The sequence below is a fragment of the Trachypithecus francoisi genome, unplaced genomic scaffold (assembly GCF_009764315.1).
Source record: "Trachypithecus francoisi isolate TF-2019V2 unplaced genomic scaffold, Tfra_2.0 Lachesis_group7, whole genome shotgun sequence".
Taxonomy (NCBI): domain Eukaryota; kingdom Metazoa; phylum Chordata; class Mammalia; order Primates; family Cercopithecidae; genus Trachypithecus; species Trachypithecus francoisi.
This window is the reverse complement of record NW_022681472.1, coordinates 59,113,134-59,401,491: the sequence shown is the minus strand read 5'-3', so window position 1 is coordinate 59,401,491 and position 288,358 is coordinate 59,113,134. Positions and strand designations below refer to the sequence as shown.

General features: G+C 41.1%; 3 protein-coding genes, 3 long non-coding RNA genes and 1 other non-coding gene across 10 annotated transcripts; 3 read left to right on the top strand and 4 right to left on the bottom strand.

The window, feature by feature from the left end:
* Positions 1–5,567: 5,567 nt before the first annotated feature.
* Positions 5,568–5,673, bottom strand: LOC117079750. Its single transcript, XR_004435593.1, has one exon. It is a non-coding gene; the product is annotated as a U6 spliceosomal RNA (small nuclear RNA).
* A 1,754-nt stretch (positions 5,674–7,427) lies between these two features.
* CTHRC1 (collagen triple helix repeat containing 1) lies at positions 7,428–20,110 on the bottom strand. The gene is made up of 4 exons (XM_033202751.1): positions 19,804–20,110; positions 15,267–15,488; positions 12,979–13,195; positions 7,428–7,941 (listed from the first exon to the last, which is right to left on the bottom strand). Exons 1-4 carry the CDS (start codon positions 19,951–19,953, stop codon positions 7,799–7,801), a joined length of 732 nt encoding a protein of 243 aa, XP_033058642.1. The 5' UTR covers positions 19,954–20,110; the 3' UTR covers positions 7,428–7,798.
* Positions 20,111–53,435: 33,325 nt separating this feature from the next.
* Positions 53,436–183,443, top strand: LOC117078858. The gene is made up of 3 exons (XR_004435182.1): positions 53,436–53,494; positions 67,185–67,303; positions 183,207–183,443. It is a non-coding gene; the product is annotated as an uncharacterized LOC117078858 (long non-coding RNA).
* Positions 59,472–95,548, bottom strand: FZD6 (frizzled class receptor 6). 3 transcript variants are annotated; one of them, XM_033202362.1, is made up of 7 exons: positions 94,989–95,548; positions 93,664–93,992; positions 73,496–73,692; positions 66,823–67,840; positions 63,898–64,046; positions 62,308–62,718; positions 59,521–61,013 (listed from the first exon to the last, which is right to left on the bottom strand). In XM_033202362.1, exons 2-7 carry the CDS (start codon positions 93,838–93,840, stop codon positions 60,845–60,847), a joined length of 2,121 nt encoding a protein of 706 aa, XP_033058253.1. In that variant the 5' UTR covers positions 93,841–93,992; positions 94,989–95,548; the 3' UTR covers positions 59,521–60,844. The 3 variants fall into 3 exon arrangements, with proteins under 3 accessions (XP_033058254.1, XP_033058255.1, XP_033058253.1); XM_033202363.1 differs by lacking the exon at positions 94,989–95,548 and having other exon boundaries at positions 59,472–61,013; XM_033202364.1 differs by lacking the exons at positions 73,496–73,692; positions 94,989–95,548 and having other exon boundaries at positions 59,472–61,013; positions 93,664–93,834.
* BAALC (BAALC binder of MAP3K1 and KLF4) lies at positions 172,629–267,266 on the bottom strand. Of its 2 annotated transcripts, XM_033202365.1 has the most exons (3): positions 266,837–267,266; positions 195,329–195,495; positions 172,629–174,945 (listed from the first exon to the last, which is right to left on the bottom strand). In XM_033202365.1, exons 1-3 carry the CDS (start codon positions 266,994–266,996, stop codon positions 174,835–174,837), a joined length of 438 nt encoding a protein of 145 aa, XP_033058256.1. In that variant the 5' UTR covers positions 266,997–267,266; the 3' UTR covers positions 172,629–174,834. The 2 variants fall into 2 exon arrangements, with proteins under 2 accessions (XP_033058256.1, XP_033058257.1); XM_033202366.1 differs by lacking the exon at positions 195,329–195,495.
* On the top strand, positions 233,662–250,626 carry LOC117078859. The gene is made up of 3 exons (XR_004435183.1): positions 233,662–233,867; positions 240,610–241,081; positions 250,579–250,626. It is a non-coding gene; the product is annotated as an uncharacterized LOC117078859 (long non-coding RNA).
* Positions 267,267–271,586: 4,320 nt separating the features above from the next.
* LOC117078853 lies at positions 271,587–274,896 on the top strand. Its single transcript, XR_004435181.1, has 2 exons — positions 271,587–271,704; positions 274,470–274,896. It is a non-coding gene; the product is annotated as an uncharacterized LOC117078853 (long non-coding RNA).
* The last annotated feature ends 13,462 nt before the right edge of the window (positions 274,897–288,358 follow it).

Below are 288,358 nucleotides of genomic sequence, written 5' to 3'. Positions count from 1 at the left end.
GTTATGAATAGTGCTGCAATAAATATGGGAGTGTAGATATCTCTTCAATATACTGATTTCCTTTCTTTTGGTTATATGTCTGGCAGTGGGATTGCTGGATCATATGATAGTTCTTAGTTTTTTTGAGAAACCTCCGAACCAGTCTCCATAGTGACTCTAATAATTTACATTTCCACCAACAGTGTATGACGGTTCCCTTTTCTCTACATCCTCACCAGCATTCATTAATTGCCTGTCTTTTGAATAAAAGTTATTTTAACTGGGGTGAGGTGATATCACATTGTGGTTTTGATTTGCATTTCTCTGATGATCAGTAATATTGAGCACATTTTCATATACTTGTTAACCATTTGTATGTCTTCTTTCAAGAAATGTCTGTTCAAATCTTTTGCCCATTTTTAAATTGAATTATTAGTTTTTTTATATAAAGTTGTTTGAGCTTCTTATATGTTCTGGTTGTTAATCCCTTGTCAGATAGATAATTTGCAAATATTTTCTCCCATTCTGCGGGTTGTCTCTTCACTTTGTTGATTGTATCCTTTGCTGTGCAGAAGCTTTTAACTTGGTGTGATACCATTTGTCCATTTTTGCTGTGGTTGCCTGTGCTTTTAGGTTATTACACAAGAAATAACTTTGGGAGGCCGAGGCAGATGGATCACCTGAGGTCAGGAGTTTGAGAACAGCCTGGCCAACATGGTGAAACCAGGTCTCTACTAAAAATACAAAAATTAGCCAGGTGTGGTGGCTCACACTGGTAATCCCAGCTACTGGAAAGGCTGATGTAGGAAAATCCCTTGAACCCAGGAGGCAGAGGTGTGTTCTTTAGAGTGGCAACTTTTGACATTTCTCAAATCTATTCTTTCTTTTATTCCTATGGTCATCACCAAAGCCCATACCATTCCAGTATCCTTTTTTTATTGTGGATAATATATCTAACATAAATTTGCCATTTTAGCCACTTTAAAGTGCACAATTCATTGGCATTTAGTATATTCACAGTGTTGTACAACCATCATCACTCTGTAGTTTCAGAATATTTATATTATTCCAAAAGGAAACCTTATACCTATTAAGCAATCATTCTCCATTATTCCCTCCTCTAACCCCTAGCAATCACTAATCTGCTTTCTGGGCCGGGCGCGGTGGCTCAAGCCTGTAACCCCAGCACTTTGGGAGGCCGAGGTGGGTGGATCACGAGGTCAGGAGATCGAGACCCTCCTGGCTAACACGGTGAAACCCTGTCTCTACTAAAAATACAAAAAACTAGCCGGGCGCGGTGGCGGGCGCCTGTAGTCCCAGCTACTCGGAGGCTGAGGCGGGAGAATGGCGGGAACCCGGGAGGCGGAGCTTGCAGTGAGCCGAGATCGCGCCACTGCACTCCAGCCTGGGCGACACAGCAAGACTCTTTCTCAAAAATCTGCTTTCTGTCTCTATGGATTTGCCTTTTCTGGACATTTCATATAAATAGAATCATACCACATGTTGCCTTCTGTGTCTGTGTAATATTTTTGAGGTTCATCCATGTTATAAGAATGTACTGACACTTAATTCCTTTTTTATGCCTGAATAATATTACATTGTATTCATACACCACATTTTGACTATCAATTTTTTTTCAGTTGATGGACATTTGGATTGTGTTGACGTTTTGGCTCTCGTGAAGAGCGCTGCTATGACCATTCATGTTCAAGATTATGTTTGTACCACTGTTTTCAGTTCTTCTGGGTACAATGGCTGTATAATTTTGTATTCCCACTAGCAATGTATCAGAACTTCATTTTCTCCATATCGTTGCCAACACTTATTTTCCATTTTTTGATGATAACTATCCTGGTCGATGTAAAGTGGTATCTCAATATAGTTTTAACTTGCACTATCCTAATGACTAATGATGTTAAGCATGTTTTCATGTGTCTGTGGGCTCTTCATATATCTTCTTTGGGGAAATGCCTATTCATTTCTTTTGCAAATCTTTTGACTAAGTAGTTTGTCTTTTTGTTGTCTTAACAGCCTCTTAAGCTGGCCTTCCTCTACTCTTCGTACCTCTAACTTTTGTGTTTTAACTCAGCTGTTGGAATGAGTTTTTCTTATATAATGTTCTTCTACACCAAACTGTCAATAGCTCTCCACAGCTCTACAGATAACTCTGGCATTCATGGCCTCCACAGTATTTTCTCAACCTCCTTTACCAGCTTTGACTCTTTTTTTTTTTTGCCCTGATGTACATTTATTTTTCTTTTATATATATATATAAAATATATATATAATATATATAAATAAATATCTAAATGTATATTTATACATTTATTTTTACATACATTTATTTTTCTTTTATATATAAAAATATAAAAAATATATATATATTTATAGTATAAATAATATATATATATATATATTATAAATATATATATAATTACACTTCAAGTTCTGGGGTACATGTGCAGAACATGCAGGTTTGTTACATAGTTATACACATGCCATGGTAGTTGGCTGCACCCATCAATCTGCCACCTATATTAGGTATTTCTCCTAATATCATTCCTCCCCTAGCTCCCCCACCCACCGACAGGCTCTGGTGTGTGATGTTTCCCTATGTCCATGTGTTTTCATTGTTCAGCTCCCACTTATGAGTGAGAACATGCAGTGCTTGGTTTTCTGTTCTTGTGATAGTTTGCTTAGAATGATGGTTTCCAGCTTCATCCATCTCCCTGCAAAGGACATGGACTCATCCTTTTTTATGGCTGCATAGTATTCCATGGTGTATATGTGCCACATTTTCTTTATCCAGTCTCTCACTGATGGGCATTTGGGTTGGTTCCAAGTGTTTGCTATTGTGAATAGTGCTGCAATAAGCATATGTGTGAATGTGTCTTTATAGTAGCATGATTTATAATCCTTTGGGTATATACCCAGTAATGGGATGGCTGGGTCAAATGATATTTCTAGTTCTAGATCCTTGATGAATCACCACACTGTCTTCCACAATGGTTGAACTAATTTACACTCCCATTAACGGTGTAAAAGCGTTCCTATTTCTCCACATCCTTTCCAACATCTGTTGTTTCCTTTTTTTTTTTTTTTTTTTGAGACAGAGTTTCCCTCTGCCACCAGGCTGGAGTGCAGTGGTGCGATCTCGGCTCACTGCAACCTCCTCCTCCCAGGTTCAAGTGATTCCCCTGCCTCAGCCTCCAAAGTGGCTGGGACCACAGGCACGCACCAGCACACCTGGCTAATTTTTTGTATTTTAGTAGAGATGGGGTTTCACCATGTTGGCCAGGATGGTCTCGATCTCCTGACCTCATGATCCCCCTGCCTCGGCCTCCCAAAGTGCTGGGATTACAGGCATGAGTCACTGTTCCTGGCCTGTTTCCTGACTTTTTAATGATCGCCATTCTAACTGGGGTGAGTTGGTATCTCATTGTGATTTTGATTTGCGTTTCTCTAATGACCAGTGATGATGAGCATTTTTTCATATGTCTGTTGGCTGCATAAATATCTTTTTCTGAGAAGCATCTGTTCATATCCTTTGCCCACTTTTTGATAGGGTTGTTTTTTTCTTGTAAATTTGTTTAAGTTCTTTGTAGATTCTGGACATTAGCCCTTTGGTCAGAGGGATAGATTGCAAAAATTTTCTCCCATTCTGTTGGTTGCCTGTTCACTCTGATGATAGTTTCTTTTGCTGTGAAGAAGCTCTTTAGTTTAATTAGATCCCATTTGCCAATTTTGGTTTTTGTTGCCATTGCTTTTGGTGTTTTAGACATGAAGTCTTTGCCTATGCCTATGTCCTGAATGGTATCGCCCAGGTTTTCTTCTAGGATTTTTATGGTCCTAAGTCTCTGTTTAAGTCTTTGATCCATCTTGAGTTGATTTTTGTATAAGGTGTAAGGAAAGGGTCCAGTTTCAGTTTTCTGCGTGTAGCTAGCCAGTTTTCCCAACACTATTGATTAAATAAGTAATCCTTTCCCCATTTGCTTGTTTGTGTCAGGTTTGTCAAAAATAAGATAGTTGGAGATGTGTGGTGGTATTTCTGAGGCCTCTGTTCTGTTCCATTGGGTCTGTATATCTGTTTTGGTACCAGTACCATGCTGTTTTGGTTACTGTGGCCTTGCGTTATAGTTTGAAGTCAGGTAGCATGATGCCTCCAGCTTTGTTCTTCTTGCCTAGGATTGTCTTGGCCATGTGGGCTCTTTTTTGGTTCCATATGAAGTTTAAAGTAGTTTTTTCCAATTCTGTGAAGAAAGTCAGTGGCAGCTTAATGTGGATCTCATCAAATCTATAAATTACTTTGGGCACTATGGCCATTTTCATGATGTTGATTCTTCCTATCCATAAGCATGGAATGATTTTCCACTGGTTTGTGTCCTCTTTTATTTCCTCAAGCAGTGATTTGTAGTTCTCCTTGAAGAGGTCCTTCACATCCCTTGCAAGTTGTATTCCTATGTATTTTATTCTCTTTTTTTTTTTTTTTTAGACGGAGTCTCGCTCTGTCGCCCAGGCTGGAGTGCAGTGGCCGGATCTCAGCTCACTGCAAGTTCCGCCTCCCAGGTTTACGCCATTCTCCTGCCTCAGCCTCCCAAGTAGCTGGGACTACAGGCGCCCACCACCTCGCCCGGCTAGTTTTTTGTATTTTTAGTAGAGACGGGGTTTCACCGTGTTAGCCAGGATGGTCTCGATCTCCTGACCTCGTGATCCGCCCGTCTCGGCCTCCCAAAGTGCTGGGATTACAGGCTTGAGCCACCGCGCCCGGCTGTATTTTATTCTCTTAGTAGCAGTTGTGAATAGGAGTTCACTCCTGATTTGGCTTTCTGTTTGTTAGTTATTGGTGTATAGGAATGCTTGTGATTTTTGCACATTGATTTTGTATCCTGAGACTTTACTGAAGTTGCTTATCAGCCTAAGGGAACTTTCGGCTGAGACGATGGAGTTTTCTAAATATACAATCATGTCATCTGCAAACAGAGACAATTTGACTTCCTCTCTTCCTATTTGGATACCCTTTATTTCTTTCTCTTGCCTGATTGCCCTGACCAGAACTTCCAATACCATGTTGAATAGGAGTGGTGAGAGACGGCATCCTTGTCTTGTGCCAGTTTTCAAAGGGAATGCTTCCCATTTTTGCCCATTCAATATGATATTGGCTGTGGGTTTGTCAAAAATAGCTCTTATTTTGAGATACATTCCATCAATACCCAATTTACTGAGAGTTTTTAGCATGAAGGGTTGTTGAATTTTGTTGAAGGCCTTTTCGGCATCTATTGAGATAATCGTGGTTTTTATCATTGGTTTTGTTTACGTGATGGATTACATTTATTGATTTGCATATAGGGATGAAGACAACTTGATCATAGTGGATAAGTTTTTTAATGTGCTGCTGGATTTGGTTTGCCAGTATTTTACTGAGGATTTTTGCATTGACGTTCATCAGAGATATTGGCCTGAAATTTTCTTTTTTTGTTATGTTTCTGCCAGGTTTTGGTATCAGGATGATGCTGGCCTCATGCAATGAGTTAGGGAGGTTTTCCTCTTTTTCTATTGTTTGGAATAGTTTCAGAAGAAATGGTACCAGCAGAAATATGGAACGCTTCATGAATTACCATGTCATCCTTGCACGGGGCCATGCTAATCTTCTATGTATCATTCCAATTTTAGTATATGTGCTGCCAAAATGAGCATACCACCTTTGTCTCTTACTGTCTCTACACACATTACTTAAGCTCAACCCACCTAAAAACATAATTTCTATTTTATTAATACCCCAGTGTTTTTACTAATGTTCTTGCCTCTACCAAAACTATTCTTAACAACTTTCCCCGTTTGTCAAAATTTTTACCCATCTTGGTTAACACCTCCCTATCTGCAATATTATTTCATCTAGAAATAACATCTCCTTCTACTTCCCATTTCTAGGTTATTCTGAAGCAAACTCAAGATGTCACATCACTTTATCTTAAATATTTCAGTATCTCTAAAAGATAAAAGTACTATTTAAAAAGAACCACAATACTATTACCAGGCACAAATAATAATTATTTAATATCATCAACTATGTCATTCAAGTTTCCCACAGTCTGGATTTTGCTGATTATATCCCTGTGGTGTCAATGAACATTCTCTTCTATCCCCTGTATTTCCCACAAATTAATGGTTAGAACTAGAGGCTAAATCAGATCCTGGCTTGCTTGTGTCTTGGATAACTACTTCCTAAGTGCTGTTATATACTTTCATTAGAGGGACATAGCTGGTCTATCTCTTTTGGGAATGTTATCAGTCATTGATGTTCATTACTAGGTCCCTTCATGAGGGGTTGAAAAAAAGGTAGTATTAGAATTTTATCATTCTTTCTTCATTTACAAACTATACCACCAACATGTGATGTTACTATAAGACATATAATATTGTGTGTATGTATGTATACTTTTAGAAAGAGAAATTTCTCTTCATCAACAATTTGGTTACTCAGAGATACAGTACATACAGAGAAAGCAGAAGAAATGTTTGGTTCTATTTACCAATTTTCAAAGTAACAAGTTGGTTTGCTGGCATACTGTAAGTTGACCAATAATTTTTATTTTAATATATTATGAACTCATGTATTTAAACATGTTTGATGTTTTAAACCATTGCAGTTATTCTCTTATTGATGCTTAAATTGTATCATCTTTAACAGTGAGAACCAATTGAAGTTGGCTCTTGGATCTTTTTGAGTTGTTTTTCATAGCTGCCTTGTTTTCCAGTATGACAAAATGTTCCACGGTCATATTGTACATTTCCTGCCCCATAGGTGAAATCTCCCATTTCTTCAATGATTTTTAGTTCCTTTTAGTAGGAAATGAGAGTGTAGAGATCACATTCTGGGCATTACTGGATCGGTAATTGTTTCTGGGCCTTTTCAGTAAACAAAGCTAGATTTTGTTATTGTTTTGTAGCTTTATTTAAGATAAAGTACTTTATGAGTTCATACAGATACTTCCAATTCAAGCCCAGAATTTACTTAACTTCACCAATCTTACATGTATACTGCCTTCATGGATTTTTTTCTGATCACCTCAGCCAGAAATGATCACTCTTCCTTTGAACCACATCACCCACTTCAACACTTTTATAGTAATCAACATATTAACCTTTAATTTATTGTCATTTCTATATATGTCTGATATTCTCTACCAAATGGTAAGGAATTTGAGGATAGAATCCATGCTTTGTTATTCTTTGTTAAATAAAGATAAAATTCCTAAAGTGCTGATATATTTCCTGACATGTAAATACCACTTTCTCTTTGTATTCCTTTAAAAATGGAACCATATTATATATGTACTAAAAATTATATAAATGAGAGTTAAATGAATAAATACAAATTGGATTTATGTTAAACTTTTCAGATATAAAGTACTAGAAACTCCATTTTAGTGGCAATTAATTTAAAGATATTAAGGTTGTTGGAAATAATTTTTATTTAACAGATATAAAAACTTCTTAACATTTACAAATTGTACAAAGATTGGTAGCTTAGATATTTTTTTAAAAATACTATACTAAGAGAAAAAACTAAAGACCACAACAGTATTCCACATTATAGGTTGAGAGAATGTGACTATGAAGAAAGTATTCTAATCAACTAAAAAAAATATTGAAACCACTTTTGATTAGAGTAAAATGAATAATGCTAGATTTAAAGACAGTGTGAAGTCACACTTTGGTCTGTAACCATGTTTATTACATTAACTTATTTAAAATGTCATTTAAATGACCCATTCCAAGGTATAATAAAAAAAGAGGTAGCAAATGAAAATTAAAGCATTTATTTTGGTAGTTCTTCAATAATGATGCGAGAAACTGAATTCCATCCAGTAGAAGCATCTCCTTTTGGGTAATCTGAACAAGTACCAACCCAGATAGCAACATCTACTAATCCAGCACCAATTCCTTCACAAAGTCCTTCCACTGCAAGACAAAGATGAAAGTTACATCTTTCTTTAGAACAAAGAGCAAAATCCTTTAATTTTATAACTTTAGAAAGCTAGTTTGTAATTCTGTTTAATGTAATGCTACTTAAACATTCTAATACTTGATAAGGTTTTCATAATGAAGTCCTCTTTTTCTAAATTGATACATAAATATTTTTAAAAGATGTATACATATCCATTCTATGATACAAGTTTAACAGTCAGTGTTCTTACAGGTTTCAATCTTAAAACCAGAATTTGCATAGTTACAGAGATAGCTTAAAACAAAAAAGCAATTTATTTGAGTAAACAAAGAAAGGCTATCTATACTTTTTAAAGCCAAGACTTTCATTTGATATGCAAGTCTTTTTTAAAAAAGAAAACCCTTTCCAACACTTATCTGATAAGTGATGCTAGACAAGTAGACGAAATAACTTTTTTTTTTTTTTGAGGTGGAGTCTCACTCTGTCGCCCGGGCTGGAGTGCACTGGCGCCATCTCAGCGAACCGCAACCTCCGCCTCCCAAGTTCGAGCCATTCTCCTGTCTCGGCCTCCTGAGTAGCTGGGACTGCAGGCACGTGCCTCCACACCTGGCTAATTTTTTGTGTTTTTAGTAGAGATGAGGTTTCACCGTGTTAGCCAGGATGGTCTCGATCTCCTGATCTCATGATCTGCCCAGTTCGGCCTCCCAAAGTGCTGGGATTACAGGCATAAGCCAGTGTGCCCACCAGAAGAAATAACTTTTATAACATTAAAAGAAATTCTACATAATCATTACACCAGTCCTTCAATCTGGGAATCCCATTTTACACAGAATTTCCTCATAGTGAAAAAACGTAAACCAAAAAAAAAAAAAACAAACCTGCTTTTCCTCTGTGTTTTTATGCATTGTAATTATGCACCTTTTCACATGTCCTCTGGACTTTCAACTACTAACAATACAAGTTGCATTCCATCTTACCAAAGTCTTCTCTTAAATTAAAAAAAAAATCTCTTAGTGACCATTTTAGCAGGCAAAAAGACATGGTACCTTTGATGTATGTGTAAAGCTGGAGAAGAAACTGTAGGTTGGCAGATTCTTTAAGAAAATGAATCCTGGTTTTCTGTCCTTGTGATAGTTTGCTCACTCGTAGGTGGGAATTGAACAATGAGAACGCTTGGACACAGGGCAGGGAACATCACACCCCGGGCCTGTCGTGGGGTTGGGGGCAGGGGGAGGGATAGCATTAGGAGAAATACCTAATGTAAATGATGAGTTAATGCGTGCAGCAAACCAACATGGTACATGTAGACCTATGTGACAAACCTGCATGTTTTGCACATGTACCCTAGAACTTAAAGTATAATAATAATTTAAAAAAAGAAAGAAAATGAATCCTGGTATATAAGCACTGTAGTGGATGACTTCATGTGACTGGTTAGGCTTCCTATTTGATTGAGGTTACTGCATTCCTGCTGAGACCCAGGGATGTAGGTCTGAAGCAATCTGCTTACATAAACTATCACAGGAGTAAATCCAAGGCAAGTCTCTCAGAATCCAGGGACCTGTCTCTGGTTCAGGCCTCTTCCTAAGTTGGGGGAACTAAATAGTAGGCCCACAATCCCATTTAATCTGGTATTCTTAGTACCATGACAAGTGGAAATGCCTAGAAATGCTCATGTTTTCCCAAGGTCTTGATAGCCATGGCCTAGAAACTTGTTCACTTCCCCCTATGGCCTAAGGACATCAGACAAACTTGGGTCTTGCATCAGCCTCATCTAAGGAGAGTCAAATGGTCACTTCATGGTCTTTAGCAGATGAAATAATGTTGAATGAACATTTTTGCTGTGATAATGTAGTATGATAGCTTGTTAAGTGAAAACGATATGTTGGATTGGGAGTTCTCAACCTGTTTTCCTCTTAGACCCGTGTAACAGATGACAACCATTTGTCAAACTCCCATGGGCATATCAAGGCTTTAAGCCATCCTCTGATATGCTAACTGTAAGTGCACCCCTTTCCTTTCCCTTAAGAGACACTATCAGCATGTCAGAGAAAGTGATTCTATTACAGAGGTAACTTAATCCACAATAATACAAAACTGTTCTTAACAAATTACTTGTGACACTCCACCCAACTGATCACAACAAATGAGTTTGCACACAATGGTTGGGAAATGCTATGTTAAATTATTTATAAAGTATATGCATGTATAAGTCACAGTTCCTGGGCCTAAGGGCTTACATTAGCAAAATATTAACACACACCTTAAAGATAATAGAATGTAAGTTGCTTATATCAACCACTGTCTAAACATATCACTTCCTAATCAAATTTTATTTTTAATATCTAGATTCTTATTTTAAAGACTGTTTCTTAGATGGGAAGCACATATCTAAGGACTTAGTGAAGAAGGTTTTTAATCTGATTACAAAGAGAACTGGAAGCCAAGAGAACAGGGAGTCGGTTTCTGCTCTCCTGAACACCGATTCTACTTTCCTGTGTAAGACGCTGTATTTCCCTGGGTTTCTCAATATGCAAAGAGAGGGGGGTTAAAATCTCTTCTTTATGTTTTAAGGATATTGTGAGGATCTGAGGGAAAATGTAGAGGGGATGCCCTTGATTGCTTAGGAATAAATTGGTTTTGGGGTTCAGTATCTAACTTGGAGCCCCAAATAATGCTAAAATGTTATTTCTGAGGGAAGGGAAGAGTGAGATTATCTCCTCCCTCCGCTCAACCATTTTTAAGTATAAGATTAGTGAAAAATCTGTCCAAGAAATCAAGGGAATGATGCTAACCATATGTACAGTTTCTTATTTTTCTTCTATGAAAAGGCTTATGAATATAACAGTATGTACACTTTCTGATGCTACCAGGCTGTGCTGTCATGGTGTGCCATCCACTGCAACTCAAGAAACCAAAATGGCCGACAAACAAATATTGATAGTGGTGTCTCTAGAGGATGAGATTAATAATTTGCATTTTGTTTTGTTTTTTGTTTTTTTAACTCTTCTACTTTCTGGTATTTTCTAAACTTTCTTTAATGAATCTTAAAATAGAACAAACAGGCTGGGCATGGTGGCTCATGCCTGTAATCACAGCACTTTGGGAAGCTGAGCAGCAGGATCACTTGAGGACAAGTGTTCAAAGTTGCAGTGAGCTATGATCCTGCCACTGTACTCCAGGCTGAGCAACAGAGTAAGACCCTGTCTCTAAAATAGATAAATAAATAAACAAACAAATACATAAGTACGTAAAACAACCCAATGATATTTTTCTGACAGTTTAAGTGACCACTGAATGTCTTTTTTCTCATACTAGGTGGAAACAGAGAATACAGAAATAGTATAAAAATTTTCTCTTTTACAAATTTGGCAGACAGTATCCACCCTTTTAAAGGATAAGGCAGAAAAATCAGTTAGTCTGAGCCAGTAGTTCTCAATTTTGGCTGAACATTAGAATAACCAGGAGTTGTTTTTGTTTTGTTTTGTTTTGTTTTTTTTGAGACTGGGACTCACTGTCATCACTCAGGATGGAGTGGAGTGGGGCAGCCTCAGCTCACTGCAACCTCCGCCTCCTGGGCTGAAGCCATCCTCCCACCTCAGCCTCCCTAGCAGTTGGGACTAATTTTTTTGCTTTTTTTTTTTTTTTTTTTTTGTAGAGATGGGGTTTCACTATGTTGCCCAGGTTTGTCTCAAACTGCTAGGCTCAAGTGATTGCCTGCATCAGCCTCCGAAAGTGCTGGGATTATAGGTGTGAGCCACCATGCCCAGCCAACCAAGAAATATTTAGAAAGTCCCATTGCCAAGTCTGTACCCAGACCTATTAAATCTGACTCTCTGGAAGGGTGGGATAGGCATTTCTTTTTAAAGTTTCCACAGTTCCTAAAGTGAGCCCAACATGCAGCCAAAGTTGAAAGACCACTGCTCTATGGCATTACTGGCTATTTTGCCATGTCATTTAACTCATTGATTTTCAAGCCTGGGGCACATCAGAATCACCAGGGGATCTCAAAAGAAGACATTCATGCAGCCAACAGACACGTGAAAAAATGCTCGTCATCACTGGCCACCAGAGAAATGCAAATCAAAACCACAATGAGATACCATCTCACACCAGTTATAATGGCAATCATTAAAAAGTCAGGAAACAACAGGTGCTGGAGAGGATCTGGAGAAATAGGAACACTTTTACACTGTTGGTGGGATTGTAAACTAGTTCAACCATTGTGGAAAACAGTATGGCAATTCCTCAAGGATCTAGAACTAGAAATGCCATATGACCCAGCCATCGCATTACTGGGTATATACCCAAAGGATTATAAATCATGCTGCTATAAAGACACATGCACACGTATGTTTATTGTGGCACTATTCACAATAGCAAAGACTTGGAATCAACCCAAATGTCCATCAGTGACAGACTGGATTAAGAAAAGGTGGCACATATATACCATGGAATACTATGCAGCCATATAAAGGATGAGTTTGTGTCCTTTGTAGGGACATGGATGCAGCTGGAAACCATCATTCTCAGCAAACTATCACAAGAACAGAAAACCAAACGCCACATGTTCTCACTTGTAGGTGGGAATTGAACAATGAGATCACTTGGACACAGGAAGGGGAACATCACACACCAGGGTCTATTGTGGGGACTGGGGAGGGGGAAGGATAGCATTAGGAAATATACCTAATGTAAATGACAAGTTAATGGGTGCAGCACACCAACATGACACATGTATACATATGTAACAAACCTGCACGTTGTGCACATGTACCCTAGAACTTAAAGTACAATATTAAAAAACAAACAAAGCTGTGGTCTTACGGCTAGAGATTCTGAGTCAGTTCATCAGAGATAAGGCCCAGGCATCTATATATTTTTAAAAGATCAAGAGGTAATGCAGAAGTACAACCCAGGGTGGAGAACCATGCATTGAAAACTTGTAGAGGTGCCTTTACAGTAGGTTAGTGAACGAACATGATAGTGGGACTCAAAACTAATCTTACTTAGATCTGAGGTACATCTTACAATGTCGCAATTTTACATACCAGAAGAAGTGCGATGAATATTAATTGTTGAATTCATTTCAGGGCTTCCTTGGTCCAAATAAATGATAGCTTCAATGGGAAGAGGTCCTGAACATTCAGCTCCATTGAATGTGAAATACCAACGCTGACAGCATGCATTTCTGCATTTTAGCCGAAGTGAGCCACTGAACAAAACTCTTAGAGCGCTGTTTGAACGCATCTTTGTAAATGTACACTCCTGTCACAAACATAGAAATGGGATTTAAGTAACATTTTCTATTCTAATTAAAAAGAGCTTTTGAGATTGGTGAATTTTACTTAACTATCCTTTTCCCCAAAATGTATTTAAGAAGTTTAACTCGGCTGGGCGCGGTGGCTCATGCCTGTAAACCCAGCACTTTGGGAGGCCGAGGGGGGCAGATTACTTGAGGCCAGGGGTCCAAGACAAGCCTGGCCAACATGGCGAAACCCATCTCTGCTAAAAATACAAAAAATTAGCGGGGTGTGGTGCGGCGCACGCCTGTAATCCCAGTTAGGAGGCTGAGGTGTGAGAATCGCTTGAACCCAGGAAGTGGAGGTTGCAGTAAGTCGAAATTGTGCCACTGCACTTTGGCCTGGGCAAGAGAGTAAGACTGTCTCAAAAAAATTTAAAAAAAAAAAACAACTTTTATAGAGGGAGAGAGATTTTCTGCAAGCTAGATAAGAGATTTTGATATAGAAACTCTAAGAAAATCAAATTGCAGCTTTCTTAGAACTTTTCACCCCATTGAGGGTATCTTTCAGATTTACCAAAAAAGGCTAGCCTTTAGTACTTTTGATAAACTCGATTTATGTATTTCCTTTTTTTTTGCATTCAAAAAATACTTACTGAGCCCCTGCTATGTGCTAGATGGTACAGATAGAGCAGTTAACAAACCAGAATCCCTACCCTCATAGAACTTACATTCTAGACTAGTGCTGTCCATTCGTATTCACTCTTGATCTGTTTCTTTTCGAGCAACAGCAAACAGTATGAGGGAGTAAAGGATAGGCAGAGTTTTTAGTCTTTATCTATATGACACAATGATAAGGCCCAGGTTTCTTGTTTGCTTATTTTCTCATTGGTCGTTGCAAATCTGACTGTCTATTGGCTCATGGACCCATTATCCTTTACTTGTAGAAGGTTCTGATACCCATCCTGACCATTGCTAAAAGGAACTTGAAAATATATTTAATTCAGAACCCACAAGGATAGCTTTTAGAAAGAACTCAGTAACTTTTGATGAACAACTATAAACAACCAGTCTATCAATGTCAGATGTTTAAATAACTTGGGAACATTTTAACAAAATGCTTTCTAGAAACACACATGAACACAGAAAAGGTCAGAGTCATCATAACTATGGAAGCTACATAGAAATTCTATCACAAAAATTAAGTTAAGATAGTCTCAAACTCTTATAGATAATAGAGCAGAAAAAGCTGAGATAAGGAATAGGGATTATACAAAGTGCATCTTAAAATCTTAGAGTTTTATGAAACGAAAATTTCTTGTAATTGCTTGATGGTAGCAGCAAAACCATGAAGTAATATGTTGTGAATATGGAACAATGTACAGAGTTGGTCAACAAGAGAAAAGAGACGTATAAATAGCATCAACTTCTTCAACTCTCTTCCATGCCAGTGGACTTGCCAATTACTTTTGAAGCAAACACTAATCAAAGTGACTGAAACATTAGTCAAAATACATTACCAGACAGGCTATTTTGAGTAATTCCCCACCTCTCAGCCTTCATGTTGCAGAATAACTTAAAATAATTGCTGTAGTACCTCACATCTAACCCATTTCACTTCTCTTAGGCTTAGCAGTTTTAAGCTGGGCATGCTACCTGAATAAAGACAAACACCAGTGGACTTCTGCTTCCAGATCAATGTGGTAATTTCTTGGAAATTGTTTCCCACCTTTATGTCTGAAGCCAGGGCAAATTTTCTTAGGCTAAATTTAAATTTACTTTAGGATAAGATTGGAAAGTTGCTTACTGTCCAACACAGACACATATGCTCTCTTTTGTTTGCATTTTTAAAAAGTATGTTATTTTAGATACTATGATTAAAATGATATGCATTTGTCTTAGAAATATCTTTATGAAATTCTGAAATGTTATAAAGTTTTTCATTAGTTTTAGATTAAAAGTCACATGCTACATACTTCTCTTTTTTAAGTCTTTTTAGTTAAAAAATAATAATAAAATGTCACCTAAAAATTAACACTAAAATACGAAAACCCTTAAATTTTGCTTCAATTTTAAAATAATTCAAACTTTACTTACCGCGATTTTCCCAAGATCTATGCCATAATTCAGTGAACTCCATGAACACTGCTTGTAGTTGGGTGTCCAGGACTCCTCAAAGCTTTCCCTCAAACATTCCCCCTTTTCTCCTTTGAATCCATCCCGACCTGGAATCCCAGGGGTACCCGGAATGCCATTGGCCCCAGGGCTCCCATCTCGACCAGGCACTCCTGCTGGCCCTTGTAAGCACATTCCATTATACTATAATGAGAAAGAAAAGGCAAAGAAAACTCTCACCACTTAAGAGTCAAAGACTCAGTATGATTAGAATTGCATTTATTTTGAGCGCTTGGAGTCAAGAATCCCTTCATACCACACGCCCATGTTCTAGATGAGTTATTATAGAGAATTCATTTTCAAATTATTTCTAAAATACTGTGATTTCTTTCATATTTTTTAGTGCACAAACTTTACACACACACAGGTACACACACACACATCAGAGGAGGACAAAATTATTTCATTTACCTGCTCCCTTCTACTGCTCATTATAAGCATATACAATTTTAAATAGCTGTATTCCAAGGTGGAAATAATTTGATATTCTGCTTTTTTCTTCTAACTCTGTATCTTGCAAAGAGACTTGGACTTTTACAGTTTTATGCAAACATTGCACTAATTTTGGATACATAGTTTATTTCTACTTTTTTCTTATGAATATTATTTTTATCCATATAGCCTTTTTCTTCTTTTGAATTATTTCCCTAAGATAAATTCCTAGGGAACATAATTATAAAATAAAATCTTAAGAGTCAATAATTATCTTGTACTGGCAGTATCTCCAACTTGGATATGAAAATCCCTGCTTCTCCCTGTTTGTTTATTTATTTATTTATTTATTTATTTTATTTTTTTGAGACGGAGTCTCTGTCGCCCAGGTTGGAGTGCGGTGGCGCGATCTCGGCTCACTGCAAGCTCCGCCTCCCGGGTTCACGCCATTCTCCTGCCTCAGCTTCCCGAGTAGCTGGGACTGCAGGCGCCCGCCACCTCGCCCGGCTAATTCTTTTTTGTATTTTATTTTAGTAGAGACGGGGTTTCACTGTGTTAGCCAGGATGGTCTTGATCTCCTGACCTTGTGATCCGCCCGCCTCGGCCTCCCAAAGTGCTGAGATTACAGGCTTGAGCCACCGCGCCCGGCCGCTTCTCCCTGTTTTTAAGCGGGGTAAGCAGTGCTTAACATTTCTGGCCTCTCATCCGACCCCTCCTCCCCAAGGAGAAGCAGTAAGTGCCCTAGTTTCAGGTAACCATTAGTTCCCAACAGAGGACCATTCACAATCTGTCAAACTGTCTGTAAGGACTAGGATTCTCTATGTTAGTTTTGGGGAAGGATATCTTGTAGCATCTAATGCATGAATTCTAGAGCAAGTTTCTTTGGATTTTATCCCGGCGCCACCTTACATTAGCTCTGCGAGACAGGGCAAGTTATTCAACATTTTGGTGCCTGTTTCCTTATCTGTAAAATGTGGATGATAATAAAGAGTCTTACTTTATAGGATTTGTATGAGCTTTAAGTGAATAATATATAAAATGTGCTTAGAACAATGCCTGGAACACAGCAAACACTGCGTGTGTCAGCCATTATTATTCCTATGATTCCCCCAAGACCAGTGCAAGGCAGCGACTCTGGGTAAGTGTGTCCACTGCCCCGGGTGGACCTTTCAGGGTCTAGACCTGGGGAAGAGAGCATTAGCAAACCCACCAGCCTAGCACACATAAGCCATACACACCAATGCTGTATGATCAGTGGTAAAGGTGATATCTTGTGCTCCACCTGTCTAATTCCTGTGTCTACACCTGAATTGGTTCAGCTAGGAACAAAGGTGCCATTTATTAGACACTCCAAAACCCAAGCCAATCCATTTAAATTTTTACTCTAACATTTCCTCTAATTGTGTAAGTTGCCTAGTATTATCATTCTGTATAACTACTTTCCAGTGAAAACAAAAAACAAAGTTTCTTAGATATTAAAGTAACTTCAAAGCTTATCTTTTGACTACAGTATCTGGGATTGGATGATAAAATCCAATAGTTATCTGGGAAAAATCTGATATAATTAGACTGAAGTTTGCTAATCAATTTGCTTCTCCATCGCCAGTTTGAGTTTTGGTTTGATAAATGATTTTTTAAGTCTTTGACATTGCCATTTTCCTGACTGTAAGAAGAAAAAGACACTACTACTCATTTACTGTCAGAGAAATAGTAAAAAAAAAAAAAAAAAAGAAAGAAAGAAAAAGAAAAGAAAAGAAAAAGCATTTAACAATTACAAAAGTATTCAGACACACAAAATAAAGTATTTTAAAAGTACAAAATATTTCAAAAGTTTGGTGTGTTTTAGACTTTATTTTTATGTTAGTAATTTAATTCACTTTCACAAGCAGATATATACAATGTTTAGATATACATTTCAAATGGGAATAAGACTGCTTCTGATATTCTTTGATTTTTTTTAACCATTATTCCCCTCAGGGCAAGATGCTACACAGACTAAATTTTATTTTCTTATATATCAGTGGATCTCAACTGGGGACAACTTTGTCCTCCAGGGGTCACTTGGCTATGTCTAGAGACATTTTTGGTTGTCACAACTTGGCAGGGGGGATTGCTACTGGTATCTAGTCTGTACAAACGAAGGATGCTGCCAAATATGCTACAATGCACAGGACACTCCCCACAAGAATTATCTGGCCCAACATGTCCATCGTGCCATATTGGGAATTTTTATTCACCTTTTCATCTAAAAGATACATTTCAGAGACTATATAACTTTACTTGACTCAATTCCACAGGTGTTACATCAGTCTTCTACTTTAAAATGCTAACCCAACACATGCTTAGTACTCTCAGTAAATGTCTGTGGAATGAAAAAAAAAATGTTGAAGGGAAGTGCACTTTTATACGCCCCTGTTTCTTTCGCCGGCCACCAGGGGGCAGACCTTGGTGGAAGCTTGAAAGGAACGCTTTGAAAGATCCTATACAAAGAAGTTGCTTTATAGAATGTGTTGAAACCTTAATGACTGTGGACTTTTTCTGTCAGCAAAACCAAATTCAACCTACAGGATGCACCTGAGTCTGACTGCAAAATCTTTTCCAAGTCTGGCTAGAGTTGTAGGAAACCACAGGTACTGTAAATCCTTGAAGGGGGAAAAATAGCAAGCTTCACAGGAAAAATGGGCATTTTGTGTATCATAACTACAAATTCATAAAATGCAAACTACACATGAACCACACTCATTTGGTACAGTTTTAATAATTTGGACACTTAAAATAGAACTGTTGCCTGAACACATAGTCCCCTTTTGTGGAGCAAAATTACACAGCCTGTCACCAAAAAGTGCTATAGTGAAATGGGGGGAATTTTTTTTTCCAGCACTTTTGAATCCAATATAGAACTAGCTGCCAGGGAACTTGGTATATTAGCTCAGTTTAAAATGGCAGCTTGACAAATTCAAACCTTTCTTTTAATTAAAAAAAAAAAAATTGCCCCAACTTACGTCTTGCAATGCCTGTAAGTCATGTTTGTCTTTAAGTGAGACTGAAGTTTGTGATATGCCAAGGACTATGGTAGCTGTGAAAGGCTCCCTCATATCACAGGGCAGAGAACCTCTCCGCTCTCCACTGGGTTTGTTGATTTTTAGAGGGAAGGATTTTAAGCAAACATACCTTCCCACAGATGAGCCCCTGGAAAGCACTACGGCCGTTCATTTCCAGTTTCCTGGAAACTGTTTTCTCCCCTAGCTTGACTGTGATGCTCCTATCTGGCGGCCACATCCGAAGACCCAGGGTGTGTGTAAGGACTGACTGCCCATTTGGTTTAAACAGAAGAAGCAAAAGAGGTCCTTAGGGGGTTAGCGCCGGGCCCCTTCATTTCCCCTTCCGGCCTTAAACCATCTGAACCATTCCTAGTCCCAGCTGTGGTTGTCCAACAAAGTAAATTGCAGCCCATACTCCCTAGGAAGATGACCCAACGTGACTCATAGTCTTCAAGTTACAAAGAGTTGGACGGATGCTTTGTGGGGGTTGTTATTCTCTCTCGCAGGCAGACGTGGCCACCAGCCCCAACAAAGGACACGTTGCACCGCCCTGGCCCAGGTCCAGGTCCATGGGATCAGCCAGGCCAGGATTTTTCCCAGGTCCACTTCGGACCTACCCAAGCTCCTCATCCTACTCTCACTGCCACCCTATCCCTCCCACCCTTCCCAAGGGGTCCCCCTGGGGCCAGAAATTATTGGGAGACTCCCTGTACTTCAGGGAGTCCCACTGGGCCCATATCGTATGCCCGCTCCACGATGGCCTCCCATTTTGGTCTCGCCTCTGAGTTCCAAGACTCACTGCACGCATAACCAAGGTCCTTCTTTACCTGTAAATAAAAAGCATGACACCCAAGCCCAGCAAGACACACGACACACAGCTGTACAGGCAGACACCCCCAACACCCGGACTGACGCCCTGCCCGTGCGGCGCGCGGCCAGGTCCCCTCCACCAGAGCGGCGGTCCGGCTCGGCTCCCACGGACTCACCAGGTCCACCACCTCCCTCTGCCGGAGCTGCGCCTTTTGCTTCCCCTTGGGGATCTCAGAGGCGCTCGACGGCGCGGGCAGCTGCAGCAGCAGGAGCAGCAGGAGGCTTCGGAGCCGCTGCTGGGAGGCGGCGGGGCCCTGGGGTCGCATGGCTGGGGGCTGCCCGGCAGCGCGGAGCTGGAGGCGGAGGAGGAGACCGAGGAGCTGAACGTGGTCAGTTTCTGGCCCCGCCGCGCTCGGAGGCCGCCGCAGGCTGCATCAATGCGCCTTTCACCCGCGGGCCTCTCTCCCTCCCTCAATACCTCCCGCCCCCGCGACACCCGGAGCTTCCATCCCGTAATAGGCCCCGAGCCCCCACCCCGAGCCGGGCGTGGGGCGGACCGAAGACCGAGCCCGCCCTCTCCTACTGCAGTCGCACTGCCTGCCAGGACCCCCGCGGGGCTGCGCAGACCCCAATGGAGAGCCCGCCTGCAGGGTCGGGGCGGAGTGGCCGTGGTCAGGAGCCGCAGGTCGGGGATTCCAGCAGGGAAGACAGCGCCGCCTAAATGAACATTTTAGAGACACGTGGCTTAACCTGGGTCCAGGAGCCACCTTCAAGGGCCGTCAGTCTACGGCTTGGGTCGGCAAGCCTTTTTGTTTGTTTTTTGGCGGTGACATTTTTGGAGGCTGGAAGGTGGGGGCGGGGCGGGGGCTGGAAGGAACCATAAGTATCAGGTTTTCCAAGAGTTCCACGATCCAAATGATGTGTAAACGCTGTTTTCAAAAGTGCTAACACACTAAGTTCTTGGCATAATGCAAAACCTTGCACGCGTACTCTGTCCTCTCAGCAATCCTGGCGGGTTGGGAGGGTTAATGCCTCCTGGGCTACTCTCATAAACGAATGAGGAAACTGAGGCTCAGAGAAGTTAATCAACATCCAGTGGAAATGGTAGAAGTTCACTTTTGAGTACTCTTTGCCTCTGATGGATATTATCTTTTTGTAACCCCCTCTGTCCTCCTTTGTTCTGTCCATTCTAGAAGAAAGCATTCTCAGGGCCCAGGGTACCCACCAGGTAGGGCCAGGTTGGAGCAGGAGATCCTTTATATATAACTGGCTGGAATCAGGCATAACAGAAGTCTTGCCACACCCATAACGACATGAGGTTGTGACGGATGGCAATACTGTGAAGTCAAATTCAGCTCAGCAGGGGTCTCCTTATAGACCCGTACAGGTTTTCCGGAGTTGGTGAGTCCAGCTGATGGATATTAAAGAGAGGAAGCAGTCTAGCAGGGAAGCAGGTCAGGGCGGTTCTGAGAATGCCCACTCCTGGGTTGGTAGCTAACTACAGGTAAATCTCACTTGTTTTTCTAGAAGCAGCAAAAATCCAAATGAACTGTAAAGCCAGGGCTGGTTATATAATTTGCCCCGCCCAGTGCAAAATGAAAATGCAGGGGCTTTTGTTAAAAGATTATTCAGAATTGCAAAATGGTGTCAACAGAGCAATAAATCGTGTGTGGGGTCCTTCTAAGTGCCTGGCCCTGTGTGACAGCACAGGTCAAATGCCCATGAAACTGGCCCTGTGTGGGGTTGCAATCATAGTCTCTGATAAAACGGACTTTAAACCAACAAAGATCAAAAAAGACAAAGAAGGACATTATATAATAGTAAAGGGATCATTCCAACAAGAAGAGCTAACTATCCTAAATATATATGCACCCAATATAGGAGCACCCAGATTCATAAAGCAAGTTCTTAGAGACCTACGAAGAGACTTAGACTCCCACACAATAATAATGGGAGACTTTAACACCCCTCTGTCAATGTTAGACAGATCAACGAGACAGAAAATTAACCAGGATATTCGGACTTGAACTCAGCTCTGGACTAAGCAGACCTAATAGACGTTGACAGAACTCTCCACCCCAAATCAACAGAATATACATTCTTCTCAGCACCACATCGCACTTATTCTAAAATTGACCACATAATTGGAAGTAAAACACTCCTCAGCAAATGCAAAAGAATGAAAATCGTAACAAACAGTCTCTCGGACCACAGTGCAATCAAATTAGAACTCAGGATTAAGAAACTCACTCAAAACCACACAACTACATGGAAACTGAACAACCTGCTCCTGGATGACTACTGGGTAGATAACGAAATTAAGGCAGAAATAAATAAATTCTTTGAAACCAATGAGAACAAATACACAACATACCAGAATCTCTGGGACACAGCTAAAGCAGTGTTTAAAGGGAAATTTATAGCCCACAGGAGAAAGTGGGAAAGATCTAAATGCCCACAGGAGAAAGTGGGAAAGATCTAAAATTGACACCCTAACATCACAATTGAAAGAACTAGAGAAGCAAGAGCAAACACATTCCAAAGCCAGCAGAAGACAAGATATAAGATTAGAGCAGAACTGAAGGAGATAGAGACATGAAAAACCCTTCAAAAAATCAATGAACCCAGGAGCTGGTTTTTTGAAAAGATTAATAAAAAGATAGACCACTAGTCAGACTAATAAAGAAGAAAAAAGAAAAGAATCAAATAGATACAATTAAAAAAATGATAAAGGGGATATCACCGCTGATCCCACAGAAATACAAACTACCATCAGAGAATACTATAAACATCTCTACACAAATAAACTAGAAAATCTAGAAAAAATAGATAAATTCTTGGACACATACACCCTCCCAAGACTAAACCAAGAAGAAGTCAAATCTCTGACTAGACCAATAAAAAGTTCTGAAATTGAGGCAGTAATTAATAGCCTATCAACCAAAAAAAGCCCAGGACCAGAGGGATTCACATCCAAATTCTACCAAAAGTACAAAGAGGAGCTGCTACCATTCCTTCTGAAACTATTCCAAACAATAGAAAAAGAGGGATTCCTCCCCAACTCATTTTATGAGGCCAGCATCATCCTGATACCAAAAACAAAACAAAAAAACAAAAAAACAAAAAAAAAAGAAAATTTCAAGTCGATATCCCTGATGAATATCAGTGTGAAAATCCTCAATAAATTACGGGCAAACTGAATCCATCAGCACATCAAAAAACTTATTCACCACGATCAAGTCGGCTTCATCCCTGTGATGTAAGGCTGGTTCAACATATGCAAATCAATCAACGTAATCCATCACATAAACAGAACCAAAAACAAAAACCACATGATTATCTCAATAGATGCAGAAAAGGCCTTTGACAAAATTCAACAGCCCTTCATGCTAAAAAATCTCAATAAACTAGGTATTGATGGAACTTATCTCAAAATAATAAGAGCTATTTATGACAAACCCATAGCCAATATCATATTGAATGGGCAAAAACAGGAAACATTCCCTTTGACAACCTGCACAAGACAAGGATGCCCCCTCTCACCACTCCTATTCAACATAGTATTGGAAGTTCTGGCCAGGGCAATCAGGCAAGAGAAAGAAATAAAGGGTATTCAAATAGGAAGAGAGGAAGTCAAATTGTCTCTGTTTGCACATGACATGATTGTGTATTTAGAAAACCCCATCTTTTCAGCCTAAAATCTCCTTAAGCTGATAAGCAACTTTAGCAAGTCTCAGGAAACAAAATCAATGTGCAAAAATCACAAGCATTCCTATACACCAAAAACAGACCAACAGAGAGCCAAATTATGAGTCAACTCCCATTCACAATTGCTACAAAGAGAATAAAATACCTAGGAATCCAACTTACAAGGGATGTGAAGGACCTCTTCAAGGAGAACTACAAACCACTGCTCAAGGAAATAAGAGAGGACACAAACAAATGGAAAAACATTCCATGTTCATGGATAGGAACAATCAATATTGTGAAAATGGCTATACTGCTCAAACTATTTTATAGATTCAATGCTATTCCTATCAAGCTACCATTGACTTTCTTCACAGAATTAGAAAAAAACTACTTTAAACTTCATATGGAACCAAAAAGAAGCCCGTATATAGCCAAGACAATCCTGGGCAAAAAGAACAAAGCTGGAGGCATCACACTACCTGACTTCAAACTATGCTACAAGGCTACAGTAACCAAAACAGCATGGTACTGGTACCAAAACAGAGATATAGAACAATGGAACAGAACAGAGACCTCAGAAGTAATACCACACATCTCCAACCACCTTATCTTTGACAAACCTGACACAAACAAGCAATGGGGAAAGGATTACCTATTTAATAAATGGTGTTGGGAAAACTGGCTAGCCATATGCAGAAAACTGAAACTGGACCCCTTCCTTACACCTTATACAAAAATTAACTCAAGTTGGATTAAAGAATTAAACATTAAACCTAAAACCATAAAAAACCATAGAAGAAAACCTAGGCAATACCATTCAGGTCATAAGCATGGGCAAAAACTTCATGACTAAAACGCTAAAAGCAACGGGAACAAAAGTTAAAATTGACAAATGGGATCTAATTAAACTAAAGAGCTTCTGCACAGCAAAAGAAACTATCATCAGAGTGAACAGACAACCTACAGAATGGGAGAAAATTTTTGCAATCTATCCATCTGACAAAGGGCTAATATCCAGAATCTACAAGGCACTCAAACAAATTTACAAGAAAAAAACAAATGACCCATCAAAAAATGGGCAAAGGATATGAACAGACCTTATCAAAAGAAGACATTTACGTGGCCAACAATCATATGGAAAAAAGCTCATCATCACTGGTCATTAGAGAAATGCAAATCAAAACCACAATGAGATACCATTTCACACCACTTAGAATGACAATCATTAAAAAGTCAGGAAACAACAGATGCTGGAGAGGATGTGGAGAAATAGGAACACTTTTACACTGTTAGTGGGAGTGTAAATTACTTCAACCATTGTGGGAGACAGTGTGGTGATTCCTCAAGGATCTAGAACCAGAAATACCATTTGACCCAGCAATCCCATTACTGGGTATATACCCAAAGGATTATAAATCATTCTACTGTAAAGGCACATGAACATGTATGTTTATGTATGTCTATTGCAGCACTATTCACAGTACCAAAGACTTGGAATCAACCCAAATGCCCATCAATAATGGACTGGATAAAGAAAATGTAGCATATATACATCATGCAATACTATGCAGCCACATAAAAGGATAAGTTTATGTCCTTTGCAGGGAGATGGATGAAGCTGGAAACCATCATTCTCAGTAAACTAACAGGAACAGAAAACCATACACCACATGTTCTCACTCATAAGTGGGAGTTGAACAATGCGAATACATGGACACAAGGAGGGGAACATCACACACCAGGGCCTGTTGGGGAGATGGGCTAGGGGAGGGATAACATTAGGGAAAATACCTAATGTAGGTGACAGGTTGATGGGTGCAGCAGACCACCATGGCACGTGTATACCTATGTAACAAACCTGTACGTTCTGCACATGTATCCTGGAACTTAAAGTATCAAAAAAAAAAAAAAAAAAAGAAAGAAAGAAAGAAAGAAAAAGAAAAAGAAAAAGAAAAGAAACTGGCCCTGTATAAAACTGAACAAAGTCCCAGCTGTTGCCTTTCAGCAGCCAAACCACTGTGATGGCAGCGGTCTCTGGGCTGGAAAGGAGAGCAAGGAACCACCCAAGAGTCTGTCTTTTAGACAATTCCAGTTCCAGTGCCTGCTGTTGCTGTTGCTGCAACTATCACCCACTGACATCAGATGGTCGCTCTGTGTAAATGTAGGGTCCAGATTGGGTTTCAGCAAAACGCTAGCCCTGCATTAACATCCAGGCATTTTTAAACTATACATTCTCAGAATTGACCAAATTACAATGTAAAGTAAGCCAGATATCACGAATTTAAAGATAATATATAATAACGTATAAATGTTTTACAGCATAAAGAGGATTTTCACATATCCTGTCTCTGAGGTCCTAAAATTAGCACAAAAGTATACCACTATGGTTTTATTAACTACACTGTCTCTATGCTTACTTTTATACTTCTACGGGTTTGCAAAGGCATTTATCTTTCCATCCCTGGAATGTACTCTCTCAGTCCATCTGAGTTTTCTTGGTCTAAAACTTGAGCTCATTCTACCATTATAGATTTTAGCTCTGTTTAGAGATTATGGGTTATTTTTGTATCATGAAGGCTATTTCCCGAGTGACCCTTTCTGAACCACAAATTAACAAACAGCCTTTTGTAGATTCTAATTTTGAAGCCTAATTTTAGGAATAAGTCTTTTAACAATTATGATGACATGTTTTAGTTAAACATTAACATTCTAATGTTATTGAAACATTTGAGACATTTAAGAACATGTAACACATTAGATTTCTGATATTAATTTGAAATGAATAACAAAATTTAGTCAAGTTTGTAAAAGTTTTAAATGTTTGATAAAACTTAACTACTACATTTATAAGCTTGATTATTAGATTTAAAAGAAGAGCTTGGGTGTTTTAAATTATTCTTCTTACTAGATTTTTAAAAAATTATTTTTCAGTTTTTGAGGCAGGGTCTCACTATGTTGTCTAGGCTGGTCTAGAACTCCTGGTCAACAATCCTCCCACCTTACCCTCCAGAGTAGCTGGACTAACTACAGCACCATTGTGCCAGGCTTTCTCTTTTTTTTTTTTTTTTTTTTTTTTGAGACGGAGTCTAGCTCTGTCGCCCAGGCTGGAGTGCAGTGGCGCGATCTCGGCTCACTGCAAGCTCCGCCTCCTGGGTTCACGCCATTCTCCTGCCTCAGCCTCCCAAGTAGCTGGGACTACAGGAGCCCGCCACGTCGCCCGGCTAGTTTTTTGTATTTTTTAGTAGAGACGGGGTTTCACCGTGTTAGCCAGGATGGTCTCGATCTCCTGACCTCGTGATCCGCCCGTCTCGGCCTCCCAAAGTGCTGGGATTACAGGCTTGAGCCACCGCGCCCGGCCTCTCATTAGATTTTAAAGTTTGCCCTGATAGGCATTTGGCATTTGAGAAAATTAGATATATTAAATTTGTAAGTGCTGTTTAAAATGTGTAAAATGATTTAACTCAGTTTTTAAATATAGCTACATTTTAGGTAAATTGAATCTTTTAAATAAATGAGTCAATTGAACCTGAATCTTCCATGTTGAGCTTAAAAACTTAAGAAAAACTTGATTTTTAAATTTAAATTCTTAAGTAGTTAATAATTAGAAGTAGCTTCAAATAGTATTTTTCATGCACATATAATGCACATTCCCAAACAAACAAACAAAAAAAAACAAAAAAAAACCCTCTCCATTGAAAGGAATTGAAAAGGGAAATGAATGGGTTAATACTGTTGGATGTAGTTTATCACCGCTTAGTTCATGTGATGCAAGTTCTAATTCTTTGGTAGAGTAGAATCATAGGCTTTGAGAGTTCGCAAGAGTTTGAGAGATAATCTAATTCAATCCATTTATTTTACGATTGATGCACATAATTAAAGGCAACTCAGAGAGCTCAAAGAACTTTCTAAAGGTCAAAGCGTCAAAGCAGGGTTGTACTAAGGTTGGAGAATTCTTAGTTCTTGTACAGTATTTAATAATATTCTTTTTGAATATTGTAGCCTTCCACAGTGTGACTACTGGAGATTGAGGAAAGAATTGTGTACACTTGAGCCAAAGGTTGAAAGGCTTAAAGGCAAAGCAGACCAGATATGGTGGCTTATGCCTGTAATCCCAGCACTATGGGAGGCTGAGGTAGGAGGATCATTTGAGGTCAGGAGTTCAAGATCGGCCTGAGCAGCATAGTGAACTCAACTCTACAAAAAATAAAAAGATTAGCCAGACATGGTGTTGTGTGCCGATACTCCCAGCTACTTGGGAGGCTGGGGAAGGAGGATTGCTTGAACCTAGGAGTTGGAGGCTGCAGTGAGCTGTGATCACACCACTGCCCTCCAGCCTGGGTGACAGAATGAGACCCTGTCTCTAAAAAACAAAAACAAGAAACAAAGGCAAAAAAGTGGCTTTGGACTCAGCTGTCATACAGACAAAAAGGGCTTAAAGTGAAAGGACCCCAAGGGAATGGTAAAACTAGAGTTAGCAGCGAGCTGCACTATGGAGAATGTGGGTTGGGATTAGCCAAAGAAACTGTTCCCTTAAGAAGCTGCATGTAGTTTTGATACATATACCCTGGTTTTGCTTTCTAAAACTATGCATAGCAAGTCCATTCACTTGTGCCCTTAATAGCCTTTCTTCTGTTTGAAAGCAGCACACCATCAAGGGGGGCAGTTGTGAAATTTGAAGTCAGTAGATCCAAGTTTTGAATCTTGAATCCATCACTACTGCTGGATTCATTAATTCATTCATTGAACAAATGTTTATCAAAGTCCCACTGTGTTCTCAGCCCTGTTCAAGGCTACAGGAATTTATCAATAAATAATAACAATAAATGTCCCAGCCCTCAAAGGGCTTAAAAGTTAGTTTGTCATGACAGGCAGTAAACAATAGATATAATAAATACATTATATAAGTATGTTTGGTGATAAATTCTATAGAATATAATAGAAGATGGAAGAGGAACTAAAAGTGTTAGTGGCAGTATAGAGGAAGCCAATTGTAATTTTGCATAGAGTGGTCAGGCTTGGTCTCTTAAGTAGGTGGCATCTGAGCAAAGGCTTGAAGGTAGGGAAGTAAGTAAGCTGTGCAGGTATCTATGAGAAGACCATTCCAGGCAGTGGGTATTCCAACGCAAAGACCCTGAGGCAAGAGAATGCCCACGTCTTTCCATCATTCTGTTCTATCATCTTCAGTGGGTCAGTTTTACCCTCTGGCTTTCTCCTCCTGATAATCAGATGGTCTTAGACACCACATTCAGGCACAGAATATCCAGAAAAGATGAGCTATAGTTTCCTCTCTCTGTCATTGTTAGGGACAAGGAATCTCCTCAAAGTCATGTTACAGAACTTGGTCATGTCTTCAGCCAGGATTAGACCACATGTCAGTTTCCTAACCAATTATTATCCAGGGGAATGAGTGTAGTTTGACTTAGTTCAACCATTTGAAGTGAAATAGATGCTGGAAATTTTGCTATCATAGGCTATTTTCAACTTATAAAAAACACTGCATTGAATATCATTCTACAAAATCATTTAGCACACATGTCATTATATCCTATGGATAGAATACTAGAAGTGAAATTACTAAATCAAAGAGGATGAACTTTTTAAAGACTCTTGATATGCAATATAAAATTACGTTTTATAAAAATTATACCACTTGATACACCCATTGCAGTGATGAGGGCACACATCTCTTACACCCTCAACTTTAAATATTATTGTATTTGAAATGTTTGCCACTTTAAAATTGACCATATTTATTGATCATTTCCAAGTTTATTGGCTATTTCCAAGTCTTCCAACATTTCTGTTCAAGTCCTTCACTTTTTTTTCTATTGGGCTATTAATGCATTTTTATTGGACATAAAAATTCTTTAAATACCGATGTATTTAAAACACTTAATCTTTCCTCATAGGGACATAATATGTCTCCCCATTTTTCTAAATTCCCTTTTATTGATCTGTGAAGTTTTATAATTTTTAAAATTTAGCTTATGCATTTCTTTCTTTCTTTCTTTCTTTTTTTTTTTTTTTTTTGGCAGAGTCTTACTCTGTTGCTCAGGCTGGAATGCAGTGGCATGATCATGGCTCACTGCAAACTTCGCCTCCCGAGCTCAAGCAGTCCTTTCACCTCAGCCTCCTGAATAGCTGGTGCTACAGGCAGACACTACCACACTTGGCTTGTATTTTTTTGTAGAGATGTGGTCTCATCGTGTTGCACAGGCTGGTCTTGAACTTGCCCACCTTGGCCTCCCAAAGTGCTGAGATTACAGGTATGAGCCACTGTGCCCTTTTCTTATTGTGACTATTATATATTTTGCTGCTATTGCAAAAGGAATTCCCACCCCCCTATATATTATATTACATTTCTATTACTTGTAACGAGTTGCCTCAAATGTAGTGGCCTAACATAACACAAATTTACTATCTCACCATTTTTGTGAGTCAGGGGTTCAGCATGGCTGCCTAGGTCCTCTGCTCAGTATTATCCTAGGCTGAAGTCAAGGTATTCACCAGGTACATCCTCATCTGGAAGCTCCACTTGGGGAAAGAAAAAAAAAGTTCCCTCCAAGCTTCTTCAGAATGTTGGAAGGGTTTATTTCCTTATGGCTGTATGACTGATGTTCCCATTCTTTTGCTCTCTGTGGGTTAGGGCTCATTCTCAGGTACCAGAAACTGGTTTCAGATTCCTGCCATGTGGCCCCCTTTAAAGGAGCTCTATCTCATGTCTTAAATGTCTGACTTCAGGAAGGATTTAGTCCCTTTTGAGGGCTCACACAATTAAGTCAGTCCCACCAAGGATAATCTCCCTTTTAAGTTAAAGTCAACTGATTGGGGACCTTAATTATACCTGGAAAATCCTTCTGCTGTATAATATAATATAATATAATATAATATGATATAATATAATATATATAATATAATATAATCATGACAGTGACATAGATCATAGTCACAGGTTCACTCACACCTAAGGGAGGGGATTATACAGGACTTGTCTACAAGAAGACAGGAATTTTGGGGGTCATCTTAGAACTCTGCCTACTGTATGAGGTGATTAGCTATGGTTAGAAGTTTTTGATTTTCATCACTTGTCTCCTTAAAGCACAAAACTCTATCGGGCTTGCTCAAGAAGATGAAGATGGTTAATAAAAATGTTCTAATTATGCTAATGGCCATAGGTGGCCACCAAAATTTTTATATTTCCTTTGCAGGAAAGCAAATACAAGCAGTTCTCAACTTTTAAAATGTTAAGTGGTCACATGTTTCTCAGTCATCCTTGTACCAAGTGTATCTTTCATGTATCAGCCAATGATAAACATTTCAAAGTATCATGTGATTACTGCCTGCCAGTCAAAAGTTCCGTTCCAACAGCACATCTATCCTTGTATAGTGGTATTTGTGCAATTGTTCGACTATTTTGTACATTTCTATTTTATAAAAAGAAAATAATTAAAAAGTGGTGATATTAATTATAAGAGCTCATAAACTTTGTATAGCTGAAATAGAGATATAAACGGGCTGCAAGTGCCAATTTTTTAGCATCAATGGGACAGTCACTGGAATAAAGATAAGAAGAACCTGTTTAGTCAGAGTAGCATAAACCATGCTAGATATTTCAACCAGAGTAGACACAATACAGGAAATTGATTACCCAGCTGTTGGAAAACCAGGATGCTGAGGTAAGCCAGATGGGTACTGATGGAAGTGGCTACCATCTGCAGGGCTGGAGAAACAAAAGGGAGGAAGTGTCTGTGAGGAGGTCCTAGAAGCTTGAACTTAGAAGAAGGTCCACCCCTACTCTGACTCAGTTCTTAGACTTCTCTCTGAAGCAGCAAGTGCACAGGGATTGAACCATCAATGGGGGCAAAGCACAGCTGGCACTGGAAGTGGTGAGAGAAGCTGGACTAGGCTTTGCTGTTATTGTGGAGCTAGCAGAAATCTGTAACAGGAAGTGGTTACTTTTTCTCTCCTTGTGCCTTGCTATGTCTTTCTAGTGCCTCCAATTGTCCAATCATTAGACTGTAACAGGAAGCCAGCTGGTAAGAACATCTGGGAGATGTAGTTTTTAGCCTCTAGACCTAGCATTTCAGAGCAGGGTATAGAGGGAGGGCTTAGAGTTGAAAACTGTAGAAAATAACCCACCAAGAGTGGGAAATGTCTAGGGAATTCATCATATTTCTGAGGTTGGGAAGGAATGTGAACTCTCCTCTGTTGAACAGCCTTTGCCTTTGTGTTTTTAAAACCACTTCTTTGATTTCTTCTGGTGACAGAATTCTTCTTTAGAGTAAGGAACCCATTCTCATTCTCTGTAGGTCAAGTAGGGCTTTGCTTTGACCCACCACCACTGAGAGGGGGCGTGTTATCCAGGCCCCAACAACTTCAGGGCCCCATTCACTTAGCCACAGTAATTGGTTCAGAGATGAGCAGATGACCTTAACCAGACTAATCAGGGCTCTCCCTGGGATTTTTTATTTTTAAAGCCATTAGCAGCAAATGCTGGCTCTTTCTGCTGGCCTTCCTAAGCTGGCAGAATATGAGTTTGGGCTGCCAGTTGCTGTTTTGTCTGCCACTGGAGAGAGCTCTTCCAAGAGACAGAGAGAAAGAAAGACATAAAGACCCAAAACATCGTTTGGACCCTGTCTTGAAGTGAGCTGGTACTTTTCAGTTATATGATTCCGTAAGTTCTTTTATTTTCTGTAATGTGAGTTTGTTTTAATTGTAAGATACTTGACTTTTATCCACTTTTTAAATTTTTTTGAGACAGGGTCTTTCTCTGTTGCCCAAGCTGGAGTGCCGTGCGTGATCATAGCTTATTGCAGCCTCAAACTCCTGGGCTCTAGCAATCCTATCCCAGCCTCCCAAGTAGCTAGGATGACAGGTACGTACCCCATACCTGACTAATTTTTTGTTTTTTATTTTTGTAGAGACAAGGTCTGGCTATGTTGCCCAGGCTGGTCTCAAACTCCTGGCCTTAAGTGATTCTCCTGCCTTGGCCTCCCAAAGTGCTGGGATTATAGGTGTGAGCCACCATACCCAGCCTAGCTACATTTTTTATAAGTACAATATGTTCAAAGGCAACATAATACAGTGATTAAAAGTGAGAACACTGGACCTTGGTTATAAAAACGATGATTAAATTCTGACTCAGCCACTTAATGAGCATGATCTTGGACAAGTTATCTAAAATCTAATTGAATTTCAAGTTCCTCAAATGAGGTTAGTGTTAGTACCTTCTTCATACAATTATTATGTGAAGACCAACTTGGAGGCCAGGCATGGTGGCTCATGCCTATAATCCCAGCACTTTGGGAGGCTGAGGTGGGTGGATCATGAGGTTAGGAGTTCGAAACCAGCCTGGCAAACATGGCAAAACCCTGTCTCTACTAAAAATACAATAATTAGCCAGATGTAGTGGTGCGCACCTGTAATCCCAGTTACTCAGGAGGTTGAGGCAGGAGAATTGCTTGAACCCGGGAGGCGGAGGTTGCAGTGAGCCGAGATCACGCTACCGCACTCCAGCCTGGACAACAGATCAAGACTCCATTTCAAAAAAAAAAAAAAGTGCTCGAGACATATTAGCTATTGTTACTTTAGTAAGTTAATTAGGGGATTCCATCTAGATTAAAGGAAGTCATGATTCAGTGGAAAACACCTAACCTATACATCAATTTTATCATTCAGGGTCCACCTGGGAAACAGAAACAACTCTGATTATTTTAAAAGAGTAAATTTAATGTGAGAAATGGATCATCTACACAGACTACAAGCTAAACAGAGCATGGTTAGGCACCTCCACCCCAGATTGGCAGTAGCTTGTAAACTGCTACCACCCCTAAGATGGAGAGACTTAAGGTGTCCAATCAAAGTTGGAATCATGTTGGGCTTGTCCATTGGAAGCTGGAGCCATGAAAAAGAAGCCACTGCCAGAAGAGCCACCTGTAGCAGAGAAGTCAGATGAGGAATATTTTGGCTTCTCTCTTCTTTCTATCCTCCAATCTTTGATTGGCTATGCCCAACTGAAGGCCTATGAAACAGGAGCCTGGGAAACAGCCTGCAGAAGTTGGAGCAGAGCCAGGGAAGATCAAAGAATAGATCTGAAGGCAAACAGCACCAATCAGTCCCAGAAGGAGGTTACTGAATTTCTTCCTCCACTGGCTCATGTTCACACGCACACAAGTAGCCATAAAATCCAACAGTGTGGCATCTTCACCCACATTCCCAAACACCTAGATTACCAGGCTGTTTGGATTGGTATTAAATGGTTAACCTACCCACACTCTGTACTGACAGACATTAAATATACGCCATCCTTACCAGTTTATGAGTGATTGGAATTTTTGTAGTTCTAAGAGAATACAAGTTGATGGAAAATCATACACCCTAAATTATTGGTGAAAGATGACCGAAAGTCCCTGGCCTGCATTTATGGATAAGTACGTTTTACATGCATCCTTTTTTATTTCTGCATGTTTATACAACTGCAAGCTAACACCAGTGCTTGGGGGGAAGCTCTGGTTTCTTAGACCTGGAAGAATTCTATTTCATTTATTCTGAGTCATAGCATACTATATGCTTTCAACGTGGGTAGTCTTTCATTTCTGGTCAAATTTTCTCCCTTTTTATTAAGTTTCCTGAAGCCAGGTACTTTCTTCCCCTCTTCATTATGCTCTGTGTACAGAGGTTTTTTTAATCAGCATCCTCCGAACAGACTCTGCTTTGTAAGAATTCCTCAGAAAATTGTTCACTGTGGAGATCAGTGTTTGAAAATGGTCAAGATTAAAGACATTTCTCGGCAGTTCAGATGACTCTTTGCAGCCTGTTTGTCTCTTTCAAAGTACAACGAACTACCTGTTTTTGATAAAAGGAAGCCAAAGTAAGCAGAAGTTTTAAAACTGCGTCTCAACACACTTATGTTTAAAAAATATGTCCACTTCTCCAGTCTCCTTCCACAAATCTCCAACTCCATCAGCTGCACTATGATTTCTTGTTATTCTTCTCCAGCTCCTCTGTTAGAGATGCGATTGCATTGTTGGTAAAAAGTCATGTTATTGTAGTGGAAATTGAAATAAGCCAATAATTTTAATCTTCTCCCTCACTTCACAGGGCTTTTAGTAAATGACAAAGCAAGCTGAATACAGTTTCACCTCTCCCTAAACTATCCAATAAAGAATGCTAAAAAGTGAAAAAATGCAACTGATGGGTGACAGGAGAGAGAAACATTCAGAGGTTTGGATACTGATACGGTTTGGCTTTGTGCCCCCTCCCAAACCTCATGTTGAACTGTAACCCCCAATTCTGGAGGAGGGTCCTGGTGGGAGGTGATTGGATCATGGGGGTGGATTGTCCTGTTGCTCTTCTGGTGATAGTGAGTGAGTTCTCAAGAGATCTGGTTGTTTAATACAAGTATGTAGCTTTTCCTCCTTTACTCTCTTCCTCCTACTCTGGACATGTAGGACATGCCTGCTTCCCCTTCCACCATGATTGTAAGTTTCCTGAGGCCAACCCAGCCATGCTTCCTATATAGCCTGTGGAACCGTGAGCCAATTAAGCCTTTTTTCTTTATAAATTACCCAGTTTCAGGTATTTCTAGCAGTGTGAGAATGGACTAATTCACATACAAAACAAGAAATTGGTAACTATTCTAAGTACAAAACAAGAGATAATGGAATAATTCATTGTCAATATGGCAAAGAGATTACTGGTTCTTAAGACTTGCTAACCACTGTGTAGAAAATTAAAATTAAGTCTAGGCAAACTGCCTTCCCATGTTCTTTACTGTGATTTGAAAATAATCTATTGGTAATATTATCAGATGCTGTAGTAGTATTATCAAAGTTATCAGAAACATCCTTTTATCACCTTTTCCTTCTAATTCTTGGCTAGTTAATGATTCCTACTTTTTTTTTTTCTTTTTTTTTTGAGATAGGGTCTCACTCTGTTGCCCAGGCTGGAGTGCAGAAGTGCAATCATGACTCACTGCAACCTTCTCCGCCTGGGCTCAAGCAATCCTCCCACCTCAGCCACCCAAGTACCTGGGACCACAGGCACATACCACCATGCTGGTTAAATTTTGTACTTTTTTTTTGGTAGACATGGGGTTTCACAGTGTTACCCAGGCTGGTCTTGAACTCCTGGGCTCAAGTGATCTGCCCGCCCAGTCTCCCAAAGTGCTGAGATTACAGGTGAGAGCCATGGCACATGGCCAATGATTCCTATTTTTGTGGACACTGTTGACCCCTTGATTTATGGACTGTATAGAAAAGCATGCTTCAAAATTTATAGATGACCCAAAGCTAGAACAGATAGCTAATATAATGCTCTAGCTGCATGCTCCAAAGCAAGAAAAATATCAGCTGAATAGATGAGGGTATAATGGGGAGGGGGAAGCATGCAGATATTGAATTACTCACTTGCTAAGTGAAAACCAATGAATTCTCATACAGAAGAAAATCACAGGAAATTGAAAAATGAGAGATAACAAAAATTCTCATGTATCCATTAAGCAGATACACACTTCTACTAATCCCAGCTATATACGAATTTTCTTTTGGGGTTTAAATGTACCAGGTTAGATGCTACTGTCAGTTGTGTGTGACTCTCATGCTAGGGATAAGAAGGGATGACCTGGGGCTCTACCGCTTCATGGTTTCACTGTAAAATTTTTTCATCAGATAACTGGAGTGCTTGGCATGGGCCTTAATTGTTAAGGTGATTGCTCCATTGGGTATCACAGGAAATTTACACCCTTACCTTACTCCTTTCTACCTTTTCTTTTAGGTAGAATTCTTCTAAGAGCTGGGCTATATCCTCAGCATCTGCTCAATATGTCTCCAGGAACCTCTGCATCTTGGTAACCCTGTATTAAGCGTCTGACAAGATTTCAAGGTTATGGCTGGAATATAACATTCCTGGGCTACCTCCCAGTCACCCTGCCTTGCCACCCCGTATTCATGCACATAGACAAATACAAAATCGTCTATTTCTACTCTAATTATCTTTTTTTTTTCTTTTTGAGATGGAGTCTCAGTCTGTTGCCCAGGCTGGAGTATAGTAGCATGATCTCAGCTCACTGCAACCTCTGCCTCCTGGTTCCAGTGATTCTCATGCCTCAGCCTCCTGAATAGCTGGGACTACAGGTGCACACCAACATGCCCAGCTAATTTTTGTATTTTTAAGTAGAGCCAGGGTTTCACCGTGTTAGCCAGGCTGGTCTTGAACTCCTGACCTCAGGTGATCTGCCGGCCTTGGCCTCCCAAAGTGCTGGGATTACAGGTGTGTGCCACTGCGCCTGGCTTACTGAAAACCAAGGCCATTTTAGTGGCATAACCACTATAAGAAATAAGTGCACTGACAGATATCAACTGTTGTGCATTCTTAAGAACACCTCTCCAGTACCGGGTTCTACTCCAGACAACACAGTTTAAGAGGAACATTTTGTGAATACAGCAGAGGAATGTTCCTAAGTAAAGTGAGCATGATTGTGAAGGGAAACCATCTCAAAAGAAGGAATTGTTGAAAAAATGAAGAAGCCTAGCTAAGGGAAGCAAGATGCAAAAACCTGAAGGCCTGTCACAGAAGGAAGAGGAAAGCCTTGGTCTATTGTGCTCAAGGGGATGGTGTAACCTCCCTGAGATGATCTGCTGCATTCCAGGGAGTGCCAAGAGTGGAAGCGAGCCTTTTGGGCTGATGTTTGCATTGTGATAATAGTCCAGTTGCCCTGGTGGTGAGTAGGCAGGAACACAGGTACTGTCTAAATGTGCAGCGGTACCTCTGTGAGCCCCCTATTTGAGGGTAGTTTGCATATGGCAATTGTGGTTGATTTTGGTAGACAAAGATTATATTCTAGAAATAGGATATGAGAGGGCAATGTTTAACTCCCGGAAATTGAGCTTGGTAGGTAGTACATGTCTTAGAGACTGAGATTGGATGCCTAGTCTCAAAACAGTCTTGAATCACAGACAGTTTAAGAGTGGCAAGGCTGTGGGGGACAGATCCCATATTTTAAAAAGCAGGGATTAGACACTCCACTTTTTTCTCGATTTTATCGCAGGACTTTCCATTGTGAGGACATCCCACACCCCTCCCCCCACCCCCAGCCCTGCCTCACCTGGCAACGGTGTAAATCACCTCCTGCACTTTGTACTGCCTCTAACATATGGTGCCCTGTTAACTCTGTCACATGAGGTTTCTCCGTTATTCCTGGAATTCATTCTTTCATTCACTCAGCTAACATTTATGGAGCACCTGCTATGAATTAGGTTCCTGCTAGACACTGAGGAAAGATGATAAGAAAGAAAGATTTCTAATGTGGTGAGTGTAGAACAGGGGGATTGATGCAATGGTAAAAGTGAGTATAGGTTGCCAGAGATGGGGAGATTGAAGAGAGGAAGAGGCCGTGGAAGGCTTCCTAGAGGAGATAATACCTGGCCATTATAAAGAGCAGGTTGGAGTTAGCCAGGCAAAGGGCAGGGGCAGGGAACAGCCCCACATTTAAGAAGCTGTACAGCTGGGGTTGTCAGAGCTTATGGTGCAAGGCAGAGCATGTCCAGAAATGAGGCTGGAAGGGGCTAGTGGGGGTCAGTGCATGGTGAGCTCTGTGTTCCCTGGTTTTGTCCTGGAGTCTGTGGGAAACTTTGGGTGGTTGTTAACTAGGACTGGCCTGGTCAGGTTTGTTTAGGCAGAAACTTTTGGTTGCATGGAGAGGCAGGACTTCAGGGAGCCACGTTGTATCCAGGAAGATCATTTAGAAAGCTATTGCTGTCATGCAAGCCAGTGGCTCTCAGCCACAGTGTTGTGTCTGATCAGTCTGAGGATGGTCTCTGGTTCCTACAGGGCCTGGAAGCTGCCCAGGATCTGAAGCCTGTTTCATCAGTGCTGCATGTTGATGGCCATAGAGTGTCCTGCACACATCAGCTGTGATGATGCATGAATATTTGTTTCTTGGGAGAAAAGAGATTGGGGCCCACTGGCAGAGGTTAGAGATGGCAAGGAACTGAGCTGGGTGGTGAGAAAAATCTAGGGAATGCAACCAGAATGAGAAGACCACAGTGATTCTTCTCCCCTCTCTGGATTTCTAGCTTAGGGGACAATCCATGGATTGTGATCATAAACTGGGATATAAAGTATAGCAAAAGGAGCAATTTTCAGGGTGTAAATAAACAAATGCAATCTTGGACCTTTTGGGTTGAATGTGCCTGAGTGACATCTGAGAGAGCTGTCCTACAGGCAGTTGGAAAGACAGTTCTGAAGCTTGGTGGAGGACTCATCAACATAGAGATGACCACCAAGCCAAGGTAGCTGAGGAAGACAGGGTTGGAAGGTACACAGAGGCTAAGTAGCCTGACTTATTTCTTATGTCTCATCCTAGAGGGCAGATACCTAAATATGGAAGTATGGCATTTTGGTATGGATGCAAACCAATGTGCAAATGATGCTATAGTTCTGGGATGAGGGAAGTTTAGTAAATGTGTTTACAGATGCAATGGCAATGAGTAATGGATGTTGAAAACCTTTGGGCTTCGGCCAGGCACGGTGGCTCATGTCTGTAATCCCAGCACTTTGGGAGGCCCAGGCAGGCAGATCACGTGAGGTCAGGAGTTCAAGACCAGCCTGACCAACATGGAGAAACCCCATCTCTCCTAAAAATACAAAATTAGCCAGGCGTGGTGGTGCATACCTGTTATCCCAGCTACTTTTGAAGGGGTGGCCTGCCCCTCCACACTTGTGGGTGTTTCTCGTCAGGTGGAGACGAAAGACTTGAGAAAAGGAATAAAACACAGAGACAAAGTGTAGAGAAAGAAAAGCGGGGCCCAGGGGACCGGCGCTGTGCTTACAGAGGACCACGCCGGCCCCGGTCTCTGAGTTCCCTTAGTATTATTGACAACTGTCTTACATCAAAAAGATAAGGGAGTGACTGGACAATAGGACTATGGTAGGGAGGAAATCCGCAGGAAGACATATGAATAAAAATCCCTGTGACATGAATAAGTTTAAAGGAAAATGCTGTGCCTTGAGATGCATATGCGAACACCTCCATAATCCTTTTAGCAGTATTGCTCCAGCAAGCCCCACCTTATTCCTAAAGGTAGTTTTCTCCTTGCTCAGTAAACAGAACGCACAATGGGCGTTACCCGGAGATGTTCCATTGCCCAGGGAGGGGCAGGAGACAAATGTTTTTCTCTTTCTGAGATTTAAGAGAATGTTGATGACCTTTAACCATAAGCAGCCTTTAGGCACTTGTTTAACAAGGCACATTCTGCACCGCCCAAAATCCTTTTAACCTAAGTCACCTTTGCACATGTCTCTTGCAAGGACAAAGTTGAAGGTAAGGTCACAGATTAACAGCATCTCAATACAGAACTAAATGGAGTTTTTTATGTCTACTTCCTTCTATATAGACATGGTAACCAACTGATCTCTCGTTCTTTTCCCCACAACTTTGGGGGCTGAGGCAGGAGAATCGCTTGAATCTGGGAAGTGGAAGTTGAGGTGAGCCGAGATCGTGCCATTGCACTCCAGTCAGAGCAACAAGAGCAAAACTCCATCCCAAACAACAACAACAACAACAACAACAACAACAACAAATCTTTGGGCTTCAAGGCCTAGTCTTGTCTGGAAATGCACATGTTGTGTGATGTTCAACTCTATGCTAGAACTGTAGTGCATGGAGACATGCAGGGCCTGGTTCAAGCATCTTTTGTGGAGAAAGAAGATGGAGGTGCAAGAAAGGAAATCTAGTAGTCTGTCCATGAAGAAGGACTGCGATGAAGTGGCAGAGCAGATGGTGAAGATTTGGGCCTATTTATTGGGCTCCTGTCACCATCATTTCCAGTAGGTTTGGCCAGTTATCTGACATACTGAGGCTGGGTTTGCAGCAATGTTTGGGTGCTTTAGGGGGCTGGCTTTTGTCCAAGCTGCATTCTATAAGCCTGCTTTACCATTAGTAAACTGACATTTTCTTCCCATCAGTTTTAGAATCTGGGAGCAGGGTGATTACTTGACCCTGCCAATGATAGTAGGGGCCATCACTGTACATAACACTCACTTTCCCCTCGACCTCTCCTTCTAAAGGCCTATTGTAACCATTCATTATGTGCCTGCTCTCACTCTCCTTCCCCTTCCGCAGAAACAATAAAAAAATCCAAGCCAACTGCCCTTCACTGCTCCTCTTTCTCCTGCTCCACAGTGATCTAAACAATGAGCCCAAATAGACCCACGGAGGTTTTCCCATCTTCCCCCAGGGATCCCCTCCATAGCGTCTGTGTGTCTCTCCACCCATCTCCAAATTGCCATCATGGATTACTGACTTCGTTGTACTTTACAGCTCACATCAGGCCTGAATTCCTAGTTCCTTAGACGTAATCTCAGTCAGAGAGAAGGCAACATGATTATATGGGGAAAGCAGTTGGTGTTTCAGTGAATGCTTCCTAGGAATATTTGAATTTTAACATGGCAAACAATAAACCTAAGTACTCTGTCACTAGACAGGAGAGCAATTTCTGAGCAGGATGTTTCTGAAGTCTCAGTTTCTTGAGCCTACCAGCTTTCTTGGATGCTCCCCCACCAATAGCGTAAATGAAGTTATTGACAGTTAGATGCTGTTATGGGCTTAATTGTGTCTCCTCAAAAGTGGATATGTTAAAGCTCTAACCCCCAGAACCTCAGAGCATGATTGTATTTGGAGACGGGGCCTTTAAAGCGATGATTCAGTTATAATGAGGTCATTAGGGTGGGCCTAGTCCAATATGACTGGTTTTCTAGTAAGAAGAGGAAATTTGGACACACAGAGAAACACCAGGGATGCACCCGCACAGAGATAAAACCACGTGATGCTCCAGGGAGAAGGCAGTCACCTGCAAGCCAATGAGAGAGGCTTCAGGGAACACCAAACCTGCTGACACCTTCATCTCAGAGTATGAGCATCCAGAACCGTAAGGAAAGAAATTTCTGTTGTTTAAGCCACCCAGTCTGAGGTATTTTGTTATGACAGCCCTAGTATCCTAACACAGGTGCATAACCCATGTGGGAGCCACGGCCTCTTGGGGACTTGTGTTCAGAAGACTCGGGAATGTGTTTCTGCTCACCTTGGAGAAATGTTGGGGGACTGGTGTATGACAGCAGAGTTTCTTAAACTTCCATGTGCATGAGCGTCCCCCAGAGGGCTTGTGAAACAGGATTGCTGGGCCCCACCTCCAGGGCTTCTGAGTTAATAGTTCTGGGAAGGGTCCCAAGAATCTGCATTTCTTTTTTATTTTAAGAAACAAGGTCTATTTATGTTGCCCAGGCTGGAGTGCGATGGCTATTCACAGTTGCAATCATAGCAGACTACAGCCGCAAACTCCAGGGCTTCAGTGATCCTCTTGCCTCAGCTTCCCCAATTGCTGGGACTGCAGGTGCATGTCACTGCACCTGGCTCAAGATTCTGCATTTCTAATAAGCTCTGATGGTGCTAGTCAAGGAACCATACATCAGAATTTGAAACAGAGAAATTTAAAAATTCTTTTTTAGTTCATTTTAAGATAACAGTAATTAACCCATTATATGTTAGAATAAATAACAAGTTTTAATTTAAAAAGCTATATTCTCAAAACAAAAAAAAGTCATATCATATCTCTTGGAAATTCCACTATTGGATGTGTAAGAGGAGGAGAGTGAAAATAGCAAATAACACCTTGGTATTATTATGAAAATAGTTTTAATTGTTACATTCTCCCTGAAAGTGCCCAAGGGACCCCCAAGGTTCCTGGACCATATTTTGAGAACAGATGACTATGAGATGGGCAGAAGAAGGAAAGAGCTCCATTGAAGAGGCCAGAGAAGTAGGACAAAAACCGGGAGAGGGCCCTGTGATAGGAGCAGAACCTTAGTCTGTGCTGTGACCAAGATCCACCCATGTGGGAGTAACTCACACTCTCCTTTACCTCACACACATAGCTGAGCCCACACACACCTGTGCAATGGAGTTTAACTGCACAACAGAGAACAAATATCCTTAGTATGAGATCAGAAGTAAGTGTCACCCTGTGAAGCACCTGTTTGTCTTCCTAGATTCTAGGACTATTGATTCTGTTCCTCAGCCTGAGACTTTGGCACTGCATCGTCTCCTGAATCTTTGGTGATCTCTTGGGCTTTGGAGCTCGTTGATTTTCTTGGCACCTTGGTGCTGTTCTTCTCCTGCCCATCTCCTTGTCGTTAGCCTTTGTCCACAGCATGCATTTCCTCCTTCCTGACCTTCCTACACATGAAAAGATCCTTTGTGTGTTCCCTTTCAAAAGCGGGAAAATTCTTCCCAGAGTCCTTCCTGCAGGCTTCCCTCCTGTCTCATTGGCCAGGATTGTCTCACATGCCTGTTTCCTAAAACAAGTCACTTGGCAAGGGATATTAACCCCACGAGGCTAGAAAGAGACAGTGTCTCCCCTGAAGGACACGGCCACCTGGGGGATAATGAACAACATTTGGGTTCTATAGCAAAAAAGAAGGGTGAGTGGTGGTGTGGTGATTGACTGCTGAGCACACCACATAAGAAATGTCTGCCACAGAACACAGTCTTACTTAGCAGTGACCCTCTTACCATTTTCCCCTTCCTGTCAACCACAGCAAAGTCTTTGGCTTGTTTACCCAGCCTCCTACCAGTTATTTCAGCTCTAGCTATCTTTTGGAAATGAGAGACCTCCAAGAGTTGGGCTTAGGATAAAGTACCAGGGGAAATAAGTCCCCAGGTTTGAAGGATGTATCATCAAGAGCCATTCATAGATGTTAACCCATGATACCCACTCTCTTATACCAGTAGTTTTTCTAGCACACAAAAGCTAATCACAGAACCCAGCTCTGTTTTTAGGTAAGTAGCCTCAGCTTATTTGTAGTTGCAATGGATGTTCCAGAGAAGATTTTTATAAATGTTTTATGCAAAATCCAAGAAACTTTGCAAACTTCCCCACTTACTCAGTGGATTGTCCATATTATGCTTCCTTCCTATCTCCCAGGATTCCACAATAGTCTTGATGGAATGTGCTTTTTTTCCTCTTTGGAGGATCATGTGTGGGGTCCCTCTTACCAAAGAAGCCTTGTGTATGTCTGGAAAATGTCACTGACACACTGGATTTTCTGGTTAGTCATTTCCACAAGCAGTTTGTTATCTCTTGCTAATTCCTCAGATGAAACTTAGTCTCAGATTCTCACAAAGCTCAGATTCTTTTCCTAGACTTAGTATGTCTTTAAGTTCCTGGAGTATTGGTTCTTTAGCAGAAACTCAATTATTAGGCATTTATTTCAAATTGCTCTTCATGATTGCTGTCATACCTCTATAATAATCATCATTATTGCACTTCGGTTCACTAGTTGTTTCCTCACTGGTCTTTATTTCCAGTGGTGTGTTCTTTGTTTCTGCACCAAAAAAGAAAGTCTCAATTCTTGTGATAAATCTTCACTGTTTATCTGTTTGAAAGAAGTGTAAGGTGATTGTTCCATTCCCTCTTCTATTCTGCCTGCTCTAGTTACACCAGTAAAAATAAAATGCATATGCAGTTTATAAGCTTATAAAGAAGACATAAAAACTACTCGGTACCATACTATAACGGTGGATGTATGTCATTATACATTTGCCAAGTGCATGAAGAGTAAACCTTCATGTAAACTATGGGTTTTGGATGATAATGATGCATCAATATAGGCTCATCACTTGCTACACATGCCCCACTCTGGTGGCAGATGTTGATAGTAGAAGGAAGGGAGGATTTGGGAATTCTCTGCATCTTCTGCTCAATTTTGCTATAAACCTAAAATAGCTCTAAAAAAGTAAAGTCCATTTTAAATCAATAGGGATGATTGGGTGGAATAGTACAGTGTTGAGTAAGGTCCACATGAAACCATGGCTCTGGGTAATCTTTTGAACAAAGGCTTACTGGAATTGCTATCACCTTCATTGTAAAAATTGCTTTGGCTGTGGCAATATGCAAAGCAGATCTGTATGGATCTGTTTAAGTACCAAAGATTTATCTAAGTACCAAAGAGTAGAGGAACTCAGGGTGTAACAAAAAGCTTCCAATCTTTTGTTCTAGAGGCTCAGTATCTGTTTGATTAATCTTAACCAGCCTTCAGATTCAGAAAAACTTGCAGCTTGTCACTTATTCTGCCTTGCCATCATTCCCTCATGTTTATAGCAGAATTTTCAAGGAGTTCATACTGAAGGTTGAAGTTCCTGTAGTTGTAAATCACATTTCCCTAGCCAGATGGTTACTGTTGCTTTCCCTGCTACATTCATTCATCCATCCATCCATCCATCTATCTATCTATCTATCTATCTATCTATCTATCTATCTATCTATCTATCTAGAGACAGAGTCTCTCTCTGTTGCCCAGGCTGGAGTGGAATGGTGTGATCATAGCTCAGTGCAGCCTCAAACTCCTGGGCTCATGCTATCTTCCTGCTTTCGCCTCCTGAGTAGCTGATACTACCGGCACGAGCCACTGTGCCCAGCTCCCTGATATGCTTGATCATCAGTGATTCCCAGATGGCCTCACTCCACATAAATCCTACATCATGTCCTCTTAATTTTCTACTCATTTTGCAGTATAAATAAGCTCAAATTCAGACTTATTTGGATGGAATGATGTATCTGTAGTTATCAAAGTGTCTGATATATACTGTTTTTTTTTTTTTTGGCAGATTCTCACTCTGTCACCCAGGCTGGAGTGCAGTTGAGCTATCTCAGCTCACTGCAAACTCTGTCTCCCAGGTACAAGCAATTCTTCAGCCTCAGCCTCCCAAGTAGCTGGGATTACAGGTGTGCACCAGCCTTCAGATTCAGAAAAACTTGCAGCTTGTCACTTATTCTGCCTTGCTAATAATAAATATTCTGCCTGGCTAATTTTTATATTTTTAGTAGAGAAGGGGTTTCACCATGTTGGCCGGACTGGTCTTGAGCACCTGACCTCAAGTGATCTGCCTGCCTTGGCCTCCCAAAGTGCTGGGATTACAAGCGTGAGCCACTGTGCCAAGCCATATACATTTCTTATAATATTTCAACAAACATTGACTGAGTGTCTTTTATGTGATAGACACTACATTGGGAAATATGCATCGCCCCGCAAAAAGTCAATTGTTAAATCAGTTAAGGTGCTATCAGCAGCATGTAATATCAACTCCAACTCAGTATGACTTAAACAAGAAGGAAATTTATTTTCTATTTTAATAAGAAGTTCAGAAGGAGGGCTGCTCTGGGTTGAATTAATTCAGAGCTCAACCACATCATCAAAGATTCAAGTTTTTTTCCATCTTTAGGTTCTGCCATTTTAAGACTCTGGCTTTGTCCTCACACTATCATCCTCCCTGGGAGACAGCTGACTCAGGTGTCCCTGATGGATGCAACAATGCCTAGAGGAAGAAGAGGACCATCTCTTGCATTCTTTCTTTCTTGAGGAAGAGAATCTTTCTCAGGAGCCCCCTGCTCTATTCACATCTCATTGGCCAGAAGGAGGCCACATACTCACCCCTAAAATTATCCTTAATCCCGCGAATGAGATAACCATAATAGACTTAGGCAAATCAAGAAGAAACTCCTGGGACTAATTTCCCCATGTAGAATAGAATTGCTACTTAAGTAAATTGGAGTTTTGCAGTGAAAAAGAATGGGGAAATGGATACTGAGTTGGCAATTGACAGCTTTTGGTTGAGGACACAGATATGTTAAAGATGACTGTTCCTTTTTCCTCAGAACTTTGGATGAAGCCCAAATAGATGACATAGGCCCACATATTTTATGGAGAGATGATAGACATGCCTATACAACCATATGACCCTTTCCAAGCTAACCTGTCTCTCGCCCACTTCTGGACGATGTGCTTTTTGTGTGCGCATTGTGTCTGGTTTCCTTTGCTCGGTGTAATGTTTTTGAGATTCATCCATTGTTGCGTGTATTAGTAGTTTTTTCTTTTTCTCAATCAGCAAAATTCTAGTTTTTTCCCCATGTATCTGGAAAGATTATACCCCAACAGCATTTACAGTTTGAGGTGAGCAAGCACATCAGCTCCTTTCCAGAGCATAGTTTGTCCCTGGAGGCCCAGAGCTCTGGAGTGTTCCCATTGCAGAGCTGTGACTCCCAAGGTCAGGAGTACGCAGAAAGAGAAGGTGACAGATTGCCAGCAGACACCCGTCTGCTGCTTCCCCTGCTGGAGGAGGCCCAGATACAAGTTGCATTGTCCTGAGCGCTCCTGGGGATCCCCTAAGATGGCGAGGAAATACAACTTTCTTTCTCCTTACAACTTGTCACCTACAGCTTTCTTTCTCATTACAACTTGTCACCAGAACTACTTTTGTTCTGAGATTTTTGGACTTTGCATCCGAAGCAATAATCCAAGTCACACCATGGCCTGCTGCAAAGATATTTTCCCCCTCTTGCCTGACAGAGTCCTGGAAAACAGAAGGCAGAAGGAGGCAGGGAGGTTCCCCTCCTGTCTGAGTCCTACAGGGTACATTATTAGCAAACTCTTGGCCTTGAAGTTGGGAGTCGAGTCCAGTATCTAATCCAATCACTATTTTCTGTTGGAGTTATAGTAATCCCAGACCTCAGGACACCCAGAACTATGAGCTAAACACTTAATTCCTCAGTATATTTAACTCATGTGGTTATGAGTCATTGTTAATACGTTCAACAGATATGCTGGTTTCCAAGCTGCCTATCCAAAGTAAGGGTTTTAATTATTTTTCTTAGTGATTTGCTCATGTCTGCATACCAGCAGTCAGGCTTGGCTGACCAAAGCCATCTTGAAATATTTAACTTAGAATTCTGTATAGGGCTAAAACACATCAAATATTTCTAAGATGTCTATCCAGAGACACATGACACTCATCAAAGTTCAGTTATAAACCAAGTTATAGTAGAAGGTAAAAACCAACTTTGCATTTTATACATTAATATCATATATAGAATCAATGAAATTTTACATGTTGTGTTCCAGAAACAAGCATATTTTATCTTTTACAAAATTGAAAAAAAAAGTTTATCTGGTAATAAATAATTTGGAAACTTCTAGAATAGTGTTTAAGATAATTAAATTCATAAAGTTGCTTATTTTCATTTATATCTTGATATGTAGCTTGAACTGCGATATGACTCTATTTACCTGAAGCATCAAATTAGTTAAACAAGTAATAGAAGTTTGCAAAACAGGCTGTTCTTTCTTACCGCTTTGAGCTACCACTATCTTCCTCCACCCCTATTTTGGAGGTAGGTGGGGAATAGCATGTATTTATTTTGAAATCAAACAATGTAGAAGTGCACAATGCAGAAAGTAAAAGTTTTCCCTGCTATTGACCCCCACCATAATCTCACTCCTCTAAAATAACCATTGTCTGTAGTTTGGTACATATATTTCCAGTCATTATACATATAAAACTGCATTAGAATATAAACCAAATAGGATTATCATATACATATGATGCTATAACCTGCTTTTTTCACTAACAGTGAATCGTGGGCATCTTTCCCTATGAACACTTACCGTTCTTCCTTGTCTTTTAATTAATTTAGTATTTTCACAGTATTCCACGGAATGGAATAAAGTATATAACCAGTTGCATATTTGTAGACACTTCAGCTTCTGTTATAAGCGATGCTTTGGTTAACATCATTGAGTAATATTCCAGTATTTAATACCTTCCCTATATGAATTGACCTTGTTTGTTTATTCAGTAACTTGCTTATTTTCTGATACCTCCTGGAATGTAAGTTTCATGAGAGCAAGGACCTTTAGTGTTTTCCATTAGATCCTTATCCGTGAGATGGTGCCTGACAGATACCATAATTTGTGATTATTTCTGGGAGCACTTGGCTATTTCTAGAGTCCATCAATGAAGCAGGGAGTCAAGGGGCACTCTGGAGAGGTGGCTGCCTCTGGCCCTCCCCCTGCCTCGTCCCACATTCAGCCCTTAGAGCTCCTTCCTGCCCAAGCAGTTCTCTTTTTGGATAGTCTGATGCCTTGGGATCTTTCCAGTCTGAAAGCCAGGATCCAGTTTAGGTCTCAGGAATCCCACACCCACCCTGGCAGCTTTCCTCTTTGCAACCGATCTGGCTGTATGGGGCCAGGACACGTTTAGTCACTCACATCCCCTGACCCCTGTGCTCTTGGCTGTATCTGATGTTCTCCTGAGGGGGTGAATGCCCTTTGTTGATCCAATGTGTTGGGAGCTGCACAGCAAGAATTGTTTGATATAAAAATACTTTAAGCTGGGTGTGGTGGCTCATGCCTGTAATCCCAGCATTTGGGAGGCTGAGGCAGGGGGATCACTTGAGGCCAGGAGTTCGAGACCATCCTGGTCAACATGGCAAAACCTCATCTACTAAAAATACAAAAATTAGCCAGGCGTGGTGGCCTGTGCCTGTAATCTCAGCTTCTTGGGAGTCTGAGGCAGGATAGTCGCTTAAACTCGGGAGGTGGAAGCTGCAGTGAGCCAAGATCGCACCACCGAACTGGAGCCTTGGCAACAGAGCGAGACTCAAAAACCAAAGCAAAACAAAAAAACTTTAAAATATTTATTTTTTCTTTTGGATAAAAGTAACAAAATCCTTTAAATATCACCATGACTACTGTAGGGTAATGCTTATGCTCCTGAAATAAAACTTAAATCAGCAACAAACCAATGCTTTCATCTAGGTAGTGTCAGAAAGCGGGGAAGTTCTGAGGCCTAAGCTCATATCCTATAGCTGCCTCTTCCCTTACCCACCCCACGTTTCCCTCTTCGTCCACCAGCCTTTCATTTGGTTTTTTCCAAGTGAAGACCCAAACTGTCATTTCTAAACGATTAGGGCCTTCGTGGCCCTGTATTTGTTGAGTTGCCACAGTTTTCCAAGGAATGCAGTGGTGCGATCTCAGCTCACTGCAACCTCCGCCTCCCAGGTTCAAGTGATTGTACTGCCTCAGCCTCCCAAGTAGCTGGGACTACAGGCATGCACCACCATGCCCAACTGATTTTTGTATTTTTAGTAGAGATGGAGTTTTGCCATGCTGGCCAGGTCTCAAACTCCTAGCCTCAAGTGATCCACCTGCCTGGGCCTCCCAAAGTGCTGGATTACAGGCACGAGCCACTGCGCCTGGCCTCTTATTAGATATTATATGTTCTGTTATTTTGGTTATCTTCTTTGGGGTCACTAGTTATAGAAATACTAATTTTCTTTGTCTTCTATAACTACCATGTTCTCTTTCAATGTCTTTAACTCTTAGTCATTTTTATTTATTTTACTATTTTCAGTCCTCTTCTCTATGTCCATTACCATGTTATAGGAAATGTTTGTTATCCTCTGTGCTACTTCCAATTCTTTTCTATTTCTTTACTGAGTTTTGGCAGTAATTCATGTTTTGCCTCCTTGTATCTTTTCCCCATGTCATCTTCAAGCTCTTATGTTGTTTATTTCTTTTACAGTGTTGATTGTTTCACTGATTTCTAAAACTTGTAAAAATGATATGTTTTGTCAAACATTTTATCTGCCCTATAGCAGTATTTTCTGGGAGGTGTTCTGTGTCTGCCATTTGTTTGTCTTGTTTCTTTTCTTTTCTTTTTCTTGTAGCTTTATTGCATAGGTCCTCAGTTCCACTTTAAAATTGCTATTCATTTTTCGATGAGTTGAATTGTTTCTGGACCAACTATTGTGTAAGAGTTCATATAAGTGAGAAACCAGAGTATTGTTCCAGGGTAACAGGAATTCTTATTTTGACACAGGATTGTGCATATGACCTCTTTCAATTTTTTCCCTAACTAATTAGCAACACAGGGCTGAGAAGAAAGCAGAGCCTCTTCTTTTTCACTTTATTTACAAATAGATTTACCAAATACCTCTGTAGTTTGTCTGAGTGAGTACTCATTTAGTTATACCTCCCCCTGATTTTTGAGAATGTATGTTGATGTTAAACCTGCCACTGGAGAATGTGGCTTATTGTGAGAATCAAATGGGCTTGCTTGTGTTCCTGGCCTCCTGATCCTCCCAAGATTAGATCTTAGAACACATCACTCAAGGCAAAATTTGGTCTTCAGAGCAGACCCATTTACCTGAGTGTGTGTGATGGAGGCTTGACTTGGGGTTTTCTTAGGAGTTCTTAAGTAGTGTTCCAAAAGCTTCACACACACACACACACACACACACAGAGACATGCACTTGATATTTATAAATTTTAAAACCTAGGATGCCAATTACACCCTTTAATTTGCCTTAGTAAACAGGGCTTTATAACCAATAAATGGTCCTGTTTCCAGATCCAGAGAAATATGGAAAAAGGGTCTTAGTAAAATATTTTAAAAACCATAAGGTTCTATTATTTCCATGGGTCTCTGTTCTATGTATGAGACATAATCTTAACTCCTTGGTATATCTCGAGTTCTGTGCCATGAGGACCTGGTCTAGAGCTTGAAGTACAGATGACAGTGGACTTTATCACCTCCTCCCACTTCCAGACAATGAGGAGGAGGAACTGTAACATGTATCCCAGTCTGAATATCAGCCTCTAGTTCTGCAAAAAACCATAAAATCAACCCAAACCCTGATGTGATCACTATATATGTATTGAAATGTTGTTGTGTATCCCACAAATGTGTACAATTATTATGTGTCAATTAAAAAATTAAAAAAAAACTTTTGGCTGGGTGCAGTGGCTCATGTCTATAATCCTAGCACTTTAAGAGGCCGAGGCGGGCAGACCACAAGGTCAAGAGATCAAGACCATCCTGGCCAACCAACATGGTGAAACCCTGTCTCTACTAAAAATACAAAAATTAGCTGGGTGTAGTGGCGCATGCCTTTAGTCCCAGCTACTTGGGAGGCTGAGGCAGGAGAATCGCTTGAAACCAGGAGGCGGAGGTTGCAGTGAGATGAGATCACACCACTGCACTCCAGCCTGGGTGACAGAGCAAGACTCCATCTCAAAACAAAACAAAACAAAACAAAAATTTTAAAGACAGAAAAAACTCTTGTGAGTCACTGAGTTCAGGGTCTATAGTGTGTATGTTATCTTGTCAAAATATAATATGCTCTTTCTTCTTGGCTATATTCTAGAGGTTGAATGGCAGATCCAGCAGTGATAGAAGAATATCTTTGGGAGGCTCTAGTGGTCTCCCAGGCCACAACCGGGGCTTATCTTTCACTGATGTATTAAGTATTCTTATTGGAACATTTTGTCCTCTTGCTTAAAAATAATGACTCTTTGGTTTAAGTGTCAGATGGTTAGGAAAGTTATTTTTGCTATTGGCAAACATGTTAAGAGGAAAAGTTGACTCATCTGATCTAGAGGGAAGGGACTAGGTTAAATTCTAAAATCAAAACCTAATCTCTTAGCAGCTTAGGCAGTAGGCAAGTACAGACAAGAAACTTAGGCCCTTCGCAGTTCAGCCTATGTAGGAACTATCCAGCAAGTTGGGAACTGCTGATCAAAATTCGGTAGTCCCCATGAACACCTAGCCATGGCTACTAGGACAAAGCGAGCCGTAAACAGCCAACTTTTTTAGCTCCATGGGTTCCTGTTCCTCTGTCCAGAACTCAAGGGCCTGGATAACTGCATGGCTCTAAGGGACATGGGTGAATATATTGCTGGAGTTTCCAGAGAAGAACAGGGGTTTATCTTCTGCAGAAAGCCACAAATGCCTTAGATTCTCCCTAACCTCAGATCGCACTTTTGAGCAGTTTCGCAACTTGAGGTTGAGGCACATAGAAGTAAAATTGTGGTGATGAGTTGCCTGCTGCTGGCAGCACTTGAGGTACTGGTGGTGTATGCACTAGGGTGTGGACAGGAGGAATCGGCCCTGGTGGGTGTTCCACTGAACGCAGCCTACCTCAGCTTTGTCTCCTTCGTCTTGTCCCTGATGTCTCACCCTGGGAGGCTCCTCCATCTTCCCGGTGCGGGAACAAATTAGCAGGTCTGTGCTTTATTTGTGGGGGTGGGAGTCAAATCTGGGGAAGGCACTGAAGACAAAGAAGCAGGCACAGAGGTTCCCAATAAACATGTGGTGATTGCCAACTAAAGAGAATGTGGTTCCAGAGAAAGGAGAAGCACAGGATCGAGGAGCCAAAGGGAGTTTAAACTGGATGCACCGGTGGCTTTTCCTGACCTCAGCGGTGTGGGCTGCCCCTCCCTGGCCTGCAGGTGTGTGGCCCACATCCTCAGAAACAATGGCTGCATCAGGCCCAGACTCAGGCAGGTGTGGCTGAACCCACAAATTAGCTAGATTTGTGCTTAGTGGATTTTCTTTTTAAAAAGGCAGATTCTTGGCTGCGTGCGGTGGCTCACGCCTATAATCCCAGTACTTTGAGAGGCCAAGGCAGGCGGGTCACTTGAGGTCAGGAATTCAAGACCAGCCTGGCCAACATGGTGAAACCTTGTCTCTATTAAAAATACAAAAATTATCTGGACGTGGTGGCAGGCACCTGTAATCTCAGCTACCCAGCTACTCGGGAGGCTGAGGCAGGAGAATCAGTTGAACCCAGGAGGCGGCGGTTGCAGTGAGCAAAGGTTGCGCCACTGCACTCCAGCCTAGGTAACAAAGCAAGACTCTGTTTCAAAATAAATAAGTAAATAAATAAGGAGATTCTTAATGATTACATATGATACATTAATAGAGTCCCCTTACATTACAGATCAGGCTAAAGTCTGCTTTGATCATCACTTACAATACTGACCCTCTCCACATAGATAACCCATGTTTCTATATTTTCCTCAACTTCCCGTATGCATTTATTTACATATAACCATAGAAAACATATAGTATTGTTCTATGGGGTGAAGGTTGTTAACACACATGGTATCATTATACCTGTAGATACATGTGTAAGTAATAATAGAAAATATTAGTGTGGTTCTGTGGGGTGGAGGTTGTTTATATACATGGTATTATTGTGTAAGTATAATTTTGCAAGTTTTTTTGTGCTTGAAAATATTTTGGGAATTGATATGGTTTGGCTCTATGTCCCCATCCAAATCTCACCTTGAATTGTAATAATCCCTACATGTCACGGGAGGGACACAGTGGGAGGTAATTGAATCATGGGGGCAGGTTTTTCTTGTTATGGTGAATTAAGTCTCACGAGATCTGATGCTGAGAGTTACCCCGCACATGCCCTCTTGCCTGCTGCCGTGTAAGATAGTTTTGCTTCCCCTTTGCCTTCTGCCATGATTGTGAGGCCTCCCCAGCCATGTGGAACTGTGAGTCAATTAAACTTCTTTTCTTTATAAGTTACCCAACCTTGGGTATGTCTTTATGAGCAGCGTGAGAACAGACTAATACAAGAATCTTCCATGTCCATGCAGTTAGATTTCATATGGATTACCTGCTAATTCTTTAGATGTTCGTCCCCCTTGTGAGGGTGAATGCAGTCTCCCTGTCACTCTGTACTCTTACTGAGTTGAGGCTGTGTTTTTATATTGTGTTTGGTCTCTTCAGAGTGTCCAGGTAGCCAGACTCTGCCTTGTCTACAGTGCCCCTGAGGCACCCTCCCCCCACTTTGGGTTGTGTTGTATGCCACGTTCATGGTCTTTGCTTTCATAAAAGAACACCTTTGGACTGCTCAGTGTCCATGTGGTAAGCCTGGAAAGGCCTCCCCAGAGCCTGAGGATGCGTGACAAGGAGGCAGTGATGCCTGTCAGTTGAGGAAACACAGCCCTCCTGTTTTGTTTTACTGTACCTTTTATTTGCCCACAGCCTGCCAACAAGGTCAGCTCCAGAAACACAGCATGTCATTCTTTTTCACATGGAGCCTGCACTAATAGAGGTGGTGGTTAAGAGGCTGGAAATGCCAGTAAGGGTTTTGCCAGTGGTCAGCTTTGTTTATAAGTCTGAAGGTTTCTGTTTTATGAGAATTCTCATGAGGGGACACTGGGCTGACAGGAAGGACTAAAACCATGAGGGAAGCTCTTACCTTGCTGGTCAGTTTCTCTAGATAATGTGTAGTATGTATATTCAGACTTATGTATTTCCTGATAGTGAAACTAATTAGATCCTAGAATAGGTCCCTGAGGAAATAAACCCACAAACTAGACAGTTTTACTCTAGTTAGCACTTGGGAAAAAAGATATTCAGATATTTCATTTTCGTGCAACTTTAGAAAAATTTTTTTCTTAATCTCTATTGATTTTGTGCCTCTCTTTTCAACATATTCTAAATGTATTATCATTATAATTATTATAATTAATAGTATATAAACATAGGTATTAAATGTAAGCTTTATAGATTCTACACTAGGTATGTTTGTTAAAACCTAATCTAAGTGAAATAGTAGAAAATACTTAAAGTGTGTTCAGTATTAATGAAGATGAACTATGGCATGTGTTTAGAAAATAATTTATTTGAAAACTTTCTCTAAGATGTTTCTATCAAGACTTAAGTAGGTTCATCCTCCTTCATGTCCTTTTTTTCTTTTTGTGGTGGAAAATTAGAAAACCTGCTCTTCAACGTTTTCTCTGGCTCTTTTTTCCTTCTAGGGATAGAAAATACAAACCTCAGAACTGGCTGCTAAATTGACTCACCTTAGCAATAATTTTCCATCTGTTTTTATTTCTAATTAGTATTTACTGCCACAAGTCTTTTCTCCTTTTCGTTTCATTGTATTTCTTTCCATACTGCTTCCATTTGGCTACCATCCTGCAGTAATATTCATAATGAAATTTACTATGCTGCTCTTCACTACTGCCTGGCTCTGGATCCCAATGTCTTTGATCATTTTGGATTAAACTTTTAATTTTTTCTCGCTCTTTGTGGACACATTTTCACTGTGAGTTAATGAAAGTTTTGATTCTTCTGCACATGACAGATTACAGGGGCCATGGTTAAAACTTGGAATTTAAGTATCTGACTTGTGCAGTGGGCAGTGAGGTATTAAATATCATGCTTTCCATGCAGAAAAGCAACTGCAGGACTTCTTGTGGTTATTACAAATCATATCTTTCATTTCCTGAGAGTAACTGCCTGCTTGGCAAGGTTAAAACTTTCCAGCAGTAGGAACTGGAAACACCTACCTGTGGTACGTTTCTGAGAAGATGAAAGAGTAAGAAAGCACTAAAACTGTGACTTTGATGATGGCTGGTAATTATGATCTGTTTTCAGTCTAGTTTGATTAAGAAAGTGTAGGGAAGAGTTCTTCAGAACCATGAACAGCATAGCAGTGGTGGATCCCAGTGTGTGTTCTGAGTCTTTTTGAAACATGGCATTTCATGAAATTTTGTTGAAGGTTTGTAGCAGGCTTTCAAAGTGAGGGTTTCTAGCAGACTTTGCTGCTGTTGGGTTTAGCTGCACAGTGCTCATGCCAATTTTGTTATTGTAAATGTAAATGCGTTATGTAATTTAACTTTCTTGGCTGAAAACTGCTATGTAATTCTTATAAAAATTAACTTCACCTTTTTTTCTGAGACAGCAGACTTTTTTTTTTTTTTGAGATGGAGTCTCGCTCTGTCACCCAGGCTGGAGTGCAATGGCGCAATCTTGGCTCACTTGCAATCTCCACCTTCTGGGTTCAGGCAATTCTCCTGCCTCAGCCTCTTGAGTAGCTGGGACTACAGGCACCCGCCACCATGCCCAGCTAATTTTTGTATTTTTAGTAGAGACAAGGTTTCACCATGTTTGTCAGGCTGGTCCACAGCAGGCTTTTTTTGGGGGGGGTGGTGCCTCAAAGACTCTGGTGACATGAAAAAGAAAAACTGCTTTTTAAAAAAATTAAATAATGCTTTTGAATTTTGCTATTAAAAATAAATACTTTTAAAATTCAAGCTTGTTTATTACAAATATTGTAATATTGCCCAGGGCTGGCAAATCATTTATAATATAGGTAGATATAGATGCACATTTAAAAAATCCTAAATAAATCACTAACAAATCAAATCCAGAAGTATTAAATGATACATCATGATCAAGTAGGGTTATTCAAGGAATGAAAGGATGGCATTATGTTAGGAAATTTATTTAACACATCACGTTAGTAGACTGACATGCTGGCCAGTGGCTCAGTAAATCTGTTTCTCCTCCCTGTCAGGAAGACATCTAGATTTATGCCTGAGTTCTGGTAAATGAAATGCAGCTGGAAATGTTGCATGTCACTTTCAACTCTAGCTCATGAAACATTTTTCTGTGCAATCATTTACTCTCTCTCTTTCTCACTCAGTGAGAGAGATGGCAGAGCCATAAGATGGAAGTGGTGGTTGCTTGAATTTGGAAGGCTACCTCAAGAACATTCACACCTGTCACATGAATAAGTTTCTAAAGCTACTACGATTTTGAGGATTGTTACAGAAGTTAGCTTCATACTGACTAATCCTGGTAGCAAAAGGGCATTTGATAAAATTCGGTACATATTGCTCATTAAAAAAAAATTATTAAGATGGAATAGGATTCTTTTTATTATTATTATACTTTAAGTTCTAGGGTACATGTGCATAACGTGCAGGTTTGTTACATATGTATACTTGTGCCATGTTGGTGTGCTGCACCCATCAACTCGTCAGCACCCCTCAATTCATCATTTATATCATGTATAACTCCCCAATGCAATCCCTCCCTCCTCCCCCCTCCCCATGATAAGCCCCAGTGTGTGATGTTCCCCTTCCCGAGTCCAAGTGATCTCATTGTTCAGTTCCCACCTATGAGTGAGAACATGCGGTGTTTGGTTTTCTCTTCTTGTGATAGTTTGCTAAGAATGATGGTTTCCAGCTGCATCCATGTCCCTACAAAGGACGCAAACTCATCCTTTTTTATGGCTGGATAGTATTCCATGGTATATATGTGCCACATTTTCTTAATCCAGTCTGTCACAGATGGACATTTGGGTTGATTCCAAGTCTTTGCTATTGTGAATAGTGCCGCAATAAACATACGTGTGCATGTGTCTTTGTAGTAGAATAATTTATAATCCTTTGGGTATATACCCAGTAGTGGGATGGCTGGGTCATATGGTACATTTAGTTCTAGATCCTTGAGGAATTGCCATACTGTTTTCCATAATGGTTGAACTAGTTTACAATCCCACCAACAGTGTAAAAGTGTTCCTATTTCTCCACATCCTCTCCAACACCTGTTGTTTCCTGACTTCTTAATGATTGCCAGTCTAACTGGTGTGAGATGGTATCTCATTGTGGTTTTGATTTGCAGGATTCTTTTAACTCGTTAAGAAATACCTATCTTATGTTGAATGCCAACATTGTTCTTCATGATGAAGCACTATAGGCATTTTCTTTAAAATAAAGAAACAAGACAAGGATGTCTACTGCTACTACTATTAATGTTAACTGGCTAGAAGTTCCAGCTTATATCTGAGAAATAAAATTACCATTATTTGAGAGGAAAAGATCATCCACCTAGAAAATCCAGGAAAAATCAACTGCAAAATTATTAGAGGGACTGAGGGACTTTAATAAAGTCACCTGCTACAAAATAAATATTACAAATTAATGTTTCCCATATGATCTTTAAGAAGTAAATTGTGTATCTTGAAATACAGCATATATAAAATAATCATAAAACAGAAAGGTACTTAAAAAGAACACAATTTTTAAAATGCTGTGAAATTAAAAAATTATAGCCAAAAACTTCAAACACAATTTAAAAAATACATTTAATAAAGTTTCAAGGAAAAAATCCCAAGAGATGGGCAAAAGAAGAGGAAAGATGAGAAAATTAAAGGATTCATCAAGGAGTTCAATATCTGACTAAAAGGTGGAAAAAGCAAGCAGAAGGAAGAAAATTATCACACACAATTAAAGAACATTTAGCTGACTTGGATGACTAAGCTTTATTCAAATTTCCTTAGGTTTTATCTAACGTGCTTTTTTCTTTTCCAAGATACCACATTACATTTAGTTGTCATGTCTCCTTCAGCTCCTCTTGGCTGTGATAGTTTCCCAAACTTTCCTTGTTCTTGAGGATTTTAATTTCTTTTGAGGACTGGTCAGCTATCTTGTAAAATGTCCATCTGCTGAGATTCATCTCATATTTCACAACTAGAATGAGGTTATAGGTTTTGGGAAGCTCAGAGGTAAACTGCAATTTTCATCACATCATATGAAAGGTAACACTCTCAACATGACTTACCACTCTTGACTGTTCGCCTTCTGAGTAGTGAGGTACCTCTCACTGAGAGTTTGTCAGGTTTCTCCACTGCAAATGCTACTCTCCCTGTACCACCTGTACTTGGATTCTTGGAAGGAAGTCACTATGTGCTGCCCATTCTTATAGGTGTGTAGTATCTTATTGTTTTCCTTGCTTGTACTTTTAATTTACATGATGTATGTCTAGTAATACTTCAGCAGTACCTGGGGATCTTTTTCTCTTGCTTGTGCCAATTCTTGTTCATGTTTTAATGAACAAAAATAGTCTTTTTGGCATACCTGATTATTTGATTGTATGATGAGCACTGTGGTACTTCTAGAGTATATAAAATAACATTTTCTTCCTCCAGAGAAGGTTTTCATTTACCTGGTGCTTGAGGGTATTACTAATCCAGAGCTACCTTAATCTAATTTCAGGGTTTGAGCTTTTTTCTATCTACCCAGACAACTTGAAGCAGGGCTGCTTTATGTACAACTCACATGTACTTTTAGGATCCAGCCCTTTGAGGTCAAAATTCTAAGTGTAGGGTGGTTGCAGACCCCTTGTCTTCGAGCCCTTTGAGGCTGTCAACAACACTGTTCCACTTCTCAGCCACCCTTTCCAAGTAATCAAATGCTCCTGGGCAAAAGCAGCTCCAAATGTTGGGCTTCATAGCGAGAAACCTGGCAATTCCTCACTATCTTATTAGTTTTTTAATGTTTGGGGGTAATATTATTTTACTTCTTTTTTTCCCCCATCACAGAAATCTGCCTACTGTTTTATTTCATCCATATTTTTTAGCCTTCTTTTTTGGGAGGTTTGTCTGTATCACCTAATCACTGTTAGGAGGAAAACAGCGTCCTGGGGTTCCTTTTGCTTCACTCCCCACACCCCATAGCTTTCCTACTGGCTTTAAAAAGTTACACTTAATATAGCTGTATAGTTTACATTTTTGGAGAGAAATCGTGACAAAAAACAAGAGTCTTGACTGTATTCTCCTTCAAAGTTAAAAAGAAGCTTCTGACTTATCAGTCATGGAGTCACTAATCTAAAAAATAACACTACTTCCTCGGCCAGAACTACTATACCTAACCACAGAATACTCCATAATTCTTATACAAAGATAATTTTATTAATGAAAAGATCACACAAAACAAAGTTTTTGTATTCAAAGTTATCTGTTTAAAATGTGGAAAAGGTAATATTTACAACATTTTCCATACAGTACATAGTTTTTATGCCTTAACAGAATGCTAAATAGAGAAAAAAACTGAGAGCAAATGCTAAATGGAGAGAAAACCAAAAGCATCAGAAAACCTTGTTCAGAGAATAATACGTAATAGGAAACAAAATTAAGAAAACTCCTTAATATTTTTAAGTATGTTGTATAAAAACATTGTGTCTTATTTATTGGGACTACCTTTTTTCCATTTGATTGGCACTAATATCGCTAACACACTTTTTAATGTTCAGCAAAATCCTAGTGAGCTGCCGAAATGAATTCTACAAAATGTCTGAGAAGGATACAAATTTTACATTTGTACAATACAAAATTTAATATTCTAAATGTTAAAAAACGAAAGTTAAAACAAAGAAAAAGTATAAGCAACTGTAAGTGGTTATAATACAATCGATGGGTGGTCATGAAACATTAAAAAAAGGAAATCAATTGCACTTGGCCTAATATACAAAAGACTAACATTTTATCTACTAACCCTTTAGGACGTTGTATTTTAAATATGCAGAAGGATCAGTGAGCAGCATAATACAATCAACAGTGGACACTCTGAGTAAGCACCTTATTCCAGTTACATAATTTAGATCCGTGAAATTCCTCAAACAATGAGACTATACAATTTACACATTTTAGATGGTAAGGTATCAATAAGTGGGTTTTTAAAGTTAAATTCCTATTAAAAGACTTTTTGGTATATCTTTTTTTATAGTATAAAATAGTACTATTTTACAATTTTTTTAGAAATTCAGTGTAAAAGCTACCAAAGTGCTAAAATATCACAATAGCATGATAATAATACTTGAATAGGATTTCAAAAAAGTTCAAATACATATAAGCTTATTTCTAAATCTGTATAAAAAGATACAAGGATAAGTTTTAAATACCTCAGCAAAGAAATATCTTGATTTTATATCAAAAAAGTAAAATAGCATTGTATATCTTAAAATACTCTTAACAAGAGTAGAATCTTCATAAATAGAAAAGGAAGATTCCTCTAACTCTGTCCTCCCACACCATTAAAAAAATATTATTAACCTGCACATTTCTGTTTTCAGGTATACTGTTGTCATTAACCTTTGTGTGAAATGAGTCATATTATTCTTGAACTCTATTTTTTCCAGTATAACAGTAGGCAATGCAGCTTGAAGTGCAAAAGAAGAATGTAACAGTGGTTCTTACAAAACAGTGCATAGGTCACTTCCAGTGTAACACAAATTCGCTTCTGAGTAATGAGAGAAAATGTTCTTCAAGTATCTGAATGACAACCACCTCCCTGCTCTTTTCTCACTCCTGAAACCGGGTGAACAAGTAGAGATGTGGAACCTTTGAGGCTGCTTGGTTCTGAAGAACTGGGGACCTGCAAACTGTTGCTCTGTGCCAGGCCAGTGTCAGTAATATCACTCTTTGGACTAATCCTAGATAAAAGAAAAAACGTTGACACACACACATCCACAAGCACAAATATGATGCCATTTTTCATGAGTTTAACCCCTCACCAGTGTCCACCTTTATCAGAGAATAAGTAGTTAAAAGTCTTTAGGTGTACTTTAACACTTCAAAATACAAATAATTTTTGTTTTTATTTATTTTTATTTGAGATGGAGTCTCACTCTGTTGCCCAGGCTGGACTGCAGTAGCGTGATCTCGACTCACTGCAACCTCTGCCTCCTGGTTTCAAGAGATTCTCCTGCCTCAGCCTCCCAAGTAGCTGGGACTACAGATGGGTGCCACCATACCCGGCTAATTTTTTGTATTTTTAGTAGAGATGGGGTTTCACCGTGTTAGCCAGAATGGTCTCAATCTCCTGACCTTGTGATCTGCCCACCTTGGCCTCCCAAAGTGCTGGGATTACAGGTGTGAGCCACCATGCCTGGCCAAATAATTTTTTAAAATATAATATTCACTGACTTCAGAAACTTCATCAAGCACTACTCATATATAGGCTGAACATGGAGTCTCATGGGGAATAGAATTAATAAGGCAGGATTCCTGTCCTCAGTTTAACAAATGTTTTATTGATTTCCCACCATGGATCAGTACTGTGTAAGAAATTGGGAACATAAAGATGAGTAAGACTTCAGCTTTCCCTTTGAGAAGGTTACAAATCTACTAGAAGATAAAGCATGTATCTAATTCCAATCCAAATATATGAAAGCTGCCATAGGAACACAGAGAAGGTGCATTTAGCCTAGTCGGAGAGGGTTAGGTAAGATAACTTTGAGATCTTAATGCAATTAGCTGTTTGCATTCTGGCTTACCTGTGTTTTGGTCACCTATGGCCATTGAGAAAACTCATTCAAGATAATGTCAATATCTTTTCATGTTCAGAAAATAAAATAATTTTAGATAAAATGACACATTATAATTTTGTATAGGGTAACACCCCTTTTAGACAGAATTAAAATGCAGTATTAATTAAAACTTAGCCTGTATTTCAGGTAAATTGCATTTACTTAAATGTACAAGGAACTCTTAACAATTACCACAGAAATGAACATTCCTACTTGAAAACATATATTAAAGCTGTTCTCAAAGCCAAGAATTAAACTACTAAATAGCATTATTTATAGGCTGAACCCAAACTTCCTTCGGGTAAGAGTACAGACATAATATATCACAAAATGCTTTCCAGATGTGTTACACTTGAATAAAAAAATGTGTAATTCAGTATTTAAAATAGCGATGATTTTACATAAAATCAAATCTCACCTTCCTTCACTCCGTGCACCTTCAGATACACCGCCTGCCTGGCCCTTCCTGTCGACCTGTTCCCCAGAGAGTCTGGAGCTGGATGCTGCTGGCGAGGCAGGTTCACCACAGTCCTGTTCTCTTAACCTGGGGGTGCTAGCTCCGTCCGCTCTCACCTCTCTCATTGATGTTTCTGGTGAGGTTTGGATTTCTGTCAAAGTTTCTTGTCCTAGGTAATCATGGCTAGTAATTGCTACTGCAGAAGTGCCATGATTTGCTGTAGCTCCTGTGCTGGTTCCCATGGATTTGGAAATGACCTTCAGCTTGTGTGAACTTGGTTTATAGTGCTTCTTTTTGTGTTTAACTTTAGAATTGTGCTTTAAGAAAAACTCACATGATTCCTGTAGTACTCTTCGACTTTCACTGATTGGACTGTAAGAAAATTGAAGGAGAGGATTTACTCAAATTACAAGTGTTACAGTAGAGGCTATAAAGGATATCACATATCTTTTGCCAAAAATCCTTAGTCGCTAAGGTTGAAAATTCTATGGTTTATATTATTATAAAATCTGAGATTATAAATACTAGGACATAAATTGGTATTATAAAATCTTTTGGGTATGCACTCTAAGTTGCTTTTGTCAGTATAAATAGTAAACTGGCAAGAAATTAAAAAGGCAAGAATCAAAGGATGAGGGCAAGGAGACTCAAAACAGCATAAATGTACTATACATAATACTGTATTTGTATCGTACATAAATACGTAATATAAAAGTAAACCAGAAGAAAAGGATAGAGAATACAATTAATGGGCTTCATTTAAATATAACTCTTTCCTTTCTAACATTAAAAATTAGCAAGTTACACTGAAATTAGTGTGAGTAAATAAATATGAGATAGACATATAATAATAGTGCAAAAAAAATCCAGTTAAACATGATTCTTCAGGTCTACAGTTCTGAAATAAGTTAATCAAACCAGTGGGGAACAATTTTTAAAAAGCTATAGTACATTGTATATAGTGTGTGTGTACACATGTGTATATATAATATATATATAACTAAGATGAATTACTCATAAATATAAATCAATATTGTTATAGAATATTCCATAAGTTTGAATTTTTAACATCTTAAGACAAATAAGTGAAAATAGGTCATAGCTGTGTGTAATAAGATTTAAAGGTAGTAAATAATGGCCATAACACATCACTTATATTTGAATCATACTTTATAGGTTTCTTTATATATACTTAGTCTTATTTAATCTTTTATCATTGATAAAAAGGATAAAATTATTTAAAATGCTGTACCCAAAATAATGAATCCAATGACAGCAGTAATAATATTGGATATACTATAAATCATGAAAAGAAAATATGCCTTTCATAAATCTTTCATTCATATTTCAAATAGAATAGTATATGTCAGACTAGTATAACAAATGCAAAAATAAAGCATGTCTCTTTCATGAAAAAAATTTCTAAACTTCAGTTGGCTAATCAAATTGAAATAATAGTTGATATAATGAAACTCTAGTACATTGAACAGTTCCTTGGTATTTTGATCTGCTTATTTAAAAACCGTGTCAGACAATTCAATCGTTTCTTACTCTCTCTTGCGATTTCGTTTAAAAAACCCAGCCCATTCTGTGCATGTCTTTTTGCTTCCAACCCAGAAGACAGCAGAGATGCCAACAATTAATGTCATCAGGTATTTTATCATAAATAAAGCCAATTCTGGTCGAGCTTTTGCTTTTGCCTACAAAAAATAGTGAATAATAATATTTTCAGTGATGCACTTAAAGTGGAAAGAAGTCTATATTATCCATATAATAGGAACAAAAATTATAAATCTTCCAACTGTTTTACTAAAAAGGTTTGAAATGATATAATGAAGCATGCTCTAAGTGCAATACATTTTTATCTAAATGCTGAACAAAGAAGCTTTATGAACCAAATCTCTAGAAAGGGGAAAATACTGAAATATATTTAAGAATAATCTCCTAAATCTTGGCATGATTTCCTCACATTTTTTTCTCGATAGATACAGTAGCCTCTTATAATTGCCAGAATATTTGCCTCTATTTACCTATTTTCCCCCACTATAGTCTACCACAAAAATGCATTTAAACTCATCATAACAATAAATATTTTACAGCTTTTATACATTATTAATATTTATATTATAAAAACTTGGTTAAAGTAAATTAAGTAAAATGCGAAAATTTCCTAAGAATTGAAATTATACTTTTCTTTTAGGCATAAACTTTGAAATTCTAACCTTAAACATTGCACAAGGGTCAAGATATTACATACTCTGCATTTCTTGCCTTTTTCACTTACTAATATTTCTTGGAGACCATTCTGTATCAGTACAAATAGAGCTCTTTATTTTATTTTATATTTTTATTTTTAATTTTTGAGACGGGAGTCTCACTCTGTCACCCAGGCTAGAGTGCAGTGGCATGATCTCGGCTCACTGCAACCTCCGCCTCCCTGTTCAAGCAAGTCTCCCACCTTAGCCTCCTGAGTAGCTGGGACTACAAGCGCACACAGCCACGCCCGGCTAATTTGTTGTATTTTAGTAGAGACGGGGTTTTACCATGTTGCCCAGGCTAGTCTTGAACTCCTGAGCTCAGGCAATCCGCCCTCCTCAGCCTCCCCAAATGCTAGGATTACAGGCGTGAGCCACTGCGCCCGGCCAGAGCTCTTTATTCTTTGTAAAGGCTGTTCCATTGTGTGAGTGAACCATAACTTATTCTCCTATCCCTATTAATAGATATTTACTTCCAATCTATTGTCATTTGCAAATAATATTGTAGTGACTATCTTGGTATTATTTAATTTCTCATATTTGTAAGCAATCTGTCTATAAATTCCCAGAAGGGCAGGATCAGTGTACACACATTATAAATCTATACATACTGTGAAACTGCTTCAACAGAAGGTTGAAGAATTAAGAGTTAAGAACTAACTCTTAATAGCAAAGTCTGAAAATATGTATTTTGCTATTGTCTCACCACACAGTGGTTAGGACACCTTTAGATGTTTGCCATATCATACATGGAAATATAATTTAATTTAACTTTACATTTATTTTAATATAACTTTTTTCACATGTTTAAGAATAGTTTTTTCATTTTTATTTTCTGTGAATCTTTTTCCTACTCTTTTCTCATTTTTATATCAGATGGATGTTTTTTTTCTTACTGATCTGTAGCAACTCTATAAATTAGAGAAATTAGCTCTTCAACTATGATGTCATATGCAAATAAACTTTCCCAGTTGGTCTTTTGACATTGATTATGGATTGGTTGTTGTTTTTGTTTTGTCACACAGAATTAAAAAAAAAAATTTTTTACTTAGTCAAATTTAGCAATCTTTTGTAATTTCTGTAACTACAAGAATATTATATCCTTCTCCACTTGAAGATTATAATTTTCTAATTATATCCTATATTTTATAATTTCTTACATAAAACACAAGAAACATAGATCTTAAACTTAAAAACCATAGATCTTAAACTTTTTAGCAGTATGTAATAATTTCCTCTCCCTGACCTTGCCAAAAAGACTGAGGAATCTAGGAGTCATTATTAATATAGCAGGATCACATTAAGACACAGCCCTCTTATTAAGTATATAGTAAAAACAAACTATGGGTAACAGATTATGGACAAGGTATAAGGCCAGTAAAACTAGTATCCCCACATACCAACATAAAAAATAGGTTCCATAATGTTATAAAGCAGTAACTTTCTGAAATATAAGCTATTATATGAAATAGTTTGACCTTTCCATTGCATAATTTGATACACTGTGATGGCAGTGCTCTTGTTCAATGCACTTAATACCACACAGAGTCAGGAATAATGTCTAAAATCTATTAAAACAAAACCAAATTTATATTTACAAAACTTCAACTAAAAAGCTTTAAGAAATTTTATATTTTCAGAAATTTACTTTTATTAATTTTAAAAACACCACCCTTATACTAATCATAAGAATCAGAAATACATAAAACATATTTTGTTACAACTGTGTTTTTTTTCAATTGAGAAATGACAGATGAGTCAGGCAAAAAGCAAATTCCGTTTTTGTAAGTATATACTATGTAAAAAGCTATAAGATAATATGATCAAATTAAATATATCCAAATAAGATTTTTTACTACTAACTAAAAAATTAAAAACAATTGCCAACACGGCAAAAAGTGACTTCTGTTTTCCTCCCAATGTCAAGGTCTATTCTTTTGACTCTGCTCTTTATTGCTATTAATCTGCCTTTGTAGCTTAATTTAATTTTTCAGAGAATAAAGGAAGTGCTTTACTACACAACTGAAGCTAAAGCTTGAGGAAGGAAGTCATGAAACATTCACCCCAGTTTCAGTTGATGTGTAGGAAATCCTTACCTATGGCTCTTGTATTTTCTCAGCTGAAATCAACTTTTACATCCATGACTAATACAAGGACATTTCCATGGAACATTTTCTACATTAAATGTAAATATAGACATAATCCAAGTGATAGCTTTTACCTGATAAGGACATGGGATATGGTACTGACGACAATGATCAGAGACCCAAGTTATCTCCCAGGTAATCCTGTTCACTTGCTCATAGACGTAACATCCGAGAAGTGTCACTAATGGCACAAGATACAAGCCACTGAAGACTCCAATTCGAATCATAAATTTCTTTAGTTTTTCTTGGTTCCGGCCATCATGTTGTATGACTTGTCGAACATGATTTAAGGAAATAATGCCAGCTAAAAGAAGAGAGAGCCCAACAAACACACAAAGGCACAGTGGCAAGAGTACAAAGTAGCGAGAAGCATCCAGGTCATAAAGGCCAACAAAGCAAACTCCACTAATGTTGTCTCCTTCAACTTTGTTCATAGCAAGAAGCATAACAGTCAGGAAACCTGGCGTTCCCCATGCAACAGCATGAAACCACACTGCTTTTTGTTCGATGGCTTCACAACTCCATTTTCTTCCTGCAGCTAAGAACCAAGTAATGGTAAGAATCACCCACCACACAGTGCCAGCCATTGTGAAAAAATACAAAAGCATGAACAAAATGGTGCAAGCCTTATTTTGAGACCCTAGGACAACAGTGTCACCAAGTTCTAGCTTCTCATCTGCCTTATTGCAGGCTGTGCTATCGCCTAGCAAAAATCCAATGAAGTACATAAGAGATACAATGCTGTAACAGACAGAGTAATATATAATCGGTCTCTCTGGGTATCTGAATCTTCTAACATCAATTAAAAAAGTAAGGAATGTGAACAGAGTTGCACAAAGACAAAATATTGAAACTATTCCAATAAAACTTTTTGCAAACTCTAGCTCATCGCTTTGAAAATACATGTTGGGGCATGGAGGCGCACATTGGTCAATTCCCAGAAACTTATACCCTTGTCCCCCAGAAGTCTTAAGATGCCTTGGACACCAAAATCCAATGTCTCTTTGGACTTGTTCTGTTTTCTTCTGAGGACCAAGAAATTCTGTGTGTGGATCAAAAGTTACAGGAACAGTCTCATCACAGTATTGTAATCTGTAAAGATCATAAAAATTAAATATATGAAATCAACATTTTTATTGATTCACTATTTTAAGCTACGCTTTCCAACTATAAAATATTACTTTATGTATTCATGATTGATGGGAAGAGATACAAACCTAAATGGATTACAGATAAGAGTTGAGTAGAAATTTTTGAAGTTGACTAAAAACTTGTGGCTGTTAATGGGGCCTCAACACAATAATTTATATTAAATACAAAGCAGGCGAACATGAAAAGGCACTTCCTTGGAAAAAATTAGTCAGTTAACAATTTTAAAATAATTTCTGTTTTTAAGGCTAAATATTTAAGAATTTATCTTAATTGGTAGCTTCCAGAGAAGTACTGGCTTGTCTCTTTATAGCATATAAAGTATGTCTTTATATCATATGACCTGTCTTGTCTATTCACTTTTATTTTCTCATGCCCATAAGAAAAGTGAAGCAACCATATAACTTAGGTGATGATAACTAAAATGACTGAAATGAGATCCTTCTCTCAATTGACAGGATAGAGTTCAAGTTTTTAAAGAAAGGCAAGTATACCAGCAAGAGGTAGGCTGAGGACCAGCTTAATGAAGACCACCATTTTGTTCAAGTCAGGCTCTTTGCCTCCCTTGTTTATGGACAGTCCTGAGTGATAGATGGAGATATTTCCATCTCGTACAGAACTTTATCACTAAGTTGAGTTTGTATATACCAGTATTATTTTGGGGGATCTATAATGGTTTAAAAAGTATTGGAGGTTTTGGCCAGGCGCAGTGGCTCACGCCTATAAACCCAGCACTTTGGAAGGCTGAGGCAGGCAGATAACTTGAGGTCAGGAGTTCAAGACCAGCCTGGCCAACATGGTGAAACCCTGTCTCTACTAAAAATATGAAAATTAGCCGGGCGTGGTGACAGGTGCCAGTAATCCCAGTGACTTGGGAAGCTGAGGCAGGAGAATCACTCCAACCTGGGAGGCGGAGGTTGCAGTGAGCCAAGACTGAGCCACTGCACTCCAGCCTGGGAGACAGAGGGAGACTCTGTCTCAAGGGAAAAAAAAAGTATTGGAGGTTTTAAATGAGAAAGCATTTTAAATATACCTTAGAAAGAACAGACTAAAACATATGCCCATAAAATGAAATACAAAAAAATCATCTACCAGCTTTATTAAAATATAATATTATGTCAATTTTGCTTTATACATTATAAAATAAAGCAATATAACATTATAGATACAGTGGGGACCACTTTCTGGTCTTATTTCCTTCTCTCTCTCCTCAGAAGTATTCATTACCACAAATTCCGTTTTTACTCTCAAACATTTAAAAAAATTTTTATTACATTATTTACTAACCATAACCTTATAAAGTATTGTTTTTCAGGTTTTGAACTTTATATAAATGACATCATGCTGTATATAGCATGCTATAACTTACGTTTTAAAATTTAACACTATATTTTCTAGATTTATCCATGTTGACAGATGTGGGTCAACTTTATTCATTTTATCAACTGTATGGTAGTATTCCAGTGTCTAAGTATATCACAATTTACTAATCATTCTTCTATGATGGACTTTTAGATTTTTTCCCATTAAAAGAATTAGGAAGAATCTACAATCAACATTCTTGTGCATGACTCTCTGTGTAAGAGTTTCTATGGGAAGGGATTTCCTAGGATGCAGGGTTAAGCATCTGCCATTTTACTATATATTACTAAGTTGTTCCTGAAAATGATTATGTATCTACCAGAAGTGTGTAAGTTCCACATAGGTTCTATAGTTTCTTCAGTCTAAAAATGAAACAAAAAGCTAACCAGTTTCTTTCCCCAATTTATTATATGAGGTCTCACTGTATCAGTAGAATAAATTAGCAGCCTCCACTGTCTAGAGAATAGGAAAAGAAATAATTAATCAAGACTAATGTGGAAAAGGTCAGTGAATGCATACATTCATTCATAAGTTAATTGTGCTTAAAATCTTATTTTCTCCACATGAACTCTAATTGCAAACGATCAAGTCAGTCAGTATTCATCATGTTTATTCGCTATCACAGAAAGGTCCAGATAGAGTATTTCTCTTAAATATATGCCTGTATATGCCTGAGATTCTTTTTTTTTTTTAATGGAGACTGGGTCTTGCTGTGTTACCCAGGCTGGTCTTGATTTCCTGGACTCAAGCAGTCCTCTTAAATAGCTGAGAATACAGCTGTGCAACACCATTCCTGGCTTATGCTAAGAGTTTTATATCCAAAAAAGACGATTCACCTTGCCAAAATATTACATTAACACTGGTCTGAAGGTATATGGAACAAGTACAGTCAGCATTTTGATCTTAACGCAGTAGAATATTTCATGTTATAAAAACATCTGTTAAGCATGTTTGTAACATTTTCACTTTGAAATGCACTTATTAATTATAAAATTTGTCATAGCATAGTGGCTAAGGTATGGAAAGACCTCTGATAAATCTTATTAGGAAAGTGTGTTTTCATGAAAGCAAGTCAGCTATACCTTTGAGGAGAAAAAGTTTGACTATCATAATAAAGACAGGGAAATGAGTGTAAGGAAACAAGTATAACAGAAAATAAGATTCCACAGACTCTCAGGTGGTATGGTGGACATGCACTGCTGTGAGGAAAGAGACAGAAATGAAGAGAAGAAGGACTATGGGTCAAATGAGTGGAATTCATCTATTGGCAAGCTACCCGAGGATGGCCGGAGCTGGAAGTGAAAACAAAGTTCAGTTTACAAAACGCTTCACGTAGAAAAGAATGTGCCTGTGCTCTGATGAGCTGAGGAAACTACAGACCTCAAAGAATGAATGCACCTTTTTCTTTCAAGGCAAAGGCATTCTCCTGGGGAACCAAGAGCCTAATGCATGTCATAACCACACAGTTCTGCTATTTCTCAAATAATAGATGCGGCCTTCATGTTTTTACCACAGTTATGTTAAATCTGTTTGTGTTGCATGTGTTTTCAAAGTAAATAAGATGCCACAAAAGCCTGAAGTTCTTATTTATAGAAATGAAAAAATATTCTCCAGTATAGGCCATACTAGAATTATTTTTATGTGCAACTGACCCAACTAACATTGTATAAAAGGATGTTTATGGGTTTGCTTTATATTAATGGGATATGGTTTAATGTAGGGCTTAAACAATTTTAAAAAATGAATTCTACTTCCCAATTCAATGTATCAACTATTCTCAAACATGAATAAATTTGATTTAGTTTAATTATTTAAAAACTATCTATTTCTCAAAAAATCAAGTTACAAAGACCAAAACTCCAACAAAGTTAGAAACTAAGCATAGGTGCCAGCATAAATTTTTTCAAGTTATAACCTCCCCTGCTTTGAAACTGAGTAGGCAATCTCATAATGAAAGAGCAAGTATTTTCTCCATAGGCCTCACCATCTTCTCATATAAATATAACTTACTTACTGAATCTTCTCCTTCCCTCCACTAAAATGTAAGGTTCGTAATGGCAGAAATTTTTGCCTGTTATAACTCTAGTGCCTAGAACAGTCCTGGCACACAGTAAGAGTGCAAGAAATATGAGTTAAATGAATCATCAGTTTTCTCTCCTTTGCTTTTGCTGTCATCATCCTTGGTGACTTGACCAAGAACAAGCCATGCATACTCTGGCTTCTCGGCTATTTAGCCTCCTCATCTCCAGTGACTATCCCTAACCCACAGTGGCCACCCGTAATCAAAGTCACACAGGGAACCCTGCCACAACCTGCAAGTACATACTATCTCCAAAAATCAACTCAAGCATCCTGCCCTTCGTCTGCAAGTTCCTATCCTTGCAATTCATTTTTAAAAAATTCTCATTATGCCTAAAAAAAAAAAAAAAAAAAAAAAAAAAAAAAAAAACCTCACTGGGATAGATCTCCTCCAGCTTGTCTCCATACATTAGTTCTTTTCTCTCTTCATTTCGCTCCCCATCCATTTAGACTTTCATAGGCTATTGTTTCAGTAACACCCTTCTCATGATCCTTCATTTTTTAGTGCACCTTTATCTTTGCACTGAATCCATCTGACAAAACCCCAACCACAACTATTTGCCTTCTCTGTGCTTAGTCCCAAGCATCCCACCACAGCTGGAGAAGTTCTCAATAGGCCAGATGAGATCCACAAATTCAGGATTGCCTGATTTACCTGAAATGTTATGAAGCCTCTCTAGTTGACTTATTCTCCTATGCTCCATAATGACCACTTCTCTTGAACACATATCCTTCTTTTCCAGACTCACAACAGAGGACCTCCTTGACTCTTATTATGTCACAATGGAAATAGAAACCATCAGAAACAAATTCTTGCAACAACTCTTACCAAACACACAAACCTACCTATATCCACAGCCATCCTACCCCTTCCTGCTGTTACAACAGATGTTCCTCCCATCCACGGTCAAAATGTCATCTATGCTTGGGATCCTACCTCCTTCTTAGAAAACTACTATTGAAGACTTCTTCTACCCCATATATGCTTGCCTCTTCCTTTTTCCTAGTATTTCTTAAAATAGTTCTTTCCCATTAAACTCATAAACTTTCCTCTTTTATAGCCAACTTCCCTAAGAACTCTGTTTCTGGCTTCACTTTCTCCTCACTCCTTCACCTACTGTGATCTGTCCTTTGCCCCAATCACTCTAGTGAAATAGCATAGCGTAATATTCTTTTTGACTGGCAGCACCCGACATGTCCTCTGCCTTGAATACTTTTTTCCTTCGGGACACACATTTACTATTTGCTTCAGTTATAACCACATGACTGACATCTTGCCAACAGGAATGCATGTGGAAAAGGTATAACACTTCCCATCTGAGGCACTCAAGAAAAGGTGTGGGTTCTCTATCTTCTCTCTCCCATCCACCTGGCTGACAGAGTTGCAGGGTGGAAGTGTCCTGGATTCCTAACAGAAACTGCCACAGAGTGCTGCCCAACCCTCAGGAGACTGACACAGGTGCCATGCTCTATACAGAAGCTCACAGGATCGTGCTACCCATTCCTATCTTAAAATATTGAAGACCTCACTGCTTTCAGCATAAAAATATGCAAGATGGGCCCTGGATGGTCTGACTGCTGCTTCTCTCTCCTTCCTTATCTTGCACCATATTCTTTCTTACTCTCATCACTCCAGCTATACTAGTTTTTGAATTCCCTGTATATGCCATGCTCCCTCACTCCCTGTTCAGGCTCTGCAGGGTCTCTGAAAAAGCTATTCCCACTGCCCAAAATGCTCTTCCTTCCTCTCATTGCCTAGTTACCTCTGTCTTACCCTTACCCTTCATACTTTAGCTCAACAGTCATTTCCTTCGATTTTCCCCAGTTTAGGTCAAAGTTACCATTATATATTCTCATAGAACTATCTACCTTTCCTTTGTTGTATCTATCACGGTCATAATTTTGCACTTATTTGCATAATTATTTGATTACTGCCTGTCCCTCTCACCTCACTGTAAGTTCCCTGAGAACAAGAACTGAGTCTGTTTTTTGCTCACCTTTGTGTCCACAACACTTAGCACTATAGTGCCTGGCATATATTAAGTGTGTAATAAACATTTATGGAATTAAATAATGAAAGCCTGTCACTAACATCCCAGAGAGCTAGTACCAGTAGTAAAATACCATTAGTAGCTTTCCATGAAAAACATAATTTACCTGTCACATTCAAGCTCCTCAGGCCATCGGATCCCAAAAGTGTCAATTAATTTTTTGCAATCAGAATATACTTTCTCACAAAGTTTACGACAAGGTGGAACCACATGAATTTGCTCTGTGCAGGTTGGTACAAATGCCTTGCAGAGGAAAGTTTCAATGTTTGGTGAACATTCCAGATTTGCAAGAGGAAGAAAATGCTATTAAAGACATCAAGATACAGTTAGAAAACATTTTAATAATAGATGAATAAAATTAATATATTTACTGTTTAAAGTATATACTTTTTCACTTATACTCCAAAAGAATCTTTAAATCTCCCTCTACCAGACTTATGAACTCTTCATACACAATGAAATACTACTATTTTATTCAATCATATATTTTTCAAGAAGACATGGATTATTCCAGGGAAATCACTTGTCAGAATCACCAAGAAACTCCACATTGTCAAATCTGATGGTAAATTCTGAATGTTCCTTCTACTCAACTCTTAACAGCAATCGACACAGTGGCTCCTAGCTTCCTCTTGAGGCCCCTTCCAGGACACAAATTCTCTTGGACTTCTAGCTGTCTCATTGGCTGTTCCTTTTCTGGTCCTCTTCCATTTCCCAATTATGATCACTGAAATGCTCCAGAGCTCAGTCCCCAAGACCTCTTCTCTATCTCTACTGACTCTCCGGGGAAACTCATCCAGCCTCCATCTCTACTGTGAACCACAGACTTGAATGAGCATCTGCTCCAGGACAACTCCATTTGGCTGTTAATGTGCATCTCGAACCCAAAGTATGCAAAATACAACTCAATCCCACCATATCTCTGCCTCCCAAACACTCCCTTAGTATTCTCCATCTCAATAAATAATGCCACCATTCACCAAGTTGCTCAGGCCAAGAATCTTACAACTCTTTTTTCTTTTCTTTTCTTTTCTTTTTTTTTTTTTTTTTTGAGATGGAGTATTGCTCTGTTGCCCAGGCTGGAGTGCAGTGGCATAATCTCGGCTCACCACAACCTCTGCCTCCCAGGTTCAAGCAATTCTCCTGCCTCAGCCTCCCAAGCAGCTAGGACTATAGACGCATACCACCACGCCCAGCTAATTTTTGTATTTTTAGTAGAGACGAGGTTTCACCATGTTGGCCAGGCTGGTCTTACAACTCGTTCTTTACTCCTCTCTTCTTTCATCCCATCTCCAACCCATCAGCAAATCCTGTTGACTCTCCCTTTAAAGTATATTCCAAATCTGACCATTTCTCACTATTACCACCCAATCTAAGCCACTATTGTCTTTCACCTTGACTACTAAAATGGCCTCCTAACAGGTCTCACTACTTCCCACACTTGCTAATCTTACAGTCAATTTCCCAACCAATGTGATTCTTTAAAATGTAAGTGTATCCTTGTTCAAAGACTCCAATAAAATAAATTCCAAAGTCTTTTCCAACTCCCAGGAGCCCTTAAATTTCCGGGTTTCCCGCTATGTCTCCAGTTTCATTTCTGGCCACTTTGTCTCATTTACTCCATTGCCACTACACTGGACTTTTGCTTCTCATAGTTTCACGTGTATTTCTGTCTCAGAGTCTTTGCACTGGCTGTTCCCCTCACCTCTTCACCCAGATAGTGAGTCTTGTGCCCTCATTTGAGCATTTGAGTCTCTGCTCAATTCACCTCAAAGAGGCATTCCTGCCCATCCTATCTAAAATTATCCTGTTCTTATCCTTCTCATTACCCTGGTTTGCATTTCTTTTAAGGCCTTATCACTATCTGACATTTCATTATGCACTAGTTTATTTAATTTTTGCCTTCACCACTAGAATGTAAATTCTAAGAGGGAAAGGATTTTTTCTATTTTGCTCACTGCTCTATCTCCAGTGCCTAAAACAGTGTCTGCTACATGGCCATTTCTCTATATTTACAGAATAAATACATGATTCTCCAAAACAATAGATGAACACTGAAAAAGCATATCAATAAAACATTTCAGAGCATCAAGACAAAGAGAAGATCATAAATGTTTCCAGAGGGGGGGAAAAAACAGCATACATGTAACTAAATTAAACTGTGAATATTTGATAATATCAGAAGCTAGAAAAAAATGAAAAAATAACTATCAAATTATAAAGAAAAATGCATTTCAACCTAGAATTCTAGATCCACTCAAACATTTAGAGGGTAGACTACTGACATTTTTGGCGCTGTAAGGAATACAAAATTTAAACTTTCAAGTATCCCTGTTTAGGAAGCAACTAGAAGATGTAATATTCCTGAAATAAATTGAAGGAATATATGAATAAACCAGGAAGGAAAATAATATGGGACCCAGGAATTAGCTGATTCAACAGTGAAGAATGACAAGAGAAATTCTCCGTGTGACAACTACAAATCTAGTCCAGAAGCAATCAGAGCACATTTGACAGAAGGGCAGATGGCTGAGGAAGAAAGGTCTCCAAGGGAAAGGAGTGGGGATTGAGACTGACAGATTATATGTCATTTTGAGCACTAGGAAAATTGCTGCCAGGTGTATGACAAGTCTGTTAGGATATCTAAAAACAGACATTGTTACATAAAAAACAAAGCAAAATACAGCTACTGTGTTAATTGTCGGGAGAGTATTAAAAACATAAATGTACTCAAAGTATACTACCTGACTCAGCAGTGTGCAATATTTAATATTTCTAGTAATGTTATCAGTGACTATTCATTTAATAAAAAACTGTATTAGGAGAAGTAAAAGTGGCAGGGTAAGAGAAATGAATTATCAACTACCCTAATAGGAAAGAATAAACAGAAACAGCCTGAAGTTCTAAACTGATTAATCTATAACCAACAGAGTAAACCTGTTAGTTAGAATGTGGCCTGCATACCAGAGGAACACCTAAAAGAGTTCAAAGAGGCTGCCTCTCAAGCGCAGGACTGGGAAGTGGGTGGAAAAGGTGGGTAAGGACTATTATTTTTCTGTTCAAAGCCTTTTAGTATTGAGGGTTTTCTTTTCCAGCTTTATTCAGGTACAGCTGATGTATGATAAACTGAACATGTATAAAGTATACAATTTGATAGGTTTTGAAATGATTATCACAATCAAGGTAATAAATATATCCCTCACCACCAGAAGTTTCCTCTGGCTCCTTTGTCATCCCTTCCATTCTCCTCAGCCCCTCAGTAACTCTCACGCCTGACAACAACTGATCTGCCTTCTGTCACTGCAGAGTGGCATTTTCTATAATTTTACGTAAGTGGAATCATATAGTATGTTTTCTTTTTTGTCTGGCTTCTTTCACTCAGCATCGTTTTGTGATTCAGTCATGTTTGATGCATCAGTAGTTCATTCCTTTTTTTTTTTAGACGGAGTCTCGCTCTGTCGCCCAGGCTGGAGTGCAGTGGCGCAATCTAGGCTCACTGCAAGCTCCACCTCCCAGGTTCACGCCATTCTCCTGCCACAGCCTCCCGAGTAGCTGGGACTACAAGCGCCCGCCACCACACCCGGCTAATTTTTTGTATTTTTAGTAGAGAGGGAGTTTCACAGTGTTAGCCAGGATGGTCTCGATCTCCTTACCTCATGATCCGCCCGCCTCGGCCTCCCAAAGTGCTAGGATTACAGGCGTGAGCCACCGTGCCCGGCCAGTTCATTCCTTTTAATTGCTAAGTAGTATTTCACTGTATGGCTGTACCATAATTTTCTTAACAATTTACCAGTTGATGGACAGTCTGAAGTGCCCATGGGACATTTGAGTGTGGAATATCTACTAGCAGGCGGTTAAATAAAGCTATGTAGAGGTGAGACTTTAAATTAAGGATATGGATTTAAAAGTCATCAGTATAAAAGTGGTAATTGAAATAACTGGCTGAAACTACCTAAGGAGAACAAGTAGAGTGAGAGATGAAAATTCTGATTCAAGGGAAATGCACTAACTATATATTAGCATCTCCTTCCACTAGAAATGCCATTGAAATGAAAGAAAAGGTTTAAAGGTAAAAAACAAAATCTATAACTGCATTTAAAAAATAAGGAAAGGGCTCCCTATAAGCTTTGGGAAATTTTTGAAATATAAAAAGAAGCAATGACAACTTCTTTCATCAGTATGGCCAATTAAATATCTCCTGCCACAAAACATTCAGGTTCTGGATAAAGTGCAACAAATATACTTTAAAATGCATTACTGAGCACTGTACATACCTTAAAACTAGACTTAAAACATATAAACAAAAAGCAATAAAACTGTAGGGAGAAATGGACAATTCCATGGTCATGAGAAATTTCAATATATCTTCTTTAGTAAATGAACAGTCAAGCAGACAAAAATTAATAGGTAAATATAAGCTTTGATTACAGACTACAATTAACAATTAAGTCTGACTTAAAGGGCATATACAGAACCCACACCCAACAATTAGAGGACAATTGCTATGGAGGATGTCAGACCAGTGGGAAGTTCCCCTGTCCTGATAGGGCAAAGTGACTAAGCAGAGACAGGGTTGCCACAAGCAGAGACAGGGTTGCCACCGTTGACATATGTTATTGCTTTTATTTGAATGATGCTCTGAGATTGGATACTTTGTCACCTCACAGGAACTTGGAGTGCAAACAGCATGGTACTTTTCTCAGTTTCCTCCATCGTGAGTGGGAGAGAGTGCCCAGACGGTGTGCAAATCTTCCTCTGAGCCTGAGGTAGGAGAAGGGGAGCTGTGGGCAACTAGTAAACTCTAGTAAACTCTTTGTTTACTGTCCCAAAAGAGCCTAGTTCCTAAATTTTTTGACTATCTGGTAATCAGATCCTTTGGTGGAAAGAATTAAAACACACTGTGTTTATTCAGTTCTTCTAACTCAGAAGCCATGATTAACTGGTGGTCAGCACTTAAGTAATTATCTAGTTCAAGGGCAGGCAAAATGAATGCAATACATGTACTTTTGCTATACTAAAACAGTTTTCTTACATGGAAAACACAAGTCACTTCCCTAAAATTCTTCTACAGTGCCAAAGTTGGCTAATCCAATAACGTTGATATTCCTGCACTGTGTGTAGGATAAACTGAATGCTGAAAACTCAGATACCTTCAGAGGCCAGCCAGGTAAACTCAAATGCCTGTAAGACGACAGGGAGTATTTGGGAAGTAGCTGCTACTCAACTCCAGCAGACTATTATTTGGAAATGGGGGCACAGAATTGTCAGGTATATCCATTTTTCCCAAGAAAACAGAACTTAGATTGTTATGTATAATTTCCCAAATTTTAGATTTTGGCACTTTAATCTATACATTTGAAACAGGACCCCCTCCCCCTCCCCACCACACACACACATAGAAAAATCAAGTCTCAGTTCAGATCCAGTGTGGGCCACCAACTTCCAAGTTCAGTTGCAGATGAACAGCCTTAAAGAATTTTAGACTTGGAAGGGACTTGAGAGAAAACCTTTAAGTTAATTATTTTTGAAGTGTATGTGTGTCTGTGCATGCACACATACACATTTTGCCAAGAAACATTTTCCTTAAATAAGAAGTTAAAAGGAGGCCGATATACTAAATAAATAAAAGCACAGTTTCTTGGGCTGAAAAGGAAGCTCTCCCTGCTGAGATACCTCTCACCATTCCTCTTTGCTACCAGTGACCTCAAAGTACCTCCAGAGATCACAGATGGAAAACCACTGACCTAATCTAAGCCCTTGTTGGATCAAGCGAGAAAACTGAAGCCACTTTCTTATTAAAATTGTTACTCACATTCCAAAATGTACTCTGATTTAGAAGCTAGGTATCTTTATTCCTGATTGAATGCTACTTTTACCAATTCTATGGCTACTGATAATAAATCAGAGCTTTGGCTCATTTGGTACTTACCAAAAACCAGGCACTGTGCTTTTTCATATACCATTTTCCTTTATCACAACTTGTTCTCTCCACCTTGCAGCTGAGGCAACTGAGACTCTGAGAGGTTAAGTAACTTGTATAGTCACAATAGTAGTAAGAAGCAGAACTAGGACCAATGTCCCTATGACTCCAGAGTATGTCCTCTTTAACCTTCACTCTGTGCTGCTGTCCATTTCTCCCTGAAAATTACCCTTTCCCAAAGCACAGCGACAGGCAGAAATGCCAATGAGGATGAAGGGAAGCAAATATATCAAGAGGATTGGAACTCTTCCACATGAAAGAAACTCTTCAGTTTAAAAAAATTAATGTTCACAGAATACATATCAAACACTTTAAAACCTCAAGCTATGTTGATCACATTCCAGATGATGATGTATCTCCTGAAGCAAAAGCAAGTATTCCATCATATAGAATACTTTCAGAACAAATTACAGCACTTTAAATAATGGGTAGTCAGCCTAGTATTGAACTCGTTATACCAATCTGTTGAAACATAACTAGGAGGAACATATTTTCAGTCTTTTGAAGTAAAAATCATGATAGAAATATTTTATGTTCTTCCTCAAAATGTCCTGGGTACCATTCTCAGAAACCAAATCTAACATGACACATTGAGATATTTCTTATGTCCTTAATTTTATGCTATGAATTTCATCATGTTATTAAACTAGCATTTAGCATGGTAAGTGCCAAACCTGTGAATTAAACTCATGAATTAAAGTGCAAATCCATGAATTGAGTAGATATCAAACCTGGTCACATCAGTCTGTTCCTTTTACTCCCCTTTAGTGATACCACCTTCTTCAACTCTCTTAGTAACCCAGTGCCTTCGTGATCTCACTTATAAACTCCTCCTTTCAAATTTCATTCTCAAAAAAACTCATAACTATCAATGTTGGTTCTGAGATTCTACCATTCAATAACCAAAACAGTGCTATTTATTACAGTTTCAAAACTCAAGAAATAAAAGGTCAGCTCCTTTAAGGAAATGGTCAGTCCCTGGCAGAAATTCCTGGAAATAGCAGTTACTATTAGTACTGGCAGAGATGAGAAAGAAGAAGGCATCTGAGAAGGCAATTCACATCTCTATCGTGAAAAACAGCCTGAGCCAACAGTAAGAAAAATGAAAAATGAGAATCAAAATCAAAATACATGGAGTATTTTATATAATCCTTTGTTGGAAATAATGCCAGCATTTTAATTCTAACTAGGTTCTAAATCTTCTTTAATTCTAATACTTTAATTCTAACTATTTAATTTAACTACCTGTGCTCCCTTTGGCAGGTAGTTTTCTGTTTCTGAGTCTCAGAGTATCCACCAGTAAAGTGAGAGTGATGAACTAGATGACCACTAAGGAGATTTATGGCTCAAAAGTTTAGGAAGAGGGTAACAAAGAATTGAGGAGAAGAACTGGAGATCAATTTCAAAACAACTCTGTAGGTGCTACAGTGAAATTTTCTCCTTGGTAAGGAACATTTTTTTTTTTTTTTTTTTTTTAAAGAGATAGGTTCTCACTCTGTGGCCTAGGCTGGAGTGCAGTGGCACAATCATAGTTCACTGCAGCCTCCAGTTGCTGGGCTCAGGTGAGCCTCAGGCCTCAGCCTCCCAAGTAGAGAGAGAGTCTGTGTTGCCCAGACTGGTCTTGAACTCCTGAGCTCAAGTGATTCTCCTGCCTCAGCCTCCCAAAATGCTGGGATTACAAGTATGAATCACTATTCCCAGAGAGTAACACTGTTTTGCACTGTGCTCTAGAGTGAATATTTACTATTTGGGGGAATCCAAAAGTAGGTAAGACACCATGGAAGCTAAGAGGGATTCAGGAATACAACCTGGCAATGAAAACATAGGCTCCTGACCTAAGCTTGGCCATTTGTATACTCTGGGTATTGTGATTCCTGGGGAGAGGGTTATGCAAAAGAACAGATATAGTCAGATTATTTGAGGAAGCTGCAATGCGATCAGTAATTCCTGCAGTGGCCAAATAAGCGTCCACTGACAATGGCTCAGGAAGTATCCAATGGTATTGGCACTGGTGACAAACTAATCCTGTGGTATGACCTTAGCTATGCCCCAGTTCCCTTTGCTCCTCCTTACATTTTGAACCTGGTTCTCCTGCCTTCCCATTGATCTTACAAGCTGTCCAATATCTATCCATTTTCGGCTTAGTCAGAATTAGTTTCTGTTGTTTGTAATCAAGAAGACCAACCAGTACAGAAAAAAAAAACATACAGAATGGTTTGCAAGTGATCTCAGCAAAACAGGAGGAACTCTAGAACTGGGTTTCTGGTCTGAGGCCAAAGGCAGTGAGCATCCTGTTAGTATTTAAAGATGGAAATCTGGCAACCCATGGCAAAGTGAATTAAGTTATCCTTGTAAGCACTTAGCTTGGTTTTTGCTTAGCTTCTCTGTACATATTAGAGTGATGTGCCCCGTGAACATGAGGCTATGGGAGATCAAATGAGTGGCTGCTGCCAGAGAACCAGAAAATAATATAAAAAGCATGAGTTATTCAGATTGTAGGGTAAGGTGTGGACTTCTAATGGTACTGCTTGGTTTAGGAAGAGAATAACAAACTGGCATCTCTGAATTTTTGACTCAAGGTGGGGAGCAAAACACTAGGCTGGGCACGGAGGCTCACACCTGTAATCTCAGCACTTTGGGAGGCCAAGGGGGAAGGACTGCTTTATGCAAGGAGTCCAAGACCAGCCGGGGCAACACAGCAAGACCCTGTCTCTTAAAAAAAAATTAGCAGGTTGTGGATGCACACAGCCCTATAGTCCCAGCTGCCTCTGGGGCTGAGGCCTGAGGCTCACTTGAGCCCAGGAGTTCCAGGTTGCACTGAACTATGATTGTGCCACTGCACTCCAGCCCAGGCAACAGAGTGAGACCCTGTCTTTAAAAACAAAATGAAACACACACACACACAAGGACTAAAAGGACTTAAGGCTTAAGGAGTTGAAAACCAAGCAGTTTGATCTGCAGGTGGCTAAATTATATCAGTTTAATGTGCTTCCCATGCATGTAAGAGACCTGGTGATATTGTAACTAGGAAACAGTGAGACCCAGAGTTCTGCAGTGGGGACACATGACAAGGCTCAGGATATCACAGAGTGCTTGGAAACTGCAGTTCTCAAGGTAGACCCTTTCTGTAAGAAGAAAATAAATAGCCCCCTGCCCCATCCCACCAGTCTTCAATGTCTCAACCTATAACGAGAGTTTCACCCCAGCATGCCTTGGGAACATCAAGTCAAAATCGAATCTGAAAAAAAGACCTACAAACTAGTTGTAAGACTGTAATTTATATTGGTTTCTGAGGGTTACAAATTGAGGAGGAAATAATACAATTTTAGATGGGGCTAAGACATACTGATACAGGGTTATTTCTCAGAGATTCTAGATTCCGTGTGTTAGCTTCAGAGACTGGGCTTTTGGAGGTAAGATGATAAATGGTCTTTTGACAAGGGTTCAGTGAGACCTAAATCCAACCCACTGCAATTTTCCAAGTTCATGTATGCACACTTAAAATAGTTGTATTTAGCAAAAGCACAATCGTCATATTTGTTTCCTGGGTAAATGTTATTATGGTAGGGACCAAACAAAAACCATTAGGGTCTCCCTCCCTACCATGATAGAAAATCAAAAACCATACTGCAGATTAAGGGGACTTTCAGAGATTGGCAACACCACTAGAAACACACTCAGGGGTAACAGTTCCCACCACCTGCTCATTTCAACTTTCCAGTGGATTGTCTTAAGCAACCTCAACTCAATTGGCTAAGGTGATTCTCCAGATGTGGTCTCTTTCCTGTAGCAAATAGTTAAAGCTCAGGCACCTTGTATGCCTCTCTAAGCTAGCCAGTTCTTTCTTCTACAAAAGCAATTTGTTCTCACCCAGGAGGGACAGCAGCATATCTTTGCCAACTTGCCTTAGCGCAGTGGTTCCCAACGAGTGGCCCCTGAGTGAGCAGCATCAGCATCCCCTAGGAACTTGTTAGATGTGGAATTTTTCCACCCCATCCCAGACCTATTGATTCAGGGACTCAGGGGTGGAGCCAGTGATCTGTGTTTTAACAAGTCCTTCAGATGATTCTGATGCACACCAAAGTTTAAGAGCTTCAGCCTTAGGGGAACATCAGTGTGCTAGCATCACATCAACTCTGTGCCTCAAATTCAGTCAGTGAAACATATCACCAACTTCACAGGACATCACACTAATCTATCTTATCGAAGACATAAAGATGATGAGGCCATAGACATGTACTCTAGATGCCATAGTAAGACACAAGTGCAGATGAGGAGATTAACCCTACATAATTAAAAGGGACCTTGGCTTTTGCTACTAGTTCCTCATAGAAACTAAACAGGAGAGAACATCTAGAGATCATCAAGTCAAGTTACCTCTCATGAACTGAGTGTTACTGAACTCACTAACTCATGATGTCAGAGACCAGTTGCATTCCATCTTCAAGTGGCCGGGTAGATCTCAAAGATATGGGAAAGTAGCACATTCTCAGAATGCCTGCTTCTGCCATATTACAATCCTTTCCTTAAAACACACCTACGGCTTCAAGGAGAGTTCCCTCTGACCAAATGACTCATGAAGAAACAATTACAGCCTGGCTTACAATAGCTGGCCCCAGCCAAGAGTGAGCTACTGTAGGATTATAACTCCATTCAGAGGTGACCCTAGCAGGCAGAACTTTAATCCCTGTCTATGTTATCAGTAGAAAGATGGTCTCAGGTAAGAAGTTACATTGATTCATGGACTATAGCTAATGGTATAACAAGATAGGGACTTGCAAGCAACAAGAGCTTGGAAGAGTTCTAGAGAACTGGTATTAGGAGTCCAGAAAAGCAGTATGTGACGGGACTTCTCCAAAATGGGCCTATAATCTCAAAAATAAAATTTTTTTTGCATGTGAATGTAAACCCAAAGTTCCCAAGACAGAGGAGGCTCTTAAATGTGTAGACTAAATAATCTACTCTGTGGATGTCAATCAGCCTTTTCTCTAGTTATACCAGTATAGGCTTAATAGGCTCAGGAACAAAAGGGTCATGGTGGCAGAAGAGTGCCCAGATCCAATAGCATAGACTTCTCCTTCTTGGGGTGATCTGGCTATTGCTGAGTAGTTCATTTGCCAGAAGCAGAGCAGTAACCAATCTTAAGCCCTCAATATGGTATCATGTCCCAGCAGGATCAACCAACTATCTAGTGTCAGGTTAAGTATCCTGGCTCCTTTCTATCCAAGACTCATCCTAATTGAAATCCCCTGCTTATAAGTTCCCAAGTAGACCATACCTGTGCCAGCACCTTAGCTGTAGCATGTTTCCTTACAGCCTGAGCTTGAATTCTAGCCCACCTGTTGATTCTATGAGCTACCTGCTACTCTTATAATCAATTCCTTTTCTGCTTAACCAGTCTGGGTACACTAAGGTGGAAAGGATATAAAAACAAAAACAAACAAACAAAAACAAAAACCTTAGAACACAAGGAAAGGAGGCTCCTTTTTCAGAGTTAAAAGAATTAAGAGCTATATAAAATCAGTGAAGAACTGGATCCTTTCCTTATTCCTTATACGAAAATTAATTCAAGATGGATTAGAGACTTAAATGTTAGACCTAATACCATAAAAACCCTAGAAGAAAACCTAGGTAGTACCATTCAGGACATAGGCATGGGCAAGGACTTCATGTCTAAAACACCAAAAGCAACGGCAGCAAAAGCAAAAATTGACAAATGGGATATGATTAAACTAAAGAGCTTCTGCACAGCAAAAGAAACTACCATCAGAGTGAACAGGCAACCTACAGAATGGGAGAAAATTTTTGCAATCTACTCATCTGACAAAGGGCTAATATCCAGAATCTACAAAGAACTCAAACAAATTTACAAGAAAAAAAAAAACCATCAAAAAGTGGGCAAAGGATATGAACAGACATTTCTCAAAAGAAGACATTCATACAGACAACAGAAACATGAAAAAATGCTCATCATCACTGGCCATCAGAGAAATGCAAATCAAAACCACAATGAGATACCATCTCACACCAGTTAGAATGGCAATCACTAAAAAGTCAGGCAACAACAGGTGCTGGAGAGGATGTGGAGAAATAGGAACACTTTTACACTGTTGGTGGGATTGTAAACTAGTTCAACCATTATGGAAAACAGTATGGCGATTCCTCAAGGATCTAGAACTAGATGTACCATATGACCCAGTCATCCCACTACTGGGTATATACCCAAAGGATTATAAATCATGCTGCTATAAAGACACATGCACACGTATGTTTATTGCGGCACTATTCACAATAGCAGACTTGGAATCAACCCAAATGTCCATCTGTGACAGACTGGATTAAGAAAATGTGGCACATATACACCATGGAATATTATGCAGCCATAAAAAAGGATGAGTTTGTGTCCTTTGTAGGGACATGGATGCAGCTGGAAACCATCATTCTAGCAAACTATCACAAGAACAGAAAACCAAACACCGCATGTTCTCACTCATAGGTGGGAACTGAACAATGAGATCACTTGGACTCGGGAAGCGGAACATCACACATCGGGGCCTATCATGGGGAGGGGGGAGGGGGGAGGGATTGCATTGGAAGTTATACCTAATATAAATGATGAATTGAGGGGTGCTGACGAGTTGATGGGTGCAGCACACCAACATGGCACAAGTATACATATGTAACAAACCTGCACGTTATGCACATGTACCCTAGAACTTAAAGTATAATAAAAAAAAAAAAATTAATGGAAACCATTGTTTTGGACTGAGCTCCCACACTAGGAACTCCTGCACTGGCCCAACAGACCAGACCAAACCGTAATGGAGTCACTGTGCTAGGTGCCACACGATCAAATCAAACTTAAAAGCAGATCTTTTTTTGTTTTTGTTTTTTTTAAAAAAAGCAGACAATTTACAGATTCACAGCATTCAATCTAAAGAGGCCTGGTCAATGTGAGCTGGCATAAGAAAGTCTCCTTTGTTTCAACTCTGTAAAGAAAATAACTTTGAAATGACCAGTTGGCTTTTTCTTCCTTGTCTCTGCTTTTTTCAGCTTTTTCTACCCATAAATCCCTCCCATTTTGCTCAGCTTAGCAGAGCCCCTTTCTATTTTGTAGGTGGGATACTGCCCAGTTCATGAATCAGTAATAAAAGCCAATTTGATCTTTAAAAAAAAAAAAATCAGTGAAGAAATGACCAGGGCAAAATAATATTAAAATAAGTCAAAGTATTTTTTGGAAATGAGTAAACAAGTGCAAAAAAGTAATCTAAGAAAATAAGCCGTTGTCAAAAAGTAGAACTGAAAGTACAATGACAAAAACAGATAGGTTGTTTTACATTCCCTCCACCAGAATATAAATTCTGTGAGGTCTGTTCGTGCATTACTGTATGTCAAGTACCTGAACAGTGCCTCAAATATTTATTTATTTAGGCATTCAAATATTTGTTGAATGAATAAATACCAGCTGGTCTCAGTGAAATATACAGGGAAAGGACCAGCTAGCTCCTGATGCTATAATAATATGATAATGGAAGGAACCATAATATGGGCCTGGGGTAGGTGGCACTGTAAGGTCCTGAAGGGAAAGTCTGGGCTAGAATTTTAATTGAGAGGGATCAAAAGAAGGAACTGTTTGGCTTCTTAAAAATATATAAAGCATAACCTAAGCAGAGTGGTCCTGTGGCAGTATCTTGGCAGTGCCTTGCTTCCCTGAGTACTGAAAATATGGGATATATAAACGTTTGTCACTTTTCTGAAGCATGAATCAGAATCCCACCGGTACATGGAAGCAAGCCACATCAACAGTGAACAAGATCAAGTGACTCCAAAGCATCTGATCCTAAGCTCAGGATTTGTGCTTTCTACTCATGGTGACATACACAGTAACTCCCATGCAGTGAGAAAAGTTATATTTCTTGCTCTAAATTGGCACCAAAAACAAAGTCGATTTACAGTGATGGTGATGAAAACTGAGTGAAAGAAATTTAAAATGTGGTTGAAAAAAAGTGATGAACCTTAGCAAAACAATAGTCTCACTAAAGTCTAAAGGGGCCCTTAAATGTTTTCAGTTACACTTCATTGGGCAAATACTGTTAAAGTGGTTATAAAAGTCTTGAGTAAATTCTTTGAGAATGCCAATGGACTACTGTATAGGAAAGTGGTGCAAATTTTGTTACTTATTTTCATGAATGTGATCAATCTCAGGCAAGTCACCTTCTTTAAAAAATGTAAAGTGGAGCCTGGAATACAAGAGAATAAAAAGCAGGAATTTACATTATTTCCATAATGGAAAACTAGTTATTTTAAAACTATTTCTTGTGAGGGACCATTAGAAAATTTAAATCATTTCTCCAAAAGAGATTTCCTTTGGAAATTAGACAAATGTACATATTAACTGATTGATACTACAAAGGAATTGATCTAGAATCAATTTTTTTTTAATATAAACCTTAGAACTTGAAAAACTACAATTCTGGGAAAGCTACATATTCAGGTACATATTCAATAAATATGAATGAACGAACACATGACAAATATATAACCTAGAGTAATAAAGTTTCATTTTACATGCCACGTTCTTGGGGAAAGGAAATAATCACACCAGTCTTCCCGTGGAATACTAAGGAATGGGCTAGGAACCTTGTGCTTATCAGCAGAGCCTCCCAGGAGAAATATCCTTTCTCTTCACATACAGTCCTGCCCTTAATCTGCAGATTCAAAAGAAGGAGTCAAGGGACTTTTCCTGCTACTGCAATGCAACATCATGAAGGAAGGTTTCTACCTTTAAAACACAACAGTAGTCATTATACATGCAACTGGCTTGGAACACTTCTCAGTATTTATTTCATTTCATATGACTAATATCTTACTTTCAGAATAGCTACAGTTATTTTCAGATAGTCTTTTCTGAAAAACAAACAGGTTAATCTCACTAAACATTTTCTTTCTTTGTGTATGGACATACAAGGGTAGAGAATATGGAAGAAAGGTGAAAGCAGGAAGGGACTGGACTCTTCTAAAAGCAGGAAAATAAAAATGCTTAAAAGCCACTATGCAACAGAAATAGATATTTTCCTTAAAAGTCTGTCTATCCAGCTTTTCTCCATTTATTTTTAACTGAATAGAGACATTCTAACAGCACATATTAACAGGTGGAAAGGAAAGTTTTTTGTTTTTTGTTTTTTTTTTTTTGGCTCACTTCCCTTTAGACTGCTTAAAAGGGGAATGACCACTTGCTGTTCCAAACACAATACGTGACCTGGCTTTTGCCTAGACCTCAATGAAGGCAATTGAAATAGAAAAATACAACATTCTTGTTTCCATTTTCCCTACATCAGTCTCAGCTCTTTCGGGATGAAATCAGTCTCTCAAGGGACCTCAATCTCACAATTTGTGAAACAATGCTCTAGATATGAAACAAAAGGAACACAATGGAAAAGCAGCAGCCATTTGTTTTTCCACTTGGGCGAGTTAGACTGTACATCCTTTTCATTACAAAGCTCAGTTACTATGCAGAATTGTAAATTAACTCTTTGTAATACAAATGATTTCAGGTTCACATAATAAAATAAGGAAAAAACTGAAGTCCCTCATTTTAAGCAATCTCCAAAACAAAATTAAAGAACCAAGATATCCCAGTGAGATCCTTTTTGTTTGTGATAAATTTTACTTAAAAAAATTTATGCGGAAAGTAAGTAATATATAACTCAGGTAATGTATTAACATAAGAATGCACATAATGTCCACTTATTACATTCTACACTATCCTTAAAACATTTTCAAATACTTTAAACCAAGGTTCAGCAAACTGTAGCTCCTGGTTCAAACATAGCCCACTGCCTGTTTTTGTAAATAAAGTTTTATTGAAACACAGCTACACTCATTTGTTGGCATATTGTCTGTGACTGCTTCTGTGCTACAATTTCAAAGTTGAATAGCTGTGACAGAGACTGTATGGTCTGGAAAACCAAAATAATTTTGTCTTTAACAGTAAAAACCTGCAATCCAAACTTCTAAACCAGGGGGTCTTGAACTTTAACACTCATAAGAAACACCTGGGCAGCTTATGAAACCACAGCTGGGCTCCATCTTCAGCGATCATGATTCAGTAGGTTGGGATAGGAGTCTGAACTTGCATTTCCAACAAGCTCACAAGCTGCTGGTCTATGAACTAAAGTTTAAGAACCATTGCTCTAAACCATCTCATATAATCACAGATTAAAAATGACCATAAATGCTTACATTCTATAGAACAGGCTAGCTGTTACAAAATGAAAACTAGGAACAAAAAAGGAGATAGATCTCTTGACTTATTCGGGATTCTTGGTGGCTAACAGTACAATTCACTGCCATAGCCATCAGGCAATTCTTCAGCCCCTCATCCTAACATTAATACACAGTGAATCCTGGAAATTCAATAGGAACCAGCAGAAACTAAAGGCAATTGGGTTGGAGGTGTATAACCTAAACTGATCTTTAGACAAGCTATAAAACACATTTTTAGTAAAAGCCAACTTACAAGCAGCTATACTTTAGTACTCAACTGGAATATACACTTAAGGACTAAAGTATAATGTTTGGGAAAAAAAGATGCATATAGCTTATAATCCAACGGTCCAATCAAAAGTTGAATTCCTTTACTTCATATAATAACTAGAAATGGTTAAAAATCAGATTCTTTAAACAAATTCTAATAAGTATGTGTAGAGCTAATGTGGGAAACAAAACAGAGGATGTCAACTGATACATTTCATTAGAGCTAGGCTCAGACAGGATGAAAAAGAATGGTATGTAAACCACCTAAAAATATTAGTATGTCTTTGATTTGGACACTCTGGATGATAGAAGTGGAAGGTAAAGATTTGGAGGGAAAATTTCCTTTGCTGACTTACTGGGACATAAAATCCTACCTTTTTCTTTATTTAGCTTCTATGGAGCCTCTACCATGCTCAGAGGCATTGTACTTAGTATTAGGGATAGAAATGGAAAAACAAACAAACAAACCAACCCACCATCCCTACCTTCAACAAATTCTCAATCTAGAGACATGTAGATCACTGTAAAACAGCATGATAAGTATAAGAACAAATGTACGTTATAAGTACTGTAAGGGTGTATAGTGGGCTGATTAAATATGCTCAGGAGAAAGGTGAAAGAAGGGTTCACTAAAAACAGTTATTGCTTTAACTGAGACCTGAGGAATTGAGCAGGTGAAGAAAGCTAGGTAGACAGACAGCTCACCAGAGGATACAGTGTGTGTAAAGATACAGAGGTGACAGAGAGTAATATGGATTTGAATTCTCCAAACAGGTCAGTTGGCTAAAGCAGTTTGTGCAATGTGGGATGGTACAAGATGGGAGACTAGACAAGAAGCCAGGGTCCCACATGAAGGGCCTGGGTGCTCAAGAATCAGGTCTTTATTTCCCCAGCCTTAGGGAAAATGATGAAGGATTTTAACCCTAAAGTGGACTGCACAAATTTGAATTATAGTAAAATCACTGTGGCACCACTAGAGAGACTGAAGATTAGGGAGTTAACTTTTGCTTTGTTTTTGTTGTTATTGTTTTCATTTTGTTTTGGTGAGTTGAGGTCTCACTCTGTTGCCCAGACTGGAGTGCAATGGAACGATCATAGCTCACTGCAGCCTCCAACTCTTGAGCTTAAGTGATCCTCCCACCTCAGCCTCCAGAGTAGATGGGACTACAGGTGTGTGACACAGAGATTTTATTTTTGGTCTAATAAGACTTTGTATTCAAGGCACTTGTAAGAAGGAAAAAGAGCTAAACAGGTAAAACAATCACCCAGTTTAATTTTTATCTAAATGAAGTTTGCAGAGAAGTAGCAAAGTGTGAAATTTATACATTGCATTCTAAAGCATAAGAAATATTATCTTGTTTATCCAATAAGGACAAGGGCCTTAAAAAAAAAACAGTTAAAGATGACATTATGGTCCATGTAGACAGAGAAGACTACCAGATTGGAGTGCCTGAACCTTGGACAAATCATAACTTTTCTGGGTTTCAGTTTCTTTATCTGTATAATGAAGGGTTCAGGGGTTCTTTACCTGAGCTATAAGTATATTTCAATATAATTTGTTTTCGTTGTAATCCTACCCATTTTATTTATTTAAATATTAAAACTTATTCTGAGAAGGGGTTAATGGCACAAAAAAGGCTAAGAAGCTCTGTATGATCTTTAGGGTCACTTACAACTCTCAAATTATAGGATTTTGGACATTCAAATACAGGAACTAAAAGAGAATACTATTGTATAAGGAAAAATAGGAATGGGGTGGTAGGAAAAACACAACAGTATAGACTAAAAAATTACATATAGGGATTAAAAGCCTGACCCAGGTTGACAATATTTTTGCCTTTTCATTTCTCTTTCCTTTCTTCTGTAGACTTAGGTTAACGCTGGTATTGTGACTGCTTGAGGGCCTTCTTCTTGTGTATCCTTAAACTTACTGAAGTATGATTTATAGCAAAAAACAAACAAACAAACAAACAAACAAAAAACTTCATTAGCAAAGGCTATGAGAAAAGTTACTTACATGTGGAGAATTATATAATGAAGAGATTGGTAGTGTTAGCAATCACATAAAAGAGGTAAGAACCAAAAGCCTTCTTGATAATATCCAGGCACAAAACTACTTGGGAAAGAAGCTAGGTAAATTAAAAAGTAACTTTTTTTTTTTTTTGAAAGTAAAAAACAATTGGTTCTACATGTGTAGAACAAAGCTAGTTGCTACTATCTTATAATTATAGGCATTTAATAGCAGGGATGTAGCTCTCTTGAGTCTAGATGATATCAATTTATAAGGTCACTGCTAGCATTCAAATTTAAAATGGTCGCCCAGGTGCAGTGGCTCACGCCTGTAATCTTAGCACTTTGGGATGCTGAGGCAGGACGGATCACTTGAGCCTAGGAGTACAAGACCAGCCTGGGCAACATAGTGAGACCCCATCTCTAAAAGAAAAAACAAAAACCTTAAAATGTATGTAGTTACCACATACAAAGGAAATCAGATTTAAAAAATTTTTAAAAATTTAAAAAAATTTAGGAACACTATCAAAACATGAACACTACAAAACATCATCAGAGAAAAAGTGAATGAATGAAGTAATTATTGTTTCACAGTGTTCTCACTATATACTTTATACACTTTATATTGAATCAGACTGAACCATCAAAATGGTTCTGATTAATGAAAGTCTCAGTGCATCATTTGTTCAGTGTTCAAAAGGACATCTTGCATCAGTTTGAAAAAAAACACTGAAAGATAACAATAATACAATCTGTATTATCCTTTTAAATAACATCCACTTAGTATTTATAAGCTTTCCTATTCCAGACATGAGTCCACAATGAGGCAGTCAGACGACTATTCAATTGAACAACAATAGAAAACTATCAAAGCTGCAAAATCAAATCTAATCAATTTTAAAAATAGTATATATATTAAATTTGTAGGGATTTCCTCTCTTAGCAACAATCTGAGGGAAAAAAGCCTTTACTATTCTCAGTTTTTCTGGAGAAAAACTACAAAAACAATACAAGTGTCCAGTTCCCTTCAGGAGACTTAACCTAACAAATCTGCATGGGAAGGCAGGTTCCTGTCTGTACAGGTAGTTTTCTTCCCACACTCCCTAGTAATTTGCATATCTCTAAACCAGAGACAGGTAACTAAGGCACCTAAGGCAATCTTTAGTGTCACTGTACTCCTCTCAAGTGGTTTCTTTTAACAAGTATCTTATAAAGAACATATTATGTGCTATGCTTAGAAAACAAAGTCACTTTTCAGAGTCTTTGTGATAACCTTAAAATACAGTCTACAGCAACAAAATATTCTGATAATTTATTTATTTCAGAAAAACTGTACCAAGTGAATATTACAACTACTTATAAAAACATGTAGATTTCTTCACTTTTAGTCCAGGCAATAAGTATTACATGTTCACTGAATTAGAAAAATATTCAGAATTCGCATTTAGAGGAACTATCATACTTGATTCAGGAAAGCAAAATATTTTCCAGGTACAAGGCATTTAGAAATCATTTGTCACCATACTTCATTATATAAAATGAACCCTATTTAAACGAGTCTACCAAACCGGGCCGCAAATGTACATAAAACATAAGTCAGTAGAGGGATTTAATTTTCAAAAGGGCTTTTCAAAACACGACTTGTACACAACTTGAAGAAATCGGCTGTGTTTAAAAATAAGTCACATTACTAGTTTCTAGAACAGAGCATAAACTACTTTTCAATAAAGGTATGAAGCACTACTCACCTCCATTTCCACGGCGGCAATACTCTGGTCATAATGACCCATCAGATTAGGGAAAAATGTCATGTTGTAGGCCATTTTCATACATCTGGGAACAGTAATTGGTTCACAGGTGAAGAGACTGTGCCCTCTTATGAGGGGTAGAAAAATACACGTCAACAAAAATGTAAACGTTTCCATTTTCTTCAAATTCCTGATTTTACCACATAGCTTGGATGAATCACTCTTTGCATCCTCAGAAGATCCCCATCCAAAGATAAAATATTCAAATTCCTCATTTCACGATTTTACTCATTTTCAGGTTTTCCTGAAAATGAGTCCTGGGTCGATTACTGTAAAAACAAACAAGAGGGTATATTAGCAACATTTGTCATAAACTCAAATGTGGAGTCAAAGTGCAGAGTTAAGATTTTCATCCCAGGTAACAAACACTGGAAAAACAACGGAAAATTCTGTCCTAGCGAGATACTCTTTCACCTGCCTTAGCATGGAATATATCATTTGCTAAGGAAGCTGTACCTCTAGGAAACCGATGCTAGGAGGTTGCTGCTGTATGGAACACAGGGTTAAAAGGGGGAATGGCAAGAGTAAGATGGAGGAAAAAAGGAACGCTGGTGATTCGGAGTAAATCATAAAGGATTAATATAAGCATACAATCTAAGAGCCCCTGTTGGAAGGCTTATTAAGTACAAGAAAACTAAGGCCCTGGGAAAAAATTCCTTAAGACCCAAAGAGTTCTTAAACTTGTACAAGACTCTAAAGAGTCAATTTTTGTGGCAGTCTTAGAGTTTTCTCGTTTTTCAAAAGGCCAACTAGAGGGAGACTTTTAGGATTCCTCCAGCGGAGGAGCAACATTGCAGTTCTCACTGGCTAGGAGGGTGTAGCGCTGCCGTCGAAAGGAAAGTGCGCAAATCCGTCCCGCGGGAAGGGCGAAGGCAGTCCCCTGGGGGAGGAAGGCTGTGGGCCCCGGATTACGAATTACCCGCGCCCCAACACACACTGATGGCCGGTCTGCCAACGCCCCACTCCCGGGCACCTGCCCCAGGCCTAGAGCCAGACAGCGCGTTCTTGGCCTGCGCGGTGCCGCGGGGCCCCGGCACAGCCAGCCTTTCAGAGCCGGCTCCCGTTTCCGAGGAAACTCGGGTGCGGGCCGTCCCGCCACCGCCTCCCCAGCACCTGTGGCTCCCGGCGCGCCTCATCCAGCCGCGGCCCCTCGCGGCCCGCCCAGCTTCCCCTGGCACCCGCCCGGCCCCTGCCCAGTCCTCGGGCAGCGGTCGAAGGCCGCTCTCCCTTGCCTTCCCCGGCTAGCCCACCGTCCCCCCAGCGACCTGAGACGGCTTCGGGGAGCGTCCGGGACTGGAGCTGCCTGGAGAGCCGCACGGGGAGCGAGAGCTGAGCGATCCCGCGAGACTGCGCCGCCAGGTCGGGCGGGCAGGTCCGGGCTCGCGGCGGCGGCGGCGGTGGGACTGGCCCTGCGCCCGGGCACCGCCTGAGCTGTGCCGCCCGGCCTGACTCCGCGGCCCGCCAGGACCCGGCCCCGGTGAACGGGCTTGGGGTGCCGAGGTCCAGCTGTGGGCCCGGGAAGCCCCCTCCACCTTGCCGTCTGTTACGGCCGCCGAGGCACAAGGCTGAGCCCCATCTCGCTATCTGGGTCCGGAGGGGTTCACTTTAGAAGGATTTTTTGAAGCTCTTGGCGCTCCCTCTAAAAGAACCCACTTCCTTGCGGATTTCAGGAGCCAAGAATCCTTAAACGGGGCCAATTTGCTCTGTAAAGTCAGTTGCCCAGTGACTTGAGTTCGAAAGGAGATACTTCCTGGACAACTGCTATATAAAAACAACAACAACAAATCCTTTTATTAATTCGGGGAGTCTGGTCACCAACTGGATGCTCAGGTAGCAGTGGGATTCCAGCCCTGGCGGGTCCTACAGTTTTATTGATTCAAATCCTAATAGGAAGTTAACTGCTGTAGAAATCAACCTAGTTTGGGGTACCAACCCTGTCAAAGATATTAGATAAATTACCCTAATCTTTCAGGGACATAGTTTCCTCACAATATGGGAATGACAATCGTTGTAGTGATGGTTAACGTTAATTGAGCCCTGGCTGTAAGACAAATAGTGCCAAGTTCGTTGTGTTTACACCTATCCTGTAAGACCCTCCTATGAAACAGAATTGTATGAGAAGCAAAGGAACTTGTAGAAGTACTTTGAAAAATGCAAAGTAACTTGTAAATGGAGGCTATTCTTGTCAGATAAATCATCCTGTTGCAGAAAAGGAATGTCATATTTCCATACCTAGAAGGACAACACTGAACAACCAGAGTAAGGGTTTTGAAATCTGTGGGGAAAAGGCTTGAATTTGGAAAGGGGAATTCCTCCCCAGTTTTATCAAAAGCTTAAGACTGATGTTGGGAGACAGATAGTGATGAAGAAATATTAACATCATTAAGAGCTGGATAGTTGATGTATTGCAGAGTAAATTTCTATGTAGGAAGAATATTTCCCCCTAAATTTCTAAGTTTCTACATCGGAAGACTCTTTCTCTCCAATTTCTACGAACTTAATGAATCTTTTTGTGATCAGGCTCTAGTGACTACTAGGCAGTGAAGTATCGCTAAAAGTAGTAATTACCAGGCAGTGAGGTATCACTAAAAGTATCATTTAAAAACGATACTTTTTAAAGTATCATTTAAAAACGATACTTTTTAAAGTATCATTTACAAACGACACTTTTAAAGTATCATTTGAAAACGATACTTTTGTAATTCAAATGAATACTTGTTCCACGATTTGGAAGGAAAAATTGTAGTAAGTTGATTTATACAGAAATAAAGATTGTTTTATTTTTAATTGTATTTAATTATATAGTGAGCAGTGATTAACTGGAATTATTAATTTTTTTTGTCAGGATGGATTTGGAACACTTAGGCAATCATCTGTATCGTTGCTTGTCTTTCACTGTACAAATTTCATCCCAATGGTATGAGATTAAGAACACAAACTTTGGAGCTGAAAACCCCTGGGTTCAAAACCTAGCTCCAGCACTTGCTGTGTGAACTTGAGCAAATTATTCAGATCCTCTTTAGTTTCTTCATCTGTAAATATGGAACTATCTGACAGTTTTCCTCATTTTCCTTCTCTTTCTCTTTGCATTGTTCCTCTGGGCTGATGCTAGGGGACAGTGGTGACCAAAAGTAGAAGAAACAGACTTTTACTTTTGAAGGCTAATTTTGCAAGGTACAGAATTATAGGTTAGTAGTTTTTTTCTCTCAGCAGTTTTACTCCACCTCTCTTCTTGTCTACATGGTTTCTGAGAAGTTGGATGTCATTCTTTATTTTTATTCCTCTATAGGTAAGTTCCACATCATTAAGTATGATGTTACGTTAGGGTTTTTGTAGATGTTCTTTAGCAAGGGAGGAAGTTCCCCATTCTGCCCCTAGTTTGCTGAAAGTTTTTATCATGAAAATGTGTTGGATTTTGTCAAATGCATTTTCTGCATCTATTGATGTGATCATGTGATTTTTCTTCTTTAGTCTATTCATATGGTAGATTACATGAATGAATTTTCAAATATTGGACCAGCCTTTCATACCTGGAATAAATCTTGGTTATGCTGTACAATTCTTTTTATGCATTGCTGGATTCTACTAGCTAATGTTTTGTTGAGGATTTTTACATCTTTGTTCTAGAGATATATTGGTTTATAGTTTTCTTTGCTAGTATTGTTTTTGTTTGGTTTTGGTATTAGGGCAATGCTGCTAGAAAGTATTCCCTCTGTTTCTATCTTCTGGAAGAGATTTTAGAGAGTTGGTCTAACATTGTTGGTGACTGACATTAATTTGGGGAAATTTTCAGTCACTGTTGCTTCAAATATTTCTTCTGTTCCTTTCTCTATTTCTTCTCCTTCTGGTATTCCTGTTACACACATGTTATATTTTTGTAGTTGTTTCACAGTTCTTGGATATTGTTTCTTTAAGTCTTTTTTTCTCTTTATTTTTCAATTTTGGAAGTTTCCGTTGATGTATCCTCAAGCTCAGAGATTCTTTTCTCAACCATGTCCAATCTATTAATGAATCCATCAAAGGCATTCTTCATTTCTGTTATAGAACTTTATATCTCTAGCAATTCTTATTTATTCTTCCTTAAAAATTTCATTTCTGCTTACATTAACCATCTGTTCTTTCAAGTTGTCTACATTTACCTTTACAGCCCTTAATATATTAATCAGTTATTTGAAGTTCCTGGTCTGATAATTCCAATATCTCTGCCATATGTGAGTCTAGTTCTGATGATTGCTTTGTCTCTTCAAACTGTGTTTTTTGCTCTATAGTGTGCCTTGTAATTTTTAGTTGAAAGCTGGACATGATGTACTGGGTGAAAGGCACTGGAGTAAATGGGCTTTAGTGATGTGGTGTTAAGATGTGGGAGGAGGGGAAGCATTCTATAGACCTATGATTAGGTCTCAGTCTTAGTGAGCCTGTGTCCCTAGGCTGGGAACTTCACAAGTGCTTCCTAGTTTTTATCCCCCTTCTTGGGTGGGACAGGATGTCTAGAGGGGGCTGGGTATTTGCCATCTACCAGCTTGGTTAGACTCTGCTAAAACTAATAGGTTAGGCTCTGGTAAAGTAGTTTCTCTTGAGGACAGGCCTTGTTAAAAAGAGCAGAATATTTTGACATATTTCAAAATGGTTACTTTTAACCTTTCCCTGTTGGATGTAGGAGGTGATTTTTCTTTGATTTTCACTGAGAGAACCTGGAAGAACTCCTGGAAGTAAAACTTATGACAGTGTGGGTGTGCCCTCCAAAGACTAGCTCCCTGCCCCTTTTGTGTATGTGTGTGTGTGTGTGTGTGTGTGTGTGTGTGTGAGTCTCGCTCTGTTGCCAGGCTGGAGTGCAGTAGTATGATCTTGACTCACTGCAACCTCCGCCTCCCAGGTTCAAACGATTCTCCTTCCTCAGCCTCCCAAGTAGCTGGGATTATAGGTGCACACCACCATGCCCAGCTAATTTTTGTATTTTTAGTAGAGACAGAGTTTCCCCATACTGGTCAGGATAGTCTCAATCTCCTAACCTCGCGATCTGCCTGCCTAGGCTTCCCAAAGTGCTGGGATTACAGATGTGAGCCACCGTGCCCGGCTAACCCCCTGGAGTTTTAAACTCTTAGTCTTGACCACAGTGAGCCTCTAGCAATTCATCAATTACAGTTCTGGTCTTCTTACCCTGTACTCCTGCCCCTGGAGGTTTCTGCTGGTGGGTTGCTGCTCTAATAAATTATGATTCTCTGTATCTGCCTGTTTGTCTCTCCAACTTTGGAGGCAGCAGCTTGCTCTGTGTCCCCACTTCTCTGCTAGATCTAGGAAGAGTTGTTGATTTTCAGTTTATTCAACTTTCTACTTTTTGTTAGGATGGAGTAACAGCTAAGCTCCTTACATGCCACACTACAAACCTTAATATCTCATTTTAAAAAATAGGTATGACTTTAAGAATTTTATTGATAATTCCAGTTGCTACTGCCATAACAGAGCAAAGTATCTCCAAGTTAAAATCAAGTTGAAAATCCCAAGAGCTGCAATAATTCAGGAAAATTATGTAATTTGGCATTAGTATTCATAGAATACTATGAAAATTTTGATTATGACAATATAATTAAGGGATTTTACTAAAATGAAGAGAAGAAAGTAAATATCACAGGGGTAAATATGTAATTTATAAACCGTGTAAATTTTTATTTAATTACTTACCCGAACATCTCCAGCCTATAACCAGACTATGCAAACACATGCAATAATAATTGAATTGATCTATTTTTGATATTTTGCCTACTCATTAAAACATAGCTTTACACATTAAAAACATTTCTGTCTTTATAAAGGTACGTTTTTTCAAAGTAGGAGGATAGAACGTATTTCAAATAGCAGTTTGTTAGTTTGATATATGAGTTTTAGCTATGTAGACATATAGCATGGTATCTTCCCTTGTACTCCTGCCTGGTCCCTATACACATACTAGGGGATAGGTCTGCTTGTGGCCACTAACCTCATGCTGAGACATTAGTAGTTTGAGGAACAAATAGCTGTAGAGGGACCCCAGCTGGAGGAGGCTAGGTTGAGCAGAGGCATAGAAGAGTACAGAAGCATAAAGGGGCTTGGGAGGAAGCAGTTAGAACTTCCAGTGGTATGAACCCCTTCCCTCATGAAGTTCTCTCCCAAATACTTCTTTCCCTAACCCTTAAAAGCTCTACCATGGCTTCACTCCCTCCAAGTAGCATTGTGAATTTGATCATGCACTGACTTAATTTAGGGAAGTCTATGCATACGACGTAGAGGATGGTTTCTATTTAAAAACTAATTTTCACTTGAAATACATTCCCTGTCACTCCCTACTCTAAAAGCTAATTGCTGCAGTGTTTGTAACACAGCAATTAACCTTTGGGTTGTGTCCATTATGGTTGTATCTATTATGGTTGGCCAGAAATAATAGAACTTCTAATTACTACCTCCGGTATTACTGGAAAAATAAAATTTTCAGTGCAGTAGTAACATGACACTGCAGGAAAGAGCCACATATTTTAATGACAGTTTGATGTATAAGACTGCCTCTTTAGAGCTCTGGTATAGTCATTGCAAATAAAGAGATTCATAATGCTAAAGAAAAACAGCTTCAGCTCTACTAATGCTTTGAGTTACATTTTGTGCCTGTGAGTTTGCCCTGCTGAGTTTGTTTTTAGTGGATTCAAACCTACCATCTGGTCATTTTAAATATTTAATATGTTATCCTTTTTTTTTTAACCAAAGCAGCCAGGTTAAGTCGAATATTAGAAATAGTATTTTCCTTTTTTAAAGCTTGTAGCATCTAGAAAAGGGCTTCTTGCCCCAATTTAGTAATTTAGATAATAACTAAATTAATTTTATTTGATGTACAGAACCAACTTTATACCAATTATGGATCATGGGCTGCTAATAACTCTGATTTTAAAAATTACATTAAAAACAAATGGATTAGAATAATTAATATTGTTAAAATGTCCATAGTACCCAAAGCAATCTATAGATTTGATGCAATTTATATCAAAATTTCAATGGCATTTTTCAAAGAAACAGAAAAAATAATCCTAGAAGTCATACAGAACCACAAAAGACCCTGGATAGTGAAAGCAATCTTGAGAAAGAGTAACAAAACTAGAAGCATCACACTGTCTGATTTCAAACTGTATTACAAAGCTACAGTAATCAAACCAGTATGATGCTGGTATAAAAACAGACCAATGGAACAGTAGAGAGAGCCCAGAAATAAGCCTATGTATAATACAATCAGCTAATCTTTGACAAGGGCACCAAGAATGTACAATGGGGAAAAGATAGTTTCTTCAATGAATGATGTTGAAAAAACTAGATATCCACATGCCAAAAAATGAAAGTGGGCCCTGTTCTTATACAATGTAAAAAAAAATTAACTTGAAATGGATTAAAGACCTAAATGTAAGAGCCAACACTGTAAAACTCCTAGAAGAAAACATAAAGGAACAGCTCCTTGACATTGGTTTTGGCAATAATTTTTTTTTTTGATATGACATCAAAAGCACAGGCAACAAAAGCAAAATTTCCTAAGTAGAACTACATCAAACTAAAAAGTTTCTGCACAGCAAAGGAAATAATCAATAGAATGGAAAGGCAATCCTATGGACTGGGAAAAAGTATTTGGCAACTACATATCTGATAAGGAGTTAATATCTAAAATATATAAGGAATCCATACAACTTAATAGCAAAAAATACAAAACAAACAAACAAACAAAAAAACCAAAATCAAACCAACCAAAGAACAAATAACTAAAAATAGGCAAAAGACCTGAATAGATGTTTTACCAAATAAAACATTCAAATAGCTAATAAGTGTATGAGAAGATGCTCAACATCACTAATCATCAGGGAAATGCAAATCAAAACCACAATGAGATACATCTTATACCTCTTAGGTTGGCTATTATCAACATGATGAGATAAATATTGGCAAGAGTATGGACAAGAGGGAAACTTGGCACACTACTGGTGGGAATGTAAATTAGTGGAGGAACACCTCATTTCATTGCACTTTGCTTTATTGTGGTTCATAGATACTGTGCTTTTTACAAACAGAAGATTTCTGGAAACCCTGCATGGAGCAAGTCATTGGTGCCATTTTCCCAGTGATCTGTGCTCAGTTCACATCTCTGTGTCACATTTTTTAATTCTTAAAATATTTCAAACTTTTTTATTTTTGTTATATCTGTTATGGTGATCTGTGATCAGTGATCTTTGATATTACTATTTAATTGTTTGGGAGCATTGTGAACCATGCCCGTAGAAGATGGCGAACTTATTTGAAAAATGTTGAGTATGTTCTGACTGTTCCACCAACCGACTGTTTCCCCCATCTCTCTCCATCTCCTTGGGCCTCCCTGCTCCCAGAGTCACAACAATATTGAAATTAGGCCAATTAATAATCCTACAGTGGCCTCTAAATGTTCAAGTGACAGGAAGAGTCACATATCTCTCACTTTGAGTCAAAAACTGGAAATGATTAAGCTTAGTGAAGAAGGCACACTGAAAGCTGAGACAGGCTGAGAGGTAGGCCTCTTGTGCCAAACAGTTAGCAAAGTTGTGATGCAAAGGAAAAGTTCTTGAAGGAAATTAAAAGTGCTACTCTAGTGAACACACAAATGATAATAAAGCAAAACAGCCCTGTTGCTGATATGGACAAAGTTTGAATGGTCTGGATAAAAGAACAAACCAGTCATAACCTTCCCTTAAGCAAAAGCCTAGTCCAGAACAAGGTTCTAACTCACTTCAATTCTATGAAGGCTGAGAGAAGTGAGGAAGCTGCAGAGCTAGCAGAGGTTGGTTCATGAGGTTTAAGGAAAGAAGCCGTCTCCATAACATAAAAGTGAAAGGTGAAGCAGCAAGTTCTAATGGAGAAACTGCAGTAAATTATCCAGAATATCTAAGATCACTGATGAAGGTGGCTACACTAAATAACAGATTTTCAATGTAGACTAAATAGCCTTATGCTGGAAGAAGATGCCATCTAAGACTTTCATAGCTAGAGAGAAGATGTCAATACCTGCTTCAAAGCTTTTAAGGATAGAATGACTCTCTCGTTAAAGGTTAATGCCGCTTTAAGATGAAGCCAATTCTTATTTACCATTCCAGAAACCCCAAGGCCCTTAAGAATTATGCTAAATCAGTTGGGCATGGTGGCTCACGCCTGTAATCCCAGCACTCTGGGAGTCTGAGGCAGGCAGACTACAAGGTCAGGAGTTCGAGACGAGCCTGACCAACATAGTGAAACCCCATCTCTACTAAAAATACAAAAACTAGCCCAGCATGGTGGTGCACGCCTGTAGTCCCAGCTTCTCGGGAGGCTGAGGCAGGAGAATCACTTGAACCTGGAGGTGGAGGTTGTCGTGAGCCAAGACTGTGCAACTGCACTCCAACCTGGACAACAGCAAGATGCCATCTCAAAAAAAAAAAAAAAAAAAAAAATTATGCTAAATCCACTCTGCCTGTGCTCAATAAATGAAACAACAAGGTTTGGATGACAGCACTTCTGTTTACAGCATGGCTTACTGAGTATTTTAAGCCCACTCTTGAGACCTATTGTTCAGAAAAAAAGATTTCTTTTAAAATATTACTGCTCATTGAGAATACATCTGGTCACCCAAGAGCTCTGATGGAAATATACAAGGAGATTAATGTTTTCATGTCTGCTAGCACAACATCTATTCTGCAGTCCATGGATCAAGGAGTAATTCTGACTTTTAAATCTTACTATTTAAGAAACAAACTTCATAAGGCTATAGCTGCCAGAGAGAGTGATTCATCTGATACAGCTGGACAAAGTAAATTGAAACCTTCTGGAAAGGATTCACCATTCTAGATGCTATGAAGAACATTCATAATTCATGGGAGGTCAAAATATCAACATAGAGGCTGGGCACAGTGGCTCACGCCTGTAATCCTGCACTTTGGGAGGCTGAGGTGGTCAGATTCCTTGGGCCCAGGAGTTCGAGACCAGCCTGGGCAACATGGCAAAACCCTATCTCTGCTAAAAGTACAAAAAATTAGCCAAGCATGGTGGCGCATGTTTGTAGTCCCAGCTACTTGGGTGGCTGAGGCAGGAGGATGGCTTGGGCCTGGGAAGTTGAGGCTGCAGTGAAACAAGATTGTGCCACTGCACTCCAGCCTGGGCAACAGAGCAAAACCCTGTCAAAAAAAAAAAAAAAAAAAAACATAAATGAGAGTTTGGAAAAAGTTGATTGCAACCCTCATGGATGACCTTTGAGGTATTCAAAATTGAAGTGGAAGAAACTGCAGATGTGGTAGAAATTGCAAGAGAACTAGAATTAGAAGTGGAGACTGAAGATGTGACTGAATTGCTGCCATCTCATGATCAAACTTTAATGGATAAAGAGTTGCTTTTTATAGATGAGCAAAGAAAGTGGTTTCTTGAAGTGGAATCTACTCCTGGTGAAGATGTGAATATTGTTGAAATGATAGCAAAGGATTTAGAATATTATGTAACTTAGTTGATAAAGCAGCAGCACAGTTGAAGAGGATTGACTCCAATTTTGAAGGAAGTTCTGTGGGTAAAATGATATCAAACAGCATCATCTGCTTCAGAGAAATCTTTTATGCAAGGAAGAGTCAATCAATAAGGTACAGTTCATAGTTGTCTTATTTTAAGAAATTGCTACAGCTGCTGCAGCCTTCACCAGCCATCACCCTGATCAGTCAGCAGCCATCAACACCAAGGCAAGACCCTCCACCAGTGAAAAGATTATGACTCACTAAAGGCTCAGATGATTGTTAGCATTTTTTAGCAATAAGGTATTTTACATTGTTTTTTAGACATAATGCTATCACACACTTAATAGGCTACAGTATAGTGTGAACTGGGAAACCAAATATGCACTAGGAAACCAAATAATTATGTGACTTGCTTTGTTGCAAAATTTACTTTATAGTGGTGATCTGGAACCAAACCAGAAACATTTCCTAGGTATGCCTGTATGCCAGATGGAAAACAGTATGGAGGTTCCTCAAAAAATTAAAAATAGAACTACCGTATAATCCAGCAATCATGCTTATGGTTATATATCCAAAAGAACTGAAGTCAGTATGTTGAAAAGATATATGCATGTCCATGTTCATTGTAGCATTATTCACAATAGCCAAGATATAGAAACTACTTAAGCATTTGTTGGTGGATGAATGGATGAAGAAAATATGATATAAGTATACAATGAAATATAATTCAGCCATAAAAGAAGGAAATCCTGCCATTTGCAACAACACAGATGAACCTGGAGGACATAATACCAAGTGAAATAAGCCAGACACAGAAAGACAAATACTGTAAGATCTCACTTACATGTGGAATCTAAAAAAGTCAAAATCATAGAAGCAGCAAGTAGAAAGGTGGTGGCTAGGGGGTGGGAGATAGGGGAAATGGGAAGACGTTGGTCAAAGGAGAAAAACATTCATCTTATGATGAATAAGTTCTGGGTCTTGTGTGGTGGCTCACACCTGTGATCAGCACTTTGGGAGGCCGAGGCGGGTGGATCACGAGGTCAGGAGATTGAGGCCATCCTGGCTAACATGGTGAAATCCTGTCTCTACTAAAAATACAAAAAATTAGCCAGGCATGGTGGCAGGCATCTGTAGTCCCAGCTACTCGGGAGGCTGAGGCAGGAGAATCGCTTGACCCCGGGAGGCAGAGGTTGCAGTTAGCCGAGATTGTGCCACTGCACTCCAGCCTGCATGACAGAGCGAGACTCCAGCTCAATAAAATAAATAAAAATAAGATGAATAAGATCTGGGGATCTAATGTACAGCACGGTGACTATAGTTGTATACTGGATTATATACTTGAAATTTGCTAAGAAAGTAGATCTTAAGTGTCTCACCATACACACACACACATACACATACCACAAAATTGTAACTATGTAAGGTGATGAATGTGTTAATTAACTTGATTGTGGTCATCATTTCACAATGTTTATGTGTATCAAATTATCACATTGTATGTCTTGAATATACATAATTTTTATTTGCCAATTCTACCTTAATAAAGCTAGGGAAAAAGAAACACAAAAAATAAGCACAATGGGATAAGTATGTATCATAGGTTGATAAGTGAAGGAAAACATGGAGTTAAATTTTTAGAGAAAGTGGAATTAAAGAAATATGACTATATTCCAGCTCAATAGAACAGATTTTATAGAGAAGGTGGGCTTTGGGGATCTACTTGAATATAAAATTATTGAGAGATTTGGTGTTCCCAACATGGTGTGTGGATGGGGAGATGGGTTAGAGGCAGCGATGGGATAATTTAATACAAAGGATCTTGTATGTTCTCACCTGAAGGCAGAAGCAGATGTACTACTAATAATGAAGCTTAAGCATCAGGGACCTTTCCAAGGCTCTATCTAATTTGATATTATGGAACCTTACATTCTTTTTCTTTAAAAAGTCTCAAGATTGTGTAAGCTTTAAGAACCTCACAATCAAAATTCACTCTTCTTGAATGGAGGAAAATAACATAGTGGAAACCAGGGAAGTTGGGTAATTCAGATGGGTTTTGAGGCAGTTAATAACATCTAGAAGAGTTTAATTGATTTCTCCTTTGAAAGGGAGAATGGTGGAAGAGGAAGTTGCTGACATTTTTTTTTTTTGAATAATAAACCTTGTATTACTAGTTAACTTTTGTATGCATAAATTTGACAAAACTTAAAACTATTTATTTGTTTATTTATTTGCGGGGAGATGGAACCCTGAGCAGCCCATGTACATGCAAGATCTTTATTGCAGAGATCTTCAAACCAGGTAAACCCTGCCAGCTTTTGTCCCTCCACTCCTTCCTCCAATCTGGAGATCCCTGCTGCCAAAGGAAAAATTTGTGGGAAGAGGAAACTCTTCTCTCTCATTGCCTGGCCTGGCCCTCCACCTTCTCCATTAATCATGAGGAATTTCTTTTCATCAAACAGTCCTCTTCATTATCCTCTTTCCCTGGGTTGGATTTTCCCCCACACTGCCATGTCTGAAAGTAGAATTGAGTTATCCTCAAGGCGGATTCAGCCTCCAAGTAACTCCACCAATGAACAACTTAATTCACAATAAAAACATGGGTCAGTCTTGACTCTTTTTAAATGTAAATTTGGATGACCACTTTTATTTTTAATTTTGAAACATGGCCCTAACTAAAATGACGATACTTTTGCTCAAATTGAATGGATTATAATCTTAAAGATATTATTCAAAAGAAAGAGATAATTTAAACAAGAATCTTATTAATAAACATTTCTATCTTAGTAATAACTCCAGATAGAATAAATGTTGTCTTTAATTTGATTAACAAATTGATCATAACATAAATGACAATAAGAGAATTACATGGGACGTTTAACAACTAGAGACATCTGAGATTGTAAAAGCCATTCTGTGGTCTTACTACAGTTACAAGACAAACTGAAAGTTTGTCTTCCTACATAAAATTTTCTTTAGTTAAAAACACACACACACAATTGGCAGGTCTAGGCTTGAGTTGGGTGAGACTGGGATATAATGAGAGGGACAGAGATAGAGAGGGGAGATAAAATATATATTTCCAAGCAAGTATAAGAAACTATTAACTTTGGGTCCCTGATGGCTGCATTTAACAAGTGGAAGTCTGATGTGGAAAGGAGACTTGCCTTTCTTTCACATCAATCATGCATAACTTTTATAAAAACACTTCGGAGGAAAATAGGAAAATTTCACAGTATAGTATACACACAAGAGCAAAAGGCAAAAATGAAATAAATACACAAAGGTAAAAACAACAATGATATACCATACAGAGTTATTAAAATGGTCAAAATCCAAAGCAGTGACAACACCAAATGCTGGCAAGAATGTACAGCAACAGGAACTCTCAATCTTTGCTGGTGGGGATGCAAAATCATGTAGTCACTCTGGAAGACAGTTTGGTCATTTCGTATAAAACTAGACATACTCTCACCATATGATCCAGCAATTACACACCTTGGTATTTACCCAAAGGTGTAGAAAATTTATGTTGACACTAAAACCTGTACATGGATGTTTATAGCAGCTATATTTATAATTGTCAAAACTTGGAGGTAACCAAGATGTCCTTCAGTAGGTGGATGGATAAACTGTGGTACATCCAGAAAATGGAATCCTATTCAGCACTAGAAAGATGGGCTATCAAACCATGAAAAGACATGAAGGAACCTTAAATGCATATTACTAAGTGATATAAGCTAATCTGAAAAGTCAAAATACTACAGTATGATTGCAACTACGTAGCATTCTGAAAATATGGAAAACTATGCACAGGCAAAACTACGTAGACAGTAAAAAGATTGGGCCGGGTGTGGAGGCTCACGCCTGTAATCCCAGCACTTTGGGAGGCCAAGGCGGGTGGATCACCTGAGACTGAGGTTGGGAGTTCGAGACCAGCCTGGCAAACATAGAGAAAACCCATCTCTACTAAAAATACAAAAGTAGCCGGCCATGGTGGTGCATACGTGTGATCCCAGCTACTCAGGAGGCTGAGGCAGGAGAATAGCTTGAACCCAGGAGGCAGAGGTTGCAGCGAGCCGAGATTGTGCCATTGCGCTCCAGCCTGGGCAACAGAGCAAAACTCTGTCTCAAAAAAAAAAGATTGGTGGTTGCCAGGGATTAGGAGGGAAAGAAGAATAAATAAGCAGAGCATAAAGGATTTGAGGGCAGTGAAACTACTCTGTAAGATACCTAATGGCAGATGCATGTCATTGTGCATGTGTCAAAACCCACAGAATATAAAACATTAAGAGTGAACTCTAACACAAACTGCAGACTTTGGGTGATAATGATGTATCAGTGTAGGTGCATGGATTATAACAAGTGTACCATCTGGTGGGGGATGTTCATAGTCCGGGAGGCTGTGCATGTTTGAGGGCAGGGGGCGATATGGGAAATCTCTGTATTTTCTGCTGTTTTGCTGCGAACCTAAAGCTTCTCAAAAAAAAAAATACAGTTGAAAAGGAGAGAAGAGGAGAGGGGAGGGGAGGAGGGGACAGGAAGGATTCCATGAAAACTTCCCAGAACAAGACTGACATCTTGCTTTCGAGAGTCTAGTGGTTAAAAGGGTGGAAGGGGGTGGGGGCGGCTCCTATCTGGGCCTTAAAAGGCATGGGCAAGAGGAAGTTGAAATTACCAGAGTTTCCTAAAACATTAGTTACATAGTGGGTGAAATTAAAGCAAGGTCTGTGCAGACACACAGGCATTGACACTACTTTGCCTAGACGCAGTGGTCAAATCCCTAGCAGTGGGCGGGCGGGGGGGTGGGGATGGGGGTCCTAGGGGATTCCCACTGCCCCACATTACTTAAGTCAACAATTGCTATGCTGTAGTCTGTGTGTGTGTGTTAGGGGTGGGGAGAACTGCACCAGGGCCCCAAGAGGTATCTGGGAAAAAACCACAATGGCAGGGAAATAAATGATACTGCCTCCTCTAATGGGGAAATTAGATAAAGCAGAAGAAATTTCTAGAAAAATGTATATATCTTGGTCATGTTTCATCCAGTTTTGGAAATGGAATTTCCATTTAAGATATCTCAAAACAGAGAGCTATATACTACCAGACTTCGCAGAAAATGTTGGAATAGACACATTCCTTGGCTTTTTTCCTGTTGGGCTGGTTTAACTGTAGTTGAAATGTTGGCAGTCCATTGTATTCAACAAGAAAAACAGGGGTTTAAGACATTTTGTAATTATCTTGAGCTTCAGGGAGACTATATCTAGGAGAAAAAAAAAAAACCTGATCCATCTTGGATGTCAGGCATGATTATTAAACCTGCTTTTTTAACATTTTATTTAGCATTTGATTCCCTGCTTAAGACTTTTGCACAAGCTCATCTCATATGTTTCTTAAACCTGATTTACACACATTTCCAATTGTGAATAGAATGGAAACTCTCATACTGGAGAACTAATTCTCTTTTGGAAAAGGAGTGTTTCTTCTGCTTGCTCCCATGTTTTTGGTAATGAGTCTTTTTTTTTTTTTTTTTTTTTTTTTGAGACAGAGTCTTGCTCTGTCACCCAGGCTGGAGTGCAATGGCGCGATCTTGGCTCACTGCAAGCTCCGCCTCCCAGGTTCATGCCATTCTCCTGCCTCAGCCTCCCAAGTAGCTGGGACTACAGGTGCCCGCCACTACACCCGGCTAATTTTTCATATTTTTAGTAGAGACGGGGTTTCACCGTGTTAGCCAGGATGGTCTCAATCTCCTGACCTTGTGATCCGCCCACCTTGGCCTCCCAAAGTACTGGGATTACAGGCGTGAGCCACACTGTGCCCGGCCAGTAATGAGTCTTTTAAAACATTTCTCCTGATCATAGATTCTAGGTTTCAAGCTTAACAGTGAGATTACTCAGAAATAGGCAGTAAGAAAATGACTTTCAGGTGGGAGAAACGTGGAAAATGAACGAGACATTTGGTGACATCCCAGACTCTGTAAAGAAAGCCTGGTGAAAATAATAAGGAAATGCAGCTACTAGGTTTTGTGAGTGCAAGTATAGTCCCTGCACACAATCTTCCCGTTAGGACGGCTAGCAGGAGGCAGTGTGGTGTGGCTAATAGCAAGAGCTGTGGCTTTAGACTTTTTGGGTTCCAATACTGGGCTGGGAATTTACTAACTCTGTACCTCAGGTAAGTTCCTTAAGTTCTCTGCCATGGTTTCTATATTTGTGAAATCAGTTTCATAACAATAATCAATTTTTCGCTGCTTGTTGTGAGGCTTAAGAATTAATTTGTGCAAAACACTAAGACTATTGCCTGGCAAGTAGTAAGATGCCCAATTAATGTTGGATGTTACTATGTCCATTGAGGAAAGCCCCTGGAGGCCTTCTGACATACAGGCAGATGATAGTGGCATGAACTATTCTGACAGGGACATCAGGCCTTCCTTTTATCTTCTCTTCATGTCAGGAGGTGCCTATGAGAATCATGCAGCAACCATTTCTTATTGCCCTTGAGTTTATAGGTCAACTAGTTGGTTCTTCTGGTCTCCACTGAGCTTGCCCATGAATATGTGGTGAGCTACAAGACAGCTAGGTTGTTCTGCTTCTAGAGGTTGGCTAGCTATTCACTGGGACATTTCTATTCTCTTCTATGTAGCCTCTCATCCTCCAGCAGGCTAGTCTAGCTACAGTTTGTTCACTTGGTAGCCTCAGGGTTTCAAAAAGGAGATTGAAACTATGCAAGGCCTTTTGAAGCCTAGACTTAGAACTGGCATGAAATGTCTTTTGCTGCATTCTTTTGGGCAAAGCCAGTCAAAAGCCAGCATAGATTCAAGGGGTGGGGAAATACCACCTCTCAATGGGAGGAGCTTAAGAGTCATCTTACAAAAGAGAACGCATAAAAGGAAGGGAATAACTGCAGCCATTTTCCAGACAATCGTCTACACTACACAATTTAATAATTTCTTGTTCAGCATTTCTGGCATGTGGTCATGTACTTGGAACATCTTCAAAAATGGGTAGGTCACTGTTTTACTAGGCAGCTCTCACTGTGGGAATGTTTTCCCTTATTATCCCTTTGTAGAGACACAGACTCACAGAATCTGAATCACAGAATTGAAGGTCATTCAGGCAGTGGACTCTTTGAAGCCAGGTTCCTGTACAGGAAGCCACAGGAAGTCTGCAATTTCCAGTGATTTGTCCCAGTTCTACCTTTTGGAGCAAAACAAAACATGTGTTTGTTACTCATTTGTTTTTAAGAACTTCTAATCAAGGTCAACATGGGCATTACATAACAGATACATGCTCCATTCCAGCCACTGTTTATTCATGGTCATTTATTTATTTATGTGCTCAATATATATTAAGCAGTTTCCATGGGTCAGGAATGCATCTTAAGGTAAGTAAGGTATGGGGCTTCAAGTCACTTAGATGTGGATTTAAGCCTCATTTTACTATCTGCCAACTGTGTGAGACTGGGGAAAGTTATTTAATTTCTCTAATTCTCAGTGTCCTCACCTAAAAATGGGTATGATTATCCCTACCTCACAGGGAGATTGCGGTAGTTAAATAAAATAACAAATATAAAGTGTCTGGCCTATACTGGACACTCAGTTAATGGTAGCATTATTATTAAGGGGTAATACTATTCTGGATATGTTTTCTGTGGTCTCACCATCTTCTGTTGTGGTCTCAAATTATTCTTCATATCTTGACAATGCTTCCCTTTTTGTTTTTCAGACAGAGTCTCTCTCTGTTGCCTAGGGCTGGAGTGCAGTGGTGCCATCTTGGCTCACTACAACCTCCACTTCTCAGGTTCAATCGATTCTCTTGCCTCAGCCTCCTGAGTAGCTGGGACTACAGGTGCCTGCCACGACGCCTGGCTAATTTTTAAATTTTTAGTAGAGATGAAGTTTTGCCATGTTGGCCAGGCTGGGCTCAAACTCCTGACCTCAGGTGATCCACCCCCTTCGGCCTTCCAAAGTGCTGGGATTTCAGTGAGCCACTGTGCCTGGCCAATTTTCATATTTTCAGTAGAGACGGGGTTTCGCCATGTTGACCAGGCTGGTCTTAAACTCCTGACCTCAGCTGATCCACCTACCTCAGCCTGCCAGAGTACTGGAATTAAAGGCTTGAGCCACTGTGCCCAACCAACAACACTTTCTTCTTTAGAATGAGTATTGTTCTGCATATACACTAGAGTATAGCATAGTGGTTTGAGGAAATGGCCTTTGCAGTCAGACTTCTCTGTATTTGAATCCTGGCTCAGTCATTTACTAACTCTGTTATTTAAACCCTCAACCTCAGTGTATAAGTCTGTAAAACAAGAAGAAGAATTCAAAGCTTTGGTATGAGAATTACAAGAAAGAAGGTATATATAACCCTTAGCTTGGTGCCTGACACCTAGTGCGTCCCTGCACTGCCCACTCTCCACTAAGTGGAAGCTGTGCATTTTATTCAATGCATTTTTGTTATGAGCAGCACGGTGCCCTGGAAAGAATCAGAAGAAAATGGGTCAATTCACTCCAGCTCTTGGAGTCTTCAGCTCAATGTGTAAGGAAGAGGACCAGTTCTGTGGTCCCCAGGTATCTGATAGCCCAGCAATTGCTTCTTCCAGATTGTTCCTTTACTTCCTTTATCAGAAATAGAATTATGTAGGAGTGTAAAAAGTGCATGAAAATGGAAATTCGCAGCCCTTCCAGATGAAATAATCCCATAATTGTGAGCATCTTGGCTAGGAATGTGCCTAGGAATGTGCCAGGCCACCCTGGCTTTGATGATCAGGTATGACTATCTGGAAAGTCAAAGTTGGAAAGAAATTGCCCTCTTTGTCCAGGCATTATGCCAGGAGTTAAACAGAATGGTGTTAAACAGAATACGGGCCATCACAGCAGCTGTAACTGAAAGGGCAGGCAACTGTTTTGAAAAGCACTAATGACCAGGGGCTAATTTCCTTTCACTGGCTACATATTGTTCAGAGGTGGAAAAGAAGATTGGAGCAAATTATTCACTTCCATATTCTAGTGCCTTACAATGTTTTTTAAAAATCTGAGTCTTGGCAAATGATTTCCTTAAAGATAACTCCCCCAGACATGATGAGTAGATTTAATATGAGGAGAGGATTGCAGAACAATTGTGGGACTTGTGCCTTTTTTAATCTAAAGAGCTCCCACTAGTGTTAATAGAGGATCCACAGGAAAAATTCAGTGCAGTACACAACATTGCCTAACTTTGGTGAAAGGCCTGATGTGCCATCACATATTATGAATAGCAGCCCACTGTAGCTGCATGCAGCTCATCTTGTTATTGTTGGGTTTGGTTCCATTTAGGACTCAGCATTGTTTTATGTTTATTCTTCTTTGTCCAAAGGCTCCCTGCAAGTTATCTAAGAAAAATACCATGTCCAAGATGTAGTTGAGCAATGAATTTTTTTGTTGTTGTTTTTTGCCCTTATGAGAAAATCATTTCACTCCCAGGTGTGTCTCATTAGAACCGTTTCTGACTTAAACAAAGGTGCTTCTTTGACACAGTTGCAAGAGTGGTTCTGTCTTGTGAAATTCCTATCATTTCAATTGGAATATTGTTCTTTAAGAAGCTGACAATATATAGGTTGTATCAACATTATTTGTCTAAGAGACATATCTCTAGATGCTCATCTATTCTCTTAAACCACTGAAAGAGCAAAAGGGATTATGGGAGAGATGTCTAGGTTCAGCACAAAATATGACATTTCTTAATAAATTAAGCCTCTGAAATGTATTAGAACTATTATAAAATACTTGTAAATATATATAACTCTTTTTTATCTTTAAGCATATGATAAGGAAAAGTCAACATAAACATACAGCGCAATGTGTTCTGGTTAAAGTCTTAGCATGTCAGAATGGTGTCAGAAAAATCACCCCTGGGAACAAAAGAGCAAAGAGCAAGAAAACTTATATCATAGTGTCAGATCCAACAAACATTATTTTGACATAATCATGAGCTTCCATAACATATGATAATTAAGTCAGTCTTCCATAACAGTATGAAACTTCCATAATGTATGACAATTAAGTTAAGGAAAAATGATCCATACTATAAGAAGAATAAGAAGATATTGAAATTACCAGCTAGACAAAAAGATGATAACATAGCAAAGAAGGAGACAGAAAATATTTAGCAAATACATTCACAAAATTATAGCTAAAAGGAACATTAGGAGACAAATTCTTACTCTGTTCCCCATGATCAAAGTTTTGAAAATATTTCTTTTAAGTGATAATTATAATGAACATTTATTGGGCACTTACCATGAGTCAGGTCTTTGCAGAATGATTGCATCATCTTGTTTAGTTGTTCCAATAACTCTTTCATCCTAAGAGGTATTATTATTATTGTCACTTTTCCAGATGGCCCCCAGAGATTGAGGAACTTGCCCAAGGCTACGCAGCTTGTGAGTGACAGAGCCAGGGTGGGAACCATGTCTGTCTGAGCATTATGATCTTCTGCCAATCATTTGCCTGCCTACTCCTAGCTCCAATCTCATACTTCCATTATCTGCTTTGCATCATAGATGCTAAATCTATGCTGTCCAGTATGGAAACCACTAGCCACAAGTGGCTCTTTAAATTAAACAAATTTAAAATTTAGTTCCTAGTCATCTCAGACACATTTCAAGTGCTCAATAGTCCCCATGTAACTAGGAGCTATTGTATCAGATAACACAGATTATAGAACATTTCCATCACAGCAGAAAATTCTGCTTCATGTCAGGAGGTGCTTATGAGAATCCTGAATTCTAGACCCTGTAAACAACATTTTCTTTCAATAAACTCTCAGTGCCAATGGAAAGCACTGATGGGAGGTGGGAGAAACCACTGTTCTTCCTCTAACAACCTCTGATGGCTACAGACTGTGGTGTCCTTTGGCAATTTTTAGCAGCACTAGCTGTGGCTACAGTTGCTGGTAAGCAGTATGTGGCAGTGGTGGCAGCTGCAGGCCCTGGTCATGTGTTAGTGGTTCTGGCAGCAATAGCAAACCTCAGCAGTAATAGAGATGAATGCCTGACGGGACTGGTAACAGCAATTTCTTCCTTTCTTTTGCTCTAGCCTTAGGGTGGTAGCAGATTCCTGCAGTTGCTGATTTCTCAGTTATCTCATAGTCTCATTTTTACTCCTTCAGCCCTTCCAGCACTTGTAATTATTTCTTCTATTAACTCCCCCATTTGAAATACCTAGAGTGTTTCTTACTAGACCCCAACTCTGAGTCTAAATTCTTAATCAGTAAGTTATGATCAAAAGAAAATGAAAAGAGTTAAGATTTAACCAAATGTAGAGTGACTATTATCTAGACCAAAGCTGGAGTGAGTATTAGCTAGAATGAAAGCCTAAACAATCAAAATACTTTAAGAAGCAGAGCTATAACTCTTTTTTCTACAGTAAACATTTATTACTTACATAAAAAAATACTTTTTAAAATTTAGAAGTTATAGATCTTCCCTTGATCTTTAATCTTACCCTAAATTTTTGTTGACAAACCTAAAATCAGATTTATTAGGAATACTGAAATAATCAATTAGATTAATTCCATGATTAATCAGCTGATTTTAGTCTCCAAAAAAATTACAGCTTACACCTACTGTACTTAACATATTCAAACTTAATACTACTCATTAATGGTTTAAGGAGTTGAAGATACAGAGGATGGGAAGATCCTAGAATGTAAATTCTCCTATTATTTCTAATAATAAATCCATAATGTACAATATAGAAATCTATAGTTTCTATAGAATCTATAGTTTCTGTGAATCTAACTGCTTAAGAGAACTTTCCACAAAGGAGATATTTGATTTTTGACTTCCTGCTTATTCATGCTCCTCCCACCAACTGTTGACCAGGGACAGAAACAGCAAAAGAGGATGAGATGGGACTTCCAAAATGATGGCTCAGGAGTTACATGGATCTTCTCACCAGCTAAACAGTGATATAATTGATGAAAACTATTTTTAAAAAATCATTCAAAGTATCTGGAAATTGTCTGAAAGGAATATGACAATGAAGAAACATTCATTCAAAAAAGTCTACTAAATTTTGTTAAGAACAGTGGCAGCTTGTGGCATTTGAGCTGCAACCAGCTACATTACTCTTTCCTCTGCCTCCAACTCTGTGTTACAAATGTTCTACTCCAAGTGTTTGCAGCCAAGAAGACAGGGGCTCTTTCTCTCTCAGTCTGGGGTCATGGTTCACCATGAAAGAGCAGGCACCTAGAAATTCTCGCCCCTAACCCTCAGTACCATGTTGCAGAATCTCTGTAATTCTGCAGACAAATTATTTTGGTGTATGTAATACATGTAATTAAAAAGAGTTGTATTTAATGTATGTAATTCTGCGGAAGAAAGGTAATTTTGGACAGCCATGGCTGAGAGAACTGGGTCTCTATTCTGCCTTCCAGTCACTATTGATAAACAAAAGTTCTATCTCAGGCATTGCAGACAAAGAATACTTGGACCACAACTCATCCCTATCCCAACTCATAAAATAAAGGGTCCATACCAGAAGGAACAAGTCCAAAAGATCACAGGCTGCTAACCCTGCCCACATGTCCACTTATAGGGCGGGAGTGCCACACTAAATAAAGCATGTCTGTATCTTCAGTTTCATTGCAGTTGTATAGGGTTTTTGCCCAGAAGGAAAGGCAGATTGTAAAGACAAAGAGCTCTGCCAGAGGAACTGATTTTATTTGGAAAAGAGAATAGAGAAAAGCCTTGTTGAAAACAGTGAAGATCTTAGTGGAGAACAGTTAAGAGGAAGCTGATAGCTCTGCCACAAACAAAGTGGCAGAAAAACCAAGAGACAGCAAAGAGATAACTAAGAAGAGCTCTTCTGGGATCACAGACAACTCTGGGGATCAGGAAAGTTGTGTACCTATGCTAGGTTGCACCCACTCAGGGCAATCAGAGCAAGACATGCACAGACTTGAAAGCATTCCCCAACCTGCACACAGACTCATCAACGTAAGTGACTTAAACATAACCCCATGAGCAAATACTGACTACACAATATTCTACTTTACCACCAGGATGACTCCTAGGAAGTCAGGCTTAAAAATAATCATAGTCATCGCTGGCTCTCTGGAATACTGTGTGCATGCCCAAAGCTTTGTCTTCCTGGGAATGATCAGAGAGGGAATCTTCTTCAAGCTACTTGTCACTGGATAAATGTAGGACAAAAACAAATAAAAGCAAACTCCATGAATTGTGACAATAGTTTACAAATCACACATACATCCAGTATTAGAGTACAAATCTAACTAGCTAAGAGAACTTAAGCACAACCTTTGACCAGTAAGTTGCTTATGCCAATCCAAGGACAATCTGTAGGTATCCAGGTTAAAAGATAAAATCAAGGGGAAAAAAATCTGAACAGAGACATCAGAGGCTGCACACTGCAGGAGAAAGAGATGTCCTGGCATTAGTTCAGCTAAATCACCTAACAAATAAGCAAATGACAAGGAAAACAACACTCTCCTGGGGTGGGGTGAGGGGGAATCAGTATCCAGAGTTGTTACATTATTTAAAATGTCCAGTTTTTAAAAAAATTATGAGACATGCTAAGAACCAGGAAAATGTTACCCATACATAGGAAAAGAATTAGTAGAAATAGAAACTGACTTCAAAAGGACCCAGATGATAAACTAAGCAGACAGAGACTTTAAAGAAGCAATTATAAATATGTTAAAAGAGCTAAAGAACACCATACTTAAAGAATTAAAAGAAGGTGTGATGACAATGTCTTATAAAATAGAGAATATCAATAAAAGTACAGATATTATTTTAAATTACCAAGTGGAAATTTGGAGTTGAAAATTGTGATAACTGAAATCAAAAATTCACTAGAAGGGTTCAACAGTAGATTTGAGCTTGTAGAAGAAAGAAACATTGAACTTGAAGACAGATCTTTTGAGATGATTCAGTCTGAAAAACAGACAGAATAAAGAATAAAGAACAAGGAACAAAGTCTCAGAAAAATGTGAGACACTATTAAGAATGCCAACATATACATTAGTGTGAGTCACCAAATTAGAGGAGAAAAAGGACAGAAAACATTTCTGAAGAAACAATGCCTGAAAATTTCCCAAATTTGATAGAAAACATATACCTCTAAGAAGGTCAATGAATTCCAAGTAAGATAAACACACTCACTTTCCACTTTTAAAATGTGGAAAGACAAAAAGAAAATCTTGCAAACAGCATGACAAAAATAACTCATCGCATACAAGGAAATCCTAAGATTAACAGCCAGCTTTTCACCACAGCAGTGAAAGCCAGAAGGCAATGGGATGACATATTAAAATGCTGAAAATAAAAAAAAATCTGTCAGCTAATAATCTTATATCAAGGAAAACTATTATTCAAAAATGAGGATAAAATAAAGGCATTCCCAGATAAACAAAAACTGAGATAATTTGTTGTTAGTGTATACACTTTACGAGAAATAATTATTCAGCTGTAAGCAGGTGACACAAGGTGGTAACTCACAGCGTATTAAAAAAAAAAAAAGGTGACCAGTAAAGGTAATTATGCCTGCAATTACAAAAGATAGTATAATTTCACATTTCTCCTCCTCTTTTTCCTTGACTGACGTAAAAAGAAATTACATAAAACAATATGTATGTAACTGTAGTTTGAGGATTATAATATAATGTAATCTATTTGGCAATTACAGCACATAGAAGGCAGATGTAAACAAAGCTGTACTGAAGTAAGGAAATGGTACCAGAGTAACTCAAATCCACAGGAAAAAATAAAGAGAACCAGACAGGGCAATAGGAAACTTAAGGTGACAAACTCTATAAAGATATGCCTGCTTTCTATTCTTCTCTTACCTTCTTTAAAAGATATAAAGTTAAATTAGTAATAATTATGTCCATTTATTATTGAATTTGTAATATATATAGACATAATATTTATAACAGTAATTGCCCAAAAAAGGTGGAAAAGGATTAGAATTATATCTGAGTAAAGTGTCTGTATTTAATTAGAATCAAGTCAATACAAGTTTAAACTAGGTTCTGATAAGATGTATATTGTAGGCCCTGAAGCAACTGAGAACACAACTTTCTTTTTTTTTTTTTTTTTGTGAGACAGGGTCTCACTCTGTCGCCCAGGCTGGAGTGCAGCAGTGCGATCTCAGCTCACTGCAATCTTGGCCTTTGAGGTTCAAGCAATTCTCCTGCCTCAACCTCCCCAGAAGGTGGGATTATAGGCATGCCGCACCACGCCCACCTAATTTTTGTATTTTTAGTAGAGAAGGGGTTTCACCATGTTGTCCAGGCTGGTCATGAACTCCGAACTCCTTTTTTTCATTAGTTGAATAATTCATTGAATACAAAATATTTTTGATATTTTCTTTTTTATATTTTGTTGGTACACATATGTATATTTATTCCAAATTATTTCATTCATTTGCATTTTAATGCTAAACAATTATCCCAAAATTTGGTTAAATTTTATAATATATTTTAACAACCAGAAAGGTATTTTCATCACTTGTAACATTTTCTAATGGACTCTTTTTTTTTTGAGATGGAGTCTCACTTTGTCTCCCAGGCTGGAGTGCAGTGGCACAATCTTGGCTCACTGCAACCTCTGCCTCCCAGGTTCAAGCAGTTCCCCCACCTCAACCTCCCAAGTAGCTGGGGCTACAGGTGCACATCACCACGCCTGGCTAATTTTTGTATTTTTAGTAGAGACAGCGTCTGGTCTCGAACTCCTCACCACAGGTAATCTGCCCGCCTTGGCTTCCCAAAGTGCTAGGATTACAGGCATGAGCCACTGTGCCCAGACCTCTAATGAGTTCTTTTTTATTGTATATACTTGAGGTGTACAACATGATGTTTTGATGTATATTTACAATGTAAAATAATTACTGAGGGCAAGTGAATTAACATCTCCCATAGATTTAACTTTCATTGTGTCTGGTGAAATCACCTAAAATCTACCCTCTTAGCAAACTTCAGCACACCGTATTTCACAACTTTCAAAAGTAACTTTAAAATATCGTTCGGAGGCCGAGGGGGGCAGATCACAAGGTCAGGAGTTCAAGACTAGCCTGACCAAGATGGTGAAACCCCATCTCTACTAAAAATACAAAAATTAGCCAGGCGTGGTGGTGAGCACATGTAATCCCAGCTACTCAGGAGGCTGAGGCAGGAGAATCACTTGAACCCAGGAGGCAGAGGTTGCAGTGAGCCAAGATCATGCCACTGCACTCCAGCCTGGGCGACAGAGTGAGACTCCATCTCAAAAAAAAAAAAAAGAAATTAAAATGCAAATGTATTCAGCAATCCAACCCAAAGGCAAAAAGCAGAACTTGGTCTAGTGAATACAAAACAAAATTCAGCTGTATTCTATCTACAGGAGACATATTAGATTCAAAGATACAAATAGCTGAAAGTATAAGGATAAAAAAATACATAAAAACAACAGCCATAAAAAACCTGAAATGGCTATACTAATAGATAAAACTGACTTCAAAACAAAAAGCATTACTAGAGACAAAGGGAGACATTATGTAATGATAAAAGGGTCAATCTATTAAGAAGATACAACAATTACTAACATATATGTACCTAACAACAGAATATCAAAATACATGAAGCAAAAACTGGCAAAATTAAAGTATGAAATACCATTTTGGGAGGCCAAAGTGGGTAGATCACTTGAGGTCAGGAGTTCTAAACCAGCCTGGCCAACATGGCAAAAGCCCATCTCTACTAAAAATGCAAAAAATTAACCAGGCATGGTGGCAGGCACCTGTAATCCCAGCTACTCTGGAGGCTGAGGATGGAGAATCGCTTGAACTTGGGAGGCAGAGGTTGCAGTGAGCTGAGATTACTCCACTGCACTCCAGCTTTGGCAACAGAGCAAGACTCTGTCTCAAAAAAAAAAAAAAAAAAAAGCATGAAATAGACAATTCAACAATAATAGTTGAGGCCAGATGTCATAGCTAATACCTTTGAGAGGCTGAAGGGGAAGGATCATTCGAAGCCAGGGTTTCAGGACTAGCCTGGACAACATAGCAAGACCCTGTCTCTACAAAAAACAATAAAACTGGGCATGGTGGTGTGCATTTATACTTCCAGCCACTTGGGAGACTGAGGCAGGAGGATCACTTGGGCCAAGGAGTTCAAGACTGCAGTGAACTATAATGGTCACTGCACTACAGCCTGGGCAACACAGTGAGATCCTGTCTCAAAACAATAATAACGACAATAAAACCTCCCCCCGAATTCCCAATAATAGTTGGAGATTTCAATACTCCAGTTTCAATAATGGATAGAAAAATGAGGCAGAAGATCAATAAGGAGATGAAAGAGTTGAATGGCGCCCATAAACCAACCTGACCTAACAGAGATCTGTAGGACACACTCCATCAACATTTTGCTCAAGAATACACATTTGCAGCAGAATACACATTTTGCCCAAGTGAACATGGAACGTTTTATAGAATAGACTATATTGTAGGCCACAAAACAAACCTCAATAAATTTAAGGAGAATGAAATAATACCAAGTATATTTTCCAATCATAGTGGAATTAGATTAGAAATCAATAACAGATATGTGGGAAACTCACAAATATGTAAAAATTAAACATGTTATTAACCATGGTTTGAAGAAAAAAATCACATGGAAAATCAGAAAATATTCAAGATGAATGAAAACAAAATATAACATATGAAAACTTATGGTATACACCTCATGGAAAACCTGATCCTAAAATTCATATGGAAATGAAAGATATCTAGAATGGCCAAAATAATAATGACAAGAAAAGGACAAATTTGGAGTACTCACACTCCCGATTCCAAAACTTACCACAAACTTCAAGTAATCAAGATTGTGTGTTATAGGCATAAGGATAGACATATATGTCAATGGAACAGAATGGAGAGTCCAGAAATAAACTCATACATCCCTTGTCAGTTTAGATTTGACATCAATAGGGGAAAGAATAGTCTTTTCTGCAAAGGATATCCACATGCAGAAGAACATATTTAGACCTTTATTCACACCATACACAAAAATTAACTCAAAATGCATCAAAGACCTAAATGTAAGAGCTAAAGCTATAAAACTCTTAGAAGAAAGCAAGGAGTAAATCTTTATGAACTTGGGTTAGGCAGTGGTTTCTTAGATATAGCACCTAATGCACAAAAAGCCAAAGAAAAACAAATAAATTGGACTACAGAAAAATTAAACCCTTTTGTGCTTCAAGGAAACTATGAAGACAATGAAAAACAACTGACAGAATGGGAGAAATCTGGAAATCGTGTCTAATAAGGGTATTGTATCAAGAACATATGGAAAACTTTTACAACTCAACAATAAAACAAATAACCTGGTAAAAAATGAGGAAAGTACTTGAATAGTAATTTCTCCCAAGAAGATATATAAATGGCCAATAAACACATGAAAAGATACTCAACATCATTGAGAAAATGGAAATAAAAACTGCAAAGAGATTCCACTTCACACATGCTAGTATAGTTATGAGAATAAAAAAGAAAGACAGTAACAAATGTTGATGAGGAAGTGGAGAAAATGTGTATATTAGCCTGCTCTCATATTGCTCTAAAGAACTACCTGAGACAAGGTAATTTATAAAGAAAAGAGGTTTAGTTGGCTCATGGTTTCACAGACTGTATAGGAAGCGTAACTGGAGAGGCCTCAGGAAACTTACAATCATGGCAGAAGGTGAAGGGGAAACAGACATGTCCTACATGACTGGAGCAGGAGGAAGAGAGTGAAGGAGGAGGTGCTAGATACTTTTAAACAACCAGATCTCATGAGATCTCACTCACTATCATGAGAAGAGCAAAGAGGAAATCTGCCCCAATGATCCAATCACCTCCCACCAGGCTGCTCCTCTAACACTGGAGATTACAATTTGACTTGCGATTTGGGTGGGGACACAGAGCTAAATCATATCTTTCTGCCCCCAGCCCCTCCCAAATCTCATGTTTTTCTCACATTTCGGAACATAATCATGACTTCTCAACAGTACCCCAGAGTCTTAACTCATTCCAGCATTAACTCAAAAGCCCAAGTCCAGAGTCTCATCTGAGACAAGGCAAGTCCCTTCTGCCTATGAGCCTGTAAAATCAAAACAAGTCAGTTACTTCCAAGATACAATGGGGGCACAGACATTGGGAAAATGCTCCCATTCCAAAAGGGAGAAAAATAGTCTAAAGCAAAGGGGCTACCAGGCCCATGCAAGTTGAAATCCAGTAGGACAGTCATTAAATCTCAAAGCTCCAAAATCATCTCCTTTGACTTCATGTCTCACATCCAGGCCACACTCATGCAAGGGGTGGGTTCCCAAGGCCTCAGGCACCTCCACCCCTGTGCCACTGTGGGGTACAGTCCCCAGGGCTGCTTTCATGGACTGGTGTTGAGTGTCTGTGGCTTTTCCAGACACATGATGCAGGTTGTCAGTGAATCTACCATTCTGGGGTCTGGAGGTTTGTGGCCTTCTCCTCACAGCTCCATTAGGCAGTGCCCCAGTGGGGACTCTGTGTGGGAACTCCAACCCCACATTTCCCCTCCACACTTCCCTAGAAGAGGTTATCTATGAGGGCTCTACCCCCACAGCAGACTTCTGCCTGGACATCCAGGTGTTTCCATACATCTTCTGAAATCCAGGTGAAGGCTCCCAAGCCTCAACTTGTGCCCTCTGCACACATGCAGGCTTAATACCACATGGAAGCCCTTAATACCACAAAGTTTACGGCTTACACCCTCTGGAGCAGTGGCCTGAGATGTATCTGGAGCCCTTTAAGCCAAGGCTGGAGCTGAAGTGTCTAGGACACAGGGAGAAATGTCCTGAGGTTGCACAGGGAAGCAGGGCCCCAGGCGTGACTTCTGAAACTACTCTTCCCTCCTAGGCCTCTGGGCCTGTATGGGAGGGAGGCTGCTGTGAAAGTCTGAAATGCCTTCCAGTTCTTTTCCCCATTACTGTGGCTGTTAACATTTGGCTCCTCTTTACTTATGCAGATTTCTGCAGCTGGATTGAATTCCTCTCCAGAAAATGAATTTTTCTTTTCCATCACATGGTCAGGCTGCAAATTTTGTAAATTTTATGCTTGGCTTCCCTTAAAATACAAGTAGATCATGTCTTTGCTCACGCATACGACCACATTAAAAGCAGCCAGGTCACTTTTTGAATGGTTTGTTGCTTAAAAATTTCTTCTGCCATATACCCTAACTCATCACTCTCAAGTTCAAAGTTCCAAAGATCCCTAGAGCACAGGAACAGTGCCACCCGTCTCTTTGCTAAAGCATAGCAAAGGTGACCTTTGCTCCAGTTCCCAGTAAGTTCCTCATCTCCATCTGATACGACTTCAGCCTGGACTTCATTGTCCATTTCACTATCAGCATTTTGGTCACAACAATTTAACAAGTCTCTAGAAAGTTCCAAACTTTCCTTTATCTTCCTTTCTTCTTCTGACCCCTCCAAACTGTTTCAACCTCTGCCTGTTACCCAGTTCCAAAATTGCTTTTGCATCTTCAGGTATCTGCGTAGCAATGACTCACTTCTCTGTTGCCAATTTTCTATATTAGTCCGTTATTACATTGCTAAAAAGAACTTCTCGAAATGGGATAATTTATAGAGGTTTAATAGGCTCACAGTTCCACACATTGTACAGGTAGCCTGGCCGGGGAGGCCTCAGGAAACTTAGAATCATGGCAGAAGGTGAAGGGGAAGCAGACACGTCCCACACGGTTAGAGGAAGGGGAAGAGAGCAAAGCAGGGAGGTGCTCCACACTTTTAAACAACAAGATTCTGTGAGAACTCACTATCATGAGAACAGCACAGGGGAAATCCCCCCACCATGATTCAATCACCTCCCACCAGACCCCTCCTTCAACACTGGAGCACAATTCAGCGTGAGATTTGGGTGGGAACACAGAGCCAAACTATATCATTGGAACGCTCATTTTTGCTGGTAGGACTGTAAAATGTAGCAATTGCTTTCTATAACAATTTGGCAATTCTTTAAAAAATTAAACTTAAGGTTATCAAATGACCCAGAAATTTTACTCTAAGGTATATATCCAACAGAAATAAAAACCTATGTCTACACAAAAAGTTGTACTCAAATGTTCAGAGTAACATTATTCAGAACAGCCAAAAAAAGTAGGAACAACCCAAATTTTCATCAACTGATGAATGGATGAATAACATGTAGAATACTCACACAATGGAATATTATTTGACCATAAAAAGGCATGAAGTTCTAATACATGCTGCAACATAGATGGGCCTTGAAAACATCATGCTAGGTGAAAGGAGCCAAAAGACCACATTTTATATGTGGCCATTTATATAAAATGTTCAGAATAAGAAAATGTATAATGACAGAAAATATATTAGCATTTGTGTGGGGCTAGAGAGGGCCTAATGGGGGAATGGAGATTACTGCTGATGGACACTGGGTTTCTTTCAGGGGAGATAAAAATGTTCTAAAATTAGATTGTGATGATGGTTTAGTAGAAACACCTTGTGTTTCTACTAAAACAATTAAATGGGTGAATTGTATGGTACGTGAATTATATTTTAGTAAAGCTGTTTTAACAAAAGTAAGAGATCGTGAGAAAGTTGGATATAGGACGCTGTATCACAGGTTCAAGGAATATTTATTAGATCTCTGGTAGTTAGAGAGTAAAAATCCCTTATCCACACTAAGTGAACACATATATCTCTTTGCCCCTGGAGTTTCTGAGTATTGTCTTCTTTGTCACAATTACTGGAATAGAACCAGTGCTGCTGTCAATTGGGAAGTGATGAATGTTATGGCATGAAACCAACACAGATGGTGTTGGGCAATGTAGCTCCGTGGGGATCTGAGAGTTCTCCTAATATGGGCATCTTTTTCTTGAATTTCTGCTGACATCTGACCTCTAAATAGCAGAGGTGTTGGGAAAGGCTCAGAAAATGGTCCTGACTCAGTTGATAGTTTCCGTAGACTCCTTGCAAAGAGGGCTGTGCTGAAGTTAGAAGTCAAAACCAATGAAAGTAGTCTTAACAACAGTACTGAAAAGAACTCCTTTCCTAGAAAATAATAGCATTTTAAGAGGCCTAGGGACAATTCTAGGCCAATAAAAATAACAACAACAATAATTACCACCACCACTGCTATTTACTAAGTCCATGTATTAGATATTGTGTTACATGCTTTAATATGATTAAGTATCTAGTAGGTATTGAGTTCTTATCATGTGCCCAGCTCTGTGCTAAATGCTCTTTGTTGATTCTTAAGACAACCTTCTGAAATAAACAATTATTATGTTCATTTTATGTATTAGGAAACTGAGGCTAAAGAGTTTAGTATTCTGCCGAGGCCAGCTAATAGTTACAGAGCATGGTTCCAAACTCAGAGCTGTCAGAAGCTTAAGCCCATGTGACGAACCATGAATGTGATTTTACCTCATTTAAGCCTTGCAGCAACTCTGCCAAATAAGTAGGATTATCCTTATTGGAAAGGATGATTGCTTATTCCTATTACTCTGCCTGTCTCCAGGCAGAGAAGCTTTCATTAGTACAATACACCCAGTAACTTTCTATTCCCTACAGGAAGAGTTTGGAAGAAAGATCTTTACAAGCACGGTTGATCCATTTATCTCCTATTTCTCTCCCATTTCTGTCTTTTTCTCTGTCAAATCTGCCCACCAGCAACTAGTGTGCCTTTACTCCTGCCTCTCCATGCCTCAAGGAAGGAATGAAGAGGTCTCTGCTGTCCATCTGAGCCAGTGACTGGATGAATATGCCTGCTCAATTCTAGTATGCAGTATTAGGAAGCCCACTCTTGCTGTGCACCTAAGCCCAGGTTTTCTAGTATCAGCGCTTTTATTAATAAAGTTGGCATTGTAGTTTCCAGCCACCTGACCTCTTTGGCTATCTTATGATTGGTTTTGAACTTGAATGGGAAATATGGATGCCATTTATAGGGCCTAGTATAATCCCAAAATCCATTTTATGTATGAGGTAGCCTTGGCTTCAGAGGGTTTATGTGACTTGTTTATTTTTCATAGAAGAGTACTGCTGAGCCTTATATAAGAGACACAGTTATTATTGAGGATCTCAAAGTGGTTTGAACTCAAACAAGTATAACCCTTTCTATCCTCAATGCCTGAGTGGTCTATTACTGCTCTTCTACCATTCTCTAGTGCTCCTTTAAAGGTGGCTAGGGCTGGTCCAGTATCACTTCCTTGAGCAAGGGAACTCATCTCTTGCTTTTGGAGATTCGTTTACCATCCATTGTAAGTTCATGTACCTATGATGTTCAGTACACATATAAGAAACTATCATCTTCCTCAATAAAACCACACTATCATCCTCTAAAGTTATCAGTGGGTGGGAAATTGACACTGAAAGGCAGCTGATGTTAGAGCCCTATCTCCTGTCCTCTGAGATCTTCCTTTCCCTTAGGAATCTCACATTCATCACAGCTGTCACCACCACAATGCCCCCAGGGAACTCTGACTCTCTTTTCCCACATGCATGGATTCTCCTTTTAACTTCCCATAGCTCAGCTAAGACTTTCTTGACAGCTCAGGGACTCCAAAAGGGAATTGCTGTAGAATAATTGGCCCCTAGATGTAACTATTCCCAAGAGCTCTCCTACAGGCTGTCTCTACCAGGCCAGAATTTGGGGCAGGCAAGATTTTCAGCATCCCTAAAATCACACTAAGAAGATAAACATGGAAACAGCTTGGAGCTGGCCTACCTATAGTAAGGTGGTGCTGACTGGAAGACAGCTTAAATGATTTGGAGAAAAATGGAATACATTAATCTCAGAAAACTCTACCACCTATAGAAAGAGAGCTAAAATGGAGACAACCACAGGCAGTCTAAGATATGCTGAACTACTACAGACAATAATTCAGCATGAAGGAATGCTGGCAGGTATGGTGTCAGAGCAAGCTGGTGGAGGGCCCTTCATTTCCAAGCCACGAGTACAGCAGGCTATCAGGCTTAGTTCATAAGAACATCTCCAGAAAGACAATCTCTATAAAAACTGCTTCAATAGAAAGAATGCAAGATGTAACCGTTTCATAATAGGACTGATATTTTAAAAAAACAAATGAACGTAATAGAAGACTAGATGGATGTGCTGCTCAAAGTCATCTCTGTGGGAGGCTTCATCCTCACTCTAGATTTGTCGCCTGTAGTAGCTGTTATTGATTACCCGCCCATAGCCTATCCATGCTTACTCATCGTTCCTTTATATACCAGTGGCATCCTATTGGAAGCACCTGTGACTTTCTTAGGGCTTTCTCTTGGCCAAGCATTGGAAAGCCAGCAGTATTGAAAAGTTAATAGTCTTGGAAGCACTGGCCCTCAACTGATGACAAAGAAAAAATATAAGATAAATTCCCCAGCTTCTTTGCCCCTTGAATGGGTCGAGTCTGTGGTGTGTTCTACCCGTCTTCCAGAGGTCCCATGATTTTAAACCCTAGCTGCTCAAGACAATTTCCTGATCATTGATGTACTCTCTGTTGGCTAATTTTTAGGTAATATGGAATATGCTCAAAATATGATACCCAAAGAAAAAATCAGATGCCAAAATTGTATACACCGAATGAGTTCAATTATGTATAAGTGTGGACGTACACACATCAAAAGAAATATGGAGCGAAAGATACTAAATGTTTATAGTGGTTATTTCTGGGTGTTGAAATTTTAAGTGATTTTCCTTTTCTTCTTTGTAATTGTCTCTATTTTTCAGTTTTTTCAATGTACCCTGTATTTCTTTTAAAATCAGAACAAACCATCATAAGTTATTTTAAAATGCTTAGAAAGCTGATGAATATTTTGTCTTTGTTTCGTCTTAGCATAGTATGAGGCAGTAGTTCTCAAATGTGGTCTCTGGACCAGCAACATCAACATTACCTGGGAACTTGTTAGAAATGCAAATTCTCAGATGGTGCCTAGGACCTTCTGAATGAGAAACTCTCGGGGTTGGGGGTGAAGGGGACAGCAATCGGCGTTTTAAGAAGCTCTCCAGGTGATTTTCATGCACATTAAAGTTTGTGAACCACTGGTCTAAAGATAACTTTTATTACACATACCTGTAAGTCCCCACTAAAGCTCCCTAGGTAGGGTCCCAAAAATTTATTGCATTTGTGTGGGGTTGGCAGACTGATTGGGATGAGCCTGCTGGGTAAGATGAAAGTTCATCACAGTAGTCTTATGTCTGAATTCATTGTAGGGCAAATTATGCTGGTGTTTCATCATGAATATATTGGTCTGCAGAGTTTATATATTCTATATTGAAATCTATGGTGCATTTAATAGGCAGAAGGCTAGACTAATTTAAATCTAATCTGATGATCATGGAGACTGCTTGACACCTGTGACGTTTCACAGGCTTGGAGAAAGTTTTGTTTTCTTTATACCTTTATTTTCTACTTGCCTGGTGGCTTCGTTTCCTTAGTTTGATTTTTCTTCAGTAATTGTTCCCTCTTTCCCCCAATTATGCAAAGATAGTGAATTTCAATATTTTGTGGAAAAAACTACCATCCCCTGGATTTGAGAGGCCCCTCCTCAGTTTCCCCCATGGAGCTTTTGTTTTCCAGTGTGTTACATTAGTTGTTTGTGAATCCATCTTCTCCCCCACCAAATGGAGGCCCTAGGTGCCATGTGAGCAGGGACAGTGACTTATACCTCCTGGCATGCTTGGTTCTTAGCACAGGGCCTGGCAGAGACAGCAAGAGCTCAAAACATTCAATGAATGAGTGAATTTTGATGCTGTAATTCAAGACACACATTCATTTATTCAGCATTAAAATGTTTTACATAGCAAATATTAATACAAGAAATGCATGCCAGGAACTTTACCTACATTAATTTTAATATGTGAAGAATAGGATTATGTGTACTTAAAATACAACGTGCTGTGCTATTTATCATTTTGTTCATCTTCACCTCATCAATTTTTCAGAAACTTCCAGCAGATGGCACCAGTAAATACTGTCATGGGACTGCATTAGAAATTGGTTAATATTTTTCAACATGAGCTTAAAAATTAAAATGAGTAAAAGTTTCTTAGCTCAATTCATAATAATAACTGGCATTTATTTGACATCTTCCCATTAACAAAGTGCTTTTAAATCTTTGTCTTGATTCTGTTTCAAATTCTGTCAACATATTGAGAATGTTTGATTATGTACTTTAGACTTTTGTTGATATGTCATTCAGTCATAGTTGCTGAACAATTTATAATCATTAATGGCAGTGCTATTATTTCATATTTGTAACACACCAATCTTTTAAAGACCATTTTCTTCTATGGAAAATATGGGCAAGATCCTACACGTGAGAACTGAACAGTAACTCAGACCACTAATAATGTAGTGAACTGCTTCTCTAGCTCATTAAACAGGAATGATTCCTCTCATTTGGGTGGCATACTGTGGATGCAGAGCACTTACAGAGACACAACATCCTTTGATCCTTGCAATAGCCCTATGATGTGGGCCAAACAAGTGTTATTTTGTGGACAAAGAGAAAGTGGTTGTTCTTCTGTCTTTCTTTTCCTCTTTCTTTTCCATTCCTCATCCCTCCCTGCTGGGCCCCATTACTGCCCTTCCCAGCTTGGTTAACTCAGGCTTAATATCTCATAAATCTTAGCGAAAATCCAGTGACACATGAATGGCAATTAATATTAGTTTCACTTAGCAAAATACAAGGAAATGCTTGGAAAGGTTAAAACTCATTTCTAAGGGCACAGAGTTATCTGATAATTGGAGATAGGAATGTTTCTTTCTCCTCCCCTCCGGGCTAAACAGAGTCATGAGCCTGAAAAAACTGGTGTTCCATTCTTTGCCCATTCTCTGGGGACTAAAAATCCACTCACATGAGGGAGTTAGAGACTTCATATGGCAATTACCCTTAAGGCAATTGATATATGTTTTAAAAGAGAACTCTGGGACAGCAACATCTAATATAAAGTAATGAACTGGTAATGGAGCAACCTCAGAAGTCTTGAATAATATATGGTATATTTCTAGATAAGTCACAAGTGAAAATAGCTGAAGGTGTGTTAAGACACAACTAACTCCCAACTTCATATAATTTTTATTGAGATTTAATTCACATACCATAAAATTTTACCCTTTTAAAGCTTACAGTTTAGTTGCGTTTAGTATATTCAGACTGTTGTGCAAACATCACCACTATCAAATTCCAGAACATTTTTATCACCCTCAAAAGAAATCTTATGGCCGGGTGTGGTGGCTCACACCTGTAATCCCAGCACTTTGGGAGGCTGAGGCAGGCAGATCACGAGGTCAGAGATGGAGACCATCCTGGCCAACATGATGAAACCCCATCTCTACTAAAAATACAAAAATTAGCTGGGCATGGTGGCACGTGCCTGTAATCCCAGTTACTCAGGAGGTTGAGGCAGAAGAGTCGCTTGAACCAGGGAGTCAGAGGATGCAGTGAGCTGAGATCACGCCACTGCACACTCCAGCCTGGAGACAGAGTGAGAGAGTCCATCTCAAAACAAAACAAAACAAAACAAAACCTTATTATTAGTCACTTCCCTTTTTCTCCTCCCCGCAACTCCCAGAAATCACTAATCTATTCTCTCTACTTTATGTTCTAAACAATCTATATAAATGGAATCACACAATAAGTGACTTTTTGTGTGAAAAAGTGTAGCATAGTGTTTTCAAGGTTCATCCATGTCTGTTAGGTCTAGTTGGTTTATAATGTTGTTCAAGTATTCAGTTTTCTTGTTGGTTTTTTGTCTGTTCTGTTATTAAAAGTGGGATATTGAAGTCTCCAACTATTATTGTTGAATTAGTTTCATTTCCTTTCCAGTCTGTCAGTTTTGCTTCATGTTGTTAGGTGCATATGTATGTATACTATTATATCTTTTTGCTGGATTGAGTCTTTTACCATCATATTTTACAGCCTATTTTGTCTGATATTAGTATAGCCACTTCATCTCTCTTTTGGTTACTGTTTACATGGTATATTTTCCCCATATTTTAACTTTCAGCCTATTTGTGTCTTTTAATCTAAAGGAGTCTCTTATACCTAGCATAAAGTTGGATCATGTTTTGTTTTTGTTTTTGTTTTTTTTACAAAATGTAGTTCTGTCTTTTAATTAAAATGTTCAATTTATTTACATTCAATGTAATTACTGTTAAGGTAAGATTTACGTCAGTCATTTTTCTATTTGTTTTCTATTCATCTTTTATGTTTTACTCCTTCATTCATCCATTATTGCCTTTTTTGTGATAAATATTTTCTGGTGTATAATCTTAATTCCCATGTTATTTCTTTTACTATACATATTTTTAGTTATATTCATAGTAGTTGTCCTGGGAATTGTAATTAATATTTTTTAAGTCAATTAAATTTAAAAAATTTAAAAAATAGTGTCTTGCTATGTTGCTCAGGCTGGTCTCAAACTCCTGTCCTCAAGCAATCCTCTCACCTCAGCCTCCTGAGTAGCTGGTTTACAGCTACTCAGGAGGTTAACACTTCCAGCCACAATTAATATCTTGATTTATAACAATCTAGTTAGGATTAGTACCAACTTAATTTCAGTAGTATACACACATTTTATCCTATATAGTTCTGTCCCACCACTTCTTTGTCCTATTGTTGTCATACAGATTACGTCTCTGCCCAACAACACAGATTTACATTAGTACTTTATATAATTGCATTTTAAATCAGATAGGAAGAAAAAAAGAGTTACAAACATAAGATTTATACTACCTTTGTATCCGCCAATGTAGTTACTTTTGCCAGCACTCTTTTATTTTTTTTTCCAGAGACAGGGTACTGCCCTGTTGCCCAGGCTGGAGTGCAGTTGCCATCATAGTTCACTACAGCCTCAGACTCCTGGGATCAAGGAATCCTCCCGCCTCAGCCTCCCAAGTATGTAGCACTATAGGTGCATGCCACCACACCTGGCTAATTTTTAAATTTTTTTGTAGAGACAGTGTCTTGCTGTGTTGCCCACGCTGGCCTTGAACTTCCGGCCTCAAGTGATCTTCCTGCCTTGGTCTCCCAAACTGTTGGGATTACAGGTGTGAGCCACTTAGCCCAGCCCTACCAGTACTCTTTATCTCTTCATTTGTATTTGACTTACTGTCTGGTTTTTATTCATTTCAGCCTGAAACACACCCTTTAGTGTTTCTTGTAGTACAAGTCTGCTAGTGACAAATTCTTTCAGTTTTTATCTTAATTTCTCCTTTATTTTCGAAGGTTAGTTCTGCTGGATATAAAATTCCTGGTTGACAGGATGCCCCCCACCCCCACCCCCACCCCATCCCTCTGCTTTCTGACCTCCAATTTCTGATGATAAATTATCTATTAATCTTATTGAAGATCACTTGTATGTAATGAATCACTTCCCTCTTGTTGCTTTCAAAATTATATCTTTGTCTTTTGACAATTTAACAATAATGCATCTATGGGTGGATCTCTTTGAGTTTTATTCTACCTGGAGCTTGTAGAGACTTCTTGGATTGTAAATTAATGTTTTTCATCAAATTTGGGAAGTTTTCAGTCATTATGTCTGCAAATATTCTTTCTGCTCTTGTTTCTTTTCTCCTTTTCTGGCACTCTTATTATGATTATGTTGACACGCTTAATGTGTCCCACAGATGTCTAAGCCTCTGTTTATTTTTCTTCATTTGTTTTTCTTCTCTCTCTAATCTTCAAACTGGATAATGTCAATTGGCCTATCTTTAGATTTGATTATTCTTTCTACTGCTAGCTCAAATTTGCTGTTGAATCCCTCTAGATAACTTTTAAATTTCAGTTGTTCTACCTTCCAACTATAGAATTTGTATTAATTCTTTTTGATATGTTCCATCTCCTTATTGATATTCTCTATTTGGTGAGAAATTGTTCTCATATATTCTTTTAATTCTTTAGACATAATATTTCTTTAGTTAGTTGAAAATATTTAAATAGGTATTTTAAAGCCTTTGGCTGTTAAGTCCAACATCTGGGCTTCCTCAACGAATATTTATAATGACTACTTTTATTTCCCTCTGTGTATGGGCCATACTTTCTTGATTTTTTAAATATCCCTCTTATTTTGTTGAAAATTTGACATTTTAAATTATAAAATATAGTGACTTTGAAAATCTGATTCTTCCTCCTTCCCCAGGATTGTTGTTATTTCTGTTTTTACTTGTTGTTTGTTTAATGACATTGCTAAACTTATTCTGCAAGGTCTATATTCATTGTAGTGTATAGCCATGGAAATCTGCTCAGTCGGCTTTGTGGTCAGCTAATAATTGGACATAGATATCCTTAAATACCTGAAACCAGTAAGTCTTCTAGCCTTTGCTAAGAGGTTTTGCATACATATTGAGACATACCATCAATGCTTAGGCATACCATTTACAACCTCAATCTCTTTTTATTTTTTATTTTTCTTGAGACAGAGTTTCTGTCTTGTTGCCCAGACTGGAGTTCAATGGTGTGATCTCATCTCACTGCAACCTCAGCCTCCTGGGTTCAAGCGGTTCTCCTGCCTCAGCTTCCCGAGTAGCTGGGATTATAGGCATGCGCCACCATGTCTGGCTAATTTTGTATTTTTAGTAGAGACAGGGTTTCTCTATGTTGGTCAGGCTGGTCTGGAACTCCTGACCTCAGGTGATCCGCCCATCTCGGCCTCCCAAAGTGCTGGGATTATAAGCGTGAGCCACTGTGCCCATCCTATTTTATTTTTAGAAATGGGGTCTTGCTGTATCACCCAGGCTGGAGTGCAGTGGCATAATCATAGCTCACTGCAGCCTCAACTCCTGGGCTCACAGATTCTCCAGCCTCAGCTTCCAAGTAGCTGGGACTACAGGTGTGCACCACCATACCTGGATATTTTTTACGTTTTTTGGAGAGATGAGGCCTCTCTATGTTGCCCAGACTGGTCTTGAACTCCTGGCTTCAAGCAATGCTCCTGCCTCAACTTCCCAAAGTGCTGGGATTCTAGGCATGAGCCACTATACCCAGCCAAATTTCTACTTCTTGCTTGTGCAGAGCCTCAGGGTCAGCCAGAGAAATGAGCTTAGGACTTTCTTAAGTATTTCCTGGGCCTGTACACAGCTCTATACACATGCATGGATTTCTAGATTTCCAGGAATATGTTGGAATTTCTCAAGCCCCCTATGGAATGTCATTCCCCAGATTTTTCTAAGTTTTTTGGTCTGATTTTTTGCTTACCCAAATTGTTATTGCTGCTTCATACAGCAGTTTTATTGTATATAACTGCCACTGATTGTTTTCAATAAACACTCTTGGGGAAAATGTTGTCACTGGGCAAGCTCTAGTAGGTCAGCTAAAGACAAACTCTGCAAGTGGATTTTCCAGGGAAATCGCAGACAGGTCAAGCAATGACAATTCTCTGAAAATGAGGCTTTGAAAGAACTCCAGCCCCATTGTGTGTCCCCCAGAAGCTTCTGGTTTTCACAGTAACTGTGGGCTATTGGTTTTCAAGGCTACCACAGAGCTGGGAGAGAGGCATAGAAACAAAGCAAGTTAAAATGTCAAAAAAAATTTGTTAAGATTCAGTCATTTTTCTTGAATTAATGCTTCCTGAATTGTTGCAAGCTTTTGGTTAATATCCAGGATTCTGAAGAAGTTGATTTATTTTTTTCTAGTGTTTTTGTTGCTTTTGTAGACGAGATGATATTCAATGACTCTTATTCCATCATTCTTGCTGATTTCATCATCCAGTACAATTTTTAGTAAGACCACATTGCAACTTATTTTACCTTTCTGTGCCTCAGCTTACTTATCTGTTTATTAGGAGTAATATTAGTGTCTACCATGAGGGTTTTTGAGGATAAAATAAGTTAATTCATGTAAAAGACCTAGCATAGTAAATGTTAAATATTATTATTTGTCTCTTGTTTTCTTGGCTCTCTAATTTTCAGTTTGGTATTCAAGAACATCTCACTATTTGGGAAATGTAATGGGAGTCAAGGAACCTTTAGTCTGGGAGTAATCATTGGTATAACATGAGATGTTACTGATTTTAAGACTGAGTGCATCTGATTTGGAACCAATAGATCTCCCCACCCCCCACCCCCTACTTCTTGCCATTATTTCCCCTTATCCCTTAACATTTGATTGCTTTCTTTCCATTGAGGGCACTCTGCAGAGTATTCTTCTGGTTGCTCTGGATATGGGTCACTTTCTCATTTAACAAACCCAGGTCCACAATGGCACCTGATAGAAAACACAGCCCTTGAGGGAGCATGCCCTTGAGGGAGCACTACTCGGTATTTTAAAGTCATACAATTAATACATAGTGTGTACACAAGCCCTGAAGTATTACTGGGGCTGATAAAATATATAGCACACGCCCAGGGAAAAGCTCATTACATGGCAGCAAAATTGTCTCATTGATGTTTCAATTCCAGAAGGACAACTGAGCCACTTACTCAGGGAGATTTTACATGCCATAAATGAGGCAGAAGTAGCTATTTGTCATATTGTGTAATTTCACATACTTCCTTTCCCTTGTTACTGAAACCAACTTGGTATGAGAGGAAAAGCAAATGATTTGGAGCTTCAAAGACCTCAGTTCAAATCTCAGCTCTGACACTTAGTCCCGGTATGGCTTACATGAATTCTTTGAGTTCCACTTTTTACCAATGTGAAAAAGAGATAATAACATAGCTCATAGATATTTGAAAGATTAGAGGAGCTGGTATATGGTAAGTATTTAGTAGAATGCCTAGCCACATAGTAAACATTTAATAAATATTGAATTTACTTTTAAATATTTTTTTTTCTCCTTCCTTACTAATTGAGTTTCCTCCAGATGGCAAACACAGTGTTAAACACTGAGTGTAACTAATAAACAAGACATCTGTCCTCTTTCCTAACAGAGTATAAGGGCTGACGGGAAAGAATGACACTGAACATTTAAAACAAACAAGTATCAATTACAGATTGTAATTAGGACACTAAAAGAAAAGAACTTAGTCTGTGGGAAAATAATAGGGGGGACAATTTAGATTAGACAGAAAAGGAAGTTCTTCTGAGGAGGAGCCATTTAGGCGTAAAAGATGAGAAGGGGCCACCTGGACCACAGGGAAGGAACCGCTTAGGGGAGGATTCTGAAATAGGCAAGAGCTTGATGTGTTCAAGAATCTGGAGGATGACCAGAGTGAATGCAGCATACTGCAGGAGGGAGAAAGTGGCTGACAGCAGAGTGAGGCAAGGGAGAGGTCATGGGAAGCCTTGCCAGGAAAGCATGGAAGAGGAGGGAGAGGGAGAGAAGGAAGGAGAACGACAGCTAGAATTCACTGGGCACTTGCTGTATGCCAGGCACAGTTCTAAGAATTTTACATTTATTAACTCACATGACGTCCCAGATGAGCAGCCTGTTATTGCAGGCCTTGTAAAGGGGCTTGTGTTTATTCTGAATGTAATGGGAAACCATTGAGGGATTTTAAGCAGGGAGAGCCATGTCTGTGTTTAAATCTCACAAAGGGCCTGCTGCTGTGTTGAGGAAAGTTTGGAAATATTTAAGAGTAGAAAATAGTCATTATATTCTTTTTTTTTTTTTTTTGAGACAGAGTCTCGCTCTGTCGCCCAGGCTGGAGTGCAGTGGCTGGATCTCAGCTCACTGCAAGCTCTGCCTCCCAGGTTTACGCCATTCCCCTGCCTCAGCCTCCTGAGTAGCTGGGACTACAGGCACCCGCCACCTTGCCCGGCTAGTTTTTTGTATTTTTTTAGTAGAGACAGGGTTTCACCGTGTTCGCCAGGATGGTCTCGATCTCCTGACCTCGTGATCCGCCCGTCTCAGCCTCCCAAAGTGCTGGGATTACAGGCTTGAGCCACCGCGCCCAGCCTACTAGTCATTATATTCTTAACCATTTTTTTCCTCTTACAAACCCCGTGACTTGAAGATTTGTTGGATGTAAAGTGCCTTCTAATGAATGGATACAGTTATTACAGTAAGTTCATTGCAAGTGCAGCAGGAAAGAAAAGCAGAAATAAAAATGTAAAAACCATAACATATGACAATTTTATACCTTGTATTAAGTTCTATGGGTAAAAAGTATCTATTGGGATAAAAATTCAAGTTTTAAAAGAAGGAAAAAAAATGGATTTCACGGATTCCTTGGCCTTATGAAAACGGGACCTTACAGAATAGTAATCAAGTTTACACAAAGAGAGTCTGTTGCAATTATTTTGCAAGTCAGCTGAGAATTTTTTAAGTGAATCAGAGATGGTGTAAGTTGCCCACAACACTGTAAGAGAATCAGACTATAGTGATGTGTGGTACTTCCCTGAGTGTGTGGACGCCTCTGCTGTGGGACGGGGTTGTCAGTGCATGCTTACCAACTCACTAAGTCCTAGCAAAGGTGATGCTTCATCAGGAGAAATATTAACTTTAACATCTAACACTGGTTCCTTACATAGGCATAATCCAATTTCAAGGATTTAATTGGCATGTTTCAGTTAAAATCAAGGGTTGTCTACATTGAGATTTCATGGTTACTTGCTTCCCTGCCATGCTTGATTTAGCAGATTAGTGACCTGGGTGTGGAGAGTATATCTGTTGTATCTTTTTGCCTCTCACCTTACATGGTGAATTAATTTTTAAAGCTTAAATAAACATTCAAAAGGAATGGCTCTGAAGTTGATTTCTTTGGAGATGTGTGAAAATGTAGGGACTCCTGGCCGGGCGCGGTGGCTCAAGCCTGTAATCCCAGCACTTTGGGAGGCCGAGACGGGCGGATCACAAGGTCAGGAGATCGAGACCATCCTGGCTAACACGGTGAAACCCCGTCTCTACTAAAAAATACAAAAAAAAAAAACTAGCCGGGCGAGGTGGCGGGCGCCTGTAGTCCCAGCTACTTGGGAGGCTGAGGCAGGAGAATGGCGTGAACCTGGGAGGCGGAGCTTGCAGTGAGCTGAGATCCGGCCACTGCACTCCAGCCTGGGCGACAAAGCGAGACCCCGTCTCAAAAAAAAAAAAAAAAAAAAAAAGAAAATGTAGGGACTCCTTTCTGCTAGATTGTCCTTAAATGCCTGAGTATGCCAGCACCTGGGTCTCTGGTTCTGGCAGCCTTCACTTGGCTCAGGGGGTTTCACTGTATTTGGTTGTGTTTACATTTGTAATTGTCTAGGGTAAGATATTTGTACTGGGCGAGGCCTTTTAGACCACAGAAAGATCACTATCAACTTCAAACCTATTCATTTCCATCTGTTAGAGAAACACATTTTGCTTTTATTGTTTATAGAGTTAGAGCCAGGCTTATTGTTCTGATGGGAAGGAGAATGATGTCATCTCTGCTGACTGTAGTGATTGTTCAGGAATGTATCGATATGGTTTTCTACTGCTGGTTTTGTAAGTGTTTTCCTCGTAAATGGCCCAAGGTGGGCAGGGGTGTCTTTGCCTAGACAGGCCTTTGCACTCACAGGAAATCTCTGCTTTTCCTTTTCCTCGTGTCCCTGAAATGTGCACAAACTTCTTTCCCCCTTCCTCTACCACTCATCAAACCCTATGGCCCAGTGTCCCATGATGTGTCCATCAAGACTAGTTACAGATAACAGAACACTCTTGTTGGTTTTAGCAGAAAGGGATTTAATTTGAAAAATTAGATGCTTAATGAACCTCTGGAAGGGTTCTAAGCGTAACCTCCCACGAATGAACTCTGGTACAGCTCCACAGAGCTGCCCTGTTCAGGGAACTGCTACAAAAGAAAAGGAGAAAAACTTGAGACCTTGGTCAAAGCTTTTGCTAAGAATCCATCATTGATTTGTCATTGTTATGTTGGTTATGGATCAACAGAATGGCTTTATTATGTTAATGTTGGGGAAAAAACTGTGACCTGTGCAACAAGGTCAGTGCAACAAGGTCCCTAGATTTGTAGCCTGGGAGCTTGTTACAAATAAAAGATCTTGAGCCCCCACCCCACTCCTGTTGAACTAAAAGCTCTAGGGGTGCAGCCCAGGAATCTGTGCTTTAACAAGTCCTCCAGGTGATTCTGATGCAGAGAGGGTAACCAACCATCCTGGTTTGTCTGGGATTTTTGGAAGGATTTCTGGGGTACTGGACTATATTGCTAAAACCAGTAAAGTCCTGAACAAGTTAGGACAAATTGGGCGCCTTAGATGCAGCTAAAGTGTTGGGAAATACAAATATTATTTGTATCTGTTGTACAACTACAACAATGCCTGACTTGTTGGCAAGGGCTAAAAAGGGTATTTGTGAGTCATGAGTATGAGGTACAATGTTGCTGAAGTAATGACAGGACAGCAACATACTCATTTGTTACGAATTTTCATACATCAGTGAAGAATGTGCCAAAATTCTGAGCTTTCAAAAGTGACTTTTAGAAGTGAGAATTGACAAACTGAGAAAGCATGTTTTGCAGATGAATTTTCACAAGTCATACACTCAGTTGTACAAAATAATTTTTTCTATAACTGAATTTTAATTTTAAATCTCCATTCTGCCTGGTGGAATAATTTAACCCTGGCCATTTTAAAGAAAACACAGTCAAATCAGAATGTTCACTCTCAGATCTGCATTCCCCCACCCCCCACCCCAGTCAGTTCAAGGTTTTCACCATCCTCTGTTCCCTAGATCATGTCTAAATTCTGAGAAGTTTTCACAGAGCCACGTGTTGAGGGAGGGGGAGGCATCTGTCCCTGCTGGCATATGTGGAGTTGTATATCATCCCCAAAGGAAATTTCTAGGACATCTGGGTTCCCCATCTGGTTTCTGGTAGTTGGTCCAGGAAGGTTACCCCATATCCTGCCCATCTCTGACTTAGTCTTCAAACCTGCTGGCCCCTCTCAACTACTTTTGAGCCCCTCATAATGAAGTGTGAAGACCTTGGGACATTTTGAGTGCTCTTCCAAACTACTGTAGGATCACACATGATCTCATAGAGTTGTCGCAGGCTTTGCTGCCTAGACATGCCAGGCTGCCATTTCCAGTATGGATATCTCACCAGGTAGGTCAGGGGAAATGCCATGAAGCTTGTTACCTACCCGGCCTCTATCAGGTGCAAGGCACAGGACTTCTCTGCTTCTGGATCTGCCAGTCTATCTGAGGTTTCTGGTGCCCCCTCTGGAGGATCTGATGATGAATCTTAGGGCAGGCACAGGGACCTGCGTGGGGATGCACAATATCTATTTTCTTTTCACTTCCTTTCTGTTACTTTGCTCATCCTCCAGTCCAAAGAATGTTTATCTTGTCTGGGATTAGAAATTTGCACCTGCATAATCAAGAATTATTCTCAACTTATTCTTACGGTATCAACTTTACCCCTTGGGTTCTTTAGGGATGTGGCAAGGACTATTATTTGCAACCCGACATCCATTCTCCCTTTCTGCTTCAGTAACAAGTGCTGGTTTTGTTTGAATCAGCTGTGTGCCCTGCTAAAAGATTATGTTTTCCAGCCTCCCTTGAAGCCCAGTATGGTCATGTAACTACAACCAGACAAATGAAATATAAGCATAAGAGTTGTGTGATACTTCTGAGATGGCTGCATAAGTGATCTGACTCAGCAGGAAGGGCTGCTCTTTGCCTTTCCCTAGTTCCTATTGCCTCATACGTAGTTATAATGGTTGGAGCGCTAGCAACCATCTTGTACCAGGAGGTAATCTTGAGGCTGCAAGCTAGTACTAGGAGGTAACTGAAATACAGATGGAGTCTGAATCTCTGATAACCACACCAACTCTAGCCTATCTACCAGACATCTTCAAGAAAGAGAAATAAACTGTATTCAAGCTTTTCCATTTTCTGTTTTATGCAGGCTAACTAACTCTAAGAGGGATTTGGCTTTCATTCTTGAAAACTCTTTTCTCTCAAGCTGTTTTTCAGCCATGGGTCCAAAGATTGACATTGAAACTCAAAAGATAAAATCGGATCCCTTTTGTTTCTTTGCATTTATATTGCAAGAACCCTTTTCTGAAAGCCACCAAGAGGACATCTTTTTGCTATCTGAAAAATTAGAGAGAAAGAAACAAATGCTAATATTTTAAAATGTTCTATCCTCACACATGAAATTTATCTAGGCAGTCACCATGTCTCAGATTAAAGTCTGAACTTTAGGGTTTTAAAGATCCAAGAGAAGCCATATAGAAAAATGAAAGATTATCAATACAATTGATGATGTCTGAAAGCAGCACTGTAGGAGTTTGTTTTAAAACAAAAGTTACAAATAACATTCTTAACTGCTTCTCCTAGCCCCTTCTTAATACTTGAGTGTTCTCTCATAGCAGCTGTAGGATCATATTTCTTTGTATCGCCTACTGTATTTCACAGTATGCCCCTTAGTTAACATTTGTTTATTGATCTGGGGCTTGTCGGGTTGACTTTTCAATAAATGGAACAAGTCACCAACTTCATAAATAACTTACTACTTCTCTGTGTTGACAGTTGTAGCAAATTGTATTCCTTCTTAAGGAAGTGATAGCTATTCAACCATAGTTAATTAGGTTTCCTGAAATAGGTATGTATCACAGGGCATGTCTTTCTTAATTTTATTTTATTTTTGCAAGGTTGTGATTAATTTGATTACTGAATTTGATGGTATAGATATTGATTTAGCTTGGCAATCTAGATAACTACAATTAATTTCAATAAAAATTCAGCAAAGGCATTTATGTTCTATCTCCAAGAATATATCCCCACTTGAAAATCTATTCCTTTCCTCTCTGATATTCATGAGCCATAATTTCAAGTTTTATAGTATCAATTATTAAAAACTACACTGATTCTTTGATCAGATACTATCGGTACAATCATATTGACAAACAGGCCCTATGACTTGTATTTTGCAGGTCAGTCTTTTTTTTTTTTTTTGAGACAGAGTCTCGTTCTGTCACCCAGGCTGGAGTGTCGTAGCACGATCTTGGCTCACTGCAACCTCCGCCTCCTGGGTTCAAGCAATTCTCCTGCCTCAGCCTCCCAAGTAGCTGGGACTACAGGCACCCGCTACCACACCCGGCTAATTTTTGTATTTTTAGTAGAGACGAGATTTAACCATATTGGCCAGGCTGTTCTCGAACTCCTGACCTTGTGGTCTGCCCACATTGGCCTCCAAAGTGCTGGGATTATAGGCATGAGCCACTGCACCTAGCCTCAGGTCAGTCTTGATTTTTATTTAATGAATTTGTACTCCACTCTACTCCACAAACATAATGTCACTCACAAGAACATATACAATAATGCCAAATAAAACTCAAATACAGAATTAGGACAAGGAAAATCAAGATCAGATTAAAAAAACAAAAACCAACAAATACATAAAACCCAGGGACCTGAGCTGATAATTGCTTCCCATTTGTCTCAGCCTCCAGAAAGCCAAAACAAAAGGAGAAGCTCTGTAAGTCACATAGTTTTATTTTTAAAAAGGAAGCAAACAACTTCCTCGCGAGGTACATATTTTCCCCTGGCACCAGATTCTCAAAGAAATTTACCCTTTGGGACTTCATAGGGGACCCAGAGGTGCAGAATGGACAAAATTGTGACTCACTTTCCTTTTACTGTAAACCAAAGCTGAGGAAATAATGCTTAAAATTCAGTGAGTGATCTCCCAATTTGGTGTTCAAGGGAACAATGTTCTGGAAGATATTTACAGGAATGTCATTTTAAAAAAATGTGTTCCATACTCAAATAAGTTAGGGAACCACTGAATTAATCAAAGTCAACCAGGTTTCTTAATAATAGATTTTTTTTTTTGAAACTGACGTTTTGCTGTGCATTGTGGTTCTCTACAAAAAGGGAATACACAACTCTGTGTTCTTAGAACTTAACTTACCACAGAAACCTTTCTGCTGAGGCATGTCTATGAATATCTGAGTTCTGTGACACACAGTTTGGGAAGGATGAGACGTGGTGAACTGATGCAGATACGGTGATGGGAGGGCACTGCAGTGCTCTTGTGCGTAAGAGCATGTGGGTTGGTGGTGGGCAGATGTGGGTACAAATCCTGTTTCTAGCACCTACTGGCCACAGGAGTTTGGAGAAATTACCCAAACTCACTGAGCTTTAGTTTTCTCATTCATAAGATGAAGTGCATCAATTCAAAACGTGTTTGGCTCCAAGAACAAAAGAATCTATCAGAATTACTTAGGGGGTTATTTTTCTGATATAATAAGTCCAGGGTTGGGCCATCTATGGCCAATGCAGCTATTCATGAATGTTTTCTGGGTCCAGCCTCTTTCTGTATTTCTGCTTTGATGTTCTTAGCATGGAGGCCTCTGTCTTCATGCTTGTTGCCTTATGGTTGCAAAATGGCTGTGGCACCTTCATTCTCACATCAACATTTCAGTCATGAAGGAGGAAAGAAATGTACATTGTTTATGAGTAGCCAATACAAAGCATCAGCCATAGGAGGATAATAAAAGACTGTCACTCAAAGACTAATTTTGACATCCTGGACAACATAGTGGGACCCTGTCTCTACAAAACAATTTTTAAAAATTAGTCAGGTGTGGTAGCATGCACCTGTAGTCCCAGCTACTTGGGAGGCTGAGGAGGGAAGATTGCGCGAGCACAGGAAGTGGAGGCTGCAGTGAGCCATGATCACACTACTACACTCCAGCCTAGGTGACAGCCTAGGTGACATATATATGTATACACACACACACACACACACACACACACACAAAGGGATAGAATTTCCTTATAAAAGTTATAATATAAATATGTTTTAGGTCATATAGTATAGACTAAGAGCTTCGGCTCAGGAGTAGCACAAGGGTGGGCCATCCATGGCCAATGCAGCTGTTCATGGATGTTTTCTGGGTCCAGGCTCTTTCTGTATTTCTGCTTTATATATACATAAAGAGAGAGGGGGTTAAGTGAGATAATGAAAGTAAAGTGCTTATATAATGCCTAGCTCTCAATAAACATCAGTTGTTAACATGTATAGGCAGCCTTGGATTCAATGTGATACAAGTCTATCATTTAGAGTACCTGGAAAGGTGAAAAACTGTATATTCTTCAGCCAATAACAAGTATATATCTTTTTTATTGGGGAGGCTTTTGGTAGAAGCAGACCAAACTGTTTGATGCTACTCTCTCTTGCAAGGCTCTGGAATACTGGTAGATAGACACCCTGTTTGACAGCAGATGTCCTAGAAACCAGACAATAAAGAGGAAGGCTGGCATCCTATTGCACCAAGGTGGAACCCAACAGTACTATCCTTAAGAAGAGACCCATTCCATCTTTGCATGGAGGCATGCCATGGAGTTCCTAGGCCAGAATTTGATTAGGAAGCAATTTTGAGGACAAAGCTTGGTCAAGTCTAATACATTTCTATCATTGAATGTAGTCAAGCTGATGTGGGGAAGGCTCAATTCTAAGTGTTCTCTCCCCTTGTCAGACTGTGGATATAATGTTGTATCCTGACTTTTGGGTTACAAAATACAATAACTGTATATGGAAATAACATTTTGAAATACCAATTACAAATATATATTTTTATATATCCAATATTATCTCATGGCTATGTGGAGGTGATTTAATACTTTTTTAAGTCATTTTGGGAAATATTGAGATACACATCACTCATATTAGGAGAAGTGCATTGGCAATTAGAGGGGAAAGAAAGGTATCACAAAAGTAACTTGGACTAAATATCATCTAGGAAATGAAATGCAGTCTAGTATGGTGATGAGGAGGAAGAAGAGGGTGATGACATCAATGATAACAGCTAAGGTTTAATCAGTACCTACCATGTGCCAGACACTGTTTTACATGCTTTCCATACCATATGTCATCAATTACAAATATGTAATTTTCCCCATATTTTTAACATCAATAGCTCACTACTTGGAGTGGTCGTTTTGTGTCCAGCAGTAGCACTTCATCCTCACATCAAATCTATGAGGTAGATGCTATTATTATTCTCATTCCAAAGATGAGGAAACTGAGGCTTAGCAAGATAGTGACATGGCTAGTAATTGGGAAGCCAGGATTAGCATATACATTTGTGCTACTCCTGAGCCAAAGCTCTTAGTCTATACTATATGACATAAAATATATTTATATTATAACTTTTATAAGGAAATTTTACCCCGTTTTGTGTGTGTGTGTGTGTGTGTGTGTGTGTGTGTGTATGAACTGGAAATTTATTTATAAGTTGAGCATTGCTCTGCTGAAGACAGTCTAGATGAAATGACCCAGGTTCCCTTCTAGCTATTTAATTTAAAAAATTAGTATCTAATATCCATATCCTTAAAAAGAGGGAAGAGGCAGGTGGCTCATGCCTGTACTCCCAGCACTTTGGGAGGCTGAGGCAGAAGGATCGCCTGCGCCCAGGAGTTCAAGACCAGCCTGGGCAACAAAGCAAGACCCTGTCCCCATTTTTTAAAAAAGGAGAGGGAAGATGAGGAAAGAAAGCAACACAACACTGAGTCATTCCCTGTGCTAGGCTAGCTCCTAATTTGTTAGTGCTAAGAGGAAAAGGATCTGACCCAGAATTACCAAATTCTTAGACTCTTGGCTCAACTGGTTTCCAACAAAGTTATCAGATGGACCCAGTTCCACATTACCCGGTTTACCTCAAGCATTGGAGCATGTCTTTCTTCCCACTCTCCCCAAACCTGCTCTCCCTCACTCTTCTGTTCTTTTGAATTCCTTGTTCCAATTACCCTCAGCCTGCTCAGGGGTTTTTCTGGCATCTCGAGCTTTTTACCAGAGAAGATCACCTTGAGCCCTCAAAGATATAGCACAGAGCATGAGTCATGTTCTTGCTCACAAGGTTTTTGTTATTTGCTGATGGCCTGGATAGCATCGTCTTTCTTCATAGCTTTTATTTTAAGACATTTAGAGAGCAATCTCAGGGCTGTTTCTTGGCAGGTGGTATAGAGGAAATGTACCTGATAGCAATAATGTAAGCATACTCTGATCATGACCCTATAGGGCAGACACACCTGAATGTGTGTTTCAAGCTATAGAATCTGGGAGTGGCCAACCCTGAGATTCACTCCTTGTCTATGAAGAACATCTGAGCCCCTGTCTCATCCTGTGGAACATAAGCCGTACAGGAGATTGAGGCCCTGGGTTTTGGGTTATATGAAGGTTGCCAAGTGGAGGTTGTTAAGGGGAGGGTGTTAAGTGAAAATGCTATATACACTGGATATTTGCAAGCCATTGCAGTTTTCCTGTCCAGCCCATTGTCACTGGACTGCAGGAAGGTGGATACGTTGCCCAGCCCGCCGCCACTGTGCTCTCTCTGCTGTTTGTGAGCCCCTAATAAAACCCCATGTCTCGTGTCCTGGCTCAGGGTCTCTTGTTTGGCCTCTTGAACATGGAGGCTTCTCTGTTGAGGTTAATGTCAGCACAACACGGGGGCAAAATAGGAGTTTAGGAGGAACATGTGGAGTATCTTCAATAAATTATCTTTTGTGAATGTTGTTGTAAATACAACTGTAAAGTTGTAAATTTCCCACTGATAGCCAATATTAGAGAATAAATAAAGTGCATGGAACAGAATATCCAAGTGATGTGTCATATCTAAAAACACCTCAGAAAAACTTTATTGAATATTAAATTTAAAATATAGATTCTATGGTATGGTACCAGAAGGTTTAATTTTCAAAAAGGAAACTGTACCAGAATGTTCTGAGAGCTGTGATTATGGAGCTGTGATTTGCAGCCCTTGTATGATTATTCATCATAGAGAAAATTGAGATTTGACCTCATCCTCCTTATTCTCTACTCTGATCAACACCAAATCTGCCTTCACTTCAATTCCAAGCCCTAGGCCCATAGGGGTTCCCCTCTTTCCCTCAAGGATTAGCACTTGAATCTTAAAAATGATCAAGTATGGCTGGGTGCAGTGGCTCAAGCCTGTAATCCCAGCATTTTGGGAGGTCAAGGCGGGTGGATCACAAGGTCAGGAGATTGAGACCATCCTGGCTAACACAGTGAAACCCCATCTCTACTAAAAATACAAAAAATTAGCAGGGCGTGGTGGCAGGCACCTGTAGTCCCAGCTACTTGGGAGGCTGAGGCAGGAGAATGGCGTGAACCCGGGAGGCAGACCTTGCAGTGAGTGGAGATCATGCCACTGCACTCCAGCCTGGGCAACAGAACAAGACTCCATCTCAAAAAAAAAAAAAAAAAAAAAGATCAAGTATGAAAGTATAAAAGGGGAGGATGAGCACCGATATTTATAGCATACCTATTCTGTGCCAGGCAATTCATGTTTTACATATACCAGTTACCTCATTTAATCTTTAATACAGCCCTTAAACACTACCTGTATTAAGCTATTCTTGTGTTGCTATAAAGAAATATCTGAGACTGGGTAACTTATAAAGAACAGAGGTTCAGTTGGTTCATGGTTCTGCAAGCCGTACAAGCATGTTGCTGGCATCTGCTCCACTTCTGGGGAGGCCTCATGGAGCTTTTACTTATGGCAGAAGATGAAGCAGGAGCAGCAGTGATTGCGGGAGGTGCCACACTTTTAAATAACCAGCTATTGAGAGAACTCACTCACTAGCTCAAGGACAGCACTGGGCCATGAGGAATCCACTCCCATGACCCGAACATCTCCCACCAGGCCCACCTCCCAGGTTAGGGACTGCATTTCAACATGAGATTTGATGGGGACATATATTCAAACTATCTGACTACTCCATCTTCCTTTTGACAGAGGAGGAAATTTAGGTTTAAAATCATTAAGTAATTCCCCCCAAATCACACAACCAATAAGTGGTAGAGCAGGGATTTGAACCAAAGTCTGTCCAACTCCAAAGCCTGCATTATGTTCTCTCTACTCGTGGTTCCACACCCCAGCTTCAGATTAGAATCACCTGTGGAGATTTTAATGCAATGCTGACACCTTGACTTTCACCCCAAAGCAATTAAGTCAGAATCTTAGATTGTGTATGGCTTAACTATTGCTTTTAAAATCCCCAGATTATTCTAATGTGCAGCTATGTTTGAAAAATCTCTATACTAAACATAATGTTAAATGTCAAAATTGGAGAATGAACACATTACTATGGATCTAATACTTATGTATGACTAATCTGTGACAATCCAATTGTTTATGATAAAAATTACCCCGACACATACCAAAAGAGCTTTACTTCCCATTGTATTTGCTGCTGTTAGAAATGTAATCAACATTGTTCTCTCCAACTTGAATTCTGAATAGGAACTGAGTACAAAGACTCAGGTTACCTCCATAGTAAATGGAGAACTTGGCAGAAGAATAAGGGAATTTTCAGTCTTTTGTGTATTTCCCAGGGCTCCTCTTGAAACTGGAGTAGGTTAGAAATTGTTTTCCAGTGAAAAATGAAAAATATCTTCAGAACTTTGTTTCAACACCTATAGTTCTGAAGGACTTCACAAAAACTAAGAAAATTATGCTCTGGCTTGTAACTTAAATTCACTGAGAAGGAAAAAAGAGCTAACAAATTCTACCACCTTTGGATGCATAGAGTTGGAGGCTGATTGCAGAAAGACATTGCTTATGGCAGGAAGACACTGAAGTTTCTCACATGTCATCTTCCTTTCTCAGGATCTTGTAAGGGTGTGAGGATACAGGCATCAAAGACCCTGTGCTAAGATAGCTCCATAACAGCATGCAGATATTTGGTGATGAGGGTTCAGAAGAAGACTTGCTGTGGGGAAGAGAGAAAAGAGACGGGAAGACTCTGTGAATGAATAGAGAATTCTGCAATCATTCCAGTTCCTTTGGTTGCCCTGCAGTCTGCAGGTGCCAGGAGGAATCAGAAGGCGTCTGGAAAGGCTTTCTGTCTGTATAGAGTCAAGGCAGAGTCTTCAAATCTATGCTTTCTAAAACAAAGAAATAACGTTGATGAAACAAATTTTCCCCAGAGAAAGGGGAGAGCCTTTCTCTGAAGAAGATGCCTGGAGCAGGCGGCATCCTCAAATGGAAGGTAATTGCCCTCAAATCACTTAACTAGGATGACCTACTTTGCTTTCTTGTGTAGCCAGGTCTGTTATCAGATTAGAGTGGCTGCTTTCTTCCCTTATCTTCAGAGGCATCATGCCAGAGCCTGAGGTGAGAAAGGGCTGATATCCAGGAATGCAAGTGAAATTATAGCTATTAGCCCTGTCTTAGAGTGAGAGGAAAATGTGCCCCCTACCCCTGGCTAAGTTTGTGTGTTCCCATGTCATAAATTACCTCCCTCTCTAATAGCTCTGCAAAAGCATCCCAGGGACTCAAAGTAACATTTGATTTCCCAAAGAGAACATTTGCATTTGTAACTGTCAGAAATGGGAGAGATCATCAAAGCTAAATGAATTGGGCTATAAACAGTTTGAAATATGTCGTTAAATTTTAAAAAACATGGTTTTTGTTTGTTTGTTTTGGGAAGAGAGGATCATTTAGACTCAACAACAAAACAGAAAACTGTGAGTGTCATTTTGAGGCAAGACCAATTGGTCCTTCCCCCTCATACTTTCTGCTACCCCGTGACCTCCCTCTCTCCTTCCAGTCACAGAGTATCCACCTGGTTTTGGAGTTTTAAAGGTGTGGTCCTGAGAGAGAGAGGAGGGCAAGAGAATCTCAAGATAGATTTGGAGGATTGAGGTCAGACAGTGGGGATACTAGAGGTGCTTTCCCAAGTGAGTCCCCAGAAGGGAGGGAAAATATCCATGGATAAGGGGCAGTGTGGTTGGTCCTGGCTAAAGGGCCTGAACAGCAGAGGCTATCAAAGCCCTGCATAGCACAGGGCAGCGGAATAACTTTGTCGGTCCCCAAACTGCAGAGAAGCAGATAGGGTCTTAGAAGCGTGGGGTTGCTTTCCTGAACCCAGTGTGGCTTGGAAGCCACAAAATGTTTCCTGTGCGCTCACAAGAGTGTAAGAAAACCACTGGGTAGGAAAGGACCTTGCAGACTGGAATGAGTCATCATGCAGACCAAAGTCCACCTCAGTGGATGGCAGTGTGGGTGGATTGGGACAGATGTCCGAATACTGTCTCTTGTGTGCACCCCTGTTCCAGTCTTTTGGTATTCCTAGTACAAGGGCTATAACTCTTAGGAAAAGAGGAAACACTAAATAGGCTGAGATAAGTTTCTTTCACCTGGAAGAATGAAGACTATGGTAGATTTTGAGTTATAGAACTCAAACAGATTTTTGCATTTCTTGAACACCTAAGTCTATGGACTTATGTTAGCACCATCTGCAGAAATAAGCACAGTTCTCAACGCTTTTTGATTTGAATGCAGAAGGAGCCCTGTCTGGCCATAGCTCTGCCCTCTGCAATGGAAAACATAATTTTAGTGGAATTTAGAGATCTTTGAGCAAAGACAGAAAAATAACAAAGTCTGTTCTTTACCACCTCACTTTTTTTGTACACATATTTGAAAGTATTTTCGCATTAAACAATTTGTTTCTATCTGTTTTGTGGCAAACACATCTGTTAGAGGAATTATTGCATTTTTTTCCCCCTAGAAAGTTGTTTCCTTAATCTTTCCACAAAGGCTTGAGAATATTAGCTTCTTTTTCTACATTCCTGGAAATCACAGCATGGTGTTCCTCCTGATGGCACTCCCACTTTCATCATTCTGGGCTTACAGTTTCACTGCATTCCATTGTTCTAATGAGGTGACTGAGTGGAAGCTGAGGTTAGCAAATAAAACTTAGAACAGGAGCAGCCCTTGGCTCCTTTCCCTTGGAGGGTGCTTCAAAAGAGGTGAAATTTTCAAAGATAGAACTTCAGGGAGAGGGTTTTGTGTTCCGGCTTCAAAGTGGCAATTCTTTCCCGAGTTGTCACCTGGATTATCTTACCATATTTCCTGGTTGAATGACTCCTCTAAATCTTACCTTAGCTTGGCCAAATATCCCTGGTCCCTTTGATATCTAAGTCTTCTGGCCAAGAAGCAAATTCCTGCAGTTCCAAATCAGTAGCTCAAGTTCCTGGGACAGACTATCCGCAGGCCCTCAGGTTGCTGTCTGGTTGTCGTCTAAAAAGTTGATATCACAGGCCAGTTGAGATCGAAGAGTCTTGGGCTGAAAAACTGACTCAGAACTTCTGATTGTAAGGCCTTACACAAAATTCTTAAACTAAGTTTCCTCAGCTATAAAGTGGGGATTATAACAATATCCCATAATACCTCTGACAATGAAATAATGTGTATATATGGCTTAGCACCGGATATGGTTTGGATCTGTATCCCCATCCAAATCTCACGTTGAAATGTCATCCGTAATGTTGGAGGTGGGACCTGGTAGGAGGTGACTGAATCATGGGGGTGGTTTCTAATAGTTTATTACCATCTCCCTAGAGCTGTTCTCATGATAGAGTTCTCGTGAGATCTGGTTGTTTAAAATTGTGTGGCACCTCCCCACCCCACTTTTCATGCCGCTCCAGCCATGTACAATGTGCCTGCTTCCTCTTCACCTTCTGCCATATTTGTCAGTTTCCTGAGGCCTTCCCTGCCTTGTTTCCTGTACAGCCTGTGGAACTATGAGCCAATTAAACCGTTTTTCTTTATAAATTGCCCAGCCTCAGGTATTTCTTTATAGCAGTACAAGAACTAAAACAGCACCTAATAGGGATTAAGCAAATAATAATTCCCTGCTCCTTCTGCCTAAGCAGACATGGATGGGTTTGTGTATCTAAACTGTGGGACTTTACAAAGACTAAAATGGAAGCTTTTGAGGCATTTCACTATAATCAATAAAATAAAGTATTTGTAATCGTGTTAATTTATCTGCTGATTTCCTGTTATGTATTTATCACATTATATTTTAGCTGTCTGATTATGTTATAAGATCATTCAAGGTTGGAACTCTGTCTAAAATTCTCTGTAAATCTCCAGGACTTCAAAAACATCAGTGAATGCTTGATAAGTGCACAAATGAATTAATAGATTCCTAATTAGGCATTTAGATGATGGATTTTGCTAATGCCCTTGTCCCATAAGTACTTTAAACTTAATAAATAATTGTTGAGGACATAGAATGCTCAACATAATTTGTCCTATGATGCTAAGGTCCTTACAATAAAGTGGAGGATCCTAATCACTTACTAGACAAGCACAAGAACTTCCCTAACATGAATAGATTGGTACCATAAACTATACATAGAAAGATGTGGTATTTAGCAGAGGGAGAGATTACATTTGGTTGAGGGATTAAGAAAAGTTTCATTGTAGAATGAGGTAGCAATGGAACTGAACCTCAGAAGGTGAATGAGTGTGACAACAGTGACGACAGGGATGCTCCAGTGGACATTTGTGTCTAAGGCACAGTGTGATGGGTGTCCAGAGGCCTGCAAGTAGACTGGTGGGTAGCACAAAGTATGTGCAAGTTGGTTAAAGCTGCAGACAGAGGGAGGGTTTTGAAAACCAGCCAGACTGAGAAATTGGGTAAGTCCGGCAATGAGAGTTACTAAAAATTTAGAGCAAGGAAGCTTCAGTTTTAATTAACATTTATGGAGTGCCTTCATTTTACAGATTAGGCAAATGAAGTTCAGACAAGTTAAATGACTTGCCCAAAGTCAGACGGATTGAAAGTGACAGAGCTAGAATTCTACTGGGGTCCCTTGACTCCAAGATCAATACTCCCAGCACACCACAGCCACTCCTCTCGCTGTGCAGCAGGATAGGCTGAACTGCACTGAGGGTGACTGAAGGTAGGGATCTCAGCTAAGAGGAAGGAGATATGTTTCCTTTACATTCAGGCACTGAATCACCGCCACAAGCAAAGCAACCTCAAATGTAAGATGATCTCCCATCTTCCCAATGAGAGGATCCAGAAAGATCTGATTTGAATATAGAAACTGACTGGAAGTGATGGAAGGAGCCAGATTTTGAAGTAAATATGGAGGAAGCCAGTCTTAGGAAAGTCTAAATCTTAAGGGGTACAAAGATACAGTTAGATAAAAGGCATAAATCCTAGTATTTGATAGTACAGTAGGGATATTATAGTTAACAATAATTTATTGTGTATTTCAGAATAGCTGGAAGAGAAAAATTGCAATGTTCCCAACACAAAGAAAAGATCAATGTTTGAGGTGATGGATATTCCAATGACCCTGATTTGATCATTACACATTGTAGACAGCAATCAAAATAGCACCGGCATTCCCAAAATATGTACAACTATTATATATCAATTAAAAATTTTTTAAATTAAAAAGCATAAATGCTGAAGGCAGCAAGTGCTATAATCAGATTTGCATTTTAAAAATATAATTTTGTCATCAGTGTGGAGCCTGGATTAGAGGCAAAGTGGGAGATAAAGAATGCAGTAGACTTCTACAGAAATCCGGGGGTTTTAGTGGCCTGTGCTAAGGTGGTGGTTGTGAGACATGAGAGGAAAAGACAGATATAAGAGGTATTTGTGAGAAAAGATTCCATCAGAGAGGGAGAAAGGAGGGTCAAGGGTGACCCCAGAGTTTCTGTTTTGAGCAATTTTGTGTATAGTGGGTCATTGAATGTCAGATGCAAGGCACGTTGATGAGGACAAATTTATAGAGCTAGGAAACTGGAGTGGTATCAGGAAGGGAGAGATAAAGAGGAGAGAAAATATGTGATAGCAATGTAAGCAAAAGAGTCAGGAGGAGTGGCTGAATTCAGGGAGATGCTGAGCTCACTTTGAGGCACTTTATTCTCTCCTGCCCCTCTCCCTCCAGCTGAGATTTCAGCTTTGTCTTGAGAGTTAATCATGTGCCACCATCAAAAATATTGTCTTTCTTGTTCTGATTATTCCAGGAGGAGCAAGAAAACATGGTAATTACCACTTTGTAATTTCCTCTTGGGGAAAGCTAAGTCTTATTTCAAATGAACATAATATTTCATTGACATTAGAAAAGAATGAAAATCTTCCCTTGAAAACAAGAATAAACAAAGCGGTCACAGCAATCAATCACTTCCAGGTCACCAAAGGAGAAAATGGTTAGATGATATAATCACTGGCCTAGGAATAGGGTGATCAACCCTCCTTGGCTGCCTGGAACTTCCATGGTTTTAGCACTGCAAGTCCTGCACCCTGGAATCCCTCAGTGGGATTAGGTTTGGATTCTAATCCTGATTCTACTGCTGATTCACTATGAAAACAGATACATTCTAAGCATAGTTCCCTCATCTATAGAATGAGGGGAAAGGTCTTCTTTATATTCTCTCCCGAGATGAGCTCCTGCAGTCCCACGAATCATGTATTGCCAATGACTGCTGAGAGACCACCTGCTCTCATCCCTAAGCTACAGACTTGAATTTCCAACAGCTTACTCGACATCTCCACTCAAATGTCTAATAAACATTAAACACTTTCATGACCAAACAGAACTCTTTTTGTTTGTTTTTTGAGATAGGGTCTCACTCTATCACCTAGGTTGGAGTGCAGTGGCATGATCATGGCTCGCTGCAGCCTCAAATTCCTGGGCTCAGGTGATCCTCCTACCTCAGCCTCTCAAGGAGCTGGGACTATAGGTTCATGCCACCACACCCAGCTAATTTTTCCTTTTCTGTTTTTTGTAGAGACAGAGTTTCACCATGTTGCCCAGGCTGGTCTCGAGCCATCTGCCTCAGCCTCCCAAAGTGTTGGTATTATAGGCATGAACCACTGTGCCCAGGCCCAAAGAGAACTCTTGATTTTCTTTCCCGAACCTATCCTTCCCCATACCTTCTACTTCCCACAAAATGACATCAACCAAATATCTAGGAATCCTCTTTGATTTTCTCATCTGCTCTCTGTACCAATTCCAGGGCAAAACAGCAAGTTCTGTCGGTTCAACCTCTAAAATGTGTCCCAAGTCCATCTACTTCTGCTAACAGTAGCCAGAGGGATCCTTTAAAAATAAAAACTCAGCCAGGTGCGGTGGCTTATGCCTGTAATCCCAGCACTTTGGGAGGCCGAGGCGGGTGGATCACCTGAGGTTGGGCATTCAAGAACAGCCTGGCCAACATGGAGAAAGCTCATCTCTACTAAAAATACAAAATTATCCGGGCATGGAGGCGCATGCCTATAATCCCAGCTACTCAGGAGGCTGAGGCAGGAGAATCACTTGAACCCAGGAGGTGGAGGTTGTGGTGAGCCGAGATCACGCCATTGCACTCCAGCCTGGGCAACAAGAGCAGAATTCCATCTCAAAAATAAATAAATAAATGCAAATAAAAAATAAATAAATAAAAATAAAAACTCTAACTCCTATTCTTCCTCTTTCAAAGATCTCAAATAAAAAACTGTTTGGGGGGGCGGAGCAAGATGGCCGAATAGGAACAGCTCCAGTCTCCAACTCCCAGCGCGAGCGACACAGAAGACCAGTAATTTCTGCATTTTCAACTGAGGTACTGGGGTCATCTCATTAGGGAGTGCCGGACAATCGGTGCTGGTCAGCTGCTGCAGCCCGACCAGCGAGAGCTGAAGCAGGGTGAGGCATCGCCTCACCTGGGAAGCGCAAGGGGGAAGGGAATCCCTTTTCCTAGTCAGGGGAACTGAGACACACAACACATGGAAAATCGCGTAACTCCCACCCCAATACTGCGCTTTAAGCAAACGGGCACACCAGGAGATTATACCCACACCTGGCCGGAAGGGTCCCACAGCCACGGACCCTCCCTCATTGCTAGCACAGCAGTCTGCGATCTAACTGCAAGGCAGCAGTGAGGCTGGGGGAGGGGCGCCCGCCATTGCTGAGGCTTAAGTAGGTAAACAAAGCCACTGGGAAGCTCGAACTGGGTGGAGCTCACAGCAGCTCAAGGAAACCTGCCTGTCTCTGTAGAATCCATCTCTGGGGACAGGGCACAGCTAAACAACAACAACAACAAAAGCAGCAGAAACCTGTGCAGACACAAACGACTCTGTCTGACAGCTTTGAAGAGAGCAGTGGATCTCCCAACACGGAGGTTGAGATCTGAGAAGGGACAGACTGCCTGCTCAAGTGGGTCCCTGACCCCTGAGTAGCCTAACTGGGAGACATCCCCCACTAGGGGCAGTCTGACACCCCACACCTCACAGGGTGGAGTACAACCCCTGAGAGGAAGCTTCCAAAATAAGAATCAGACAGGTACACTTGCTGTTCAGCAATATTCTGTCTTCTGCAACCTCTGCTGCTGATACCCAGGCAAACAGGGTCTGGAGTGGACCTCAAGCAATCTCCAACAGACCTACAGCTGAGGGTCCTGACTATTAGAAGGAAAACGATCAAACAGGAAGAACACCTATACCAAAACCCCATCAGTACATCACCATCATCAAAGACCAGAGGCAGATAAAACCACAAAGATGGGGAAAAAGCAGGGCAGAAAAGCTGGAAATTCAAAAAATAAGAGCACATCTCCCCCTGCAAAGGAGCGCAGCTCATCACCAGCAATGGATTGAAGCTGGTCAGAGAATGACTTTGACGAGATGAGAGAAGAAGGCTTCAGTCCATCAAACTTCTCAGAGCTAAAGGAGGAATTACGTACCCAGCGCAAAGAAACTAAAAATCTTGAAAAAAGAGTGGAAGAATTGACAGCTAGAATAATTAATGCAGAGAAGGTCATAAACGAAATGACAGAGATGAAAACCATGACACGAGAAATACGTGACAAATGCACAAGCTTCAGTAACCGACTCGATCAACTGGAAGAAAGAGTATCAGCGATTGAGGATCAAATGAATGAAATGAAGCAAGAAGAGAAACCAAAAGAAAAAAGAAGAAAAAGAAAGGAACAAAGCCTGCAAGAAGTATGGGATTATGTAAAAAGACCAAATCTACATCTGATTGGGGTGCCTGAAAGTGAGGGGGAAAATGGAACCAAGTTGGAAAACACTCTTCAGGATATCATCCAGGAGAACTTCCCCAACCTAGTAGGGCAGGCCAACATTCAAATTCAGGAAATACAGAGAATGCCACAAAGATACTCCTCGAGAAGAGCAACTCCAAGACACATAATTGCCAGATTCACCAAAGTTGAAATCAAGGAAAAAATCTTAAGGGCAGCCAGAGAGAAAGGTGGGTTACCCACAAAGGGAAGCCCATCAGACTAACAGCAGACCTCTCGGCAGAAACTCTACAAGCCAGAAGAGAGTGGGGGCCAATATTCAACATCCTAAAGAAAAGAATTTTAAACCCAGAATTTCATATCCAGCCAAACTAAGTTTCATAAGTGAAGGAGAAATAAAATCCTTACATATAAGCAAATGCTTAGAGATTTTGTCACCACCAGGCCTGCCTTACAAGAGACCCTGAAGGAAGCCCTAAACATGGAAAGGAACAACCGGTACCAGCCATTGCAAAAACATGCCAAAATGTAAAGACCATCGAGGCTAGGAAGAAACTGCATCAACTAATGAGCAAAATAACCCGTTAATATCATAATGGCAGGATCACGTTCACACATAACAATATTAACCTTAAAAGTAAATGGACTAAATGCTCCAATTAAAAGACACAGACTGGCAAACTGGATCAAGAGTCAAGACCCATCAGTCTGCTGTATTCAGGAGACCCATCTCACATGCAGAGACATACATAGGCTCAAAATAAAGGGATGGAGGAAGATCTACTAAGCAAATGGAGAACAAAAAAAAGCAGGGATTGCAATCCTAGTCTCTGATAAAACAGACTTTAAACCATCAAAGATCAAAAGAGACAAAGAAGGCCATTACATAGTGGTAAAGGGATCAATTCAACAGGAAGAGCTAACTCTCCTAAATATATATGCACCCAATACAGGAGCACCCAAATTCATAAAGCAAGTCCTTAGAGACTAACAAAGAGACTTAGACTCCCATACAATAATAATGGGAGACTTCAACACTCCACTGTCAACATTAGACAGATCAACGAGACAGAAAGTTAACAAGGATATCCAGGAATTGAACTCATCTCTGCACCAAGCGGACCTAATAGACATCTATAGAACTCTCCACCCCAAATCAACAGAATATACCTTCTTCTCAGCACCACATCACACTTATTCCAAAATTGACCACATAATTGGAAGTAAAGCACTCCTTAGCAAATGTAAAAGAACAGAAATTATAACAAACTGTCTCTCAGACCACAGTGCAATCAAACTAGAACTCAGGACTAAGAAACTCAGTCAAAACCGCTCAACTACATGGAAACTGAACAACCTGCTCCTGAATGACTACTGGGTACATAACGAAATGAAGGCAGAAATAAAGATGTTCTTTGAAACCAATGAGAACAAAGATACAACATACCAGAATCTCTGGGACACATTTAAAGCAGTGTGTAGAGGGAAATTTATAGCACTAAATGCCCACAAGAGAAAGCTGGAAAGATCTAAAATTGACACTCTAACATCACAATTAAAAGAACTAGAAGCAAGAGCAAACACATTCAAAAGCTAGCAGAAGGCAAGAAATAACTAAGATCAGAGCAGAACTGAAGGAGATAGAGACACAAAAAACCCTCCAAAAAATCAATGAATCCAGGAGTTGGTTTTTTGAAAAGATCAACAAAATTGACAGACTGCTAGCAAGACTAATAAAGAAGAAAAGAGAGAAGAATCAAATAGACGCAATAAAAAATGATAAAGGGGATATCACCACTGACCCTACAGAAATGCAAACTACCATCAGAGAATACTATAAACACCTCTATGCAAATAAGCTAGAAAATCTAGAAGAAATGGATAATTTCCTGGACACTTACCCTCTTCCAAGGCTAAACCAGGAAGAAGTTGATTCCCTGAATAGACCAATAGCAGGCTCTGAAATTGAGGCAACAATTAATAGCCTACCAACCAAAAAAAGTCCAGGACCAGATGGATTCACAGCTGAATTCTACCAGAGGTACAAGGAGGAGCTGGTACCATTCCTTCTGAAAAATTCCAATCAATAGAAAAAGAGGGAATCCTCCCTAACTCATTTTATGAGGCCAACATCATCCTGATACCAAAGCCTGGCAGAGACACAACAAAAAAAGAGAATTTTAGACCAATATCCCTGATGAACATCGATGCAAAAATCCTCAATAAAATACTGGCAAACTGGATTCAGCAGCACATCAAAAAGCTTATCCACCATGATCAAGTGGGCTTCATCCCTGGGATGCAAGGCTGGTTCAACATTCGCAAATCAGTAAACGTAATCCAGCATATAAACAGAACCAAAGACAAGAACCACATGATTATCTCAATAGATGCAGAAAAGGCTTTTGACAAAATTCAACAGCCCTTCATACTGAAAACTCTCAATAAATTCGGTACTGATGGAACGTACCTCAAAATAATAAGAGCTATTTATGACAAACCCACAGCCAATATCATACTGAATGGGCAAAAACTGGAAAAATTCCCTTTGAAATCTGACACAAGACAGGGATGCCCTCTCTCACCACTCCTATTCAACATCGTGTTGGAAGTTCTGACTAGGGCAATCAGGCAAGAGAAAGAAATCAAGGGTATTCAGTTAGGAAAAGAAGAAGTCAAATTGTCCCTGTTTGCAGATGACATGATTGTATATTTAGAAAACCCCATTGTCTCAGCCCAAAATCTCCTTAAGCTGATAAGCAACTTCAGCAAAGTCTCAGGATACAAAATTAATGTGCAAAAATCACAAGCATTCTGATACACCAGTAACAGAGAAACAGAGAGCCAAATCATGAATGAACTTCCATTCACAATTGCTTCAAAGAGAATAAAATAGCTAGGAATCCAACTTACAAGGGATGTAAAGGACCTCTTCAAGGAGAACTACAAACCACTGCTCAGTGAAATAAAAGAGGACACAAACAAATGGAAGAACATACCATGCTCATGGATAGGAAGAATCAATATCGTGAAAATGGCCATACTGCCCAAGGTTATTTATAGATTCAATGCCATCCCCATCAAGCTACCAATGAGTTTCTTCACAGAATTGGAAAAACTGCTTTAAAGTTCATATGGAACCAAAAAAGAGCCCGCATTGCCAAGACAATCCTAAGTCAAAAGAACAAAGCTGGAGACGTCACGCTACCTGACTTCAAACTATACTACAAGGCTACAGTAACCAAAACAGCATGGTATTGGTACCACAACAGAGATATAGACCAATGGAACAGAACAGAGTCCTCAGAAATAATACCACACATCTACAGCCATCTGATCTTTGACAAACCTGAGAGAAACAAGAAATGGGGAAAGGATTTCCTATTTAATAAATGGTGCTGGGAAAATTGGCTAGTCATAAGTAGAAAGCTGAAACTGGATCCTTTCCTTACTCCTTATATGAAAATTAATTCAAGATGGATTAGAGACTTAAATGTTAGACCTAATACCATAAAAACCCTAGAAGAAAATCTAGGTAGTACCATTCAGGACATAGGCATGGGCAAGGACTTCATGTCTAAAACACCAAAAGCAACGGCAGCAAAAGCAAAAATTGACAAATGGGATATGATTAAACTAAAGAGCTTCTGCACAGCAAAAGAAACTACCATCAGAGTGAACAGGCAACCTACAGAATGGGAGAAAATTTTTGCAATCTACTCATCTGACAAAGGGCTAATATCCAGAACCTACGAAGAACTCAAACAAATTTACAAGAAAAAAACAAAGAACCCCATCAAAAAGTGGGCAAAGGATATGAACAGACATTTCTCAAAAGAAGACATCCATACAGCCAACAGACACATGAAAAAATGCTCATCATCACTGGCCATCAGAGAGATGCAAATCAAAACCACAGTGAGATACCATCTCACACCAGTTATAATGGCAATCATTCAAAAGTCAGGAAATAACAGGTGCTGGAGAGGATGTGGAGAAATAGGAACACTTTTACACTGTTGGTGGGATTGTAAACTAGTTCAACCATTATGGAAAACAGTATGGCAATTCCTCAAGGATCTAGAACTAGATGTACCATATAACCCAGCCATCCCTCTACTGGGTATATACCCAAAGGATTATAAATCATGCTGCTATAAAGACACACGCACACGTATGTTTATTGCCACACTATTCACAATAGCAAAGACTTGGAATCAACCCAAATGTCCATCAGTGACAGACTGGATTAAGAAAATGTGGCACATATACACCATGGAATATTATGCAGCCATAAAAAAGGACGAGTTTGCATCCTTTGTAGGGACATGGATGCAGCTGGAAACCATCATTCTTAGCAAACTATCACAAGAAGAGAAAACCAAACACCGCATGTTCTCACTCATAGGTGGGAACTGAACAATGAGATCACTTGGACTCGGGAAGTGGAACATCACACATCGGGGCCTATCATGTGGAGGGGGGAGGGGGAGGGATTGCATTGGGAGTTATACGTGATATAAATGACGAATTGATAGGTGCTGATGAGTTGATGGGTGCAGCACATCAACATGGCACAAGTATACATATGTAACAAACCTGTATGTTATGCACATGTACCCTAGAACTTAAAGTATAATAATAATAATAATAAACTGTTTTAGAAGCATCTCTTCTTTAAAGGGATTTAATTTAACTTTCTTTGCCCACTCAATTGATGTATTGGAATATACATATTTACTTAGGTCTTTCATGGATCTACAGGGAGTGTTGCTGACCTTGTCACACTGGTGCATATGAGTATTCTGTCTGCCTGGAGAACAACATTGCACATTTGATGCTAACTTCTAGGCGTTTAACTGTACAAAGGAAAGATGTGAAAGCCCCAAATTCACTGCCCTATAACTCCTAATGAATCACATCTTTACATCCGAAATCATGTCTCACTTGCCAGTTACCAGTTTGGGGAAAACTACCTGCCAAAGAGTCTGCAAATGAAAGATGTCAAGTTTAAAGGAACATCATAAAGTTCCTAGAGCCCAAACCAACTAAAGAGATTTCTTCCTCTACATTATCTGGAGTCAGTGCTTCTTCCCAGCACCAACAAGTACATGCTCCTCACGATGATTTCTTGAAGATATTACTTTCCTTACCCCAGGGATGTCTAAGGTCCATTTTGTGTTAGATAAGAAGTGCTTATTTTGAAAAAAGGTTCATTTTGTGGTAGATGAGAACAAAGTACTTAAATAAAGGGCCAGCCTTCTGGTACATTTACCCTTGAGAGCTGAATTTTCTATGCTAGGCTTGCTCATGTCCTGAAAATTTCAGGGCTGAATGAATCACAGTTCAACAATATTAACCTTGTGTTTACCTTCCTATGCTAGACACTGTGCTAAGTGCTTTATCAATATATCCTTACTAAATCCTCCCAATATCATGAGATATTTTGAGTCCCATTTTCTAAATGGGCAAAAGGGAATATGGGGAACTGAAATGACTTGCCAAGGTTACAAACCTAGTAGGTGGTAAAGCTGGCATTCAATCCAGGAAGTCTGACTTAAGGCTGCCTCATGGAGGTTTTGAGACATGAGTTCCATCTGTGATCTGCTGAGCCAGTGATTCTCAATCCTGGCTGTACGTCAGGACCATCTGGGAAATTTTTAAACATCTTGATTCTAGGTTGTACCCCAGACCAGTTAAGCCAGAATCTCTAGGGAGTGGGACCCAGGCAGCAATAGTTTTAAAATCTCCTTAGGTGATTCCAGTGTGCAGCCATATTGCCAATCAGTGTGCTATACAATCGTAATTCTTTCTGCTTATTTTTTTAATTGTATTATTATTTTTTGAGACGGAGTCTCGCTTTCTTGTCCAGGATAGAATGCAGTGATATGATATCGGCTCACTGCAACCTCTGCCTCCCAGATTCAAGCAATTCTCCTGTCTCAGCCGCCTGAGTAGCTGAGACTACAGGTGCACACCACCATGCCTGGCTAATTTTTATATTTTTAATAGAGATAGGGTTTTACCATATTGGTCAGGCTGGTCTCAAACTCCTGACCTCAGGTGATCCACCCACCTTGGCTTCCCAAAGTGCTGAGATTACAGGTATGAGCCACTGCATCCAGCCTCCACCTGTTATTTTTTAAAACTGGAAAATAATTATATTTGTTCCTTTCCACAAGGAATAGTCAAGAGGCCAATGAGTACAAGACATTGTATACCCCCTATATTTGCATTTCCTTTCTCTTTGGGGACGAGCTAGCTCAGGCCTTCACTTTCCTATTAAAGAAGGAAGAGGAAAAAGTGATTACGGTGGTACCTAGATAATGCTTAGATTTGTAATGTGTTTTAGAAAAAAAAATGAATTTATTAGTATTATCTTCAAATGATTTTTAATATTGTGGCACAATTGGAAAAACTGCTACTGCTTTATTGCTGTTAAGAAAAGAAAGAAACAAAGCTGAATTTTGCAGATTTGTATCTAGGGTGCTATAATTGATCCTAGAGTGGCACTGACAACTTGGAAGTGCCAAGATGTGAGGCTCTACAAAGGGCTGTGAAGCTACTTGCATAGTGACAGAAAGTAAATGAACTTTTATTGAGCACTTACTCATGGTTTAGTGGACAGAACATGGGTTTTTATAGACAGGCAGACATGGGTACAAATCCCAACTCTGCCATTTACTAGCTGTGGTTTTTTGGTTTTGTTTGTTTTTATTTTTTAAGACAGGGTCTTGCTCTGTTGCCCTGGCTGGAGTGCAGTTGTGCCATCTCGGCTCACCACAACTTCCACTTCCCGGGTTCAAGTGATTCTTGTGCCTCAGCCTCCCAAGCAGCTGAGATTACAGGCCTGTGCCACCATGCCTGGCTAATTTTTGTATTTTTAGTAGAGATGGGGGTTTCACCATGTTGTCCAGGCTGGTCTTGAACTCCTGACATCAGGAGATCTGCCCTCCTGGGCCTCCCAAAGTGCTGGGATTACAGGCGTGAGCCACCGTGCCTGGTCGGCCTTGGGCCTGTAAGTCTCCATTTCCTCATCTATAAAGCGGGGGCCGATAAGGCTCACCTGGCAGGACTGTATGATATGTGCGAAGCATCCAGTACAGTATCTGACGCATGGCGATAATTATGATCATGTGGCAGATGCCATGTTATACACATTTGTTATCTCCCTTTATCTTCACAATACACCCTCAAAAAGATGCTGTTATTTTCATTGATGGAGGTGAGCCCTGAGAGGCTCCACAATTTGCCCCAAGGCACACAGCCGTGAGACGTCCAGTTAGGGTTGGTCTTCTGTATCCAAAGCCTGTGAAGGCTGGCTGCCACACCTTGCTTCACAGGCCATCCCATAGCTGATGTGTCTATTAGAACAGAGGGAGAGAGTGTCTGGATAATGGAATCAAATTTAAAAGGCAAACAAATTTTCAGCTATCTTCCAAGCACATGACAATGTTATGAAAAAGGCTATTTGGCTCAGAAAGGGCACTATCACTTACCCCTTTTCCTTTTAAGGTGGAGCTCTACCTGGAGAACACCCATCTAAGAAACTGAAATTGCAAAGCTCCCTCTGGCTTAAGTACTCCTAGCCTTAGCTCTATGCTAAACTACAAAAAATAAAAAATAAAAAATAAAAAAACCTGGGTGAGCCATTGTCTAATCACATCATATCCACATTCCCAAGAGAATTAAGCATAAATTTTTTCTGGCGCTGGCTTTTATGGTTTCCCATGACAGTCCATAAAAATTCAAATTGTGGTACATTTTGAAGTAATTTAAGAAGAATGAAATATTGTTGAAATAATTTGGGAGCTCACTTCAAGGGAACTTGGGAAATAGGGCCAAGCTGGGTTCCTAGGAAGGAAGAGAATGGGTTTTACAGAATAGGTACAAAATCCCTGCCACACAGGCCATCAAGTGGAGGTGTGCAATGGTCATTTGGAAATGTGGCATAGGAGCTTGGGATAGAGTGGAAATAGCATCTAAATTGTTGAGGCCATGGGATCAGATGAACTTGTTAAGAAAATTGGGTAGAGTCTGCAGAGGAAAGGTTGAAAAAGGAACCTTGAGGAATACCAGAAACTAAGGGACAAGCAGAGGAAGAGGAATCGGCAAAGGAGACTGACAAAGAGTAGAATCAGAAAGACAGGGGTGCCCAAAAGCAGGGTAGCATTAAAAGTTGACAAAACTTTGAGGAAAGCCATCCTAGGGCTGCCATAACAAAATACCACAGACCTGTGGGCTTTAAAAACGAAATTTATTTTAACAGATGCAGAGAGGTCCAGCAGGATGAGGACTTAGATGGTGTCATTGACTTTGGCAATTAGAGTATTTGTGACCCTAGAGTGTAGTTTCAGTTGGAGTGGTGGAATCAGAAGTGAGATGGTGAGATGGTAGAGGCCTGAGAAAGAAATGCAAAGTGATGAAGTGGAGCTATGGAGCAGAGGGCTCACTGACAATGGAAGACTTTTCTGGCATCCCAAGCAACTACTGATTGTGAAATCTCAATTAGTCAGTAAATCTGTGCTGGGCACCATATTTCTTGAAGTGCCATCTTAACAGTTTTTAGTTGAGTCAGTTATTGCAAATGTCTTTCTTCATCAGGGAGAGTGACAGGCTCACTGTGTGGAGCTCTTAAGTTTGCATGCATTTTCCTTCTCATCCCAGCTCCTACTACTCACAATGCCCTATAGCATCCATTTATATCACGTGCCTGTCCCCTGAAAGCATGTAGTTTGTGACTTCTGTTAAGGTATCTCTTGGGGCTCTTTTCCAAGTTACTTCTTATATCTAGGATAAATCAGAGATTCCCTCTGAAGCAAAACAGAACACTTATTTACTTATTGTTCTTAACATCTTTTATTGTGGTACAATATACATAAACAGAACATTTATAGACCAGTGGCAGTGGGATGTATATCTCATGCTAGGGAGGAAGTGGAGGACTATCTACTGGTGGAAACCAAGTTGTGAAAAAGATGATGTTTGACTATGATAATAAAAAAGAAACACAAGAGAGAGGATGCTGTTTATATAGAAGCCTGCAACTACAATGACTCTACCCTGGAGATCGATCAAGGAAGCATCCAGTAAAGGAATGTGTTATTAAACCAGCTACCTGCTGAGTAACTGGAACTTAATACAGCTGGGAAAACTCTAGGAGCTTGTGCAAAATATCTATCTCAGCATTACCCCACCCAAGCTTGTGGGAGCTCTCAGTAGTCATTGACTGATTGACAGGTGCTGGGATGGGGATAGGAATGAATAAGCATCAATAGCGCCAAAGTCCTGGCAACTCCTGCCATGGGAGTGGTGAGATAAAGACTTCAGGCCACAGAGAGCAGGTGCCATAGTTGGAAGTCAGCATGGGTGCATGGGGTGTAAAGGGGTTGAAGGAAAGGTAGAGCCAGTGTTGTCTGCTGTAGTCCTGTGCTCTTTTGTCTTCTGCCATTCTGATTCCTTTGAATCAAGTTCTACAAGTCTGAGTCCTGTCCCACAAACACCTGTCTCATAAAAATGTGCAGATATTTTTCTAGGGTATTGTATTAGATCGCTAGGGTTGCCATAACAAAATATTGCAGACCGGTGGGCTTAAAAAACAGAAATTTATTTTCTCATAGTCCTAGAGGCTAGAAGTCTGAGGCAAGGTTGGTTTCTTCTGAAGCCTCTCTCCTTGGTTTGTAGGTGACCATTTTCTCTTTTGTCTTCATAGGGTCTTTCCTCTGTGTGTGCCTGTCCTAATCTCCTAATCTTGTAAGAACACCAGTCATATTGAATTACAGCCCATTCACATGACCTTATTTTACCCTCCTTAACCTCCTGAAAGACACTATATAAAAAGACAGTCAGTCACATTCTCAGGTATGGGGGGTTAGGATTTCAACATATGAATTTGAATTTGGGGGGGACACAGTTCAGCCCTTTACAGGTATATATTTAAAAATGGAATTGTTTTTCCAAATAATATACACATTTTAAATTTGAATAAGTTGGCTAAACTGACATTGAAGAGTGGCAGAATATGCCTCTCCAGAATTTGGCATTTTGGCATAAGGATTATTTTGAGCTAAAAGCACTTTTAAAAAGCGGGTGCGGCCGGGCGCGGTGGCTCAAGCCTGTAATCCCAGCACTTTGGGAGGCCGAGACGGGCGGATCACGAGGTCAGGAGATGGAGACCATCCTGGCTAACACAGTGAAACCCCGTCTCTACTAAAAAAATACAAAAAACTAGCCGGGCGAGGTGGCGGGCGCCTGTAGTCCCAGCTACTCGGGAGGCTGAGGCAGGAGAATGGCGTAAACCCGGGAGGCGGAGCTTGCAGTGAGCCGAGATCCGGCCACTGCACTCCAGCCTGGGCGACAGAGCGAGACTCCGTCTCAAAAAAAAAAAAAAAAAAAGCGGGTGCAAACAAAACTTTTTTTTTTTTTTGAGACAAAGTCTCACTCTGTTACCCAGGCTGGAGTGCAGTGGCATGACCTTGGCTCACTGCAGCCTTGATCTCCTGGGCTCAAGTGATCCACCTGCCTAAGCCTCCCAAGGAGCTGGGACTATGGATGCACACCACCATGCCTTTCTCTCTCTTTTTTCTTTTCTTTCTTTCTCTTTCTTCTTTCTTTCCTTCCTTCCTTCCTTCCTCCTTCCTTCCTTCCTTCCTTCCTTCCTTCCTTTTTTTTTTTTTTTTTTTTGAGACGGAGTCTCGCTCTGTCGCCCAGGCTGGAGTGCAGTGGCCGGATCTCAGCTCACTACAAGCTCCGCCTCCCGGGTTCACGCCATTCTCCTGCCTCAGCCTCCCGAGTAGCTGGGACTACAGGCGCCCGCCACCTCGCCCAGCTAGTTTTTTTGTATTTTTAGTAGAGACGGGGTTTCACGTGTTAGCCAGGATGGTCTCGATCTCCTGACCTCGTGATCCGCCCGTCTCGGCCTCCAAAGTGCTGGGATTACAGGCTTGAGCCACCGCGCCCGGCCACCTTCCTTTCTTTCCTTCTCTCTCTCTTTTTCCTTCCTTCCTTCCTTTCTTTCTTTGTTTCTTTCTTTCTTTCTCTCTCTCTCTTTCTTTGTTTCTTTCTCTCTCTCTCTCTCTCTTTCTTTCTTTCTTCTTTCTTTCTTTTTGTAGAGATGGGGTCTTGTTGTGTTGCCCAAGCTGGCATCTTTTTTTTTTTTAAACCCACATCTTTTTCCTTCCTTCCTTCCTTTCTTTCTTTGTTTCTTTCTTTCTTTCTCTCTCTCTCTTTGTTTCTTTCTTTCTCTCTCTCTCTCTCTTTCTTTCTTTCTCTCTTTCTTTCTTTCTTCTTTCTTTCTTTTTGTAGAGATGGGGTCTTGTTGTGTTGCCCAAGCTGGCATCTTTTTTTTTTTTAAACCCACATATGCCTAATTACTGATGACACTGAGGATCTTTTTATATTTTTATTGGCCATTCAACTTTCCTCCTGCCTGTTCATGTTATTTTCTCTTGGTCATTTGTCTTTTGCTTATAAAATTCTCATTTGTTTAAATGTATATCACTATACTAACTCTGTGACACATGGGCTGTAGATACCTTCTAATAGACTATCATTCATCTTTATGTGGATGTTTATCATACAGAGGTTTTAAATTTCAATGTGGTCACCTGCACCCTGGATCTGTCCTCAAGGACTTTTATACTCCAAGGATAACGCCCCTACCCTTCTAGCTTCAACCTCACCCTAAGGAATCCTTGCAATTGTTGAGAAACATACTCTAGTTTGTTACACTTTTTATGACTTCTCCCTGACCTGTCCCTTTCTCCAATTGCGGGCCTCTTTTTGCTTTGTTTCATAGCAACATTTCTCAAAAGATAGTTTGTTTTTTTCCATTCTCTCCACTTCCTCACCACCCCTACAGTCATCAACCTCTGTAGTCTGGCTCTATGGCCACCTCTCTGCTGGAATTGTTCTTGTTAAGATCACCAGTCACCTTCATGGTGCTAGTTGGAGTCACATCTCTGTTCTCACATGATTTCACCTTTTGGCAGCATTCACCATGACTGACCATTTCTCCCTTCATGAAACATTTTTTTTAAATGTTGGCTTCAGTAAATGAGCTCCCCGTTTTCTTCCTAACTGCCTCAGCACTTCTCAGTACCCTTTGCTGACTCTTCCTCCACCACCAACTCTCTGAATGTTGGAGTGTCTCTCGGCACAGCCCTGGACTTCCCTCACTAGCTTCTCATCAGGTGAACTAACTCCTGTGCCATTTAATATCTTCCACGTGTTGATGACCCCCAAATGCACAGCTCCACCTTTGACCAATTCCTTGAACTTTAGACTCGTACATCCAGTTCCCTGCTGGACACCTCCCTTTGGTTATTTCATACATAATGGGTCTAAAATGGTTCTTTTTGATTTTCACTGCCTCCCCAAAAAAACTTTTCCCACCCCATTTTCACCTATCTTGCCAAGAACCCTGTTGCTCAAATCAAAAAACTTAGGAATCACCCTGATTTCTCCCTTGACTTCACTTTCTACACCCAGTCCATCAGCAAGTCCTAATGTTTCTATTTCCAAAATGTTCTCAGCATCCATCATTTTCATCCATCTTTGCAACCATTACCCTATTCCTTGCACTGACATCTCTTCCCAGGGTTATAGCTATAGCCTCCTAAACGGTCTCCTGCTTCCATTCCTGCTTCCGTCCAGCTCATTCTCCTGTTAACATTCTTTTCAGCATTTATCCCCATCTTAAGTTACTGTAATAACTTATTTCTTTACATGGTTATTGTCTGTTTCCTCTACTATTTTGCCATCTCCATGAGGGTAGGGACCATATCTGTTGTATCTCTCACCACATCCCAACTTCTGCCACATTGAAGAGTCTCAGTAAATACATTTGGATTAAATAAATAAGTGAATGCATGATTTTAAATATTAGATAATATTCATAATTTGCTCAGAAAATTCTCCTGAGATTGGCCACTTCCCAGACTGGTGAAACAGGAGAATATGACCTTGTGTATCCTAATGACTCCTGAAAAGAGTGTAAAGACAACATGCTTGGGAACATAAAGTGGAGCAGGAGTTACAAGCTCAAACGTCTCTGGGTTCTGGCAGGTAACAGAAATGGGGAGGTTACCATGTGTAAGCCACAATGAGTGGTAGGGACCATCACAATTTGAGACCCCCCAGCTATAGCCAATGCAGACTCATCAACTCCAGCCAGGTGTGGCCAAGCAGCCAAGGGCCCAATGGTGAGCGATCTTCCAGTTTTTTGAAAGATGGAAGTATATGCATACAAATTAGAATAGTTTTGTTCAATTTCTCAGACTTGAAAAGAAAATTCGTTTTGGCTGTGAGTAATCATTTGAAACAGCAACTTAAATGAAGTAAAGTATATTTCTTCCCCACAAAAAGAGGTTTGAGGTATATAGTCAAAGACTCATGAAGCTCAAAGGAATTAGGGACTCATGCTCCTTCTAACTTGTTGCTCATCTTGGCACAGTTTTCATTCTTGAAGTTACCTTATGGCCCAGTGGACTGAGGTAGCTCCAGCCATTACCTCCTCATTCTGCACACCAGGAAGCAAAAGAGGAAAGAGCGAGCCTGACTTCCTGGAAACTTCTATGCCTCATTTTTATTTCATTTCATTGTCTAGAACTTAATTGTGCAGCAACTTCTAGCTGCAAGGGAGGCTGGAAAGTGTAATGTTTGTTCTAAGGGGACATGTGCTCAACTAAGGAAGAAGGGAAGGATGGATACTGGAGTTCTAAAGTAGGAGTCTCTGCCAGAGCTATTTATGTGAAATTCCTAAGTTTTGACACCATGACAGCTAAACACAGCAGCTCTGTTACCTGATTTCAGCAGAGGAGCTGCCAGTGTTGTAAACCCTGCTTAGAGCAGCAAATGTGAATGGGAAGCATTTCAGTGTCACATGGGGCAGCCTGCAAGTCTGGCTGGTGAGGATCAAAAACAGATGCAGGTTAGCAGGACTCAGGCAGTGCAAACGGGAGTGTGTTCAGGTACCCTAGGAGGTGGGGGTGGGTTGTGGAAAGCACTGTGAAGGTGGGCCGTGAATAAAGTCTGAGGGGCTACTGTCTGTTACCTGTACATCCAAGCTGTGCTCAGGGCATTGGCAGCAGCATGGGCAGTCCCTGGCTTCCCTTACCTTTAGGTCTAAGCAGTTATTCCAAGGAGTGCAATTTCTGTCTTCTCTGAACTATAAAGTCCCTCTCAGTATTCTGACCTCTCACACCAGGTCAAGGTCACCCTCTCTGGAGGGATAAGTGAGCCTGGACCAGACCCAAACTCCCTGAGAACTCACTGGCCCTTTCCAATCACTGCCTTCACTACCAGCCCTCTTCAATCCTCTCTCTCTAGCCCCCTCCAATCACCCAAATTGTCCTCTTAGACTTGGGCTCAGCCCAGCCCGAGGCTCCATGACAATTCCCCTCTAAATGGCCTCATCTCCCGGTTACACCAGACCTTCTAGACATGGTGGCACCATGTGGTGGTAGGAAAAGAACTGAATTTGCAGACAGTCTTCCCCCACTTGAATCTCTGCACAAAAACTTACTAGTTGACTAGACTATAAATATTTCTATAAGTGTAAATTGGTGCTAACAGCATTCTCCTTACCTACTTCACAAGGCTTTTTGGAGGATTCACAGGGATCACTTATGTAAAAGGTCTTTGTTTAAAAAAAAAAAAAAGTCTAAATAGCTCTGCATACAAATTTAAGGTTCCGGTAAAGATTCTCTGTAACTGCCCAAATATGTTTAAAATTAATGACTTTATTGACACAAACTTTGCCATGAGAAGTGTTATCCTAAAAGGATAGTAAGGATTAGTTTCTGTCTCATACACACATGAAAAAGTAGCCAGATGCATTTTTAGTCACATGGTTTAACTTCTGGTTGCTGTCTCCGTGAAATCCAGATTGTTCTGGGGAGGGCCAGATCATATGCCGTGCATTTCCTTCTCCCCTGGAAGTGAGAAAGTGTTTCTATATAAAACGGAGACACTTTCTTACGGTGATAAATTCCAAACAACATGCAGCAGTGAACTGATGCAGAAACAAAACTGTAAAGAGAAGCCACAAAGCACATCCCCAGGGAGAAAGAGCCCTTGAACTCGCAGGATCACTGCCAACCTTTGGCAGCTGGGGGCTCCTGCTGAGTAATGTCAGTGGGGACATATGAGTCACAGGTTTTGCTTTTATTTTATTATTATTAAGAACATTTTTTAGAACATAAAATTCCTAAAAGCCCTTTCTCAAAGAATCACAAAATGATAAAGGTTTAGAAAAACTATAGTTTTGTGTATGGTAAAGTCTTGTACAGTGATTAGAACACCTAGTTTAAGACATAAACCTACCCTGAATATAAAAGATTCCATTGCTGAGTGATTTGCAACACACACTATACCTTAAGGGTCTAATTCAGTCTCCTAGTTATGAAGTCACTGCTAGATTCAGGATAGACAGTAATGACTAACTAGACTCCAAATCCCTCAACATCTGCATAGTACCTGGCACAGGATGGACATTTAATGTTTAGTGAATAAATATGCAATCTGCCAATGGACAGAAGGAAGGAAAAATGACACTACCCACTTGTGTTTGAAGAATAACAGAGTTAGCAGATGAGGAGGTTGTGTATCTGACTTTTGACCTGCATGTCAGTTCTCTGGACTATGTTATATAAACATAACATCATTAGGCTGCCTATTTCTGCTAAACATGGAATTTATTGGTATAGTTTGGTACAACTTTAGTCCTATCTTTCCCAATCCCAGGCCTGTTAACAATCCTTGAAAAATCCTGCTACAATAGTTTGGAGGAAAATACATCCAGATGAACATGTTTCAAGACATATTAGAAAATTATTCCTATCAAAACATCCTTTTTCTGTATCAGTTACCTCATTTCTAATGCAGTGCACATCAATCTAATGTCAGTGTGAATACACATCAACCAGCTGCTGGCTTTCTAAAGTGATTCCTTTGCAGATGCCAAAATGACAGTCCTGGGTGGTGAACAGAGAGATCAAGGTGAAGCCATGCATGCTGCCACATGTCTCTGGATCATCTCCTTCTCCTACGTAGTGTTCAATCTTTGATTAACAATTGCAAATGACCCCAATAGAGAGGGAAGACAGTTAAGAAGACAAGCAAAGGGAACTGGAAAGCTATGCAAAATTGCAATGTCTGGCTGAGCCCTGAGGGGTATCCTTGTTTGGATGCATTGGCCACAAGCATGGTGACATTAAGGACTGGAGGCCAATGTGGACATCAGAATAGGAGGACTTTCCAGGCAGAGGAGGAGCAGATATGACTGCTTCACAGACACCTCCCAAAGACATGCTATGGGCAGTGGGTTGATCCATGGGAAACTGGATCTGATCTGTCTCATACCAAGCTAAGGAAACAAGGATAACAAGGAATTTTTCTCTGCCTTGATTTTTTCAATATGTGGGTTTAGAGTTGGATGGAAGCCAGCTTTTAAGTGACCCTGGTAAGATTTGTAATGATAATATTTAAAATGAAAGAAGGAAAGAATAAGCTTGCCTGAAACAGAACACACTATAATGGGCAGGAGAGTTTGGTACTAAGGTGTGACTCTTTCACCCAGGAAATGCATTCCTACTTTTCTGTTTCATAAACTGACCTGTAGCTTTAACTCACTACTTTTACACCAGACCCTATTACAGGAGTTGCAAAGAGACAAACTGAACTGCACATTTGCAGTTTATTAACATATGTAAGCACTATGCCAATACATTTACATGATAAGTAGAAGGCTCAGAAGGGTCCCAACAAAACCAGGCAGCAGTTTGCTGCCAGGTAAGACAGTCTTGCCAGGGACTCAGTAGCATTCAGGTCCAGCAAGGGGCAGCCACTTCTTCAAGGTTCTTTGATGGTATCCAGTGCCTTGAAGGACACAGAAGAAGTCCATCTACCCTTCTGCTTGGACTCTCTGCTAGTTGACACAGTTCTTTGTGATTCTTCGACTTCTGTCCATCTGTTGGATGCTGTCTGTTACATTAATGGTGACTTCTTTTGCAGACATTCTCTTAGCATCTCTTTTAGCCTGTTAAGTTGAAAACAGTGAATTGAGTTACTAGGAAATGTAAACCAAAGTAAATGACTGAGGCAAGTCTCAATCAATTTAGAGGTTTATTTTGCCCCAGTTGAGAGTGTGCCTGGGAAAAAGGAACACAAATCACAGGAACATTTGTGATCTGTGCGAAAACTCCCAAAGAGGGTTTGAGGACTTCAATATTTAAGGGGGAAAGAGTGGGCAGTAGGGGAAAGAGGAAAGGAAAAGAGAGGGTAGAGAAAAGGGGCAAACAGTTACATTCTTTTGAGGCTTTGATGAGCATTCACTGAATCTACATTTTATATGTGAGAGGAGGGAATAGATAAACAGTCAAATATGCATTCATCTCACGCTCAATGAACTTGCATTTTCACATAAGATAAAAGAACAGGGGGACGGAGCAAGATGGCCGAATAGGAACAGCTCCAGTCTCCAACTCCCAGCGTGAGCGACACAGAAGACCGGTGATTTCTGAATTTTCAACTGAGGTACTGGGGTCATCTCACTAGGGAGTGCCGGACAATCGGTGCTGGTCAGCTGCTGCAGCCTGACCAGCGAGAGCTGAAGCAGGGCGAGGCATCGCCTCACCTGGAAGCGCAAGGGGGAAGGAAATCCATTTTCCTAGCCAGGGGAACTGAGACACACAACACCTGGAAAATCGGGTAACTCCACCCCAATACTGCGCTTTAAGGAAACAGGCACACCAGGAGAATATATCCCACACCTGGCCGGGAGGGTCCCATGCCCACGGAGCCTCCCTCACTGCTAACACAGCAGTCTGCGGCGATCTATCCCCAAGGCAGCAGCGAGGCTGGGGGAGGGGCGCCCGCCATTGCTGAGGCTTAAGTAGGTAAACAAAGCCGCTGGGAAGCTTGAACTGGGTGGAGCTCACAGCAGCTCAAGGAAGCCTGCCTGTCTCTGTAGTCTCCACCTCTGGGGACAGCGCACAGCTGAAATCCAATAGGGGAAGCAGCGGGGGCCGGTGCAGACGCGAACGACTCTGTCTGACAGCTTTGGGGAGAGCCGTGGATCTCCCAACGTGGAGGTTGAGATCTGAGAACGGACAGACTGCCTGCTCAGGTGGGTCCCTGACCCCTGAGTAGCCTAGCTGGGAGACATCCCCCACTAGGGGCAGTCTGACACCCCACACCTCACGGGGTGGAGTCAACCCGAGAGGAAACTTCCAAAGGAAGAATCAGACAGCTACACTCGCTGTTCAGCAATATTCTATCTTCGGCAACCTCTGCTGCTGATACCCAGGCAAACAGGGTCTGGAGTGGACCTCAAGCAATCTCCAACAGACCAACAGACAGTCCTTCTGACTGTCAGATGGAAAACGATCAAACAGGAAGGACACCTATACCAAAACCCCATCAGTACGTCACCATCATCAAAGACCAGAGACAGAAAAAAACACAAAGATGGGAAAGAAGCAGGGCAGAAAAGCTGGAAATTCAAAAAATAAGAGCGCATCTCCCCCTGCAAAGGAGCGCAGCCCATCGCCAGCAACGGATCAAAGCTGGTCAGAGAATGACTTTGACGAGATGAGAGAAGAAGGCTTCAGTCCATCAAACTTCTCAGAGCTAAAGGAGGAATTACGTACCCAGCGCAAAGAAACTAAAAATCTTGAAAAAAGAGTGGAAGAATTGACAGCTAGACTAATTAATGCAGAGAAGATCATAAACGAAATGACAGAGATGAAAACCATGACACGAGAAATACGTGACAAATGCACAAGCTTCAGTAACCGACTCGATCAACTGGAAGAAAGAGTATCAGCGATTGAGGATCAAATGAATGAAATGAAGCGAGAAGAGAAACCAAAAGAAAAAAGAAGAAAAAGAAAGGAACAAAGCCTGCAAGAAGTATGGGATTATGTAAAAAGACCAAATCTACGTCTGATTGGGGTGCCTGAAAGTGAGGGGGAAAATGGAACCAAGTTGGAAAACACTCTTCAGGATATCATCCAGGAGAACTTCCCCAACCTAGTAGGGCAGGCCAACATTCAAATTCAGGAAATACAGAGAATGCCACAAAGATACTCCTCCAGAAGAGCAACTCCAAGACACATAATTGCCAGATTCACCAAAGTTGAAATCAAGGAAAAAATCTTAAGGGCAGCCAGAGAGAAAGGTCGGGTTACCCACAAAGGGAAGCCTATCAGACTCACAGCAGATCTCTCGGCAGAAACTCTACAAGCCAGAAGAGAGTGGGGGCCAATATTCAACGTTCTTAAAGAAAAGAATTTTCAACCCAGAATTTCATATCCAGCCAAACTAAGTTTCATAAGTGAAAGAGAAATAAAATCCTTTACATATAAGCAAATGCTTAGAGATTTTGTCACCACCAGGCCTGCCTTACAAGAGACCCTGAAGGAAGCCCTAAACATGGAAAGGAACAACCGGTACCAGCCATTGCAAAAACATGCCAAAATGTAAAGACCATCGAGGCTAGGAAGAAACTGCATCAACTAACGAGCAAAATAACCAGTTAATATCATAATGACAGGATCAAGTTCACACATAACAATATTAACCTTAAATGTAAATGGACTAAATGCTCCAATTAAAAGACACAGACTGGCAAACTGGATAAAGAGTCAAGACCCATCAGTCTGCTGTATTCAGGAGACCCATCTCACATGCAGAGACATGCATAGGCTCAAAATAAAGGGATGGAGGAAGATCTACCAAGCAAATGGAGAACAAAAAAAAGCAGGGATTGCAATCCTAGTCTCTGATAAAACAGACTTTAAACCATCAAAGATCAAAAGAGACAAAGAAGGCCATTACATAATGGTAAAGGGATCAATTCAACAGGAAGAGCTAACTCTCCTAAATATATATGCACCCAATACAGGAGCACCCAGATTCATAAAGCAAGTCCTTAGAGACCTACAAAGAGACTTAGACTCCCATACAATAATAATGGGAGACTTCAACACTCCACTGTCAACATTAGACAGATCAACGAGACAGAAAGTTAACAAGGATATCCAGGAATTGAACTCATCTCTGCACCAAGCGGACCTAATAGACATCTATAGCACTCTCCACCCCAAATCAACAGAATATACCTTCTTCTCAGCACCACATCACACTTATTCCAAAATTGACCACATAATTGGAAGTAAAGCACTCCTTAGCAAATGTAAAAGAACAGAAATTATAACAAACTGTCTCTCAGACCACAGTGCAATCAAACTAGAACTCAGGACTAAGAAACTCAGTCAAAACCGCTCAACTACATGGAAACTGAACAACCTGCTCCTGAATGACTACTGGGTACATAATGAAATGAAAGCAGAAATAAAGATGTTCTTTGAAACCAATGAGAACAAAGATACAACATACCAGAATCTCTGGGACACATTTAAAGCAGTGTGTAGAGGGAAATTTATAGCACTAAATGCCCACAAGAGAAAGCAGGAAAGATCTAAAATTGACACTCTAACATCACAATTAAAAGAACTAGAGAGGCAAGAGCAAACACATTCAAAAGCTAGCAGAAGGCAAGAAATAACTAAGATCAGAGCACAAACTGAAGGAGATAGAGACACAAAAAACCCTCCAAAAAATCAATGAATCCAGGAGTTGGTTTTTTGAAAAGATCAACAAAATTGACAGACCGCTAGCAAGACTACTAAAGAAGAAAAGAGAGAGGAATCAAATAGACGCAATAAAAAATGATAAAGGGGATATCACCACCGACCCCACAGAAATACAAACTACCATCAGAGAATACTATAAATGCCTCTACGCAAATCAACTAGAAAATCTAGAAGAAATGGATAATTTCCTGGACACTTACACTCTCCCAAGACTAAACCAGGAAGAAGTTGAATCCCTGAATAGACCAATAGCAGGCTCTGAAATTGAGGCAACAATTAATAGCCTACCCACGAAAAAAAGTCCAGGGCCAGATGGATTCACAGCTGAATTCTACCAGAGGTACAAGGAGGAGCTGGTACCATTCCTTCTGAAACTATTCCAATCAATAGAAAAAGAGGGAATCCTCCCTAACTCATTTTATGAGGCCAACATCATCCTGATACCAAAGCCTGGCAGAGACACAACAAAAAGAGAATTTTAGACCAATATCCCTGATGAACATCGATGCAAAAATTCTCAATAAAATACTGGCAAACCGGATTCAGCAGCACATCAAAAAGCTTATCCACCATGATCAAGTGGGCTTCATCCCTGGGATGCAAGGCTGGTTCAACATTCGCAAATCAATAAACGTAATCCAGCATATAAACAGAACCAAAGACAAGAACCACATGATTATCTCAATAGATGCAGAAAAGGCTTTTGACAAAATTCAACAGCCCTTTATGCTAAAAACGCTCAATAAATTCGGTATTGATGGAACGTACCTCAAAATAATAAGAGCTATTTATGACAAACCCACAGCTAATATCATACTGAATGGGCAAAAACTGGAAAAATCCCTTTGAAAACTGGCACAAGACAGGGATGCCCTCTCTCACCACTCCTATTCAACATAGTGTTGGAAGTTCTGGCTAGGGCAATCAGGCAAGAGAAAGAAATCAAGGGTATTCAGTTAGGAAAAGAAGAAGTCAAATTGTCCCTGTTTGCAGATGACATGATTGTATAATTAGAAAACCCCATTGTCTCAGCCCAAAATCTCCTTAAGCTGATAAGCAACTTCAGCAAAGTCTCAGGATACAAAATTAATGTGCAAAAATCACAAGCATTCTTATGCACCAGTAACAGACAAGCAGAGAGCCAGATCAGGAATGAACTTCCATTCACAATTGCTTCAAAGAGAATAAAATACCTAGGAATCCAGCTTACAAGGGATGTAAAGGACCTCTTCAAGGAGAACTACAAACCACTCTCAGTGAAATCAAAGAGGACACTAACAAATGGAAGAACATACCATGCTCATGGATAGGAAGAATCAATATCGTGAAAATGGCCATACTGCCCAAGGTTATTTATAGATTCAATGCCATCCCCATCAAGCTACCAATGACTTTCTTCACAGAATTGGAAAAAACTGCTTTAAAGTTCATATGGAACCAAAAAAGAGCCCGCATTGCCAAGACAATCCTAAGTCAAAAGGACAAAGCTGGAGGCATCACGCTACCTGACTTCAAACTATACTACAAGGCTACAGTAACCAAAACAGCATGGTACTGGTACCACAACAGAGATATAGACCAATGGAACAGAACAGAGTCCTCAGAAATAATACCACACATCTACAGCCATCTGATCTTTGACAAACCTGAGAGAAACAAGAAATGGGGAAAGGATTCCCTATTTAATAAATGGTGCTGGGAAAATTGGCTAGCCATAAGTAGAAAGCTGAAACTGGATCCTTTCCTTACCCTTATACGAAGATTAATTCAAGATGGATTAGAGACTTAAATGTTAGACCTAATACCATAAAAACCCTAGAAGAAAATCTAGGTAGTACCATTCAGGACATAGGCATGGGCAAGGACTTCATGTCTAAAACACCAAAAGCAATGGCAGCAAAAGCCAAAATTGACAAATGGGATCTAATTAAACTAAAGAGCTTTTGCACAGCAAAAGAAACTACCATCAGAGTGAACAGGCAACCTACAGAATGGGAGAAAATTTTGCAACCTACTCATCTGACAAAGGGCTAATATCCAGAATCTACAAAGAACTCAAACAAATATACAAGAAAAAAAACAAAAACCCCATCAAAAAGTGGGCAAAGGATATGAACAGACATTTCTCAAAAGAAGACATCCATACAGCCAACAGACACATGAAAAAATGCTCATCATCACTCGCCATCAGAGAAATGCAAATCAAAACCACAATGAGATACCATCTCACACCAATTAGAATGGCAATCATTAGAAGTCAGGAAACAACAGGTGTTGGAGAGGATGTGGAGAAATAGGAACACTTTTACACTGTTGGTGGGATTGTAAACTAGTTCAACCATTATGGAAAACAGTATGGCAATTCCTCAAGGATCTAGAACTAGATGTACCATATGACCAGCCATCCCACTACTGGGTATATACCCAAAGGATTATAAATTACTACAAAGACACATGCACACGTATGTTTATTGCGGCACTATTCACAATAGCACAGACTTGGAATCAACCCAAATGTCCATCTGTGACAGACTGAATTAAAAAAATGTGGCACATATACACCATGGAATACTATACAGCCATCAAAAAGGATGAGTTTGCGTCCTTTGTAGGGACATGGATGCAGCTGGAAACCATCATTCTTAGCAAACTATCACAAGAAGAGAAAATCAAACACCACATGTTCTCACTCATAGGTGGGAACTGAACAATGAGATCACTTGGACTCGGGAAGGGGAACATCACACACTGGGGCCTATCATGTGGAGGGGGGAGGAGGGAGGGATTGCATTGGGGAGTTATACATGATATAAATGATGAATTGATGGGTGCTGACGAGTTGATGGGTGCAGCACACCAACATGGCATAAGTATACATATGTAACAAACCTGCACGTTATGCACATGTACCCTAGAACTTAAAGTATAATTAAAAAAAAAAGAAAATAGAATAGTTAATGAGTAAAATGTGCATTTGTCTCAAGTAAGCAGAAGGATGACTCCTAGTCCTGTCTTTGTCCCACACCTGCGAAGATAAGCTGTTAATTTACATGGGGTGAAATCCAACAGAAATCTGTTTTAGGGTAAAGATCTTAGGGCCCACAAGGAATTTCTTTGTGAGAAATTGTGAGGGAGTCCCCCAGAAAGGTATGTGGCCTTCTGTCTTTGCAGTTATCTATTTAGAAACAAAATGGAAAGCAGTTTTGGGTGACTTAACTGCTAAGCTTAACTTTTCCCTTTGGCATAGTGAGTTTGGAGTCCTGAGATTTTAATTTTCCTTTCACAGAAATATGCGAAAGTCCTCACAATTTGCATTAATCTCTTGAGATTATCACAAATACACACACACACACACACACACACACACAGAGTCAAGAAGGATGACCCACAAGAACGCATGCACATATGCTTCCTATCAGAGGTTTCTTTGTTGAATCTTTAATACCAACACAGCACAGAGCCTGGAATAGGGCATGTTCATTAAAACATTGTTGAGTGGCCGGGCGTGGTGGCTCACGCCTGTAATCTCAGCACTCTGGGAGGCTGAGGCAGGTGGATCACGAGGTCAGGAGATCGAGACCATCCTAACTAATACGGTGAAACCCTGTCTCTACTAAAAATACAAAAATTAACCGGGCATGGTGGCGGGTGCCTGTAGTCCCAGCTACTCGGGAGGCTGAGGCAGAAGAATTATATCAACCCAGGAGGTGGAGCTTGCAGTGAGCCGAGATTGCACCACTGCACTCCAGCCTGGGCAACAGAGCAAGACTCTGTCTCAAAAAAAAAGAAAAAAGAACCATTGCTGAGTGAATGAGCTACGGTCCATCAAAGGGTAATGTGAAAGTTTTCATAGTTGGCTTTAGTAGAGTAGTTAAGAGTTTGAGCTCTGGAGTCAGAGAGACTTTGGTTCAAATACTGGCTATATGATTTCACTATGGGCAAGTTTTTTCTAACCTCTCTAACCCTTGTCTATAAAATGGAGAATAATAATATTATCTCTCTCATAAGATTTTTGTATGGATTAAATAAGGTAATGCATGTAAGGTTCTTAGTACAATGCCTGTCACTAAATGAAAATGGGAAAAAAATAACCTTAAAAAGTAGGATAGACCATCCACTTCTAACTAAGGATAAACCAATGACAAAAGTTCTGAATTAATATTAAACATTAAAGCATTAATTAAATTGTAGGTTCTTTAAGTATGTATGTCTAGTTCCTGACTTTCCACCCCCCTCAATGAGAAAACAACTTTGGTGAGGGGCAGTCTTGTGCCTATTCTTGTGATTGTGTGCTGGGGGTGAACATGAGTGAGCCTGTGAGTTGCCTCCACTAGTGGATGGACACAGTTATTTGCTGCCCAGCCCCATTCCAGAAAGGACCTGCTGCCTCGCTACAGGGAGAACAGTCAGCGAGTAGCCGCCAGTCGTCCCTTTAGGGGACAGCATCAGCTGCAGAGAGCCACCTCACTCAAGTTCATGCCCTTCCCAAGTTGGCCCATTGTGCAGGTAAATGGAAGGGCATGAAGGTCTGACCATTTGGGCCCTAAACAGGTCAGCTCCCACAAGCCAGTTAGCTGCACGGGACAGGGGTGACTGGACTTCTCCCTTAACTCACTCCTGCTTCCATCGCCCCTTTCCACAGGTGTTGGCCTCAAGGACACTTCCTAACATCCTGTGTAACGACATCTGGGTCTGCCTCCTGGGAACATAGTCTGCCTCAGATCCTGTGGGAACACCCCTCCAGGCGTGAGCATCTCCTTGTGCTGGGTGTTGAGAGATGTGCATTTTTCATACAACATGGCCCCCTGAACACAAGCAAGCTACTTCCTCTGTAGTGCATCCAAATAAATGGTGAACTATTGCACTGATGGAGAAAAAATCTATTGTTCTGTTGTATTTATTAACAAATGATATGTATGTTTCTAACATGTCACATAAATCCTGTGTCCTTGTGTAGCTGATGGCGACATCCCTCTCCAGATTCCCTTTACTCTGCCAGAGCATCCCTCCCAGCTGCTGTGACTGTTGGCTGCTAACTGCTCACAGCACACTCTTCTTTTGAGAACTGCCCACATCCGATTGGAGCCACCTCCTCCAGGAATGCCAAACAGGCCCATGTCCTGGAGAGGCCCCTATCCCATGCCTGATTGCTAGGATACAAAAGGCTGCCCTTTTTGTCTTTTGGGGGTACAAATCCATGGTGCTTTGTGTGCCCCACGGCTCCTTGTAGTCAGGCTGAGGCTAGACTATAGCTGTTCAGCTGACTGAACTCACACATTTGCTGAATCTGAACCTCTGCCCTGCCCTGCTTCCTCCACTACCATGCAGGTTTCACCTGAGAGTACTTTTTCAATTACTTGCATCCTTTCAATTACTTGCATCCTTATCTCAGGTTCTGCTTCTAGGGAACCTAACCAAAGATAACACTTTATGGGTGATTTGAGAAACATTTAAGGATAATTTTGACTCTACATAATTTTAGTCTTATCTATTGATTTCATGAGATAGGATGTCACTGCTTTCCTCTGTGTGTTCCTAGTGCCTAGCACAGTTCTGAGACATCATAAGCTCTCAGTTTAACTTTGTTCGAATAAGTGAATGAATGAATGAATAAATGCACTACACTTGTCAGTGTACCTTTGCTTTAACAACCAGTAGGCAATACTGTTTAGGGTTCAGTCTTACACTCAGGTTTTCTGAGCCTGAACTGGCACCAGGGCTAGCAAAGACTTTTATGGGCTTATTTTTCCCCAAAAGCAGAGAACTGATAAAATCACACAACCTTGAAACTAAGCATTTCTTGTTATTTGTCTGTAACTCCTCCTGTCCTTTAAAGCATTCTTTCTAAGAGTAGTGAGGACTGGCCGGGCGCGGTGGCTTAAGCCTGTAATCCCAGCACTTTGGGAGGCCGAGACGGGCGGATCACAAGGTCAGGAGATCGAGACCATCCTGGCTAACATGGTGAAACCCCCGTCTCTACTAAAAAAATACAAAAAAACTAGCCGGGCGAGGTGGCAGGTGCCTGTAGTCCCAGCTACTGGGGAGGCTGAGGCAGGAGAATGGTGTAAACCCGGGAGGCGGCGCTTGCAGTGAGCCAAGATCCAGCCACTGCACTCCAGCCTGGGTGACAGAGCGAGACTCTGTCTCAAAAAAAAAACCAAAAAGAGTAGTGAGGACTAAGCTCTGATTTTTTAAAATCTTGCCCAAATTCCTAGGGGGTCTGGAGAGTCATGTCCTACAAACCATAAATTCTCGTCAGATGGGTTTTATTTAACCCTGTATATCGTGACTTACTTTCCAATCTGACTCTGGCATAACAAGGAAGAAAATCAAAATGTTTTACCCCAAAATATATTTCCTTGCCATATCTTGAAATCGCCCCACAGAGTCTCTTGTGGAAAATCCACATTCTATAGAGAATCCTTTTTCCCCTTTGTTTTCCTTCCTTCCTTCCCAGATCTAGGAGGTAATCATCTAAGAGCCAGCCACCCCTTTAAGTCTGTAAAAAATTTACAACCTGCTCTCTCTAAAGTCTGCCATCTAAGAGCTTCCTCTACACAATAAAACTTGGTCTCCACAATCCTTTATCTTAACCTAAACATTCCTTTCTATGGATCCCAGGTCTTTAGACAAACTCAACCAACTGTCGACCAGAAAATGTTTAAATTTACGTATAGCCTGGAAGCCCCCACCTCCCGCCCGCCTACTCTGCTTTGAGTTGTCCCACCTTTTTAAACCAAACCAATGTATTTCTTAAACATATTTGATTGATGTCTCATGCCTCCCTAAAATATACAAAACCAAGCTGTGCCCCAACCACCTTGTGCACATATTCTCAGGATCTCCTGAGGGCTGTGTCATGGGCCATGGTCACTCATATTTGGTTCAGAATAAATCTCTTCAAATATTTTACAGAGTTTGTTTTCATCAACACAATCTAGTTACAACTCAAAAACCTTAGATTTCAAGCCCAAACAAGACAGAAAGAAGATGAGAAAAAGAACTATAATGCCAGATTTTTTATCTAGAAGTTTGGAGAAGTGAGTTGTTTTGCCCTCTGCCGAGAAGAGCAACATAAATACAAGACACAACCACACCATTTTGCCCCTCAGTGCCTGTGATGCGTTATACAACATATTTTTCCCTCTGATGTAGTTTTCAGCCAGCCAGACCTTTTTATTTAACATCATGCCCCCGTCCCTTTTTAATGACAGGAAAAGAAAATGTGTTTCTATTGCAATTACTGGCTTTAAAAAAAAGGTATGGCCCTCAATTCCATAATGAGAGGAGCCTAATTGGCACCTTTTTCTCATGCAGCCGTGCCAATCCTTCCTCTACTTCTAACATTCTTGTTTTGTGAGTTTTATCACCATTGACTCTTGTTAATGGGCCACCTCTGGTTTCTCACTCAGTTTTACAGCTTTTCAACTCTTTCCTTACCTCATTTTAATTTCTGCAGCTTTAGTACCCATGAATCATAGATTTTAGTCTTCTTGATACTGCCTCTTTAATTAAAAGTAGTCTGCCATTTCCCAAGGGTAACCAGATTGGCCGTGATAACCTCTTGCCAGTCTCTGACCCAGACAGACTTGTTTATCTTGGGGTTCAGATGTCAATAATTAGCCTGTTTCCTGTGGAGGTTGGGACAGCTTGGCTGCTCCTGGAGACCTGAATTCAAGACTGCAGCTACCTTTGTTCAGCCTTTTCTCACTTTCCCCACAGATGGAAATAGAGATGTTCTCAGCTTTGCTTGAACTTCACAAATATATCTGTACCTAATATGGGATTATACAAACCTTTTCATAGTTCTTCACAGACAACAAAGAAAAGCATGGCTTCTGAGATTATGATGTGTGAGATACCAATTTTTCTGTATAAGTAGTATTTTTAATTATAAAAGGAAGACATAATTATGGCAAAAAGAAATTCAACGAGTAAAGAAGGGCTTCTAGTGCCTTCCCTAGAGATAATTATGACTAATAATTTCTTACAGAATGTTGCAGGGATTTTCTAGGCATATACAAGCATAGGGCTCTATTATTCTCTTTCCCTATATTCTTTACTTCCTTCCTGGCCTTTAACCACAGTTTAAATTTTGCATTTATTTTTTAACTTATTTTTTACTTTCTTCTCATATTGTAAACTTCAAGACAGTAGGAACCTAGTCTATTTTGTTCATTATAGTATCGCCAGACTCTAATTTAGTGTCTGTCACATAATAGACACTCAATAAACAACTTGACCATGAACACATGTGTGAAGATAAATCAGAAAGAAAAGAAAAGGAAAATCCCTGGGAACAGAAACTGTGTGCACTGCCCTGCCTCAGTGTCCCAGAACTTTCCTACAAGATTTCAATTACATCCCTGATTAATCATTCCTTGCACCATTCCTGAGACAAGTGGGAATGTTACTGTATTCACTTTCCCAATGAGGCAGCTGAAACCACTCAGGCAAATGCACTTAACTCAAGGCCAATGTCAATATTGGTGATGAGTCAAACTAAAGATGGTGACCCCAGGTTTCATATCCCACCTCTCACAACTCTGCCAAGGCTCACTCTAAATTCTCCACCACTAAGTTTCAGATAATGGGAAGGAAGAACATGGGGCTTAGACGGAGACAGATCTGGGTTTGAATTTGAACACAGTCAAATCATGACTCCTTGGGCCATGTTGACCAGATATCTAGTTTCTGAGCCTCTGTTTTCCCAGGTAGGAAATGATGCTGCTTACCTTTTAGAGCTGTAAGGGTTAAAAATGATGTCATAGTGTGTCTGGCATGTTGCAGGCACTTCGAAATATTAGTTTTATCCTCTCTTCCTTCCCAAAAGATTAAAGACTAGAGTTTGACAGCTGCAACTCCAGATGTTTGACTTCTTTTCAGACAGGTCTCATGAAAGGAAGATACACAATAACACACCCTAGTTGTTCTCAAATTCTGCGAATTTATTTGCTGCTGCTTTGTGAATTTGTGCGGCATTAATGCAAGGTCAGTCAGGGGATATTTGATCTTAGCAACTCCACCAAGGGCCAGCTGCTAGCCTCGGAAGGCAGGGGTCAGACCATGCTGCAGGTAAAACTCTCAAGAATCCTCCAAACCTGGAGCACATTCTATGCAGACCACAGCCCCCTTCCCCATCTACACTTAGACTTACTCACCCTGGGAGTTTGTATCAAGTGCCAAAAGCAGTTGTTGCTTTTCAACTTGAACCTCAGATAGAAGAACAGACATTAGGAAGGCAGCAGAACCTGCTTTAGAAAAGCAACTGGGCACCCACAGAACAGTCATCACAGGACGGTGATGCAGAGCCGGGATGGGTGGGGTCGAAGCTATGGGAACCTTTTCTAATCTGAGTGATGACTAGGCTGTCTCATTTAATCAACACGTAGGTAGCGAGTACCTGTTAGGTTCATAACCCTGAAGTAGGCTCAGGAGTCAAGGGAAGAATATAAAGAAAAATAAGGCAGTCTCTGCCCTGAGAGCCTTCTAGTTGAACTGGTTTGACTGCAGACCCTTAGACGAACACCGAGTCTTGCAAATCTCTACAAGAGGTAGCAGCCAGTAGGTAGGTGCACATCTCTGTATTGCTAAATTCCTTCCTTTTTCCCCAGGCTTGCACTAGAGAGGACACCAAAGTGCCCTTCTAACAGCTTTCCCTCCCTTTGGTTTTCCCATAGGTTTCTGTTATTCTCTCCCTCCTTATAATGTCCTGTTTTTGTTTTTCTAGGAGAGACTCATATTTACTTTCCAAACTCTTCCTTATCCAGGAGAAATCCTGGGCTGGTCCTAATCTCCTTTCTTGATCAGGTCTCCTAGCTCTGTGGACCTTCACCTGTCTCTCCTAGACTGGGCCAGGCCTTGCCAATGATGTTGACCAGACACTGGGGGAGGGGGCAGGAGGAGGAGAAAACTTAGCTGAGAATCAGTCCCCCTGCTAATTCCTTTAGCATGGTCCAGTCACTTTGCCAATAATAATAAAGCAACTTGAAAAATATGTAGCTTCTGAAGACAGGAGGGTTCCCTGGAAGGCCAGCCACATGTCAGAGCCTTTTCCACTTGAGCTATGGTCACATGTACATTTCTACTGTAGCTGAATACTTGAGGAGATATTTTAAGCGGGGTGGGTGGGATGGGGGGAGGTGGGGAACAAGAGTCCTAAGCCCAAGGAAATGGCACATTTAGGTTAGAGAGTAAATGTTTGGAGGCAGCTCAAAGTTCCTGAACAACTAATTAGCGGGAGAAGACAAGCAACTACAGCGCTGCCTCTCATGTTGTTTGTTGAGCTCAGGTAGGGAGCTGGATGAAGGAGACCAAGCCAATGATTTATCAGACACTGTGGAGTCAGTAAGTCTCCAAATGACTGGGGAAATCAAGGTGCAACAGAGAAAGAGAAAGAGCTCCCCACTGAGACGGTCAGTTCCAATTTGTGAAAGATCATTTTTGCCACAATCTTCTTGCCAGTTAACACCTATTAACACCAGGCATCAGAAGGCAGGGGGACTGGAGGGAATTGACAAAAAGGAAGATATGGTTTGTTTGGTGGGACAGGAAGTGGAGAAGGGCTCCAAACACAAGGTGCAGTTGCTGACAGCCATGAGCAGCATTAGTTGCCCCATCACCCTTTGGAAAGCAGCTTAAATGTGAGGTGTCATCTGCGTTAAATAGAGTAGCTGCTACCCCTGACTAGTGACCTTCTAATTCCTTCATAGCACCATTCAGAGTCTATAAATGCTTTATTTATTCTATATTATTTGGCTCCCAACCCAGCTCCATTAAAACTAGCAGCTGCTTCAGAGCAAAAGCTGTGTCTGTCTTTTCCCTGGATCCTTGGCACTAGAACAGTGCCTGGCACCTAGACAGCACTCAATGAACATTTGATGAATGAATCCTAAGAGTAGTTATAGGAAGTGATGAAAAATTTTCCAGGCCTAGCAAGGATTGCCTTTCATATACAAATTTGTTTTGTAAATCTGAATGGCAGCACTGCAGTAGGCCTGTGGATGAGGACACATGCTTCATGAAAGGGGTCTTCTGGAGAAGGAAAGCTTTAAAAAAATTTGCCAAAGAACCACCAACCAGGTGGCCTGATGGCACCTAAGGGGAGTGCTGTGAAATGCTAATAGCTCATATAGGGGTGTGATGGAAGACTGCAAGGGGCAAGTGGATACTGACTGAGCCAGATACTGAAAATGCACAAAGCTTTGGCCCAGAGTCTAAGAGACACACTAGGAAAAAACAGTATATCAAAGGCCCAGGAGGGAATAGGAAGAAAAGTATTTTCTTTGGGCAGATAGTAGGCAGTTGAGAGCCTGCCTGAGTGTTGGTATGAGATAGCACTGCTGACAGAAGCATCAATCACAGGTAAATTTAGCTTCTAAACTAACATCTTAGACAGAAAACCTTTGCCTTGGCCTTTGAGGGACTCAGAATGGCCAGTGACTGGTGAGGTCTCAGGATGTGAAGACCACTGATTATCTTTTAAATGTAAACCCTTAAAACTGAAGTTATCAGCTCCCTGATCTTATTTTGAAAATAGTTACAACACAGCCACGTTCACTTAATTATGAAAACAAAAGCTGCACAGGCTGCTCATCAATATGCATCATCTGCTCAGGAGTGCTGTGTTGGGCAGGTGTGTGTGGTCATCACTCCTCTGTGATAGTTTCCACTGCTGTTGAAGCCCTATGGGGGCTGACTCTGCCAGCCCCATTTGGCCGGGCGCGGTGGCTCAAGCCTGTAATCCCAGCACTTTGGGAGGCCGAGATGGGCGGATCACGAGGTCAGGAGATCGAGACCATCCTGGCTAACATGGTGAAACCCCGTCCCTACTAAAAAAAATACAAAAAAATAGCCAGGCGAGGTGGCGGTCGCCTGTAGTCCCAGCTACTCGGGAGGCTGAGGCAGGAGAATGGTGTGAACCCGGGAGGCAGAGCTTGCAGTGAGCTGAGATCCGGCCACTGCACTCCAGCCTGGGTGACAGAGCAAGACTCCGTCTCAAAAAAAAAAAAAAAAAAAAAAATCAATAAAGCCCCAAGAGCTCCCAAAATGTGTGTGTATGTGTGTGTATGCATCTGGCTGTGTGTATGTGTATGTGTGTGTATGCATCTGTGTGCGTGTATGTGTGTGCATGTGTATGTGTGTGCGTGTGTGTATGTGAGTGTGCGTGTATGTGTGTGCGTGTATGTATGTGCGGGCATGTGCACATACGTGTATGCATGTGTGTGCATATATTTGTGTGTGTGCGTGTATGTGCGTGCATGTATGTGTGTGCGTGTGTGTGCGTGCATGTGTGCGCGTGCGTGTGTGTGCATGTATGTGTGTGCGTGTGTGTGCACACGTGCAGCATGTGTGTGCGCATGGGTGTGTATGTGCGTGTCTGCGCCTGTGTATGTGTGTGTGTGTGTGTGCGTGTGTATGTGCGTGTGTGTCCATGTGTGTGTGCGTGCATATGTGTGTGCGTGGTGCGCATGTGTATGTGCGTGTGTGCGTGTCTGTGCGTGCATGTGTATGTGCATGTGTGAGCGTATGTGGGTGTGTGCACGTGTGAGTGTATGAGTGTGTGTGCACAGTGTGCATGTGTATGTGCGTGTATGTGCATGTGTGCATGCATGTGTGTGTGTGCGTGTGTGTATGCGTGTGTGTATGTGCGTGTGTGTGCATGTGTGTGTGCACGCTGCATGTGCATGCGTGTATGTGTGCATGTGTGTGCATGTGTGAGTGTGTGCATGTATGTGTGTGGGTGTGTGTGTGTGTGCGCGTGCATGTGTGCATGCTGTATGTGCCTGTGTGTATGTGGGTGTGCGTATGTGTATGTGTGTGCATGTGTATGCGTGTAGATGTGTGTGTGCGTGTGTGCGTGTGTATGTGTGTGCGTGTGTGTATGTATATGTGTGTGAGTGTGTGTGTATGTGTGGGGGGGCGTGGCATGGGGACCTACTTTCCCTAGCTATATCTGAGTACCAATTCCCATCTGTAAATTGGAGATAACAATGTCAACATTTTAGAGTTATTGTGAGGATTAAGAGATAATATAACAAAGTGCTTAGTACCCTATGTCATACCTAGACCACACATGAATAAATATTTGCTACTGGCCGGGTGCCGTGGCTCACACCTATAAACCTAGCACTTTGGGAGGCTGAGGCAGAAGGATTGCTTGAGCTCAGGAGTTTGAGACCAGCCTGGGCAACATAGTGAGATCTCCTCTCTGCAAATAATTAACAAACTGGCTGGGCATGGTGGTGTGTGCCTATGGTCCCAGTTAGTTGAGAGGCTGCACTTGAGCCCAGGCATTGGAGGCTGCAGAGAGCAGTGACCGAACCACTGCACTCCAGCCTGGGTAATAGAGTGAGACCTGGTCTAAAAATAAGTAAATAAATAATAAATGAATAAGTAGTTGCTACCACAAGGAAGACAGACTAAGCACAACTTACTGATTTTTAATTCTTTTGTTCCGTAACTGAAATTCGACCACTGCTAGTTAGAGTATAAAGCAGCATAACCACTTTGGAAAACTATTTGTCAGTGTCTATGAAAGTCAAATATACCCCTGTCTTATGACCCAGCAATTCCACTCCCAGGTATATTCCCAAAAGAAGTGCTGTCCACCAAAGGACATGCACACAAACATTAAAAGCTGTATTGTTCACAATAGCCCCAAACTGGAAACAACCCAAATGTTTATCAAGTAAAATGGTTAAATTGCAGCGTGTTCATATAAAGAAATATACATAACAATGAAAATGAGAAAATTATAGCAACTCAGAACAACATGGGTGATTTTCACAAGGATAATGTTGAGCAAAAGAAGCCAGACATGAAAAAGTTCACACTTCTATGATTCTATTTATAAAAGTCTCAAAAATAAACCAAACTGATCTATAATACTAGGAGTGAGAAGAATGGTGACATTGTGGATTTCTGGGCTGGTGATAATGTTCTATATCTTCATCCGCATGATGGTTACATGGATGTGCCACCTTATAAGAATTCACTGAAGTTATGAGTTGCATTTCTTTGTGTATGTATGTGGCATGTGGTAGCCTGCATTATTGCCCCTAATTCTTTGCTCTCTCTCCACTTTGGACAGAGTATGTTTCCCTGCTTGAAGTTGGGCTTGTCCATTTGACTTGCTTTGGCCAATGGGATATTAGTCGGTATGATGTGAGCAGAGACTTGAAATGTGTTCAAGAAGTTTGGTTTTGCCCCCTCGTGTTTCTGCCATAGTCATAAGAATATATCCCAGAAAGCTGCTGCTTTCTTGGCCTGGTTTCCAGAATAATATATATGGAACAGACTGAGCCAGCCCTTGAAAAGTCAGGCTGAGCCTATTTAAGTTACAGCTGACCATGGTGGCAGTGGTAGGGGTGGGGGGAGGTGTTGTCTCAAGCAACTGAATGTTGCTGTGTTTTGTTATGCAGCATTATTGAGGCAACAACTGACTAATACACTATTCATTTTTAAAATGTACTTGCAGTTCTTATGTTCTATCTTCTTAATAGAAACCTTTTCCAATTTAAAATTACCAACATCCTTCCACAGCACTTATATGGCCTTATTCATGTAACACAATCAAAGGAACCTCAGTTTCCTTATCTATAAAATGGGGATAATGCTTACTTCACAATGCTCTTAGGGGAACTTAAGGAGCCAGTACACTTAAAAGCACTTTGTATACTGCAAAACACAATTTTAAAGTGATGAATGAGGCGGGCAGAAAATGAGGTGGGGAAACAAGTGCATGGATCATGCCATCCACCAGGCAAAGCTGCTTCCTCTTGACCATGGCTCATCCTGGTTCAGAGGGTGAGGGCACAAATGTGGGGAGGAGACTAGAAGAAAAATATCTGGGCCTGTGGTAGAGCAGTCACCACAGGGTCCAGACTGTCTTGAGAGATGGCAATGATGATTAGGTCTCTAGAAGGCCAGCTTATGCATAGGCAAAGTAGACAATACAGAACTCTAAGAAGGACACCACAACCCTGAAATCTACACCCCCTATTACCTTCTCCAGTGTCTGCAGCGCCCCCATTAGTGTTTCATTTAAGTGGGTTATGGCGCTGTGTGCCTAACTGTCCCATTAATCGTAACTGCCATACTTATCTATATCCCAGTTTATAAGAGCAGGCCCATCTGTTCACTTGTTTTGGTATTATTTCCATTGTGTGGATAATGAACCTGAGATTCTGAGAGCTTAGTGATTTCTGCAAGGCCCTTAGTTAATGAGCTTTAGAGATGAATTTGCAACAGGTTTTCTGACCAAAACTTAGAGAGGCAAACTCACTGATATGAGCAAGAATTCCATCATTAGATAATGAGTTGCACTCTCAGAAAACAGGTGGCATTGACCTGAGGGGACAGGAACAGTAAGTTTTTGGAACTGGGGGCTAACCTGATTAAGCCTATCAAACTTAACCTGCATTGCTTGCTTTTAATCACTTACTTCTAGTTAATATTAAAACCTATATAGCTAAAAGTCCCATAGCTAACCAATCCACTAGCTTTGTTACAGACTACATATCTGACATATAGATCACCACTGTAACAGTTGCTTAAAGTTGTTTTTCAGGAACTTGGGGTTAGCTCTTGTCCAGTAAAAGCCAGTTGAGATCATTGACCCTTCAACTGGGTTTGTAGAAATGCCCAAGAGGTGACCTTTTGAAGTCAGAAGACCAAAACTCTTTCTGAAGATCATGCAAACACAGCCATTTTCTCAACATGAGTCCTGTGAAGAGCCATGAACCATGACTATGCAAGCACAGACTATTGATTATCTCACTTTCCCCCACTGCCAATCATCTTTCTCCATGCCTTAGACTACCCAGCTTCTTTATCCCATAGATAGCCCTAAACCCTATCTTTGTGGAGGCAGATTTGGGATCTGTTCTTCTGCCTTCTCACTTGGCTGCCTCATGAATAAAGTTTCTCTTTTGCAAAACCGATTGTTACAGTGATTAGTTTGCTGTGAACAGACAGAATGAGCCTGGTTCAGTATCATTTTGACAGAAGGATAGGAGAAAATGGGTATGGAGCATAGGGTAAGCAGTGGATTTTGAAGGGGGTGGGGCATAGGGAAGACAAGGAAGTCAGAAGGAGGGACTGGATGGAAGAGGAAGAGACTGCAGATGCCTGAGCCCAGCCTACTAAGAGTGTTCATTCTGGGCTGCCTCTCCTGTACCCATAAGAGAAGCTTCCCAAAAATAGCTCTTGGAGAAAAGAAAGGATGCCAGCCACGTCCAGGGACATCACTGCCCTGCCTCTTCCAACAGTCTGGGGATGATATTGTCACCACATTCTGCTATGAGAGCCACCCTTGGGGGCCCTTCCACTGCCCACCTGGTTGGAGGACCTGAGTAAAATGTCAGGCTTGTTTCCAACAACTCTGGTCTTTTCTTTCCTTCCTCTGCCCACTCTCCACCCTGCCAACCCCTGAGACTGGCCAGCTGCCTGGCCTAAGACTGGTTCCTCTAACCAACACAGTCCTCACCATCAACATGGTGACAGTGGCCACAGAAAACAAGATCCTTGAATAAAGTTGTACTTAAGCAAACATACACATGGAAACAAAAAGCAACAACCCTCAAGGCAGGGTTTTGGGGTGGGATTTGCAGCAATTTTTACATGGGTGGGGTAGAGACTTTTTATTGCCAAGGTGAGCCATCCCTGGTCCCTCCCTGGACACAGCTGCTGCGTGGCTCTGCCCTGAAGCAAGCCCTGCCCCCATTTTCCAGTCCCCAGTTGATTCTGTGGCTGTAACCCTACCTCTGTGGTCGGAAGGCCATTCTGTTTCTGGGTCAGAGGGCCTGAGCTGAGGCTCTGGGGATTTGGGCACTGGGTCTCACAGTTCGTCTTCTTCTCTGGATTGGGTATTCCACCTGGGACTGTAGATCGGGGCACACCATTGGAGGACAGTCCATCTTCCAGCGCGCCTAGGGGAGGTAAGCAGAGGATGGAACCAGAAGGTTGCACATGGCAGATGTTGCAGACAATCCCAAAATGGAGGAGAAAAAGATAGTCAAAATGAAAAAACAAAAGTTGGCAGAAATCCCACCATGCAGAGCTATGCTTTTCTATAACAACATGTATGCTTTTTACAAAAAGGAGATTTTAAAACAATTTTGTAACCTGAAATTTTTACTTAATGATACCTTGATGACTTTTTTCTATACCATTAAATATTCTGCCATATTATTTTTCGCATGTCTATGTCATCATTTATTTACCTAATCCCCTCTGCTTGGATATTTGTTTCCACATTTTCATAATAAATCTTACTGTGATGAAACGCCTTGTGGTTAAAGCTTTATTTTAAATTACTTCCTTGGGATAAATTCCTAGAAGTGGAATTACTGGCTTGAAGGTTACTGGCTTGGGTTTTTGTTCTGTTTTGTTTTTTTAGAGAGAGGGTCTCGCTCTGTTGTCTAGGCTGGAGTATAGTGGCATGATCATCGCTTGCTCCAGTCTCAAACTCCTGGGCTCAAGTGATCCTCTCACCTCAGCTTTCCAAATAGCTGGGACTAAAGGCATGTGTCACCATGCCCAGCTAATTTTTGTATATTTTTTGTAGAGACAGGGTCTCACTATGTTGCCCAGGCTGGTCTTGAACTCCTGGCCTTGAGCAATCCTCCCACGTTGGTCTTCTAAAGTGCTGAGATTACAGGCATGAGACAACATGCTTGGCCAATACATAAGTTTTTTAAATAGCTCCATCTCAAAGTGTTGGACTGAGTATGTGTGCCTTTTACAACAAATGCCAAGAAATGATAGAAAGAAGTTTAAATAAATAGCCTCACTGAAAAGGGAGAGGACTACACTGAGGAATTAATAAAGGATGAAAATAATCTTATTGGAAAGAGAAAAGGTGGCCCAGGAAGCATGACAGGGAATGCCAAGTATGATGCCAGAAGCTGACAGAGTCTCTGCTGTAGTTACAGGGAGGCAAGGAGCAGCCAGGTAGCCCGGGCTTTCTACTCCTCCACCTGCTGAGGCCAGTCAGCAACAATAGAGGAGTCTGTGAGGGGCAAGGACTAGAGAGAATGGCAGTGCTCTCAGGAGCTGGAGACACCTGAGAGAAACAAAAACCCTGGTTAAGAAGACTGGTATTTTGAAAATACTGCCAAGAGTTAGGCCAATAGTAGTTCCCATCCTTGCTCTCCAAATGGGTCTCTCAAATAGATACAGATGACATTCTAGCAGGAAACTTCAGTTACGAAAATCATACAAAAACAAGAATGAGCAAACATTTGAGGAAGGTCAACACTATAAAAAAGAGACAACTAACTCTGCAATGGAGATCCCCAAAAGAAATGGAGTTAATATGGTATTCAGAAAAGAATTTTCAATAAGTGTAGTCAATCTGCTCAGAAAAATGAAGATAATATAACCACAAAATGAGGATAAGAGTCACCCAAAAAGGGTCAGAGATATTTGAAATAATAATCTTAAATGTTGAAAGAAAAAACCCTCAATAGAGAAGCTGAACAACACGATAGACAGAAAGAGCAATTTAGTGAGCTGAAAGGGCAGGCCAAGGAATCCTCTGTGGTAGCACAGAGGGCTGAACGTTATGAGGAAATGTAGGATAGAAATCCAGTAAATTAAACCTTGATCTAATAAGAGTTTTAGATGAGAGGCTAGAGAGGATTGAGGGGAAGCAATATCCACAGAAATGATAGATAAAGACTTCTTAGAACCAAAGAAAGATGTGAAACCTCAATTTGAAGTAGGCTACCAAATACTTGGCAAGATAAGTAAAAAGAGAAGCCCAACCTAAGACAGACCTTAGTGAAGTTTCAGAACATCAATTATATCAAGAACGGCTTCAGAAGAGGAAAAAAAAAAACTCAAGAGTGAGACTGACATCAATTTTTCATTCATCTTATGAAAACATCGTTTCATAAGAAGACTATGAAACGATGTTTTCAAGATTTCAAAGGATATACACACTTTTAAGTCTTTTGCAATATACTTTCAAATTTACCTCTACAAGTCTTTCTTCTGTTGACCATCTGTCAATAGTATATAAGACAGCAATATTCCCTAAATCCTGACAAATACTGAATATTTTCTTTTCTGGTTTTCATCTTTGTCAATTTAAGAGGTAAAATAAAGTATCTCATTGCTTGGATTAATGCTTCTTGATTTACTAAAGATGTTATATTATTTGTATGCCTAATGACTAATTGTGTAGGTTTTTATTTTAATTGTAAAGTCATTTGTTTCTCTTTCCTTTGGGGTATTTGCCTGGGCTTGCTTTTAATCAAACGTAGAGAAAAACAAACAAAATGCTTTCCCTGGGTGTTGAGAAATTATTTGCCATAGGGCAGGCATCAGAAGCACAGTGTATTTTTGTATATCAAGGGCGGGAGGGTGTTGACTGGCAGAGCTGCTAAGACTGCAGTTCCCACACAGTGAGATGGCAGTGTCCACAGGACACCTATCCGTGTGTCACCCACTTGTTCTGCCAAATGCTAATGAGCTTTTAACTGTGACCATGGGATAGAAATCAGAATTCAAAACATTGAAAGTCACAGTGGAAAATATCTGGTCCACAGCTCCCTCACTGGCAGGCCTCAGCACATTGGGGTGCTGTGATGGATTCAAGGTGAACAGATAAATGGATTCCTGCAGCTGGGCTTGCCCCAAATCCTTATGGCTTCCTTCCTCCACCAGTTACAGCCTGCCGCTGTCTCTTCCCATTCCCACCTGTTCTCTATCCTGTACCTAAAGGGACCTGAGATGCATGTGTATGAACACCACAGCACACATGTCTCATCTCTGCCCACTCCTCCCTGCAAACAGCCTGGGGCTAGGGCAGTGTACACCTGCAGGAGAGATCAGGAAAACAGACCCATGAAGACCCTGGAAGCAGGCTTGGTGTGGATTTGGATTTGGTGTGATTCAGACTAGATCCTAGGGTCCCACAACCCACAGAAGAGTCTAGAATAGTGCTACTTAGTGTCCTCCAGGGACCAAACTGTTGTTACTGTCTGCTGTAGGATACATATAAGAACTGAGTGCAAGCATTTACAAATTTCTATAGCAACTTGACATTGCTAGAACATCCAAAGGCAGACTTGCCTGATTGAACTTACTGGGTGCAAACTAGGTTGAGTGCTTTTAAACTCATGTGGTGAGTCATAAGTAGGGTGAGTTGTGTATTAATCACAAACAGTAGAACCACATATTTGTCTATGATGGACTGGGGGAATAAAAGCAATGAATTCTGAAGGAGGGCTGAGGCTTTGGTAGATATGTCCCCTTGGCCTCTGGATAACTCACCCTGTGGGAAGGGTGGGGCTGATGGGGTGAAAGGGGCAAGGGGTGTCTGAAGCACAAGACCAAGGTAGAGACTCCATTTCCTAAGCCTAGGGTAGGACTGCCTTCAACCCTTAGGGCTACTGAGTGGGAGTCAAGGTTGGCCAGGGCTCCCTTTGCTTGCTGTTTCCTCCAGTGTGCCATACAGATGTTGCCTTGTTTTTTTGAGACGGAGTCTTGCTCTGTCGCCCAGGGTGGAGTGCAGTGGCATGATCTCAGCTCACTGCAGCTTCTGCCTCCTGGGTTCAAGCAACTGAACTGCCTCAGCCTCCTGAGTAGCTGGGACTACACGCATGCGCTAACACACCCAGCTAATTTTTGTGTTTTAAGTGGAGATGGAGTCTTACCATGTTGGCTAGGCTGGTCTCAAACTCCTGGCCTCAAGTGATCCACCCACCTTGGCCTCCCAAAGTGCTGGGATTACAGGTGTGAGCCCCCACACCCAACCTCCAGATGTTGCCATTTTCTATGTGCATCATGACTTGGTACCCGGGTCAAAGGTGAGTGAGAGGCCCCTACAGAGCCATCCACTGAATGCACCATGATGCTGCCAGCCTGGATGGGGATGGCCACTCCCTTGTCATACCTGAGACACTGCAAGGGGCACACCTGACCCCAATCCTCCCCATGCCTATGGCCAGGTCCCTCTGGGGGTTGAAGGACATGAAACACAGCTCCCTTCTCCCTTCCCCCAATGCAATCCAGTTGCTGACACCCAAGGAGGGCAGCAGGGAAGCAAGGAGAGACCTAGCGCACCAGGATCAAGAGCAGGCAGCAGGGACATATCCCAGGGAGGCAGAAAGGCAACAGCAAATGGGGCCAAGTATGATTTAGAGCTCCAAGCCCGGGGACACGCTCCCTTGTCCATTGGATTTACTTACAAAACACACATTAAAAGACAAAAGTGTGAGGGATTTCAAGATGGTGCCTGCAGAGCATTAGATCCTATGCACAGGGCCCCTTGTGAGCACAGCAGGCCCTGTGAGGCTGCACTGGCTGCACATTCATGAAGCCATCCCTGCCAACCCATAAAACAGACCAAGGCAGAGCTGCCATAACTGAGGTGCCAATGGCCAGTCCTTCTCTCTCAGCAGCTCCTATCCCTGGCATCTTTGCTAAGCCTAAGTGCTGCTAGAAACACGATTTAAAAATCCATCATTTGGTCTGAAGTTTTCATTTTTTGCCAAACAAAAATTACAACTTCGGTTTTTTAACCCCCCAGTCTAGAGACTTCCTCATCTATTAAGCGGAGATAATACTGCCACCTTCATGGGGTGATTGTAAAGATTAAGTGAGACCATATCTAAAGGTTCTAACAGTGCCTGCACATATATTGCACTGATTATTGGTAACACAGCCTATCCCCGCCTCTGGCCCTTCTCCATTAGCCACACTGGTTGCATTCCTGACTTATGAGTCACACAACCAGCTAAGCACTAAGCCACTGGCTTACTGAGTATGATGAAACAGAGAAGCTCTGTGCCAAGCAGGGCCAGCTTGGGGGATTGGCATCTGCCAAACAATGAGCAGGGATCATCTGCCCAGTGTGGTCAAGAGGATACCCCAAGGGGTTAGGAATATAAGGTCATTTTCTGTTACTTCTATCTGTAACAAACCAGGTGATTTTGCTGCATGGATTTAATTTAACTCATATTTTCTGGTTATGAAAAATAGATTCAATGTTAGAAAGCTTTTAGAATTCAGAAAACACAAAGGAAAAATGATTTTTTTACCTCCTCACTCAGCGATATGTCCTGTGTAGGAGACCAGAATATGCCACTCCAAGAAAATGCCACTTTGGCCTAAGGATTATTTTAAGCTGAAGGTAATGGAGAAGTAGTTACAAAAAGTTCTCTGCCACTGCCTCCCACCTGCCCCCTCCCCCTGCCATTTGCCTAAAAGTAGGACATAAATTTACTTTTCACTGGTCACTAAACAAGAGGAAAGGCTTCTTCCCCTCTCTACCAGGAAAGACAAAGGTTGATCACTGAAGACTTTAGACCCTTGTCAGCCTGGAGAGGGCACCAGAGGAATCTACATTAACAAGCTTTACTAAGTAGCCATTATCTACTGTCTGTCTGCCTTCCCATAATTTTTCACCCCTAGAGACTCAAAGTCTTTTTCCTTTTTCTTTTCACTTCTCTAAAAATTTACTGGTTTTTGTTGAAGATGCTACATATGCTGGAATTCCAAGCCACTTCTTTGAGATTTAGTAATTGCCTAGATATCTCCCATGTATATGTAAAATATACATGTTAATGAGCTTCTATTTGCTTTTCTCTTATTAATCTGTCTTTCATTACAGGATTAATCACAGCTAATAACTGAGAGTGGAAAGAAAGTTATTTTTTCCTCCCCTGGACCTGTCAACAGAGCTGTATGTCCTTCCAACAGATGCTATTTGTGCCTGCCCAGATCCACACACCTGACCCTGCACCCATCCCCAGGTGTGGCGGATATTGGTGGCTAACAGCTCACCTCTGGCTTCTTCTCCTAAGGCTTGCCCTTGGCTGAAGGGAGCCCCCTTACCAGGAGAAGCCTTGCTGGTTATATTAATGTCAGTGGCAGTCCATGCTAATGACCAACTAAAAGTATCTGTTGATGGGGAGAGTAGGTACAACAGCCCAGCTCCTTTGCTTCTAAGCAATTTCTGTCCTTTCACTTCAAAGCAGGCTGAGGCTAGACTAATCCTGAAACTACATCTTTGCTCAGCTCCTTTTCCTGCCCCATTCTGCTTCTCTCCCTCCCTCCTTCATACTCTCCTCCCAGGAATGCCCCTAGGAGTCACTTGCACAAAATCTCCATCTCAGGCTCTGTTTCTAGGGAACCAAACCCAAGACAATATACATACCCTGCTTATTGGATATATTTCTTCTGCCTCTCCAGTCTCACTCTCCCTTCCTCTCTACCCTGCTTTCTGTCCCAGGAGACTGACCTGAATGCATGTCAACAGGCTCTCTTGTCCACTGGCTTCTAGTGAAGTTTGACCAATAGGAGGCACTAGCTTTAGAGGGGAAGGGTCTGCAGCGGCACATTGAGGTCAGGTTTTTATTTCCCTAGCTCCTTCCTTGCAGGTTGTTGTGAGTGGACCATGTCCTCTACATACTTCTCCACCAGAAAAGGGTGTAAGCAAGAAAAGCCTGAGAGATTGTTCAGTTAAGTCTCCCTGATGACTTCAGGGAGAGCTCAGGGAAGTGAGGAGAACAGAAGACAGATGGTCAGTTGTTGAGTAGAGTTACAGATGCTGTATCAGTCAGGGTTCTCAGCTGTAAGCAACAGAAATTGATTGGAGAATTAAGGCTTTAAAAAAGGACTTATTAAAATAATCTGGGAGCTCACAGCGTTTCTGGGAAGGCTGGAGTTTGAGGCATGGAGGCTCTCAAGGGACAACTTCCTAGATCTTTCCACCAACCCTAGACTCTGGAAATTGCCCTCAGCACTGCTGCCACACTTATATTCAAAACTTATTATTTATCTGAGATAAACATTTAACTGGGTGTCTTGAATTTTATCTGGCAATCCTATTGGGGTTATGCAAAATACTCATCAAATGCCCCCGAGTGGGGACACTGTTGTGAAAGTTGCACTGTACTAAACCCTGGGCTCTATTTGCATGTCTGCTCCACACCACTCCTCTCATGCTGAGGAGACAGGAGAATTCCCCTTATTTTACAGAAGAAGAAATTGAAGTTTAACCCAGGTTCTGTATGTTTCCAAAGCTTGTAGTATCAGCAAAAACTCCCAAGTAGGCAGTTCTCAAATTTTAATGCGTGAAACTACATGGAACTCACCAGGGGTGTCTGTTAAAATGCAGATCTCTACATTCATTCCCCCAGAACTTCTGATTCAGTAGGGGCCCAGGAATATGCATCTTAACAAGTTCCCTCTATCCCACCCCCAGGGATTCTGAGGCAGGGGATTCTAAAGACTGCAGAGGCTCATCTATATTATAAATATATACAGATCTATCTATCTATCTATCTATCTATCTATCATCTATCTATCTATCTATCTGATATAGAGATCCACACTCATGTTACTTTTGAGGGTCGCAAAGTACTCATCTATGTTTTTTCCATAGTGAAGTCTGTACCAGTAAATTAACAGACATTTGTGTGCCCCTAGAGTATGTCTTTTTTGACACCCTTTACAAAATTTTCATTCCATGCAGGAGACAAGCCAAATCACTGACTTTGCCAAAAGATGGGAAATAGCTGTATCCACAGCTTGCTGATAAATTGCAACCCCAGTGATTCCTTGCCAAAGCTTCTTGCTATTTTGGAAATGGAGCTGGGCAGGAGGGAAGAGTACAGATATTAAAAAATGGTAGCTGGAAGCCATGTGGAGAGCAGGTCAAGGGGTAATTTCTCCTTAGCTTGAGCACCTGGCTTTCCTTGGTGAAGGTGGTCACAGAGAGTAGGTCCAAAATCATCAGAAACAACCTGCAAGTCATTTTCCTCAATGACAGAAAACCAAAGTATAAGACATTGGCAATCAATATGGAAAGAATCTCCTAAAGTCACAGCCAGTGAAACTCTGGTTCATCAAACACTGTCTGGGCTCTCAGGTCCTGAACACATGGCTGATAATAATTTTGTCTAAACTGAGGTATAAGTTAAACAAGCTGTGATTGCTCAGCCACTTACTAAGAATTTGTTTCATCTTTAAAATGAACTAGAGTGGGACAGTGTCATTTCTTCAATCTGATGAGAAATTGTTGGCCACATTCTATGTATAATACTATAATATATGACTTTTTGCATGGCTATTACAAACACATTCTTAGAAGATATTGAGCAACCCTTACATTTATGGTCTTTTTTTTCTGGACAGTGGTGCCAAGACACTTCAATGGGTAAAGAATAATTTTTCACCACATGTGCTATGACAACTTAATATCTACATACAAAAGAATGAAGTGCACCCCCTACCTCACACCATATACAAAAACCAAGTCAAAAGGATCAAAGATCTAAATGTAAGGGCTAAAATCATAAAACACTGAAAAGAAAATATAGCTGTTAAGTCTTCATGACCTTGGATTATCCAATTGTTTGTTAGAAATGACCCCAAAAGTGGCCGGGCGCGGTGGCTCAAGCCTGTAATCCCAGCACTTTGGGAGGCCGAGACGGGCGGATCACGAGGTCTAGGAGATCAAGACCACCCTGGCTAACACGGTGAAACCCCGTCTCTACTAAAAATACAAAAAACTAGCCGGGCGAGGTGGCGGCGCCTGTAGTCCCAGCTACTCGGGAGGCTGAGGCAGGAGAATGGCGTGAACCCGGGAGGCAGAGCTTGCAGTGAGCTGAGATCTGGCCACTGCACTCCAGCCTGGGTGACAGAGCGAGACTCTGTCTCAAAAAAAAAAAAAAAAAAAAAAAAAAGAAATGACCCCAAAAGCACAAGCAACAACCATGAAAAATAGATATAATGAGCATTATCAAAACTGAAAACTTTTGTGATTCAAAGGACACCATGAAGAAAGTGAAAAGACAATCCACAGGAGAAAAATTTTACAAATTATATATTTGGTAAGGAACTAACTCTCAAAGAACTCCTACAACTCAATAATAAAAAAGATAAATAATCCAAATAAAACATCAGCAAAGGACCTGAGTAGACATTTCATTATAGAAGATATGCAAATGGCCAATAAACATATGAAAAGATACTCAGCATCATTAGCTATCCAAAAAATGCATATCAAAAACCACAAGGAGATACCACTTCACACCCACTAGGATGGGACTATAATAAAAAAAGATAGAGAATAAGTGTTCTCAGAAATGTACAGAATTTGGAAATCTCATACACTGCTGGTGGGAAGACAAAATGATACAGCTGCTTTCAGTCTGCAATTCCGTAAAAGGTTGAACATAGTGGTACCATAACCCAGAAATTCCTCTAGGGTATACACCCAAGAGAAACGAAAGCCTGATTCCACACAAAAACTCGTTCATGAGTGTTCTTAGCAATCTTATTTATAATAGCCAAAAAGTAGAAACAACCCAAATATCCATCAATTGATGGATAAATAAAATATAGTATGTATATAAAATGGAATATTATTTGGCAGTTTGACAAAAAATGAAGTTCTGATATATACTACGACATTGATGAACCTTGAAAACATTATGCTACGTGAAAGGAGCCAATTACAGAAGGCCACATATTATATAATTCCATTTATACGAAATGTTCAGAAATAGGCAATTCTATAGATAGAAAAATAGTAGTTGCGTAGGGCTGGGGGTTTGGGAGGCAATGAGAGTGACTGTTAATAGGTTCAGGGTTTCTTTTTGAGGCAATGAAAATGTTCTAAAATTGATTGTGCACAACACCAAGAATTTTAAAAAATCATTTAATTGTATGCTTTAAATGGGTCAATTGTATGGTATGTGAATTATACCTCAGCAAAGCTGTCATTTTTTCAAATGGTGAGTAATACATTTTGGAATGTTTATTGACTAAAGAAAATATAGAAGCATATTTGGATTTGAACAGCAATGATCAAGGAGAGAAATTGACTAATGGACTTGTATAGTCCTTAAGGACTAACAACAGTCCCCAAAGGACATGGGTCCTGACAGGAAGATATTGGAAGACCACTGTTCCCTGAGATGAACCACCAACCTGTCACATCTGCCATTGGCCATAGGGTTTGGTTGGGGAAATGGCTTCCCCATGGTACCCAGCAGCATGCAAGGCGGGAGCCTGTTGAGAGTGACAGCTGGAATTGACAGGATAGGAGGCAGAAGCAAGGAGAGTCCTGTTTGTCTTTGGTGAAATGGACCTGAATTCTTCTCTTCCCAAAGAGATGCCCAGGAGACAATAGACAAGCTAATGAATTGGAAGGCAGCCAAAAGGAAAAGTTAAAATCTCACTTGTATTCTCTCTAGCGCTACACTTTGGACCTGCCAGTCTTTTCTGAGGGTGTACTTACTTTCCTCTCTCCCTTTGCTCCTCTCAGAGGTGCCTGCCTTCCTTGAAATTTCTTCACCTCTGCTGCAAGAGCACCACAGACCAGATTCTTCAAGGCAGGTACTGCCATATCTTTGTGTTAATTACCGTGGGGTGTCCCAACTTGTTCATGAAATTCAGTTCTCTCTCCCACCAAATGTGTTTATATCTTACTATTCTAAAGTATGCAATATTGCTAGGATTGTAACAATACTCTATATTTTACCAGAGCCTTCCTCCAAAATTGCTCAAAACACTTCTCTTATGCTCTTCTCTTTCCTCTTTGTGTCTCCTTGAATAATTCTCTGACACTTTTAAAATGTATACCTTCTGTATTAGTCTGCTCAGGCTGCCATAACAAAGTACCACAGACTGATGGCTTAACCAAGAGATATTTATTTTCTTATAGTCCTGTAGGCTGGAGGTCCAAGATTAAGGTGTCAGCTGGTTGGTTTCTCCTGAGGCCTATCTCTTTGGCTTGTAGATGGATGTCTTCTCCCTCTGTCTTCACATGGTCTTCCCTCTGAGTGTCTGAGTGTCTGTATCCTAATCTCTTCTTATGACATTAGTCATATTGGATTTCTGCCCACCCAAACGACCTCATCTTACCTTAATTACCACTTTAAAGGCCCTATCTTCAATTATAATCACATTCTGAGGTGCTGGGGAAAGGCCTTCAAGTCGTGAATTTTAGGGGTACACAGCTCAGCCCATATTACCTTGCATTTCTTTTTATAAAATAACATTTATTATTTTCTTACATAAGAAATAGGTGTTTCATGTAGAAATCTGTACTATATTGGTAAGAAAAAAGTAAACAGAATTACCCATAATCTTATCTACCAGAAATAACTATTATTGACATTTTGCCTACTGTGTCCCAAAACTTCATTCAGTGCATAGACATGCATAGATTCTAAAAATTGAGACTATACAGTAATACGATTCCATTTTCCACCTTTATCTGCCAACACTTCTTTTCTGTTTCATTCTCCCTTCATCTGCTTCCTCCTCATCATAGATGATGTATTCTTTCCTTTGTCACTTGTCTTTCAATCAGTTAATTATTTGAAAACTATTTATTTGGTACCTACTATGTGCCAGGCACTATGCTGTGTGCTGGGGTCACATCTGAGGCTTCTAGTTTAGCAGTAGGTTGCAGTCTCTCAGCTAAACCCTGTCTCCAACCACCTTCCTTTCCTTGCTGCTTCTCCCTGTCTCTGCCTAGTTCCTCAATTCTACACTGGAGAGGATACAGGGCATAGATGGCAAAGACTGAATTCTCATTGGAGGGAGAAGAAAGAGAAGAATTTGAATGGGCATTAACACAATTCTCCTTAAGAGAGGGAGAACAAGGTAAAGTGGAGAACATTTAGAAGGCAATACGTCTTATCCATCCACATGTCTAACTCCTGCTTCCTCTTGCATGTGACATAGTATAGGTCTCACCTTCTTACTCAGGCTCAGATGATCTCTCCAGGGAATTGTTTACCTGTACAGTCCCAACAAGCAGCACCCTTACCATGGAATGCTCCCCTAGGGTGACCAACAGATGCCTGGGAACAAAGTCCCAGGGGTGGCCTATGAGGGGTGGTCCTCAGAATCATACTGCCCCTCTGGTGGCTGGTTTACTTAGGAAGAGCTGCTGACTTTCCTTGGCCAAGGCCCTGCCCATCATGGCCTCATTTCTGTTTGAATACGGAGACCTACTTTGATCTTTTATTTTTTTTTATTTTTTATTTTTTTATTATACTTTAAGTTCTAGGGTACATGTGCATAACGTGCAGGTTTGTTACATATGTATACTTATGCCATGTTGGTGTGCTGCACCCATCAACTCATCAGCACCCATCAATTCATCATTTATATCATGTATAACTCCCCAATGCAATCCCTCCCTCCTCCCCCCTCCCCATGATAGGCCCCAGTGTGTGATGTTCCCCTTCCTGAGTCCAAGTGATCTCATTGTTCAGTTCCCACCTATGAGTGAGAACATGCGGTGTTTGGTTTTCTCTTCTTGTGATAGTTTGCTAAGAATGATGGTTTCCAGCTGCATCCATGTCCCTACAAAGGATGCAAACTCATCCTTTTTGATGGCTGCATAGTATTCCATGGTGTATATATGCCACCTTTTTTTAATCCAGTCTGTCACAGATGGACATTTGGGTTGATTCCAAGTCTGTGCTATTGTGAATAGTGCCGCAATAAACATACGTGTGCATGTGTCTTTGTAGTAGAGGAATTTATAATCCTTTGGGTATATACCCAGTAGTGGGATGGCTGGGTCATATGGTACATCTAGTTCTAGATCCTTGAGGAATCGCCATACTGTTTTCCATAATGGTTGAACTAGTTTACAATCCCACCAACAGTGTAAAAGTGTTCCTATTTCTCCACATCCTCTCCAACACCTGTTGTTTCCTGACTTCTTAATGATTGCCATTCTAACTGGTGTGAGATGGTATCTCATTGTGGTTTTGATTTGCATTTCTCTGATGGCGAGTGATGATGAGCATTTTTTCATGTGTCTGTTGGCTGTATGGATGTCTTCTTTTGAGAAATGTCTGTTCATATCCTTTGCCCACTTTTTGATGGGGTTCTTTGTTTTTTTCTTGTATATTTGTTTGAGTTCTTTGTAGATTCTGGATATTAGCCCTTTGTCAGATGAGTAGGTTGCAAAAATTTTCTCCCATTCTGTAGGTTGCCTGTTCACTCTGATGGTAGTTTCTTTTGCTGTGCAAAAGCTCTTTAATTAGATCCCATTTGTCAATTTTGGCTTTTGCTGCCGTTGCTTTTGGTGTTTTAGAAATGAAGTCCTTGCCCATGCCTATGTCCTGAATGGTACTACCTAGATTTTCTTCTAGGGTTTTTATGGTATTAGGTCTAACATTTAAGTCTCTAATCCATCTTGAATTAATTTTCGTATAAGGGGTAAGGAAAGGATCCAGTTTCAGCTTTCTACTTATGGCTAGCCAATTTTCCCAGCACCATTTATTAAATAGGGAATCCTTTCCCCATTTCTTGTTTCTCTCAGGTTTGTCAAAGATCAGATGGCTGTAGATGTGTGGTATTATTTCTGAGGACTCTGTTCTGTTCCATTGGTCTATATCTCTGTTGTGGTACCAGTACCATGCTGTTTTGGTTACTGTAGCCTTATAGTATAGTTTGAAGTCAGGTAGCGTGATGCCTCCAGCTTTGTCCTTTTGACTTAGGATTGTCTTGGCAATGCGGGCTCTTTTTTGGTTCCATATGAACTTTAAAGCAGTTTTTTCCAATTCTGTGAAGAAAGTCATTGGTAGCTTGATGGGGATGGCATTGAATCTATAAATAACCTTGGGCAGTATGGCCATTTTCATGATATTGATTCTTCCAATCCATGAGCATGGTATGTTCTTCCATTTGTTTGTGTCCTCTTTTATTTCACTGAGCAGTGGTTTGTAGTTCTCCTTGAAGAGGTCCTTTACATCTCTTGTAAGCTGGATTCCTAGGTATTTTATTCTCTTTGAAGCAATTGTGAATGGAAGTTCATTCCTGATTTGGCTCTCTGCTTGTCTGTTACTGGTGTATAAGAATGCTTGTGATTTTTGCACATTAATTTTGTATCCTGAGACTTTGCTGAAGTTGCTTATCAGCTTAAGGAGATTTTGGGCTGAGACAATGGGGTTTTCTAAATATACAATCATGTCATCTGCAAACAGGGATAATTTGACTTCTTCTTTTCCTAACTGGATACCCTTGATTTCTTTCTCTTGCCTGATTGCCCTAGCCAGAACTTCCAACACTATGTTGAATAGGAGTGGTGAGAGAGGGCATCCCTGTCATGTGCCAGTTTTCAAAGGGAATTTTTCCAGTTTTTGCCCATTCAGTATGATATTAGCTGTGGTTTGTCATAAATGGCTCTTATTATTTTGAGGTACGTTCCATCAATACCGAATTTATTGAGCGTTTTTAGCATAAAGGGCTGTTGAATTTTGTCAAAATCCTTTTCTGCAACTATTGAGATAATCATGTGGTTCTTGTCTTTGGTTCTGTTTATATGCTGGATTACGTTTATTGATTTGCGAATGTTGAACCAGCCTTGCATCCCAGGGATGAAGCCCACTTGATCATGGTGGATAAGCTTTTTGATGTGCTGCTGAATCCGGTTTGCCAGTATTTTATTGAGGATTTTTGCATCGATGTTCATCAGGGATATTGGTCTAAAATTCTCTTTTTTTGTTGTGTCTCTGCCAGGCTTTGGTATCAGGATGATGTTGGCCTCATAAAATGAGTTAGGGAGGATTCCCTCTTTTTCTATTGATTGGAATAGTTTCAGAAGGAATGGTACCAGCTCCTCCTTGTACCTCTGGTAGAATTCAGCTGTGAATCCATCTGGTCCTGGACTTTTTTTCGTGGGTAGGCTATTAATTGTTGCCTCAATTTCAGAGCCTGCTATTGGTCTATTCAGGGATTCAACTTCTTCCTGGTTTAGTCTTGGGAGAGTGTAAGTGTCCAGGAAATTATCCATTTCTTCTAGATTTTCTAGTTGATTTGCATAGAGGCATTTATAGTATTCTCTGATGGTTGTTTGTATTTCTGTGGGGTCAGTGGTGATATCCCCTTTATCATTTTTTATTGCGTCTATTTGATTCCTCTCTCTTTTCTTCTTTAGTAGTCTTGCTAGCGGTCTGTCAATTTTGTTGATCTTTTCAAAAAACCAACTCCTGGATTCATTGATTTTTTGGAGGGTTTTTTGTGTCTCTATCTCCTTCAGTTTGCTCTGATCTTAGTTATTTCTTGCCTTCTGCTAGCTTTTGAATGTGTTTGCTCTTGCCTCTCTAGTTCTTTTAATTGTGATGTTAGAGTGTCAATTTTAGATCTTTCCTGCTTTCTCTTGTGGGCATTTAGTGCTATAAATTTCCCTCTACACACTGCTTTAAATGTGTCCCAGAGATTCTGGTATGTTGTATCTTTGTTCTCATTGGTTTCAAAGAACATCTTTATTTCTGCTTTCATTTCATTATGTACCCAGTAGTCATTCAGGAGCAGGTTGTTCAGTTTCCATGTAGTTGAGCGGTTTTGATTGAGTTTCTTAGTCCTGAGTTCTAGTTTGATTGCACTGTGGTCTGAGAGACAGTTTGTTATAATTTCTGTTCTTGTTCATTTGCTGAGGAGTGCTTTACTTCCAATTATGTGGTCAATTTTGGAATAAGTGCGATGTGGTGCTGAGAAGAATGTATATTCTGTTGATTTGGGGTGGAGAGTTCTATAGATGTCTATTAGGTCCGCTTGGTGCAGAGATGAGTTCAATTCCTGGATATCCTTGTTAACTTTCTGTCTCATTGATCTGTCTAATGTTGACAGTGGAGTGTTGAAGTCTCCCATTATTATTGTATGGGAGTCTAAGTCTCTTGTAGGTCTCTAAGGACTTGCTTTATGAATCTGGGTTCTCCTGTATTGGGTGCATATATATTTAGGAGAGTTAGCTCTTCAGGTTGAATAGATCCCTTTACCATTATGTAATGGCCTTCTTTGTCTCTTTTGATCTTTGATGGTTTAAAGTCTGTTTTATCAGAGACTAGGATTGCAACCCCTGCTTTTTTTTTTTTTTTTTTTGTTCTCCATTTGCTTGGTAGATCTTCCTCCATCCCTTTATTTTGAGCCTATGTATGTCTCTGCATGTGAGGTGGGTCTCCTGAATACAGCAGACTGATGGGTCTTGACTCTTTATCCAGTTTGCCAGTCTTTGTCTTTTAATTGGAGCATTTAGTCCATTTACATTTAAGGTTAATATTGTTATGTGTGAACTTGATCCTGTCATTATGATATTAACTGGTTATTTTGCTCGTTAGTTGATGCAGTTTCTTCCTAGCCTCGATGGTCTTTACATTTTGGCATGTTTTTGCAATGGCTGGTACCGGTTGTTCCTTTCCATGTTTAGGGCTTCCTTCAGGGTCTCTTGTAAGGCAGGCCTGGTGGTGACAAAATCTCTAAGCATTTGCTTATCTGTAAAGGATTTTATTTCTCCTTCACTGATGAAGCTTAGTTTGGCTGGATATGAAATTCTGGGTTGAAAATTCTTTTCTTTAAGAACGTTGAATATTGGCCCCCACTCTCTTCTGGCTTGTAGAGTTTCTGCCGAGAGATCTGCTGTTAGTCTGATAGGCTTCCCTTTGTGGGTAACCCGACCTTTCTCTCTGGCTGCCCTTAAGATTTTTTCCTTGATTTCAACTTTGGTGAATCTGGCAATTATGTGTCTTGGAGTTGCTCTTCTGGAGGAGTATCTTTGTGGCGTTCTCTGTATTTCCTGAATTTGAATGTTGGCCTGCCCTACTAGGTTGGGGAAGTTCTCCTGGATGATATCCTGAAGAGTGTTTTCCAACTTGGTTCCATTTTCCCCCTCACTTTCAGGCACCCCAATCAGACGTAGATTTGGTCTTTTTACATAATCCCATACTTCTTGCAGGCTTTGTTCCTTTCTTTTTCTTCTTTTTTCTTTTGGTTTCTCTTCTCGCTTCATTTCATTCATTTGATCCTCAATCGCTGATACTCTTTCTTCCAGTTGATCGAGTCGGTTACTGAAGCTTGTGCATTTGTCACGTATTTCTCGTGTCATGGTTTTCATCTCTGTCATTTCGTTTATGATCTTCTCTGCATTAATTAGTCTAGCTGTCAATTCTTCCACTCTTTTTTCAAGATTTTTAGTTTCTTTGCACTGGGTACGTAATTCCTCCTTTAGCTCTGAGAAGTTTGATGGACTGAAGCCTTCTTCTCTCATCTCGTCAAAGTCATTCTCTGACCAGCTTTGATCCGTTGCTGGCGATGGGCTGCGCTCCTTTGCAGGGGGAGATGCGCTCTTATTTTTTGAATTTCCAGCTTTTCTGCCCTGCTTCTTCCCCATCTTTGTGTTTTTTTCTGTCTCTGGTCTTTGATGATGGTGACGTACTGATGGGGTTTTGGTATAGGTGTCCTTCCTGTTTGATCGTTTTCCATCTGACAGTCAGAAGGACTGTCTGTTGGTCTGTTGGAGATTGCTTGAGGTGCACTCCAGACCCTGTTTGCCTGGGTATCAGCAGCAGAGGTTGCCGAAGATAGAATATTGCTGAACAGCGAGTGTAGCTGTCTGATTCTTCCTTTGGAAGTTTCCTCTCGGGGTTGACTCCACCCCGTGAGGTGTGGGGTGTCAGACTGCCCCTAGTGGGGGCTGTCTCCCAGCTAGGCTACTCAGGGGTCAGGGACCCACCTGAGCAGGCAGTCTGTCCGTTCTCAGATCTCAACCTCCACGTTGGGAGATCCACGGCTCTCCCCAAAGCTGTCAGACAGAGTCGTTCGCGTCTGCACCGGCCCCCGCTGCTTCCCCTATTGGACTTCAGCTGTGCGCTGTCCCCAGAGGTGGAGACTACAGAGACAGGCAGGCTTCCTTGAACTGCTGTGAGCTCCACCCAGTTCAAGCTTCCCAGCGGCTTTGTTTACCTACTTAAGCCTCAGCAATGGCGAGCGCCCCTCCCCCAGCCTCGCTGCTGTCTTGCGGATAGATCGCCGCAGACTGCTGTGTTAGCAGTGAGGGAGGCTCCGTGGGCGTGGGACCCTCCCGGCCAGGTGTGGGATATATTCTCCTGGTGTGCCTGTTTCCTTAAAGCACAGTGTTGGGGTGGGAGTTACCCGATTTTCCAGGTGTTGTGTGTCTCAGTTCCCCTGGGTAGGAAAACGGATTTCCTTCCCCCTTGCGCTTCCAGGTGGGGCGATGCCCTGCCCTGCTTCAGCTCTCACTGGTCAGGCTGCAGCAGCTGACCAGCACCGATTATCCGGCACTCCCTAGTGAGATGACCCCAGTACCTCAGTTGAAAATGCAGAAATCACCGGTCTTCTGTGTCGCTCGCGCTGGGAGTTGGAGACTGGAGCTGTTCCTATTCGGCCATCTTGCTCCGCCCCCCGATCTTTTATTCTTATTTCATTTCCTTACATATCCAGACAATATTCCCTGCTTGTAGCCTGATGTTTTTCCACAAAGTCAGCAGATCTAATCAGTTGGAGATTTTAAAAGGCCCTGGAAGTGACTCCCTTAAACTGCTCCAAAGGTACCTAATACCATAGGGTGCCTGATGGCCTTCACTTTAGACTCTTTTTCTTAGTCACTGAAATTTTTCTTTGGCAAAAAAGTATTCTAATGCAATCTTCCTCCCTGCTATGGTCTGAATGTTGGTGTCCCCCCAAAATTCATATACATAAATCTAACCCCCAATGCAATAGTATTAAGAGGTATGACCTTTAGAAAGCAATTGCCATGACAGTTCTGTCTTCATGAATGAGATTGGTACCCTTATAAAAGAGGCTGAAGGGAGCTCATTGACCCTTCCACCACGTCAGAACACAGCAAGAGGTGCCATCTTTGAAGCAAAAAGCAAGCCTTCATCAGACACTGAATCTTTTGGTGCCTTGATCTTGGACTTCTCAGCCTCTAGAACTGTGAGAAATAATTTTCTGTTGCTTATAAATTACTCAGTATAGGTATTTCAGTCTAAACCAGAACAGAGTAAGATATTCCCTGTTGTCTTTTACTCCTTGGTTAAATTATTTTGGGGGGTGGTTAACCTTTTAAGGAAGTGGCAGCTGTTTTCCTGGTTGTTTTTGTTTGTTTTTTACTCCTTGACATTTTCTGACCTTAGTACAACTAGTCTTTCATTAGGCTATTTCCACATCAACTGTAGTTGGCACTAAATTTTTCTCTGAGGTAGATATTAGAAATTAGATGATATTCCTTTGGGTATATACCTAGTAATAGGATTGCTGGGCTGAATGGTATTTCCGTCTTTCGGTCTTTGAGGATTTGCCACACTATCTTCCAGAATGGCTGAACCAATTTACATTCCCACCAACAGTATATAAGTGCCCTTTTTCTCCACAACCTCACCAGCATCTGTTATTTTTTGACACTTTAATAACCGCTCTAATTGGTGTTAGATGGTATCTCATTGTAGTATAAAGACACATGCTGTGCATGTTCATTGCAGCACTATTCACAACAGTAAAGACATGGAATCAACCTAAATACCCCTTAGTGATAGACTGGACAAAGAAAATGTGGTACATATACACCATGGAATACTATGCAGCCATAAAAAAGGATGAGTTCGTGTCCTTTGTAGGGACATGGATGCAGCTGGAAACCATCATTCTGAGCAAACTATTGCAAGGACAAGAAAAACAAATACCACATGTTCTCACTCATAGGTGGGAATTGAACAAAATGATAACAGTTGGACACAGGAAGGGGAACATCACACACTGGGGCCTGTCGTGGAGTGGGGGGACGGGGAGGGATAGCATTAGGAAATAAACCTAATGTAAATGACGAGTTAATGGGTGCAGCACACCAACATGGCACATGTATACATATGTAACAAATCTGTATGTTGTGCACATATACCCTAGAACTTAAAGTGTAATAATAAAAAAAAAAGAAACTCAAATATTCATACATAATGTAGTTGTAGACAATATAAAAATGACTTGGCCTATGTTGTTATTTGGAATAAAAAATTTTTATTTAAAAACAAAAAAACAAAAAAACTTTGCCAAGTTGGCCAGGATGTAGCGACTCCTAAAGGAACTAAAATCCAAATACTAAAGGGCCCCAGGAGGCTAACCAGGAGGTCAGAGGTTGAGCTGAAGCAGGAAACCCAGATTTACAGAGCAGACTGCTGCTCTATCAGGGTCTGTTTACCGCATGCATATTAAGGCCTGATAAGTGACGCCTGTGACAGGGGCAAGCCATAAAACATAATGTTCACAAGCTCTTTCTATGCCTCACCTTCCTTAGAAGGACAGATAATTGGTGACTTGGCTAGCTACTGAAACTTGGTCATGCTGAATAGAAGTGGACAGAGCCATAGAGAAACAGACCACAGGGTTGCAGATCATGGAGTTCTACACCAAATACTGCACCTCTCTGATGAGCTGCGAGCGCTCTGCTCTAGGGCTGGGGGTGCAGAGGGGAAGGAGAGAGGCTCAGTCCTTGCCCCCTGGTGGTGATATCTGGGATGCTGGTAAGAGAGAAGTCTAAGAGGTATTGCTGGTGGCAAAGCACAGAAGAGGCCACAGAGAGGCACAGGCCAAGTCATGCATGGTCATATGTATCTTGCTAAGGAGTGGATGCTGTCCCATGGCAACGGCAGCCCAGGAACCGTGTGGAGGATCCATTAGAAGGGCTCAAGCCTGGAAGTAGGGAGTCCAGCCAAGGGAGTCTTGCCTTGGGGGTGCTGCCTCCTTTTAGAGCTTCCCTTGGCCATCTGAATGTATTATCTTCCCAGCTGGACTCACTGAATTGGAAATCCCTCTCAGAAGGCTGTAACTGGGAATTGTGCCACTTCAGAATTGATGGTTTTTGCCGAAAAACTCACCTGATAAGTGCAACTGACTGTTTAGAAAGAAAGGGGGAAAAGCAAAACAATGGTGAATTAATAAGGATGATCACGTATCTATAGCCACAATCTAAATAAGAAGGATTTCAGTAACAATTTAGAAAGGACACAGTCAGGATGAACAGGATGATGTTTGACAACCTACTCACTACATAGCTCACTATTAATAATTAAGTAGTTGGCCGGGTGCAGTGGCTCATGCCTGCAATCCCAGCACTTTGGGAGGCTGAGGCAGGCGGGTTGCCTGAGGTCAGGAGTTCGAGACCAGCCTGACCAATATGATGAAACCCCATCTCTACTAAAAATATAAAAATTAGCTGGGCATGATGACACATGCCTGTAATCCCAGCTACTCAGGAGGCTGAGACAGGAGAATCACCTGAACCTGGGAGGCGGAGGTTGTGGTGAGCTGAGATCGCACCACTATACTCCAGCCTGGGCAACAAGAGCAAAACTCCATCTCAAATAACAACAACAACAACAACAACAATAATAAAGTAGTTGTTGACACCCAAACTCTCTGTTTTGGCAGTCACACAAGACACTGATGCTGTGGGTTTTCTACTGAAAGTATAAAACAAAAACCCCAAGTAGGTTGATTTGATTTTGTATTTCTGAAATGCAGGCAATTGGCTCTTAAACTCCCATTCCTGTCTCTGTAGCTTTCCCTGGGTAGCTTCAAAAGCAAGTTTAAGCTTACTTTTTTCTTGTGAGAAATCTAATTTGAGCTCCCCCTTTTGACAAGTGCCTGCAAAGTTCTGGGAGTAGATGTAGTTGGATTTGCCTTAAATCATATTCCTGTTCTTGATATTTATGTAGGGGGCTGGCTTTTCTGATGGAACAGTTTGAACATCCTCATCCGTAAAGTCCATAACCTGCTTGTGTGATCTGACCCCACTCTGGATGTATGGATTCCATTTTGAACCAGAAGTTCTGCTTGGTTCGGCACACTAGAACCAGGGCATGTGAAGACAGAAAAATTGAAATCCCTTCTAGGGATTTTCCTGTACCGTATTTTTTCTTCAGTGTAAAACAACAGCAAAACTGATATTTCTTTGTTTCCCATTCAAAATATCTGGATCACCCTTCAGGGATATACAAGAATACCTATGGAAAAACTCATGAACTCAAGGTCATGCAGGGACTTAGGGCAGAATTGGGACTGGCTTATCCAGACTCTACACTACTGACCTAGGGCTGGGCAGTTTCTGTCCTAGAAATCAGCACACATAGCTCATGTGTCACCAAGAAGGTGGTCACCCTAAGAAGTAGTTCTCCACTCTTTGTTCTAAGATATTCCTCTCTCAGAAACCATATCTGTTTTCAATTTTTTTTTTTTTTTTTTTTTTAGACAGTCTCACTCTTGTCACCCAGGCTGGAGTACAGTGGTGCAATCTCGGCTCGCTGCAACCTCTGTCTCCCAGGTTCAGGCGATTCTCCTGCCTCAGCCTTCCAGGTAGCTGGGACTACAGGCATGTGCCACCATGCCCAGCTAGTTTCTTGTATTTTATCAGTAGAGACGGGGTTTCACCATGTTGTCCAGTATGGTCTCAAACTGCTGAGCTCAGGCAATCCACCCGCCTCAGCCTCCCAAAATGCTAGGATTACAGGTGTTAGTCACTGTGCCCAGCCTGTTTCCAACTAATTTAACTCACATCTGATACCCAACTCTCTGCTTCCATCAGTTCATCTCAACTGGGATTTGCCAACTATACATGCCAGCCATTTCACCAGGCTCTGGGGACTCACAGAGGCATAAACTGCCATCTTCATCCTGCAGGCACTCAGATCTAGGGCAGGAGTTGAATATGGATATCAGTGAAGTCCTTATAAATCATGTCATCCTTGTGGTCTAGTCCCAGAGTGCCGTTAGATTAAAGGAAATAATGTTCAATACTCATAAGTTATTGGAAAGTAATCTAAATTCTTTACTTGCTTTTTTCAAAGAAAAGCAAAGAAAGTCTCATCACACTCCATTGCAACACTTTATAATATCCCTAGATAATTGCTGAATAGTCAAGAAAACAGAAATATAGCCTTAATGAAAACATGAGAGAAAAGTTCAAAGACATGGAGGAGAATGGATGAAAGGGGGTGAGACTGGAGGAAGGAAAATTGGCTAGACCTATTACCGTGGTAGTAATAGGAGGCAAGAGGTGATGAGAGCCTCCACTCAAACAATGGGGCGGAGTTGAACAGGATGAATTTGATAGATATTTAGAGAGATGTGAGGGAGCGATTCAGGAAGTGATGTTCACAGCCCTGCAGAACCAGCTGCAAGTCTAACTCTCCCACATGGAGGTTTCTCGAAATACGTACAAACTGCATTTACCATGTTACCTTCAAGCCAGTTCCCCTTCCTGACTCTGCCATTTCTGTCAGACATGCCACCAATTTTCTAACCTCTGACCTTAAAAACTGGTGAGCTATCACTTCCCTTCCCTTCTCCTTCATTCCCTCTAATCACGTCTGACACTAATCCCTGTGTATCTCCTTTGTTCTCGATGGTTCCACTGGAAAGGTCCAGCTCAGCTCATCTCACCTCTAGATTGCTGCAGTAACCTCCAGCTGGCCTCCCTGACCCCAGTTTCCTCCCCACTGTCCAGCACATCCTAATCACGACAGGAAGACGGGTCTTCCCTCAGCATGTCTTTCTCCCTCACACCGTATTGCCCCACTGCATCTGGTCCAAATACCTCTGCCTGGCTTGCAAGAGCTCCATCTTATGGGCTCATGGTAATCATCAAGCTTGGTTCCGGTCAGGTGGGTATCCCTAGGCTCCTCAGAAAGGCCAGGCTCATGCCCACCTGGGTGTTATTGCTCCAGATGATCCCCCACCTGGAATGCTTTCTTCCCTCCTTCACCTTTCCAGTCTGGTGAGGGGGTGACCTCTGATCAGTGCCTTGCTTGCTGATGCCTGCCATCTGCAGTCAGTGTCACACAGCTTAACTCTAAATGATCCCTTGCTTATTCCAAGTGTCCAGGTTTTCTCTGCCCAGCTGGGCTGTCTATTCCCTCGGGACCAAAATCTCTCCCTTTGCTCAACTGTCTCTGCTAATCCTGGAAGAAGAAAGATCTCAAGAGAGCTTTAGTATTTCAGCTTTTGATCGTATTTGTGCTGTTTTTATCCATATAAAGCACAATGTACTAAGCAGTTAAGGAGATGAACAAGTAACCCAAGGTCCCCACAAGGCCTGTGGCCACAGTGACTTGTATTTCAAGTTCAAAGTCCTTTGTACACTTTGGATTTCATTAATGACTATTTCATTAATGATTTGGTTACTGTTCACCCCCAGTGCTAGATGATAATCCTTTCTCAAATGAAAAATGGTGCCATTTTGGGGAGGAAAGAAACACAGTGTCACAGAGAATCCAGTTTACAATCCCAGTCCCTCTAGTGTCCACAGATAGCTCAGTGAGGTGTCATTGGTCTCAGTCTCTGTGGAGTCAATTTTGAAGCCTAGGGCAGAGCTCTGTATGTTATTCTGAGGCACCGATGCCTTTGTTATAGCAAGAAATTAAATTGATATAGGAACAGGGAATGATATTGATATCTTTATACTTTGATAAATTATGTGTGTATAAACTTTAGGATAACCATGAGAATAGAAAGAGAATGCAAGGATTCCAAACTAGTATGGGGAAAAACATAAGAAATGAGGAACAATCCTAAAGAAGATGAAAACACAGAGGAAAAAATAGGAAAGTAGGAGGAGACAATTTGAAGAATTTCATGGGCCCATTTCTCTGCATGAGCAGAAAGTGTGGTGCTCCCTGGAGAGGGTGGGGCCATGCTGGGAGTCGGGCGAGTTCGGAATGGTTAAAGACAGAAATGAGGAGAGACCATCTAGATTGAGTTAAGTAATCATCTTGCACCAACCAGGGCCTGGCTGAGACTTCAATTACGCTTTTGCAATAGAGGCAATCAGCTATAAAGATACCAAATCAGGCAGAAAGCTGCCTTGTATGTACAGAATCAGTGCACAGAGAATTAGGTGTTGAGGCTACTCTTCGGAAGCTAGGGAGTGGTGAAGCTGGGTACAGGAACACCGCTCCACTGCCCATCGTGCCACCATGCCCAAGGACATAGATCTCTCCTTTACTGAGGACTGGATAAACACTGAGACATTCTTATTACCCATTTCCCACACTTGGGCAAGTCATAAATCAACAGAATAAATGACAGCTCTCTGTGGTTTAGTCCACATGGGTCTCTTGAGCCTGCATCCTGGCTGTCAGCAGCTGAACAGTCACCAGTTCTGCCCTGGGTGAGTCATCACATCTGATTGCTACACTCATCTATTTTAAGTTGAACCTCTTTAGCTTCAAATTCAGAAGGTGACTTTTTACTATGTTTTTGTCCTCCCTCCCATATACACTCACATGTGCTCATGCACATGCTGAAGCCTCTGGAACTATCTGGGAGGGAGCAAAGGGTAACACAAGGCAGCATGGACTGGAGGACAGATGGACTGAGTTCTGTCGTCACCAGCTATATGACTTTGGGCAAGTCACTAAGCCTCTCTGAGCCATCATTGTCTCACTTGCAAATTAAGGATTGAATGTTGGGGGATGCAGTGAAATCATTTATAAAGTACCTAACACTGTCTGGCACACAGAAGGTGCTCAATGAATGGCAGATCTCATCCCCTGCAGCTCTCTGTGTATTAGCACAACTCTGGTGACATGGTGTGAAGGCAGAATAACCCTCGGTCCCAAAGATGTCCACTCCTAAGCACCGGAACCTGTGAATATATGAGGTTCCACAGCAAAAGGGAATTTGGGTTGTAGGTGGAATTAAGGTTGATAATCTGCTGGTCTTAAAATAGATTATCCTGAAATACCCTGGTGGGCCCAATGTAATCACCAAAGTCCTTAAAAGTAAAAGAGGGAGCCAGAAGAGAGAGACTCAAAGGAGATACGACTGTTTTTAAAAGGTACAATGTTGCTAGTTTTGAAAATGAAGGAAGGGGCCATGAACAAAGGCATGTAGGCTGCCTCTAGAAGCTGAAAAAGTAAAGAAAATGGATTATCCCAAGGAGCCTCCAGTAGGGAATGCAGCTCTTCTGACAACTTAGCCCAGGGAGACCATATCAGGCTTCTAACCTATGGGGCTGGAAGATAATACATTTGTATTGTTCAAGCCACTAAAGTTGTAGTCGTTTGTTGCAGTAGCAATGGAAACAAACACAATTGATGTCATGGGAGTTTCCCATTCTGTTTTCAAGGACCATGCCCAGGAATTCAGTTAATACCTAATGGTGCTCTGTAAACTTGGGTATTCCAGTGACACAACCATAACTTCTGTGCCTGCAACTAGCTTCAGTAATTATATGCCTAGGTTCATGAGCAGATATGGAGCAGAGGTGGTAAGGATGGATAGCTACTCACTACAACTTTGTTGGAAAAGAACTGACCACTGCTAGCAATTCCATGGCAGTCATACTGAAGCCTGAGTGTCCACCCACTGCCGGAAAACATCCCTCATGATGTCTGAACCTGAGAGGCTCTCCCGAGCTATAAATTACCTGCTTTTGCAGGGTTGTCCCATACCCACCTCCCCAGATCTGGTTCCCCCACCCCTGCCATCTCCTCTCTTACCTATACATGGTGTGTGGCCATGCTACCTGCACAGTCCTTCTTGAACCAGCAGAGCCCCTAAACTGTTGTCTCTCCTGGCAAGTGCAAAGGCAAGAGGGTAATGGGCTAATGGGCAAAACCAGGAAAATAAGAACAGTGGAAGTGGTTAGGACTCAAAAGGGAATAAGACGTTTCATGTTCTTCTCCACTTCCTATCACCTTTGGCATTCTGACAAAGGACTCTTGGCCATCTTGCTGGTGCCCACCCAACAGCCATTTTCACTCTTCTTAGCAGACCTAATTTCCTGTGACAAAGGCTGAAATGGCAATCTTGGCTCTCCCAGCTCCCCAGGAGCACTTCTCCCAGTCCCAGGGAATAAAGTATGACTGGTTTGAGATAGTTATGGTTAAATCCTCTCATTTTCCAGTGATGTGTTCTATGGTGAGAATGTGATTTAATTCTGCCCCATGATATGTCAAGGTCATCTTCTGTGGGGCTTCTGGGAAAAAGATAATGGAGGAAACTTCCTTTCCTGCCTCTGAATTGTGTTGCTTGAGGGTGAATGAAGACCTGACCTCATGGAAAAGAAGACCTGGAAGCCTGGCTTCCCTGTGCTATGGAGTTAGCTCAACCTGGAGCCTCCCTGCCTCTGAGTTTCTTGCTGTGGGGATAACAAATTCCTTGCTACTTAGCAGCCTGGTAGGTCATTCTGTCACTTGCAGCTGAAAGCTCTCTCACGGATAAGCATCTTGGGATTACGCAGACTTCAGGAATTCCTGGTCAGTTAGCGCCCTCTTAATGGAGATGTATGGACCAAGTGGACAACACAGTAATAATCAACAACACAGGGTCTCTACTGTTTGGACGAACGGAGGCAAGATGGCACAGTTCCGGGTTCTTCACCATCAACTTTCCCGCGCCGGGAAAGACACAGGTCGACTGCGCAGGCGCAACCCGATCTCTGATAGAGAAAAACCGGAACCCGCCTAGCCACGCCTACTGCCTGGCCCCCGACCCGCCTATGTCCCGCCCACTACCCCTCCCACTCCCAGGCCCAGAACATAAAAGCGGCTCCCGGCGGGCGTGCTGCGCCACTTCCTGAGCCCCCACTCCTGTCGGGACTGCAGGAGCTCCACAGAGAACTCCACCGGGTGACTCTCTCGGCCTCCTTTGCTGGAGGCCGACAGACCTCACCCTCCACACCTTCTTCCCTGAAGCTAGGTGACCAAAAAAATAAATTTGCAGTTTTGCTCCTAGCCTTGCCTATTCGCTGGTCCTTTAATACTCTCCCTGGTGAGCCTGGAAAGCAAATCAGTTTCCTGGAAAGCAAATCATCTACTATGAGGACTTCACAGTCAAACGCTGTGAGGATGGAAACCTCTTCCTACCTGCTCCTACCTCTGGATTCCAGAAGTCATGAAGATGGTGTGAGTCTTGTCATTTACTTCATGTTAAATCCACACTTAAGTCTCACTAGAGATCATTGATTGTCAGACGGAAAATTTGTTCTCTTAAAAGCCCAGGTGTTCCATATATAACCACGTGTTAAGCCTTTCTGTCCCTCTTCTCAACACTGCAGAATGAGGGAGAAGGCAACAAAAGCCATTTGGGCGAAAGAGCAGCTGAAGCAGGCACTTTGCAGAAGTCACATCAAAGGGGAGTAAATGTTCAAAAGCCCAAAGCCCTAGCCTTGTGCGGATTTAAACAGTAAGATACTGGGAAGGGAGCCGGCTGGAGCCTCAGAAAATGTAGTTACAGTTGAGATGTTGCATACCCGCAGATGAAGAAATGGGGGTTCCTTGGAGGCTAATTAATTCTGTGGCAAACCAGGGTGGGATGTGAAACAGCAAAGGATGCAGAATGAGGAAGACAAAGGGAAGAAAAGGCTCTGGATGAAGCAGACAGGAAATTTCATGTCTCATGCCCGGCTAGGTGCTTCACCCAAAATCCTCATGGAGAGGGATCTGGAGTCAGCCCCAGAATGACATTGCAAAATCTATCCAGTAGATAAAGTATAGTTATATACATGAATACATTTTTTATGTTCAATGAACAGCATAAGGTGTGCTCTATAATATAAAAACTCTAAATTTGGAGTTTTTAACGTTGGTTGCAAATCCCAGGTTAAAAGAAGCCAACTTTTCACCTGCTACCTAAGTGGGTGCCACCACCAGTATGCAGCACATTTGACCCATAGAAACTGCTAACAAATATTAGTTTTAATATTAGCTACTATTAACCAAATTCTCATTTATTTTGTTATGGCTATTAGGTCCAAATCCCCTGTAGCTATGGCCCTAGGTCCCAAGGAAATCAATGTACACTAAGACACAAACTATTTAGCTACAGCACATGGGGAATTTTATTAGTGGCATGGGGTTACCTAAAGATATTCCTGGCTGTGTGTGGTGGCTCACGCCTATAATCCCAGCACTTTGGGAGGCTGAGGCGGGCGGGTCATGAGGTCAGGAGATCCAGACCATCCTGGCTAACATGGTGAAAACCCATTTCTACTAAAAATACAAAAAATTAGCCGGGTGTGGTGGTGGGTGCCTGTAGTCCCAGGTACTTGGGAGGCTGAGGCAGGAGAATGTTGCGAATCCAGGAGTTGGAGCTTGCAGTGAGCCAAGATTGCACCACTGCACTCCAGCCTGGGCGACAGAGCAAGACTCTGTTTAAAAAAAAAAAAGATATTCCTGCACCTCCCTGCTCACAGACTGACTCATCCAGGGAACTTTTGCAAAGATGAGCACTCCAAAATTGCTAATTCCCTCCCATTCCACCTCCAGAGCACAACCACTCACCTCCAGGGAGTGGCAGGGAGGAACACTTGTAGGATAGTCAGTTCCTACAGCACTTCCATCCTTTCCTGAGAATCCTCTCTCTTCCTTTTAATATTCCAAAAGGCCTCAAAACCTCAACACCAAACCTAAACTCTACATCTTATATCCCAGAGAAAGGAAAGCCAGCTGTCTTCAACTTTTCCCCTTTTGAGCTGTGTTTTCAGGGATGCTATAACTGAAGTTTACTAGAGTTTTCTAATCCAATTGTCCAGAAAGGAAAGAATAACAGAAAAGCTATTACATAGATGTTTCGTCATCCAGAGTCACCTGAATTCAAGAAGCTGGGCAGATAAAAAGATTGTCTTGGTTCATTTTCAATCCTATCTATTTTCACAGGATCATTGCTTTATATCTCAACTTGTTCCCCTCCTTGCCTGAAAGGGTTTCCCCAAGGAAGGCTTGCCTGCTGAATCCCAAAGAACTGTCGGGCAGCATCCCCACTTTGCACCTTGCTCTGGCCCTTATTTTGTCTAATTCTCTCCCTACATCCTTCTGGTCCCTGTTTTCCAGTTTCTCTCTCCCTGGTGAATCATGAGGAACGAGGCAATGGCTTGAAGGATGCTAAAGTTGGAAGCCTCCTTCCTGTAACTGCCACAACATGTGAGGTTGGTGCTTTGGATGTAAAATATCTTGGAAGCAGCTCCTGTGCCAGCCAGGCCTGGATTCATGCTCTGCCAAGTTTTTGTTCTGAGTCCCAGTTCCAGTCCCTTTCCTCTCCGAGGCCAAGCACATGAGCCTTGCAGGGTGCAGCCAGCCAGAAAGTCCCAGATTCAGATCCTGGGTGTCATTCATGCACTTAGATTTCTGGAAACCATAGTGACTACTAATAGTAAACCACGGGCACCACTGTGCTCTAAACACTGCTGTGGTTTTACCCAGTTGTTCTCTTCTTCCTGGAACTCTAGCTGTCTTAATTTCTCCATCTCAGAATTGCATTCCTCCCACTCACCCACCCTGTCCTATCTTTGGCCTGATCTCTTGGCTATAAATCTGTTCCCTTCTTCCACTTTTTCTTCACAGCTCCCCATTTCTTCACTCCCCCGCCCCCGCTTATCATTGCCTTCTGGGCCTCCCAGTAATCCCAGAACCTGGCCCAGGCCTACACTGTGGGCAGATTCGCTTTCAGGCCTCACATTCCCTCTGAGCCAGGAACAACTTTCCTCTGCAATGAGTACAACCACTTCTCTGTGATCATGGCGCTGGGAATTCTGGTCCTCCTCAGACTCCCTTAGGGCTTATCCCTGAGACTCTAAGGCCATCACAGCCTTCATCCTCAGCCTGCACTACTGAATATCTCTCCCACAGTAATTATTTGCCTACATCCTTATCTCCCCAGGAAGACCATCAGTGCCTCAAGAGCAGGACCTTTTGTTAGCCATCACCTGGCTGTGAGCCCAGCACAGAGCATGGCACATAATTGGCACCTACAAAGTTTTAAAGACTTTGTAATGACTGCTTCACATCCATTTTGAAAGAAGACAGGATTGAATTGGACACACCTACATGAACTAGCTGTGTGCCTGTAGGGGAGCTGTCTCCACTGGTATTCCTCAGCTGGGAAATGAGGAGGGTGAAGCAGGCCTAGCAAATCTCTAAGGATCTTGTTCTGCTAAAAGTCTGTGACTCCTCCTAGAGCACACTGTGCTTCTATTCAGCACAGTGACCCTGCAACTGGTAGTTTTATTTGTGAAGAACAATTATCTAGAGTTTGGGATAATGCAGAAAAGATGATTAACATTATGCTAGGAGCACTTCCCAACAAGCTCGCCTAAAGGTGTTCTGGGGTTCCTACCCAGCATGACTTTATCCTCAGTGGACATATGGAGACATTTCAGCTGTAGAGGCCACACATACTACTAAACATCCTACATGCCCATGACAGCACCCCTAACAAAGAATTATTTGGGCCCCAAATTTCAATAGTGCTGGTGGCATTGAGAGATCCTGGCCTAGAGCATCCAACTTGGTTTGTGCATTTGATTAGGGCCAAACAGTTTACAATTCTGAGAACTGATCATGTGTGATGAGTTTCTTTTCTGTCTGATAGAGAAGAGAACCCCAAAGACTATAGGTTTGGGCTTTGTGGGATTTTTTTGTTTTTGTTTTGTTTTGTCCTTTAGGATGTAACTAGTTTCATATTTAATTTAGCAATCTTATCTCAGCTTTCCTTCTTTCCACTGACTATTTTTAAAAGTTTCTCATATTCCCTTTTTTTTTTTTTTGAGCCATTTATTTATTTTGTTTTTAATTTAAACTTTTTTTTTTGAGAGAGGGTCTCACTTTGTATCCCAGGCTGGAGTGCAGTGGCACAATCTCGGCTCACTGCAACCTCTGTCTCCTGGGTCCCCATTCAAGCAATTCTCCTGCCTCAGCCTCCCAAGTAGCTGGGATTACAGGCACATGCCACCATGCCCAGTTAATTATTGTATTTTTAGTAGAGACAGGGTTTCACCATGTTGGCCAGGCTGGTCTTGAATTTCTGACCTTGTGATCCGCCCACCTAAGCATCCCAAAGTGCTGGGATTACAGGCATGAGCCACTGAGCCCAGCCTAAATTAAACTTTTCAATTCAAAATCATCTATAGATTCACATGAAGTTGTAAGAAATCATACAGAGTGATCTCCGTCCTCTTTTCTAATTTCCCCAATGGTAACATCTTACAGAATTGTAGTACGAGATTCTATCCAGGGTACTGACATTGGTACAATCCACCAGTCCTATTTAGATTTCCCTGGTGTTAATTTGTACTCATTTGTATATTTGTATTTAATCCTATACAATTTTATTACATGTGCACTTTCACGTATCCACCACTGCAACCAAGATACAGAACAGCTCCATCACCACAAGGGTTCTTCATGTTGCCCTTGTAATAAACACATCCTCATATTCTCTTTTGAGCTGACTTTATCATCCAGCTCTGACCCTCATCAATGAGTTAAAAAGATAGTGATACCTGCTCACTATTTATTTGTATGATAATTAAGTTTTTAACATTTTGAGAAATACACTTTGATATATTCCTTTGCTTTTTAATGAAACTACCTGTTAAGTAGCAACTCGATAGCTGAGCTCCAATGACAAGACCAGATGGTTCCTAATTTCCCCACCAAAGATTATATTAATGAAAACCATCACTCTACATGTTAGGAACACACAGTGACCTTGAGCAAGCAGCCTAATTTCTACATGATTTAGTTCCTTCTTCTCTAAAATAGTATCTCTGATTTTAAGGAATTTGTGGAGGATTCAACTAGTTAATATACACAAAGCACTTAGAATAGTGCATTGCACATAATAAATTTCAATAAATTTTATGGTATGTTCTTTCATTTAATATCCACCTCAATCCTATGAGGTAACGACTCTTGTTACTGGAACGCAACAGATAAGAAAACTAGGATTGAGAAAGTTCAAGTAATTTTCCCAAGGTCTCAGCCTAGTAAGAGGTAGAGCAACAATTAGAACTCTAGTCTCTGTGATTCCAAGCACCACCTTGCCCTATTTACTGTGAGAAATTGGAATTTTGTGAGAAATTGGAATGCTGTACTCAGAGCAAAAACCAGAAACTGCGGTTCTAGGAGAATACAGACAGCGAAGATAGTGGGGAATTCTGCATGGGATAGGTGGCTATCTAGAGAAGGAGAAGGCCAGGTACAGTGGCTTATGCCTATAAACTCCCAGTGCTTTGGGAGGCCAAGGTGGGAGCATCACTCAAGGCCAGGAGTTTGAGACCAGCCCGAGCAACATAGTAAGACCCCATCTCTACAAAAAATACAAAAGTTAGCTGGGAGTGATGGTGCACACCAGCAGTCTCAGCTACTTGGAAGCTGAGGCAGGAGGATCACTTGGGCCCAGGAGTTTGAAGCTACAGTGAGCCAAGATCATGTCACTGCACTCCAGCCTGGGCAATAGAATGAGATTCTGTCTCAAAAAAAAAAAAAAAAAAAAAAACCCACACACAGAGAGAGCAAGAGGAAATTTTGAGATCTATATATGCTCTTCATCTTCATAAAGTTTGAGAAATATCCCTTTTAACAACTTCAACACAAAAACCCAGAGGAAAACCTTCATAAAATGAGCACAAGCATATTTTGTCTAAATTTTCTTCCCACAAGAGGCTAGAAACACATGGGGAGATGAAACAAGTATCCACCAGCTCAAACTAATTCAGCAAGTCCAGCAAAGGGGAAGTAGCACAGCAGGAAGGCACGCGAAGCCCTGCAGCCTTTGCCCTCAGAAAGCAGAAGTGTTTATTCACAGTTCTTCCTTCAAACTATTGATTCACACTGGGGCAAAATGAAAAATTTCCCTGATCACGTCAGAGGCAAGGTAAGACTGCAGCCAACAAAGCCTGAGAGGAAATGAACTAGAAGCAGAGTCTGAACCCTTCATGCAGGTCCCTCCCATTTCAACTTCTGTGGAGCTAGGACAGCACAGGGCAGAGGTTTCCAAAAGGCGGGTCACAGAGACAATTTCCCTGGCACATGGTACAATGAGAAAAATGAGATAGTGCGGTGGGTTAGTGTGGGCGCTAGGATCGCTCACTCCCTTTCTTAGCAAGATTGGTGTGTTTCTGTCCCTTCTTCAGGAAGGGCTTCCTTCCTCACATACCTATCTATCCCTCTCCTCTCTTTTTTTTCTTATAGCACTTACTTCTACGTATTAATACTATGTCCTTTCCTTCTTCTTTGTTTTAAATCTATTACCCTGTACCTAGGCTTTAAGCATGAGGGCAGGAATTTTTTTTTTTGGTCACTATTATATTCTGCAACGACTAGAACAGTGCCTAGCACATCATAAGTGCTAGTACATACTTTCTGAATTGATTTAGCAGTGCTTTCTGCAGTGTGTGTGCATGTGCATGTGTGCATGGGTATGCATAAGATAGCCTTTCTTATGAAATGGTAGAAGTAATAAATGACAGGTCTTTTTCATGCCCCCCTAAATAAAATGTTAGCACCTCGATCAGCATGCACACACACACCTTTTTTTCTTTTAAACGTACACATTTCTTTTTTCCTTTTTACTGGCCAATGAATTCCAAAAGTCTGGGACTCAGTGGTCTCAAAAAAGGGTTTTAGAGTAAAGCAAAGCTTGGCTTGAGTCTGGCACTTTCAACTGTGTGACTTTGGGTAGCTTCTTTTATATCTCGAAGCCTCAATTTCTTCATCTACAAAGTGGGAATAGTGATGCTAACCTCATGAGGCTGTTCTACAAATTAATTGAGAGGATACTATGTCAAGCAGGGACCTGGTCCAGAATAGGATTAGTGGTATAAATAGATGACACTCCCAGTGTGGCTCCACTGTGGGCAAGGCAGGACCTCTCTACCCAGGCCTTGTCTCAAAAGCCTCCTTGGGGTTTAGGCTCTTTGCTCCAGTGAGACTGCCCACAACTGAGGTCATGCCCAGTCAAATGCCACCCAAAGGCAGTTTCCTGGCATTCAGTGGAGTTATTCTTAATTCAGTCCTGCTTCAAATTCAACTACCTTGCTATAAATGTGAACATTGAAATCAAAGATTTTAAGGTACCACTTCCAAATTGCTGAAGTAAGCCTATTCGCTTGTGGGTGGTGACTTCTGAGATTCTCCCAAATTAATAGATTTACACATGAGTTCCTTTCCCCATTTAACTAAGAAAGAGAGGAATCATGTCAGGAACCTCACAGAAGGATATCATTCAGAAAAGATGACAAAACAGTCCTGAAATTACAACATAAGTAAGCAAAGAAACACAAATCATTTCTGAGCTATTTGAATTGCACACATTTTCAATTGTTTATGTTTTTGCTTTCATGAAAGCACACAATATTGCCTTTTGTTGTAGTTCACACTATTAGAGGATTGTGTTAATAAAGGAAAGTGAGTAAACTTGGGGTTGTGTAGAGGGAAAGAAAGTGAAGCAGAGATGAAGTCTCTGGTGCTTAGCCCTGAGAAAGACAGAGCTGAATCAAAATGAGGAGGCCTGAGAAAAAGCTCTCTGGGCTTTCAACTATTTAGGGCAGGGAGGGCAGAGAGGTGAGTAACTGCAGGGGGTAAGGAAGTTCCGCCACAGGCTGACAGGCTCTGTCCTGGAGTTATCCTGGGTGGAGATCAACTGGTATAATTCCATGCAATGGAAATGGAAGTGAAAAGCCCCCTTTAGCAGTGGTTACCATTTTTTCAAAATGATGCCCCAAAAGTTGGGGGACTGTTGTCAGATTGCTAGTTGCCTTTCAATATGAGGCCTTTGCTTTTGCTATTGTAACAGAATCTTGGCTTTTAGCTTGATCTGTTGCTGCTCAGCTAAAAGACATTTCCCAGCTTCCCTTGCAGCTAGATGTGGCCATGTGACATAGTTCCAACTATTACTATGGGAATGTACACTGTCTCTCTAAGAGGAGTTCCGGGTATGGAGCATTTCCCAAGCTTGTCAAACCATGAAACATGGCCAAGGTGCCTTCTTGGAGTGAGTCTAAAAAAGTGACTTTCTCTATCCTCAGGTCTCTTCCAGGTCCAAACATCTATGAATTACCCTTTGCCCATGATCTATTTCCAAATGCATTCATCCAGGGTTTTCTCTGCCCCTTGCCTCCATCTTTGCAGTTCACAAGTTGAGCCCAGAAAATCAGCTAGCTGGCATCCTTGCAGCAGAGTCCCAATGTCACGGCTGGAAGAGTAGCAGGCCATGCTGTGAGTCTGTGAGGAAAGCCCTTCCTGGAGCGTGGCATGCAGTTTCCTTTGCCATCAGGTGCTAACTGTGCCCAGTGTGAGAAGATCCAGTCTCACCACAATTGCTTCCCAACAAACACACAAATGACTTTCTTCTTTATTCCTAGGGCACACTCACTGGCACTCTTTTTTTTTTTTTTTTTTTTTTTGGTGCTTTGCCAGAGGGTTCCCTGACAACCACATTGGAATTTGTGCATTTGTCCTTTCCTGTGAGAACTCCATCTTGATGGGGGAGGCCAGCAGAATGGATTCAGGATCCCCTTTCACAGTCTGAGCAGCTATCAGCTTCTGGGGTTTGAATCTTCTGAAATCGGCTCTGTATCCTGGCCCTGTAATTTTCATGCTCTGGATTGTCTATGGATGAAGGCCTTCAGTTTCTCTACAAGACAACCTTGTTCATCGTGAGAATGGGTATCCTTTCCATAGCCTCTTGCTCCTTAATGTGACAGGTTTTACAGTAATTTCTTCAGGCCCTTTTGGTTCTTATGTAGACTACAAGTCTGTGGGCAAGGACCATGACTAACTTTGTTTGCACTCTGCAAACAACTTTACTCACTTCTGGCACCAGTGTTGCTAGTTACTTAATATTCCAATTCAACTGTGTCAAAGTTTAAGTTGAGTAATGTTTTCCCTAATGTTTTTTAATTTTTTTTTTGAGACATAGAATCATTGAAGTCCAGTTATGGAACTTTAAAGTTTGGAAGTCTCTGGCCTTACTGGATGGTTTTGGCATGAATTTCATAAAAACTTTTCCTTACCAGGTACCTACTACATGCCAGACACTTTCCTATATTTTGGCCAATTTGCCTAAAAATGTGACAGTCAGCAAATTCCTGGGGGGATCTGAGGATATACTATCATTCTTCTGTTTTACAGTAATTGTGAAAAAAACAAAAACAAAAACAAAAACTATTATTAGCAAATTTGGAATCATCCAAATGATCTCAACTTAATAGAATTCCATGATTTGGTGCTGACATATGTATTGTTTTAAAGGCTGAAATGGCATCAACTTCTTCAATAGTCTTGAAGTATGAAGAAAGGAAGATATAAATGAGATCTCTATACTTCATGACAGCAAAAGGGCATCATGGATGAAAGCTTCTGAGTCACTTAAATATAGAAGAAGGTGAGAGAATTGAATCTTCACCTGTGCAGGAGCCCTGTGATGGAAACAGTGGCATCCACATCTGTGTCACACAGTTCCCATCCTTAGAGGCACCAACTTATAGTAAGTGCAGTGGATGGCTAAAGCTGGCACCACCATTAAAATGAAAAATAACTGTGATAGTGGTAACGATTCAAATGATGGCCCATCGTTCCTCAAAAATCAAAAGGATCCAGTGGGCAAAAGTGAAATGGAAAATAAGCAAATGTATCTTTCTATCACTGAAAGTAATATTTGTGATTCAGTTTCCATAAAACAAAACTACTTGTTATATTAGATTAATGCTGTTATTCAGAATGTCACTGGCCTCGTTTGCACCTCTCTCCTTTGTAAGTCATGTTTTTGTTTTATAATTGTTTATAAGCTATAAGGAGTAACTTTACCTGATTTAATATGCACATTTTTAAGTAAATCGTAATTTTTAAAAAAGCATTCAGGTTATCCCCAGGGTCATTTAATCCTTACATCTGTGAAGTTGGCAATATTATCTCCATTTTACGGGGAAACTGGAGCTTGGGGATGCAGAGCTCTACCTTGATGAGTGAAAAGCAAGCCAGAGGCTAGGCATGGTGGCATATGTCTGTAATCCCAGCACTTTAGGAGGCTGAGGCAGGGGGATCACCTGAGGTCAGGAGTTCGAGACCAGCCTGGCCAACATGGTGGAAACCCTGTCCCTACCAAAAATTAGCCAGGCATGGTGGTGGGTGCCTGTAATCCCAGCCACTCAGGAGGCTGAGGCAGGAGAATTGCTTGAACCCGGGAGGCCGAGGTTGCAGTGAGCTGAGATCACACCACTATACTATACTCCAGCCTGGGCAATAGAGCGAGACTCTGTCTCAAAAAAAAAAAACACAAAAAAAACAAGCAAGCCAGAATAGAATTCAGGCTACCTAATCCTAATGACCTTCTATTGCCTTCCTAAAGCAAAAGATGCTTTCTTGGATAGGACATCTGTCCTCTGGGTCATTTTATCAAGTTGTAATTCACCAACAACCATTTCACTGAAAGTCCAAAAATACTAGCCAAGAGCTAGTCAAATGTTCTTTTCATTGAAAAGGGGTAAAGAAAGAACCCAGGGTTCCAATTTCTCAAACACTGCCCCATGGATATAGAAGTAGATACAGGCAGGGGCAGGAACAGGAGCAGAGCAGAAGCCCAAAGAGAAAGTTTAGGGGAAATAAAACCACAAAAATGGATTTAAAGGAAAGGCCCGTCATTCACACTTAGAAGAATTCCTGGACTAACAATTCCAACCCAAGGCAGCTGCGGCAACAGCTGAGACAGAATCAAAACCTTGGGAAAGACCTTAGGTATTCAAGTGGGTTCACTAAGCAGCAAATTCATTTTGTGAGAATTGGCTTTTGAACTGTGTGAAATCTAATTTTTGGGCTATTTCTTCGCCAATAGTGAACTCTGCTGGGAAGTAGATTTTGCCTAGGTTTCCTGCATCCAGCTAGGTCCTCACTCTGACATGAGAGGTAAACAGATGCAAAGGAGACAGAAAATCTGCTAGTGAGGTCTTTCCTGGGGCTCTTCTCATTGTTTCTCTTTGTTCTCCACAGGTCCTTGTGGTCACCTGCATTTATTAATGTGTCCTTTAGAACTAGTGTTTTCTAGCTCTTTGGGAAAAGCTACAGCCCCAGGGCAACTGCAAAAACAGAAAGTCCTTAGAAGAATCTGTGTGGAGGGACTAGAATCTGGATATTGGGTTCATACTGCTGGAAGATTTTCCAGAGTTTAGGTCAAAATGAATGAAGATATATTTGGACTCCCTCTTTCTCTCCCTTCCTTCCTTCCTTCCTTCCTTCCTTTCTTTTCTTCTCTTCTCCTTCCTTCTTTCTTTCTCTCTTTCTCTTACTCTTTCCTCCTCCCTCCCCTACTTCCTTCCTTCGTTTCCTTCCTTCCATCCCTTCCCCTTCCCCATCCCCTTCTTCTTTCTTTCTTCCCTTCTTTCTTCTTTCTTCCCTTCTTTCCTTTCTTCCTTCCTTTCTTTCTTTCTCTCTTTCCTTCCTTCTTTCTCTCTCCTTCCTCCCTCCCTCCCTTCCTTTCCTTTCTTTCTCTCTTCCTTTCCCTTCCCTTCTCTCCTCTCTCTCTCTCTCTTTTTTCCTTTTTCTTTCTTCTGATTAGCTTTCTCAATGTTCAGCTGGTTCTGTTTGGCTTGATAGTTTTCCAAATAAATCAGATTGGCATTTTAAAAGTTAGCCAGAAGAAGAAGACACATCAGATGTGTTCTATACCATGACAATTTTATAGTGTTGAAGAATAATTAAGACATTTACTCAATGAAACTGCCAGATAACAAATTATATAGAGAATAAATTGCTGCTTCAGGGAAAATCACTCTCCATTTCTCAAGGCATCTTCCATTTCTAAGAATATTGAAAGTTTCTCAAAGGGCCCCCATTTCTAAGAATACTAAATCACATAACTTAATACCTATCTGTATTAGTTTCACGGGACTGCTGCAACAAAGAACCCAAAAATGGGTGATTGAAAACAGTAGAAATTTATTGTCTCACAGTTCTGGGAGCTAGAAGTCTGAAATAAAAGTGTTGGCAGGGTTGGTTCCTTCTGGAGGACCTGAGAATCAGTTCCACGCCTTCTTCTAGCTTGCAGTGGCTGCAGACAGTCCGTAGTGTCCCTTGGTTTGTAGATGCATCACTTCAATCTCTGCCTTCACTGCACATGGCATTCTCCTCTCTGTGTCTGTGTCCAAATTCCCTTTTTCTTACAAGAACACTAGCCATTGGATTAAGGTTCACCTTAATATCGTATAATCTCATCTTACCTTGATTACATCTGTAAAGACCCTATTTCCAAATAAGGCCACACACAGGTACTGGGAGTTAGGACTTCAACATGTCTTTCTGGGGGATACAATTCTACTCTCTATACCATCCAATACAAAACTAACAGAACCATGAAGTCCATTTTCTACAATATAACCAAGGGACTTTAAAAAAAAAAAAAAAAGGCTCGTTGAATTCCAGTTTTTAAATGGCAAATTCTGTCATTGTAAATGCAATGAGCTCTGTCCCACTCCCAAATCCCACTAAAACAAACATAAGAGAACGTTTAGAGGCATAAACTCATAGGAAAAAGAGCAGAGAGTAGATGTACTACAAAATTTTAGAAGCTGGAAAGGAGATAAGCAAGTGCTTACTATCTTAGCAGTTCAAGAAATCTGAATGCTAAGGAAAAAAAAAGAAAAAGAAAACTTGAGTACAACGTGGTTTTTATCCCTCTATCCCCAAGGAACTCAGGAATTGAAGATGCTAGATATCTTTGGAAGGGGAAGAGAAAGGATTTGTGGAAAACTGGCTTAAGAAGCAGTTAGAACCCAAGGACCTCTCCCCAAAATACCAAATCTGAATGACTGCCCCTCCTTCACCCTGAAAGAAGTTGTTGTTTTACTTTCTAGTAAAAAACTTCCTGGTGAAACCTTTTGGGCAGAGGATCACTTAGAACAATTGAGGTCGGGGCTATTGTGTTGAAAATATGAAGCACTGGGACTCCAGGCTTCTTCCCCTACTCAGTCAGGCATGCACCCTCCAGGTAGGAAATTGGGAAAGTCTGCTCAGTGGAATCTGATCAATCCCTTTCCCTCAAAAAGGCCTGAAAATACAGACATCAAAAGTTCCTAAAAGGAATGATCCAGCCAGATACTCTACAGTGAAGACAGCAGACCTTAAGCCCAACTTCATAAATGGAGCTTCCAACCAACTTCGGAGTGACCTCTCCTTAAATATGAGTCAACAGTTTAGGGCCAGCAGACATTAGAGGAAAGCCTCCAAACAAGAGAAAGGCCAACAAAACAGAAAGAGGGGACATAAACTTGAATAAACCAACTCTATAAGGGGAGAAAACCTAATTAATGTTATAATCAGAAAGATATTGCATCTAAAAAACTGAGAACGAGATGCTATGAAAAGGAACATTCAGAGAACCAAAAAAGAGTTCTTAGAAATTAAAAATAAGGTAGAGGGAATGAAAAATTCAAAAGAAAATTTGGAAGACAATATGGAAGAAATCTCGAAAAAAGTAGGATGGAAGATATGAGAGGAAAGATAAGAAAATTAGAGGACCAGCCTAGGGCAAAAAGGAATAACAATAATAACTTGAGAAAATGTTTTCATAATTGAAGGCTACGAGATTTTTTTTTTTTTTTTGAGATGGAGTCTCTCTCTGTCACTCAGGCTGGAGTACAGTGGCCAGATCTCAACTCACTGCAAGCTCCGCCTCCCGGGTTCCCGCCATTCTCCTGCCTCAGCCTCCCGAGTAGCTGGGACTACAGGCGCCGCCACCTCGCCCGGCTAGTTTTTTGTATTTTTAGTAGAGACAGGGTTTCACCGTGTTAGCCAGGATGGTCTCGATCTCCTGACCTTGTGATCCGCCCGTCTCGGCCTCCCAAAGTGCTGGGATTACAGGCTTGAGCCACCGCGCCCGGCCACGAGATTTTTTTTTTAAAGGCACACAGAGGGATGGGGGCAGGAGGAAAGGACAAATCTCATACAAAGGATTGAGGATCAGAATGACATCAGACTTGTCAACAGCTTCAAAACCCTAAGGAAATGTAATTTTACACCCTGCCAAACTATCAATTAAATGAACAAGGCATAAAAAATTTTTTGAAAAGCAAAGTCTCAAACAGATGTCACTTCTCACGTAGAAAGCTACTTAAGGATGTTCTTGCCCAAACAAGAGAACAAACCAAGGAAGAGAAAGACATAGAATACAGGAACTATGAGATCAATTCAACACACAGGAGAGAGGCCAAGGAAATCCTCAGGTTAATGTCAAAGAAAGAGTCTGGGCCAAGAGGTATGCAGCCAGCCTGGACAGCAACCAGCCCAGATTGGAAAAGGTCAGAAAGCTCCAAGGGCAATTAAAAAAAAAAAAAAAAGTGATAGAATTCCTAATGTGTTCAAACTTGTTGAAAGGAGATTTACACAACCAGAGGAAGGTTTGATGTGAATTAGTGAAGAGTTCACATTAAAAAAATTTTTTTAATGCAGCAAAAATAAAATATCATCTATGAAAGGAAAAGTAATCCTAATCTGGTTTAGCTGCGAAAGTGTTAACAAAATACCAACAATGAACACTGATCTAACCGAATTATGCTACAATGTATTGGCAGTGGTGGGATGGAGGTGAAAGACTAAAATCCTCACCTTTCATGTGGGTAATCAGTAGATCAGGCCTTAGACTGAAACACCAAGAAAGAGTATGACTCCCATCAAAAAGTGGGCAAAGGATATGGACAGATTTCTCAAAAGAAGACATTTATGCAGTCAACAGACACATGAAAAATGCTCATCATCACTGGCCATCAGAGAAATACAAATCAAAACCATAATGAGATACCATCTCACACCAGTTAGAATGACTATCATTAAAAAGTCAGGAAAAAACAGGTGCTGGAGAGGATGTGGAGAAATAGGAACTTTTACACTGTTGGTGGGACTGTAAACTAGTTCAACCATTGTGGAAAACAATGTGGCAATTCCTCAAGGATCTAGAACTAGAAATACCATTTGACCCAGCCATCCCATTACTAGGTAGATACCCAAAGGATTATAAATCATGCTGCTATAAAGACACATGCACATGTATGTTTATTGTGGCACTGTTCACAATAGCAAGGACTTGGAACCAACCTGAATGTCCATCAATGATAGTCTGGATTAAGAAAATGTGGCACATATACACCATGGAATACTATGCCACCATTAAAAAGGATGACTTCATGTCCTTTGTAGGTACATGGATGAAGCTGGAAACTATCATTCTGAGCAAACTATCACAAGGACAGAAAACCAAACACCACATGTTCTCACTCATAGGTGGGAATTGAACAACGAGAACACTTGGACACAGGGTGGAGAACACCACACACCAGGGCCTGTTGTGGGGTGGGGGGTGGGGGGGAGGGATAGCATTAGGAGACATACCTAATGTAAATGACAAGTTAACGGGTGCAGCACACCAACATGGCATATGTATACATATGTAACAAACCTGCACATTGTGCACATGTACCTTAGAACTTAAAGTATACTAATAAAAAAAGAGTATGACTTGTCAATTATTTAGAGACAAGGAAATAAAACAAGAGAGCGAACTTAAAAAGTTGATAGTGGTTACTCCATGAGAACTGATAAACTGGGACGCATAACAGGGCTGATTTTCATAGCAAGCCTTTTAGAACTCTTTGTCTAAATTTTACGCATGCGGTATATAGCCCAGTAAAGCCAGTGGTTACCACACTGGACGGCACAGGTAGAAGGAGAAATAAATAACAAACTAATTTACACAACTAATTAATTATAAATGTAAGTGCTCTGAAAGAGAAGTCAGGCACTATGAAAAAATAAAACTGGGAAATGTCACATAATCTAAGGGTCAGCTAAGATTTCTGAGATATTGGCATCTGTGCTAAAAACAGAAGCTATATTTGATGAATATCTTTTTTAAAATGTAATGCAATTGGATCAAGGGACTTTCCTGCTCAAAACCCATCCAAGGCTTCTCATCACTGTTAGGATAAAGTCCAAGCTCCTCAATGTGGCCTACAGGCTCCCATGTGATCCAGCCTTTCCTGCTCCCAGCACTGCCTCCCCTCACTCATGGCTTGCATGATGTTCCAATAACATTGCTGTCCTCCAATAGCTGGAAAGTGCCAAACTCTTCCTGCCTCAAGGCCTTTGCACATGCTGTTCCTTTTGCTAGAAATGTTCCCCATACCAACTTTTCATCGCATCTGACTTCTCTTGTAGCACTTGCAACAATAATAATTAATTGTGTGAGTTCATTTGCTATCTACCTCTTCCACCTGTGCTGTCCAATATGGTAGCTGCCAGCTCCACCGGGCTATGCAAATTTAAATTAACATGAAATCATGTGAAAAATTCAGTTCTTCAGTAGCACTAGCCCCATTTCCAGTGATCCATAGTCACAAGGCTGTATTGGACAATGCAAAGAACACTGAGTCTCTGGATAGCACTGCTCTAGACTGCAAACTCCACAAGGGCTCCTCCTAGATCTAGCCTGAGTGCCTAGGACTATGTCTAGCACTTTGAAAGTGCACCCTAAATAATTGTTGAATAAATAAATTTATTCTTCCATTTAGGGTAAGGCCACTGCCCTGTCTGAAAGGACAGTTATATTTGGTCTATCTTCGTATCTTAAGCCTTTCAATAATGTCTATTTGTATATAATCCCAGTGGCAAAATCCACATCAAAGAAAATTAAAATTTAGGTAGCAAAATAAATACCCATGGGACCATTTAGGTCATAATAGTGGACTTTAGAGACTCATGAAGGCAAAGGGTTCCATTTCACCTCAGGTATCATTCTTAGAAATAGGTTCCCCATTTGTCCTGCAAACCAATTAGCATTAACCTGGAAGATGTGTATTTTCAGAGTCCATATAGATTTAAAGCATCTTAAAGTATCCTTTGTGCCAAGTGAAGTCACTTTGGGCATTGTGGATTATAAATCCAATTTAGATGCCGTATTTAGCATTATACACAAAGAAAGATATTAAATAGGTACAATTTTCTTTTAAGAGGATTATTATCAGGTTTTCAAAGGAACACAAGTACCTCATTAATAGTTAATGTGTTCATTGGGTTCCAACAAATTCAGCAACCCAGAGATGCATCCAAATATATTTATTTAAGCATTCTGGAGGTTTTCAAAAAAATAAAATCAGATCTTTCAAGACAACAGTAAAATCACTATCTTTCTTTCCCCAGCATGCTGACTGTGGGAGAAGCTCCTTGCCAGTGTCACTGTCCATTCCAAAAACAAAAAAACAAAAACGGTTTCTGCCCTCAGTCCCTTCGTCTCCCCTACCCACCCACACATCTGCTCCACTTCAAGCCTGGATTCCAGGAGGTCCCTGGAAACAAAGAAAATACTCCTGAGGCTTAAAAAAAAAAAAAGAAAAAGAAAAAGTGTGAGGAAGCAGGGCTCTCTGGCTCTTTTTCAGTGATGGAAATTTCGCTTCTCCTTCTCTTTATCTGTATCTCTTCCCTCTTGGTTCTCCGACTCTCTAGAACAAAACAACCAGCAGGCGGGCCTGCGGCATTCCAAGAGCAGACACTGGCAGGAACAAAGGTTACAGAAGCGAGTGACTCTAAGAATCAAGCAAGACATGGAATGGCAGAAAATTAAATTCTGAGTCCCTAAAAGACGTGATGCAAAGATGACCTCCTCTCCCAAGGACATGTCCTCATCCCGCGTTGACTGTGTGTGTCCATTTCAGGAAAAGCAAATAATGGAGAATCTGCTTGGATGATACTTAGACCTGGGACAACTGAAAGGAGTTGCACTTATACAACTCGATGCAGCGGAGTCCCCTGGGAGGAGCCCCAGTCACATGGGGAGAGACAGTCACAGCTGTAATAAATAATGGCTAACATGTATCAAGCACTGGCTGAGTCCTCAGCATACATTACATTACAGAATTCAATGTGCACCTCAATGTTCTGGGGGTGTATTTTATAGGAGAACTGTGGCACAAAGAGGGTAAGTGTCTTACTAACTGTGTGGCTCATCTGCAAAGCAGGGGTTGTCTGACCCCATGGGGTTGCCACAAGTATTCAATTAGTTTTATTTTACAATTAGAACAGTGGCAGGCTGAAGAAGTAAAATATACTAGTATTTGTTATGCAAAAACAAGTTGTAAATCTCCATCTTACAGATAAGAAAATGCATTCTAGTTTTGGTTCTGTTGCTGACAAACTATGGGACTTCAGGAAAGGTGGTGAAGCTCTTGGGTCTTGATTGCCTCTTAAAATCCTCAGCGTTTGTACTCAATGATTATTTGGATCCTTTTTCAGCTCCAAGCTTCTTCTGATGAACAGAACATAATTTCTTTGTAGCTTTTTCTTCACCTAACTCCCCTTGTGCTCATAATCTAGGGATCTTAACAGGTAGGGAGAGGGGGAGTTTGTAAAGGACCAGGGGCATTTGGGGTTGTGTTGATGACAAGGGGGCCATACTGCATTTGGTAGGAGAGTGAAAGGATGCTTAGTGTTCAGCAATGCTTGCTGCAGTCCCACCCAAGATGCAAATGGCTCTCCTGTAGAAAAATACAGTCAGCTTCAGAATGCTGGTAGAAATCATGATGTAACTCACAGAAATGCAAAGGGAAGGTTTTCTGTCAAAGTTGTGGAGCTACCCAGCCATGGAACCACGCAAACTGTGGCCAGACCGCTCTGCTTCCATATTCTCATGCAGCTAAACAGTCACACAATTAGGCAGCTATGCAACCACACAGCTGGATGTCCATGGAGCCATGCCCCAAATCCCACAGTTTTGAAACCAAGCAATAGCCTATCACATTCTTCAAATGCAAGACAGATACCAAAGTAAGTGTGTTCCTAGCTTGTTAATCTCAGAAAACAGTAATGGCAAGCCTTTTTAGGGGACGGGTAATGAGCAAGACCCAATTCCTGACCCCAAGAAACACTCATTCCCGGGGAAGGGCAGACCTGTGCACATGTGCATGAGGCTGACCATACAGCAGTGGAAATAGTGATGAGAAGAATGCCATGCCAAGAATTCCATCATTTGTCTAGTAGGAAATAGCGGTCATGAAACATTATTGGGCACAAGAGTGACACAATCACATCCATCCTCCAGAAAGACGCTTTGGCAGGAATGTGAAAAATGAACTGAAGAAAAGTCAGAAGTAAACGAGAGGTTTAGAGGTTCCAGCAGGGACACACAATCCTCTCTCTGCTTCCACTGACACTGGAATAAAGCCCAAATCCCCACCCATCACTCACAAGGCCCTAAATAGTCTACATCTGTACAGACGTCCTCTCCTACCCGACATCCTCCCCACCACCAGTTTCCCCAGTTACCTTCACCTCACTCTGGGCCTCAAACACATCAAGCTCATTCCTGTCTCAGGGCCTTTGCACTGCTGGGGGCTCTTCCTGGAGCACTCTATCCCCTAATGCTCACAAGGCAGCTCCTGCTCTTCACTCACAAGTTAGCTCCTTCCTCAAAGACCCCTTCCCTCACCACCCAATTTGCTTCCCCATATCCAGTCATTCTCTATTTTATTATCTTGGTTTTCTTCACGGTGCTTACCAATGTTTGAAATTGCCTTGGTTATTTCTTTCTCTACCCATCACCATTAGCTCAAACCCAAATGTAAGCTCTGAGAGAAGAATCTTGGTCTTGTCCACTGCTCGAGCCCCAGCATCTAAAACAGCACTCATTCCAGAGTGGGTTCTGAAGAATATTTGTGGGAGGGAGGGAAGGAAGGAAGGAAGGAGGGAGGGAGGGAGGGAGGGAGGGAGGAAAGGAAGAAAGGATTTTCTGTGTGATAAATACACAAAATTCAACTGAGCTTGTGATTTTGTAAGAGACACACACAGAGGAATAGGGGAGGAAGGGAATGACTACCTAGCCACCAAGATGCCCCACATCCAAGAAGGGCAGTGGTAGGTGATTTGAAGGGGAGCATTAATGAGGGTTGGAACTAGGGCAGCAGTCGGGCCTGGAAAGAAAGGAACAATTCACTGCAACCATTCATTTCAGAGACAGGCTGTAGAAGTTGGTACCTGATTAGATGTGCAGAGAAAGATAGGAGTGAAACAAAAATAACCCCAGAGTCTTACACCTGAACAACCAGAGATGATTCTGATGAACAGACAGGGATGGCACCATAGGGTGGGCGGTTGTGTGGGAGAAGAGGTTAATTTGGTTTGGGGCAAGTTGAATTTGAGGAACTTGACTGACAGTATTTGGATGCCTTGTGATAGTTGGAAATGTGGTCTGGAATCAGGAGCAGATATGGCGGGAAGCAGCCACTGGGAGGATAACGTCAGCAGCAGGTGAGTCCTCTGGGAGAGCCTGCTGGATGAGAGAAGAGAACTGGGCAAGGGCATGAAGAGACGTGGGTGGAGCCTGGGACAAATTAGGAAAGAGGAACTAAAAAAGGAGGACGAGGCAGAGAAGACGTAATCAGAGGTGGAAGGGAAATGGTGGTGTAGTGAAACGGAGGGAGAAGGTCCATTTCCAAAATGCGGAGGAAGGGTAGGCAGAGGAGATTGGCCAGGTCAGTGGTGCTGAAAGCTGCAGAAAGGGACATGGGCACTGAGTCTCCATTTACAAGGTAATTGGTACTCTGTGAGAAGAGCTTCAGTAGATTAATAGGAATGGAAATTTCCTGTAACACATGTGCAGGAACCTATCTGGACCCATCTGCTTCTCCCCAGTGAGACTTGGGGGGTACAGGGACTGATGCAAATATGCTAATGCTCAGAAGGTTTACTATGCCACAGTGGTAAAGTCCTTTGTTTCTGATCCTGGAGTTTCGTGTCTTACCAGTCTTCAAGAAACTGTGACAGGATAACTTGTAGGGTAAAATCCTTCATAGTTATTAAAACTGCCATGCTTTTCTAGAAACTTGCCATTCCTCCATTAAGAAGTAGAGTCTGATTCCCCTCCCTTTAAATCTGGGCAGGCTTGTGACTCATTTGTAACCAATAGAATACAGGAGAAGTAACACTGTATAATTTCCAAGACTAGGACACAAAAGGCAAAGCAGCTTCTACCTTGCTAGCTGGGGCTTGCTCTGGAGTTCTGAGCAGTTACGCAAACATACTGACTGCCCTGGGCCACCATGCTGTGAGGAAGCCCAAACTAGCCCTTGCAGAAAGAGCATATGGAGAAGTCCTGGGACTTTACTGAGAGAGATGCCCAGCCAGCCCCAGCTGTTCCATCTGACAGCAAAACCCCAGCAATGTTATTCAACAAATAACTTTAGGTTTTTGCTTTTCAACTTTTTGCTTTTAGACTTTTTACTTTTCAAAATATCTCAGTCACCTGCAAAGGATGCAGATTTATAACTAGTGAATGTAGTCAAAAGAACAGGCCCAAGCTGGGCATGGTGGCTCATTCCTGTAATCCCAACACTTTCAGAGGCCAAGGTGGGAGAATTGCTTCAGCCCAGGAGTTGGAGACAAGCATGGGCAACATGGCAAAACCCCATCTCTATGAAAAAAAATTTTTTAATTAGCTGGGCATGGCAGCTCACCTGTGGTCCCAGCTAGTTGGGAGGCTGAGGTAGAAAAACTGCTTGAGACCAGGAGATCAAGGCTGCAGTGAACCGTGATCATACCACCATGCTTCAGCCTGCGGGACAGAGCAAAACCCTGTTTCAAAAAAACAAAAACAAAAAAAACAAAGAACAGGCCAGAGATGTGAAAAGATTGTATATAGGGCAGAAAAGGCAGTTTTTACAGAATTATATAAAAAGATGGCAACTTCACTCTTAGAGATGCACACTAAAACTAACTGAGCTACAATTCCATACCTACTAATGTGATAAAAAATCCCTAAGTTTGATAATATACCCTGCTGGCAGGCTATAGGGAAACAGGCACTGTCATATGCTGCTGATGGGAATGCAAAATGGCACAAGGCCTCTGGGGGGAAATTCGGCAATATCTAGCAAAATTACATTTGCATTCAGCATTTGGCCCAGCCGTACCACTTTTTAGGGATCTACCTAAATCTACACTGGCAAAAAATGAAGACACCTGGGCAAGATTATTTATTACAGTAAAAGACTGGGAACAGACCTAACGGCTATCAGTAGGATACTGGTTTACCAAACTAGGACACATCCACACAATTGAGCACTATGCAGCTATAAAAAGGAATGAGGAATTTATATAGTGCTTGAAGTGATATCTGGGATATAGTCTTTGGTGAAAGCCAAGGGACAGAACAGTAGGTATAGTATGCTGCCTTTTATCTTAAAAATGAAAAGCATCTAAATATATAGATACAGATACAGATATAGAGATTTGTGTGTATGTGTGCATATGTTTGCTTATCTGAAAAAAAGGATAAACCAAAAACTAATAAAATGGTTATCTATAGGATGACAAAGGAATCAGAGGAAAGGGGGCAGAGATGATGAAAGCCGAACTTTCTATATGTAGCTTATTTTATAGATTGGTCTTTAGAACCATGTAAATGTTTGAACAATATAAAACAAAATTAAACTGAAATGAAAGAAATAGCAATTTTTCCTGAAATACAAAAGTAAAATGAAACAAATGAACCTACCTATCTAGCAAGTTGATGGCTTAACCACTGTGATGGTTAATACTGAGTGTCAACTTGATTGGATTGAAGGATGCAAAGTATTGATCCTGGGTGTGTCTGTGAGGGTGTTGCCAAAGGAGATTAACATTTGAGTCAGTGGGCTGGGGAAGGCAGACACACCCTCAGTCCGCGTGGGCACCATCTTATCAGCTGCCAGGGAATATAAGTATGGCAGAAAACGTGAAAAGGCAAGACTGGCCTAGCCTCCCAGCCTACATCTTTCTCCCATGCTGGATGCTTCCTGCTTTCAAACATCAGACTCCAAATTCTTTGTTTTGGGACTCAAACTGGCTCTCCTTGCTCCTTAGCTTGCAGACAGCCTATTGTGGGACCTTGTGATCATGTAAGTTAATACTTAATAAACTCATATATATATATATATCCTATTAGTTCTGTCCCTCTAGAGAACCCTAATACAACCACCCAGCAAGAAATTATTTCAATGTACTTTAAAACACAGTAATCTAACTATATGTTCCTATTGGGATATACCCTAAAGACAAAATCTCCCACAAAATCTTTACAAACATTTTCAGTAATCACGTTGAGGGAGGAAAATAGTCTGGAGGCAGGGAACATAAGGCTGATCCACACTTCAGCTATAACAGGAAACATCCTCTCCATAGGGCATAGGTGGTAAATGACTTTGTAACTTTACTTCATCCTCTCCATTTACATAGGGTGTACCCAAAGTAACCAGTGGAATCCTCTAGGGGATATTTAAACTCCCCAAAATTCTGTAATGGGGCCTTTGAGCCCCTATGCTCAGGCCTGCTCTTACACTGTGGAGTGTACTTTCATTCTCAATAAATCCCCCTTCATTCTTTCCTTGCTTTGTTTGTGCATTTTGTCCAATTATGTGTTGAAGATGCCAAGAAACTGGACTCCCTCCACCATTAACAATACTGTTACATATGTAAGACAAAGAAACCTTAGTTGCTTACTTATAATGTTGTTAGGAACCAAGATTTTTTGCATCTAAAAAAGAATAAAGTTTTAAAAGGATGAAAAATCTGAATTGATAATATCAATACAAACACATAGTCTCTTTAAAAATAGTTTCTGGTTCTGTCCAGTGAAAAGGGATATAAACAACAACCAACCCAGTAGCAACAAGCAGCCTAGGTGCTCAGGCTGTAGGCTCTAAGTATTATATTTCAGTTAGAGGAACCAGGGCTCCTTAGAGAAATCGGTAATTCCAAGTCCTAGCCCAGAAAAATAAAAGAATGAGCCTAGAAAAACATAATAAGCCTAGAAATAATAATAAGCCTAGAAAAACATACCATACCAGAAACCCAGGACTATCAAAGACTACTACAGGTGTGTGAAAGGAGTCAAGAGTCAAACAGGGGCTCCCACTAGCCAAAGATAGGAAACCCCGAGCACACACATACAAGATAATAAGTGCAATGAATTAAAACCCATCCAATACGCTAATGAGCCATGAATCCATCATGATGCTTTAAGAAACACTCTTTGGGTCACCTTCGGAGGATACTAGGGGAGAAACTGAGAACTGATCATTAAAGGGAAACATTTGGCATTAACTCAGACTTTTCAGGGAAGTCAAAGGGGATGTGGGGAAAAGTTATTCTTTATAAAAGAATTTCAGGTAATAAATGTTGAAGAAATGTTAGACTATCACCACTTTGTAATTCTTAATGAAATAATTGATGTAGGCAATGATTATCAATAGCTGCTAAAAGCATTAGGTAGAAAGCTGATGAGAAGCTTTATAAAGGATGGATCAGGTGGCCTAAGCCAATCTTAACATCACAAAAAACAAGAGATAACCTGATGTGTGGTTCCTGATGCAGAATACCTCCTCAACTATGAAGTTTCTTACTAAAAAATCAAACCAGAATTCCATCAAGCCTATTGTTCTATCAGTTTACAGAGAATACAGAAACTTTTTTCAATTAATTAATTTTTAAATTGACAAAATTTTATATGTAGTGTACAATATGATGTTTTCATATATGTATATATTCTTGAATGACTAAATCAAGCTAATTAACATATTCATGATCTCAGATATCTTTCTTTGTGGTGAGATCATTTAAAATCTACTTTTTAAGCAATTTTCAAATACAGTTGTCCCTCCCTCCCTGCAGCTTTCATTTTTGCAGTTTCAGTTACCTATGGTCAACCAAAGTCCAAAAATATTAAATGGAAGATTCCAGAAATAAACAATTCACAAGTTTTAAATTGTTTGCCATTCTGAGTAGCATGGTGAAATGTCTCGCTGTCTTGCTCTGTCTTGCCTGGGATGTGTATGTATGTATTGTATGTATTGTATATATGTATTGTCCTATGTATCCGTGCTGTAGACACTGTTGGCCTGTTAGTTACTTTGTAGCCCTCTTGGTGATCAGATCAATTGTCCAGGTATCATAGTGCTTGCATTCAAGTCACCCTTCTTTTACTTAATAATGGCACCAAAGCAAGAGTAGTGATGGTGGCAATTCCGATATGTCAAAGAGAAGCCCTAAAGCGCTTCTTTAAAAGAAGGTGTGAAAGTTCTCTATTTAGTACGGAAAGGAAGGACAGTATATATAGGGTTTTGTACTAACTGTGGCTTCAGGCATCCCCTGGAAGTATTGGCACTTATTCTCCATGGATAAGGAGGAACTACTCTATACAATACATTGTTATTAACTCTAGTCACCATGTTGCGCGATAGATTTCCTGAAGGTTTTCCTCCTGTCTAACTGAATATAGCAACATTTTAAACAACACCACAGGGAGGCAATCAGCAAAATCCAAAAAATTAGAAACTCTGCAAGACAAAACAACCAGTTTCTTCAACAAATAAATTGAAGGGGAAAGGGAGGAAATGAGAAACCTATAAACTGAAAGAAACAAGAAAAATATAAACCAAAGACAATATACAGATGTTGTTTGTATCTCAATTCAAACAAACCAATGATAGAAAAACATGTATGGTCCGGGTGCGGTGGCTCAAGCCTGTAATCCCAGCACTTTGGGAGGCCGAGACGGGCGGATCACGAGGTCAGGAGATCGAGACCATCCTGGCTAACACGGTGAAACCCCGTCTCTACTAAAAAATACAAAAATCTAGCCGGGCGAGGTGGTGGGCGCCTGTAGTCCCAGCTACTCCGGAGGCTGAGGCAGGAGAATGGCGGGAACCCGGGAGGCGGAGCTTGCAGTGAGCTGAGATCCCGCCACTGCACTCCAGCCCCCGCGACAGAGCGAGACTCCATCTCAAAAAAAAAAAGAAAAAGAAAAAGAAAAACATTTATGAGACCATTGGGAAAATTTGGACACTGGCTGAATTTTTATTACATTAGCTAATTAAGAATTAAGGAATTTTCATTAATTTGAGATGTGATAATGGTATTGTGGTTATATATTAGGTTGAAGCATACAGAATTGCTGATATTACACCATTTCAACCTATGAAAAATGACAATTTCATATAGTCCAATCCAATATCTTTTTACTTTTTAAAATTTTTCTTTTGAAACAGGGTCTTGCTCTGTTGCCCAGGCTGGATTGCAGTGGTGTAATCTCAGCTCACTGTAACCTCTGCCTCCCGGGCTCAAGCAATCTTCCCACTCAGCCTCCAGAATAGCTGGGACTATAGGCACGCACCACCACACTTGGCTTTTTTTTTTTTTTTTTTTTTTTTTCTGAGATGGAGCCTCACTCTGTGGCCCAGGCTGGAGTGCAGCGGCATGATCTCGGCTCATTGCAGGCTCTACCTCCTGGGCTCATGCTATTCTCCTGCTTCAGCCTCCCAAGTAGCTGGGACTACAGGCACCTGCCACCATGCCCAGGTAATTTTTTGTATTTTTAGTAGAGACGGGGTTTCACCGTGTTAGCCAGGATGGTCTCGACCTCCTGACCTCGTGATTGGTCCACCTCGGCCTCCCAAAGTGCTGGGATTACAGGTGTGAGCCACTGTGCCCGGCCACGCTTGGCTAATTTAAAAAAAAAAAAAAAAATTGTAGAGATGAGGCCTCACTATATTGCCCAGGCTGGTCTCAAACTCATAGGCTCAAGTGATCCTCCTGACTCAGCTTCCCAATGTGCTGGGATTACTGGTGTGAGCCACCATGCCAGCCCCAATATCTTTCTTAAAGAGTCCTAATTTCTTAAAGATTCATACTAAAGTATTTATAGATGAAGTTACATGACTTCCAGAATTTGCTTCAAAATTACCCAATTGAGGCCGGGCGCGGTGGCTCAAGCCTGTAATCCCAGCACTTTGGAAGGCCGAGGCGGGCGGATCACGAGGTCAGGAGATCGAGACCATCCTGGCTAACACGGTGAAACCCCGTCTCTACTAAAAAATACAAAAAACTAGCCGGGCGAGGTGGCGGGCGCCTGTAGTCCCAGCTACTCGGGAGGCTGAGGCAGGAGAATGGTGTGAACCCGGGAGGCGGAGCTTGCAGTGAGCTGAGATCCGGCCACTGCACTCCAGCCTGGGCGACAGAGCGAGACTCCGTCTCAAAAAAAAAAAAAAAAAAAAAACAAAATTACCCAATTGACGAAGGGGAACGGAGGCAGAGATGAAACAAGATTTGCAATGTGTTGAAGCTGTGATGGATACTTGGGGGTTCATTATACTATTCTCCAAATATATATATATAGTTTGAAATACGTGTGTATAGTTTTAAAGTTTCAAATTTTCATATATGTTTGAAATGTTATATTAAAAAATGCCAAGGCTACAATTAAGGGGTTCTATAATTGTTTTGAGCAATTGCAACCAGATGGTGTTTGATGCTCAACTGAAGAAATAATCTCCATTTATTGTGGTGTGTGTGTGTGTGTGTACCTACACACATATTCAAATCACCTTTTCATATAACTTTTTTGTATATCATATACATTCCACACTAATTTTTTGCTTACTGCTACAGGATTTTGGAATCCCAAGAATAGTCAGTGTTTGAATTTTGAATTTATGTTCAAAAGAGACAAACATGGCTAAAGGGCATGGGCACACTCTCTCTGGGTTTCCGTGTTAACATTTTTAGTAGCATCTATTTAAATGGTGCTTTTTCTCTAAGAAGATCATTGGGTATTTTCTGAAAGCTTACATAATGGGTGGAAGCCCCCCGCCTCTGCAGAGGAACACCTGATTCAGAAAAGTAAACACCATAACAGCAACCCATTCATCAGCTGCCCAGACTCACAACCAAGCAGACATGCAGCGACTTTCCAAAATCCCTCATTTCTGGCATTACAGCCTGCGGCAATAACTGAGAGTTAAGGAAAGTGAAACTCAGAGAGACACAGGGAGATGATTATTCCTCACGCCTCTTAGAAGAGCATTCCACCCTCTCAGAAGCACTTTCTGAATCTGATTCAGCTGAGAAAACAACTCAGGCCATGGTAGCTGCACCCAATTCTCTAAATCAACAGTGACCTGTGCTGAAGGGACAAAGGCGTCCCAACATTCCTCAGAGCCCAAGGCTAGGAGAACTCCTTGAGAAGATGAAATTGATCTTCAAGCACCCTCCACCTTACTCTGCATGATGCCACATTCTTCCTGAATCCCACCCAACTCAAGAGCATGATTTGCATAATAAAATCTCTAATACCTTGATGAGCAAATGTTATCCGAGATACTTTAAAAACTGCTTCCAAGGTAAGAAATGAGCTTAATTCCATTAATTCGTTGTCTGTTCATCATTCTAGAAACATTGTTTGAGTATTCAGCGTGTGCTGAGCTATTTAGAGGTGTATTTGAGGGTTAGGACTAGTAACTGCAAATCCTATACTTTTTTTCTCTCTTCCACACTGCCTTGGGGATCGAAGACAGCAGCTCTTAAATCTGGCTGTGCTTCAGAATCACCTAGGACAGGAGTGGGCATTGGAACGCAGACACGCTCATTCATTTATGTATTGTCTATAGCTGCTTTGGCATTAAAAACAGAGAAGTTGAGTAGTTGCAAAAAAAAAAAAAAAATCACATAGCCCACAAAGCCTAAAATATTTACCCTCTGTCCCTTTACAGAAAAAGTTTGCCAACCTCTGATCTACGACCTCTGGACCAGCAACATCAGCATCACTTGGAAGCCTGTCAAACACGCAGAATCTCAGGTCCACCCCAGACCTACAAAACTCCACTCTCCAGGAACCTAGAGAACATGGAGACACTGCAGGTTTTCTAGCCTCACCCGCACTACCAAATCAGAAGTGTCGGGGTGGGACCTTTGTTTGAGATTCCCCAGGTGAATCTGATATGCAGTCACTAGGGAAGCAGAAAAATGAGTAAGGTGATTATGCCCCCACCCCTGCCAGGTCTTCCTGTGGGACTGCTGCACCAGATTCTCCAGCTGCTGGGAGAGTTCGCTGCTAAAGGATCACAGCTGAGTGCCTCTCCAGGCACTGCTCCTGTGGAAGGAAATGACCTTACCCAAGGTCACATCTCCTTGCTGGGGGAAGCCTGCATCCAACACCTGGCCAATACAGGGTAAAAAGGCCCTGTCTTCTCAATTGCTGAATGGTCATCCTAGCTCCAGAGCTCCCCAGGGCATCGACTGAAACCCCTATTGCAACAGCCATTCCACTCCTCCCTCTGCCCTGGCCTGTGCCCCTCACCCTGTTGGAGAAACTGGGATGCTGACTGAATTATTATTACATTACAGAATTAAGAAATTTTCATTAATTTTTAGGTGTGATGATGGTATTGTGGTTATATATTAGTTTGAAGTATATGAAATTGCTAATATTACACTATTTCAACCTACAAAAATAACAGTTTCTTATGGTCCAATCTAATATCTTTTTTAAAGAGTCCTAGTTTCTCAGAGATTCATACCGAAGTATTCATGGATGAAGTTACATGACTTGTGGAATTTGCTTCAAAAATGTCTAATTAGTGAAGGGGAATAGAGGCAGAGATGAAACAAGATTTGCAATATGTTGATAATTTTTGAAGCTGATGATGGGTTTATTATACTATTCTCCATATATATATATCCAAGATAAAATATATATATATATATATATATATCTTGAGATAGCTATAGAGCTCTCTCCAGTAAGGGTTTATCTCAGAGTCTGTTTCTGGGCTCTGTCTTTAAGAGTATACAGTATAGGCCGGGCGCGGTGGCTCAAGCCTGTAATCCCAGCACTTTGGGAGGCCCAGACGGGTGGATCACGAGGTCAGCAGATCGAGACCATCCTGGCTTACATGGTGAAACCCCGTCTCTACTAAAAAATACAAAAAAAAAAAAAAAAAAAAAAAAAAAAAACTAGCCGGGCGAGATGGCGGGCGCCTGTAGTCCCAGCTACTTGGGAGGCTGAGGCAGGAGAATGGCGTGAACCCGGGAGGCGGAGCTTGCAGTGAGCTGAGATCCGGCCACTGCACTCCAGCCTGCGCGGCAGAGCGAGACTCCGCCTCAAAAAAAAAAAAAAAAAAAAAAAGAGTATACAGTATAATAGCAGAAATAAGTCACAATGATAAATAAGAAAACTCGAAATGGAGTAAGTGTCCTAAATGGCATGTGCTATCAGGGAACACACAACTGAAGCAGAAGGGCAGGAGCAGTAGTAGGCCTTTGGGGTGATGGGTGAGGCTGTGGGATCAGATGGGATGCCCTTTGAGGCGCCTGATCCCATTGCGCCACCCATCACCCCAAAGGCTGTATGAAGAGGCTGGAGAGAAAGCCTTGAATTCCACACTAAGACATTTGCATTCAGTAGATAGTGGGAAATCATGAAAGGCTTTGAGTAGAAGAATAACACAATAATGATCCCAGCTGTGCTTGAGGAGTATTCACCTGGCAGTAATGTAAAGGGGATTGGAGTGGGAGTGACTGAGGGTGGGGAGACTAGTCCAGAAGTTGTTGCAAATGCTAGGTGAAAGGCGGTGAGGACAGAAGCTAGCAATCTGTGAAGGGGCTGGTGTACAGGAAAGACCGCAGGGCTCAGAGTGAGACAGACCTGAGTTCCAAACCCCACCCCGCTGCTCACAGCCCATGTACGCTTAGAAAAGCCATCCCACCACTCTGACTACCCCCTTCTGTAAAACGGAAATAATAGTTAGGTAATAAATCTGCAAAGCCTGGCACATGCTGAGCACCCAATTAATGGAAGCCACACCATGAGGTCGTAGCTGTGTTCGTTTGTGCTTGTACATCGTCACTTATCACCCCAGCAAGAAAGTGTGAGCCTGACTGCTATGAAGACTGCCCTTGAAAAGTGATTCTTGGAGGTAATCTTTTAATGAGGCCTCTGTTTCAAACATGCCAGTTGTTTATTGAGGTGCTTAAACCTGAATCATTCCTCTTAGGAAGGGTGCACAGGAGATCTCTGCTTCCATTGTAACCGCTGCCTGGCGCTGTTGTTATGGCGACCGGTTTCCCAAACTGCCCTGCTATTTTCTGCAAGCCTTTCCAGTTTCTTCATGCCCTAAAGTCCACAAACCCTAGAGACAGCAGCAGGGTGGGTTTTTTGAACTTCCACAGAAAACACTGTCATCTCTTTAAATTTGCCAGTTGGCTGTGAGCTGCTTCTCCAACAGAAACTCCTGGCCTGAGCAGCAGTGTGACCCTGCACAGCAGACTTCCACAAATGTTCTCACTAACTGGAAATTGGTTCAGTGGAATATTAGCTGGCACATCAGTTTCTGGCTGGCATTAATCTTGCAGGAAAATGAGACAGAAGACAAGGGAATGTCCACCATGCATTTCATGTACACAGCACAGTCTGAAGTTAAAAGACCATTCTAAAAGATATAAGTTTAAGGTATTTCAGCATTATTTTAAAAATTATTTCAATATTAGCACATGTAGTTTTTCCAGAAAATGTTCACCTTATGAACTTACTTGAAACATGAAACTAAAAATAATATATTATTATTGTTGTTATGGCAAAATTGTAATACTAGCAATCATGTCACCTTGGTTTCTGGCAGAACTTCTCTCCCTCCTCACTTACCTAATTCCTTTTCCCCTTCTCTCTTGTTCTTGCAAATCTTCTCTCCTCTCTGACCACAGCTTTAGGATAAAAGATGTGACCACTTTGCTGGCAGCCTGCCCAGTATCTGTTCTCCCATTTTTCCTTTGCCAGGAGGACCCTGATACTTCTAGGGTAGCTTGAAAGTTCCCTGTGTAGAAGGAAATGACCTCACACAATATCACGTCCGCTTGCTGGGGAAGCCCACATCCAATGCCTGGTCAATACAGGGTAAAAAGCTAAAAGTCTTGAGTTCCTAGACATCCTGCAGCCCAGGATACCTACGTCATACAGTTCTGACCAATGAGACCCAAGCAAAGTTTACTGAAATCTAGGAAAACTGTCATTTTACAGATAAGGAATAGATCAGGCAGAATGCCCCTTTCTGCCCTTCTCCTTCTTCCCATTTGAAATAAGATGGTGCAGCATCTTGAAGCCATGAGGATGAAATCCATACACTAAGGATGGCAGAACAACAAACCCAAAGGAGCCCAGCTCCTCAACAGTGTCCGTGACTGGGTGTGCCTCCTGACCTCCAGACCTCTGTGCAGACCTTCCATGGGCTAAATCCCATTCCTGGAGTTGGTTTCTGTTCAGGCAGCCAGATGCACTCCCTAACTGGTCCAACAGGTGAGGAGGGTTCCCTTCATTCAGCAAACATCCACCAAGGGCCTGCTCTGTGCTGGGTACTGCACTAAGCGCTTGGACTGTAACAGTGGATGAGTCTGTCAGACCCTTGACCTCACAAAGCAAGAGAGTCAAAAACTAAACAGTAAATGAACAAAACCATGACAGGCTGTGGTGTTAGGAAGGAAATGGCCAGCTGGCCACTGGGGAAGGCTGGTCTCTCTGAGGAGGTGACATCTGAACTGAGAACCAAAGGGCGAAGAGGAGTTAACCACACAGAGGGGGGCGGGTGTGGGGAGGAAGCACATTCCAGCAAGTGTGAAGGCCTGTGACAGGAAGGGGCTCCGTATTTTCAGAGAACAGAGGGGAATCAAGCGTGGCCGGAACATGCTGAGCAAAAGACACAGCAGAGTAAACAATGAAATCATGCTGGAAAAGCAGCAGGGACCTCGTCATGCAGGCCCCTGGAGGCCAAGGAAGGGACTGGGATTTTATTCTACACATAGTAGAACAGGAAGCTAGCAGAAGGCATTAAACAAGAGAGTGACAGGACCTGACATATGTTTTTAAAAGATCGTTCTGCCTAAGACATGAAGAATGAATTGTCAAGGGTATGAATGGAAGCAGGCTATGGCAGATGTTCAAGTGGAAGACAGATGTGGCGTGGCTTGGGGAGGGCCCGTGGAGATGCAGAGTAGACCTTCATACAAATGGAGCTGCCTGTGAGGTTCCTGTATATGATTACAACAAGGAGCAACCTTGTCAGTGCACTTAGAATTCAAATGGTCAGACTAAGAGGAAAGGATGGCTAAAGATGTTTAGAAACCCTCAGATGGCAAGAAGGATGTATGCTGGGTCACTGGAAGGAAAAATAGGAGAATTCACAGAAAGTCTGTGATTTTTTTTAGTATTCAGAGGGAAAGTATAGGATAGCATCGGGGGCTACTGTATGGGGTCTGTTACCACATATTAATGAGGAATGAATAGAATTGCTGGGTGGTGAGATCATTGTTCTAGAGCATGAATTGCTCATAGGGGCAATCACAACATTCATGACTTTTTCCAGAAATGCTGGGCAGCTCCAAAACAAGTGTGTAAGGAACAGAGGGGAAAGGTGACCCAAGGTTTGAGATTGGCATGACAAGCCTGGTGCAAGCTTGAGGATGTGAGGGGATCCTGGCTGCTAGAATGCACAATACTGAAACACTAGGTCCTTCATACTGGTGAATGCATAATTCTTCAATAAGTCCTGTCCTACAATGTGGAAAGTGAAACCCGGAGAGGCTAAGAAACTTGCTCAGGGTCACACAGCTGATAAATCCTGTTGTTAAAATCAAATTCCTAGGCCATGAGAGGTGGCTCACGCCTGTAATCCCAGCATTTTGGGAGGCCGAAGCAGTCAGATCACGAAGTCAGGAGATTAAGACCATCCTGGCTAGCACGGTGAAACCCGTCTCTACTAAAAATACAAAAAATTAACCGGGTGTGGTGGCATGTGCATGTAGTCCCAGCTACTCGGGAGGCTGAGGGAGGAGAATCGCTTGAACCTGGGAGGTGGAGGTTGCAGTGAGCTAAGATCAAGCCACTGCACTCCAGCCTGGGCAACAGAGCGAGACTCCATCTCAAAAAAAAAAAAAAAATCAAATTCCTTAACAACTGAACTATTATATTATTCCAAACAAAGTAACAGGGAGAGTGAAGGATGAAGAGAGCAGGTTGAGGTCCAGGGACCTGAAGTCATGATGCTCGCGAAAAGCTGGCTCACTAGTTGGGGAGGAAGTGTACGAAATTGTAAACAGAGACCAGATCTAGCCAGGTGATGCTGTGGGTGTGGCTGTATCAGAATTCGGGATGGCTTAGAGAAGAAGGTCAAGAATCCCTGGGTTGGATTTCCAGGCCAAAGGGCATCAGCTTTGCCTAACTGCCCACTAAAATGCCCATGAAGACATAGAAAAAGACCAAAACTCACAACATCACCACAAGTGAAGACTGGTAGACAACCTAATCCCAGAATCTAGGAGAAGTTGGCATCATTTGTAAAGCAGATTGTGTTAGATTAAGAAAAACCTACCCAGGCTTTTGGCTTTGCTTTATTACACAGAAGCCACATGGTGAGATGTAGGCAGACATTAGGTGCCTATCCCATCCGATGCAAAGACCTGGAGCTGGAAGCGCATGGAGTGGTACCAGTCACAGCTCTGGGCAGCCAACCCGTCTGACCTCATGGGCATTTGAGACTCAGAAAGCTGGTCCTTGCACACACACACACAGACACACCCAGCCATACACACACACACACACACACACACACAGAGCCATGTTTCTATATACATGATATGGTTTGACTGTGTCCCCACCCAAATCTCATCTTGAATTGTAGCTCCCACAATTCCCACATGTTGTGGGAGAGACCTGGCTGGAGGTAATTGAATCGTGGGGGTGGGTCTTTTCCATGCTGTTCTCGAGATAGTGAATAAGTCTCATGAGATCTGATGGTTTTATAAGGGGGAATTTCCCTGCACAAGCTCTCTTCTCTTGTCTGCCACCATGTGAGATGTGCCTTTCACCTTCCACCATGATTGTGAGGCCTCCCCAGCCACATGGAACTGTGAGCCCATTAAACCTCTTTTTCCTTATAAATTATCCAGTCTCAGGTATGTCTTTATCAGCAACATGAAAATGGACTAATACAACCTATAAAAAGACTAAATCCCAGAAAACAGCGAGGAACAACATAGAACAGCATACTCAGCCTGAGCCTATTGTGGGGGCTTGAGGGGGTGGTAAGAGGGAAACATGGAGGAATTACGTACAGTGGAGTCACATGTACATTTCCCTGGTATATAATTTGCCTGAATTCAAGTATATTTGCTCAGTATTGAAAGAAAAAAAGAAAAATCCCTTTACTTCTCCATGACCTGCCCCCTTTGTCTTCCTCCATTCAAACTAGACTTGGGCTCCCGCTACCTCTATATGGTTTCCTAAATACAAAAATGAACAAAAAATATTTTTTCTTGGTTTTTGAGCTTCCTAGTAGTTTGAGGAATTTTTCCCATCCCCCCATCCCGAACTTTAAACATCACCTTCATGTAAGATGTAAATACAGCATCCTCTTCATGGGACCTGACAGATGAAACCTCAATGCTGAGAGAGGCATTATTTTCCTCTGCGTGCTTTTTCTATACTTTCTAAATGTTTAATTAGGAGCATGCATTGCATTTGAAACCAGAAAAAATATACAATTCTGCCTAAAGACTGTTCTGGTTTAATGGGCCTATCAGGTGACTGGGATGCAGATGATACCTGGGGCACCTCCTGCAACCCTTTCTATGGAGATGGAGACTGGAGCAGCACGGGCACTCAGCACAGGGAGAGGACAGTGTAAGCACTGCAGAGCTGTGGGACTCAGCCTTGTAAATGCTGGCAGGAGGCTGCCACGTTAAATGGTTAATATTTTCAGAAAAACCCAAGGCAGATGGGGTGGGGGAGGGTACTACATTCATGCTTAGCAGCACAGCACAAGGTACCCTGCCCTGGATTCAGAAACAAGAGACCTGAATTCTGATCCCAGCTCTCCCACTTCCAAGCTGGTGCCCTGGCTCAGTCTCTTCATCTCACTGAATCCCAGCTCCTCATCCAGCAAGTGACGAGAACAATGGTTTATGAGGTTATTTCGGAGGGTGATATAAACTAATGTCAAAAAGAAAAATGATCACATATAGTAAATGCAAATAGTAGATTCAAATAAATGCTATTTGAACCTAAACAGCCAGGAAACAAGTCCAATCTCAGAAAAAAGTATGAGGAAGTAACAGTGGAAATTCATCGACTTATTATTTCCAAATGTTCACAGTGTTAGTGCTCATAAACACACTTGCATTGGTTTGCTAGTGCTGCCACAACAAAGTGCCACACACCGCATGGCTTAAACAACAGAAACCTGCTGTTTCCCAGTTCTGGAGGCCAGAAGTCCAGGACCAAGATATCAGCAGGCCAGTTACAAAAAAAAAAAAAAAAAGGCAGAAAAAATGAATGAGACCTACTATTTGATAGCACAATAAGGTGACTATAGTCAATAATAACTTAATTGTACATTTTAAAATAACAAAGTGTAACTGGATTGTTTGTAACTCAGAATATAAATGTTTGAGGAGATGGACACCCCATTCTCCATGAGGTGCTTATTTCACACTGCATGCCTGTATCAGAACATCTCATGTGCTCCATACATACGTACACCTACTATGTAGCCACAGAAATTACAAATGAAAAAACATTATCAGCAGGGTTGGTTCCTTCTGGAGGCCCTGAGGGAGAAATCTGTCCCCTGCCTCTCTCTGAGCTTCCAGTGGTTTTCAGCGGACTTTGGTGCTCCTTGGCTGGTGGCAGCATCACCAGTCTCTGCCTTCATCTCCACATGGAGTTCTCCCTGTGTGTCTGTCTCTGTCTCCAAATTTCCCCTTTTCATAAGGACACTAGTCATTCTGGATTAGGGCCCACCCTAATGAACTCATTTCAACTTGATTACCTCTTTAAAGATTCTCTTTCCAAATAAGGTCACATTCTGAGGTAATGGGGTAGAGGGGAGTTAGGGCTTCAACATGTAAATTGGAGGAGACACAAATCAGCCCATAACAACATTCTAAAAGAACAACATTCTCAAGAGAGTTGGCTGTGGTTGGGCATGAGACAGAATGGGAGTTAGGCGTGTGAGGAAGCAAGTGTTCATTAGCCAAGCTAGCTGGAGCTATATCACAATTGGGCTCAGCGTAAACCCCTCAAGTCTGCTCTGCAGAGGAGAGTAAATGTGGCATATAGACTGGCCAGAGAGGCTCTGAAGGAGTCTTCACAGGGATAGGATTTTGCAGCAGAGGCCAAAGGTCTGCTGAGAGTGTCTCAAGGCTGTGGGCCTGACATGGGAGGGCTCCTGGGATGAATGGCCCAGCATCATTGTCTAAGAACAGGTTCAGACACCCAACTTCACAAGGGCAGAATGGCTTTATCAGCAAGAAGATGTTGTGGATCACAGGTGCACAGATCCCAGGGTGAAGGTGGGACCTCCAGGAGTCCAAACGTGAGGGATTGCTGAGTGCAGGATGAGCCAGGAAAAGACCCCTTGCTGACTCAAAGAAGAAGGCCCTTCCCACCAGGGTCTATAAATCGAAGAAAAAAAAAATCTGCAATGTTTTTTGCAGAAAAAAAAAAATCTGCGTTTATCCTTTGAGTTACAAACAATCCAATTGCACTCTTTAAATTACCTTAAAATATACAGTTAGGTTATTATTAACTATTGTTATCCTATTGTGCTATCAAATAGTAGATCTTACTCATTCTTTCTACATATTCTGGAGGAAATTCTGGAATGCACTTAGGATGCTACTACACCCTGCAGTGGAGTCACCTTAAATTCATCTTTGGTTAGGGTTGGAATTGTTTTATCTAACGTCCAACAAAGGCAAGGTTCAATGGACTGATATCTAAAACAAAAGCATCTAAGATGAGACTCAGGAAAGAGGTTATAAGAATGACAGACCAAGCTTCATTTGCACAGCTAGATCATTCATTCATTTATTCATTTTCACAGTTATTCGACAAGCGTGTGGAAGATGCCAGGCATGCAAATGTCAATCATGTGGTCCCCAACCTGGAAGAGCTCACAGACTAACTAGAGAGACAGAGGAATAACCAAGCCCTGGCAATGCAGTGTGACAGGTACCGTCACTAGACTCTCAAAGTGTCTGGAGAGCCAATGGCACAACAGGACACTCTGCCCAGGAGACAAGGGCCATGGGAAGATGAGGCGTCCTAAATCTTTACAAACTGCCTAGGTTTGTTACCACCTGTCTCTTGCAGTGATTTTAAGAAACAACTTATAACAAAGAGGCTTGTGTTTGGCAAAAGGGGTGTAAGGAAGGTGGAGATGTTTTCTTACTATGCAGCCCATCAGACAAACAACAAAAAGTTGAGCAGAGGAACTGATAAGGAAAGAGAACACTATATCTGGGGTCTACAAGAAGAAACTGACAAACAGAAGTTTTAGATTTACTCATTTATGAGAAATTACTCAGGGTCCTAATGTAACCAGAACAGCGTTAGGCACAGGGATAGGACTGTGCATGAAATGACCCCTTATCTAACCCAACAGACCCCTTGCCTTACCAAACCTAACAGTCATCCTTGAGGGGAGCAGACGTTAGTCACTAATTATTCAAAGATAGAACAAGTGGTAACAGGTAAGTCGAGGCAGCTGGGGTGTGGGGGGAGGGGATTTATCCACCAGGAAGCCCAGGCTGTCCTCTCCACAGGTGCTCTCACTCTCGGGGATGTAGTCAGGCCAGCTGGGCTGCCCTCCTGTTCCTCTCCAGGGTGGGAGGTTGGCTGGGTCAGTCCCCTTCCTCTGCTGGGCTCCTGCAGGGGTCTGTATACACACTGACCCCTCCCCAGGCAGAACAAACTGCTTAGTTCCTGAATGCCTCTAATGCTTTTCTCCATGCCCTTCTAGTATGGACCATGGACCATGCTGACCTGAACGGTGTCCAGTTTTATGTCTGTCTTCCCTCTAATAGTAACTTCTTCAGGTCATCTTTGTGCAAATGCCTATTCAGTGAACAAAAGAGCTAAAAAAGACATGTCTTTTATGATATTCTATCAACACAGGGAAACAAAGACCTAGAATATTGTCTTCATAGCTCTATCAAAATGAATCAAGGTCAGCAAATTTAAACACTAAACTGAAACCAATAAGATGAAATTTAACAGAAATAAATGCAAAAATTCCTTATTTGGGGTGCCGAAATCAATCATACCAATTCAGGATTCATAAGGAAAGAAATTCATTCATTCAACAAACGTTTATTGAGCGCCAGCTATGTTTTAGTCACTGTACCAGGTGCTGGTTACACAGCAGAGAAAATACAGACAATGTCCTTGATGTCATAAAACTTAAATTTGAGTATAAAGAAAGATCTAAGGGTTTTAACTAATCATAAGCTTAATGTGAGTAATCAAGGTAATATGGCAAAAACAACAGCAGGAAAACAAACAAATCCTAACCTGAACAAGAGAGAGGTCTGTTCAATGACCATATCGTAACACACCTCGTATTGCCCTATGCCGTTCAGCTGACATCAGTAGCTTGGAGTTAGCCATAGGTCCCTTGTATCAAGAGGGACTTTGACAAACCGAGTAGTGTATTTATGAATGTGGTCAGGCCTACATGAGGTGTGAGAAGTGATTGAAGGAACTGCATGTATTTGGCCTGGAAGATCAGTGGTAAGAGATGTGACAGCCATCTTCAAATATTGAAAGAGCTGTCTGTGCCAGACTTGATCACACGGGTCTGGAGCTCACCGGGTAGAAATTACAAGGAAGCAGCAAGAGTCTCACAAGAGAACTGCTCCACAAAGATATGGGAAGGCCTCCTTCCTTAGGGAAAAGATATTCCAACCTTTAGAGATGATGCAAAAGACAATTGTGCTGTCTGAGATCAGAGTAGAATATCAAAAGATCAGACTTGACTTTGAGTTTCGTGAACTGTAAAATCAAGAATTTCATAGCATATCCCTTATTAATCAGGAAGGCAGTATTTAGGAGTACAGGCTTTGGAATTGGATAGAGCTAGATTCCAGGCTGGTACTGGGAAAAGTTACTTGCAGACTTCAAGCCTCATTTCCTCACTTGTAAAAGGGGGGTGGTTATAGTTCCTGCCTCATTCCTGCAGTGAGGATTCAATGAGAAAATTCAAAGTGCCCAATAAAGCACCAGGCCCTTGGTAAGTCATTAATAAATGATGGGTAATCATAATATTAAATACTCTCCATTTTATTTGACTTTCAGTTTATTTAGGTAAATCATTTTGCTGTCTGTAATTCTGCAAACCTCTATTATACTAAAATAATTATTTAGCAATTTAAAAATGTAAAGGAGAAGTTCTTTAGAAAGTTTTGAAATGTTTTCTCTGCAGAAATTAGAAAAAAAGAGTGCTTAAGGATGCAATTTATGGGGCTTGTGATTACACTGAGGTGAAGCTAGGAAGTCATTAATGTATGGAATGACTGAGCTAGGTTGGGTCATGGCAACCTCAGAGACTTCCTTTCTCCTTGGAGACCCCCACCAGGCAACGGAATTAAAAATCAATCCAGCAGACTAATCTGATGAGGCTTAAATTATGTCAGACCAATTTGATTTTCTTCTGTAACAGAGGGACAGACTTTGGTGACACAGGAAAGCAATGGATATCACATGCCATGGCTTCAGCTAGGTCTTAAATTCTAGCCTACTTAACAGTCAAATCTAAAAAATTAACTCAGTTCCACTGAGTAGTGGAGATGATCTCCAAAAACAGGAACCACAGGCTCAGGATCACTTTTTGCGTAAGAAGAAGATGCAAGAAACCCTCTTCTTTGTGGAACTGGCAGAAAAACATGCCCCTTCCCTATCTGCAGTGAAATTCAGAATTCATTCAACAAATATTTGCTGGACACCTGTCATGTGACACACCCTCAATCTGGATTGGGCTAAGAGAAATACAAGTGAGATGTAAAAGCAGATGTGATGAAATGGGACTTTTCTTGGACAGATGTGTTTGTGGAGTTGAGGTTGTGGCTTCAGGGAGGCTACAGAAGAAATGGAATCTTTGGGTTGGGTCAGGTGTTTGAAAGGAGTAGGGTAAAGGTGGGGAGAACTTTTTAAAGAGAAGTTGAGATCAGAAAGGCCCTTGGGAGAATTTAGGCTAAACTGATTCGAGTAGGAAAACCTCAGTAGCAAGGACTGCAAAGAAGAGGCAGAAGGGGATCTAGGAAGAGCTGACAGGATGGAGGACAGGTTTACACAGAGCATCCGTTCATTCTGAAAACTTTTACAAAGTCCCAGATGTGCTCAGTACAGAAGATGCAAAGATGAATTAGCTTCACCCCTAACCCTCAAAAGTCCTGAAGTAGCCAGGAGAAAAGGTGACTTCAGTTTGACACCAAAGGAGAATCACTAAGGTCCCAGAAAGGATTCTTGGGAACTGAGGGTAAAGTCTGTGAGTGGTTGAAGGAGTGTTCAGCCAGGGGATGATTCCCCTGAGAGTCTCATTTGCCTCACATGGCTGACTTCCAGAGACCTTCTCCAGCTGCAGAACCCTAGTAGTGAAGCCATTTTTGTTGATTTTACAATCTGGACTCTCCTGAATCTAACTCTTTCATTCATTCCTACCCACCTCTCCCATCAGAAAACAAATGCTGTAAACAGGAAAAAGTGGCATTCTGGCCTCCTATGACAACACAGCCACTGGGGGCTATTAGGTGTCCCCCAGCAGCTTGGCGGTAAATTCATGAGTAAAGCGCTGGCAGGGGGTGGGTGAGGCGGGAGTGAGAAGGCAAAGAGGATGAAAGTAATACAGAGTCCTGGCCCATCTCCCAGGGTGGCTGAAACCCAGGAGATCTGTAGCTTTCACAGATGACCCATTCTGACTAAAGATGACCAGCTCCCAGTCTGAAAAGCCCGCAGGAGTCAAGTCATTTCCAAAGGCCCTAGGGAATGCCAGCACACCCCCAAGGAAGGCCTTGATTTAATCTTAGTCTTCAGAAATTTCCTTCTCCCCTGAGGCTAACAGAAATTCCTAGGGAATTAAAATGACCCTGCCCATACAAGCATCTTGCCAATTTCAGGGTGCTGTCCTGGGGCTGAAGTGGAGCTCCTCCTCTGGAGGATGCAGGCCTTCAGGACCACCTGTCTGGCAGGGCTGGCCCATGTTTGGCAGGGTACCATGAATGAGTGTGTCTGTCCCAGGTCCCACCTGTTGCAGGGACCAGATCTCATGATGGATGGGATGTGAATTAGTATGGCAGAGTAATAAATCAAGGAGTGTCAGAAAAGTTGTGAGGAACATGCATGTACATATAGAGCCAGCCCATAATAACTTTCATACCCATACACATGCATATACGCACAGAGACACACACACACCCCATAGACTCCCAGTCACCATGGTAACCATTTCTTAAAGCGGTACTTAACGGGGTTTTGGTTGTTTATTATATTTTTTTCATGCTAGATCTTTTCACCCTTATTTCTTTGGAGTACATCTCTGGCCTTTGACTCTCTGCTGAGAAGCACCACACCTCCTTGGGAAACTCTGTCACATCTAACATTTGCCAGGTCCCTCTAGAAGGCTCATATCCTCATGCTGACACTGAATTCAGCCAACACACCATTTGGTAACTTGCTAAAAGCACTGGCAATACAAAATAACCATTATGATTGCCACTGTGAGTCAGGAAAACTAGAGACAAATATAGCGTGTATTGTATTGTACAGCTTTCACAGACAGTCCTCAATTTTAAAATACAAGCAAGTCACAAAGTTAATGTGGAAAAGGAGCCAGCTTTGGTCCTTAAAAATGGAGAAACCTATTCTCGATTAAAGTGACAGCTCTTATTTAGTAGGTATGGATTTAAGATTCTTAACCTTTTAAAAGTAATTCGCATTTCCTTCCTCCTCCTATGATATACATTATGCTTCAAATTAACCCTATTTTCCATTTTAGATTTCATTATTCAAAAATGCCAAAAACATCACTGGGCGAAGAAACACTTAAAACATTTTTATCCAGATATTGATATAGCTTTGGACAACAACCATGTAATAAGTAGTGAGATTTTTTTCCTTTTAATGTCACCAATACGTGTATGGTTAAAGGTCAGTCTGTGGCAGCAGTTTGCATCTCTGCACTGTAATTGTTCTGCTAAAAAAAAAAGGGAAAGGGAAAGAAAAAGAAAAAGAAAAAGAAATATTGACTTATAACCTGACCAGACAGTTCTTTGCATCTTCTTTTATCAGATTTCTGCTGGATGAGGAAAGACCTAGGCAAGAGTATTTAATTTATAGTCAAAATCCACGTGTATGCCCTGCCTCCTACAAAGCATTGGGACACCATGGGATAGAGAGAGAAGTCCTTTGCTATGGAACAAGTGCTCCAAAGTAACCTAAAATGCAGAACTAGCGATGGGGCGGGCATGCATTTATTTTGACCTAAACTAGGATTCTGGTCTTTGAAGACCACGACTGGGTTCATTTCCTAGAGGGAGAAAAGGGGAAGCGACAAGGAAGACTCCACCCAGGCGAACCCAGGCAGGCGCCTTGTGTATAAATCCAGGGAGAGAGGCGCCAGGTGGCCAATGGATGAGGTCACCCAGCTGGGTACGCAGGTGGCCGGGGGTGGCAGATGGGCCAAAACGGGGCGGAGGCGGCCCTGGGCGGATCGGGGTGGGTGGCTGAGGGATAGGTGTGCGGGGGAGGTGGGCTATCCTCCCACCCACCAGTCCCCCGACCCGCGAGCAAGCCTTGAACAAAGCCAAGCAGCGTTGGGCTTCCCGGAGCTGGAGGGTCGGCGCAGCCTTCGGTAAGGGGCTCTGGTCGACCCCGCTCCCTGGGCTTGCGTCTGTCCACTGATCAGCGGGCAGGTCCTGCCTCTGCTTCCTCCCAGTCACCCCCACCGAGCCATCAATTCCTCGGGGAATCGGCTCCTCTCTCAGTGCCCGGGGCCAAGACGCTCTGGGAAGCGGGAGGGCGAGGGTCTGCAGGCACCGGGCCACTTACCCGCGTGCAGGCCGCCCGCTTCGGGGCCGCTGTCTGGGGCGGCGGCGCTGGGCGGCGCGTCCGAGTCGGTGTAGGTGAGCCAGGTGGATTCTGTCTCCCGGGTCCAGCTCTCGTAGTAGCGGGGCTCGATGGCATCCGCCCGGCTCCCGCCGCAGCCCATCCTCCTGCGCCGCGGGCGCGCCCGGCGGCTGCTCGGCCGTAGGCTCTGGCGGCGGCTCAGTCCCGGCGGCGCAGCTCCGGCCCGCGAGGAGGCGGCGGCGGCGGCGAAATTGCGTCCCCGCTCCCGCCCGCGCTGCAGCCGCGCGGAGCTCCGGAGGTGCCCGCCGCCCCTCCGCCGGGCCCTCTCCCCGCCCGTCCCTCCTCTCCGTCTCCAAGGCCCTCCCTCCCCTCCGGTCCCCACCGCCCAGTCCTCCCTCCCCTCGCCCTGGCCACCCCAGGGCCCCCGCTCGCCCACCCCCTCCCTCAGGACTCCGAGCCGGCCCGGGAGCAGGAGCCGCGACCCCGCAGCGGGAGGAGGGCTGGGGCTCCCGAGGGGCTCGGACCCGTCAGGCCGCGATTACCGTTCCCAGTCTCTGGCCCATCCATCCATCCATCCATCCATCCATCCATCCCCTCACCCACTCATTCATTCATCCATCCTTCCTTCCTTCTTTCGATCCATCCTGGAAAGAACTGAAAAGCTTATCATGGGACCCCAAGCTTTCTGGCCACCTGTTACAAAAGCAGTGGAACTGGAGGCAACCCCGCAAACCGGGCCAGAGTATTGCCGCTAAGACTCAAGGTAACAGAGCCTATGCCTGTCTTATCTGATTTGGGGAGGCAGGAGCAGGGCTACGATTTTTAAGAGAGTTGGGCTAGGCAGTGTGACTAACACCCCTTCCAGCTGTGGGACTTCATTATCCTCTGAACTTGAAACTCCAGAAAGCAATAGATCACCTGGAACCACCCAGCATCCTGAACCTCCTCTCTGAGTGGAGCTTGGAGGCATGGCTCCTCCCTCCAAGCCCAGGGTGGCCTTGATATTCCTGGGGTCCAGTTGTCAGCCTTTCTTTTCCAGATGCACCCTCAGGTCCATGCGGGTTGAGACCTAGAGCTCAGACTTGGGTAGGCCAATGAATTTACCTGTTTCAAGAATCCAGAACAGGTGGTGAAAGATGAAAATCTTCTTAGCCTTCAAGAAGCGGGTAGGAAAGGGAAGGGTTTGAAGAATAACTCTTCAATGATCAAGCTCTGCTAGAATATGGTATTAAGTAAGTATCATATTCATTCATTCAATGAATGTATATTTACTAAATTCCTATTGTGGCAAAAGACTGTTCTAGTAGACATAATACATATATAATATATTGTGTATATTATCCACTGTATGTAGACTACAGGGTGTGATATTTAATACAGCATGTCAAGCATAGAGAATATAGATATAGTACTCATTATATACTATATAATTTATAGAATATACTAGAGTACATTGTCTATAACATTTAGTACGTAACATCCAGTAGGTAGGGCAAGTTCAGAGCATTGCCTGGCACATAGTAGGCCCTCAGTAAATGTCCAGTGAATGAATAATAAAGTATCTTTTTATAGTAATTTGATTCACTTAAATTATTGCAATTTGGGCTAAAGGTGATCCAGTTGAGGGTGGAGCCATCAGACATCCCTCCAGCAGGCACTAACCAGAATCTAAAATGCAGAAGGGAGCAAAGATTCATGGAACTGACCCCAGGGTCTCCTCCTCCTCATGCTGAGTCCAGCACCCGTTCCCACCCCAGGGCTCAGGCTGGCCTCCTCTGCAGGCTTTGCTTCTCCTTTTGAGACGGCCCTGGCAGGCCTCTTCAACCTTGTTTTAGGTGTAAGGTGGAGGGAGTGCAGTTATCCGGGAAGTGGTGGCTTCCCCAGCCTTTTGGAATTCAGATGCCCTGTGCCCCTTTTGCTTCCTCCCTGAATATTTTGATTTCAGAAGAACCAGCTTTCAAGGAGAGAGAATACTTAACATCTCTAGCAGAGCCTGTGCTTTCCTCAGTTCTATGGCACAGTGCTCCTTTCATAACCAGCTACTTCGTGATGTTACCACTCAAAGAGCAGACAGGCCAGAAACAGTGTCTAAGTTAGACTGTCCTGGGAGAGAGTTCTAGAAAATGAAAGAAACTGAAAGAGCTGGAGCGTGGTGAGCACAGGAAACAGAGTAAACATGATATGAAGTGGAGGGGTATGCTGGGGCCAAATGGAAACCGTATGCCCATATGTCTACATTGTAAAAGCTATAAACCAAGTGAGCAAGTTTAATTGAAACATGTGCTGTCCTCCTACCTTGACAAGTTATCTTCATAACAACCTAAAAGACCAGGTTCTAATGTAGCGTTCTCTCAATCTCTGGAGTTCTGCACCGAACATGGCAGTGGGATTGTGGGTGGAATTGACCCACCCACTCCTCTTTCTATTCTCAGTTCAGTCCTACTACACACAGGTCCTTGTGGGCCCATGGGTTTAAGATCTGTCCATACTCCCCTCCCACAAATAGCTGCCCTTGGCCATCCGCCTGGCTGAGGAGCATGTGCCTAGGGGACGTGGTCTGCCGTCATGGGGCTTGCTTCCAGTACAAGCCCTTGAAGTAGACTCAGGGTGTTTGGAGAAGACCGTTGCAAGGACTCAACTACCCAACAGGGAGGTTAGAAGGGACTGAGACTCAGGCTCCAGGTAGGTGCATTCTGTGCTCCCTGGATTCCTTGGCCATAGAGAGGACCAGGGCTGGAGAACCAGAGTGGGACATCTGGAGCAGGTGCTCAGAGCAGTGACCCCTCTTGCCAGGCCCTGTCTACTTATTTGAATGGAATTGTGAACATTTGCAGAATACAGAGATGGTTATCAAGTACCGCCTGGCTAAGGTTGAGTGTGGTCACTCATTTCACACACATACCTAATCATCTATTGTGTATAGTTTAAGCTTCTTAAAGACAAAGACATGGTGACATACTTGGAATCTTCAAAAGGGATTAATTTAATGCCTTCATAGAGTCAGTGCTCACCAAATATTTGCTTAATGAATGAATGGCAAGAGGCAAGGTGGGAATACAGTTAAAAGTGCAAGTTCAAGAGTCTGACTTTCTGAGTTTAAAGTTTGGCTCTGCTACTTAAATGGATGGTCTTGGGCAAGATACTTAACCTCTTTAAGCCTCGGTTGCAGCATCTGTAAATGGGAATAATGAATTGTGTCAGTATGTGTAAAGGGCTTCAAACAGTGCCTGGCACATAGAAAGACTCCATGAATATTGCTATAACAGCACTTTTGGGGCAACAAGCAACAATGTCATCTCTCTCCCTTAGGAGGGAAATCCCTGAAATTATTATGTCTTTCCACATGAGATAATGTTTGTGAATTTGCTTAGCACACTGCAGAAGTTTGGTAAATAGGCAGGTTTTTTCTTTTCTTTCCTTTCTTTTTCCTTCCCTTATGATGTTACTGCTAACAACCTTCCTACAAATAAATTTTTTTACCACCATTTTTACCACAGAGCAGTGGTATTTTTTCATGGAATCTCTTTCTTGCCGTTACATAACACCATTGATTCAGAGAAATTCAGGAGCCAGAAAAAGTTAAAGAGCAGCCAATCCAGTCCTTCTATTTTACCAACTAGGAAATCATAGCTCAGAAAGTTGCAGAATTGCCCAAGGTCACATAGGAAATGTCATCTCTGGCAGAGCTGAAGTTTCAGCCAGAGCTCCGGGCCTCTGGCTGCTGGTTCTGTGCTCTTTTAATTACAGGTCTTTAGCGGGGATTGAATTTTCTCCTAAACCTTTAGGAATAAATGTTATACATTAAATGTAAATATGTAAAATGTAATAAATTATCTTAAACCCTCTGTTCAGAATCTGTAGCTTGACTGGCATGAATTGGTTATCTTTTTCCATCAAGTTTGAAAGCAACAAACAGAATTCTAAGAAGAAAGGCTGCAACAGGGCATCGGAAAGCCTGAGCCAAAGCTATCCAGAGCAATGAAATAAATTACACCTGTAAAAACTACTGCAGAGTGGTATTTGTTAGGTGATGGAATTCTCAGAATAAATTCTCTTTGGCTTTAAGAACCCCTGTGACTGGTACCACCTCTGGCTCATTTCTATGGAAACTGGAGCAGAGGCCTATAGTGCTTCTCCCTCCAAGGCCTCATTTCTGTGGCTCGGCATCACTGGGTTCTACCCGACTATTGTGAGCTGTAGAAAAGAGACCTTCAGTAAGGCGGACAATCAGGATGGAACAGAAGGGTCAGCAGGAACCTCACCCTGCCTTTAGAATCAGTCATCTGAAAAGGAGTAAAGATAGATTCACTGCCTTACAAGTTTTCATCTTTTTCCAAGTGAAAAAGTAGCATAAATGAGGAACAACAGTAGCAATAATTCTGGCCTATGGGGCACAGACCCTAGGTAAATCTCTTTGGTCTTGAATGCCAAATCTCAGCAAGTTTCCCCACTGCTCCAGATTCAGTGAACATACCAGAACCAGAGCTCTGTGTCCTCCCTCTGAAGGATTTTAAAGCAGTTTCCACAGAGCATCCCTCTAGGTCCTCAGTCTTGCTAGTTGACACATCCTCCTTGATCCGCAAATTGTCATTTAGATGTAAAGGAAGAGGACTCAAAGTTAGCACCCAAAAGCACAAGATCCGATTTGGTTACCCACATCTGGAGAAAAAAAATCAGAAAATATCATTCGACATGAGCTCATTCTTGCATCTCTTGCCTTGAAGGATGACTGCTTTCCCCAGGGAATGAATGGTACGCCTGGAATCCACGTGATGTGGGCAGATCTGGTAAACATCATCACAGAGTGTAAATAAGAAATGAAAGCAAATACTACAACAGCAAGAAGATAAGTGAGTTTTTTTTATTTGGTTTAAGAAGTTAGAAAAGGTGAAAAAGGGAATGTCGCAGAAAAACAACCAAAGGAAGTAATGGAATATGTTACAACAAAACATTTACATAAAAATGAAGTTTACATGTGGAATTAAACACTGTGGAATTAATTCTCAACTAACCCTTAAAATAAATCATTCTCATGAGAAGAGAGGCTGGCTCCTTTAGGTTAATTCTAGAGAGATTCAGCAAGTTCTTTCACTGATTGCCAAACTTAAGAGTCTATCTCAGTCCCTGGATTAATGTCCTGTGGCACTTCATCATACACCAAATTAAAACACAGGACAAAGCAAATTTTTTTCTGGTGTTTCTCAGTTTCTGGTTTTACTACACTTCCTTATGGTATAGCACTAGCTCATTGATCAGATGTAATGAATGACTGACTTGTTCTCTCACATGGGAATATGACCAACATTCTACTGGAAATGGCCTAGAGAGGAAAACCCGGTGATGATGAGGTCATGGACCTGATTTTTAAATGACAGAATAACTTCAAGTTGTAGATTTTAATACAAGAAAAGGGGACTGAATAAGACGTAAGAATAGATCCCAAAAGGCATATTCCCACAGGACTAATTCCAAAGAGAATTCTGAAAACCCAGAGAAGGTTTCGATAAAAACATCCACATAGCATTATACCTTCTTAAAGGCCTTTGGAATCATGGTTATCTACCTCTAATGTTACTCAGGCCACTTAGTAATACTGTCCTGTGCACTTTCTTTTCACCAGAACAAAGAAAGCTTGAGTAATTTGCCAAAAGTTACTATAAATGTCAGAAAGAGAAAGATTGGGGTATAGATCTCTTAGTCCAGAAACATGGAATTTTACTTCCCTTCAGAAAAAAAAGGAAAAGCAGATTGTAACTTCTTTCTGAACTTGGAGAGAGAGCATTTTCTATAGATTCGAACAGCGCATTTTCACAGTGTTTACTAAGACCTATGGTTCCAATTCCATGTACCAGTTCTGATTGTACCTTCACCTTTAACTCAAGAAGATTTTGACAACATGAGTCTTAGTCCATTCCTGCTACTATAATAGCATACCTTAGAGTGGGTAATTTATAAGCAACAGAAATTCATTTCTCACAGTCCTGGAGGCTGGGAAGTCCAAGATCAAGGTGCCAGCAGACTTGGTGTCTGATGAGGGCTGCTCTTTGTTTCCAAGATGGCACCTTCTTTCTGCATCTGCAAATGATGGGAAGACAAAAGGGATTAACACTGTGTCCTCACAAGGCAGAAGAGATGGAAGGGCTAGGTAGCTCCCTTCAATCTTTTTTATAAGAACTCTAATCCCACTCACGAGGGCTCCACCTTCACTTTCCAAAAGGCCTTGGCTCTTGATACTATCACATTCAAGATTAAGTTTTAAATTTGAATTTTGAGAAAACACACATTCAGACCACAACAGTATATGAATCTGAAGAGCAGTGTGAGAATCAGAAGTCACCTGTAAAAATACAATCCGATGAAAAGAGAGGAACTGAAATAGATAGAGTAGATTTTGTCTGAGGCTTTCGGCAGAAAATTGCTGGTGCTGGTATACAATGCCAGGAGCCTAGGAGTGCATGACTTGGGTTTCTAAGGCAGAGCTGGAGGAATGGAACAGAATGTTCTCTTTAACCGCTGATCACGGCATAGAGCATGGAGAACTGTTTCTTGGGCTCTTGAAGGTTCTCAGAGATTTTTATATGGCACAAAGCAGTCCAGATGACTGAGTTTCTTTCTCTGAGAGAAAAGAAAACATATTCAGAACATTTTGTTTGCTCTTTGCTTAATTCTACCACAGTTAACCTGGATCTTCAATAATTAAAGAGATGTGATACATCTTATTCCCTTCCCTTTGCAAAGAGTTGTTTGTCTACCCAGGCAGAGCAGAAAAAAAAGAAAAGTCCTTATCATATTATTCTACTGCTTCTTAGGATGGGGCAGGTTGTTTGTTGTACTTGCATGTAAAGTTAGGTCACACCGCAGCAAGGCTCAGGGGAGCAGATGGTGACTTTTACTTATCATTTCCCAAGATGAGGGAAAGGGACTACAATACTTTACTCTCTCAATACCATCTTGGTTGTTGCTATTATGACTGATGCTTCCATCAGAGGAGATACAGATATAGAAGAGAGAAGCTGAGACACCAGGAAATCAGGCTGCCTCTCTATCCTGCTCCCATTACATTAATGTGGAAATGAGGTTCAGTTTGCTTTTTGCTGGACTTCAGTCAACAAAAGAGTAATTGCCTTATCCTAAATGAAAAACACGACTTCCTGATTAGGGGGTAACATGAGCAGGACAATCCGGTCTTTCACTGTAATTACCCAGCAAAACACTGCCTCCTGAGAGAACTGGGAGCCCAGGGGCTGGTGGAAAGGAAGCTGAGGCAGCCCGCAGGGCATTTTGAAGGTGAAAACTGTCCCTACACAGAAGCTCCTGGTACACTGTCCATTAGGGTGGGCTGATCTTCTGCCTGAATTTGGGGTAATTAAATCAAGGATTAGAATGATATTTTCATTGAACCTGTGTTCAATTCAGCATAATACCTACTTCACAGTATTGTGAGGAAGCAGAGACACTGTGTGAACATGTTTCACACAAGTCCTAACACATAGCAACTGCCCAACAGATGGCAGCTATTATTTTAATCTTTAAAAATGATTTATTCTTGTGATTGTTTTTCCTTGACTAACTGGGACATTTGGGTCTTCTTTCTGTCCTGCCTTTGACCTTGCAGGGGTGAACTTACGTGCTCACCGACAATGTCCTTAAAGTCCTGGCATCCTCAGAGCAAGACAAAAAGAATGGGGGCGAGCAAAGGTAACCCCCAGTGGGGCTCTGGAAGTGTGAAGGCCCCTCTCCTTTCCTCCTTCCTTCCACCCCTTTCTTCCTTCCACCTCTGGCCAACGAGGCAGAACTCACAGGCAACACCTGGTTTCTGAACAGATGCAGCTGCATTTTGAACCTAGAGGAAAGTGTGGACACTGACTGAGGGGCTTGCGGGGGTGGGCGTCCCTCCCCAGAAGGGCACCCTTTCTGATCCAGTGGGTCAGATGGGCCTTGGTGCACATAGGCAGGCTTCCCAGGCTGGGGACATTGAAAGGGAGGCAGCAGTCCTCTCTCCTCCACTCCAGCGACTAATAAAAGCTAACGTTTATGTAGCACTTACATGTCCCAGTCTCCGTATAATAAGCACTTTGAACATAGGTGATCGCACTTAACCCTCACAACCACACTAGGGGGTAGGTACTTAAGAGCTCCATTTCCATAATGAGAACTCTGAGACTTAAGGAGGTTAAATGACTTGTCCAACGTCATCCATAAACACCGAAGCCAGGATTTAAATCCAGGTCTACATGGCAGCAAAGTCCACACTCTTGATCACAAAGCCAGTCTCCTATTTTAAAGCTGCTCTCATGGGGCTGGCTATCCAGAAACATCCAAGGCTGCTGCAGCTGCTTATGTCACAATCCAGGTGGAGAGCCTCTGAGGTCCTCTTGAAGGATGATCCCATTGCAGGAAAGCCACATGTGCTGTCCTACAGTTCATGGGAGGAAAATCAGAAATGATTAAAGGCCTTGAGGAAAATTTTCCAATTCCAAGAAGCATCTATGCTGTGAGTAATCCTATTCAGAATCGAGAAAAATAGAACAGTTACTGAAAATAGGGTAAAAAAATACTCCCTCCACAGTTGAGAACTCCCTCATAAACAGTCATATGACCAAATCCAGGAACAGGCCATGAATATAAGAATGATGATTTAAATTTGTTTATTACCTATGTTGCACAGGGTTTCAGCCTGACAGCTCTGAGGACAAATAAGTTAGTAAAAATGATGTGTGGGCTGGTAGAATGTTTGAATTATCTGCATTGTTGATTTTGTCTCCTGATACATTCTTTCATAAGGTTGAATTAACTGATGTGCATTTCAAGTTCTCAGCTACCACAAGCAACTTAATGAATCTCAGAGAACTGCTGCTGTCACAGAGGCCAGAAAGCAAGTAGTTTCACTCTTATCAAAGCATCTCAAAAAAGAACAGAATTTTAGGATTTTAAATATATATATATATACACACACCCTGCTGAAAAAGCCCTACATTAGAAAGAACGATGTACCTCGGGAATGCATGCAGATATTCCGGGGGTGGGGGGGGGGGATAGTGGTGATTACAGAATTAAAGAAAAGTAGGTGATAGTCGTGGGGAACAGGTTAAAGCTAAATTATTCAAATATTTCTAAACATATCTGGACAAAGGCTTGGGTGGCCTCTATTTGCTTGACAGACTGAGAATCCTTCGGGGGGAAGGTTTTGGGACAGCAAGCTTGCTCACAAAGCAAAGCCTTAGCCATCAAACAGAGGGAAGCTTCTTAGTGCAGCCTGGTGCAGGACGTTCGTATGTGCTTTCTGCCCCACGCATTCATCAGCTCCCCAAATTCCCTTCCTCCATGAACCTGTGGCCAAATCCTATAGAAAGGAGGAGGCTGTAAGTGAAACTTGGAAAATAATTTCACTCAAAGCTCTTTGATGTTCAGGGATAGATTCCACTCATTTGGCACTCTTCTGACCAGATGCAACATGTACAAAAGTGGGAGAGAAATGTGCTTTGGCACCTCTAGAGCTCCACGTCCTAGTAGGACACTAGTACCCAGAAGTGGTAGCACCCAAGGAATTAAGGGGCCCCAGTGAGAAAAGCAAGTCTGGTGCAGAAACCATGGTAACAAGTTTGGATTTTGTTTTAGGGGCAATGAAAAGTACTTTTATTAACAGAGAGAATAATTTGATATTTTGTTTTTGAAAGATCACTTGTGGCCGGGAGTGGTGACTCATGCCTGTAAACCCAGCACTTTGGGAGACTGAGGTGGGTGGATCACTTGAGGTCAGGAGTTCAAGACCAGTCTGGCTAACATGGTGAAACCCTGCCTCTACTAAAAATACAAAATAAATAAATAAATATATATATATATATATATAAAATCAGGTGTGGTGACACGCACCTGTAATCCCAGTTACCTGGCAGGCTGAGGCAGGAGAATTGCTTGAACCCAGGAGGCGGAAGCTGCAGTGAGCTGAGATCATGCCACTGCACTGCAGCCTGGGCGACAGAGTAAGACTGTCTCAAAAAAAAAAAAAAAAGATCACTCGTATGGAGAACTTATTTGGGGAGCCCAGAGAAAAGGCAGGGAAATCAGTTTGGAGATTGTTATAATAGTCAAGGAAAGAGATAATAGTGATTTATACACTAAGACAGTGGCAGTGACGTTGGAGAAAATGGATAGATTCAAGACACATTCCGGAGGTAGAGTAAGCAGGCTTGCTGATATTTTAAATGTCAGAAGTAAGGAAGAGGGAGAAAACAAGGAGGACTTTCCAGTTTCTGCTTGTATATCTGGGTAGGTGAGGAAGACTTAATGAGGAATAAATTTGGAGAAAAAAAAATCAGGATGTCTGTTTTGGATATTTTGAGTTAAACATGCCTGGGAGACAAGTAGGCAATTAGATAGAGAAGATGAAGAATCAAAAGAAGATCGGTGTTGGAGCCATGAACAAAAGTGTGCAATTTCCTAAGGAGAAAGTGGTAGACATAGAGAGAGAGAAAGAGGATGGCCTGAGATCACGCTTTGAGGAAACCCCTCTTTAAAGGACTGGCAGAGGAAAATGAACTTGAGAAGAAAGCTGGGGAGGAGAAATCAAAGAAGCAGAAAACAAATCCAAAAAGTTATAGTGTCACGGAAGTCCAGAGAAGAGCATCTGTCAGGAAGAAAGCGTTCAATTTTGACTAAGGCTCCTGAGTGTTTGTGTGAGTCAAGGATGAAAAAGAGCCCATTGGGTGGGGAACATGAACATCCCTGGTGAATTTGGTAAAAGCAGCAGTGGAGGGGTGGAGTCAGAGTCAGAGCCAGAGCCAGAGCGAGTGGGTTAATGAGTAGATGGGAACACGTGCATGTAATTTTACTTGTTTTTGAAGCCAAACACACACACACACAAACACTAAAGTGATTATCTTTAACATAAACTCATGAGGATGGTAAGACCAGGAGAGGACAAAAACGCCACAGTATTTTTAAAGCTGGAAACCATTTTGAGAAGTTTTAACTAATTTAGCAGGCTAAAGAAGGCAGAATCCTATGTCAGTAGTGAGGAAACTTAAAACCAATACCATCTGCACCTCAAATTTTTCAAAGTCTCAGGAGTTAGTGGCACCAGGAAACTTTAAAAGTAGAGGTAGGGCAAGGGAGTGTGAATTGGCATTAAAATAAGGATAATTAGTTGAAAGCAATTTAAAAAGTAATTATATTTGCAGACCCCTACCCTACTCTTAATAGATGCCCTTCCCCATCCTGGCAGAAGACTGGATTCATTCTCTGCAAAAGATCAAACAATGAGTCTCTTGACTGGGATATCAAATAGGACGATTAAGAGACTGTACGTTTACCTGTGCTGAGACTTTCAGGCTTCTTTTCCTCCTCACCTTCCAGAGCACAGGTAGGAAAGATTCTTTTGGAAAACCAACCAATCCAGAGAAAATACCTAAAGATACATCAGGGCTGCCCAAGGAAATAGTCAAGCCAGAGTGCCCCACTGTGAAGCTCAGAGTGGGTAAATTCCACTCAGGTGAACAAAGGCTCAAATCAGCTTTTTGGTTTCCACAGTCAAGGATAGGCAGACAGCAGGTATTAAAAAATATCTGAAGAAAGACTCTAATGCAAAAGAGCTACTTGGAAAAAAATAGAAACTATATAAGAGTAAGAAAACATCAAGAAAACTATATTTAATGTCCTCAGAGAGATCAGAGGAGATGTTACAACCCTGCAAAAAGAACAGAATACAAATAAAATAGAACATTTAGAGAACAATCAACAACAACCACAAAAAGCCCTTGGAAACAAAATATATGATGGCAGAAGTAAAACACTTAGTAGAGAGCTGGAAAAATGAAACTGAGGCATAAAAAGGCCAAAGAAATAGAATATAGAAAAGAAAAGAGAAGAAAATTAGAGGATCAGTCTAGGAGGTCCATCATCCAAATAATAGGGATTCCAGAATCAGATAAGAGAGCACAGAGGGGAAGAAATCACCAATGAAATAATTCAAAAAATTTTTCTAGAATTAAACTGTCAAAATGGATTAAAGTAAAGGTCCTCCAAAGAATGCCATCATAAATTTTCAGAAACCTGGGGACAAACAGAAGATCCTACAGGCTTCCAAAGAGAAAAATAGGTCACATACATAAGACTAAGAATCAGAATGCCTGATAGGAATGGTGACAAGTGTCTATCATCCCAGTTACTTGGAAACCTAAGGTGGGAGGATCCCTTGAGCCTAGAAGTTCAAATCCAGCCTGGGTAGCATAGCAAGACCCTGTCTCTAAAAATAAAAAATAAAAGTTTTAAAAGAATCAGAATGTCTTTGGAATTCTCAATGACAAGACTGGAGGCTAGAATACAGTGGACTGTAACCTTCAAAATTCTGAATAAATTATTTTAAACCTAGATTTTTTATTCCTAGCCATCAATTAAGTGAAAAGTCAGAATAAAGGCATTTTTATTTGCAAGGTCTCAAAAATTTTACCTCACATGCACTTCTGAAGAAGTAACTAGAAGATGTATTCTGCCAAAACAGGAAAGAAAAGGTTGGTTGGAGCCAGGGCCCAGGCAAAAGATGAAGGGAATCCTTAGACTGATGAAGAGACCTCTAACAAAACTGTTCTATTCATAATAACAAAGACATAGGATCAACCTAAATGCCCATCAATGGCAGCTTGGATACAGAAAATGTGGTATATACACACCATTAAATGCAGCCATTATAAAGAATGAGATCATGTCCTTTGCAGTAACATGGATGGGGCTGGAGGCCATTATCCTTTGCAAACTAACACAGGAACAGAAAATCAAATACTATATGTTCTCACTTATAAGTATGAACTAAATTCTAAGAATTAATGGACACAAAGAGGGTAGCAACAGACACTGGGATCTACTTGAGGGTAGAGGGTGGGAGGAGGGAGAGGATCAGAAAAAATAACTATCAGGTACTAGGCTTAGTACTTGGATGACTAAATAATCTGTACACCAGACTTCCATGACACAAGTTTACCCATATAACAAATCTGCACGTGTACCCCTGAACTTAAAATAAAAGTTAAAAGAAAAAGAAAACACAACAAAACAAAACAGTGCTACACCAGGGCTTGAGGGCAGTTTGGAGACAGTCCAAATTGGAGAAAGTCAGAGGTTTTGGAAGGGATTCTTCAAGAGGACAAAACTAACAGCATAAATCTAGATGTTTTGAGCAGAAAAATAAATTATGGCAGTTTGAAGTTGGACTGGTAATAAGTAGAAAACTAAGCAAATAAAAAAGTTATTCCCAAGGAAAATTAAAAGTTGTGTAAAGAAGAAAAAGTAGTCTAAGCTTACTAGATGGCTCTGCTCTCAATATCACTATAAAATCAAAATAAAGTAAACATGGATTATTGAACCAAGGAAAGTTAAGATGTAACCATGCAGGAATGGTAGGAGATGGAAGAATGTATGTGTGTGCTGTGGGAAGGGGAAAGAATGAGAGCTAAATCTTCCTCCTCTGTAGAGGCAGTCAATAGCTACTGCTCACAACTGAGGGATCATGAAGTAGCACAATACGAGCATCTTATTCAGAAACATAGAGCTAAATGTCAAAAAGAAAAAATAGCTAAAAGTTATAAGTAGCTGTCTCTGATGAAGAAAGCAGAGGACTGTTATTTTTCATAATAAGTCTTATAGAACTCTTGAGTCTTTAAAATATGTGCAAAAAACCTTGCTAAAAATAGAAACCAAATAAAAGCAAAGGCAAATGGAGAGTGAAGAAGTGAAAGTGGCAGCTATAGACATATGTTTTGAGAGATATGGTTCTTAAGAGAAATATAAAAGTGAATTAGGGTAGGTTGGGTCAAGGGTGGGTTTTGTTTTGTTTCATTTTGTTTTGAGACAGGGTCTTGCTCTGTTGGCCAGGCTGGAGTGCAGTGGTAAGATCATGGCTCACTATAGCCTTGACCACCTGGGCTGAAGTGATCCTCCCACCTCAGCCTCCCAAGTACCTGGAAGCAGGGAGTAAGCAGGGAGGAGCAGAACTACCCTAAGAGCAAATTATGGTAGATGTGCCATGATTGAGATCCTCACTCTTGGGCCAGCAGCAAGGAGGGGAGGCCAAGACCTTCATTAAACCAGAATTCATAAGGAGCTCTAAATGGTTCCAAGCTGGCAGTGACACCTGGCTCTCTGGGTGCCACTATGCCCAGCTAATTTTTTATTTTTTGTCAAGACGGGGTTTTGCCATATTGCCCAGGTTGGTCTTGAACTCCTGGGCTCAAGTGATCCTCCTGTCTCAGTCTCCCGAAGTGTTGGGATTACAGGCATGAACCACCACACCTGGCCAAGGGTGGGTTTTTTAAAGATGGGAAATAGAGCACATTTGAGATGGGAACTGTCTCCCAGCGAGAGAACTGATGGTGCAGGGGTGGGAGGATTCCAATGGAGCAGGGTCCTTGAGAAGATTAAAGGGATGGGATCTAAAATCCACAGTGTGGGGTGGGCTTTTCTTCCCTTTACTGAACAAAAGGGAAGAAAAAGGTAGGTGGAGACACAAGCAGAATTGTAGAATTTCTCGTGGCCATGCTTGTCTTATCAGGCCTTAAGACACCCAGAACAGAACACAATATAATATACCAGTAATTCTGTGAGAAGCAACACACAAACTACACCCAGACATGTGATCCTTCAACCTTCCTACAGTGCAGAATGACAAAACTGCATATGTTTGATGAATAATTCCCTCACTATAGATGTATTACCATTTTGTCTCATAGAAATAAGAACATCTACATTAAAAAAAAAAAAAAAAAAAAACCCAACCAAAAAAACACTTCCACTGATAACATCTCGGACCAAATATTCTTGTTGGCCCTTGATATGGTTTGGCTGTGTTCCCACCCAAATCTCATTTTGAATTGTAATCCCATAATCCCCACGTGTGAGACCCAGTGGGAGGTAATTGAATCGTGGAGGTGGTTACCCTCATGCTGTTCTCATGATAGTGAGTGAGTTCTCACAAGATCTGATGGTTTTATAAGGAACTTTTCCCCCTTTTGCTCGGCACTTCTCCCTGCCGCTGCCATGTGAAGAAGGACATGTTTGTTTCCCCTTCCGCCAGGATTATAAGTTTCCCGAGGCTTCTTCAGCCCTGTGGAACTGTGAGTCAATTAAACTTCTTTCCCTTATACATTACCCAGTCTCAGGTATGTCTTTATTAGTAGCATAAGAATGGACTAATACAGCTTTCCTTCTGCAAAACAATTACATCCTACATAAAACATAGATGAGATGGGCTTGTAGGAAATAGAGGATGTTGCCAAGGGACTCCTCCACACAAAATGGAGCAAACTATAAGTAGAAATTAGAGCTGGAAGCAGTGAGCAAGCAGGGAGGAGCACAGCTACCCTAAGAGCAAATAATGGTAGACGTGCCATGATCCAGATCCTCGCTCTTGGGTCAGCAATGGGGAGGGAAGGCCAAATCTAAGACCTTCATTAAACCAGAACTCATGAGGAGCTCTAAATGGTTCCAGGTCGGCAGTGACCCATGGCTCTCAGAAGAAGCAGATGCAAATTTTCCCTTAAGAGAGCACCCCCAACCCAAGTCGAGAAGACTCCCACAGATGAAGACCTAATAAATACACAGTCAGAGATCAGCAGGCCCAGGAGGGGCAATGCCACCATGAGTGAGAGTTGGCAGACACATTTTAAAGAAAAGATGGGAAAAGCAAATCACAAATGAAATAAAAGACCCATCTGTGGCTTTGAGTATCACCTGAATAGTTAATAGAATGCACATATATGGGTCCCATTCCAGACCTACTGAGCCTGGGAATGTCTTAACACTCATTCCCCACAGAGAGGAAGCCAGACAGCTGGGTGCACAGTCCCTATTTTCCTTTCCACAATTATCTTTGTATAGCTTTTGCTAACCTTGCAGGGAGATGTAAATACAGCAGGCCTATCCATTCAAAGGCAAAAATAAAATTAAGAAAATAGCTAAACAAGATAGCACCCCCTAGTGCCAGAAAGGTAGGAACTGACTTGGCTTGGGTGCTCCCTGTCTCCTGCAGAGCAGAGCACGACCCTAAACTGTCCAGTCCATGAGCCCTGGAGGCATCACTATGCGGGAATGAAATGTTCGTCACTCCTCAGTGACTACAATGCACAAAATACTGTGATTGAAGATAATGGGAAATGGGCGCCATAATAATAACGAATGTCTTAATAGCTTAAGGTAAACTGTGTTCACCGGGAATCTAGAAGTGCTTATATAATCCATAGAAAACTTTGCAGGAGGACCAAGAAGGGGCTGGGAAAAGAACTCGTTTTAAAGAAAGAGAGCATCAGGCATGGGCTGGGTCCAAAGACAATGAGCCCATTCCAAATAGAAGAGCTAATTTTGAGTACAGTAGAGGTTGGTTTTAATTTACCTGGTCCAACCTCAATGGCCCTTACCTTATGGAGAGCACCCAACAAAAAAGGGAAAACTGCAAACAAAGGATAGCACTGCTTTGCAGTTTTGTAGCTTAAGGAGCATGCTATTAGGCTAAGAGGAAAATGGGAATTGGAAAATGCCTTGTGTGAAAACCAGTAACAACAGCCAAGCATGGTGGCACATGGCTGTAATCTCAGCACTCTGGGAGGCTCAGGCAGGTGGATTACTTGAGGTCTGGAGTTCAACACCAGCCTGGCCAACATGGTGAAACCCTGTTTCTACTAAAAATACAAAAATCAGCCAGGTGTGGTGGTGCACGCCTATAGTCCCAACTACTCTGGAGGCTGAGGCAAGAGAATCGCTTGAACCCGAGAGGCGGAGGCTGCAGTGAGTCAAGATCGCGCCACTGCACTCCAGCCTGGGCAACAGAGCAAGACCCCATCTCAAAAAAGAAAAGAAAGAAAACAAAACAACAATAACGAATCAATCAGGGTTGAATGGCATCAGCCCTATCAGGCAGGTATTACTACTGTGATTATGTTACAGATGAGCAAAATGAATTCAGAGAGGTTGAGTAACTTGCTTAACTGTACCCAGCAATAAATTGTGGAGGCAAGCCCAAGCATAGGACTTGCTCAACTTTATAGGTCAGGTTCTTAACAGACTTTTTTTCTGATTTGATTGTTTAAAGAGGTGACTGAATTTCATGATTCAAGATTTAGGAAAATTATTACACAATGCTTAGTGAAAATTTCTTCTGCTATCACTGCCCCCAGGCCTCGAGCTTCCCTCCTCATAGGCAACCAGCGTCATTAGATGAGGTGTAATATTCTAGAGATATTTTCTGAGTTTGATTTTGCTGCACTGTTCTGAAGCTCACATTTTTCACCTAGGAAAATATCTTGCAGATCGCTCCTTATCAGTACACAAACAGCTTCCTTGTTCTGTTTTCCAGCTGCAGGATTTCATTGTGTGTGGAGGTGTCATGATGTCGCTCACCAGTCCCCAGTCAATAGACATTAGCCCCATTTCCATTCTTCACTGTAGCTGATGCTCTTTATTCTGAGAAAACTCCACTCCCTCCTGAGAGATCTTGGGAGACTCCCATGACAATGAGGCTCCTCTAAGCCACAAGACACGGCCACATTCTCAAGTTACTTTAGCCAGTGAGAGTGCATTGTGAGACACACAAGAACACAGACTAAAAAAAAAGAAACTGGGAAGCAGCTTGACAAAGGCAGGCGGAGAGTAGCTCCACTGTGGGCACGCACCTCTGCCCATTTCCTGCCACCACCCATGGCTGTGAGGGGCTCCATGAGCCACCCAGACACTGTCACCATGTCTACCATCCGGCCACTTGCTGGGCTTCTGCAACTAATCAGCCTACATCTAAAAGCAAGGTCATTTTAAGAGGGTCTCCTTGACTCTGGCCTCAATTGCTGAGTCCAAATGTCCATGAAGGAGAGGGGCAGGGTCTCTATCACGTGGCCCCCTTGCTACTGGTGGAAGGTGTACAGGTTCTTGGGGTCTTGAACAAAGAATTGGACAAAATTACAAAGGAAGGAAAGAATGAAGCAACAAAAGCAGAGACTTACTGAAAATGAGGTGGGAGTGGGCCCGAGCATAGGGGCTCAAGAGCCCTGTTGCAGAATTTTCCGGGATTTAAATACCCTCTAGAAGTTTCCATTGGTTACTTGCTGTACACCCTATGTAAACGAAGAGGATCAAGTAAAGTTACAAAGACATTTAATGGGTTTACGCCTTGTGTCAATCGTGAGGATATTTCCTGTAATAGCTGAAGTATTTCCATTTGATTTAGTTCTAGGAAGTCAGCATGAATCAGTCTTATGTTCCCTGCCTCCAGACTGCGTTCTCCTGTCTCATCCCGGGCAGACTGGGGAGCTGCTGGCTGGTCAGCTGGTCAGCTTCCCTGGGAACAGGGCCCATCCCAATTCCCACCAGGTGTAGCCAGGGTGGTGAAGTCAAGTGGAAGAACGTGAGGGCCTGTGCATAAGGTCCCGTTTCCTCAAAAGGGGCTTGGGGCACTCAGGCATCAGATACTGTACCTTCTGCCCAGGGATCCCAGAGCTGCCTGGAGGAATTTGAGCAGGCTGGAATTCCTGCTGAGCAAGCAAGGCCAGAGTCACAGAGACCCTCTTAAAGTGACCTTGCTTTTAGATGCAAGCCGATTCCGTCTAGGGAAAAAAATGACCACATGGAACCACTTATAAGGGTCTCTAGCTTAAAAAAGAAAATTATATACCTTATCTCACCAAAGTCTCAGGAAGTAGATATTATCAGCAGCATTCCCATTTGACAAATGAGAAGACAAGCTTACAGAGGTTACCTGAATTGCCAGGATCACACCACTAGTCAGCAAGGGAGCTGAGACTCAAACCTGCGTCTTCAGACTCCAGTTTGCACCTCCTTCTGACTGCACAGCGCTGCAGGCTCCAGAACATCTCCCTTGCCAATTCTCCTTCTTTTCCCCGGTTGTTGAATGGTGACGCTCCCAAGGCCGTCCGTTAGGGCCTGCATTTCTCTCCCTCTCCACACTCTCTCTGGTTATTCTCATTTACCTCCTTGCCTTGGCCTAATTTCAAAAAGTCAGTGGCCCCTAGAACTCTCTCCAGCCCAGATCTTTCTCCTGAGTTCCATACCTATAAATCGAATGCCTTATTGGACACCTCCACTTGCCTGTCCAAGTCACCTCAAGCGCAGTGCTTCTAAACTGAAACTCATCTTTCTCTGTAAACTGCTTCTCCTTCTGTGCTCTCTGAGTAGCAGTGACTTCACTTCTGAAGCACAGACTCTGTGTTAGTTATTTCATACATTCAAGAGAGGGGTATCATCGTCCCATTTTACAAAGGATAAAAGTAAGGCTTGGAGACATTAACTTGCTTGCACAAGGCCATGGTACCAAGTTATTGACAGAGCCAGGGTTCAAACCAAACTCTATTCTGCATTTTCTCTCACTGGCACAGGCTGCCTGGAAACCATGGAGCCTCAGCCTTTCACTCTGTTGCACGAACCAAGTCATGGGTCATTCTTGACTCCTCCAACCCTCCCCACCCTCCTCCCACCCTCACCCACCCCAGCTTCTCACCCCCACAGCTGCTTCAGAGCTGAGTCAATCAGTTCTACCGCCTAAATGCTTCTCAAGCTGTGCCTTCTCTCCATTCCTATTGTAACTTCCTTAGCTTAGCTCCTAAATTATGTCTCCCTTAATACCTGAAATAACTTCCTAACTAGTTTCTTTGTCTCTAGTAACAAACCCACTTCAAATCCTCTCTCCCTGTGAATGAGCTTTCTAAAATACACCTGATCATTGCATTCACCTGGTTAAGAACCTCCAAAAGCGGCCGGGCACGGTGGCTCAAGCCTGTAATCCCAGCACTTTGAGAGGCCGAGACGGGCGGATCACGAGGTCAGGAGATAGAGACCATCCTGGCTAACACGGTGAAACCCCGTCTCTACTAAAAAATACAAAAAACTAGCCGGGTGAGGTGGCGGGCGCCTGTGGTCCCAGCTGCTTGGGAGGCTGAGGCAGGAGAATGGCGTGAACCCGGGAGGCGGAGCTTGCAGTGAGCTGAGATCCAGCTACTACACTCCAGCCTGGGCGACAGAGTGGGACTCCGTCTCAAAAAAAAAAAAAAAAAAAAAGAACCTCCAAAAGCTTCCACTACCTTCAGGATAAAATCCCAAATTCCTGTTTCTGCTGCTGCCTGTATATGCAGGTGATCCCTTGCTGGGTCTCTGAAATGGGTTCATCTCTTCAAGGTTTTTACTAACCAAGAGACGATACAGTCCTCTTGTTGCATATTGCAGTGATCCAGTCCATCTATACTGTATTCCAATGAGATACAGAATAATGCTTGAGTGAGAACCTTTCATATGCAAAAATAAAGACTGAATTATGCAATAACTATTGATAAGTCTACAGTAATCCATCATGCAATTGTTTACCCAATAGATTGCATTTATATTGTCTTTGGTACCACGTAATTTGTAAATTTTCATGACAGTGTAACCAGTTAGGCCTAGGGTGGCAGGACTTAAGTGTTGCTGAATCATTTATTACTCCACACCTCATTGAAAAGTGCTTCATAAACTTTCTAAAACTGTTCAACAGAGAGAGGGTAATTTGTGCTCTGCCAACAAAGGATTCTGTTGTTGGGTGCCTATCAGCATATTAAAGGCTCAGAGAAAACCAGCAATGCAGAAACTAGAGCAATTTTATTCTCAGAAGATGATTTTCTTCTGCACATCCATCATCTTCTGAAAGAGTTTGCCCTCAACAGAAGTTTGAGGACATTGGGATAGAATGCCGAGGCCCTGAAGGCTTCTGGAATTTCTCTGACTCTGACATCAGGATGCAAGCACAGACCTGCTACTCTCTCAGGAACATCTTTGGTTAACTCTTGTTGGTCTTTCAAGATTCAGTTCAGATGGCATTTCCTCCTAGTGCACTTCCTCTCTCTGTCTGTCACACACGCACACATGCACATGCACCCACACATTTGTGACATGTATAATAATTGCATGGGATTTCCTAACACCCTCTCTCATAATACCTGTCTGTATTTTCTATTGGTTGATAGAAAATTCAGCCCAGACTGATGAGAGCCAAAGGGAAATTTATAGGCATTGGAGGCACCCTGCTGCAGCAGCTCCAGCCTCACCCATCCCTACCCCATCCCAGGTCCAAGTTCAGCAGGAAAGCAGGATTGTCTCATAGGTTTTGTGCCCAGCCTGAGGAAATTCCCCAGACTGTGAATCCCCGAAGGTGGGCCAGGGTCTCTTATCCCATATCCAGCCCCTAGCACCTTCCTTGGCATGCCTTGTTTTCAGCAAATAACAAATGGGGACACAAAATGTTCAAAGCAAGGCTCCTACCTTGAAGGAGTTTGTAGTCTAGTTCAAGAGTCAGTATGTATAAACAGAATAAAAATACAATAGACCATACAAGGTAACATAAGTGCCAAATGAGTAACTTGGGCATTAAGTGTCAAAGGAATTGAAAGACGGGACAGTTTTGGGAGTTGATAAATAAGACATATATCCTGAACTGGAGAAACTGTTTCTAGTAGGAAAGAAAGGTACGTTACACAGAAAATGCCA

Coding starts and splice junctions, on each gene's coding strand:
- CTHRC1 (XM_033202751.1), bottom strand. CDS start 19,953: ATGCGACCCCAGGGCCCCGCCGCCTCCCAGCAGCGGCTCCGAAGCCTC. Junction 15,489..19,803: donor AGAGGGAGGTGGTGGACCTG/GTGAGTCCGTGG, acceptor TTCTCATTATAG/TATAATGGAATGTGCTTACA. Junction 13,196..15,266: donor TAGATCTTGGGAAAATCGCG/GTAAGTAAAGTT, acceptor TGTTTGTGACAG/GAGTGTACATTTACAAAGAT.
- FZD6 (XM_033202362.1), bottom strand. CDS start 93,840: ATGGAAACGTTTACATTTTTGTTGACGTGTATTTTTCTACCCCTCATA. Junction 62,719..63,897: donor AAACGAAATCGCAAGAGAGA/GTAAGAAACGAT, acceptor ATTTTCTTACAG/TCCAATCAGTGAAAGTCGAA. Junction 61,014..62,307: donor GGTGCACGGAGTGAAGGAAG/GTGAGATTTGAT, acceptor TCTTTTATCTAG/GATTAGTCCAAAGAGTGATA.
- BAALC (XM_033202365.1), bottom strand. CDS start 266,996: ATGGGCTGCGGCGGGAGCCGGGCGGATGCCATCGAGCCCCGCTACTAC. Junction 195,496..266,836: donor AGCGGGCGGCCTGCACGCGG/GTAAGTGGCCCG, acceptor TACCTCCCCTAG/GCGCGCTGGAAGATGGACTG. Junction 174,946..195,328: donor ATGGCCTTCCGACCACAGAG/GTAGGGTTACAG, acceptor TCAACTTAACAG/GCTAAAAGAGATGCTAAGAG.